The 207,233-nt window shown below is 36.4% G+C and overlaps 12 protein-coding genes and 2 long non-coding RNA genes across 38 annotated transcripts in view; 6 read left to right on the top strand and 8 right to left on the bottom strand.

Annotated features, from left to right (window-relative positions):
- The window catches only part of dcbld2 (discoidin, CUB and LCCL domain containing 2), a 24,206-nt gene extending 12,774 nt beyond the window's left edge, over positions 1-11,432 (bottom strand). The window contains exons 1-5 of one of the 2 annotated variants that reach the window (XM_049485276.1): positions 11,202-11,432; positions 5,648-5,872; positions 4,854-4,991; positions 1,210-1,261; positions 22-94 (exon numbers count right to left, since the gene is read on the bottom strand). In XM_049485276.1, coding sequence (XP_049341233.1) covers positions 22-94; positions 1,210-1,261; positions 4,854-4,991; positions 5,648-5,872; positions 11,202-11,286 — 573 coding nt within the window. In that variant the 5' untranslated portion in view covers positions 11,287-11,432. The remainder of the gene's footprint in view (positions 1-21; positions 95-1,209; positions 1,262-4,853; positions 4,992-5,647; positions 5,873-11,201) is intronic. The other variant, XM_007227729.4, reaches the window with a different exon arrangement.
- Positions 11,433-25,755: 14,323 nt separating this feature from the next.
- Positions 25,756-38,115, top strand: col8a1a (collagen, type VIII, alpha 1a). Its single transcript, XM_007227968.4, has 3 exons — positions 25,756-25,890; positions 34,947-35,196; positions 35,344-38,115. The coding sequence occupies exons 2-3, from the start codon at positions 34,950-34,952 to the stop codon at positions 37,296-37,298; spliced, it is 2,202 nt and encodes a 733-aa protein (XP_007228030.3). The 5' UTR covers positions 25,756-25,890; positions 34,947-34,949; the 3' UTR covers positions 37,299-38,115.
- Positions 38,116-39,389: 1,274 nt separating this feature from the next.
- jagn1a (jagunal homolog 1a) lies at positions 39,390-44,261 on the top strand. The gene is made up of 3 exons (XM_007227728.4): positions 39,390-39,507; positions 41,115-41,208; positions 42,168-44,261. Exons 2-3 carry the CDS (start codon positions 41,120-41,122, stop codon positions 42,628-42,630), a joined length of 552 nt encoding a protein of 183 aa, XP_007227790.1. The 5' UTR covers positions 39,390-39,507; positions 41,115-41,119; the 3' UTR covers positions 42,631-44,261.
- A 1,779-nt stretch (positions 44,262-46,040) lies between these two features.
- tfg (trafficking from ER to golgi regulator) lies at positions 46,041-64,451 on the top strand. Of its 2 annotated transcripts, XM_022665624.2 has the most exons (9): positions 46,041-46,156; positions 50,057-50,241; positions 51,177-51,260; positions 55,374-55,520; positions 57,218-57,364; positions 58,806-58,946; positions 61,619-61,690; positions 62,306-62,395; positions 63,470-64,451. In XM_022665624.2, the coding sequence occupies exons 2-9, from the start codon at positions 50,058-50,060 to the stop codon at positions 63,859-63,861; spliced, it is 1,257 nt and encodes a 418-aa protein (XP_022521345.2). In that variant the 5' UTR covers positions 46,041-46,156; position 50,057; the 3' UTR covers positions 63,862-64,451. The 2 variants fall into 2 exon arrangements, with proteins under 2 accessions (XP_022521345.2, XP_022521346.2); XM_022665625.2 differs by lacking the exon at positions 61,619-61,690.
- A 2,936-nt stretch (positions 64,452-67,387) lies between these two features.
- LOC125805016 (uncharacterized) lies at positions 67,388-68,088 on the top strand. Of its 16 annotated transcripts, none has more exons than XR_007441273.1 (5): positions 67,388-67,726; positions 67,779-67,844; positions 67,879-67,898; positions 67,947-67,980; positions 68,019-68,088. It is a non-coding gene; the product is annotated as an uncharacterized LOC125805016 (long non-coding RNA). The 16 variants fall into 16 exon arrangements; XR_007441276.1 differs by having other exon boundaries at positions 67,879-67,914; XR_007441282.1 differs by having other exon boundaries at positions 67,779-67,810; positions 67,897-67,980.
- LOC103031501 (target of Nesh-SH3) lies at positions 67,893-95,159 on the bottom strand. Of its 3 annotated transcripts, none has more exons than XM_007227725.4 (22): positions 94,834-95,156; positions 89,970-90,149; positions 89,823-89,891; positions 88,458-88,590; positions 86,955-87,124; positions 86,814-86,863; positions 85,781-85,826; positions 85,596-85,676; positions 83,088-84,851; positions 81,687-81,767; positions 80,025-80,180; positions 79,312-79,380; positions 74,894-74,968; positions 74,583-74,717; positions 73,685-73,774; positions 73,235-73,444; positions 71,888-71,993; positions 71,719-71,798; positions 70,256-70,285; positions 69,387-69,548; positions 68,429-68,551; positions 67,893-68,338 (listed from the first exon to the last, which is right to left on the bottom strand). In XM_007227725.4, exons 1-22 carry the CDS (start codon positions 94,919-94,921, stop codon positions 68,223-68,225), a joined length of 4,014 nt encoding a protein of 1,337 aa, XP_007227787.3. In that variant the 5' UTR covers positions 94,922-95,156; the 3' UTR covers positions 67,893-68,222. The 3 variants fall into 3 exon arrangements, with proteins under 3 accessions (XP_007227787.3, XP_007227788.3, XP_007227789.3); XM_007227726.4 differs by having other exon boundaries at positions 81,699-81,767; XM_007227727.4 differs by lacking the exon at positions 81,687-81,767 and having other exon boundaries at positions 84,525-84,851; positions 94,834-95,159.
- A 16,742-nt stretch (positions 95,160-111,901) lies between these two features.
- On the bottom strand, positions 111,902-133,790 carry impg2a (interphotoreceptor matrix proteoglycan 2a). Of its 4 annotated transcripts, none has more exons than XM_049485261.1 (20): positions 133,473-133,790; positions 132,042-132,257; positions 130,056-130,222; positions 128,515-128,537; positions 128,335-128,361; positions 127,667-127,713; positions 127,370-127,548; positions 126,245-126,409; positions 125,617-125,675; positions 125,395-125,415; positions 123,951-124,138; positions 123,803-123,864; positions 121,622-122,821; positions 120,454-120,673; positions 119,642-119,852; positions 117,064-117,252; positions 116,256-116,457; positions 115,800-115,879; positions 115,617-115,691; positions 111,902-114,801 (listed from the first exon to the last, which is right to left on the bottom strand). In XM_049485261.1, exons 1-19 carry the CDS (start codon positions 133,549-133,551, stop codon positions 115,655-115,657), a joined length of 3,372 nt encoding a protein of 1,123 aa, XP_049341218.1. In that variant the 5' UTR covers positions 133,552-133,790; the 3' UTR covers positions 111,902-114,801; positions 115,617-115,654. The 4 variants fall into 4 exon arrangements, with proteins under 4 accessions (XP_049341218.1, XP_049341220.1, XP_049341219.1 ...); XM_049485263.1 differs by having other exon boundaries at positions 127,370-127,521; XM_049485262.1 differs by lacking the exon at positions 128,335-128,361.
- Positions 133,791-136,755: 2,965 nt separating this feature from the next.
- On the bottom strand, positions 136,756-157,849 carry senp7 (SUMO specific peptidase 7). 2 transcript variants are annotated; one of them, XM_022665633.2, is made up of 21 exons: positions 157,586-157,849; positions 155,395-155,516; positions 155,147-155,242; positions 153,665-153,777; positions 151,815-152,439; positions 150,437-150,722; positions 149,184-149,359; positions 145,605-145,712; positions 145,389-145,422; positions 144,089-144,295; positions 143,277-143,560; positions 142,191-142,327; positions 141,989-142,105; positions 141,069-141,188; positions 140,873-140,965; positions 139,933-140,105; positions 139,786-139,826; positions 139,641-139,684; positions 138,282-138,350; positions 138,024-138,174; positions 136,756-137,103 (listed from the first exon to the last, which is right to left on the bottom strand). In XM_022665633.2, the coding sequence occupies exons 2-21, from the start codon at positions 155,488-155,490 to the stop codon at positions 136,924-136,926; spliced, it is 3,150 nt and encodes a 1,049-aa protein (XP_022521354.2). In that variant the 5' UTR covers positions 155,491-155,516; positions 157,586-157,849; the 3' UTR covers positions 136,756-136,923. The 2 variants fall into 2 exon arrangements, with proteins under 2 accessions (XP_022521354.2, XP_022521355.2); XM_022665634.2 differs by lacking the exons at positions 153,665-153,777; positions 155,147-155,242; positions 155,395-155,516; positions 157,586-157,849 and adding an exon at positions 152,594-152,659.
- Positions 157,850-159,171: 1,322 nt separating this feature from the next.
- LOC103030976 (uncharacterized) lies at positions 159,172-162,199 on the bottom strand. Its single transcript, XR_452560.4, has 3 exons — positions 162,012-162,199; positions 160,849-160,941; positions 159,172-159,718 (listed from the first exon to the last, which is right to left on the bottom strand). It is a non-coding gene; the product is annotated as an uncharacterized LOC103030976 (long non-coding RNA).
- A 1,958-nt stretch (positions 162,200-164,157) lies between these two features.
- si:dkey-100n23.5 (cyclic AMP receptor-like protein A) lies at positions 164,158-181,372 on the bottom strand. Of its 2 annotated transcripts, none has more exons than XM_022665640.2 (13): positions 181,200-181,372; positions 179,351-179,403; positions 179,216-179,270; positions 178,494-178,550; positions 177,450-177,510; positions 177,243-177,330; positions 174,090-174,179; positions 172,102-172,140; positions 168,348-168,426; positions 166,530-166,577; positions 166,347-166,429; positions 165,695-165,836; positions 164,158-164,706 (listed from the first exon to the last, which is right to left on the bottom strand). In XM_022665640.2, exons 1-13 carry the CDS (start codon positions 181,284-181,286, stop codon positions 164,548-164,550), a joined length of 1,041 nt encoding a protein of 346 aa, XP_022521361.2. In that variant the 5' UTR covers positions 181,287-181,372; the 3' UTR covers positions 164,158-164,547. The 2 variants fall into 2 exon arrangements, with proteins under 2 accessions (XP_022521361.2, XP_022521362.2); XM_022665641.2 differs by having other exon boundaries at positions 178,494-178,547.
- Positions 181,373-182,291: 919 nt separating this feature from the next.
- Positions 182,292-183,641, bottom strand: mid1ip1a (MID1 interacting protein 1a). Its single transcript, XM_015602436.3, has one exon. The coding sequence runs from the start codon at positions 183,538-183,540 to the stop codon at positions 183,109-183,111; it is 432 nt and encodes a 143-aa protein (XP_015457922.1). The 5' UTR covers positions 183,541-183,641; the 3' UTR covers positions 182,292-183,108.
- A 6,617-nt stretch (positions 183,642-190,258) lies between these two features.
- Positions 190,259-195,261, bottom strand: otc (ornithine transcarbamylase). The gene is made up of 10 exons (XM_022665668.2): positions 195,112-195,261; positions 194,839-194,977; positions 194,022-194,103; positions 193,105-193,192; positions 192,833-192,986; positions 192,580-192,702; positions 192,369-192,422; positions 192,089-192,238; positions 191,070-191,207; positions 190,259-190,613 (listed from the first exon to the last, which is right to left on the bottom strand). The coding sequence occupies exons 1-10, from the start codon at positions 195,180-195,182 to the stop codon at positions 190,554-190,556; spliced, it is 1,059 nt and encodes a 352-aa protein (XP_022521389.2). The 5' UTR covers positions 195,183-195,261; the 3' UTR covers positions 190,259-190,553.
- Positions 195,262-196,346: 1,085 nt separating this feature from the next.
- On the top strand, positions 196,347-199,520 carry LOC103045246 (retinitis pigmentosa GTPase regulator a). Its single transcript, XM_049484762.1, has 6 exons — positions 196,347-196,377; positions 197,047-197,172; positions 197,283-197,375; positions 198,263-198,421; positions 198,514-198,663; positions 199,254-199,520. The coding sequence occupies exons 1-6, from the start codon at positions 196,347-196,349 to the stop codon at positions 199,466-199,468; spliced, it is 774 nt and encodes a 257-aa protein (XP_049340719.1). The 3' UTR covers positions 199,469-199,520.
- Positions 199,521-200,234: 714 nt separating this feature from the next.
- Positions 200,235-206,219, top strand: rpgra (retinitis pigmentosa GTPase regulator a). The gene is made up of 5 exons (XM_049485260.1): positions 200,235-200,355; positions 200,828-201,082; positions 202,031-202,206; positions 202,324-202,379; positions 202,827-206,219. Exons 2-5 carry the CDS (start codon positions 200,904-200,906, stop codon positions 206,136-206,138), a joined length of 3,723 nt encoding a protein of 1,240 aa, XP_049341217.1. The 5' UTR covers positions 200,235-200,355; positions 200,828-200,903; the 3' UTR covers positions 206,139-206,219.
- The last annotated feature ends 1,014 nt before the right edge of the window (positions 206,220-207,233 follow it).

The following is a 207,233-nucleotide window of genomic DNA, read 5'->3' as shown; positions in this document are numbered from 1 at the left end:
GATACAGAACAGTGTACATACGTCTCTGTAGCCATGGGGGATGGTTCCAGACACCTCACCGAAGTCAGTCAGACACCCTGCAGGACAGAATTTACTACAACAAAAAAAAAAAGGAGAAAGAAGACACACATGAGACACAAAACCACACCCACACACATATATATACATTTACAGAAGTTGCTTGTCTGTACAAGCAATGGGCAATTCAAGCCAGACACCACCGGTCACAATCATTACCACCCACTGTAATGTGTGTTCACTGTAGATACACACATAGCACTATGGATCTAGAAAAATAAATTAATTAATAAATGCATGCATCCATCAGGCACCCACTATCAGGATCAGGTAGGGACGTGATGAGACACTCATCTCACGAATCTCACATGAAGAGACAAGACAATGAGTTCACGAGACGAGAACAAGACGAGATTTTAACCTTCTTTCAAAGTTGAAATATACGATTAAAAATATATTTAATTTGACTGAAATTCGTTAAAATCTAAAACTGCAGGTGATTTTTTAAACATTTTATACATAATCATCTTGTAATGAATGTCAATCAATTTCTACTCTTATTATATATATTTTTTTGACTTATCATATCGTCGCTGTCCAATGAACAAATAAAAAAAAATTGAAAAACAAATCTTCATTTTTGTTGATTTTTAGTTTACTGAATAATATTTGAACAGACAAACTGTCTCTTACACTGTGCCAAAAAAATGTTTGATAAACGGACCAATAGAAATCCTTAAAAAATGACCTGCAAAAAAATACATTTACTATGTATGTACTTTTCTTGTAGTTTTTTTTTCTCTTTGATGAAAAGTTGCTGTTTTGTTCTGCATGTGCTCTGCAGTTTAAACTTAAACTTAAACAATTATACACTTTTTACAGACAGCAAAAATTTTAGTAAATCATTAAGCATAATTAGTTTGGGAATTATATACTTATTTCTAAAATACTGTTCACTGTTATACATGTGAACAAACATACAAATAAACACAAAAGACGATATCACAATTATCAAAAAATATTGCGGTCATGTTCATTTATCGTACGATAAATCGATATTGCAATAATTGTGACAGACCTACATCCAAAGCCATCCACTGATGGAAGACATCTCTATCAGTTTACATTCTGCTTCTATCCCACCACTTTTGGCACATCCATGTAAGAACACCCAAATTCCACAGAGCCTACCTGAACTCAGCTTCAGTGAAGTCATTTCCTTTGTCCAAACAGGTGATCAGATCTGAATGGAGAGAGAGAGAGAAAGAGAAAGAGAGAGAGAGAGAGAGAGAGAGAGAGAGAGAGAGAGAAGAGAGAGAGAGAGAGAGAGAGAATAACGGTGACTCTTTTCCTTTAACAGCACTTTTCCCTGCCTGAGGAGCTCAGATATACTGTAACAGTGTTCCAGCTGTTGCCAGGGTGATAGCACTGATTGTTATCTTAATACATAACTGAAGCAGGCTGTGTGTGTGTGTGTGTGTGTGTGTGTGTGTCTCTTTTACACTGCTTTACAGAGCTTTTCCAGATCCTTTCCTTTCCTACTGTAACACTATACATCTACACTATACTGTGTGTTCAAATATTGGTAAATAACATTTCTAATGAATGCATTCAGTTACTTTAAGTGGCACCCACTGCTGACACACACATACACACACACACAATGACACACACAGCTTGTCTAGTACCAGTGGAGAAATAGTAATAATAGAATATGACAAACAAACACAAGGCCAGGCCTGAATCCTCCAGTAATGATCTGTGCAGCAGCGACTACAACTACAGCTCTGGAAACAATTAAATATATCACTTCAGTGTCTGAATCAGTTTCTCTGATTTTGCTATTTATAGGTTTATGTTTGAGTAAAATGAACATTGTTGTTTTATTCTATAAACTACAGACAACATTTCTCCCAAATTACAAATCAAAATATTCTCATTTAGAGCATTTATTTACAGAAAATGAGAAATGTCTGAAATAACAAAAAAGATACAGAGCTTTTCAGATTTTAATCACAGTTTTTTTCATGAATCTTGGCATCATGTTCTCCTCCACCAGTCTTACACACTGCTTTTGGATAACTTTATGCTGCTTTACTCCTGGTGCAAAAATTCAAGCAGTTCAGTTTGTTGGTTTGATGGCTTGTGATCATCCATCTTCCTCTTGATTATATTCCAGAGGTTTTTAATTTGGTAAAATCAAAGTAACTTATCATTTTAAAATGGTCTCTTCTTTTTATTTTTTTACAGAGCTGTATGTTCTCTGGAATGATGGTGCGCCATCCAGTACTTTGTGGATGAGTTGGGGAGTTGGGGATGAGGTTCTTGTTAATGAACACAATCTTTTTTTTTAAGTAATGTTCCAAAATCTATCTAGTAAGACAGTTAAAGCTGGACAAACCATAGGGGAAAAATAATAATGAATGAGCAGCTGTCCCAATACTGTTGTCCATTTAGTGTATTGAGCTTCATATAGAGTATATTATGGAGAAATGCCTCAAATAAGATGAGAAGATCAATATCAATTACCAGAGAGAGAGAGAGAGAGAGAGAGAGAGAGAGAGCATGTGAGTTAGATGTATCTTGTGGTTGTAAGTATCATATTATCCATTACACAAAGTCACTCCTACTGACTCACACACTCACACACTCACAAAGCATGTCAGCACCCCCTGCACAGTTTGCTGAAATTCCAGGCATGTGGAAGTTCAGACAGGATGTACCATGCAGTACAGAGCACCTTATCAGACCTCTCTGTGAGAGTGTGTGTGTGTGTGTGTGTGTGTTTGTGTGTGTGTGTGTCACTTTCAATGAAGAATTGAAGCTCAATTATGTTTTCAATTCAATGTATAACATATATTGGCTTCTTATTATTTGAATACTAAGCGTAGGGCTGAACAATAATTTGATATAAATATAAATATTATAAATATTACTATAATATTTAACTGACTGAGCTGATAACTGCTGATACTCTGTACTGTATCGGGATGAGTGGGGTACTCTTGAGAGGGAAATCTGGTTAGTGATGTTTAAAATCTTTGCTCTGATAGTTTGATAGTGAGAAACAGAAACAAATACAGGAAAAAACACCAGAAAACACTACACAATGCCTATAAACAACTTGAGTAAAATGTTTTGAAGTCTGAAAACTCAACCTAAACAATGCCTCAGCTATAAAATATTGGGATAAAGTAATAAAGTTATCCCACAGTGGCTCAGTATCGTGGGTTCAATTCTTGGGTTCAACAAGCTGCTACTGTTGGACCCTTGGGCAATGACCTTAATCCTCTGCACCGGGCATGTGTGCTCACTGCCCACTGTGCCATTGTGTGTGTGTGTGTGTGTTCACTGCACGGATGAGTTTCAGGAGAAGGCCACATTTCATTTATGTCCAATCAAACTGGGAATACAGTCGTCAGTGATTTCCTTTCACTTCTATAACATTGAAGTCTTGACTCAGCCTCCATCTATTCTCCTCCCTTTCGGCTCCAGCTAAAGGCCAAACGTGAACCGTTACCAGACACACCCTCCCTCAGGAGACCCTCAGATATAAGCAAAATCATCTCTTTCAGTTTCTTTACCTCCTCTTCCCTCTCTCTCCCTCGCTCCCTCTTTCATACACAACACTCTGGAAGGAAATATAAAATAATACAATATAATATTACGTCTGTGTGTTTGCAGTGATGCAGCAATGACTCTTTAGTCCCTTCCTTCAGTGGATAAGCAGCTAAATCACGATAAACCAAAATAGTGACTAGAGTTGAATTTCTCTCTCTTTCTTTTTCACGCTCCCCATAATCAGTTTCACATGAGCCCGTCCCTCTAATCTGTGTAAACACACACACACAGCGGTTGTTGTAGCAACTCCTATGTGTGCCTCTTACACACTCACACACTCACTAAAAGTGAATATCAAGACAATCAACCTACCGTATTTTCCATAATATAAGGTGCACTTAAAATCCTTCATTTTTCCCAAAAGTCGACAGAGCTCCTTATAATCCGGTGCTCCTTATATATATAAATTCTATCAGTCAGGTATTAAGAAGTACAGCTTTATACAGGAGTTTTAGGGAAGTTTCTCCAGCACCGAGACTGGAGCAGCATTAGTATTAGCATTAGCCGCTAAATTCAATAAGCACTAGCTCTTTCACTGTTCAGAGGGGAGTATTTTGAATTGTAGTCTGCGTATTTACCGTGTTAAAACAAGCTACGTGGGACAAACCGCTAATAGCTAATATCGCCCTGACTTACCAGAACACTCCGTACTAGGGTTCCTCAGTGTAGCGCTGTCAGGCGTCAGTGCTAGCGGTTAGCAGCTAATGCTAATGCTCCAGTTAGTGCTGGAGAAATTTAGGAATCTAAGCTTACTGTAGATGAACAAAACCGCTTTACTCACCCACATAAACCTGGTAAGACCTGCTGAATTAGTAGGAAAACATGGCGACACTCCTGTTCCTTACTAGTGTCTCATAATAATGGAAAAAAAATAAGAGAGCACTTGAAAATGATGAGTTTCTTTGATTTTACAAAACTGAAAACCTCTGGAATATAATCATAAGGAAGACGGATGATCACAAACCATCAAACCACCAAACTGAACTGCTTGATTTTTTGCACCAGGAGTAAAGCAGCATAAAGTTATCCAAAAGCAGTGTGTAAGACTGGTGGAGGAGAAGAACATGATGCCAAGATGCATGAAAATTGTGATTTAAAAACAACCAGGGTTATTCCACCAAATATTGATTTCTGAACTCAGGGTTATTCAGTGTGTGTTCAGCTGTGATGGAAACCCGTGGGCAGTGGTTTAAAGCGGTGTAGAGGGTTTTTACCTTGTTGTTGGCTGCTGGCGTAGGAGAGGAAGAATCCGCGGCCGTGGTTTTGCGGTCCGCTCATGAACTGCACAGTGACCTGATGACCATCTGACTTCACCATCCTCGGCCCACTTACATCTCCATGACACAGCTTAACTGCAGGGAGGGATATTATAGGATATGAAGGAAAAGGACAATGAGGGACTAGTGCATCTCAAAAAGTAAGTATATCATTGAAAAGTTAACTTTATTTTAGTAATTGAGTTCAAAAACTGAAACTAATATATTATATAGAAGTATTACATACAGAGTGATCTATTTTAAATGTTTATTTATTTTACTGTTGATGATTATAATTATAAAAAATAAAAAAATAAAAATCAGTGTCTCAGAAAATTAGAATATTATATATAAGAGCAACTGGTACTTTTTTGGCAGTGTGGGCATTGTGCCAAATCCTGCTGGAAAATGAAATCCGCATCTCCAAAATCTGTAATTATCCTATAATTGCAGCTAGAATTATTGTATAATATTACTGTTGCACTGATACTGATACTGATCCTCTATCTGCACAAAAACTGGTATCAGTAACAGAGATACATGGCATACACAATGCCTATACCAAAAAAAATAAAACCTATGTAATATGAAATACTACAAATACTAATATTTATAGGCATATTTTAAATAGTTTTTAAATTGTAAAACATGTTGCTCATCATTAATTTCATCATTATTACAATTTATAAGTAATTTTGACTAAAGAATGTGGTAAAAATAATAAATGAACAGCCTGTTCAGAGCAGACTCACTGATTTCTGTCCTGCTCCCTCCGATGCCGTTAAACAGACGCAGGTAAGACACCTGGCAGTTTTGAGAGTGGATGTCGAGTTCGGCCACACGCAGGAGGAGCGTGTCCCCAACGCTCACGCTGATCTCCCACTCACACACTGAGTCTGTGGGGTAAGAGAACGGATAACCCAGAGACGCCAGACTGCCACTGCCCGTCCCCAGCACAGTGTGCCCACAGCCATCACCTACAACACACACACACACAGAAAATACAAACATAAATATATATTCACATATGTAATTATAAATAAACAACTCAAAAAAATTTAAAAAGACAACCTCCAGCATCATGCATTATACATCAAACATGAAATATTCACATAAATATTCACATTCATGTACACTTTTATAAATGCATAACATTACGTTGTTTCTAAGAGGCTTACTAATTATTTATTACATAAAAAAAAACTACATTAAGATGAATCATTATTTCATTTATAAACAACAGTGCAGTTCATGCTTTGAGGATATGCTTTATGCATGCATTTTTGCATTTTACTGAAGCATCACTGAAAGTAAAGAAATGAATGTTTGCTGCCCAGAAATATTACAGGACTTTACACAAATGTGAAACACAACTGTTCACTTGTCAGGAACAGCAATGGTGTTCCGGGGTTAATTTGAACCGGTGTAAAAAAATGTCTGAAACCAAAAAAAAAAAAAAAAATTGTAACAGGCAGAGTAAATATTTACTAACTAATTCCATTACTAATTATTCTATCAATATTTAGTGCAATAATGTTCCTTACCTCTAACAGGTAACGCTTCAATTAGGATAATTCACTCGTTTTCAAAGTTTTTTTAATGTTTCACTTAGGGGTGGGCGATACGGCTCTAAAGTAATATCACGATATTTCAGGGTATTTTTGTGATAACGATATACTTGGCGATATAGGAAAACTAAAATAATTCATTCATTTCAGGAATATAGTATAAGAGTATAACAGAATAATCATAATGTGGCAAAATAAATAATATAGCATAAAATAATATAATGCAGCAAATAATATTGCAGAATATTTAGTGCATGCATATAAACTGCAAACTAAAACAATTCTACAATAAATACACCTAAAGCTTCACAGTAAATAATAGACTACTTTTAAGACAGAACAGCCCTATTATCACGATATGGATTTTTAATATCATGATATGTCTGTGTCACGATATATTGTATACAATATAATATTGCCCACCCCTAGTTTCACTACTTTATTACTTTTAAAGGACCAACATATAAAAAACCAATAGTTTTACACAACATTGAAACATAACATTTCAATTTTGTTTTAGTTTTTTTTAGTTTTTGCAGGGGGTGGTTTGTTGCAAACATGTGAGATGAACCATTTTCATATTATATGTTGATTACAGTAATTACGACAAGCAGAAAACAAAAGTTTCATACTGAAAAAAAAAAAACTTTTACTATTTTTCCAAATAATCTTCAAATTTTAAAACAGGTCAAATTGACCCAGAACATAACAGGAGGGTTAAACTGTGCAGTTCTGGAACAGAAAAGCTTTAACTGCCGGTTCAGACGTTTTCTCGCTGAGTAAGATGCACATTGTGCTAATTTATGCCCACTGAGGCCATTTGTGCTCTCTGGGCATCAAAGAAGGATGTGACAAACCCAGAAATCGATCCTCCAATCTCTAGATAATAGAGGCAGTGCTGTAGAGAGCTGTGATGCGCTCATGAGCCTGAGAATCTTTCCTTATTAGAATTACCGTACACCGACAGTTTGTTGCTGTACCTTTAAGCATTTCCACTAAGGTGTGCTATTTCGTATCGTATGCAATAATATGTTCAACATTTTTGAATAAAGGTAAATTATATTATACCCTGAAATATTGTGCCATATCACCCACCCCTAATTATCACATCAGGGTTCTACTTTTTTACTGTTTTTACCAAAAGAAAAATTCACACTGTTCTCATTTCCCTTTATATATCTACTATAAGACAGATTATATCTGTCCAGTATCATTTATTTTACTGTAATCCTGGATATATGGAGATATTTGAAGTGCATTATTAGTATTATTAGTATCCTGATATTCTGGATCATTGACTTCTTCTGTTACAAATCTGATTAAATTCTTGTATTTTTTAATATCTCACTTTAAGGGTGTGCCATATCATATCATATCATATCATAGCTGTCCTATAAAAACTCATATCTCCATTTTTATCGATTTTTAGTTTACTACATAATTTGAATAGATAAATTGTATCTTACACTGTGCCAAAATTTCTTGATGAATGGACCAATAGAAACTCTTCAAAATGACCTGAAATTAACTCTTTTTACATTGACTTCCATTGAAACTTTACAAGGTTTTTTCTCTCTCCTGTAAAGTTGCTGTTTTGGAGATAAGTGTTTTTCATTGGACAGCGACGATATGCAATATGATGCATTTATATATTGATTTTGATGCAGAAGTGTATTCTTGAAATATATATATATATATATATATATATATATATATATATATATATATATATATATATATATATTTAATCAGTGTTTGTTTTTTTTACACTGCCAATAGTATCGTTATCGTGAATATACCATTAAATATCGTGATACTATTTTAGGGCCATATCGCCCACCTCTAATCTCCACAACTTCCTAAATAATAAACTAATTTATGGTATCTTCTAACTCTCAGGTGTACTCTGCAGTTTTGAGGTTAATGGTGACCATATCCAGGTGTGTTTTATATTTAATCTGGTTTTAATTTTGTAAGAATCACCAAGTTTTTGATCAGAATGACCTGCATGGCCAAAGCATGATCAAAATCAAATACAACACACATTATACTGGTCAGGAACTAGATATCCAGCTAAAACACAGGACATAGGGTATGTTTTCACCTAAATACACCACCTAAAATCACCAGCAAGCTGGTCTTCAGCTGGACTTAAGCTTTTTTAGTAGCAATACAAACACTACATGCATTAATGATTTACTAAGAACTACAAACTACAGAACTACAACATAGTACAGGTCTTTTCCAGGTTTAGAGACACACACAAGGGCACAAGCAAGCTCCCAGCTGATCGCAGAGCCTGTCACGCGTTTACACACCGAATGAAACTCATCTCAAGTTGAGCCACGGTTACATAACCATCACTGGACAATATCCAGACCTCCAGAGCAAAAACATCCTAATGTCCTCCTCTACATTGTGTGCAGACGCTTACCGTACACACACAGACTCCTCACCACGTCTGTTTTTATTTAAGAAGCCATAGCTAAATTTTAGACATCAGCCCGTACAGAAGAACTTCTAACTTTATTTATTCAGACTGAATTCTGACTAGAACTTCAAACTCTGAAACAGGACAATTTTACCTGTAACTTAACAGAAAGGTTAATTAGACTGATATCTTTGTGTATCTGGTAGCAGGTTAAGACTGAGTTAAGACTGGTACATCTGGTTTCAGGTTAAGATTGGGTTATGCCTGGTTTCAGGGTTAAGACCCAGACTGGGTTAAGACAGGTATCTGTGTTGTGATTTCAGGTAAGGACTGGGTTAAGACTGGAATCTGTGCAGGTTAATACTGGGTTAAGACAGCTATCAGGTTAGGACTGGTATCTGGTTTTAGGTTAAGACTGGGTTAAGACTGGTAGCTCTGTGCATCTGGTATAAGGTTAAGACTCGTATCTGTGCTGTGATTTCAGGTTAAGACTGTTATCAGGTTAGGGCAGGGTTATAACTGGTATATCTGGTATAAGGTTAGGACTGGAATACGACTAGTTTCAGGTTAAGACTGGGTTAAGACTGGTATATCTGGGTTCAGTTTAGGACTGGGTTAAGACTGGTATCTGGTATCAGGTTAAGACTGATTTCAGGTTATGACTGGTATATCTGGTATCGGTTAGAACTGGGTTAAGACTAGTACCTGTGCTGTAATTTCAGGTTAAGACTGATATTTGGCATCAGGTTAGGACTGGGTTAAGACTGGTATATCTGTGTTTCTGGTTTCAGGTTAAGACTGGGTTAAGACTGGTATCTGGCATCAGGTTAGGACTGGGTTAAGACTGGTATATCTGTATCTGGTTTTAGGTTAATACTGGGTTAAGACTACCTAAGTATACCTGCTGTGATTGCAAGTTAAGACTGGGTTAAGACTGATTTTAGGTTAAGACTGGTTTATCTGTGTATCTGGTATAAGGTTAGGACTGGGTTGAGACTGGTATCTCTGTGTATCTTTGTTGGGATTTCAGGTTAAGACTGGTATCAGTGTGTATCTGGTATTAGGTTAAGTGGGTTAAGACTGATATTACCTGTATCGGCTTTCAGGTTAAGACTGGTATCTGTGCTGTGATTTCAGGTTATAACTGGTATATAAGTGTATCTGTTTTCAGGTTAGACTGATTTTAGGTTAAGACTGATTTTAGGTTAGGACTGAGTTATAACTGGTCTATCAGTGTATCTGTTTATAGGTTAAGATTGGGTTAAGACTGATTTTAGGTTAAGACTGATTTTAGGTTAGGACTGAGTTATAACTGGTCTATCAGTGTATCTGTTTTTAGGTTGAGACTGGGTTAAGACTGATTTTAGGTTAGAACTGGTCTCAGGTTAGGACTGAGTTATAACAGGTATATGAGTGTATCTGTTTTTAGATTAAGACTGGTGTTAGGTTAGGACTGAGTTATAACTGGTATATGAGTGTATCTGTTTTTAGGTTAAGATTGGGTTAAGACTGATTTTAGGTTAGGACTGAGTTATAACTGGTCTATCAGTGTATCTGTTTTTAGGTTAAGACTGGGTTAAGACTGATTTTAGGTTAGGACTGAGTTATAACTGGTCTATCAGTGTATCTGTTTTTAGGTTAAGACTGGGTTAAGACTGATTTTAGGTTAGGACTGATTTTAGGTTAGGACTGGTCTCAGGTTAGGACTGAGTTATAACAGGTATATGAGTGTATCTGTTTTTAGGTTAAGACTGGGTTAAGACTGGTACCTGAGTGTATATGGTATCAGGTTAGGACTTAGTTATAACAGGTATATGAGTGAATCTGTTTTTAGGTTAAGACTGGTTTTAGGTTAGGACTGAGTTATAACTGGTATATGAGTGAATCTGTTTTGAGGCTGGGTTTAGAGGCTGTAGCTCCACGCTGCTGCTGCTGCCTCTGTGTTTACGGTTCTTCTCCACACCGCGGCCCTTCCCCCCCCCCCCCCTCTCTCTCCACTCGGCCAAATGGCTCGACCCCCCCTCACCCCACCTGAAAGCCTGGCTCCTTCACAACACTGCGGGCAGCAGATCTGTGGATCAGCGCTGTCTCCGGATTCTCCGGCTCTACAGATAAATTACCTGCCTGTCTGTCTATCTGAGACACACCGAGCAGAGAGAGAGAGCGCGGCCGGCCCGAGTGAGGCATTCCCCGGCCGGTCTCCCTCCTGCTGCCGCGGTGAGCCCGGGCTCCAGGCCCTTTCAGAGCGGGTAAAGTTTGATCCCCCTCCGCGGAAAGTCCGCGCCCAGCGCCGCCCGCCTGCCTCACCTTTCTGCGCCCGGGATCCTCTGGCGGAGAAGAGGATGATGAAGAAGAGTCCGGTTCCTCTTCCCAGCATTAGCGCTGCGTCCATCCCGGACAGTCCGCCTGCATAATGCGTGGCCCGGGCAGCAGCTCCGCGCTCCGCGGCTCCAGGCGCTCTGATCCGCCTCCGTGTGTAGCGGCCTGCTGCTGCTGCTGCTCCTGCGGCGGCTCTCCGGCCACAAACCGGGGAGACACGGCCAAACTTCCGCCGCAAACAGCGCGCTCCAGCGGGGGAGCACGGCACTGCGGCCTGGAGGAAATGTGCAGAAATGAGAGAGAAATTTAACTTAATAAGGGTGAATTACATGTATTACACATATAACTTAACCTCCAGTCCTATTGTATTGGTAAATTTTACACAAATATTACATACACTGTGAATTAACACATATATTCTTATGATAACACTTTTTTTTATTTATTTTAATAGAATATAAATGAAAAGTTACTTTATTTCTGTAATTCAGTTCAAAATGTGAAACTCATATATTATCTAGATGTATTACACACATTTCTCACAGTATTTCTGTTATTGTTGATGATCATAGCTTACAACCAGTTTATTCTTATGATAATACTTTTTCATTTATTTTAATGGTCCGTTATACTAGTGCCTTTTTAAGAAAAAAAATGATTATGATTTTGGCTTACAGCCAATAAAAAACAGTGCTTATTATTATTATTATTATTATTATTATTATTATTATTATTATTATTATTATTATTATTATTATTATTATTATATAAGACCAGTTAGTACTTTTGGCAGTGTGGGCAGTGTGCCGAGTCCTGCTGGAAAATGAAATCCGCTACTCCACTTCATGCTTCCCTCTGCTGACAACTTGTTTGGAGATGCGGATTTTATTTTCCAGCAGGACTTGCCACACTTTCCACTCTGTCAAAATATTTTTGGGTTTTCATTGGCTGTAAGCCAAAATCATCAACAATAAAATAAATAAACACTTAAATAGATCTCTCTGTGTGTAATAAATCTACATAAAATATAAGTTTCACATTTTGAACTGAATTACTCAAATAAAGTAACTTTTCAATGATATTCAAATTATTTGAGATTCACTAGTAGATGTGTGGCACTGTCACACTGAAATCTGTGGCGCCCTCTAGTGCCTCGATTCTTTATTGCAAAGACTCAGTGGGCGCTAATGATCACCACAGAGGGAAACAGGTGATACCCTGCAATCAGGAAATGTAGTTTAAAACAGCCAAATATATTTCAACAAAAACAAACAAACAAAAAGAAAAACATGAAGTATTTTCCTTTATGTATTATGTTTTAAATTTAATTACAATTACATTAATTTCCTAATACAAATATTCACTATAAACACAGTCAAAACTAAATCTGCTATGAGCATCACAGGCAGGTAAAGTAGCTGAAATAATCATCCACTAAAGAATTATGTTAATAACAGTCTGGACTCAGTGAAACAATGACCCTGAAATAAACACTTTTCACCAAAAGCAAAGCTTCTGTAGAACTGCAGTGGAACAGCCAGCATCTATTGGGATCTTTATGATCTTTATGGCGGTCACAGCAATATGTTGTCTCATATGGAGCTACAGCATTTCTATTCATTATTTAGATTGAAGAGAAAAATCTAATCAGCAGCTGGTGAACACTAATTTTATAAGCTGCAGCACTTAAGGTGGAACAGAGGGAAAAGAAGCCAACATAACTGTTTATTCTGCAGCTTGCAGCTTTGTTTCACCTTAAATGGCGCAGCAGTTATTTAAAGGAATCTGTAACTGATATAAACACTTGAAGGTCTGGTTTATGTTTTTAATCAGTCTTTAAAAATGATTGGACATAGGCTTTTGGCATATTGTGGGCAGTGTGCCAATTCCTGCTGGAAAATGAAATCCGCTTCTCCACTTCATGGTTCCCCCTCATATTTATATTGCAATAAGTCTTTAAACATTATTGCACTTTATCCGATTTATGTTTTAATCATGTTAGAATTTTAATAGTAATAGTATAGTAATAGTATTGTAATATCACACCTTGTACACAGACCATCATCTGTGTCAGATTTAATTCCAAAAAAAAAAAAATAGCATCTGTAACTTGTGTGGAAATGGTTTGGTATCTGGAGGGACAGTGCTCAACAGAGTATAATCGTGTGTAAATTTGTAAATGTCACAATTAAAGAAGCAGCATCTTAAAAAACATTATCCAGTACAGTTTGTTTAGTTAGTGAAATACTACAAAGAGTGCAATTCTGTTATTTTTTTTATAATAGATAATGAATATACTATATATACTGTATATATTAGATGCACAGTTATACATTTACACCCAGCCCTCTCTCTTTCTCATGTACTGTAAATCTCAACACAAGCATTTTCTCACTGTGTGGATAAGAGCTGACTGTACGCCGTGCTGATGGGGAACATTCTGAATTTAGCATCCACATGCACAAACACAGATCTCGTGTGCACGTGTGTGTGTGTGTGTGTGTGTGTGTGTGTGTGTGTGTGTGTGTGTGTGTGCCAGGTAAACATGGTGAAAATTCCTCACATTTCCTCACTTCTGCGTTACCTACAGCCCCTTCTCCATGTGGGGGTGTTGATAAAATGTTTCTTGGGCTTTTTGGCACCTCTTATTCACTTTTTTTAATTAAGTAGGTATATACATATACATACAGACTATTGGTTTAGAAATAGTATTATTATATCCAGGCTAGATGTGCCCAACAGGGTACCAAAGCATTTTTTCAATTGTACAATTTTCCCCAGTAAACTCATCTCTTCTCACCTAAATACACAGCTCTGGGAAAAATAAGAGACCGCTTATAAAAATGATGAGTTTCTTTGATTTTACCAAATTAAAAATATATAATCAAGAGGAAGATGGATGATCACAAGCCATCAAACCACCAAACTGAACTGCTTGCATTTTTGCACCAGAAGTAAAGCAGCATAAAGTTATCCAAAAGCAGTGTGTAAGACTGGTGGAGGAGGAGAACATGATGCCAAGATGCATGATAAAAAACTGTGATTAAAAACCAGGATTATTCCACCAAATATTGATTTCTAAACTCTTTTGCATCTTTTTATTTGTTATGTCAGACATTTCTCATTTTCTGTAAATAAATGCTCTGAATGAGAATATTTTTATTAGGAATTTTGGGAGAAATGTTGTCTGTAGTTTATAGAATAAAACAAAAATGTTAATTTTACTCAAATATAAACCTATAAATAGCAAAATCAGAGAAACTTATTCAGAAACTGGAGTGGTCTCTTATTTTCTTTTTATCAGAGCTGTGTTATCATGTTCACACATATCAAGTTTAATTATATTCTAAAAACTCCTTATTTTTGTCACAGTATGTACAGCATGTTGTAATGTGTCTGGGGATGTTTTATAGTAAGAAAGCATGGAAGGAATATATGTATAAATGGGGTTATGTCAGATAAATCCCATCCCACATCACATTAAAATGCTATATCTGTCACATGCTTACCAGAGCACTGAACCAGACAACTGAGTAAATATCATACTACACACCTGATATCAGTCATGAATTCAGAGAAGGGTCATAACACACACACACACACACACACACAGGTAGGCGAGGGGTCTGTACATTACAGGTGTGTGTGTGTGTGTGTGTGTGTGTGGGAGGGCGGTAATGTTATCACACACTGCTGGTGTAAATCTGCTGTCTGCATGTTGGAGACATGTTTCTTACAGTCTGACAGTCTGAGGTGAGAAGGTCAAAACACTATACAGTCAAAAGTACATACTGTAGCAGATGTTTCACTATTCCACACTACCCACTGTATTTTACACTGTATTTTTATTTCAGCAAAATGATTTGCTTTTCAAAATCTAGCTAAATTTAACATGAACAATTTACCAAGTTTTATTGAGAATTACAGTTTTGTTTACTATATGCTTCCCACAGCTTTACCATTAGAAGGGAACATGGCGACACCCTTGCTAACTTTGATGTTAATAGTCTTCGATAACTTAATAGTGTTGTTTAATGCGCCTAATAATACGGTGCATTTTATGCATGAAAATAGACCAGAAAACAATTTATATATATATATACCTTATAATCTGGTGCGCCTTATAGTCTGAAAAATACTGAATGTTCATATTAGTATGTAGTTATATATCTTTTAAATAACAGTAAGTAGAAGGTAACATGCTGTAATTAAGTAGTTTTAAAGTAGTTTTTAAAAAGTTTTAAAAATCCATTTTTATACATTACTGATAGTGCGCCTTATAATCTAGTGTGCCTTATAGTCTGAAAAATATGGTAAAACGAATACGGTAAGACTTGCATTAAAAAAAATTTGAATATCTTACTTTTCACTCTAATATACGCCCATGCCAGCTAAATATTGGTGCTAATTGGCTCAAAAAAGTGACTGACATTAAAAATCATTTTGTTTTGCTTACGCCCACTGGTAACACTAATGCAATCCATAGGCTAATGATAATGCATCATTTTCCATAGACATGACTACAGACTTCATGATAGATATAGTTTAAATAACTCTAAACTTAAAATATTGACATAAAATATGTCCCAGCATGGAAAGGTATAGTTAGCATTACTGATCTTTGGAGAAAACTAGATTCCACATGTGCAAAATCAATTACTTAGAGATTCAACAGGTTTCAGACAGATTTTAAACAGCTGTATAAATCCCAGAAAGTCCTTCTCAAGTTTCAGTGTTTGTGTTTATTCCAGAACAGCCCAAAAAATGTTCACAAGCATTTGTGTTAGCTTAATGCTAACATGTAACACTAGAATTCTATTTTCGTATTATTGAGGTGGGTTGAACTAAAAGCGGATTATCCCAGTTCACAAGTGGATTATAGTGATATAATTGTAATGGTATATGGTTATATATCTTTTAAATAACAGTAAGTAGCAGGTAGCATGCTAGAATTGTTTAAGTAGTTTTAAATCGCCGAATTAAGTTTAAAAATCCGTCAGCTCACAGCGTAACGTGTTTGTATTGTCTGCATGTTTGTGAGGAGAATCGGAAGAGAAGGGAAAAGAGGCTCATCTGTTTTGCACAAATGGTGCATGACAGCCATTTCCACGCTCCTCCGACTAACATGTCCTGCACACCACAGGAGGCCACATGCACAAGATTAAAACGTGTTTTCTGCTTCTAGCTCGAGTATTCTACCACTATTCCTCACCATTCCACAGTTCTGGGTTAAATTTCAGTCTGTCTTATTGAATTATAGGTTTGTAATTTGTCATAAGTAGGAGATTTAACAGACAAATACAGATACAAATACACACATTTACTGTATATTGCTGCTATAACACTGTATTCTACCAAAATACTGTATATTCTGTATAGTCTTTACTTGATGTTCTCATCTTTGTTTATAGAAATTAGTTTTTAATTATTTAAAAACATATTTTTATTATTTATTATAGTTGTAAAACTTGGTTAAAAAAGGTTGTGATGTCACTGATGTCAAAGGTTACTATCTTAAAGGGACGGTGTTATCTCCTCTGATACATGTGAAGTCAGACTCTGCCTCTTTTTGAACTGCTGCTGATTGTTGTAGCATTGCCCAATAGCATCACAGCGCCAACGCTCGGAGGAAAGCCCAGCGACTCGGTTCTGATACATCAGCTCACAGACGTAGCCTTGTGCTGATCCACGATGAGGGGAAAGAGAGAGCGCCACCCACTGTACCCACCCAGAGACAGCAAACCCAACTGTGCACTCTCAGGGCTCTGGCAGCTGATGGCAAGGTGAATGAGTGGGATTCAAACCAGTGATATCTTGATCATAGAGGAAACACCATTATTATACAGATTATTGTTACTCTAAATCCTTTCTATCAATACATTGATATCAGGACACCTGCTCATTCATTCATTCATTCATTCATTCATTCATTCATTCATTCATTCATTTATTCATTTATTCATTTATTTGCCCCAAATCAAGTATAACGAATCTACACTTATAGCTCTGTTATTAAGTATAAAGCAAAACTACCATAAATTATTAAGTCACTACACATTTTACTTCATCATATTTTTTGGGTATCCCACAGGGTTCTATTTTAGGATCCATGCTTCTTATTTTATTTACTGTAAATCATTGCTGTGAGGATTTGAATGCATTTACTGATTATAATTAAGCAATAATACACAAGAGGGAGTGCTATACCATGTAATATTGACACAGCAGTGCCGATATTACATGTTATAGCACAAACCTCGAGTGTACTTTTGTGAATATACCACAGTTCCATTATCACTGTTTATTGAAAGATTTTAAAGAGGTAAAGAGGAGGAGAAAATAGGATCTGTTTGGTTATAAAAACTCAGCCAGTTAAAATAGTTCCATTGCTGCTCTGTTTGTAGCTATATGCTGTTTGGCTTGTAAGCGCTGCTGCATCGTTGCTAGGTTACCTGTATGTGGCGAAGTAATACATGAAGAGCTTCGGTTACAGCACATTACCAGCTGATAACGGCACTCATAGAACATACCTTCTCAGCCAATCACATTGCAGGGTTGAAACTAACTGTGAAACAATCATTATTAGCGAAGTTAGGATGTTGGATAATCTTCACATCAACCTCATCTGCATCCATCATTCCAGAGAACACAGTTCCACTGTTCCACAGCTCAGTACTGGGGGGGTTTATACCCGTCTATCCCACACCTGGCATTGGGAATGGCGCCAATATGTTCATGTTTATCTGCTCCTGGTCTATTGACTATAATTCTCTGCAGGGACTAGACGAGCTGTCTGTGTGTGTTCATTTGCACATCTGTGTCAGCAGTGGTTCCACAAATATTTGGACATGTATGTATTTGAGTTTACAGAAGACAAACAACAAATGACATATCATTTTTTTCAATGTTCTACAATGTTTGTTCAGTCTAGTTGATATAACGGAGTGCATTTGTGAGCAGAGCACTGATACTAGATCAGTTACAGAGTTTTTTATTATCTCACAGAAACTGAGCAATCAAATCCTTTACACATTATTTATGTATTATAAATATTAACTGGTAAAACAATGTCAAAACTGTGTAATGTGCTTCTGTTTTCTGAACATGTCAGGTGATGGACAGGTGATGATGTCACTGTGTGGACTGCAGCTCCAGACACTGGAGGATTATTGGCTGAGGCTGAGGATTGTGGGTAGTGTGGGTAGTGTGGGTGGTGTGTACGGAGGTGTATGGCGTTAAGGTGTGAAAGCTGAGCCAACTGCCTCGTTCACTCACAGTAAACTCTTACAGCTAAACACACACATCTCACATCTCACTCACACACTCGCGCATGCAGAGACCTGATCATGCTGACAGTCAGTGTTACTGTAAATGAGACTTTAAGGCTCATTATTAGAATACAGATTAGAATACATTAAAGAAATGACTTTTAAACAATTTATAACTTTTAAACAATTTGCATCATTATTATAGTTATAAAATTTGGCTATAAATAGGTTGTGATGTCACTGGATGTCAAAGGTTACTTTCTTAAAGGGGAGGGGTTATCTAAAGGATGCATTTCTGGTTTTTAGAAGGCTGTAATCTATCTAACTATTTATGTACCTACTTTCCTGCCTACCTACCTATCTGTCGACTATCTATCTAGTGACTGACCGACTGCTCTAGCTATCTAAATACCTACCTATTTATGTACCTACCTATCTATCTACCTACATAACTACCTACCTATCTACCTACATAACTACCTACCTACCTATCTACCTATCTACCTACAGACTAAATACCTACTTATTTATGTACCTACATACCTATCTACCTACATAACTACCTATCCACCTACCTACCTACCCACTGACCTATCTACCTTCCCACCTATTTATGTACCTACCAACCTATCTACCTACCGATCTACCTACCTACCTACCTATCTATCTACCTATCTACATTCCTACCTACCTAACTACACATCTACCTACCTATCTATCTACCTACATAACTACCTATCCACCTACCTACCTACCCACTGACCTATCTACCTTCCCACCTATTTATGTACCTACCAACCTATCTACCAACCTATCTACCAACCTATCTACCTACCGATCTACCTACCTACCTATCTACCTATCTACCTACCTATCTACGTTCCTACCTACCTAACTACACATCTACCTACCTATCTATCTACCTACATACCTATCTACCAACTTACCTACCTATCTACCTACATATCTACCTATTTACCTACCTATCTTCATATCTACCTACCTACCTAACTATCGATTACCCAATATGAATGGAACTAAATGGCTAAACATACATATTAAAACATTTTTAAGCTATATTTGATAATAGATCAAATACGCTCATATGCTCGTGTTACTGCTACTGTGAGCCGACTGGTTGGTGAGCTGATGCTGGAGAAATTTGTTGTAATAATTTGTTAAATAAGAGTAAATCTTAAAATGTATTTACACATGTGTTACACAAAGTCTGTATGAAATTTATGGAAATAAGCTGCAGACAATATTAGAAAATAATATATATTAGGCCTTAAATACAGATTTGTTCTGTATAAATAAAGAATGAAGGCTATCCTCTGATTTTCTGACAGAAGTGTAGAGTTAAGGATGGACGGACGAATGAACAGAATGACAGTGATGTGGTGAGTCTGAGGGAGGAGCAGAGTAACGCTTCTCTGTGAACTACCTCAGAGCACTTCTCTCTGTACACACACACACACACACTTATACAATCTATCTCTTTGTGATAAAAAAAACCCTAGATTTACACAATTTTACATATAAATAACACTGACGAAGTTTCCGTTTTAGTCAGTAGTCTGAACATCACACCTGTATCATGTGGCTGTAATGAATGTATGATCTGTTCCAGTACTGTATACGGTATTACTGGTCCTGTAAATGCTAAACTTGTTGAACAGTGATATTATATGTTTGCATTTATCAGGTTATTTTGCCTTTATTGAGTCTTTCAATGCTGATTCTCATTCAATATCGATCTTATTCATGTCTCTTACTGCTGAGTATGAGTGGATAATGATTCATTATCATTCTTTTTGTTTATATAAATGATACAGCCCCGCAGTTTAGATCATTATAATTATAATAATAATAATAATAATTATTAATAATAATTATTTATTTGGTTGTGACCTTCTTTAAAACTTAAAAATTGTTTTATAGTGTGCTCTTATCTTATAATGACCATCCAATATGACCATCCACTTTGTATATGTGTAATGTGTGTGTTTGAGCTTCTATAGCATGTGTGTATTAGCATTAGCGTATTAGCATACCGAAGTAGATGGGTTTATTTGCATTTATAGGTTTATTTGCGATCTCTTGGTGTTAGGTTAGAGGGTGAATAAGGTCTTCACAGGTCTTCGGGCACAGGCCTCGTTCACACAGCAGGTGAAATTGGCTCAAATCTGATTGGCTCAAGTATTTATTAAAAGCTTTTAGTAAAAGAGGTCTGTTTGTAGCTGCGTAGTTTGGCTTGTAAGCGCTGCATCATTGCTATGTTTCCTGTATGTGGCGGAGTAATAGGTGGAGAGCTTGGGTTACAGTGCATTACCGGCTGATAATGGCACTCGTAGAACGCCTCTCAGCCAATCACATTGCATGGACGGAACTAGCTGTGGTATAACATTGCATATCGTGTGCATGTGCATATTAAACTATTAATAAATATTAAAAATTATTTTAAAAATAGCAGATTTTAGCTGGATTTACTGGTGTTATGTGAGTCAGCCAGTCAGCCAGTCAGCAATCCCCAACAAGAGCCTGACAGAGTCTGTCAGAACAGCAGAAGCATGTGGTGCTCCAGCCAGACCACACACACTCACACACACACACACACACACACACACACACTCACACACACACACACACACTCTCCTGCTGTAACTGCTGCAGATATTTGAGTGATTTGAGAGAAGAGAAATGACTTTAGTAGAAAGCTTGAGTTTGGTACACAGAGCTGCGTCTGTCTGTCTGTCTGTCTGTCTGTCTGTTTGCTGTGTTTGTACATGTGTGCGCAGGCGAGCGTACGCCTGTATATTTAGAGAAGTAATGATTTGAGGTGCAGAAGGATGTGAGGTCTGCTCTCTGAAGGGGTCACTCACTGTCCCGGTTTCCCGTGGTGATGGACGGCGGGCAGATTGTATTCTTCTTCAGGAGTTCTCAGGAGAAAGCAGCTGTGGGAATGAACCTTTAGCGAGACTTTACAGCCACTATTGACCACACAATCCCTGAACCCTCGCTCCCCTGCAATCAAACTAACCCTGCAAATTTGACGTAACCAACTGAAGACTGTACAAATGTTTACATGTGAACTCCAGGTCAGCCAACTGCCCTGAAACACACTGAAGCCCGGTAGCAATTTATTAAATGGATTAATATGAAGCAGAGTGGAATAAATAGTGTGAGAATAAGAGTGTGCTAAATGTTTAAAATATATACTAATATATTTATTGGTAGATAAGAGGTAGTTTTGCTACCTTCAAGTTGTGTCGGAAATATTTACGTATTTACAAGATGAGAGCACATGAACACCGCCACAAACTCCAACAGGCATTTACCAGTAGGAAACTATAGCCCTAAGTTTCCCAGTTGGGGGGAATATCAGAAATACAAGTCAAGAGGTCAATAAATTGATGCAGACAGTTCGTACTCTAAACTGCTTACACTTCTCTTATTGCTGCAACAATGTTATTATTAGCTAACAAATATAATCACTAGAAATAAGTGAAAAAACGTAGTAAAATAAAGTCTACTATGATTCATGTTTCTAATGGGATAAAAACACTAACACTAACCTAATGAATGTCTTCTGTTTGCTTCAATCTCTTGGATTAGGGCAAAATAAACCTCCTGTTTAAAAAAAAACACTCAAACTCATGTCCAACTTCATTTCTTAGAAGGAATTTCTTAGAAGGACTTTGAAGGCAGCACTATTATATCTTTATTGTTATTTTTGTTTCACTAACTGCGTGAATGTATGGCGGAAACATCACACTAATCACACTGGGTATGTGGTTAGATAATACCTTGTCTTTCTCAACACACATTAACAAGCTACAATCTGAGGTTATGTCTAAAATTGTCTATTTAAAAGTTGCTCTAATAAAATTGACTATATTGACTATATTGCCTCTGTTTGATTATGGCAAAATCATGTACAGATCTGCTTGCAAAAGCCTTCTTCAGAAACTTGATCACTTTATCATTTGGTTTGCTATAAATGCTCCATATAAAAGACATCAATGCTTCTTTTTTACTTTATAAAATGTTTTAAATACTTAAATTTCAATATCTGTTTTAGTAAAGCTGTTTTAATGGCATAGAACATAAGAAATATCAACATTTTACACATATTTGAGTCATAATAATGCTAAGATCAGTATGATATTCAGTTTAATAATCTTTCTCTAAATGTAACTTTACTTTAGGCCCTGACCTAACAACACAATTATATCATACTAATATAACATTATAATAATGTCAGAACCACTGATAATTCATTAAACAAACATAAAGTAACTGGTGGATTACCAGTTTGCTAACAAGTTTATTTAAATGTAAGTATAATCATTTTTCTGGAGGTTTAAATTGCTGGGATCATATTGATGCATGAGAATAAGGGCTGTTACTAAACAGCAAAGTAAAAAACATACTTGAATTAGATTTTAAGTGAGTTGTGTCACAGGTCTGATGTTTCTACCATTGTCTGTTAAACTTGTGCTTTTATCTTTTCTTTTAGAGTCTTTTTTGCCTCTCGCCATGGCTCCCATTGTAAATAAGAAAGTATTCTCGATGACTTGCCTGTTTAGATAAAGAATAAATAAAATAAAAACAATAAAATAAGTGTCATTAATGCTGTAAATCATTTACTTTTTTCAGGACATTTGAAAAATGGGGTCTCTCCCTCTCCCTCTCTCCAGACCTTCTGTTTCCCTCCCTTATGGCCAAACAAAGAAACAGATGTCGGGAGCAGTGTGTTTGGTGGACAAACACACTCACGGCTAATTGAGTTTGGTGTGTGTGTGAGAATGTGCATGTGCGCACGGGAGTGTTAGTGTGAGTGTGAGCATTACTGGGGGAAGGTGGTCCCTCTCCTGTAGGACTCATTGGAGTCATATTTCTGTTGAACTGTTAAAGCAGGACTTTACTTTACCAGCTGGTAAATTCTGATTATTGCAAAAATAAAAAAAAAGTGAAAAAAGGTGAAATTGTAACAAGGCATCGTAATTCACTTATTTATGCAAATTGTAATAATGTGCAATGAATATACAGCTCTGGAAAAAAGCGGATTTCACCTGAAAATGATGATTTTCTTTGATTTTACTAAATTAAAAAACTCTGGAATATAATCAAGAGGAAGATGGATGATCACAAGCCATCAAACCACCAAACTGAACTGCTTGAATTTTTGCACCAGGAGTAAAGCAGCATAAAGTTATCCAAAAGCAGTGTGTAAGACTGGTGGAGGAGAACATGATGTCAAGATGCATGAAAACTGTGGAAAATAATGGGGAAAATAGGGAATGGTGTTCTTAAAGGTTTAATCAGTTTTCTAGTTTTATATTGTCCTTGTCTTAATTTGTAACAGTGTTATTAATCTGTAATTATCTATAATTATTTGCTTTATGACCTTATTTGGTCATTCTCATAGTCAGTTTTCTGTCTCACTTTGTCTCAGTCTGTCTCAACCTGTCTCACACTGTCTCAGTCTTTTTCATTCTGTCTCACCCTGTCTCACTCTGTCTCAGCCCGTCTCTCCCTGTCTTACCCTGTCTCACCCTGTCTCACTCTCGTCTCAGTCTGTCTTAGTCTGTCTCACCCAGTCTTACCCAGTCTCACCCTACCTCACCCTGTCTCAGTCTGTCTCACCCAGTCTCACCCTGGCTCACCCTGTCTCACTCTGTCTCACCCAGTCTCACCCAGTCTCACCCTGTCTCACCCTGTCTCACCTTGTCTCACTCTGTCTCAGCCAGTCTCACTCTGTCTCACTCTGTCTCAGCCAGTCTCACTCTGTCTCATCCTGTCTTACTCTGTCTCACCCAGTTTGTCTCAGTCTGTCTCACTGACTGCTATGCGTTTATACAGTACTACCATTTATTAAAGCAGCCTCTCTCTCACTTACTCATTAAACCACGTCCTTAATAAAACTCAGTGAGCTTCTTCAATCTGTCCCTCAAACAAATAAAGACGAGCGTCAGAGAAGCTAAACCTCGATCTGATTCTACATTCCTTAAAAACTCTTTACTCACCCGGTTTTACTGCTCAAACTTTCCAGTATAGACTCACAAACCTTCATTTACAGAGTTCATTCAGATCAATCTGAGAATATGAGCCACACTCACACTCACAGAGCGTGTAACTAATATTTTTTTAGATGAAAATAATACACTGTTTACTGAAAATGCAGTGAGAAGTGAGAAAATACAGTATAAATTGATGCATTAAATGAAAATGTGAATTATATGAACCTCTTAACAGGCCTTGAGCCTTATACTTTAATATATAACTATAATTTTAGATCAGTATCAGGAATCAACACCAAATTCAAATTCTGCATGTTCTGGTTAAAACTAGACTACTGCAATGAAACAAAAGGGTTGGAAGACATGAAATCTTTGATTTGTATTCACTATAATATTGATTATTTTGTTGACTTATTTTAAGTTCAGTAAAGCACAAATTCCATGATTTTTAATTAATTATACTTTATAGTTATTTGTCCTTTATACTTCAAAATGTTATGCACATTTCTAATCCATTTTATGTAATGCTTAAATAGAAATTCTCAAGATTTAGACATGTAATTTTAGGCAGAAAATAGCTAAAAATGCTGGTCTGTTATACTGTTAAGACATAAAAGCATTTTATTGTGTAAAATGAAAGTAAAAAGGCAACATTTTCTATACTTTTTCTACTCAAAACTGTTGTTAAACTGAAATATTACTGTTAAACACAGTGCAAGAAAAATATACTACAATAAAATATTCAGTAAAACCATTGAATAAAGGTGCCAAAAAAACAGGTATTTTCCCTCTATAAGTCCCTAGTTATTCTATAGTTTTTAGGGTTTTTTTGCATAATTTGCTCACCACATTATGTGCATTGCAATGAAGCAGCAGGGTCTAAATGGGTTAAACTGGATCATATTATATAACAAATCTGTAATATAATGAATGTAATGCATATTTAATAAGTGATACCTGTAGAATAACTCTCTTTAGACCAAATCAAATGTTTCATTAGTTGAAAGAGTATAAATAAGTTGTAATATTCTGGTGTAAAGTAACTTTTATTATAAGTAAGGAGGGGTTTTATCACCCACCATCTGATTTTAGAAAGTCAAACTAATTTCAGTGTTTAAACGAAGCCGAAACAATGCTGAGAAAACCCTGCGCCAAAAATATACCTTACATTCTCTCTGTTTTCTCCTCCCCTGCTGACTGACTCCTCCCTGATGGAGATATAAGGTGAGTCTCTGCAGGGAGCAGCATGTGTGGGTCTGGTCAGTGGGTCAGTTGGTCAGTTGTTTGGTCAGTTGGTGAGGGGTGTGTTGGAGTTTCAGTGCAGGATTGGGTGAATGGTGAGGACCAGAGATTACAGACAATACGGCCACGTTTAGAAAAGAGAAGGTAAGTCACATTTTATACAGTTTTATAACTATATTACCTTTTCTCTCGTTGTTATTGAGTGAATGCATGTGTGTGCACTGTAAAACTAGTAAAACTGTAATAAAAAATGTATTTATCATTTTTATAGTTTGTTTCCAAGTGATTTTAGCTCATAATAAATGAGCTGATGTTTAAATTATCTGTGGAGAGATAAATGAAAGAATGAATGTGCTGGTGCTACAGAATTGGAAACTAGTAACTGGTAACTAGTAATTGGTAATGGGTAATTGTGCTCAGTGTTCAGTAAATCTCTAGGGAGGCACTACAAAATACCATGAAATGGGAATTATCAATGCATTTTGTTTATTTGTTTAACTCTTACCCCGATTTTATGAGTGCTATAAAGGATAGACCACTACAAAACAAAGGGCTTGGAGGACATTAAGTATTTGATTAGTATTTACTCATATATTGATTCATTTATTGATTGATTTTAAGTTCAGGAAAGCACACATTTTAGGACTTTTTTATTTGTTATATTTTAAAAGTTGCAAAAATAATTCAATATTTTAAAATATTTTCTATTATAATGACAAATTGAAATTTTAGTAAAATTATAGAGCTTAAATAGGAGGCACATAATTTTAGGCCTGCTATAGTGTTAAGACATACAAACATCTTTATTATGTAAAATTGAGTGTTACAAAATTGTTACAAAATTACAAAATGTTGGTGTTACAAAATTGTTACAAAATTGTTACAAAATTACAAAATTTTTAATCATGCACAGTGTGCAGTGTGCCTCTAGGGAGGCACTACAAAATTACAAAATTGTTACAAAATTGCTACAAAATTGTTACAAAATTGGTAATTCGTAATCATGCACAGTGTGCAGTAAATCTCTAGGGAGGCACTACAAAATACCGTGAAATGGGAATTATCAATGTGTTTAGTTTGTTTATTTGTTTAACTGGATTTTATGAGTGCTATAAAGGATAGACCAGAGTGGGTCATATATCACTGAGAAACAGCATGTGTGGTCTGAACAGCCCAATAATAACCCTAACCATCTCTATTTACAACCAGGGCATTGTGGGTAGAAAATAAGCAGTGTACATGTGAGAGAGATTATAATAATAAGTCCATCGAGTCAGTTTACTTATGCCTGTCACATTAATATCTCATTCACTTTAATTATTGTGGTTTTGTTAATATTATTATTTGTGGTTATTTTCATATATTTATAGGATAAGTCTATGACAAAATCATTGGGACAGGCCTATGTTATGTTTTGATTAAAGCTCATTGGCCGGTCTGGTATAATACAGTCACACTCTGTCTGACAGAACTAGCAGGTGGATTAACAAACTAGTTACCACTATAGGAGGAAATTTGAGACTATAAATTAAAGGGACTACAGAGTGTTTTGTGTAGAGTAAAGTGGGCCGCAAGTTGCAGAATCATGGGAATCCCTGAGCGAGACATCTGGACTCCACACACACATTCTCACAGAGCTAGCATCCTCCTGCCGAGATTCTCACTCTTATTATCAGTCTGCTGTAAAAATGCTCCTAACTGAGGAAGCAGAAGATCAACAGACAGCAGACATCCCATCCCATATTTTGTCTAATCTTTAAACAGGTTGACATATATTATATTATATTATATTATATTATATTATATTATATTATATTATACAGCTCTGGGGAAAAAAAGTAAGAGACCACTTCAGTTTCTGAATCAGTTTCTCTGATTTTGCTATTTATAGGTTTATGTTTGAGTAAAATGAACATTGCTGTTTTATTTAATAAACTACAGACAACATTTCTCCCAAATTGCAAATAAAAATATTATCATTTAGAGCATTTATTTGAGAAATAAGAAATAAGAAGACCTCAAATAATGCAAACAAAACAAGTTCATATTCATAAAGTTCATAAATCAATATTTGGTGGAATAACCCTGGTTGTTTTTTAATCACAGTTTTATTTTCATGCATCTTGGCATCATGTTCTCCTCCACCAGTCTTACACACTGCTTTTGGATAACTTTATGCTGCTTTACTCCTGGTGCAAAAATTCAAGCAGTTCAGTTTGGTGGTTTGATGGTTTGTGATCATCCATCTTCCTCTTGATTATATTCCAGAGGTTTTCAATTTGGTAAAATCAAAGAAACTCATCATTTTTCCAGAGATGTATTATATTATATTATATTATATTATATTGTTTTACATTTATCATGTTTTTTGTTTTAACTTTAAGCAAATTGATAGTGGGTCAGAGGAATTACCTCTGTATCCTTACCTTATCAACTTACAGTCTTACAGTCATTTATTTTAGCCTTTATTATATTCCCTGAACTGATGCACTGTGAAAGAAAGGGGCTGAGTGCAAAGACAGACCCATCAGGATCCTGATGGGATATTGTGGGATATTGGATATAAGATTTGCAGGAATTAAAATCAGAAAGAAAATCAGTATATGTAAAAAAAAAGTGGGATGTCTGAAATAGAGAAAGAGAGGAAGGCTTTGCCGCTTCTAATTCTGGTGAAAAAAAGACAGAATGAGTAAAAATGACAGTGTGAGGAACAGCAGGAACAGAATAAAGTAATAAAGATAGTGTAAATTATAGTGTAAATGTTGATTTTTGGGGGGGCCAGCTGTTTCCTAGCTCTGTTTTACAGGCCCTTTGTGCACTTGCATGTTTGTGTGTGTGTGTGTGTGTGTGTGTGTTTGACCTGTGAGGTGTTGATTTTACTAGCTTAGTGTTGAGTTTGAGATTCCAGCAGAGTCTGAACAAAAGCTGGAGGAGAGGAACGTCTTTACTGGGGTCAGAGTTCAGGGTTTAGAACGAGAGCAGTGAGAATATAACTCACACTCAGTCTATTGTACAAACAGGTGCTTTAAAGTGGGAGAATATTTAACTAGTAATAAAACAATAGCGTGACGATACATTATAACATAATTGGAGAAATCTGTGGAGTATAATTGATAGATAATAACAGTTTATAACTATCTAGCTCCATATAATAGATACTATATGTGTACGAAAGTTTGTGGACATCCTTAACCCTTGTGTGGTGTTTTCATTTTTCATCAAATGATACTAAAAAAAAATTTTTTCTAACTCAAACTCATTGGCATTGACTCATTTTTTGTGAAAAACATATATCAAAACACATTTTCGATTAACACACACTGTACACCCCCCCCAATACCCCCCCCCCACACACACACACATTTATATTACATACAGTATGTTTGGCCAAGGGTTAATAAACATTTCTTCATTTGTAAATTTTAAACTAAACTAATTTTCTACTCATATCTTGAGTTTAATTCATTTTCTTTTACATTTTATTAAAAAACTAATAAAAAAAGAGTAGCACTTTTTGAAAGAAATGTAACATAAGAAAGGTAAAGGGCAAATATTAACCATGTAAGCTGTTTATATTGCTTGCAATTTAGGTGAGGCATGTGTAAAGCATTTTAATGTAGAATTGCTTAATTTTGCTGAATTAAATACAAGTAACAAAGTAAACGAGTAACAAAAATATGAACACCACACAAGGGTTAATACTCCTACACAATTACTAACAATGATGTGCAAATGCACACACATACACACACACACAGCTTGTCTATATAGTGCCTGTACAGAAGTATTACTGTACCAGCGCCATTCCACCGAATAGGTGCCATTTTCTTGTTGTAACTCTTCCAAATTAAACTTTTGAATCTTTCTGAATCTAATAACACATATATTTAACTATTCAAAACATGTACTGGTGAATCACTTTCAACTTTACTTAATTTTTTTACAAGGTTTCTAATCTGCAGATGGTTAAAAAACTTATGTGACCTTTAAAAAGCATGTTTAAAAGCAAGTCCACTTCACTGATTCGTTGATTTTCTCTCAAGAAACAGCTTATAGAAGGCCCTTGTCTGGCATAATTAATAATAATTTTAATTCAGTTCAATTCAATTTTATGTCTATAGCGCTTTTTACAACTAAAATTGTCACAAAGCAACTTTACAGAGAAAAACAGATCCACGCCTCTTATCAACAGCACCACAGAGATGCTAATAATTGTGGAAAAACTCCCTTTTATTAAGAGTAAGAAACCTTTAGGAGGAAGCAAGACTCATTCAGAGGAAGCCATCCTACTCGGGTCGACCTGCTAGGTACAAACAAACAACAAACAAATAACAGAACAAAACAACAGTACAAGATATAATATGGAGCTATAGGTAATGTTGATAGGTGATTGGCATATTATGGGTTCAAAACTACATGTTTTAAATCACTCACACCTCATATAAACTATGGTATATGTCATTGAAAACCCTATGTTAAAGGATATTGAACAGTATGCACTCTTTCACTTTTCCAGCCCTAAGCTATTATTATGCCACTATATTTGCACTACTGTTTATACAGGTGCTGTTTATACTTCTACTGTTATTCCCTCTTAATCACCCCCCCCCCTCCCCATCACTATTGCACTTTTGTCTTGTGTCTTTTGTCTCATGTATGTCTATCTGTGTCCTTGTTGTATTGTACACATAGTGTCTACCATATATTATATATCTATTTTCTGTACTTGCTGTAATTTTTGCAAAGGAGAGTAATTTAATTTGATATTTCAGTAAATTCATGAGATTAGGGTTGTGTTAGGGTTGGATTTAAGGGTTGTTATTACACTGTAATGCAGTATCTGTACCTGAAGTGGACATGTTTTCAGTTTATAACCAGTACAAGCACTGTGATGCCATTTTTTAAAATTAGTATCTATGGGGTTTTTAATGTTATGTTAGCCAAACATACAGTAGCTTGATTTACTTAAGGTATTGATGGGCAAACTTTAAACACTGTCAATTAAACCTTATATTTTGTGCAGTGAATACTTTAATAAAAATAATATTCTTAAATATTCTTAATATTACTGTGTGAGAGGGTAGTGAGAACTGATCTTACTGAATATGTTTATTATGTGGTGTATTTTGCTCCCACTGGGATATTATTATTGGCCTCAGCCTAAGCAGCAGCAGCAGCAGACACATTCCACCTCATATATATTTCTCCACATGTGGGTGAAGTTTAATATCTTTAACAGCTCATAATGTTGTTATTGGGACCAATGCCAGAGTGTGATTTAGGAGCTATGAAAATGAGTCAGCATTTGTAAATCTGAAAACATTGCAGACATTTTTTGGGTTTATTTCTAAACACAAAGCAGTGGAACTATAGTTTCCATGCTCTCTACAGTCATTGCTTCTCTGATTTTGCTATTTATAGGTTTATGTTTGAGTAAAATGAATGTTGTTGTTTTATTCTATAAACTACAGACAACATTTCTCCTGAATTTCAAATAAAAATATCTCATTTAGAGCATTTATTTACAGAAAATGAGAAATGTCTGAAATAACAAAAAAGATGCAGAGCTTTCAGACCTCAAATAATACAAAGAAAACAAGTTCATATTCATAAAGTTTTAAGAGTTCAGAAATCAATATTTGGTGGAATAACCCTGGTTTTTAATAGGTTTTTTATCATGCATCTTGGCATCATGTTCTACTCCACCAGTCTTACACACTGCTTTTGGATAACTTTATGCTGCTTTACTCCTGGTGCAAAAATGTAAGCAGGATTTTATGCCTTTTGCTACTTCTGCAATCAATCATGGTAAAAATACCATTTAGACTCCCCCCTTGTCACCGCCATCCACCACCACCCCTCCCTTATGTAAAGGCTTAGCTCAACCAATCATAAATCTCTAGTGATAGTCCTGAATAGCAGTATACTAAAATATATATTTACTCAATTCATTTGGCAAAAAAAAAAACCTTCCTATAACTGTACTGGAAATTTACAATTTAAATTACCATTTAAAACTTGCCTCCAGTGATGCACTCTACTGTACTGTTCATTATTTAATAAAACCCATTCATTAGAAGCATTTTCTCAAGCTGATCTCCCAGCTAGTGTATTACCGCTTCATCCTAATGATCTGAAGACCAGGAGTGCCCACAGCATGCCTGTGTGAAAATCATCATCTGCCTGAGAAAAGTCAGGGGTCAGTTCCGTTCCTCAGAAACTCACTTTTCTCACTTTTCAGACTCTGACAAACCGACATCAAAGCAAACAGCAAACATAGATCAACCAGATCCTGTCAGACCGAACACAAACCTGAGGAACATCTAACATCTACAGAGACGCTCTGCTGAATCTGACAGAGGAACACTTTAGAAAGAGAAATTAGTACAGAATCACCTTATTTCATTTCAGAATTCCACCTATTTTTCTTTATTTTGGTATAAAGTCTATAATATTGCTCCTTTGCATATCTTTTCAGCATTAAAGGCATTTAAACTACTGTATATCAAATAATTGTGTTTAAATTGACCTTGTTTGTAGGCAAAGTAAAATAAGTAAAACACAGTGAATAATTCAGATTTAATCATTTTACCATTTAACCCTTTCAGACTCTTATTCATTACAACGGACATTATGTATTTTCTTTATATTTAAATGTTTTGTTGGATATAACACTATTTGACAGCTGTTTGTTGTCTATCAGATTAGACCAGCCAATGAATCAGCCAATGAACAAGTTTATAAACCAATGAAACAGTAACTGAGTTAGCTTGGCCCCGCCTACTGCAAAACACTAGAAAAATTCTAATTAGTTCTAATTAGTAACAGTTAATTTTTAATAATTAGAACACATTTTAATCATGTTGTTTTACTGTTCAAGAATGGTTTATGAATTAAAAAAAATATATTGAAAATATAAAAAACGATTAAATATTTTAATTATTTGGTTTATTTGCTATATAGATTTTATAGAACATATGAAAGTCTTCTTTTCTGTGCATTACAGCATTTTTACATTTTTTCCATCACTAGAGATATTTCAGCTCAGAAAGCAGCATTATGTAAAAATTGGTACTTTTTTCTCACTATTTCCTCCATAGGTCAAGAGTATATTTTTGAATGATTGATTATTTAGCCTTTATTTACCTGCTCAATGCCATTAAGACACAAACATTCCTTTTCCAAGAAAAGCCTGCCCAAAGCAGTAGCCTAAACATCAGTTTCAACATTTAAAAAAGACAATTCACAATAAAAAAACATAAAACACCAGTCAAACAACAATGTAGAAAATACAATTTGTTAGGATCAATAGGGTTAAATAGCGAGACTTTCATACACAGCAAGAGCAAGACCTATAAGAGACCAAAACCAAGCAGTTCTTGAGATGATTTTATTGTTACTTCACCAAAGTTACACAGTGCAGGTAGCAGTGTGCTAGATTTCTCTCTATTACAGGTCAGTGGAGCATCATACTTATATATAAAGCTTAATATAAAGCTATTATATTAGAGTAAAATAAACGTTAAAAAAACACAGGCTCTCTAAAAAGTACCTTTATATTCTTATATTTATAAAAACCAATCATGTCATATTGGCTTAGGGAAATTCAGTTGGTTAAATCTATTTATTGGAAAATCCCAGCAGTGCCATCATTTCAATTACTGATGAATAAAATTTACTGTCTACTTCCTGTAGTGTAGTGATGAGCCAGTACTCAGTACTTCCTACACATAACTTGAATGTTTTCACTTCCTATGTTTTGGAATTTCACCTAATATATCTAAATTCCCTCTCAGTCCTCTTTACACAGAATTAATGGGGTGACAGGAATGCACCTAGAGAGCAGTAAGAATAGAGAATAGTTTGTTCCAGGTGCCAAATGACTCGAATGACCCACTTTTTGCCAGGAATGGTGCAACATTTTTTAAATAGCAATTCATTCCACTGCACACTGCAGCATCTGCAGCACACATGCAAATACATTCAACTATGCAACATTCAGTTTTGCAGTATTACACATATTAAACATGTTTTTTAGTTTTGCTTGTTGAGTTTTTTAAAGTACTTGGCATTTACAACATGAGAAAACCCACAACTTGCACAGTACAAATGCATCATATAAGAATTTGTGATAAAGTAATAGGCCAAAGTACAAAAGTGTGTAAGACTGGTGGAGGATTATTATTGGGTTATTCCACCAAATATTGATTTCTGAACTCTTAAAACTTTATGAATATGTTCTCTTTACCTTATTTGAGGTCTAAAAGCTCTGCATCTTTTTTTTATTGTCTAAAAATAAATGCTATAAATGACAGTGTTTTATTTGGAATTTGGGAGAAATGTTGTCTGTAGTTTAAAGAATAAAACAACAATGTTCATTTTACTCAAATATAAACCTATAAATAGCGAAATTTAGAAACTTTTCCAGAGCTGCATATAACACAGTGATATTTTCTTTGAGTTAGCTAGCTATATTTTTGGTTGATTAATTGATTGATTGATTGATTGATTGATTTTTTCAGGCCATGGCTGTGGCTCCTCCATTAAGGGTTGATGATGAAACATACCTTTGTAGACATTAAATAAGATTAGTTTATTTATTCACGTTTGCATAAATATGCATAAGCATGAAACATCTTGACCGTGAGGTTGTTTGAACTATAATGTACTATAATTAAAAAATAAAAATGCTTAAAAGCTTCTCTGGTGAGCTTTTGTTTACATCCCTCCCCTGTCTCTCTCTCTGTCATTCGGTGTGACTGTAGTTTCCGTCCGTTCACATTTTTCCACCCATTCTCGGGCTCCCTATCTCTCTGTAAGAGCGTTTTTTATCGGCCGTGTCCCAATTCACTAGCTGGGGCAGTGGTAGTGTATTGGACCGCGACCCTGATGACACGGGTTGGATCCTGCATGAGGAGCGGTGTGTTTATTCATTTATTTTTCCTTTCTTCTTGGGTTTTCCTGCTTTGAGATCAACTGTTCTGGCATTTGGTTCAACAACCCTCTGGGCTGGAGAGCTACTAGTCTGTAGCTCCATCCCATTACACTTCATTTTACAAAACAGACAATCGACAATGTACAAATTATCACTTAACTGATTTACAGTTTGACTGTGTGATTGATTGATTGATTGATTGATTGATTGATTGATTGATTGATTGATTGATTGATTGATTGATTGATTGATTGATTTTTTTCAGGCCATGGCTGTGGCTCCTCTCTTGGTGATTTTGGTTCAAGCAGCAATACTGCCAGCTGTTGTTGGAGGGGCATACTATGGGCACAAACCGCAGTATCAGCAGCACCAGCAGCACCAGCAGCACCAGCCGATGCCACAAATACCTCACATGGGCATGGGAAAAGAAATGCCTCACATGCAGTACCCACATTATAGGAAGGAGATGCCACAACTACCTATGCATATGAACAAAGGCATTCAGGACAAAAAAGGTGTGTATAATTCAATACAACAATTATAATTATGTATTGTATTAATTCTTATTTGTGTCGTTTTTTTAGTAGTAGTAATAGTAGTAGTAGTGATCATTGTAGTGGTAAAACAGACCTTATGATTTTTTTTTGCTTTTTTGCATAAAGGTGAGACCATTCCAAGAGGTGATAGCAGTCAAAGAGGTGAGCAGGGTATGCCTGGTGAGGCTGGACCACAAGGGCCTCCTGGACCTGCTGGACCGGCTGGACCTGCAGGACCTCCTGGACCTGATGGACCACAAGGCACAGGTTTGCCCGGTCCTGCAGGTAATCCTGGTCCAATTGGCCCTCCAGGACCACCTGGAATTGGTAAACCTGGATTGGCAGGTGTTCCCGGAAATCCTGGTGATATTGGACCAAAGGGACAACAGGGTGAACAGGGACCCAGTGGAGCAGATGGCGAACCAGGTATTCCAGGACCACCTGGCCCCCCTGGTCCCCAAGGCTTGCCAGGAATTGGGAGACCAGGTGGACAAGGACTCCAAGGACAGCAAGGACCTAAAGGAGAACCAGGACACAAAGGGCTACCTGGCTTGCCAGGCTTACCTGGACCAAAAGGGGATAAAGGAATAGGACTACCTGGACCTCAAGGACCAAGAGGGCCACCTGGGCACCAAGGACTACCAGGACATAAAGGACTACCAGGACATGGCAGGCCTGGCTTACCTGGTTTGCCTGGTCCTGTAGGTAAACCAGGAGAACAAGGGCAGGCTGGACCACAAGGTCCCATCGGCCAACCTGGTGAAGAGGGGCAGCAAGGACCACAAGGTCTTCCTGGTATTGGGAAACCAGGAGAAATTGGATTACCAGGTCAGCCAGGTGCTCCAGGTGATAAGGGATTAACAGGTCCACCAGGTTTGCCAGGGAAACCTGGACTGCCTGGATTTGGCAAGCCAGGATTCCCTGGTCCAAAGGGTGACAAAGGAATGGGAGGATTACCTGGTGCTCTTGGACCAAAAGGAGACAAAGGATATGCAGGTCCACCAGGCATGACAGGACCCCAAGGACCCAGTGGTCCAGCTGGTCCTCCAGGACCTATGGGACCTCCAGGTAGTATGGGAATGCCAGGACCCAAAGGAGAAGGAGGTGAAGGTGGAGTAAAGGGGGATCAAGGTCCAACTGGAGTACAAGGGCCTACTGGTCTTCCAGGCCAACCAGGTGAACCAGGTGAGGATGGCGAGCCTGGGCCTAGAGGACCTCCAGGACCAATAGGTCCCAAAGGAGACGGAGGAGAAAAAGGTCAACCTGGATCTCCTGGATCTCCTGGCATGCCCGGTCTAAAAGGAGAGGGAGGTGCACCAGGTCCAGAAGGGCCGCAAGGTCCAAATGGCATTCCAGGTCTTACCGGACCAGCAGGACCAATCGGACAACCTGGCCCACATGGACCTAAAGGTGAGAATGGCGCCCCCGGCCAAGCTGGACCTCCTGGTGAGGGAAGTCCTGGACCTGCTGGTCCTCGTGGAACAGAAGGTCCAAGTGGCCCAGCAGGACCTGCAGGTGTTCCAGGACCCCCTGGTCCTCCGGGGCCACCTGGACCACCTGCCCTGTCCCCGGAAATGATGGGAGTTCTGTCAGAAATGGGACCAGCCCTTGATGGAGTGAAGCCTGATGGGTACAAAAAGGGAAAGTATGGAGGCGGAGGTGATGTGATGGGTGCTAACGGTCTGGAGATGCCCGCTTTTACTGCTAAGCTGACCACTCCCTTCCCTCCAGTTGGGTCACCAGTAGTGTTCGACAAGCTGCTGTACAACGGGCGACAGAATTACAACCCACAGACGGGCGTCTTCACCTGTGACCTTCCCGGCATCTACTACTTTTCTTACCACGTGAACTGCAAAGGTGCTAACGTGTGGGTGGGTCTCTACCGAAACGGAGAGCCCTTGATGTACACCTATGATGAGTACAAGAAGGGCATTCTGGACCAGGCCTCTGGTAGTGCCGTGGTTCCATTACAACCAGGAGACACTGTCCACATCCAGCTACCATCCGATCAGGCTGCAGGACTTTATGCAGGACAATATGTCCACTCCTCTTTCTCTGGCTTCCTGCTGTACCCAATGTAGACCACAAGGGACACAGATAGAGAGAGGAAGGAAGGGAGAAAAGGGAGAACCTAGGTGAAAAGTAGAAGCGGAAATTAAGAAATAAAAAAAAAAAACGATAAAAAAGACTTTTCTACATTTTTATAAATATCCTCAGATGAAGGAGAATACCTCAGAAAACCCGGTGTCCCTGTGATTTCATACCTGTCTAGCTCAAATGTATGTCTATGTGAAAGTTTTGTATTTATAGGATCAGAAGATATACCCACAAATGCAAAAAAAAAAAAATCATGTCCATACCCTCCACTCAACAAGTCTTTGTGGGAAGAGTTGCGATAATTTAAGTATTATTATATTTATGTATTTTTAATACATTTAAATGGAACTCCAGATGAGTCCACATGAGTTTAGGCCACATGAAAGAATTTAACTTACTTTTTTTTTTAGAATATCTAATCTATCTAATAATAATTTACCATGTATAGCATGATGTGATAATCATGTTCCTTCAGGTATGTACTGAAAATATATTGAGGTAAATGAAGTTAAAGAGAATGAAGAACTACCGTTTCCAAATGAAGTGTTTTCCTGTATTTAATCTAAATGTAATGTTTTTGCACATCTGTACTGTTTTCATACAAACCCTAAGTGAAAATGTTTGATGAATGTTTGTGTGTATGTGGTTGTGTGTGTATGAGTGTGTGCGTGTGTGTATGGTCTTTTTTGTGTGCATACTTTTTAGGTTATATTGATATTGTTGAAACCCGCTAACGCTAAACTGCAAACATTGCTAAACATTATCTTGCCTGAAAACCACTGAATAAATACTGTTAATTTACGCTTTTGAGTTTCAGCCCTTCCTCACACCTCATCTATTCACATTCACACATTTCATATTATTGTATTCATATTATAACATATCCATACACCACTCACTCATTTCTCAATATTTACTGACACTAATAGAATTGTCTGTTGATTGTCTGACAGAAATCAAAAAGGGCTTAGGAGTAAAAATGTCCACTTTATTCCTTTTACATTTAAGTGATGCAAAGTTGTGCAATTTTTACTGCTAACTTTGTTGTCTTTTTTAAATAAAGGATTTATATCCATAATAGTGATTGTCCTTTGAGTACTTTGAGCACCAACTTACCCTATATCTATTTCCTTTTTGTATAAAACACTTCACATCCAAAAGCAAATTCATGCTATTTACTATGAAAAGGGAAATTAAAAGGAAGGAAGAAAGAAAAAAATATCATGAGCTCACGTCCAACAAAGGCTGTGAGGATTTGATTGCATTCAGTAACATGAGTCTTATTGAGGTGTGAATGTTGGATGATCACGACTCCAACAAATCCACAACTTTTCAGTTTATCCCAAAAGTGTTGGATGGGGCTCCAGCAACCTATCGTAGACCTATACTGTCTTAGTAAAAGCATTTAAAAAGTAATAAATTGTTTACTTGTTTAAAAAAAAACAGTAATGTCTAAATAAGTTTTAACAATAGAGAAAATACAATAATATTTAATCAACTAAAATCTATGGGAAATGATCAAATAAAAAAAAATAGCAAGACAACAATAAAAACAAAATAGAATAATGTAAAGCAAGTAGAAATTAATAAATCAAAATGACACCAAAAAACATAATAAACACAAAATAAAAATTGTATTGTCTATTTGTATCTCTTTGTCTATTTTATTATTTAGAATTAATTAATTAATTAATTTAGAAACTAACAACCAACAATTTAGAGAAAAAGAAAGATACAATAAAAAAATAAAAAATAAAGCTTAATTAGTTAAAATTAAAATAAAAACGACTTAAATACAAAATAAAATATGTTTACAAACTTGATATGATATGATACATATTAGAATTTATAATATAAAATAATAATATGTTTAATCCTGTACAATATAGTGATATATTTGTATACATATATTTTTATTCTCTTATTTATTTTGTTTACTTTATTTGCTGAAAATTTAGCTAGTGCTTTCCAAAAAATATTCTAAATAAGAACATTTACATAAAAAATATAGTCCAGTGATGCTGATGCTGCGCGCTCTCGGGCGGAGAGATGACGTGTGCTGATGTAGTGCGCATGCGCAGGTCTGAGAGACGCGCTTGTGAGCAGCTGTAGCAGCTCGAGCTCGGGTTTCTGCTGATTGACCTGCTGCTGCTACATCCGCTCCGCCGATCCTCGAGCTTAAAACACAGAACAGTGAGTATCCCGGTGATCCGGAGCTTTGTTATTTATATTATAGTGTGTGAGAGGAGCAGGGGCTGTGTTTTTGTGAGTGTGTGAGTGTGTGTGAGTTTAATGTGTACCAGAATTAGAACTACAGATCCTTAAACAGCCCCAGCAGCAGCAGAGCCGGTGTTCTGTCTGGTTGTGCCACCCTGTCAAACCGTGCTACCCTAGAGTAAATTTAACTGTAAAAATACTAATGAAGCCCCTGTATTACAGCATGTTCCCAGTAGAAGTACCATTAGATTAGAAGTTATGTCAATGAAAGGTCATTACATACTGCTTTTTTTTATTTATTTATTTTATAATAATTGTATTTTTTACTATTAATTTCAATTTACACTTTTGTGCAATGACAGTGAGTCCAGGTTGTTTAGTGTACAAAATATACGGATTAATTATATAAAAATTATAAAAAAAAAACTGACAAATTGTCAGAAGATGTGAGTTAGCGCATGCGCAGTGCCTTTAGGAAGCACGTATCGACGGGTAGCACTACTCGACAGAACACCCGGGTTATCCAGCTACGCTTGGTCTGATTCAGCTCGTCCTCATCCTGTAACCTCGCGCTGGATTTATTAATCACATCTTTGCTGTTATACAGTATAAAACAGGGTATTATATAGAATATTATATATATATATATATATATATATACACGCTATACAGATTAGATCTCGTTTTCTTTAATTTCTTTAGGTTAATTAACCCGCCGCCGGATTGGTTCTTATATTTGGATAAATAACCTAAGCTAGGTTAGTTAGCATCCCATCCCATACGAAGCAAAAGGACGTTGAATCAACGTTGATTTTTTTCCTTCTTTATTACATTATTAAAACAACCCCAGCTGGCACACAACCGACCTTCAACGTAGAAATGAGAAACACCATTGAAACAACGTTGAAAGAAAATTCATGTTAAATGGTTGTGCAAACGTTACAATTTTAACGTTGAATCAACATAATGTCCTCAACCTCCTGCCTTTTAAATGAGCATTTTACATTTCATCACCATAAAATTTCAAAAAACAGTTGGATAAAGGGATAAAAAAGTGGTTTTACCTCCATTTGCCATATGTTCCTGTTCTATTAGTTTTAAGGTTTTAGTGTTTTTGAGATCAGATGTTTAGTAATCAGATTAGTAGTGGTGGGTAACATTCTTTATACTTTATTGTTTATGCTTTAACACTCTGTTAAACGAGAGGATGTTCTACTTTTAGCTAGCTTTTAGTATTAAAGCTTTTAGTTTGTAGTTGTTTAGTTACTACTTCTCAGAGATGTAGATTCAGAGAAATATATATTTTTTTCATCACTTTTTTTTTTTTTTTTTTAGGACAGTGTATCATTCAAACAAAAAATGGTAACCATGACAGGCCTCGTCTGCAATCTTCTTGTAGTGATTGTATTGATTTTGTCACTTTGATTGATTTTGTGTGTGTGTGTGTGTGTGTGTGTGTTGTAAATTGCCCAAGGGTAACAGTACACTGTGCTGTGCTGTGATTGGATTGTTTTGCTTCTTTATATATTGTTCATTACATACCTGTATTTAATTGGGGTCTGTTGGTAAATGTCATTTTACAGTTAACATGACGTCACGTGCGGGTCCAAGAGCTGCAGGGACGGATGGGAGTGACTTTAAACACAGAGAGAAAGTGGCGTCTCACTACCAGATGAGGTAATTATACTCGTAGACTCAACCTACTGACCCAATTTCCTGTTTAAAAACACTTTGTGGCATTTTCTTGTCATTATACTGCATTTTACCCATTATCAAGATGGGCAGCTGTTAACGGAATCAAGAATACAGCCCTTTAGTTTCCACAGACACTTGCTTTTATTCCTGTCAGTATTATATGATTGCTGTCTAATGTATGTAAATGTAAAGGAAATAAGCATCATATGCTCTGCCTATGTGTTACATATAAAAAAAATAAAAAGATACATATTTTTTTATAAACACTTCCGAACCTTTAACATATACTATAGGCAAGGATGATGTTTCTGTGTACTTTGGTATGCAGATCAGTTAATCAATAATGCCGCCCCCCTGCTGATGTTTAACCATCTGTCTTACTGCTATCAGAGGCACACTGCTGCTGCTGCTCCTGCCCCGCCCCTAAACCCATACCAAATCACTCAGTGCTCCTCCCAAACTACCCTACCCTTTGTTTAGCCTTTTTCAAATATGAGCTGAGAGTCGAGTCAGCTAAAATCAATGAATTTTATTGCTGTGACGTTTTGCTGACTTATGCCGCAAAAGTCCACACTATTCTTTTACTTTTAGTGACATCTCTGCATCTTTTATCAGGTCAGAAAGGATGCTTGTATTCTTTAGTTGTGGCTCAATGTGCAAATTTCACTTGCTGACTGTAGGGGGAGTCCAGGGATTGCCAAGAATTGCTGATTTTGTGATCCATTAATCTGTGTCTGTTAAAAATTATATGACTTGCTGAAAAAACTCTACATTTAAGATACTTCGAGGGGATAAATATCTGTATTGGACATATCGAACTGATTTTTTTTTTAGTTATAGTACATTTTATATACACATTCAACCTTAGAAAATAAATGAAGAAAGAAAAACTAATAATGATTTTTAATTTCACTAATATGAAATATATGTGTGTGTTGCAGTGCTTCGCTAAAGTCCGAGATCAAGAAACTCACCGTTGTGCATGTCCTTATATGGGCGCTGGTCGCCGCCCAGGTAGTTGTGGCCCACCTCAAGCTCCTGTCTCACGACGTGGTGGCAATGCCGTACCAGTGGGAGTACCCCTACCTCCTGAGTCTGCTGCCCTCGCTGATCGGTGCCTTAGCCATGCCCAAAAACAACATCAGCTACCTGGTGATCTCCATGATCAGCGCTGGCCTGTTTTCTGTGGCTCCGCTGATCTTCGGAGCTATGGAAATGTTCCCGGTGGCTCAGCAGCTGTACCGCCACGGCAAAGCTTACCGCTTCATCTTCGGCTTCTCGGCCGTATCTGTGATGTACCTCCTCATGATAGTCGCGGTTCAGGTTCACGCGTGGCAGATCTACTACAGCAAAAAGCTTCTAGATGCCTGGTTCAACTCCACACAGGAAAAGAAGAAGAAATAGAAACACCAGGAACAGAGAACTATGCCTAGATCATATTATATGTTCACAATATTCTTACGGTTGCCATGCATGAAAATATTAAAAGGGATAAAATGTACACATTGTAAGATTGTGTTTATTTACTGTTTTTTTTTTTACAGTACATCGTGAATTTTGTTTCTTGTTTCTACTGAGTTTCTACTGAAATATGTGTGTTTTCCTTTAGGGGGGGATGTTTCTAAAACAAAATCTTCATTGCATGATATTAAACTGTACCGTTATGTTTCAACCTTTTTACCTCATTGCATATTTCCAATGCTCTAAAAAATAAAGGTTATTGATAAAATCATTGTTGTAAAACTGCTGATATGATCATGGTTGCAAAATGCTTTTTTAATCACATTGTATGAGGCTGATCAATAATGATATTTAAATATTTAACTTAAAGTCCAGTTAGGGAACTACAGTAAATAATGTGTAAATTGTGTAGTGATTTAGTGCCATATCCTGTATACTGAAGTAGCCTAGTAGTTATGGCTAATTAATTAGTAGTAGAATCATAATACACTATATTTCCACAATATTGAAATATATGTTTTTTACTCAACTGGACAAAATGATTGATTTCATCTACATATAAATGTTTTTTTTTTCTCATTTCTAGTAACATAACAAATGTGTATTTTTAAACATAAAGTGATCTATAGACTATTCCAGTCGTGTGTGATTCTGTAGTCCTCATTAAGGCAGAAAATTATAGGGTTTTAAACATTAACTCTTACCATGTTCTGTGGTAAATAAGTGTTCAGATCTCTATATGTTTTGTTCTGTGTTACCAGGTCATTTAAGAGTCAAATGTGAATGTTGCTACACAGTGAGAGTCAGAACAGATATGTTTTGTATTTGATCACTTGATGAAGCATGAACATTGAAAAAGCAGACTTGTAAAGAATCCACAGATTTTCCACTGACTGAACAAGGGCTTTATTGTTTCCCTCTCTTCTTGGAATGGTCAGATCTGAGTGGACATGCTCTTCCGTTCCTGTACAGAAAAGACTTTTGTCTGTTATAAAGCAGAACGTAGTGAAGGCTTTGTATGTCAGTAGACCTTGTGTGTGATACCCTTGTGTTTTTTTCTTTCTTTTTCACATATGAACTTGTAGTGTTACTGCTTCTGGCCACCAAGTGGCAGAATACACACTAAAATTAACCAGCGATAAGTCTGGAAAGAAATTTGGAAAAAAATCTCAAAACTATTGCAAATCAGTCATTCCTCTGTGCAGAAAATAAATTACAAGTGAAACAACCGCTAACATGGCCAGGTCAGGCTGTCCTAGAAGGTTCAGCCCAAAAGCAAACCGCAAAACGTGTAAGAAAGTCTCCAACAAACCTAAAATATAAAATTAAAGACTTCTGCCAGAGTTGAGGTCTAACAGGAATCAGCCAAAAAGAAGAGACTGTAGAGTTTTTTTTTAATTATTATTAATATTTTCAGGTGTGAAAAAACAGGGCAAGAACGATACTAAATGAGGACAAGACCTAAATAAAGTTTGCTAAAGAACAACTAGGCCAGTATTGTTTAATTATCAACATATAGGGCCAGTGTGGCTACAGGTTTTCATGTGATAACTAATTAAAGACTAACCAACTGATTTAAGAAGTGGAATCTACTGACTACTGACACTACTGACCTATACTTTTATGTTCACAATACCAGGCTGAAGTGACTCAAATCTGTTTTTTTGCTCAATGTGGCTCAGATCTGTCTTTTTTTCATAGCTGTGTGAACATGCCAAATCAGATTTGACTCACTTTCATATGTGGTCCTAAACCAGATATGTATCTGATACATGGGCATGCGACATAAATGTCAACACGAAATTCTTGCGATTCACTTTTTGCTTTTACACATTAGCATTAGCGCTACATGCTTCTCTCTCCTACCCACACTGCATCTCTTGGTGCAGCTGTGCAGCTATAGCTGCAAAAAACAGCAAAAGCAAACCGCCGAACCTGAGCATGAACTTCAGAGCAGCTGTTTACTCTCCACTCCAGCAAAAGATGCTCCACATATGAGCTGCTAACTCATCCATTTCCCTTTATAAAGCTACGAGTCTCTCCTCTCTCTAATATGAGGGTTTTTGTTGTTGGTGAAGAAGGAGATGTTTATACAGGTATCAATGTGCAGCATGTGAGACGATGTTTCAGGAACAGATTTGTTCACATTACACACAGATACAGATCACTTACATTCACAGTGAATGTGAACAGGCAAGATAGCCAATTAACCAGTTGATTAACCACCTCTTAATGCACAGGACAGTATATAGGGCCTATAGGACCAGCTGGGTTGGGGAAACACTGGCCTAAAAAGGACCAAGATTTCTGTAGTAATAAAAATTGAGTCTTAGTCTGATGTTTTTGGGGTTTTCCTGACAACAAGGAATTTCTCCATGCACACATTTCATCACTTGATGTGACCCGTGGAAAGAGCCACATTTAAGGATTATTGAGACTTATTTATGCCTCTAGTGGTCTCAGCCTGGATCTGCACATGTTGACAGTTGTTTTAAATGTTCTTCTCCATATTTAAATCGTTTTCCAGGCTGAGGAATGATTTTTTATTACTTTGAGATCTTTCTAAATCCCTTCCCAGAGTCTCTTATAATACAGCTCTTCGGATCATGCTATTATGATATCACTCACTTCACCAATCAAGAGCAATCCAAACTTATGTCTGTGGTTTAAATAGGACAAAGTCCTCCAATGTCCTCTCTAACCATGGTCCAATCATCTGCAGCTGATGTGCTGCACCTGATTCTAATTTTACACATGTTGGGGCAGTTTCCCAGAAATGGATTAAGCCTAGTCTTGGACTTCACCACATGTTGAATACAGATTTCCATTAAAAGGAAAATATAGTGTACAGCCAGGCTTAATTCCTGTCTGCAAAATAGATGTGGGGTGCTCTAACTTTTTCCTATTTGGAAATATAAATGTTATTTATTTATTTTTTTTATAAACACAAATATTAAAAATCCAGCATTTACCTTTTTTCTCGTTCAAGTAAATTGTTATCTCATTATTTTGAGATGCTAAGTCATTAGCAGACCTGTTGATTCCATTGTGGTCTGTGCTGTAACATGAGATGCTATGTCATCAGCTGGTATTGGTCCACTGTGTTATATCAAGTCTAACAGCACTTCATGGAATTTTCATGTAGATTTTATGGAAATGCGGATTTCATTTTCCAGCAGGATTTGGCACACTGTCCACACTTCCAAAAGTACCAATTGGTCCTATTACTGAAATAAAGTAACTTTTCAATAATATTTTATATATGCATTTTTGCACTAGTATAGTGAATGTGACAATGAAGCGCACGCGCACTGTGTGTGTTTTCTGCGCGTCTGCACTGCGCCTGCGCAGTTAGTGTGCCACGTACAGGCCGGGACCCTTCCGGAGGTGTAGCGGAGGAGCTGGAGAGAGTCGGGTCGGGTCTGAGCGGAGTCTTAACCACTGCGGGATCAACGCGTCCAAACGCCAGGTAAATATACTCTGTTATCAGCACGGAAAAGAGAGAAACGGCGGCTGTTTACTGACTTAAATATAATCTAAAGTTACAGATGACAAAGCCGAAGACCTGTCAGGCAACTGGTGAGCGTTAGCATCACCTCAGTTAGCATTAGCAGTAGCATCGGGAAACTGGGGCACTCAGAATCACAAGACTGGCCGAAAAAACGGCGATAAATTACTGTAGAATCAAGTTTATATATATTTCACACTATTTTACAGACTCGCTGTGTAATTTCACTCTGCCTGACTGAAGTTATAAGTCAGAATTCGTTGGTTTGGATCAGTTAGCTTAGCTTAGCTGGCTACTTTTCGCCGGTTGAGCAGAGGCTCACTTTCTGGCAGGAAGCTGCTCTAACATCTGCCCTGTGCGGTTTCAGTGGGGAACCTATGAGGATTACTTTTTGACAAGAGGGGAAAATGGCCTCACGGTACAAAACACACGTAGGTTTATTAATTTATGTTTGTGTAACTGGATCTTTCCTGCTTCACTGTTTTTAAATGCTCCAGTCTGTAGCGTAACCGCGGGCTCCTCATTTTTCTTCATGTTTAGGCCATTGTTAACGTTAGAGTTAGCGTTATCTAGTTCGGTTAGATATCTTAATAATCTCAGTTTTAGATAAATGGGCGAGGTTTGTTCTGCGACTCCTGAGAGCAAACAAGAGTAACTCACCTCGCCCATGTCACTGTCAGCAGCTGAATCATAGTAGTTAGCTTAATAGTTATCTTAGCTAAGCTAGTAGTTTTCTCTTGGTTTACCTTTAAATTATTTATTTGTGTAAGGCTACACACTTCTGAACGCAGTTTCTTGCAGTTAATTTAGGTGACCTAGCTAGCGATCAGCTGCGATTAATAATAATAGAATGATAAAACAGTTAAGCTAGCTTAAGTAACTAGTTAGTTAGCCAGCTAACTAACTAGCTGCCTTACCAACCTAAATATGGCTAATCTTGAATGTTAAAATATGCCATTGTTTAAAGACAACTAAGCTAGTTAATTGAAGTTAGTATTGGCGATAGTTTTAAACGTTTCTCTGCAGTGCTTTCCCTATTAACTTAGATAGAAAAGGTGTTAAACAAACCAGAATATGTTTTATATTTTAGGTTCTTCAATACAGGTACCTCTTGCTTAAATTATTAGCTTTACACGCCTTGGCATCTTGAGGCCTGGAATTCAGGCTTTTAGTTAACAGCTGTGCTGAACTCAAGAGTTCGTTACTTGAAGTTTAGTTTAGAGCATCAGTTGTAAAGTTGTGAAGAGGTAGAGTTAATCAGTGAATAGCCCTATCTGAGTAATGTTCTAATCCATTTTATGAGAAGTAAGAACTACTCAACTAAGTAAAGAAAAAAAATAATAAGAAATGAAGATCGGTCAATCCTTAAAAAATCAAGATCTTTGAAATTTGAAAGTGCAGTTGCATAAAAGACCATAAGAATATTTTTATGGAACTGGCTCTAATCAGGACCCCCCAGGAAAGGAAGAGAGAGGAGAGGAAGCCCACCAAAATACTTTAGTGTGTTTTGGTTTGTTCAACAATTTTGGGTTTATTATCTACATGATTTCTTATTTGTTCCTTGTTCCTGTGTTAGCGTATTTCTGAAGTAGGCCTAATGGTATTTATTATGCTGCAATATTCTTATTTTGTGAACTTCTGTAAAATTTAAACACTTGAGAGAATCTGGTCAGCACTTTATCTTCTTAGTATTTATTTTTTGGCCTAGTACATGTTGAGGTGTCCCCAGTTCTCTACTAGTGGTTGAGATGTGAGATGTGGCCCAGGTATTTAAAGCTCTTGCAGTGATTATGGCTATAATACATAATAAGTAGTTATCCGTGATGTTTTGGCCAAATACGCAGGCGCTTCCATGTAGTTCTGAAACACTACACTGCCTCTGTTTCCATGTTGGAATGAATAGGATTAGCTAATGTTACTCTCCCTTGTGTTCACTCAGATATGCAGCTGCTTACACTGTGGCTGGTGGCATTCAGTCGCAGAAACAATTGTCTTAGATAAGGGTTTCCACAGTTCCACAGTCAGTGTAAGAGGCCAAAGTCTGTGTTGGGAAAGTGCCGCTGACCTGCCAAATCATTGGTTTTGCTCTGACCCTTAGACTGTGCCGTAGAGTTACATTAAGGTTGTTGTCATGTTCAGAAGCTGGGTCTGTCTTCATGGTTGGGTCAGATTACTGTGGACCTAGGGCCTAATTACAGAGCCGTCTTATATTCCCTACTGCTGTTTCAGGTGACTGTTCTGCATATTGTATTCCTTTTAATTAGCCTTCATTGGAGACTTGCCATGGTCATCAGAGGTGAACATAACAGTTTGTTTTGGGTCTGTGAGAGCTTTGGTGCTCCATAAATTAGTTTATTTTGAGCTCCACACTTTTTTCTCTTCACCAATAGTGGTGCTTTCAGTTGAGCTAAAAGTGAGTGCGTGCGTGAGTGTTTGTTTTCTGGTTAGGATGTACTTTTTTAGGGTGTGCTCACAGAAGGCCATCTGTACCGTGCCCAAGCTTGTTTCCCCCCAAAAGTCGAGCTTGTTTGACTAGTTTGAGCACAGAGCTCAAATATCAAGTCAGTGCTGTGACTGTTCTGTTAAAGAATCATGTAAATATGTAAACACACGTAAAATCTCCTTATACATGATGCACAATTAACAGAAAATTGCTGTGTTGCATATTTAATAAAGCTGTTATGAAGGCATGAGGGATGACCTTGTTGTAGCAGATATGCCACAAAGTGTGTACAACCGTAAACTCCTCCATTAAACTGTGCAAGAGTGTTTTGCTTCAACACACAAGGAAAAAAAAAATAAAAAAAAATCTATATATATATATATATATATATATATATATATTGTACTGATGTAACCAGCCTTATCTGTCCTGCGCTGAAGGACGATATGTACTGCATTTTTCGGGCCTTATGTAAGTCAGTTTGTAAGGAGCAGCGTTATACAGGAGTTTCAGTTTAATTCTCCAGCACCAAGATTGAGGCATTATTTTCATTAGCCACATTCCTGTTAGCAGCTAATGCTAATGCTGCTGCACCCAGCCTTAGTGTGAATGTGGAAATCTAAGCTTACTGTTAATAAACGGAAGTGCTTTACTCACCCAAATAAACAGTTTTCAGAAGAGAAATCTGTGTAGATTAACATCTAGCACTTGTTTTTTTTTTGTTTACTTAGCTCAGCTTTACACCCCTGCTTCACACCCCTGTTCCTTACTAGTGTAGCATAATGCGTCTAATAATCCAGTGTGCATTATGTATAAAAATATACCAGAAAATGGACGTTTATAAATTGTGCGCATTATAGAGTGTAAAATATGGTACATTTGGCTATAATCAATTATACTCCACTTACATATAAAATATATTTGGTTGTTCATCTCTAGCCACATACTTCTATGCATCCTTTGTGTTGGAATGGGTGCAGTACATTCACTAGAGGGCAGATCAGAGTCAAATTTTTTGACAACAACAAACTAAATAGTGGAGGATGTTGTGATAATATACTTACTACAAAAAAATAAACAAAATGATAGAGAACCAGTGTAAATATCTTTTTTTCTGCCAGAGTTTCCTTTTTATTTTGTCCATATGGTATTGGTTATTTTCGCTTGAAATTCTGGCTGTAGTTCCCAAAGGTTTTTTAGTAGTACTGCTACAAATACAGATGTACCGGTAATTAACATAGAGTTCAGACGGAAGGCTGTGTCTGCTTTTTTTGCATTTACTTTGATCATAAATGTGCTGATAATGTGACGACTGCACAACATCTCTTGTTTTTCTGTATCTTGGCTAATGTAAAGTCAGCAGTCTGTCTGTGTATATTATTCACTGTATCAGCAGCACTGTGTCTGTGTGTCTGCAGTATGAATGGCCAGCTGGACCTGAGTGGGAAGCTGATCATCAAGGCTCAGCTGGGTGATGACATCCGCCGCATCCCCATCCACAATGAGGACATTACCTACGATGAGCTCCTGCTCATGATGCAGCGGGTCTTCCGTGGCCAGCTCCAGAGCAGTGATGAAGTTACCATCAAATACAAGGATGAAGGTAAAGCGTTCTTGGGGCTGTATTGTACAGTATTACGTACTGTAGCAAATCATATTTCATGTGTATCATCTTCTGTTTTGGCTTATGTTTCAAATACATTATATATATCATTGTAGTGTTTGGTGTTAATTTAGGGTCTGACTAAACACAGTTACAGACTGAATTTTCACTGTCATTTTTCAGGCTTTTGATCTTGCTTTTGATCTTGATACCTATTTTATTCTTTTTTATCTTTATAGTTATCTTTTGTAACAATTGTTCTTTTGGGTGAAACTGGACCGTGAGAATACATTCCACCTCATTTCATTTCCACCTCATATACTACATTTGATGTGAATGGCTATAAAGTATTCTTGAATCCTTGAATCATATTAAGGCAGGTACTAAATGTATCACGAAGACAAATGAGACAGAATCACTATTACAATACTCTACAACGGGCTTTTAACTTGAAAAACAAGGATGCAGGAGACAATTCACAACTCCTTTTGACAGTACATAATTAAAATAAAGCCATATCGAGACCATAGAAAGCCAATATATGCTTTAAAATTATTCAGAGAAATGCATTTAGATTTTAGTTAATCAAAGAATTGACAACTGCTAAAGTTATCTCTTCTATTTCATTTAATTAATGCAAGTAGATCATAAACATTTATTCATATCTGTTGTTTAGCCGCTCTGGCTACCATCATTTTCTATAGGTCATCGCTACTGAGAAAAAAGGTCAAGGAAAGGAAATTCAAAAAAGAAAGTTATTTAAAGTTTATCAGTAATTTTTCTCAGGTTTTATGTTAAATGCGTTCTTATTTCACTCGCAAAACTACCCATTAACACAGGCTTATCAGTTTGACTGTCTGCAGAACCAGATTGTGTGCATTCCTCACCGCTGATGAAACAAATAATCTATTGGTTTCCCTCTCGTTATGTTGCAGATGATGACCTGATCACTATCTTCGACAGCTCTGATTTGTCCTTTGCCATCCAGTGCAGCAGAATATTGAAACTCACTCTGTTTGGTAAGTCTTTACTGGATACCTCTCCCTCTCTTTTTTTTTGTCCTCTATTGTATCTAACAAATAATACAAACTAAAATTATTTCTTAAATAAATAATAAAAAGTGAGCACACATTTTCAAAATATCAAATTTTAGTAAACATAAACGTACCATATTTTTTAAAAATAAAAAAATAATCTGGTTCAGATGTGTCAGTGTAACTGCTCCATCCATCAGTCAGATTTCTGATTCTGACTTCCTCCATACAGAGACCGTATTTCCCTTTTAAGCTTTGAACGCACGCACTATGATGGACAGATTGTACTGTTAGCAGATAATCCCTCTTCAGCAGTGATGACGTAATGACCCTGAGTTAATGCCTCAGTCAGAGAATAAAGATCAGCAGAGTGAGAGCCCTGATGCTGGAAAAAAACAAAAACACACAAAAAACAGAAGGAAAGGACTGGCTTGAAGCTTTTTAACTTCTTGCATGTTCTCCTCCACCAGTCTTACACACTGCTTTTGGATAACTTTATGCTGCTTTACTCCTGCTGCAAAAATTCAAGCAGTTCAGTTTGGTTTTATGGCTTGTTATCATCCATCTTCCTCTTGATTATATTCCAGAGATGATGTTTTTTTTTTGTGTGCACTCTTCTCCTGAACATGACTGGGACTGGATCTTTTGAGTCATGGGGAAATTTAAGAGTCATAATAGTAATGTTGCTGTATGTTAGTGCTGGGAAAATCATGTATCATGATATGGAATTTTTTATATCACGATAATAATACACGATATATGTTATGATTTGAGTATGTTTTAAGTTTTTCTTCGAAAAACATGACAAAATAATATAATTCCTTCCTTGCTTATTATATTTATTTATAAATAAATTAACAAATACGAAAATGAGGGTATTCAATCTGTAATTTCAGTTCATTTTAGTTTTTTCTTTTAATTACCGTTTTTATTAGTTTCAGTTAAGGAGAACTTTCACTTTCAGTTTTGTTTTTTGTTCGTTTTCATTAACAATAATACTTGGTTACTTAGCTATATGGTGATTATAATGCCATAGCTTTATATATAATAAAAATTGTATTAAATACAGATGAACTACATCACAGCTTATTTCCTGGGTGCGGGCAGAGAAATAAAGCTCAAAGTCTCCTGCTATTTAAAAGAATGTAAAATTAATAATAATAACAATAATAATATAGTTCTGCATACTAGAGTTTAGATTGTCTGCCTGAACTCGAACCTGAGTGCGAGCCTGACTGACCCGATGCCTGAAGCACTACTGTATGTAAAATAAAACTGCTACTGTGCACTAAATCAAGATCATTTGACTGCAGCACCAACCGCACTATACTCTTATCAGTACGAGCTCTTTGATCAAACTGGTTAAAATCTGTGGTCACTCTATCAGACCAGATAAACCATCAAACTCAAATGAAACCATAGGCTGTGTGTGTGTCAAAAGTTAAGCTGCTTAGTCAGCTAGCTTACCAGCAATAGGGGGTGTTTCTCATGAATTAACAGCTTTTCCTGAACTTTTAGGAGCGGCTTAGATAAAACCAGGAAGCAGCAGAATCTGGTGTTTATCTGTGTTTTATTTTTATTTTTTTTGTACCCCCAGCTTTCTACCGTTTCCCCTCACTTTAACAAGCCCAACAGCCTGTTCACACTGGTCATCATCATCAGACTGAGAGTGGTTTTCTCCTCTTTTAATACTTTCTAATACTAATGCTAATGAAGAGATAAAAAAAAAGCCAGATTAATATGACAACTATAGCACGCTCGCTTACTACAGCTCACTGACGTCTTACTGATGGTCAGTACATGTAATTCACTTACATGTGGTAATACTAGTATAAAAAAAACAGCCTACACAACAAAAAATGTAGGGTTCTAAACATATATTTATTATTATTTTTGGTACCACTTTAAAATAAGACTACCTTTATAAAGGGTTTGTAAATGGTTTACAATCAGTTTATTAATAGTTACTAATTACGTTGTAAATGCCTTAAAAATAATAATGCCTTAATAATAGTTATAACACATACGTAGAAAGGGCAACAATATAGACGGCTGTGGGTTCACTATTTGGCAAACAACAGGTCATTGTTGCCCTTTCTACGTATGTGTTATAACTGATTATTAATGATTTTTAAGGCATTTACAACCTAATTAGTAACCATTAATAAACTCATTGTAAACCATTTATGAACCCTTTATAAAGGTAGTCTTATTTTAAAGTGGTACCTTATTTTTTCTTAAAGTATGGGTATAAATAACATGTGGGCCATACCAAAATGACCGCACTCGACTGATCTGTAGTTCCAGACACTACTCTTGAGTTGATGCACAAAAGTGCATTCAGTAGTCTGAAGCAGATAGACTCTTTTCATATTGTTAAAAAATGTATGAGTGTAAGATTACATATTAGGTTGTGGCTTGTGCATTAGCTCATGGCTGTTCACTTCTCTTTAAGCTGTTAGTGCAGCCTTTAACCTACCATTAAAGGCGGCGCATGCTGCCATACTTCTGCTAAATTTACAGGCTAATGGTGCTAAACTTTCTAAAAAAAAAAAAAAATAATTATGTGGTGTTAATGTTTTTTGCCAAAATAAAATTCTCAATTTGCTCTCAAATCCCAAAGTCCTGGATTGATCTTATCAGTGATATACCAGTATTTAGCATTGATTAATTGGTTTGTGTTAGAGATGAAGTCCACAGTCTCATAATTATTAAGTATATGGTCAAGTTTTGTAAAAGTCCTAAAACATTTTTTGTAAAACTGATTATCTTCAATTTAAAACCAGTATCCCTGTTTTATTGTCAGCCAGCTGACAAATACATGACAAAACGACTGTCTCAATCCTGTTTTTTTTTCTCATTTTGTCATAAATTTAAAAAACTGTATTATGTATAGTGTTGGCATATATGATAACCATTTTGAAAATTGTACATTTTTTTGAATATTTCAGTAAGTATATGAAAACGTCTCTCTAAAAAAGTCCACATAAGAAACCTACAAAAAAGATGAAAAGGTGAAGCTCCTTTTAACTATTTTATTTTGTATTAATAATAATTATTTTCCATGCATTGTTATCTACTAAATTGTGAGTTTACTGATTGATTGAAACTCTTGGTAAAGATTAACAGGTGGTTTGGATTCTTTGTTTGGATTTTATGTTTACCCCAGCATTAGGCAAAAATGAAAAATGTACACAGTGTGAGAACCATACATATATATAATCCAAAAAACATATATAGTCCAAAAAACGTTATCCCTATAAAAAGGGCTTGTTACTGTAGTAACTGGGCTGAATTGGTAAATGTGTGCTTTATTTCTTTACTATATTTTGACCCTTGCAGTGCATCTTTTTGCCAGATGGTGTCGTAGTAGCCCTGTACAGCTCAGAGTATCTCTTAAGAGGTTTATGATGTTCGTCAGAGCGTACAGAAAGAAAAATGTGGAAGAAAATGATTTGCAGCCATGGTTGCATGCACATTAATTCCTGTGTGTCTGTGTGATGGGGTATATCTTCTTGTCACTGTCCAACGTGTGCTTTCCTGGCCAAAGTTGTTCTTTCTTGTGTTTCCTGTTCCCTGTTTTCAATTACAGCTCTTTCCTTCGCTGCTTTGCTTTGCTGTCGATTTAAAATGAGCTCAAAAAGAGTGTGAGAGAAGGAGGACAATGGGAGGAGAGAGGGATGATAAAGAGAGGGGGGGTGTTTCCTACACTAGGACTTGATTGCTGGTTTCGTGGCTCCACAACCTCACATGCGCAAGTGTGTCCCAAACATGTGACTAGAGGAAGGGTTTGGGTCTGAATCGGCTGCCAGTGCTCGTGTGTGTGTGTGTGTTTGTGTGTATATGTGTGTGTGTGTGTGTGTGTGTGTGTGTGTGTGTGTGTGTGTGTGTGTGTGTGTGTGTGTGTGAAATGGTTCAAGCAGCGGTCCTCCTGATACACTGACCGTAAAAAATCCAGGTTCTTCTTCAGACATTCAGCTGCTGACCCTTTTTAGCCTCATCTGGTTTGTTGTCTGCTGTGTGAAGATCTCATTGAGAACTTCTTATTACTGCACTCTAGTAAGAATTTTAACACATGCATTCGCAATTTGTTTGCAGTAAATGGGCAGCCTCGGCCACTGGAGTCATCCCAAGTCAAGCACCTGCGCAAGGAGCTGATCCAGCTGAGAAACAAAATCAACAGCCTGCTGGACAGCCTGGAGCCACCTTCAGAACCTGCACTGGAGAGCAGCAACCCACAAACCGGTACATACCAGCATACAAGCATAGATTCAACTATACACCCAGATTAAATACAGATTTAGCACAAATACAGCCAGTGGTCATACAGAAGCTATGTGTTTAGAGACCCAAAGATTCAAAATCCTTCAAAGGCTTCATAATAAATTATATTTCCATCATTTTTGTTGAAAGTAGTTGTGGCAATGGGCACATTTTTGGAGCTGCAGAACATGAAACCAATCCTGCTTTAACAAGAGATAATAAAATAACCATTAATTTGTCAAAATATCCTGTATCTTTAACAAATAACCTGTAAAAGCACTTAGAAATTTTAAGTTTTTGATAGGATTAAATATTGCATTCAACACCCACTTAACACTCCAACCTGAGCCACTAGTCTATCCCTAAGACATAGCTTGTTTTTAGCTTTAGCAGGTTTCCTTTTTTAGAGTTTGTTTTTCGTCTTACCTCAGTTATTTTATGTTTATAGGTTATATTATTATGTAGCAATGTTACGAGAAAACTTTTCACTAGGGTATAATGTTGAAGTTTTAATTGTCATTTCTTGTTCGTAAACTAGATTGCAATACTGATGGCACTCACTGCTGCAGAACCCCATTAAAGCCAGTGTTAGAGTCCCACATTTTTCTCAAACTCACATCTCACAATGTCTTCAGAATGTGTAAAACTAACATGCCTCATGGAGGAAGCAGAATATCAATGACATTGAGCACCGGTAACTGGATACCACACTGAAAATACATCATTTAGCATACAGTAAAGCTGTTTTGTCTTGTAAGATCTATACAAGACAATATAAATCTAGAAAAACTAAGATTAGAGAAAACATGATTCCCCGAGGTATATGACTATTGATAATTCACAATGATTTATAGCAAATAATTATCATATAAATAGTAAATAAGGTTTTGCAACGAAGCAGCCACAAGTCATGATACTGCCTCTTTTTTGCCAAATGTAACGCTTTTTATTTAATCCACATTCTAATTTGGATTTGTGTGTCCACAGAAAATGAGTCCAAATGGCCATCTGGATTATACATGTGGTCTTGAGCTCACTTCAGTTCACTCTGATAGTCGGAGTGTTATTTTTGGAGAGTTGTGGCATTCTTCTCTGTATCCTGCTGCTGCACATTGTCCTTGTTCAGTGTTTGCCTCATTGTGAACTCATGAACATTGACATTAACCAATGCAGGAGAGGACTGTAGGCTGTTAGATGTTACCCTGGGGCTCTTGGTGACTTCACTGAATACTATTTGCTGTTTCTTTGGACTGACTTTAACTGAGCGACCACGTCTTGGCATAAATACAGTGGTGCTGAGTTTCCTTCATTCAAATGGGTTTTTTAATCTTTTCCAGCCTGGTGAGCTTTGCTGGGTCCTCCGGGATCTCCGCTGTTGAAGGCATGGCACACTTCCATAGCCTTGTACAGATTTCAGAAACATTCTAACGTCACTGTAAATGCTCCTACAGTCGCTGGTGATTTTGTAATTTAGTATTTTTGTTGTTTGCCTAAAGGAGCGCATCAATTACTCGCTGTAAATCCAGCCAGACGCTAACTGTTCTAATCATTATTGCCTGTGATGTCGTCATCATACCCAAAAGCTCTATTAAATAGCATTGTTTTTATGTGCAGAGTGCATTACTAGATAATAGAATTAAGCTAATACCCCCTGTGTATATATATATGTATTTTTATAGAGTGTGTGGAGGCTGTAGATGCAGCAGTGAAGCAAGCCCCTCCTGTCAGTGCTGCCAGCATGTCTGCCTTTGACCCCCTGAAGAACCAAGAAGAGGTCAGCAAGAATGTCATCTCAGCTTTTGGCCTGTCAGATGAGCCTGCTCCAGGTACGACTGTCATGCAGGAATGCATGCATGCAAACTACCATGCATTACCTACTGTATTTTTTTTTTGCTGTTTATATATGGTGCACCATATAAGGCAAATTATCAATGAACATCAATTGTCTGGTCTATTTTCATAAATAAGGCACATTATGCGACACTAGTAAGGAACAGAGGTGTCGCCATGTTTTTCTTCTAATTCTAAGCTAAACAAAGTAAACAACACTGTAATTTAAAAAACAAACAAACAGGGGAGTCGCCAAGTTTTCCTTATAATTCCTCCTAATTTTAAGCTAAATTAAGTAAACAAAAATGTAATTTGAAATAAACATTGCTGTTCATAGTCAAGCGAGTGCTGGATGTTAATCTACACCGATATATTTGTGAAAACTGTTTATTTGGGTAAATAAAGTACTTCCGTTTACTTACAGTAAGCTTAGATTTCCACTAAGCTAGCGCTTAGCCCGGTTAGCGGCTAATGCTAATACTGCTCCAGCCTCGGTGCCTCAGGCTAAACTGAAACTTCTGTATAACGCTGTACTTCAGCGGAATGGCTTTACTGCTCCTTAATACCTGACTGGTAGAATTCATACATAAGGAGGACCGGATTATAAGGTGCATTATGCGGCACTAGTAAGGAACAGGGGAGTTGCCAAGTTTTCCTTATAATTCCTCCTAATTTTGAGCTAAGCTAAGTAAACAAAACTGTATTTCTAAAAAAAAAAATTGTTCAAAGTCAAACGAGCACTTGATGTTAAATCTACACCGATTTCTCTGCTAAAAACTGTTTATTTGGGTTAATAAAGTACTTTTATTTACTTACAGTAAGCTTAGATTTCCAGATTTCCACTAAGCTAGTGCATAGTACAGTTAGCGTGTAATGCTAATACTGCTCCAGCAGTGCTAGCTGGGGTTAGAAGCAGGCTACAAGCCGATAATATTAATCTCTGAATGGCGAAAAAACTAGTGCTTAGCGCGATTAGCTGCTAATGCTAACACTGCTCCAGCCCCGGTGCTGGGGAGATTAGCTGCTAATGCTAACACTGCTCCAGCCCCGGTGCTGGGGAAACTTTATTGAAACTCCTGTGTAATGATGTACTTCAGCGGAGTGGCTTCACTGCTCCTTAAAACCTGACTGGTAGAATTCATACATAAATTTTTGGGGAAAAATGAAAGTATTTTATGTGCACCTTATAGTGAGATAAATAGAGTACACAGAATATCACAGGGCTGCATGTATATATATAATCCCCAGTTGGTTAATCACAGATTTTACAGTTGTTTTAGAACAGTAACGGAAGTGATCTAAATCCAGCTTATGTTACAGAACCCTCCAGGGATGTTCTCTGCTAGGACTGGCCTCAGTATGTGGGCTTGATTAGCTGAAAGGGGCCTCCTGCTTCTCTGTCCTTCTCACTTTTCTCCTGCTCTACCTCTCTTTCAGCCCCAGCAGCTGTAGGGGAGGAGCGCTCTGGCACTCCTGACAGTATTAACTCCTCCTCAGCCACTCACCCTTCTGCTGCAGCCCCTCAGGGCCCACCCCCTTACTCAGGGGTCCAGCAGCCTCCTGCCACTACGATGGATGGTAAATATTGAAATATATATGTACACATTTATGCACACTACAACCAAATACAAAACACTCTTTAACATTATAATGCCCACGTAGGCCTGTCACAATCATTACATAATTGATTTATCGTACAATAAATGGGCATGACTTTAATAATATTTGATAATTGTGATATTGTCTATTGTGTTTATTTGTATGTTTGTTCACATATATAATACTGAACAGTATTTTAGCCAGTCATGCAATGACCAATGCTTCAATAACTGTAATTCCATATATACAGTTTGCAGTAGGTGAAGAAAAAATCATATTTCCCGAATTATGATTAATTAAATCTGTTATCTTTAAAAGGGTAAAATTGCTTTGTTATGCTCTTCTATTGTTATAATATTAGTGGCATTTAATAATCTTAAAATGACAATAATATTGTTTATCGCAATCATTTCTGGATCGATATATCATCCACAAAATATTGTTATTGTGATAGTCCTATGCCCATGACTAGGGTACAAGTAGGGTACGACCTAGGCTTGACGAAAAAATAAACATTGCCCTTAGGGCTGCAAATTTATTCATCTTCTGACACTCAAAATCTTAGTTTCGCCACAGATTTGAACATTTCCAGATCTGTGCCAAGCACAGTAAAACTACAATGTGTCCTCGAGCTTCAAAAAAGCTGCAAAAATCCTTTTTTACAGTGTTTGATGGAATATTTAACCATAAATACCTATATGCTCACAATACAAGAATCTACTGATGTGAAAGGGCATTTTCACACCTCCTAGATGGTTTCTGTGGTCTGGATCAGTTAATGAGTTCTTTATTTGGAGCATTTCTTCCTCTGTTTGGTTTGGTTTGGCTAAAATACGCAAAAATAAACCTAGTATATTTTCTCCTTTGATTGGTGATTGGTCAGAGTTGTCTGGTGCAGAATAATGAAAGTAAAATATAGTGAGAAGATTCTGTGTTCCAACACAAATACCTGTGCAGTGTGAAGAAGCTGCTTTATCACAGAACACTAAAAAAGTGTGCCACAGTGCTTTTAAACAGTGTTTTCAATAGGGTGCTTTTAAAAACAGGGTTTTTTGTGTCGTAAATGAAGTCGCACTGCTGTTAGCAGTGAACGCAGCACATACCGTGCTCTTAGTGTGTAAACAGCATGGAGCAGCAGAGACAGCGTTTGTTCATATCTGTGGTAATTAGCGTTCTGTGGCTAATATGTATATACTTCAGCATTTTTATCAGCATTTTAAATCAAATAAAAGAAGTATATTTGACCATTTCTGACCGAGCACATCTGGACCCACACCAGAGTGCAATTACTGTTTTCACACCTGCTCAATCGAACTGCACTAACGGTACAAACCAACCAAATAGTGCTCGGGTGCAAATGCCCTAAAACTCTCTCCTCCCCAGGTAAAACAAACTTTCGTCCAGTAGTCACCCCCAGATAATCAAAGACAATTAGAAAGTTACACAGCTAAAGCACTCTGGGAAGTCCTTAAGGTATATAACATTACATTTGGTCCTACATTGTTGTGGAGTGACTTCATTCCCCAGGAAATGGACGTCTCGGTCTATCCATCCAGCAAAGAGAGAGAAAAAATGTGATCAAATAAGTAAAAGCTTGTGAGGAGCGTCATGTTTTCCTCTGTCATATTAGATTAAAGGTTCTGTCCCAGTTCCACAGGACTCTCGTATCTGCTGAGCCCACATGAGAAACTGCAGTGTTACTCTGGCCTGTTACTCTGGTCACTATGGTTACACCGAACACAGTGTCAGAACTTTGGGAACCTTTGATGATCAATCCAGTACTCTTCATTTACGCTAAAGCACAGAAACACACACACTTTTCGCTTATTGCTTTGTGCACATGAGCAAATAACAAAACACATAAACCCACTGTGCAAGTTATTATTTATATATTTATTTATTTTATTGTATTTTTTTTAGAACTGCTGTTAATTCCATTCGGTCAGTTTTGTGTTTCTTGCATGTGTTTTGTGTTTTGAGATGTTTTTAGCTGTGCTAAAAGAATGTAGATGTTGGGAGGTGATGAGCTTTCAGCTTTTTTCATGCTGTGCAGCTGGTCAGCAGACGCAGTCATGGCAGATATGCATGTGTACACATTAGGAATGCACATGTCAGATTAGGGTTAGACTGTATAACGGTAATACTGTATATCGCAGTATTAAAGCATTTTATCCGAATCTTCAAATGAGGACAGTATTTTATGAATGTGCCAAATTTTTGCTCTGTGGTTTGCTAATACAGGCCAAAAAAGCTCATTTATTCATGCATTTATGCATTTAAAATGACTAGAGGATGCGCTGCCACTATGATCGGGAAATCGTTGGTTCGAATCCTGGTCATGCAGCTTGCCATCAGCTGCCGGAGCCCTGAGAGAGCACAGTTTTCCTTGCTGTTTCTCTTTGGGTGGGTACAGTACAGTAGATGGTGCTCTCTCTCCTCATCACTCCTAGGGTGATGTTGATCAGCACAAGGCTGCATCTGTGAGCTGATGTATCAGAACCGAGTCTCAGCAAGGATGCTACTCGGAAATGCTGCATCAGCAATTTAAAAACGAAAAGAAAAGTTTATGGGGCGATCACTGAATTTGATTCACTGATAATTGATAAACTAATAATTAATTTTCTTTGCAATTTTCTCTGTTCATGTCAAAGGCAAAGTCACTGAACCTGCATATAGGAGTCTGCCAGGTGTGCCTCAAAAGTCTCAGTCGACTGTATGTGCAGGTTTGAAGCTTTATCTTCTAGACGTGTGTGATTTGAGCCTCATTTAGCTGGAACACAGTCACACAGATGGTGGCTAACCTGTTAGCAGTTAGCTTATTAGTTAAGCAAGTGAGTTTTATTACCCAACACCATAAAAAAGGCCAATTTCTGCTATTTCTGGCTGTCCGGTCGCTCCATCATTGTGTCCTGCGTTACAGTTTATTTAATACATGTAAGCATCCACATTGCAGGCTAGAAAAAGTAAGTTAGTCCCTGATTAATTGCTAAATAAATATAGACAAGCACAATCCAAGTAAACTAATAATACTAACAACAGTGTGTGGGTTTCACATGTGTGTTGTTCATTAAATAAAGGCATGCATATTCTGATTTTTCTTTTTGTTTTAAGTAAGTGAAGCCCTTAAGTTAGCCAGGAAACCTCTTAAAATTTAAACTCATCTTTTATATTGGGGAAGAAATGAGACAGAGACAGTTTTTTACTAATGTAATTTCTGGGTCCCAGGCTGAGACCAGTTGAGAAAAAGAAAAGCGGCTTTAAAAGCACAAACTGTCCTGTTTTAGTGCGTCTTACTTCGACTCACATCGCACCTTTCTTCCTCTCTTCTTCTTTCTCAGGTCAGATGTATCAGCAGTACCAGGCTCCAGGTGGATATCCCCCCCAGCAGCCAGCAACTACTCAGCAGCAGTATGGCATGCAGTACCCTGGTAATATTTCTATACAGTTTTTTATACTCATTTAGTCATTACATCAAGTGAAAGGGCCTATCAGATCCCTATCAGCTCTTTCATAGGTTTACTTTTGACAATTTTAATTACAAACTAGAATTCATGGAAAAGGTTGATTAAAGCGAACAACTATATGGATAATAGTATTGTTGACACGATACCAAAATTATGACTTTTAATGAACACGAAACTAAAAATGTTTTTCTTTATTAATAAGAAAATATTTTGATGTCAATTCTTCATTTCAAGAAAAAGCTAGATTAAAGTAAAGGTTTAACCGTTTATGCATATACATACAATTAATATGTCCACAGATACGTACAATTAGTTCTGTATATACAGGGGTTGGACAATAAAACTGAAACACCTGTCATCATTTTAGTGTGGGATTTTAGGATTCATGGTTAAATTGGAGCAGCCTGGTGTTCAATCTTCATTAATTGCACATTGCACCAGTAAGAGCAGAGTGTGAAGGTTCAATTAGCAGGGTAAGAGCACAGTTCTGCTCAAAATATTACAATGCACACTATAACATTATGGGTGACATACCAGAGTTCAAAAGAGGACAAATTGTTGGTGCACGTCTTGCTGGAGCATCTGTGACCAAGACAGCAAGTCTTTGTGATGCATCAAGAGCCACGGTATCCAGGGTAATGTCAGCACACCACCAAGAAGGACCAACCACATCCAACAGGATTAACTGTGGATGCTGTAAGAGGAAGCTGTCTGAAAGGGATGTTCGGGTGCTAACCCGGATTGTATCCAAAAAACATAAAACCACGGCTGATCAAATCACGCAGAATTCAATGTGCACCTGAACTCTCCTGTTTCCACCAGAACTGTCCGTCACCACAATCAATTATTGTGCTCTAAAACCAGGTGTTTCAGTTTCACTGTCCAACCCCTGTATTTGCTAGACAGTACATTTAAAATGAAGCAATTAGTGTGTATTTGCCTTTTGTAGACATTTAATTGATTAGGAATTGCAGCCATTTTTTTTTACATAGTCTTATGTTTTTGTCTTCCTCTTCTTTTTTTCATTTTTTTTTTCAGCTGGTTATACTCCACAGCATGGTGGCCCTCAAGCTACTCCTCCCCAGCAGCAGCAGCAGCAGTTCCAGAATTACCCCGCCCCCACATCTCAGGCTGCTGCGCCAGGCTCCGCCCCTGGATTCAGTGCCCAATCACAGGCCCCTCCTCCTCAGGCAGGAGGCCAGTACCCACCAGGTGCATTTCCACCTCAGAATTACACCTCCCAGGCCTCCCAGCAGCCGGCCAATTACAGCCTGCCTCCCACCTCCCAGCCTGCCCCTGGATATCAGCCCCGCCCTGGATACACTCCACCGCCCGGTGCGACCCCTCCACCCGGGGGCTCAAACCCCTACGCCCGAAACCGCCCCCCCTACGGGCAGGGCTACACCCAGCCGGGCCCGGGGTACCGGTAAGGTCCAGCTAATGTTCAGATCCGGCTGGAGCTGCGGCTGATCCAGCTCTCTGATTACAACACATCAAGCCCGAACACCCTGTTTGACCTTGTGTTGTGTGTATGCATGTGTGTGTGTGTGTGTGTGTGTGTGTGTGTGTTTAAAAGAGAATGTGTTTGAGGAAGTGCCGAGAAATTGGGTTGTGTGTGTGTGAGTGCACAGACGAGACCAAACGTGTTAACAGCTGTGTGTGTTATTGAGGATATAAAGGTGTGTGAGTGTTTTGAGTGTGTGTGTGTGTGTGTGTTTGAGAAAGTGAGAGTGTGTGTGTGTATGAGAAAGTGTGTTTTATTTTATCACTCGTCTCCTCTGTAGTGTTAACGTGTGTTAAATCATAAGTCTACTTTCTGTTGAAACACTAGATATAATCGCACCTGAAGGAAATTGTTGTTTCGTTTTCATTTTTCCCCCAAATTCTCTCCATTTTCTCATCACCCGTCTCTCGGTTTTTACTAATCCTTGACTGGCCCTCTATAGTGACACAAGTCATTTATGTATAAATTGTAACATTATGTTTTCTGGAGGTGAATAAAGACTTTGAGACTGAGAAAGTGTTTGTCTTGTGTGATTTGCGGGGCTTATAATCGGCAAATACGCTTTATAACCAATTCTCTAAAAAAGAGGACTCACAGTGCCATCGATTCAAAACTAAAAATCTTTTTAAGTGTTAATGTAGCAGACTGAAAGGCTTAATTATCGTGTGAATTTTGTGTCAAATATTTTGCAAAAAAAAAAGAAATAAATCTGCAATTAAAATATGAAAAATTAAAAGGAAAAAGTGGATGTTGCAAATTCAAAAGAAAGAAAATAAATGAAGCAAATATATATTTTTAAATATACTTGGTTACTGATTATTCTTTGCAGTTATTTTGAGATTTGTTTTTGTTTGGATTTTGCTAGTCTTTGCTTTTATTTTGTGGATTTTCGGTGGATTTTGCTGATAAAAACTTTTGCTTCTGAAATCTCTTGTTTGCTTCTGCTTCATTAGCACAGTTTCACAAAGTCTTTCATCAGCAAAATCCACATAAACACAAAAATAAAAGCAAAAACTTTCAGAATCCCAACTGAAATACTTTTAAAAATAACTGCAAAGAATAATAAAGAAACTAAACATATTAAATATATACTTGCTATATTCTTTCGCTTTTGAATTTGCACAGACACATTTTTCTTTTGATTCTTAAAATTGTAACTGCAAGTTTTGGCACAAAATTTACTACATACTTAATGAAGTCAGTGAAAGGTTAATGGACCCAGGTGTCCAGGTGAATTTTGTGGTGATAGTAGTCTTACAAACCCCACTTCAACCTTCACTGTGAAACAGGGTGGTGGTAGCATCAGTTTAACACCTTCATAAAAGTCGTATTGGTCTTGTTGGCCTCCCTCACTACTGTTCTTGGACAGAAACTTGTTTCTATTGGCAGAATTAATCTGCCATATTCCTATCATTTAATTGTTTTAAATTTGTGATTATTCTTTATAAAAGCAATAAAATGAAAAACATCCAAAGAGGTAAATACCTTTTATATTGCATTATATATTACATCTTCAAACATTTGAATGGCATAATTGTACCTTTTTCCCCTGTAAAGCAGTTAATCCTTTAGACAGAAAAATCTCCTGTAAGTGGTTTTGCACAGCAGCCAGAAGCATTGCACTACTGTAACGAGTCAAATACTTTATTTGTCTTAAGAGCATTTATTCAACACACACAGTTAGTTAGAAATAGTTTCAGGACCTCTTTTTTATAACATCTTGCCTCTCGCATCAAATTACTGTGCAACATCTTTTTAATAGATCCACAAAAAACACATTTTTACATTTATTTCCTCCTGCATGCTCACAAAATAAACCACAAAAACATTGCAGCATGAAACTGTTAAAAATATACAGGATTTAATGCAGAAGAAAAGGCATTTTCCACAAAAGAAACACTTCCATAAAATCATACTGTAAAAGCTCTGTCTGCAGTTGAGCTAATTATTTTTTCTTGAGAAAACTTCAGAAGAACAGATACGTGAATGACTTGCCAGTTGTTGTTTTGGCTACAGTTTCCCATATGGACTTACTTATTATATTGTCCTGTTTATTATTTTTTTTTTACGGATCACAACCATTTTTACACTTTAACCTCGTAGGACCTGGCGTCCACATGTGTGGACATCACATTTTGGGTTTTCTAGACCACAACTCTATATTTTGCTCTACAAGATCCTGGTGTCCACTTATGAGGCCATTATACTGTCACCTAGTGGTGGCAGAAGAGTTTAACATGTTACAGTTTCGATTTTTTTCAGTAATGTAATTGAAATGTAATTGAACTTTAAATACAGTAAATTTGTACGTTTTTTACTTCATGTCTTTATGTTGAAGCAGCACTTTAAATGAGCCCTTTTTCTCAAAGGGACACAATTGTTATTTCTACTTTTGTTCTGCACTCAAGCAAAACATGTTCTATCGAAATGTAAAATATAAAACTGAAGTCCTCATATGTGGACCATATAACTTTATTTTTTTCTCAGAAACTACATCACGTAAAAAGATCATTTCTTTTTCGTTTTAAACTAATCAGGTGCCAATTAGCCCAAATAGCAAAGAGAAATAAAAAATGCATGCCATGCAGGAGTTCAGGTCTTAGGTCTTGGGAGGTTAAACAACTGAACTCCTGTTTTAGGATTTAAGAATGCATGATGTACTACTGTGATCTGAATCTTGTGAATACACACTGATATGCCACATATCATGGGACTGGAAAGCTAAAGAACAGAGAACCTGCAGGATATGCATGTGGAGCTTGTGTTTTGTGCTAGAATCTCTTGTGGTTGGTGTGGTGCAGTGGATAACACCACTACCTATCAGTGAGCTTTAACTACCACATTGTGTGGGAGACTGGGGACCCATCTCTGTATTAGAAATACTCTTGTAAAGCCCTACATGAACAGGATTAGTTTCTCAGGGGTGATTTTATTCCCGTCTGGAACAACCATGTACGTGTTTTATTTCTCAAGACGTCCTCTGAGAAAATTACAGGCTGAATTATCTACTGTTTTTCTCTGAACTCCGTGCTCCTCCGGTAATTTTAGTCCTGTCTGGACGCACATCTCTGAGTTTCGTCTCCTCGCCTTTAATAAAAATAGATATTTGTCCACTGCTGCGCACCGTAATTACACTTTGGGTGCGCCACAGTTTCCACGGAGATCCACGTAAATAACAGCAAGTGGAAATGGAGGAGCTACTGAACACCGCGATGTCATGTGATTGAGAAAAACTAAAAACTCACTGGTTCTCCTGTTTTTTTTTAGTGAGAAGTGAATTTTTAGTTTTTTTTCAGACGCCCCCCTGAGAAACTAATCCTGTCTGAATAGGGATTAAATCATATAAAATGCTTTAAATGTAATGTTAAATGTCTCTTGTCTTTTCAGCTTAACGATTTTGACACACTCCTGTCCCATGACTTTTGGCATTTCAGCGCATACATAATCCGCAGCTGCATAGTGAACATCTTTATACCGTCCTGTATTTTTCAGCACTGGTGCTTTGTCCCATCTTTTGATAAATAATTTATATATATTTTTAAACCTTCCAGGGAGCCTGCTACCCCGTTCTTTCATAAACTCATCTATTTCTTTGATCTTTCGTAAATGTTTTGATAAATTTGTTCTGCATATAAATAGAAAGTATCATATGTGCCTGTAGATAATGTCGATACATTCATTACAATATATAATTAATATAAGCCTGTGCACTTTCTGTACAAATTTACATTTACATATCATATGCATCATCTCTAGCCAAGTATACATTCCTCAGGTGTGTGATCGGACAGGTGTGTGTGATCGGAGTGGTGTGTGATTGGACAGGTGTGTGTGATCGGACAGGTGTGTGATCGGACAGGTGTGTGATCGGACAGGTGTGTGTGATCGGAGTGGTGTGTGATTGGACAGGTGTGTGTGATCGGAGTGGTGTGTGATCGGACAGGTGTGTGTGATTGGACAGGTGTGTGATTGGACAGGTGTGTGATTGGACAGGTGTGTGAGATCGGACAGGTGTGTGATCGGACAGGTGTGTGTGATCGAACAGGTGTGTGTGTGATTGGACAGGTGTGTGTGATCGGACAGGTGTGTGATTGGACAGGTGTGTGTGATTGGACAGGTGTGTGTGATTGGACAGGTGTGTGTGATCGGACAGGTGTGTGATTGGACAGGTGTGTGTGATCGGACAGGTGTGTGATTGGACAGGTGTGTGTGATCGGACAGGTGTGTGTGATCGAACAGGTGTGTGTGTGATCGGACAGGTGTGTGTGATCGGACAGGTGCAGGGTTCTACCACGACCCCGGAATGGGAACGCCGCACTCGTACCAGGCCACGTAGTTGATGTGAGTGTTCCCCCCGATCTGTCCGAACTGCACGGGCTCCTGACGGACGGCCCGGAAAAAACCTGAAAAACCCATTTTTCTTACAGGTTCATGTGCTGTATATTTTTATAGGTGTGTTATATTTTATATACAGGTACTTAAAATCTCTGTACCATCTTTAGGTGGTAATCGGTTTGGTGACAGTGGTCCTCCAGTCCGTCCATCCAGGAAAGAATCGACAAACTGACAGTGATCCTCTCCGTTTCCTGTCTGGTCTCCTATGTTGTAAAACTTCCCTGTAGAGACACATAGATTAGAAACTGTTTAACCATTTTAGTCTCTGCATTGGTTAAAATGGACATCATGTATTTTTTGTATTGTTGCACATTACACTATTTCATTCACTGATTCATGATCAGCTAATGAGCTGGTTTATAAACCAATAAAACAGTAGCTTGGCCACGCCCACTGCACTGGAAAAACGTAATTTTTACTAATTTAATGTTATTTAGAACACTTTTTGATCATGTTTTTTACTGTTCATGAAATAAAAAGGTTAATATGAAATATACATTATTATACACAGGCTATTAAATATTGTAGTTAATTAAATGTATTTTCTATATAGATTTTATAGTAGAATATTAGTATTTTTTCCTGTGCATTACATACTGAAAACAGCATTCTTATATAATTTTCCATCCCTGGAGATAATTCAGGCTAAAAGGGTTAAAATATGGGGTTCAGCTTTATGTGCCACCTTGAAGCCTCTCTGAACATCCCATCTGAACTACTTCTAATTTCACCTGCCTCGCAAAGATGGATTTATGATCCGGGGTGAGGCATTTAAACAGGCTTAAAATCCAGACTGTGCATGGAACATACAAGGCACTACTATATTGCTGTTGCTGCTTATTCAGAGTGAATATCATCAGGTTAGCAGTTGGTGCACAGCAGTGTTTCTGATGAATTGTGCAGCAACAGATTTGCATGTCCGCAGTGAAGAGCTGTATACTTATAATTTGCACCTTTATTGTAGGTGACTAACAAATCGGTGGCTATTTAATAAGATAAAGCACTAAAAAGTCAGGGTAGATCATCTTTACTGCAGGAGAAAAGCAGTGTACTGACCTTTAAGGGAATCGCTGAGGTAGATCTTGTATCTCAGCGAGTTGCAGAGCTGAATTCCCACATATTTGCGGTACCAGGTGCGTTTCACAAACATTCTCCCATTACATTCAGAATAAGAGTCTGCGGCTTTGAATGGGAACGAGGACCAGATCGCATTTTTACCTGCAGGAGACACAAATATATAAAACAGCCCTGAGATTAAATTCTACTTCTTTTCACCAGTGGACATGGCTGGCAATGGCTGGTTTTAACATAGTTAATGAAGACGAATAAGACATAATTTTAAAAAAAGTAAGTCAGTAGGGAACCCTCTGGGCTTTCTAGGCCTTTAGAGAATGTATGGAAATTCTGAAAAAGTGTGTCGTCTTAGAATAGAATTATGCTTGCTTTTTTTTAACTGCAACTATTAAAGAACTGGTTAAGACTTTTAGACCTTTTAAAGTCAAATGAGTGCTGGATGTTAATACACAGATGTAGAGTAAACCGCTTCAGTTTATTTACAGTAAGCTTAGATTTCCAAAACAGTGAGTTTTTTCAGTGATGTTTCTCCAGCACTAAGGCTGGGTGCAGCAGCATTAGCATTAGCCGCTAACTGCAGTGCTATCCTTAATTGGTGGTTGGTGTGGTGCAGTGGATAACACCAGTGAGCTACCACATCATGTGGGAGACTGGGTTCAATTCCTGGTCTGGGTGACTATACTGCTCTACACTAATAAGAGTCCTTGGGCAAGACTCCTAACACTGGCCCACCTCTGTAACAGAAATAACCTCGGATAAGAGCGTCAGCTAAATGCTATGTTTAACTGGATGTTTTTGACATTTAGGTCCTGAATTGATTTGTGAAAACTACTTTAGACTCATAGGATTACCTGTGGGAATATCAGTCACACGAGGGTCCACTGTAAAAACAGAAAAACATAATCTCAGTCAGTAATATTACATAATAAATAATATTATTAATATTCTGTGGGTGATACTGTACTTCACTGGCTGAATGAAATATGTTGATATTATTCCAGGATTACATTTGAAAGTAAAGCTTTCAAATGAGACCTGTCTACAAGCATGCACCCTCCTGCTGATCCGGAAAAATAAAACTCACCAGCCTGATATGATTATTTACAGCAGCTTCTCTCTTAGGCTTACTCACTCAGATTTCTGTAAAACTGACTTTTTTACAACACCTGTTGTTAAAATCACTGTAAAAATACTTTTGACTTGATTATCATTAGTTTTATTATTAGTTTTATTATTAGATTATAAAGGAGTGATAGTGGAACACTGTTTCTGTGGATTTCCCACAATGCTAAAGCTAAAAGCACAAGGTAAAATCTCTATTTAAACCCTGAAGATTTTACACACACCGACCAAAATCATGGATTTCAGAGTCACAGACGTATAATTCATCAGTTTATGTCGTCACTCATATGTTTCCTATTAGCTGCTGGCACTTTAACAAATCTCCAGGATCTTAACAGAGAAAAAAAAATTAGCCATATTGGATCAATTAGCTTCACACTGGGCCGCTGGCCGGACTGATTACTTTAAAATGCTGATAGAAGAGTTTTGTACAAATCTAACAGACTAGTTCAGCAAGTCTGCAAGAAAATTAAATGCTGTTGAGTATAATTTTAAATACTAATGGATAAAATGTTGAAATAAATCACTCAATATTTCAGTATACAGAGGAAGTGACATCACGTGGTGCAGGTAAATGTTTTTAATTAGCACTCTTTATTTACATTTTACGCAGTCAACAGAGTTGACAAGAACCTTAGGATATACATAAAAAAAAATTTTAATAACCGAAACAACATATTTTACAGAAAATCGCTATATAAAACGCAATTTTATACACTTGTCTGGTTCTATCAAAATATGTGTGGTTTGAGAGTCGTTTATTTATTATTAGACTGGCCCACAGATTCCAGTAACAAAACTCAGCCTAGTTTGACTTAGCTTCTTAAATGCGGATTTCATTTACCAGCAGGACTTGACTGCCCACACTGTGTACCAACAGTGCCAATTGGTCTTATATAATATTATAATTGTCTGAGACACAGATTTTTGGGTGTTCATTGGCTATAAGACATAATCATAATCAAAAATAAAAAAAGAAAAATAGATCCCTCTGTGTGAAATACATCTATATAATATATAAGTTTTACATTTTAAACTGAATTACTGAAATAAAGTAACTTTTTAATGGTATCCTAATTTTTTGAGATGCACTAGTATACTGTAAAAAATATTAGCTTTATCAGCTGAATACCCAGAAGAATATTTTAGTGATTTTATAATGTGTGTGTGTGTGTGTGTGCTCTCTCAGTACCAGATTCAGTGCTGAACTTGACTGGTTCACTGGAGGGACCCGATCCCAGCTCGTTCTTAGGCGTCACTGTGAATTCATAACTGAAAAATAAAGGATATTTAGATGTTCAGTTACTGCAGTGGAGATACATGGGTCAGGAATAAATGTTGTTTTTTCAGGATGTCAGTACTTGCTCTCTGGCTTCAGATTCTCCACAGCGGTGTGCGTCTGATTAGTTGTTATTGAAGACACTTCCTTTCCTTTTGGGCCCTTAGTAGAAGAAGTCACTTCATATTCTGTTGAAAGAAAATCGCAAGTCAGCAAAAATGAAAATAAATCAATTAATTATTTTTTTAACCAGACTCTAACCAATTACAGGAAGTTGAGGCACGCCATCATCACCCATTGGCCATTGGATTAGTGAAGTAAAAAAAGTAACATATCACTCTGCAGTGTGGGGAACAGTTTGTTCATGTTCACACGCTCTGAGCTTCTAATTACTCACACCTGGTCTTGTTAGTATAAATACTCCTCTGTTTCTGTTCCTCCTGGTCGAGTATTGAATCTAGCTTGCTAGCTCTACTACTAAGCATTTCTTTTGTTTGTTTCCCTTTTTTACTGACTCTTTTTTGTGTTTTTTGACTGCTCTCTTGCCTTGTCCTTAGTACTGGTTGTTGACCCATATTTTTGTATTTAGACTACTCTTTTTGCATAGCCCTTTTCCTGTTGGATTTACTGCTGCCATTTTGATACTGGCCCTGCCTGTCTCTGACTACCCCTACAGTGCTTACCCCTTTGTTAATAAATTGTTTGATTGTCTCTCCTTGGTCTGGTCTGCTCTTAAATTCACTTTGCGTGCATATGTATGTATAAATGCGTTTTTGAAGACTATTTTTCAAAAATAAATGTGTTTGGTTTGTATTCTATAAAAGTGGGTCACAAAAAATGACCATGAGAAAATATGTGCTCCGGGCTGAGACCAGTTAAGAAAGCCTGCTGTAGAATACTATAGAAATCTCTTTGCACACCATAGCAACCATCTAGTATCAATTATTGTATCTCAGCAACATGGGATGCAATAGCCACCACTTATAAACCACCTAGAAATGAGTTTGCACCCACAGTCGTATCAAGAACTTGGAGGCAACACCATAGCAACCAACTAGCAACCACTTACGAACACAATATCAACCATCTAGTATCAATTATTGTATCTCAGCAACATGGGATGCAATAGCCTCCACTTATAAACCACCTAGAAATGAGTTTGCTCCCACTGTCATATCAAGAACTTGGAGGCAACACCATAGCAACCAACTAGCAACCACTTAGGAACACTATAGCAACCAACTAGAGAGCTACCAGAAAAAACAATAATAATAAAACCACTGCTTCCCTGCCCAATCAATCATCATATTGTATTTTCTCCATAAAATGCACTGTTCTGATTGGATCTGAATGATTGTTCTTCGATTGGGTTTGTACATCAGCAATCATTCAGTATATTAATAAAGTTAAATATAAATATTTCTCTTACCTGTCGTTTCGTTGTCTGTTTTCTCCCAGTCGAGGATGACGAAGGAGGGGCATCCCTCCACTGTGACCACGGTGAGGTTGGAGGGAGCATTTTTGGGAGGGCCAGTGACGTTAATGTTCATGGCCTCCTCTTCCGGGAAGTAGCTGAGAGAGTCGGTGACGGAACAGGGCTGCTCTGGAGGCTTATCTGTCTTATAGATCACATGGGGGGCTGGAGGAAACACCAGTCATGGATTTTAGTTAGTTTATTTATATTATTTATGTAATATAATATAATAAACACAGACGTCTGTTAGCTGATTTATTAGAGCTGGGTTGCTGCGCTTTCCTCCAAATGCACTTCCTGCCCAGCTGTGTTAGAGGAAGCATTGGGTAATTCCATTAAATTAAGTGAACAAATTAAATTAAATTATATTAAAAATATGTAATAATTAACAGCAATATCCCTTACCCACATAACGTTTCTTCCCTGTTGCGTCCACATCTGATACAGGAACTGAACTGAATACAGAGGAATTATCACCTGATCCAAAACAGCTGCCTGAGTAAATATAAATACTATAATATATCAGCAAGATTACATTTCTGATTCATATATTCACATATATGTTTTAAAACATTTACTTTTTTCTTTAGTACAGTTGTTCTGGTCACTAATCTTTATTAGACTCTATAAACACATTCATAACATATTATAATGCATTTATAATGACTCATAATAAGCTGTTCTTATAATATGCATTTTAAAATAGTTTATATCTATTATTAATAATCTTGTCCTACAATGAAAGTCGTGTCATGTCACTTTTTGCTTGAAGCGCACAAAGACCTGTTATAATACATTATAAGTGACTTCAACTAATATTACATTTAACGCAAGTATGAACATTCATGAGTGGTTAAATATATTATTGAGAATTATTGAGGGTGTGTTAATAAGTGTGTTAATAAGCTTTTTTAGTCATAATGAATGATTATCCAAGCTGGGACTGAGTTTATTGGTGTTGATGTAATGTACATGTTATGCAGGTGATTCCTTTATCTGCTGTAACTGTAGATTAACCCATAGTTACCGTAGTACTGTATATTATGCTATAAACACAGCTATTAATGCTTTATGACAATTTACAATTCGTGATGAATAATGAACATGGCTATGATGGGTTATACATTTTTATAAATACAGTACGTACAGCCATGTACAGTATATAAAGCCTTATGAATGCAATATAATGTGTTTTGAGTATGTTTATAGAGTTTCATAAAGATGACATTCATAGAAAGTGTCATAGAAACACTACCAGTCTCTCTCACATGTCATATTCATCACAGTACTTTATATTTCGTACCATTAAAGGAAAAACAGGGTGTTATTGTTGGTGTTGGCTTTATGTAGACTGGTTTTTCTGTGGTTGGAGCAAGATGAGGTTTCAGAATTGGCCGCGACTCCAGTGACTCCTTCTTCAGATCAGGTACAGTTTTATCTGATAATAATAAAAATAAAAATAAATGTTATACAGTAAGTCACTGTTAATAAAAAGAATAAGAGCAGCTTTAAAAGTTCAGGCTTATTAAAAAAAAGTGGAAAAATTCTTATTAGTCCTGCATGACTCTTTTGCTCTCTTTTTCCCTTTTACTGTTTTACTCCTTTTACTCTTACCCTTTTCTATCAGCTTTTCCACTTGGTTTAGCCTGTTCTTTTTTGGACGTCCGGAAATAGGATTTGCAGGTGGTCCTGTAAAGAGAATTACCATGTTACAATCATTTGGGCTTTTTTTCTAACCTGTAGACTGTACAGTTTGTTCAGACTGCAGGTAAATTGGATTTGCTACACAAAATAGATCTGTTGAGATGATTTTTTGCAATGTTATTCACAAGTAATCGGATTGGATTTGGATGTGTTGCATGGGTTTCTATAAAAATTAGGTTTTTGGCGCTCTTGTTTGACCTCCACACCTCTGTCACTCTGGGTTTGATGAGTTTTTTTTGCTCGCTGTGTTTCAAAAAATCGAATTAAAGCATCCAGAGCATCAAGACTGAGACATATCTGTGCAAACATGATTTTAACTGGATTTCAAACCACTTCTAAATGTGGGTTGAGTCTGATTAGCAATGTGGTTTCTAGTTGTCCAGACTTTCAATGTAAATACTCAAAAAATCTGATGAAATGTCACAATATTATCATGATATTCGGTGATTACTGAAATGTTGACAGAAGGTAATTGGCATTGAAACATAAATAAATATATGGAATGACTCAGTATAGTATAGTATAGTATAGTATAGTATAGTATAGTATAGTATAGTATAGTATAGTATAGTATTGCCCTTGGTATATCATTTAATGATTAGTGCATTCCAAATAATCAACAGGAATTAATCAAAAAGAGCAAAAAATCAAAGTATGACGTAGTGCAGCTAAATTCAGCAGTGTTAAGCAGTGTCTCAGTGTATTTCTGGCAAAACAAAGATCAAAGTAATCATTGCAAGAAGCCAATCCTGCCTATATAAAGATATAAAATTGCATTACTTTCTGTAAAATGAAGTTTGAAGGCATTGCGTGAAGCTGAAAGTGCCATGACAACTGGCGAACAGCAGCAAAAGAGAGAAAACATACCATAAACAATTTAAAGTTTAAGGGTCATACACAGGTAAGGGTATTTCAGGGAGAATCAGGCAAGAATCAGGGTTGAGAAACAAAACAAGATCATACATAAAAAGGAAAACCGACAATACTGTGGGTGAAGTAGAGTGAGGGGTATATATAGGCCAGTGAACAGGTGTTCAGTATTCTGGTGATTGGCTTCCTGGAGGTTCTGAGTGCAGTGTCGTGTCATGTGATCGTTAGAGTCAGTGTGTGGTGCATCCTGGGTATTGTAGTCTGTAGACTGGGGATAGGAGACTGACAGTAGGAGCTTGCATTCTTTCTGCGGTTTTATTTTACATGTTGTGTACCCTCCACAACTGCAGGTGGCACTGTGGCATTTCATGATATTAAGTTCCTGCTTAGTTCTAGCTATGGAAGAACACTGTTCTATAATTGGAAGTTTATGAACAAATGTTAGAAGAATAAGTAGAAGCTGTTCCTAATTGGGCTAAAAGTTATCTGAATTAATTTTTTACCAACCAATCACAGGCTTTGTTGCATAGTACACAGAGTTTTCCCAGCAGCCCTGCTCACTACACAGCAAGCTTAGCCTTTGCACAACATCCACGACTTTTGTTCACGATTGTTTTCATCACAATTACGTCACCGTCTTTGCCGAAGCGAGGTGAACCTCGTACCCTCGAGAAGAATGCCAAGGCCTTAACTCTTCTAAACTGATGAGTTTATCCACTACCAAGAAACACAAACAGCCAAATGTCTCCTGAACACTGAAGCATGAGAAGAATATTTTTTTTTTCTGAAGATATTGTGCCACAGACTCAGATGGACTGAATTAAAGTGGAGGGTGGTGTTTTGGTGCTGGTGAGGAAAGTGCAGGGCTATTCCACAGATCTGTGTGTGTAAAAAGTTTAGTTTTCTCAAAGCCAGCAGACACGATATCCTCACAATCCCAGTATTGTTCCTGTTCCAGACAGGAAGTGATAATACTGAGCAATCTGTGAGCTCTGGACCTGCTGTCAGAATCAGAAAGAAAGTGTCTCCAGAGCCGCGATAAAACTAAACAGAACTAAACAGAACTAAACAGAAATAAACGGTTATTATGTGGGAAATTTGCTTGGAAATGAATAATCTTAGTCATGAACTGAGAAAATGCAGAAGTGTCCCTTTGTGTTTTCACAATTTGTTTAAATGAACTGACTGAAATAAAACTGTAATAAATCTGTATCTCTTATAATTATAAAAATCTAATAATTTTCTTCTTCATAACGATTTGATGTAGGACAGGGATTAAGCCTAGCTTTGTGAAAGGGAAGTATGCTTACTATAAAATTATGTTTAAATTAAGTATTTAATATACTTTGTGAGAATACACTTTAAATATACTTGCTCTGTATTTCCATAAAATGTAATTTTAAGCAATATACTTTAAATAAGACATTGTATTAAAATACAATACAGCATTTTGTGTACTATTGCTTTTTTATGGTGTACTGTACCTGTGTACATGATTTTTGTATATTTTTTAAGTATACTTAATATGGAAAAATACATAGTTTTAGCATTACAATTAATATGTACTTAAATACATATTAGATGTAGAAACAACTTATGGCAACTTAAGTAGGCTATATTTCAATTGTAATTAAGCAATATTTAAATGTAACATAAAAGCATTAGGATGTGCTTTTAAGTGTTTTTTTTGTATAACTTAAGTAGATTTAAGTATGTATTTTTTAAACATAGATTTTAATACACTTAAAGTATATCATAAATGTTGTGTAATACACATGTTGTGTAAACCCTAATACTACTGGAAAAATAAAACTACACTAAAGTGCACTTTAAGCAGTATATTTTCTATCAATACAACATTTTACCAAAATACAGATAAAGTATATTTAAAATGCATGTTCATAAAGTATATTAAATTGAAAATGTACTTTTAGTATTCTTTACCTAATTAAAATACTTTTAATACTTTTAATGCTCTTAAGTACACTTCCTTTTCACAAGGATAACCACATATAAGTGGTTAATAAGAATAAGAAACTAAATGAAAAGGAAAGTTAAAGTCTATTTTTTTTAAAACACATGTGCTGTCAGTGACCGATTTGTCACGGTCCTCCACTCAGCCACAACTCGCAACGCTGGAAATCCTTTTTGACACGAACAGTGGATTAATGTTGCCTTTGGCCTGGAATTAACCTGGAACACAGCTGTGTGGGAATTAATCTAACTGGTGGAGAGATCCTGCGTGTTTTAGTAGCGCTGTATGCTAACAGCATTTTAGCATTAGAATTGTGAAAAATGTAGAGACTAATGAAAAATAAGATCTTATATTAAGCTTTTGACAGATTCTGACATTAGAATGATGTAATATCTGGACCTTTTTAAACCTTTCAAACAAATCACCTTAACTTATTATGTATCCAGTAATGAATAATTATTATTAAACATAACTTGTTCTACTTTGACATTTAGTCATATTCTGGTCATATTCTGACATAAATCATCTATTAACTATTATAAGGCATTTCATTGAACGAACTACTTAATGCTGTGTATAAAAAATATTAATATTTACTTTAAATTTTATAAATGTAGAAATTTTTATTTTACTTTCTGAAAAGTTACATGATACTTTTTATTTTAAGTAAACTACTGTAAGAGATGTTTTTAACACACTTAAAAATATACAAAATAAGTATATTAGAAGTATACTGAATTACATTAAACAAAATGTGCACTTTATAGTAGTAGTAGTAACGTGTTTCAAACTTTCAAATTTGATGTAAGCATAATATTAATGTCATTTTAATATATTTTAAGTAAGTACATAAATTTGTTAGTATAATTACAGCATACTTAGACATTTCTCAATATGTTTTAAGTACAATTAAGTTTATATTTTTGCGCCCAGGATCTTTACCTACTGAAATTCCCTTTCTGATTTCTTGAATCATTTAGTAACATGATGAACAATGAACTACCCTGCAAAACACTTCCAATCTTTCTTCGAGGATTTTATTTTGTTGCATGTATAATAGGCAGGAATGTTTGAACAAATATATTAACAAAATAATTATGCTGACTAGACAAAACTATATTGAAATGAGTGGTCTGATTGGTCCAGCAGATTAAAGCGCTGCCACTATGATCAGGAGATCACTTGCCATCAGCTGCCAGAGCCCTGAGAGAGAAAGCACAATTGACCTCTTGCTCTCTCTGGGTGGGTAATTATGTAGATGGCTCTCTTTCCCCTCATCACTCCTAGGGTGATGTGGATCAGCACAAAGCTGCGTCTGTGAGCTGATGTATCAGAACCAAGTCGCTGCGCTGCTTTCCTCCGAGCGTTAGCACTGTGATGCTAATCGGCAATCCTACAGCATCAGCAGCAGTTCAAAAAGAGGCGGAGTCTGACTTCAGTGGAAAATAAGCTACACTTATTAATAAACTTGTGTTCAATTTACCATTGTTTCTTCTAGGCTCCTTGGCTGGTTTATTCAGCAGCATCCCCTTGTGTTTCTCACCGCTGTGACCTAAAAAGAAAAGAAAGGCTGTTACCGGTATTCACTACATCAGCGAAACGTGAGCCAGAAAAAGATGACGCATACAAACAAACAGAGTAAACGGAGTAAATGGAGTAAACAGAGTAAAACTCCACGCTATAATGTTTTAAAATGAATTAAAATGTTGATACTCGGTATGCGCAGTCGAGTTTGAAACAGAGAGGAATGATTGCTGTGAACAATCAGAGCTGGGAGATCAGAAATAAAGAGTAATTCATACTGAATTTCCATTTCACGGTTTCAGCTGTTGCCTCGTTTCTGTCACGCTTCTCATGAGGTTTAATCAGCTGGTGTAAAGAATTACCAAAAAAGCTGGAGAATTGCGAATGGGAAACAGACATCTGGCAGCGTGTGCTTGTGACTGTGTTGTGCTTCCCTGCAGAAAACATGCTATAAATCATTTCGCTTTCGATCTTATTCTGACGTCCCCAGCAGGGACTTCCCTGAAATCTCAAATCTGCATCATTGAGCACATGTGGAGAAGCGTGACTCACATATACACACACACACACATATATACATGCAGACGTAAAAAAAAATAAAAATACAGCAGAGAGTAAATGGTTGCACATGGAAAATGATGGAAAATGATGTAAAGTGTCAGGTTTTCTTACCGTTGACTCTGTCCAGGGACGTGTTTTTAAAGGGAGGGTTGAGCCTCACTGCTTTAGGAGGCACACGCCTTCGCGGATTCCCATTCGGTTTCACTCTTCGTGTCGACGAGCGAATCACAGGAGCAGGAGTTGTAGAGTTGCGAAAGACACTTTGGCCTAAATGGAGAAAAATATGTTAACAATTTTACTATAACTTTAATATAATTGGAAATGGCGGCAGTACGAGTGACAGGTGAGAGGTGAAAGGTGAGAGGTGTCAGGTGACAGGTGAGAGGACTGAGAAGAGGAGCAAGAGGTTCTGCTGATGAGGAGACAAATGGGTTGGTGAGGATGCCAGAGATTCCTGTGGAGACACAGATATAGAAAAAAAAACACTGAGACTGATGGATGATGGGCAGGTGATGTGCAGCGCTGGATGGGAACAGAGGTGATTACAGATTAGGGATGAGGGAAGATTGAGGAAAGATGGCACTCTCAGGAATACTTAACTCAAAAATAGCCATATTTCTGTTAATTACAAAAAAGATTTTGGGTTTTTTGAGTGTCCAAATGCAAAAATTGCAAAAAAACAAAAAAAAAAAGCATTAAGAGTGTTTCTTACATTACCTTTTACTTTTATATCATTGCAGACAGTTTAAACCCAAAATATTTCATGTTTTGTCTGATTCTCCAAACATTCCATATTGAGGCAAACTAGTCCATCACCAGGAACCTCCTCTTCCACATCCATCCATGCCTTTGCCTTTGTAATACAGTATGTGCAGCATGTGGTTTGGCATTGTCTTGTTAAAAAAATGCATGGACATCAGGGATGTTTCAAGGCACTTTTACCCCTCCATATACTGTACCATCATCCTGAACTTGTTGTATGTTAGCATTTGTTTCTCATCACCAGGTCACATTTTGAGGAAGTAAAATGTATTAATTCATTGCAAGTTTTGTCCAATGCTCTAAAATGAGCGCAGTGGAGCGCATGGCTTTGTGGCTCAGTCTTGATCAGAAATTTAATAGTGTTATAAGGTGAAATGTAAAGTTAATCAAACAGTGTCAAATATAAAGGATAGTTTGAGGTTGGTTGAGGTGTTGTTTCCATGATTTTAAAGTGAAGTAGTAGCTTTATTATCCTTTTTAGTGTTAAAGACAGTGAACAGCAAGGCCAATTGTGCTCTCTCAGGGCTCCGGCAGCTGATGGCAAGCTGCATGACTAGGATTCGATCCAGCAATCTCCCGATTATAGTGGCAGCACCTTAGTCTGCTGGACCACTCAGAGCCCAAAATGGCATAATTTCTAATTATTGCCCTGTCCCATATTTTAAAAGTTGACCAGACAAAAAATGAAATATATTGGGTTCATACTGTCTGCAATCATTTATTTTGCATTTTACAAAGAATTTTTGAATGAAGTATTCCCTCACATAATGAATGAGCATGGTGTGGCAGCACGGTGGAGAAGTTTGAGGATTGTGGAATGTGAGATGGCATTGTGGTCAACATTTTTATGGAAGATGGGTTCACATAATATGCTGGAGGTGGAGGTGAGGTTTGGCAGCAGTTCGTTTTCAGCTTGACTGTGGGGTTATTGTATGATGTGAAATCATTCAGTCACACGGACGCGTGAGAGACGACAGTTAGAACCAATAACGTTGGAGCCTCAAGACACACCGACATCATTACCCTGGTTCCTATTCGTCACCTCTGCGAGAAGGTTTGGCAGAGGTTGTCCATCCTGTGATTGGCTTGGAGCTGTGTAACATAGAGAAGCTGTCTCATATGAAAATCTTTTCAGAAATCGAAATCTAGTTAATCATGGTGAAGCTGAAGAACATGCTAGATGAGAACGTAGACCCATATTTTTTCACAATAGAACATAGAAGATACAGGGGTTGCACAATGAAACTGAAACACCTGTCATTTTAGTGTGGGAGGTTTCCTGGCTAAATTGGAGCAGCCTGGTGATCAATCTTCATTAATTGCACATTGCACCAGTAAGAGCAGAGTGTGAAGGTTCAATTAGCAGGGTAAGAGCACAGTTCTGCTCTAAATACTGCAATGCACACAACATTATGGGTGACATACCAGAGTTCAAAAGAGGACAAATTGTTGGTGCACGTCTTGCTGAAGCATCTGTGACCAAGACAGCAAGTCTTTGTGATGCATCAAGAGCCACGGTATCCAGGGTAATGTCAGCATACCACCAAGAAGAACCAACCACATCCAACAGGATTAACTGTGGATGCTATAAGAGGAAGCTGTCTGAAAGGGATGTTCGGGTGCTAACCCGGATTGTATCCAAAAAACATAAAACCACGGCTGATCAAATCACGCAGAATTCAATGTGCACCTCAACTCTCCTGTTTCCACCAGAACTGTCCGTCACCACAATCAATTATTGTGCTCTAAAACCAGGTGTTTCAGTTTCATTGTCCAACGCCTGTATCAGATGTTGAAAGGGAGACATTTTCCCATTTCATAAAAAACAAAAGTGCAGTAGAATATTTTGATACGATTATGTACTGTAAATGGTGGGATATCCAAAGTATTCTTTATGTATAATTTTATAACTTTATGTTAAGAAAAAAAAAGAAATAGCTTTTACATTGAACCTCTGCCTCTCTTTGCTTCGGAGGAACTCTGCATCTCTTTTTTTATGTGTTTTTATTAGTAACACCTATTTTTATTTTTTACCTTGTCTTAACTTTTATGAGATTTTGTGAAATGATAAAATGTCTCATTTCTGATATATGTTCTATTTTCTATTCTGAATAAAATATGGGTTTATAAGGATTGCAATACTTGCATTTGGTTTTTATTTACATTTATTTACATTTTACACAGTTACAACTGTTGCGGTTGTAAATAATGCTTTCTTACCCTAAAATGTTTCCAATTCCAATTATTTCTGAAAAATCCAGCTTAAGACCTTACTTTGCCAGTAGCTGGTTTTGGATGGTTTATCATTGATGGTATCATTTCTTGTTAGTGAGTAATATGCTTTAGCTGTAATAATTTTAAATATTATTTGATAAATGATGAGAGAAATAGGTAAGCAATGGGAGAATTTACCCGCTTGGCTGCTTGGAAGCTTCTTGTTGAATGTGTCTGCCTGCGTTTCTGCCCACGGTGAGTTTTCCTCGACATTAGATTTAGCTGTCGGTGTCAGCGTTTTGATGGAGTTAAAAGCATGCACATGATTGTCAGTAGGGTTTGGAGCTTTACTACTGACTTGTGGTTTAGTGTTAATGGTGGTTATATAGTTATACTGCTGTTGTGTGGTGCTGTAATAATATATAGTAGAGGTTGTCGGTTGGTATTGAGGTTTAGTAGATGTCTGAGGCGGTTCTTCAGGCTCTTTTACTGTTTGAGTGGTGTCTGGATTATACTGGTCACTGATTGGTGTAGAGCTAGCTGTACTGCTGTTATCATACAGTGGTAAATATTGAGACACTGTAGATTCTTGTTGGATTAATTTAATAGATGTTTTTTTGGTTATAAAGGGATTTTCCTGAGATGTTGCCGGATGTTCAGGACGTATTGAAATGACTTGTTCTTTGATGAGGTTGGGATGGGTTGTGATTTGTTGTTGGGTTGTTCTGGTTAGGGGTTGAGATGTGCTGTGGTTTTGTTGGGTTTTTTTGGTTTGGCTTGTTGATGGTGTTTGGGTTGTTCTAGGTTTTTGATGAGTTGTGCTTCTCTGGGATTGGATTGTTGTAGTTTGGGTTGACTTGGTTTGTGTTGGTGAAGTTTGAGTTGATTTGGTTTGTGTTGGTGAAAGTTGATATTGAGATTTTGGTTGAGTTAGAATGCGTAGGGATTGAGTTGTTGTGGGTTGTGTTGGTGAAGGTTGGGGTTGAGTTGTTTTTGGTTGTGTTGGTGAAGTTTGAGTTGTTTTCAGTTGTGTTGGTGAAGGTTGGGGTTGATTTTTTCTAGATTTTGGTTGAGTTAGGATGGGTTGGGATTGAGTTGTTCTGGGTTGTGTTGGTAAAGGTTGGGGTTGAGTTGTTTTTGGTTGTGTTGGTGAAGTTTGAGTTGTTTTTGGTTGTGTTGGTGAAGGTTGGGATTGAGTTGTTCTGGGTTTTGGTTGAGTTACGATGCTTTGTAATTGAGTTGTTCTGGGTTGTGTAGGTAAAGGTTGGGATTGAGTTGTTCTGGGTTTTGCTTGAGTTACAATGTTTTGGGACTGAGTTGTTCTGGGTTGTGTTGGTGAGGATTGGGATTGAGTTGTTCTGGGTTTTGCTTGAGTTAGGATGAGTTGGGGTTGAGTTGTTGTGGGTTGTGTTGGTGAAGGTTGGGATTGAGTAGTTTTGGGTTGTGTTGGTGAAGGTTGGGGCTGGGATGTTCTGGGTTTTGGTTGAGTTAGGATGAGTTGGGTCTGGGTTGTCGTACTCTGGGGTTCGGTAGTGATGGGTTGAGATTGGACTGTGTTGAGTTTTTGTTGAGCGGTGATTGGTTGCGGTTGGGTTGTGCTTGTTTGGGGAAGATCTGTGGTGGATTTGAGTTGACCTGTGGTTTCAGTCGTGCTGGGCCGACTTTCAGTTGTGCTGGACGGAGGTTCCGTTGTGGTCACTTGGGTGGTGGTGGTGCTGGTACTTGGCTGGGTTTCGGTTGTGCTTGTGGTGTATTGGGTGGTGGGTTGCTGTTGTTGGGTGGTGCGTTGCTGTTGTTGGGTGGTGGTGGAAGGAGGTGATATTGTAGATTGTTGGGGCTGAAAAGTGTCGGTGGTCTTTGAAGGGGATTGGCTGGTGGGTGTATGAATGGAGGATGCAGTCTGGGTCAAGAACAGTGGATCCTCAGTGGAAGTGGAAGAAGTTATCTCATCACTTCCTGTGCCTGTTCAGAGAGGAAATATGACAGTAGCTTTGAGAATGTGTGTGTTTTTGTGTGTCTGTGTTCATAGATGGTTCTTCCTAATAAACAATATTAGCAATATTAAATATGCAACAAATGAGCCCTTCTAACAAATAACAATATCTCAACCATTTCTCCTATTTCCTTTTTTTATTTTTAAATAATTTAGAATAATATGTTTTAATTCATGAAGGGACCGAAAAGAAAATAACTACAAAAATAAAATAAAAGGGAGAAATGGATGATATTGCTTATGTTGGAAGAGCTCAAATCAAAAAGCTTACCCTCCATGATAATAGAAAGTTATTCAGAAACAAGAAAGTTATTTTTTTTATGTATATAATTATGTTGATGCAACAGTACTGCATGTTTTATATTAGTAAAACTAATATATTAGTAGCACTTATTGTATATTGCATAAATACCATGCTAAAATTACATATATATATATATATATAGTATGCAGTTTATAGCCCTAGTAGTTTTGTACACTGGATTTTGTAAGATTTCCAGGTATTGACTGGACCTGAAGAGCTTAAATGGCATAAATAAAGGTAAAAAATTGGGTATTCTTAAACTTTTGGCCAGTAGTGTATATCTGACTTGCACTTTTTAATGTAAAAGTCAGGAATAGAGAAGTGGATAAGGTGGAAGAAACCATAATTAAGCATTTTTAATCATCATTAATCTAAATATGACAGAAGAAATGATGATTTATTTCATTACCTAGAGTTGTGCTGGATACAGTCGGGGGTTCTGTGAGTTTTAGGAGGGGGGTTGTGCTGCTGTGAGCAGTGCTGTACTGAACTGAACAGTGAAAGTTAAACAGAGAATCAGATATATATCGATATAAAACCTTTAAATAAAAACAGTTCTGGTTAGATTTTCAAATAATGAGAAAAATATCTCACCAGGCTCAGTAGGTGGGAAGGTTGTGAGGGCTTTAACAATGGGCTCCTGTGTGGAGAGAAACTCTACACTTACTCAAATACAGAGAAATAGGAGAGACAGAATCGAGAGAATGTGGAGATAATTACATAGTTCAAAATTATTCAAGTTCAAAATTATTTTAGCAAGTTTATACCAAATGTCCTTTTTGGATATTTCCCATTTTTTCAATTCAATTCTCAAGAACAGAAGTTTCAATCAGGTGTTTTTAATCAGGCACCTGTAGATAAGAATAGAACCATAATAATCAGCAATTAAGATTTAGATTTAAAAGGACTTAAAAGCTCAGCTCCTTCTAGAGAGTTAATGGTGTCTTTGCAACATGGTGAAGTCCAAGGAATGGTCAAAGACATCTAGAAAGGAGGTCATTTCTCTTCATAAGCAAGAATATGGATATAAAAAGACAGCAAAGACATTAAACATTTCAAGAGACAAAATTAAAAGCATAATTCACAAGTTTGAAGCTAAAGAAACAGAAGAAATGCTACCTGGGTGTGGAAGAAAGATGCTTTCAATTTTGTCTCTTTAAATCTTTAATGTCTTTGCTATCTTTTTATATCCATATTCTTGCTAATGAAGAGGAATTACCTCCTTTCTAGACTTCTTTGACCATTTTCTGAACGTCTGAAATGGAAGGATCTGAGTATCTAAGTCCTTTTAAATCTAAAGCTGAATTGCTGGTGTTTGTGGTTCTATTCATGCCTGATTAAAAACACCTGATTGAAACTTCTGCTCTTGAGAGTGTTAATCTTTAAGGGATTGAACAATTTTGTCAATGAAGGACATTTGTTGTTATATTAGAAAAAAATATCATTGTAATTTAACTTTCATTTGTCTATCATACAAATCCTTATTTGATCTGATTGTGGAAAAGATAAAAAATAAATATAATTAAACTTGCTAAAACACTTTGTTGCAGTGGGGGTTGAATCATTTTGTTCACAACCGTATAATTGCTTCCTGTTTTTTATTTTTTACGTAGGTTTTTAGACGTACCTGAGTTTTCAGAAGATTCTTAGGCTGCAACAGTTCATGAATTCCCACATCTGTAAAAACAACAACAAAAAAAGACAAACTGCTTCTACAGAACAAGCGTTTCAGAGACGTCCTCTCTCTTTACCGTGTTACGCTACATACCAGCTGTGCTGTGTATCACTGAATGGGTCCAGCCGTTGTTATCTTCTCGAACACCAAACTCATATGGCGTGTCTGGTTTGAGGTTGTCAATGACGGTGCTGGTGCCCGGACACGTCTGATAGTTCCAGTGCTTGTTGGGTTCTTCCTCTCTGTAGCGCACTGTGAAGAGACTGCGGAGTCAGAGAGAGAAAAAAACGATTTATTTTTTAGTGCTGAACCATGAACACGCTGAACACCATCTTTAAGAACATTTACAGAAACAGATAATGAAAAGTTGATCACTATAGCACTATACAGCACTATAAACAATATTTCAGTATACCCTGACAATGCCATAGGAACTCGTACCGCATCCCAAGATTTTGCATTGACCTACAGGATACAGCATGCACTTACACAAGATCACGTTATGCTACAGCGTTCTACCTCACCGAGCTTCTGATTACACACACCTGATCATGTTAGTATAAATATCCCCTAGTTTCTTTACTTCATTGCTTGTTATTGAATCTAATTATTAGCTTTTCTACCTCATGGTTCTTTTGTTTATTGCTCTTTTGTTACCAACCCGTTTTGTATTTTCCGAGTCTTTTTTGACTTTTTACTCTCTTGCCTGGCCCTTGTGATTATTGCTTATCGTTGCTGACCCTTATTTCTGTTTTTGACTACTCTTTTTTGCCTAGCCTTTCTCTTGTTTGGATCTCTTGGTACTGACCCTGCCTATCTCTGACTTTCTCTATAAGTTTGTTCCCTTTATTAATAATAAACTGTATGTTTTCTATCCAATTGTGACAGTCAATATATATTTTTTTACTTCTTTACTAGCTAAATTACCACTGCTCCATCATTTCTTTTGGAAAGTACTACAGGAATAAAGTTCAGCAGACAAACAAATGAAAAATATTTGCTTTATACTGTTCGCAATTAAATAAAAGTTAACGTATATGTAAAAAACACTGTTTTTTGTCATTTTCCATACTTTTTTAACTTATTTTGGAGCAGGGGTTGTATAAAACAGTGCTTTAATACTGAATAACAACATCTCCGAATGTCACAAAACTCTATTTACTAAGCTGGGCAATTGAGCAAGACCATTTGACACTGTGACGGCTCTCTTTTAATGTTTCTCTTTCTGGATTTTATTGCACAGCGTAAGCTGAGGTCAAGCTTTCCACTGGCTTAACCAAAGAACACAGAGAATGGGATGTGTGTGTAGAGTACATACACTCTTCTCAGCTCTACAGCTGCAGTATCTGCAGAATAAATCAAATTCTGTTTTTTTTAATGTCGTGTGTGTTTGGATGTGTGTTTCTCCTCCTGGCTTTGCATCTATAACAGGCTGATCCTGATGAGTTTGGCTCTTCTTCTCACCTGTATTACTCTGAGTTTCTCCTGTCAGAGGACTGAACAGACATCTGGACGCACAGCAGGACGGGAACGTTATGATCTAACGCAGAGAAAACGCTCAAATACAGGGTTAAACTCTGCACACTGCACACATACCTCTCCTCCAGACAGTCATCCAGCTGGGTGTCAGTGTAGGGAGTTTTCAGGAGTGTCCCCCAGGAGAGCAGAACTGAGGTGGGGGTCACAGAGCCAATCACCAGATGAAGAGGCTTTTCCAGATTCACCTTCTCTATAGATAGAAGAATAGAAGAATATTGCTGTTTATTAATATCTGATTTATTAGCGATGTAGACAAACGCCAGAGCTAGATTTTTTTTACCAGTTATGAGTGGATATAAGAGGTAAAACTCATAATATTGGGAAAAAAATGTCAAGAACAATGCATGGAGTTAATTTAAAATTTTAAGAAAATAAAAAAGAAAAAGTGAGAAAAAGTGTACATTGCAAATTCAAAAGAGAAAAAATATAGAAAATATATATATATTAAATTTTTTTGTAGTTATTTAAAAATTATTTACTTTTATTGATTGTGTTTTATCAATTTTCTGTAGATATTTGCTTCTGCTTAATTTTTTTTTTTTTTTTTTTTGCTTCTAATTTTTGGTACAGTTTTCATGGGTGGGCGGGGCTTAGAACAAAGCCTTACACAAAAATAAAACCAAGGACCGGCAAATGAGTTTATATTGTTGGCAGCATCAGTCCTGATGGAACTTAACAACAAAGACTCCAATTCCCAGCATGCACTCAGCATACACCAGACTTCCCTGACTCTGCTGATCATGTGACTTCCCCAGCTTCTGCTTGTTTGCACCTGGTCTGTCCTGTATATATACCCCTCTGTTTTTTTCTTTTGCCGGGGTATTGAGTCTAGTTTTCTAGATCTCCTACAACATGTTTTCTTTGTTTATTCCCTTTGTTATTGACCCATTTTTGTGTTTTTTACCTCTCTCTTGCCTTGCCCTTTGCATTGTTTGTTTACCGTTGCCAACTTTTATTTTGTGTATTGACCTCTCTTTTTGCCTAGCCCTTTTACTTTTCTCATGACGTTATTTCCTATATCATTCACTCTTATTTTTTTTTACTTTAAACAGTGAACAAAGCTAAGATAATTCAAGGGAGCTACTGCAGTTTATATGTAGTTATGTCTGTTTTATTTATTTTTTAGGTACAGTAGTATATCTCTAGTCTCTGAAACCACGTAATTAACATATATTTAGCATACTGAAGTGATGGGAATTATGCTTTTAGGTTTTTTTAACAACAATATCCTAGAAAAACTCCACTGCAAAACTAAGAGAACAAATTTTAGATATCAATCATGTCTTGTTTGATCGACTGCATTTGTAGAGAGGGACATATTGGATAAACTGGATTCTTTCTCTAACTGGAACCAAAATCTGTGTATTTCTAGTAAATCCTGTCTTTTCATGATTGATTTAGATGAGCAGGGTTATTGTTTACCTGGACACGGTTTCTTGACTTCGTTTGCTTTGACAGATTTCACCGCAATCAGATATTTTGGCTCAGCCTCTGAAAATGAGAAAGACACGGTCAGATGGAGAAGAGAGAGATTGACAGGTCAGGAAAAAAGAGAAATATATGACTCACCAATTTCAGTTTCATATGCTTCTCCATTCTCAGGTAACTGGATGTACTGTTTAGAGAACATGCTTTTGCCGTAGCCCAGGATATACCCCTCAAGCTTCGTATCCTCGTGGGGCCGGATGAACTTCAGCACTATAGTGTCTCCTGTAGCGTTAATTCGCACCATTAGGGTCTCTCTCCGCACTAGAGATTAAAAACACACAGAAAAACATATTAAACAGAGAGCACTTAAAAATGATGAGTTTCTTTGATTTTACCAAATTGAAAACCTCTGGAATATAATCAAGAGGAAGATGGATGATCACAAGCCATCAAACCACCAAACTGAACTGCTTGAATTTTTGCACCAGGAGTAAAGCAGCATAAAGTTATCCAAAAGCAGTGTGTAAGACTGCATGAAAAAAAACTGTGTTTAAAAACCAACCAGGGTTATTCCGCCAAATATTGATTATTTCTGATCTCTTAAAACTTTATGAATATGAACTTGATTGTTTTCTTTGCATTATTTGAGGTCTGAAAGCTCTGCATCTTTTTTTTTGTTATTTCAGCCATTTCTCATTTTCTGTAAATAAATGCTCTCAATGAGAATATTTTTATTTGGAATTTGGGAGAAATGTTGTCTGTAGTTTATAGAATAAAACAAAAAAATTATTTGACTCAAACACAAACCTATAAATAGCAAAATCAGATAAACTGATTCAGAAACTGAAGTGGTCTCTTAATTTTAGCGAAGAAAAGCAAAGAACGCTTTGTTTTGAAAGTGATGTCAATACTTAAAGGAGCCAAGATACCTCAGAGTTAATTAATTTATGTTTTTGGCATTTTATTTACGGTATCAGATAACAATTTGCCTTTTTTCTGTCGTAAAAACAAAACTCTGTAACATACAAGTGAGATAACTGTCCCTAGGAGAGGTTTTCCTGGTCACTTCAATGGGATCTATGAGCAAATAAGTTCCAGTGCATTACAGTTTTTTGGAATTTGAAACACCGCTGTGGAACAACATCCAGTCCAATGCCAGATTTGACTTCATCCAAAAGCTACATGGTCAACAGCACCAAAACAAGCCTTAATAGGGCAGGTCCAGGGCCACACATTTCTTACAAGAAGTTTCTCTCAAACTGAAACAAAAAGCAATCCAGTAAAGATAACAATAGACAGAAGACATAATAAACAAAAACTCCCAAAGCTTGAGGTTGAGCTTCATCATGTTTGATTGATGAAATCAGAGAGTGCAGGATCAGGGGTTACTGTTTGTGCTCGAGACGATGAAACTCCTATCTGAGATCTCAGATATTTGAGTTCCTAAACAAACAAACAGGCTTTTCATTACAACACGACTCCTTCAGCCAGATTCAGGCAGATCCCTCAGGGAATTCTGATTGTGATTTAGCCAATCAGCTGGTGCGCTGGAGAGGTGCACCAGCATTAACACTTGAATGTACTGAAATCACAATCAACAACAGATTTTTGACAAAACTCAAAAACTCCCATGTGTATGGTTAAAGTTCTCCTTCCGCTAAAATCTTTTTTCTCTTTTTCTTGTTTCTTGCACATGAAACTCTTCCTCAACCAGTAACTAGTAAAAGAAAATATTAAAAACAAAAAATTCGATCAAGAAAAAGCACCGTGTCTACATCAACCCGTCAATTAGTATTCATGGCCCCGCCCACCTCGGCTCAGGACCGCCCACAGGCAGAGCTGAAGCCGGGCAGCGACTCCGTCTCATCAGATAGGAGATAACTAAGAGCACTAGGAACAGCATGCAGTTCATTCCTGTGTTATTTGTGCGAATAACACTTCAGTGTTAGAATTAGTCTATGGAGGAACACCACCAGCCAAGTACAATTGAGATAGGTAGGTAGGTGTTTAGATGTTTAGAACAGTTCTGTTCACATTGGTTAAAAGTAAAAATTCACCCCGGGGTTTTGTTTGTTCCAATTGCCTGGGTAGCTCTGCTGAGGCTCTGCCAACAAAACCCTGTGGTGGATTTTTACTTTCTGGACCTGGACTACCCACCTCTGTGTGTAAGTAACTATAGGTTTAAATAGGATCTCCGGTGGATTTGATGTTTTACTCTGAGATACTCTAAGACAAGGTCAGTGGATGAACTGCACTTAGCAGGACATTGCAAAGACTGTTATTAGTGTAAAAATATCTTTAAAATATTTTGAAATGTTTCTAACTGTTCTTAGAAACAACCATCTCGCGCCGTCATAGTGCTGTTAACCAATCAGAGGCGATATGTTTGCATGTATGACTATTCATGAGCAAGAGCTGAAATCCTATCGTTAATAGAGGATCATAGAGGATTCAGTTCTTATTATCGAACTTATTATCGAAGTGTGCTTTTCTCCATGAATGGCCAGTGGAGCTTCGCCAACCAGAACAATGTTTTTATAATGTTTACACGCATTCATTTAATACAGCTACAAATCTAATCTTGCCTCATTCTAAATGCAATTTAAAACTTTATTAGATGTCCATTACGGGTGGCTGTGGTTTCCTAAAAGTTGCAACTCTAAATTAATCCAAACCACTAAGCCTGTGTTGTTGATAAATACAGGATTTAATAGTGTGATTAGATCATCAGATTCTGCAGGACTAAAGCCAAGGAGTCTGCAGAGTCCACTTCACTCTGAACAGCTGTTTTAATGCGTGAGCAGAGCGAGTTTTAGCTGTTTTTAACATGAACAGAAAATCCAGGTGACCAGAGTGAACTCAACTTTACAGCTCAGATTTACACCATCTCCTCTGGCTAAGAGAGAACCTGCAGGTCCTCGCCCTTTAACACCAGAAACGGCTAAATTCCATTGAGCTGAGCGAACAATCCCACTGGTTTCTGTACGGACAGGTGGGCGATATTGACAATATATGACAATAATTATTTCATTGTGCCCTTAAAGAGAAATATGTGTCTGAAAGCTAATATTAGAGGTGTGCCATATTGTATCATATACATTATATTGTTATAATACTGTTATAATTTTTAAAACAATTAAAAAAATGTAGATTATTATAACTGTGTTATTCTGTATTGAAATCATTCTAATTTGTATATGTTTTGTCATTTCCTTTCACCCCTTAAGACTTAAACTCTTGCATCGCATGCATTTTTTTATTTCTCTTTGCGATTTTGGCTAATTGGCACATGATGTAGTTTCAGGATAAAATTATGTCCACATATGAGGACTTTATTTTTATATTTGATATAACATAATGTAGTCGTTACTGAAATTAGTAATGACGTGCAATTAATTTTTTTTTTTTAGTTTTTTATTTCAAAAAATTAAATCCACTATGAAAATTAAGGAAAAAGTGTATATTGCAAATTAAAAAAATAAAAATATAATATCTAGCAAACATATATATATTAAAATATGCTTGGTTACTTTATTATTCTTTACATTTATTTTGGAAATTATTTTAGTTTGGATTTTGCCGGTGTTTGCTTTTATTTTTGTGTTTTTTGTGGATTTTCTGTGGATTTTGCTGATAAAGACTTTTTGCTTTTGGAACTTCTCTTCTTCTGCTTCATTTTTTTGTTTATAACTTTTGGCACAGTTTTCATAAGTGGGCGGGGCTTAGAAGAAGGCGTTCCCCTTGAAACTCCATTGGTCACCTGAGACCTACCAATGGAGGTTCAAGGGGGTTTTAACACCTGGTGGAGACTAATTGCCCTCTATTGCAATTAATATATGCAGTACTGAACATTATACCACATTTTTCCAACCCTGCAATGTGATTCTATGAGTGCCGCTATCAGCTGGTAATGCACTGTAACCGAAGCTCTCCATGTATTACTCCGTCACATACAGGTAACCTAGCAACAATGCAGCGCTTACAAGCCAAACAGAGCAGCTACAAACAAAAAAAATACATTTATATTGCCTTTTTAGTCATATTGCCAAAAATACAGTTATCAAAAAATATACTATCATATAAAAAATAAATGTTATTACCTGAGCAGATATCTGACTTTTTTTTATTTACTGGGCCAAAAAAATGATCTGTATGTTACATTTCATAAAAAATTGATTACAACAAAAGATTTCTGTGCCAACTATAATAAAAAGAAAAGAATCAACAGAGTGAATTAATTCACTGCCAAAATCTGAGAGCCTGAAATCTGATCAAAACAAGGTGATGAATTACAGGCCACAATTAAATGCTATGACCCTCATTATTAAGTCCAGTAACGTTTGAGTGCTGCCAGCATTTAATCATTTATCAAACATTTATCCTTTTTGGGAGATATGAAATGAAATAAACATTTTTTGTCATTGCACATTGTGCAATAAAGTGCAATTAAGAAAAAAGGCAGTAAACAAATTTAAAAGAGCATATCATACATTATTAATTATTAATTATAAGTTATCCTGTGTACACAGAATCATTCTAAATAAAAATATTGTCATTTAGAGCATTTATTTGCAGAAAATGAGAAATGGCTTAAAAATAACCAAAAAAGATGCAGAGCTTTCAGACCTCAAATAATGCAAAGAAAACAAGTTCATATTCATAAAGTTTTAAGAATTCAGAAATCAATATTTGGTGGAATAATCCTGTTCGGTTTTTAATCACAGTTTTAATTTCATGCATCTTGGCATCATGTTCTCCTCCACCAGTCTTACACACTGCTTTTGGATAACTTTATGCTGCTTTGCTCCTGGTGCAAAAAGTCAAGCAGTTCAGTTTGGTGGTTTGATGGTTTGTGATCATCCATCTTCCTCTTGATTATATTCCAGAGATTTTTAATTGGGTAAAATCAAAGAGAATCATCATTTTTAAGTGGCCTCTTATTTTTTTTCAGAGCTGTATTGGTTATTTGTTGGTTAATTCAGTAGTAAATAACGTTGCACTGTACCTCGGGCTGCAGATGTGCAGAGCAGGTTGAGGAGTAGGACCTGAGTGATGAAGATGAAGATGATGAAGTTCTGGAGTAAGTCTCTCATGATGTCCAATTTACTCAATTGGAGTAAAAACTGAAGTTTACTAAAATCCCAGTCCTCTTCTTCTTCTTCTCTCCTTCAGTAAGCGTCTCCTCAGATCTCAGACTTGAACGTTTTTCCTGTAAATGTTTTTTTTTGCTCTGTAAATTGTGTGTATTTGTGTGTGTGTGCATTAGGGAGTAGGCATGTGTGTGTGTGTGTGTGCTGAAAGAGTTGTGATTGAGTTTTGAGAGGTTGTGGTTGAGACCAGCCTCTCTATAGTGGACTATTTAGGGGGAGGGATCTGTTGAGGTCATACAGTGTTGTCAGATTTTAACGTGACTTTCTTTCCCTCATTTTTACAGAACTTAACTCTCTCTCTCTCTCTCTCTCTCTCTCTCTCTCTCTTATACTATTTTGAGGAATATAAAATCTAATATCGACACGTAGTAGTTCATTAAACTTTCCAGAACTCCAGAAAGTTTGAAATTCCTAAACTACTTACATTGAAAACAGGTCTTTGGTTCTTACTATTTAATACAAAAACCCTAACAATGACACAAATTATTAACTCCAAATTATAAGAATCATATGTACACAATCCACAACTGCAGCATCAATTATTACACAATGTTCACTTTTATCAGCATCATTTATTGCTCTAAACCCATTTAAACATAACCATATCTGCCTATAAATTTACTATTTGAAAATATAAGTCTAAATAGAGCATATTTCATTTTTTACTGTAAAAAGTACATTTATTTAAAAAATAAGTTAGTTCAAATAAATGAACTCTGTACTGCTCTTTTTTAAAAGAATAAAAAAAACTGTCAAAATGGACAAGATAACATTGAGAAGCGATTCTGAACCTGAGTTTTGATTCATTTTTGGTTCGATTTCTCTACTGTGCAAAACACAGGCTGTTTAAAAACATTTATATTTGCAATAAATATACATTAGGCTTGTAAAAGCTCCATTTAAGATAATACTAAATGCAAACAAATTAATTCATCTCTCCAAACCAGAAACATAATGTAAAGTGATATATACTATATACTAGATGAAAACTATGAATTGCAGATCCCAGTGGTCCAGCAGACTAATCCACTGCTACTACACTGCCTGTTAAAAAAATGTCTCCACCTGGATTTAAGTAAGTAAATTATGTGACTTGGTGAAAAATTAATGCAATACTGGTGAAGCTAAAGGTGGTCCAACAAAAAGTTAGAGTGTGACCTTTTTTCAGCCAGGCAGTGTATGATGCAAGGCTCACCGGTTTAAATCCTGTGTTATGCTGCTTGCAATCAGCAGCCAGAGTCAGAGCGAGCACAATTTACTTATTCTATCCCTGGGTGGGTAGATGGAGCTCTCTTCCCTCATCAATCCCAAGGTGTCACATGTTGATCAACACAAGCGTCTGTTACCTGATTGCTGATTAAACTGAGCTTTTTTCTGAGTATTCTGGATAGAGGCGCTGGCTGGTTTCATGTGTATCAGAGGATTTTGGGGCATTATTAGTGATAGGGGTGGTCTTAAAGACTGTGATAAAAGAGGGATAAAATTGATATATACAGCTCTGGAAAAAAAAAAAAAATCACTTAAAAATTATGAGTTTCTTTAATTTTACCAAATTGAAAACCTCTGGAATTTAATCAAGAGGAAGATGGATGATCACAAGCCATCAAACCACCAAACTGAACTGCTTGAATTTTTGCACCAGGAGTAAAGCAGCATAAAGTTATCCAAAAGCAGTGTGTAAGACTGGTGGAGGAGAACAGGATGCCAAGATGCATGAAAAAAAAAACTGTGATTAAAAAACAGGATTATTCCACCAAATATTGATTATTTCTGAACTCTTAAAACTTGATGAATATGAACTTGTTTTCTTGCATTATTTGAGGTCTGAAAGCTCTGCATCTTTTTGTTATTTAAAAAAAAATGATCTAAATGACAATATTTTTATTTGGAATTTAGAATAAAATTTGTTTGTCTTTATTTGAGTCAAAAACCCAAATAATGTTTTGTTCTCAAGGATTCTTCAGTCAGAGGTGTTGTTGGGGTGGTTTTTGGGTTTGACCCTTGTTCTGGTCACTATATGTGGATATTTTCAATGGATGATTCCTCCAGATTCTCCAAACCCCCTCTTTTCCAAAGACGAACATGGTAAGAAAACTAAATATGCTACATTTTGCCTCTATTCATGTGAGTCTTTCACTAAATGAGGTGTCCCTGCCCAGAAAAAAAGCAGACTCTACCTCCCTCTAAAGCTGTCTGCCCCAGGAGCCTCCAGTTTATCTGCCTTTTCCTAGGACTTCACCAGTATTAGTATATACTACATCATTTGGCCTTGGACTGGAAACCCACAGCTCCCTGTGGGAAACATCCTGCTGCTTGACTTGTTGCTCTCAGATCTTCTCTGAGCTGTCGATCAAACTTCCTTTACCGCTGTATTTTCTCAGATCATAATTGCATATAGTCATCGTTGGCCTTCTCTTGGGGGCTCAAATCTCCTGTCTCAATTGACTCACTACCATAATGCTACCATACGTAACACATTTCTGAGTCAATAGTAATTGTCCAATATCCTGTGTTGATCTGGGGAATACAGATTCTTCTGTAACGCTTTATAATACAGTCCGCGTTTTAGAGGGTAAGTACTGTGTAGTTACAGAGTAAGTAAGGTAAAACACTGTATACTACATAATACAGCCCAACGCTTACGCTAACGCTTACTTACTGAGTAAATACTGTGTACTTATAGAGTAAAAATCAGGTAGGGTGTGGGTTAATTTACCATTAATATAAATCCTTGTGGTTTCTGTGTATTCATTAATACATTTTGTGTTATTGAAGATAGATAAATGTTTTTCTATTTTAATCTTGATATTACAAATTATACGTTTTCTTCCTGCTCCACCCTGACTGTTTTTAGCTGCTCCACCCTTGAGAGTTTTAAAAGCATAAATCTAATTCTCATCTTCTTTTTCAAACTCATAAAATGATTAGAATAGTAGTAATTCACTGGATTGTGACTGAAATGAAGCACAGAGCCTTCATAACTGCCATTAACAAAGGGCAAAATTATTATATATACTTTTATAAGACAACTGCATCACAGGTTTAGGGAAATCTTCTGTGCTTTATTTGTTCCTACGTTTAAGTACGAGTAGGACCCCATAGATATTTTGTATTTACTGATTCATAGAGAACAGTTACATCATAAGTGTTTTGGTGTTAAAGAACCTGTTGGAGCTGGTAAGTATTTTGAAAAGTAAAGTAAGTAAAGACAACTTACTCTCTAAAACGCTACTGAGCCTCAATTCTTCTCAAGGTTTATTTTATTTATACTTAATTGAAATTTTCTTTTTACATGAGTCACATACAAACAAAAAAAAACACATCACAATATTATCCAATACAAGATACAAAGTTTAAGAAAAAATTCAGAAGGTTAAAAAATTTAATTTCCGTCCATTTTTTGGGTAAAAACCCTTCCTTCTTTTTTTTTACTTCATTTATTATTTGTTTATAAACAGATGAACTGAAAATATTGCAGTTGTCCATGGCAGTAGCGCATCAGGTCTTCCACAAACTGCATTTAACAATACATATTACCAACCAAACAATTTCCTTTTGAGAAATTGAGAGGTTTCCTTTAAACATTCCATATTTAATGGTCTTCAAATTAAGAGTAATTTTTACATTCATTTGTTTTTATTGTTATTTTTTTCCCACACTTCTTTAGATCTGTGACACTCAATTAAAAATGTTTCTATTTGATAACAGTTTGGAATAACACAAACAGGGCTGTCCACATTAAAATCCCACTTAATGAGGTTTACAGGAAGGAGTCTGTCTATAAAAAAAGCCATGAAGTGTCTCTCATTTTTTTCAGATAGATTTTTTTGTTTGTAATATTTTTAATAGCCTGTTTTGATTCAGTTTCTGAAAGGTCTTTAAAAAGACATAGAGCACCATGCAGAGAATTACTTATTTTTATATTGTTCTGGTCCTTATATGTGTATATTTTCAATGAATGATTCCTCCAGACTCTTCAAATCCCCTCTTTTACAAAAACACACATGGTATGGAAACTAAATATTCTAAATTCTGCCTCTATACATGTGAGTCTTCAACTAAATGAGGTCTCCCTGACCAGAAAAAAGCAGACACATTGATAAATGAATTGATAGATGAATATACGGCTGGATCTGGAGTTAATAATACACACGAGCTCTTCAATAAAAAAAAGCAAAAATGAAACATGGTCAGATCTTTTTCATGCTCACATATGGATAAAAGAAGGGGCCATTCGTGAGACCGGTCCAGAACTGTTTATGCATTAAATTCAGACCCCCAGAGTAAATTCTTTTTCATGCCGCAGAACTGAATTAAAGCAACAACAAAAAAACGCTTCCAGCTGATTGCATCTGTCAAACAGCTTGCGATATATTTGTGTATATTTACGGTCAGTTGTTGAACATGCCTTTGAACACTCCATCTTTTCCCAATTGTGTCTCTCTATTGATCCGGTGCAGCGTGATTATTAAAATAAACTTTTATTCATTAAATGTCATCATTTTTCTTTAATCATTTCGATGTTATTTGCTGTTGTTCATACTGCAAAAAAATTTAAAGAGAACAAAGAAGAAGGATAAACAATGTCTGTCAATCAGATAACAGAAAAAGAAAACTTTAACACTTTAAAACAGAAGAAGACTTTGTTTTAAGGGACCAGTATGCAATACATGTTCTGTACTGACTCAATTAATAATTTCAATTATAATGTTGTGTCATTAGATATTAAAGGTCTCATTTAAATGTCTAGTTCTGTGTCTAGTATGAATGAATGACATGTGAGCTGTTTTTGTGAGAAAAAAAGCGCTCCATTGATCCAGTATAACTCTGCTTTAGTCTGGTGGAGGAGTGGACAGGAAAAACGATAGGATTTCTGCTCTTGCTCATGAATATTCATACATGCAAACATATCAGCTCTGATTGGCTAACAGCACTAAGACACCAGTAGGCAGCAAGACGAACAACAGTTAGAAACATATTAAAATAAAAACATTTTTACACTAATTTTTTTAAACAGTCTTTGCAATGCCATCGTATGTTACTTTACAACATGTGTAATAATGTCCTGCTAAGTGCAGTTCAGACACTGACCTAGTCTTATAGTCTTTGTAAAATGCAAAATTCACCGGAGATCCTATTTAAACCTATAGTTACTTACACACAGAGGTGGGTAGTCCAGGTCCAGAAAGTGAAAATCCACCCCAGGGTTTTGTTGGATAGGCCCAGTCAGTTGAAACAAAACCCCGGGGTGGATTTTTACTTTTAACTAGTGTAAATAGAACTGTTTAAACATACACCTACAGTCCCTATCTCAATTGTACTTTGCTGGTAGTGTTCTATAGACAAATCCTAACCATATATGAAAATAAAAAGCACTCAAAAGCACAAACTAATGCCTTTATGTTGTATTTAAATACAGTTGCAAGAAAAATATGTGAACCCTTTGGGGTTATACTTGGATTTCTGCATAAATTGGTGATTGAATGTGTTCTGATATTCATCTTCATCTAAGTCACAACAATAGACAAACACAGTCTGCTTAAATTAATACCACACAAAAAACTATATGTTTGCATGGATTTAATGAACACAACATGTTAACATTCACAGTGCAAACGCAAATTTATACAGAAATTCAAGTAATTCCAAAGGTGTTAATTTAGTTTTCTTGCAACTGTATAGCTTAATTACAATATAAATAAAATTAAGTTGCCATAAGTTGTTCCAAAATAGTACATTTAGTATGTATTTAAGTATGTATTAATTTTCATTTTAAAAGTATGTACTTTTTCATGTTAAAATATATTTAAATGCACTTTTCTAGTTGTTCTAATTGTTTATTTTCGGCTTATATATATATTTAAACTAGCATTTTCCATTTCTCTTTCCATTCTCTCTGTTAACAGACAACTGTTACTCTTCTTTGTCCATCTTCTGCAGCGTTTCATCTTTTTTGGGTCCCAATTATTTAATAAGTTCCTCCATCTATGCGTGCATGGCAGATTTCAAACGTATTGGCGAAGACATGGAAGCTCATCAGAACTGTCAGACGTAATTGATCACATACTGTCTTTGTACAGAGATCACACTGTCCTCCTGATTTTTAAACATTTCATCAGGAGCACCTGAAATCCAGCTGTGGATCTGCTTCTGCTGCATACGCTCTGCCTATATGTGTTTCAGTCACTTCATATTAAAGTGATGGGAATCCCATCACAATCAGAGCGGTGTTTCCACTTTTCTAAAAGCACGGTGGAATTTAAAACATATGAAGAGTCCTGCACTCAAACACACGAGAGAAAAAGCAGGACAGCAGAATATTTCTGTGAGTTAATGCATTTCCTGCCATTATAGAGCCTATGGATTATGTCAGACTTGGTTTTTAACACAGTAAGTCTCTGCATTTCTCATCAGCAAGACAATAAACTTCACCATACTAGTGTTGAACACAAATGTGCAGAGAACACACACTTAAAAATTATGAGTTTCTTTAATTTTACCATATTGAAAACCCTCTTAAATATAATCAAGAGGAAGATGGATGATCACAAGCCATCAAACCATCAAGCTGAACTGCTTGACTTTTTGCACCAGGAGTAAAGCAGCATAAAGTTATCCAAAAGCAGTGTGTAAGACTGGTGGAGGAGAAGAACATGATGCCAAGATGCATGAAAACAACTGTGATTAAAAAACAGATTTTGATTTCTGAACTCTTAAAACTTCTAAAACATGATTATGAACTTGTTTTCTTTGCATTATTTGAGATCTGAAAGCTTTTTTTGTTGTTATTTGAGCCATTTCTCATTTTCTGCAAATAAATGCTCTAAATGACAATATTTTATATGTAATTTGGGAGAAATGTATATGGTTTATATAGTTTATAGAATAAAACAATCAAACATAGAGGCAGAAGCAGCAAGGAACTGCTTAAAACTTTTAGGAAACACTTTTTTGTTTATTGTTAACTATAAATGGTTAAGATTAAGATTATAATCATTATTAGTAGACAGTAAACCCCTGGATGGTGTGAATTGCATTCTTAAGAATGCTAAGCTAAAAGCAGCACATGGTACCAATTGAGATTTCCTCAGAAATAACAGCGCTATGATGACACGGACAGCATTGTCTCCCACACTCAGAACTGTTTACAGCATAAACACTATAAAACTATGAACTCTTCGTACAGTGATAAAAGAAACATTTCCCAGAGGGAAGAGCACAACAGCGCTAACCGCTAAACTCTGAACATCCTCTTCTGAACGGATCATTGTGAAAAACTTCATACGTCTCTGCGGGAGTAATTCAGATTTACCATAATAAAAATTATGCTTTATTTGTACTTGGGATCACTGGTGAAGAAGAAAAACAAATTGAGAAATGTCTAAGTATGCTTAAATACACTAACAGATTTATGTACTTACTTAAAATATGTTAAAAGTACATAAATATTGAAAGCAATCTTTGACCATACCTTTTTTAAAAGTACAATATAGTGTATTTTAAATAAATAGACTGTAAAAGTACACTTTTAGTTTAATGTAATTCAGTATACTTCAAAAATACTTATTTCCAAATATACTTGTGTTAAAAACAACTGTTACAGTAGTTCAGTAGTTTTAGAAAGTACATTAAATTACTACTACATTGGTACATTTTAAATATATATATATATATTTAGGTATTACATTAATATATCAGTTAAAATTTAAACGTTTTAATGCTCTGTAACTATACTTAGGAAAATTAAAGATATTAGTAAATTATAGGACACAGTATTAAATAACACAAATAACACAAGTAAATTTAAGAATTGCGATACAATATATTAAAATATATTTTTACACCAAATGAAGTATAATAGAAGTGTGCTCCCTACAAAAGACAGTTACAAGAAGCATATTTATACTCTATACTAATGTAAATATATTTAACATTTAAAAATTCTTAGTCAATTTCTAATATACCCTGTGTATAATAGTGATGCAGTTGTAATATTTTGTAATGTGAATGTATTAAAATTTTACTGTAAGCATATTTAATAATAAATAAATATATTTAAAATAGTTTTAATTTTAGTACAGTTAGGTACACTTAGCCCAATTTTAAAAAGTAAGACTTTTGTACTATTTTTAATTTTAAATTAAAGTACAATAAGTACCAAAAAAAAGTTGTTCCATTTTTGCACTCTTTAAATATACTGATTAACAAAGTGGCTACAAGTACAGTTTAGTGCACTATTTTAATTTTCTTTTTTTTTTTTCACTTTTTTCACTTTTTCCAAGCCTAAATCATGGACTTATTGGACTAAAACGCCTTTAAAAAGACATGTGAATCTAATACAGGAGAAGGGACTTCCCTGCTGAGTGAGTCTGGGGTTTCGTCACCAGGCCCGTGTGGTACGGATGATGAATCTGAGCTTTGTTTGACATTATTACACCAGTATTTCCGTGGCTTGGTGTGGATCCAGTCTCGGTTTTACCGGTCATGTTTCAGACTGTTTGGGAAACATGAATGTTTTCTCTCTCCTCGTCTCTCAGTTGGCCATCCATCTTTCCTCGCTGTTTGTTTGTCGTTCTGGTCTCTAAGACAGATGTTGAGAGCTTGGAGCTGCAGCAGCAGGACTACAAGAACAGCATCAAACGGAGAAGTGCGGAGCGACTGCCTGACCTTACTTGGCAGAAGAACAACCAGGCGCAGAATTACTGAGTGATATGAACCATTTGAGTCGTTATCAATCATTAGAAGAGATGAGCCTGAATTTATTACTTATTACTGAGGTTGGCGCACACAGTTTTGCTGTTTAACCGCAAATAGAAACATTTATGAAGCTGAGAGATTTACGAAGAAGAGAGAATGTGAGATTTAAAGGCTGCATATGTTGCCCAAAGAATTTTGCATCAAAGAATCGTACCAACATAACCCCATGCATGACAGACTCTGGCTTTTGGACTTGTTGCTGATAACAGTCTGGATTGTCCCTTCCGTCTTTGGTCTAGAGCACACAGGGCCCTATTTTAACAATCTATAGGCGAGGGTGTTAGTGTGTCTTTGCTATCGTAACGACAGGAAAAGTATGAAGCATTTTAGTCGTTATCAATCCTTAGCAGAGATGAGTTTGAATGTATTACTTTGATGACGCTGAGGTTGGCACATGCAGTTTTGCTGTTTAACCACAAATATAAACATTTATAAATCTAAGAGATTTAAGAAGGATGCATCACATCACACGTTGCATCACAGAAGTATACCGTATTTTTCACACTATAAGGTGCACCGGATTATAAGGCACACTATCAATAAAAGTCTATTTTCTGGTCTATTTTCATACATAAGGTGCACTGCATTATAAGAAGCATTATGCGACACTAGTAAGGAACATGGGTGTTGCTATGACAGACTCCGTTTTTTTAACTTCTTACTGATAACAGTCTGGATTGTCCTTTGTCCTGTCTTTGGTCTAGAACAAACGGGGTCCTATTTTAGCAGTCTATAGGTAAGTGTGTCAGTGTGTCTTTGCTATCGTAACGATGGGAAAAGTATACCTTGTGTGACTGAAAACACACAGAAGTTATAAACTTATTCTCTTAATTAATCACAGCTGTGGTTACTTTTGGACATAACATGCAATCAACCAGTCAGTGTGTCACTTGCTCATCATTCCTTTTAAGAGCAAGGTATTCTGTTCTGACTTTGGCAGATTGCTATTTTAACAGCGCAGCTACCTGGACGTGTCCAACAAACGCTTCTCAGCAGAGGAAACCGACCTGCTCGTTTAAGTTATTAATGGTTTTAATGAAGAATAATGTGTTTTCTATTGCCAAGATAGCAACATGCCTGAAATTTACCTGAACACACTTAATTTCAACACCACCATGGCCATTGGCATAGATGTATTCACAAGCCCTGTTGCTATGTAGTCCATAAAATACTGTTTGTTCATAAAGCGTACAACAAACTCGTGCACTGTGTTAATCAGACTTTCGCCAAATTTAATACCAGCCCATTTAACCCTTTACAAACACCCTAAAACTGATAGCTCCTCTGCAATAAGCTGGAACTAAACACATCAACCTGATTCAAAACCACAGTCACACTTGTGGTGTGAATATGAGTCTGTGTGTCCCTCCAAGAAAGAATGAAAGTGGGAACTAGCTGCAGCTGTCAGCAGTGTGCAGGGGTGGGATGGGAATTAATATTGCCAAAGGGGGCAATAAATCAGTAAGTATGCCAGAAATGTAAGAGAGAAAACTCTTGGCTGGGAGTGGAGGACTGTTAGAGGAACATCACACAAACTCAGCCATCAAACCAGATGGAAAGTGATATGAAGGGGATATGTCACAGGAAAAACCCGGGAACTCCTTTCTATACGCCACAGCATTACATGCATATAAACAGACATCAGACGCTGTAACATAAACTCACTCATACATTCCTTTATTCTTATATCAAGAGTTGTATGCAAATGTTTGCGGACTCTTGGCCAAATGTTGCGTTTGATCACAAAAGTAACAAATAAAAGAAATACAGCTCTGGACAAAAATAAGAGAGACCATTAAAAATGATGAGGTTCTTTGATTTTACCAGATTGAAAACCTCTGGAATATAATCAAGAGGAAGATGGATGATCACAAACCATCAAACCACCAAACTGAACTGCTTGAATTTCTGCACCAGGAGTAAAGCAGCATAAAGCTATCCAAAAGCAGTGTGTAAGACTGGTGGAGGAGAACATGATGCCAAGATGCATTAAAAAAAAACTGAGATTAAAACATTCTCTTTTCATCATGACTTCCACAGTTCCCCTGAACTGCTATTTCAACTGCTATTTCTTTTTCTAATATTTATATATTTTTTGAACTGCTATCTCAATAAACAGTATTTTAATGACTGATATCGGTTATTTACCAGTTGATCATTTTATTAGCATGTATGTTAAGTATCCTAAGCTTTGCGTAGGTTATTAGAGCTACTATAAATATACTGTGGGCACAACAGAGCCTCTACCCCTATGGTTTTAAACAGTTTTAAACATTTATCAAATAAACAGTAGTGGGTCCATGTCCTTCCAATAGGAGTAGTCCGCTACAGATGGAAGTCAGTCGTCTCTGTGTTGATTTTACAGCTCAGGAAACAGATGTCCTATTAAATTGTCTTTGGCTTAGTGAAAGATTCTCTCAAGAGGTAAATAAACATACAAAGCAAAATGATATCTGACCACATGATGCTTAATCATAATACTACTTTCTAAACATCTATATATTATTTTTATTTTATTATTTTTTTTTAATTTATGTTTTTTATTTATGTTCTTTTTGTCTTTTTTACATGTTTAAAATTGGTAAGTGCATTAATCACTATATATAGAGAAAGAAGCCCTGGCTCTGGGGAGCAGTGAAAGTGATGACAGATTTAAAGATTTAAAGACACATTTAAAGACAGCTTTATGTCAGTATTTTGAGTTTACGACCAGATACACAAAATTTTACATTTAAATCTTTCTAGTAATATTTATACAGTGCTGTGAAAAAGGCCTGTCCTACAGGTGCCAACAAACCCCAGGACTTTTGGAAGGTGTGTCCTGTTACATCTGGAGTAAAAGTAACACATTATTTCAGAAAAAAAGAACATCATACTAAATGTAAAACATGGTGGTGGTAGTATAATGATGGTCTGGGGCTGCTAGATAACTTGCTGTAATAGATGGAAGCAGGAATTCTGCTGTTTACCAGAAAATCCTGAAGGAGAGTTTTCACCCATCAGCTCGTGACCTCAAGCTCAGGTGTACTTGGGTTCTGCAGCAGGACAATGACCCAAATCACACAAACAAGTTCACCTCTGAATAGCGTTTTTTTTTTTTGTTTTTTTTTGTAGTGGCCGAGTAAAAAACTAATTGAGATGCTGTGGCATTTCCTTAAACAAGACATTTACTGTATGCTCCAAAACCCTTTATACTTTATAACTATAGATACTATATATTTTAACATTCCTAATCTGAGTGTTCTAGTATTGTAGTGTAATTAATTAGACTTACATAACTCTTCTGAAAAAAAAAAATAGTGTACAAGCATCTATTCAGCTTTATTTAGACAGGATTAGATTTTTTTATGTGAAGGTGAGGTAATGTAATTATCACTAGTGCAATTCAGTCAAGTTAGTCACATCTAAAACCTCTTATCAGACCTTTGAACTGTGATTAGATCAGATTTGGGGTCAGTAAATAACCTTTGGTGTTTTTCTTGGACACATTTTCATCACACATTTTTATTTATTGAGGTTGTTGTTGGTTGTATTTTGTGAATGATACAAACAACACGTTGAAATTCGTCTAGTCTTTCAAAAAAAACAAGCTTGATGAAATGTGATTATATCAAAAAAAATTCAAGTCTATTAAAGTGTATTTAACATCTCCACAAAGCCCTGAAAAATCTGATCTGTGTCACATTAAGGAACAAAAGTGAATTTGACTCACTTACGCCTGGTAATGTGGTAAAAGGTAGCCTCCAACAAAATAAAATTGAGGGTATGGAAGTTATAGAAAGCATATAAATCATATCTGCTCAACAGCCATCCAAAACTTTACTCATCAAAAAGAAAAAATCATAAGACACAATTCAGATGAAAGGGACATATGATGTGTTGGACTTCAGTCATATCCTCTCCTCCATTTGTAAATGGGTTTATGTTTATCACTTATTTAAACCAAAAATAACACACAATATGTCACAATACTGACAATCCATAAATGTGTTCTTTATAAACACATAATTTTAGAGTGTATGTAATCATATAAAACATCTGTGTGTGATTTACACTGAAAGTCTGCCCTACAACCTGCTTCTTATTTCTCCAATTTCACACTGCCCCCTAGAGGAGTGTAGTGTAAATGACACTGAACATAATTATACTGTTATAGTGCTGATATTCCTCCTACTTTCTCTTCACTTCAGTAGTTTAAGAAGCCTGTGTTGGGATCTCTGTTTGCAGTATTGTAAATATATACAAATATATACAAATATTGTTAAATGGCTGTAAATAGTGCAGTGTTTGCCCAGTTAAAATTCTTTAATAATTGTAATAAAACATGCAGAAACTGATTATTTCAGGACCGAGACTAGAAAACACTGCAATGGTGAGATTAGCTAGAGATAGAGGTATGCAGATCAATCCAAATATGGATATTATTAAGATCAACATTGATATCAGTATCAGTTAATACTGGTATAATGGGATCAACACTTTTTTTTTAGTTAATGGCTGTAAATAAAAACTTTGCAAACTGGCAAAGGCATTTCTCTCCAGCATTTTATCATTGGTGTCACTCCTGGTGATCTGCAGCCTCCAGATGTACAGGATGCACCACACACCAACATTACACAGAGTCTCGATCACATGATACAGCACATGACGGTTCCAGAAAGCAGATCACCTGAGTACTAGCCACATGGTGTAGCCCTATAAAAGGGGCTCATTTGCTCTCAGACATTGCCGAGTTTTGATGGTTCTATCCTTGTACAATGTGTTATCCTTTAGCCTGTGTTTATCTCTCGTTTTTGCCTATGCTGGTATGATATCTCCATGCTACCCTTTGCTTAAAACTTTTGTTAATAAAGTATATATTTATCCGCATCCGTCCATGTCTGAATTCTGCCCAGCCATGACAATTGGTGTTTTTAGTGGCAGATTGCTGTCAAAGAGCTGCTCAACTGAAAGAGATCCTTCATCCCCAGAGCCGTCAGATAAAGTTAAAAGAAATAAGGATCAATATCAGCAGTTCTGTCCCTTTACTTAATAATATAGGATCAATACCAGATTTCGAGTATTGTACACCACTAGCAAAAAAACAGCTATTCAGAAAGTGTGTATGAGAAAAGGAGAAAGAAAGAAAGAAAGAAAGAAAGAAAGAAAGAAAGAAATGGGAGCTAGATAGCGAGATAAGACAGTGAGGCAGGAGGTCCTTTTAGCCAATCAGGGTCTTATACTCAGGCAGGTGCACGCTGTGATGCTCCACAGGGGGTGAATGTGATCTCTGCTTCAGCCGCACGCAAACGGCTATTAATACTGTCTATCTTTTACTCTTCCCTGAATAAAAGGCTCAGTACATTGTTCCTAAGAGGACAGTGGCTCTGCAGAATGTGATGAAACAATAGTTATGGGCTTTTTTTTATTATTTGAGCTCTGCATGCCACCACACTGGATCTTAAATGGGAAAAATGTAATGCAACTTTAGTGTAGATTTGAAATTAAACCTTCAAAGACTGATCATTTCAGGGGCTTAAAAGTAATTGGACAAATTATCTTTAAAGCTATTTTATTCCCTGATTAATCCTTCACCAATTAAGCAGATACAATATCTGGAACTGATTCCAGGTGTGGAATTTGCATTTGGAAGCTTTTGTTTTCTGTGAACCCACAACATGCGTTGTCAAAGGTGCTCTCAATGGAAGTGAAACAGACCATCATTAGCTTGACAAAAAGATGAAATCTATTAGAGAGATAGCGGAAAAATGTTAGAAGTCGCAAAATCAACAGTTTGGTACATTCTGGGGGAAAAAAGCACAAGAAAGCAGAGACAAACTTGAGAACTCAAAAAGGTCTGGATGTCCATGCAGAATGCTTTGCATTGTGGAGAAGAAAAAAAAACCTTAAAGAAAAGACGTCATGAAAGCAAATACAATGGGTTCACCACAAGGTGCAAATTATTAGTATAACGTCCAGATTAGACTTTACCAGCCTAGTTCTGGAACAGCATTCTTTGGACAGATAAACAAAACTAAAGAAGAGGAAAGTATAGAAAACTCTTGAAACAGCTCGACACAAAGCTCATCATATTCTCTGTAAAACATGGTGGTGGTAGTATGGGCGTGCATGGCTTCCAATGGCACCAGGTCACTAGTGTTTATTAAAGATGTGAATTCTGAAGTGTACAGGGACTCTCTCAGGGACTATTTTCTGCTCAGATTCAATTAAATGCAGTAAGGTTGATTGGACGGGGCTTAATGAGTCAAACACCAGATCTAAACCTGATTGAGAAGCATTTTAATTGCATAAAGCAAAATTAAAGGAGGAAAGTCCCGCAAACCAGCAACAACTAAAGAAAGATTCAGTAAAAACCCTGGCAAAGCATCAGAAAGGTGGAAATCCAATGTTTGGTGATATCCATAGGTTCGCTGCCTTAAATATATATTATGTATGTATATTTTTTATGATTTCTATCAACTTTGACATTTTATGTCAAGTTCATTCGTCCAATGACATCACAGGGATCTTCCTGCAGGAATGGACAGTGTTGGGAGGTGAGCTGTCAGTGTTTATCAGTCAGCTCAGTGTGTGTTTGGTTCTCTGCCAGTGAATGCACCCGGCTGGAGACACGCCCATTTACCACATACTCCAGGTAATGCTGTGTAATCTACTCTAATCTCTGCTTTGGATAATTACACTCAGGCTTCTTTAATCCTAATTTAGTTCTGCTACATGCAAAGCTGACAAGCTTCGCCATTAAAACACACACACACTCATACACACAGTAGATTTTTGTTGTAACTCTAGGCTCTCTTTTGCTTTAGAGTGTGAAGTACCAAAGCATTCTGCCAATTTGTGCTCTATATCTACTGCTTTGAGAGGTTATAATTATTAAATAATCATTATCTGATTGATATCCTTACATGTTTCTCTTTTTTTTCTGACAGATTTGCAATATTCTCATCCCACACTTTTTAAGATACAGCATGGACACACTCCTACTACAGCTCCAAGATGTTTAGTCTGATTTTGTTGACTTTTATTTAGCATTTTTATTTGATTTTCCATAAGAAATAAAAAGGCTTCAAATGTTTTGGAACCCTACAAATGTAGCAATGATACAAATACATTTGTAACACCCAACTATCTACATCTGACACCAATGCAACCACCTAGTTACACTGTAGCAACATTTTAGGAACTACCTGTGAAACCTTGGCAACACCTTAGCAACCTATTGGCTACACCACAGCAATTTATGTCTGTGGGCCCTATTTAAGCATTCTTTGGGTGAGCCATAAATGCAGCTTGATTAAGGGGGTGTCAGTCTGCCTTTGCTATCATAACGACAGGAAAAGTACACCTCACAAGTATAAATTCTCTTAATTCATCATGGGTGTGTTTTGAATTTAACATACAATAAACCAATAAAATCAGCTCGTCACTCGCCATTCCTTTTATGAGCCAGGTGTGCTCTAATTAAAAAAAAAATAGCATATTGCTATTTTAATGGCGCATTGTCCATCTGTGCGTAACAAGCGGGGATGTACATGTTTTAAGCATGTGCATGTGTTGACAATTTACTACCAAGATAGCAATGAACGTCTGACCATTGACAATTGTCTACGTTGCTTTCAGTCCGTGGACCTTTTGTGTTTTCTGTTGCCAAGATAGCAATACACCCGAAATTCACCCGAACACATTTCCTCATTTCCAGAACACCACGCCCATCAGTGTAGATATATTCACAAGCACTGTTGCTATTTAAACAACGGAGGTGGAAGAAGGGGTGTAAGATAGCAATAAGCACCGTGACACGCCTTGTACAGAGTGTAATTGTAAGGCCATGTGTGTTAATTTGCCATATTTTCTGTTATAAAGTTAGTAAAATATTGTTTGTCAATCCTGATGCCATAGGTTTGTTTCACATGATAAGGAATATAGTTTATTAATTCAAGAATTCAAGAAAATCAGATTGCTTTTTGGGGGTCAAACAATAAGCAAAGTGTATGTGTATGAAAAAATACAGAGAAAGATAGAAAAAGACAGAAAAAGGAAAACAAGACTTTTGGCTATTCAGTAGAATAAATTAGACTCAAACTGAACATACAGTAAATACTGTAAAAATAGTTTAACCACAAATCACATATAAAAAAAATGAGAAAAGTTCTTCTTTTTATTGCACAATATCTAAACCTTCTAAATGCCTAAAAAATTAATTGTAAAGTCTACATACACATTTAAACAGGCTATATCAATTTATTATTAAAATTCTCTGCTGCATTTTGTCTTCAAAGCTGCCTCAGTTCTTCTCATAATGCTGTTAAATGTGATCTAATAAATAGTAGGACACTGGATCACTGTATTAAATGAGAAAAGTTGGGATGGTTGTGGGTTAAAGGCTTGTGTTGGTTCCTTAAAAGAAAAACATTCATGCAAAAACGAAAGATGAGTCATCCCACCATATTCCTTTTCTTCCACGACTCTGTGGTCCAACTTTTACTCTCATTAGACCAAGTTACAAGGCTCTGGCTGCAGGAGGGTTCCAGATGACAGCAGCCCCACCATGAAGGCTGGCGTGGAGACGCAGTGTTTTGGTTGAGTCCGGGTCAGCAGAGGTTTTGTGGTGAAATTCTATGCTGTTTTATTCTTGTTCTGTTCTTAAACAATTACCCAGCTTGAGGATGAAGCTGTGACTGTATTTAAGTTCCTACTTTCAGTTACTTTTCCTTACTTCATTTCTCCTTAACATTAGATTTGACATATGCTGTTAGAATCCCATGAAAAAAATGAAAATGTCAACAAGAATATACATTTATTCAGGAATTATTTTGCTTAAAAACGTAATAAACAATAAAAGTTGTACATATGTGCATAAAAGTATTTCCCAAAAATAATAGTGCATTTAGTACCATTTCTGATTCACATTCCAATACACAATTGGTGCTGTTTTGTCAAAAATGTAACCTGTCTGCCATGTATTTGAAGAAGAATTGAGAAAAAAAGTGATACTACAGCTACATTAATGCTGCATTTCTTCATTATGGGGCATCCACAAAAGGATTTAATGGGAAGAAACTGTCAGAATGGTTTAATTTTACTATAGTTACGCTTAGGTTGAGTTTACATTTAGTTTAAGGTGTAGTAGGTTAAGATTAGTTTTAGGCTGATGTGTAGGTTAAGTTTAGGTTTAGATTGAGGAGCAGGTTAAGTTTAGGCTTGGGTTAAGATGCTGGTTAAGATTAGTTTTAGGTTGAGGTGTAGTTAAGTTTAGGTTCGGGTGTAGTTAAGTTTAGGTTGAGGTGCAGGTTAAGATTAATTTTAGATTCATGTGCAGGTTAAGATTAGGTTTAGATTGAGAAGTAGGTTAAGTTTAGGTTTCTGTGTAGGTTAAGTATTGGTTTAGACTGAGGTGCAGGTTAAGATTAGTTTCAGGTTGAGGTGCAGGTTAGGGTTAGTTTTAGTTTGAGGGGTAGGTAAAGATTAAGTTTAGATTGAGGTGTAGGTTACATTAAGTTTAGGTTTAGTTTGAGGTGTAGGTTAAGATTAGTTTCAGGCTGAGGTGTAGGTTATTTTAGATTGATGTCTAGGTTAAGATTAGTTTTAGGTTGAGGTGTAGGTTACATTAAGTTTAGGTTTAGTTTGAGGTGTAGGTTAAGATTAGTTTCAGGTTGAGGTGCAGGTTAGGGTTAGTTTTAGTTTGAGGGGTAGGTAAAGATTAAGTTTAGATTGAGGTGTAGGTTACGTTTAGGTTGAGGTGTGGATTAAGATTAATTTTAGATTGAGGTGTAGGTTACATTAAGTTTAGGTTTAGTTTGAGGTGTAGGTTAAGATTAGTTTCAGGCTGAGGTGTAGGTTATTTTAGATTGATGTCTAGGTTAAGATTAGTTTCAGGCTGAGGTGTAAATTAAGATTAGTTTTAGGTTGATGCGCAGGTTAAAATTTAATTTAGGATGAGATGTATGTTAGATTAAGTTTAGGTTCAAATACTTTGTTCTCTGAATTATATTTAGTACACATTTTACAAATCCTGAAACTGACTTTTAGTTGCATATGTAGAAATTCCTCTTGAAGCTGGTCTGTTATAAATATTCCCACGTCCTTGAATAATAATGAAAAAAAATCATAAAAACAAAATGCAAACCTGGCTTCCTGAAGAGTAAATTTTCTTAGTACCAGGATTAATAATAATAATTCATTTTAAAATACAAATAAAAGATAATAATATACAGATAAAATATTTTTCTGAATTTGGGTTTTGATGTATTTGTCCTACATACTCTTCCCAGTTGCTGTATTTATGTGTTTCTTTTTTTTTTGTGGTTCATGAATATAAATCTCGCTGGAGATAATGGAGATGAATCTGGAGATAAATACGGCATAACAGATAAATCTCGAATATTTTATCTCTTCTTTTGTTGCTCTCACTTATCTCAGTTATTGTTGGATGAACAGTTTGGTTGTAATAATAATTTTAGAAAGCTGCCAGATAAGATGAAATAATGAGGGTCTGAGATGATGAGAAATTTGTGCAGATTTATCTCTTTTGGGCTTGTTTGACAGCAAAAAATTGAAACCATGAACCTCAGATCCAGCAAAACCATAAAAATAGAATCTCCTCCATTAAAATATCCAGCAAGGCCAAGACAATGCGCTTTCTACAGCTCAAACAGAGTATAATAATAAATACAGTGCAATTCAGTGCACACATAAAAACACAATATATTAACTGCTGTTTATGTGGCGTATGAAAATAACGTATTAAACCTCAGCTATAAACACTTAAATAATCAAAAACAGTCTTTGTTTTTTAGCACCCTTTAGGATTTCTCTGTCTCTCTGTCTCTCCAGCTCATGCTAGACTGAGAAACCACACCCAATAAAAACAAAACACAGTCAGAAAGGCACAGATGAAGAAGCATCTCATTCAGTAAGCATTCAGGAAAAGAGTAATGCGTGTTTTGGCTTTGATAATAATGTCTTTACCATTCTTTCTCACTTAAAATTCATGAAAAACCTTAAAACTTGTAAAAGTTGATGTTAATCCATCATCAGTTTGCATTCTTCAAATATGAGACACATTCCTGTAATAGCAATAAAAAAAAAATAATTAAGAACAGTTTAACAATAGGTGTATTTGTACTAAATTGTGACGGTGGGGAATATAAGGAATGGTGAATATGGTAGTTTTACAAGAAAAAGAACAGGTTTTATACAAAAAAAGGTGAAAAAAGATGTATGTTGCATTTTCATAGCATTGTGGGAACTATAGTGCTGTAATAGTATTGCTATTGCTCTGACAACTGTAGTCTTGTTTGTCCCCTCCTTCCTTTTCCTTCATTTCTCTTACTCTCTCTCTTTGTCACATGTAGAAAATATGACTCTCAACCATGTTTTTATCTTTCTTTTTTCTTTATCTCTGACATTTCTCATTTTTAAATATGAAACGACTGAAAACTAACAGGTATTTCTCAGATATTCTGCCATTAACAGCTGATTTCAACCCATCTTGGTGGATTGAACAAGAATGATGTGATAGAAGTTATGGATGTGGTTGTATTGATTCATTCATTCATTAACACACTAAAGTTTGCTTTATACAGTTATACAGTGTGTAACTCTACACAAGATGTACTAAACTGTAATTTGCACAACTGTCTGTTGCAATTAAACTAAAATAAATCTGAGTTAGTATTATGTTTTTTTGTCCATTATACCATAACAGTACCAAACTGTAAGGTTTAAACTACAGTGCAGGCGGAACTGTGAATTTTGAGTACTTTAACACCCCTAATGTTGACTTATTTCACTGTATTCTAGTATATGTATATGTATATGTATATGTATATATACATATATGTATATGAGGGTATGTGTGTTTATTGTGTAGCACCATTACCTTAAGGTACACACAAGGCTACCGAGTGGCAGTCAACTTCATGAAGATGAATTCTCTCTCTGAATGTCTAGTGCTCTAGAGACACACACACAGAAATAGCAGTGTTTATATATTTGCTTCAGTAAATTCAATAAAAAATATATATTGGTTTCTCTGTTAGATAATAATAAACACTATACTCACGCCTGATGTTGTCTTACAAAGTCAGCAAACTGTCGATCTTTAGCGTAGAGCTCAATGATGCGAATTCTGTCCTGAATCTCCTGTATACAGAAAAAATACCAGAGCTGAAATACAAACATTGGGTTCGAATCCCAATCATGCAGCTTGCCATCAGCTGCCAGAGCCAAGAGAGAGCACAACTGTCCTTGCTCTCTCTGAATGGGTACAGTAGGTGGCGCTCTCTCTTTCCTCTCATCACTCCTAAGGTGATGTCTGCAGCACAGGGCGTCTGTGAGCTGATGTATCGGAACCACAGAGTCGATGCGCTTTCCTCCGAGCGTTAATGCTTATGAATGTTCTAAGGCTAAAGTTAAGCAGAAATCAGAGGTCTAATCTGTATTGTAATGTAATTAATATGTAGCTTGAGAAAATAAAAGTCCAAATATTGTCTGAACATGATCTCCTGAAGTACAGTACCTCCTTCGTGAGTTCACTGTTCTCGTAGATGTGTCGTATCTCCTCACTGCTGAAGTCTGTAGAAGCCTCGGCACTCGCGCTGCTGTGGATCGGGGGCTCAGGGTAGCGCTGGTAGTAATGGTTATAGCCTGTCGTCACGTCACTCTCATACATGGGATTATATTTGGTGGCTCTCTCCAGAGAGGGAAGACTATCTCCTCTCCTGTATTAATACACACAAAGAGGTCATAAAACAAATAGTAGAAGTGAGTAAAAGCATCTTATCCATGACTTCCGGTAAGCAAATCACCAGAATATTGATTTCACCTGTGCACCTCACCTGGCTATTGTCTGGTTTACCCACATTAAAAAGGGTCATTTCCTTTGCCTGTGTTTATCTTTTATGTGAGTATGACATTGGATTGTTTATTCACCATTTACCATTTTTTCACTGCTTACCGTTGCTGTTTATTATATTATATTTTTGTTTATTATATTATAATATTAATTAATCGTTAAACGTTAAAGCTGCATAAAACTGACTGAACTGCACAGCACTTTCTGTCTCTTATGAGTTATTTGGAGTTTAAATAAATAAATATCTTTACTATCATTTTCTTGGGATCCCTGGGCAAGAAAAGCCATTAATTTACATTCATTTACACATTATATACACTTTGCTAGTATCAGGTAAACTGTGACAGGGACAGGCTTCTAGGATAAGGATACACAAAAATTAAATATATAGCTGACCAGATTTCACTTCTATCATAAGCATTGTTTAGACATATTATTAGTCCGACTGAATGTTGGCTGGGAGCTTCACTACCTGATTGGGTCCTCTGTCTCCTCTTTATCGTACTGGTCCCTCAGGGCCCGGGCTAAGAAGAAGATGACGCCTGAAGCGACCATAAGGAATCCAGCCACTGATGCTATAGCAATGCCCACCACCAGCGGCTCTGACACATACTCCTCACAGTGTTCCCCTCTGTACCACCAGTTCTCCCCAACACGACACCTGAAACACACAGGTATCCATCCCAAATAATGAAATTACAAGAATAACAGAATTATTCTACTACTACCTATTATTCGGACTATAAAGTGCACCAGATTATAAGGCATATTTTAAGCAACAATTATAAGAAACAAGGGTGTCGCACAGTACTATTTGTGTAGTATCTACACAAATTTCTCTTCTAAAAAACTACTTATTTGGGTGAGTAAAGCACTTCTGTCTATTTACAGTAAGCTTAGATTTCCAATACTTTAGTGTGGTTACCAGCAGAACTAGCCGTGGTTAACAGCACTTAGTGCTAGTAAATGCTTCCCGACAGCGCTACACTGATGAACCCTAAGTGTTCCGGTAAACCACTGTGAAATTAGCTAGCGGTTCATCACACGTAGCTTGTTTTAAAATGCTAAAAACGCAGGCCACAGTCCAATATACTCACCTCTGAGCAGCGAAAGACCTAGCGCTGCGGTTAGCAACTAATGCTAATACTGCTCCAGCCTTAGTGCTGGGGAAAGTCACCCTTTTAATGCTGTACTTTAGGATTAAAAGGATTTTAAGTGAACCGTATAGTGCAAAAAATATGGTAATACAAATACTAATGCAAAATGCTGAAGTTACTTATTAAAAACCAGTCATCTTAGCTGCAAATATGTGTTAAACTTAAAAATATTAATTATATTACTATCAACTAGGGTGCACAGAGATAAAAATGGCACACACACTTCTTCTGTGCCAAACAGAATTAATAGATTTATAAATTTATAAACAATCAATATAGATAGCATCTTGTCAATATCCAGCCCTCAATGATTTTTAACTGTTCCTTTTCTGGAGGAGAATGTGTCTTCTTGTTCTTATATTTTTAGCATAATTTGACATAAAACATAACATAAATATTATGCACTGTCATGCAATTCCCTTTTTCCCAGTCATTTAAAACTGGGAAAGAGGTTGGTGGTTGTTGTGGCGCAGTGGATAACACCACTACCTCCTAATATCATGTGGGAGACTGAGGTTAAATTCCCAGTCTGGGTGACTGAATGCTGCGCTACACCAATAAGAGTCCTTGGGCAAGACTCCTAACACTACATTGGTCCACCTCTTAAACAGGAATAACTTTGTAAGTCACTCTGGATAAGAATGTAAATTAAATTCCATACATGTAAATGTAAATGTAAATGTAGTCTATGTATAAATAGCCCCTTTGCTCTTCAGTCATTTCTCTTAAAAATGTCTTTTAAATTGGCAAAAGCTCTTAAATTCCTGTATCATGATTGACTTCAGCTGGTTGCCTCTCTGTGCCCACATACAAAGAGTTTTAGAGTTTGTTTGACAGAGCTCATTGCATTGATGAAGAGGGTGATTATAGATTTACACAAGTCAGGAAAGTTTTGCCAATTTGCCGCAGTTTAAAAGAACACAGCTGAGAGAAAGTTGGTTCAGACCTCTTGCTTAATCTGCAGCCTAAAAAGAATGAGACATACTAGTTTTTTTTCTGATTAAAAACCAAAAACAGGCAAATAAAAATCCTGAATGTACATTTATAAAAGGAAGGAGGCCATTTTTATTTAAACGATAGTGATAAAAAATTTTAAGTGACTTTGAAGTGCTCAAAATTATTTTACAACAAATGTAAGAGTTTATATTTTTGTTATTTTACTATTGCTTTAGTGTGAATAATTAAAATTTGGGTATTTTGGCGCCACAACTCCTGACATGCACAGCCATTAAGCTATTTTAAGAGCAATTCCTCAATTTCTTGCTAGTGCATTATAATTATTCTGACAAATTCTGTCTGTTATACACAGAAATAAGACTCTATATATATTTTACTATAAAATCTTTATTATTCATTAAATTAATGAATTATTTTCATAGTTTGTTTTATTTACATTGTATTAGAAGCCTGTGTATAATATTTTTAATATTTCATACTGACATTTTTATTTAATTAACCATACTCAAACCATTAAAAATCATCATTAAAAGTGTTCTAAATCACATTAAATTAGTAAAAAATAGCTATTAGTTGGCCTCAGTGGCTCTTGTTCTTCTGTTTCTCAAGTACAGTGGGCAGCTGGGGGCCAAGCTATTGTATCATTGGTGGATAACACTCTCAAATAGTGTTATGTGCAACAAAAGATTTTATAATAAAGAAGATACTGTACATGATGTCCATTGTAATGCATGCAGGGTCTGAAAGGGTTAAAGAAAGTGTGTGAGACCTTCTAATAGTAGAACTACTCCTTAAAGATAAATTACCAAATAATATTTCAGCACCACATTCTTGTCTTGTTCTGTTAAGGATTTATGTTTCACATTTTGCTGCAGAAAAACTGCAGAACTGAATGCTGAAAGAATAATAATCACATTATACCCACACTTCACCCACCTGCAGATCGCTCCCTGTCCTGGAATGATATCACATTTACCATCATTCATACAGAAATCTGGCTGGACCTCGCAGATGCTCTGGCAGGGCAGCCCGTCCACACTGAAGTATCCAGCATTACACACACACTCCGCCTCCCCGGACCAGCGGTTCACCGTACATTCAGCGTACTCGTTACACGCCTGGAATTTACACGGGTCAGCCTGATCACCTGCAAAAAGAACATATAAACATATAACACAAAGACACAAATATCACATAAACATCATCAGTGTGATTTTCGACAATGGATTATTTTAAATGGATAATTTAAAAGGACAATTCAGAAGTGAAAACAAAACTGCAAAAGGTAAAGATGTAAAGAAATGACAAGTTAAAGATGTTAAAAACTACTTTGTAAGAGTTGTACTGTGTTTTACTGTTTGATATATTAACCCAAACTAACAAAATATAGGCCATAAGTATGGGAAATTGATTTAAGGGACATAAGCAGCACCAGAGTTACTGAGGCTTAGGCTCCAGACGTCTACTGACCCGAACACTGCCTCTAGGTCTACATACAAGTGCATACATAGCCTGTATACCCCTGTATACGCGCTACACTGTGCAAGAGATTATTCTTGATATTTTATCGTTTTTATAATACAGAAAATCTAGTCTCAGACTATATATAGCTTTATCCCTGTATGGAAAACTCGATTATAAGGCGTACTGGCGTTTTTTGGGAAAATTAAAGGATTTTAAGTATGTCTAATAGTGTGAAAAAAACATGGTAGGTCAGTTTCTGTGCTATATTTGCGTGTTGATATTACCTGACTCCACATCCAGTGAGTATTTGTCTATGGCGAGGTTCATGGTCTGGTAAGCCGTGTTGCAGAAGTCCTCTAAGATCAGGTAGACCACCGTGGTAACTCCACGAGGCACCGGCTTCCCGAACCTCATCCGGCTGTTCACCACAATACTGCCGTTCCTGAAGTTCAGGATCTCCATTTTCTCAAAGTTACTGAGGTTCGACTGCAGGTACGGAACAAGCTGAGGAAAACAGGGAAAAAGTGATCATTAGAGCATTCGATTTTAGTGTTTTACAATATTTCAAACAAAAATTAAGAAAAGAAAAAATATGAATGTATTTATTTTTGTATAATTTGATAATGAGATGATTAATTCTGGTTGTCCGTTCACTGCAACAGTGTGCTGCAGCCATGGAAATGGACTAGCTGCCTAAACAGGTAATCACTGAGCTTCAGTAAAGTTGCTAAACTTTTTTGGACATTGCAAACGTATATATATATATAAATTTACTTATCAGCTACAGAGAAAGACTCGTTTTAGCTTGCCACTGTGTGTCACTCTGGCAACCCGCATGAGCATTGCATTTGGGTCAGAAAACTCTATCCATTTTTTTTTTTTGTTAAATAAATGCTGAAAATGGAATCTCATCACCTACATCTATATATATATATATATTATTTGAAAGATGGTCAATTATTGATTCTGGCAAAGAACTAAATATTAGGTGTCTTAATTTTTTACGCTGATCACGTAATTCTACGTTGTTCACGCTCTCCGAGCTTCTGATTGCTTTCACCTGTCTGTGTTAGTATAAATACCACCCTGTTTTTGTTGTTCCCTCGCTGGGTATTGAATCTAGTTCACTAGCTCTTCTACTAAACGTTTCTTTTGTTCGTTTTTTTTTTTTACTATTGTTAGTCTAGTTTATTGTTGTTAGTCTACTACACTGTTAATAAGTTGTGATTGGTATTTGTGTGTGTCTGTCCTGGGTTTGGCCCGCATAGCAATGTTGTACCAATACCACCTCTAAAATGAAAAATCGGTCCATTCTATTTCTTGGATTAAGATCTCTACTTCTCACTTTTAATCTGTCATTAAAATGAATAAAAGATTTTGAAGATAAATGTTTTGATTACACTGATTCTAGCATAATTAACAACAAAAACGCTGTCCAAAACATTTCATTACCAGCTCCAGAAACCTCTGCTCCAGGGCCTTGTACTCAGGAGAACTCTTATTGAACAGATCATCGGAGAAGATCATGTTGGTCACCCTCAGACTGAAGAACACCATCAGGGCACGGCCAGGGTTGGTCGGCATCGCAAAATTGGCTTGGTCACTGCCCTGGTGAACAGTAGTGACCCCACTGCCCTCTTCAGTTCTGATGATTATATCAGGAAGGACTTGCTCAGGTATGATGATGTTAAAGGGTTCGGTGGGCTCGGACTCTTCTGTGGTGATTTCTGTGGTAATGATGGTGAAGGGTGACTCTTCCTCTGGTGATCGAGGTGTGGAAGGAACTGAGGGTCTGAGGGTTTCTGTGGTGGCGAGAAGTATCTCGTCTTTAGAGAGATCCTCCTTTGTGATCTCTACAGCTGAAGTATCTATATCTGCAGGAAGCTCATCGCTATCTTCTCCCATCACTGTGGAGAGGTCAAGATCTTCCTTTTCTCCAATGTTTTCTGTATTTTTCTCTTCGGTTTCCGTCACTGGTGGTGTTGTAACGTTGTCTTCCTCTGTTATAAAAGGGTCTTCTGTTGCTTCCTCGACCTCAATCTCTGCCACCACAGGAACTTCAGTGGGAATATCTTGCAACTCTTGTATTTCTACTGTGGTCAAGATCTCATCTTTTTGGTCTGGTGATGGAGTTTCTTCCACTGTCTCAGACGGCTCTGTAGGCACATGGGTATCTTCTATCTCTGTGCTCGACGCAGATGATGTTATATCCTCGTCTATATACTCTGTGATGGTGCTGATGGTGGAGATCTCATAATCTCCATCTGAAACCTCAGTCAAAACCTTTAGATTCTCAGTATCATGGCCTGATTTCCCATCATCCTCTCCTGCTCCGGAGCCAGAAGTAAGTTCAGAGTCAGGTATATCTGGCTCTGGGATGGAACCTGTGGTAGAAATCACACTGGGCTGAGTTTCCACAGCACCATTCAACAGCAGCTCCTCCTGAACCATCATATCACCTTCTGAGGCACCAGTACTCGGCTGCTCAGCAAAAGCTGGTGGTGTAGTTTTCTCCTCCAAGATAACGTCCTGATTTAGTCCCACAACCTCTCCCTGTGATGTGCTGGTGTCCAATAGAAAGCTGTCTTTTGTAAGATCATCTCCAGCTTCTTCAGCAGGCAATTCAGGTCTTTCTGTTATGAGGATTTCATCCTAAGGGAAAAAAATAATAAATAAACTTACTATATTAGCTTAGCTATCATTGGCCATGACATGTTTACATGTTTTATTTGTAAAACATTAAATAGATCATTTTTTTTTAGATTTTTACAACCTTGGACAAAGACAAAATTAATTTGGTCACGGTGGCCAAACACACGACAGACACATGCAAATACCAAACACACAGTTTATTAAGTAAAGGATTAAACCTATAGGAATGGTCAGGGACAGGCAAGGTCAGTAACAAGAGAGCAGCAGAGACAAGCAACATATCAGAGTGGGAAAGCAAGGAGGTCATACACAGGATATCCAACAAAGAGTAGTAGTGCAAGGTAAAAAATAAAAAAAATAGTTAGGCAACTAGAAAGCTAACAAAATAACAACAGGCTAGGCAAAAAGAGTGGCCAATTACACAAAAAAGGGTTGATAACAAAAAGACAAAAGCAAAGGAAATGCAAGTAGAAGAGCTAATAAAAATAGATTCAATACAGGCTAGGTACAAACCTACAAAAATAGAAGCAAATAGGCAGAGGAGCGCCAGTGTGCTAACAAATAAACCCAGTCGACTTTTCTAGGGTCTGAAGCATCTACGATGGATTGTAACGCAGTAGAAATGCGTTTTTATGGGCTGAGGAATCAGTATTGCAGATCTTGTGTGGAAGAAATGGTAAGTGTGTGCTGCAGACTATCAAAACTAAAGAAAGATCCAGACTGTTATCAGTATGGGGTTTGGTTAGTACACTTACGTAAAAAATACATTACAATCTTAGATCAACGTATGCTTTGATTCTATGACATCAGAAACACTACAAAAAGAAGGTATCTGTACTGGACTGGCCAGCCTGCAGTCCTGACATGTGCCCAATAAGAAATATATGAAGAATTTTGAAGCAAAAATAAATTAGAAAAAGTTAAATAGTAACTGTAAAACAAATTACTGTGTTTGCACAGTTTTGTCTGCCATATACTTACAATTATCCCAGGCTGTTGGGGTTGTCCCTCTGCCTGCTGGTCTTTCTCAGCAGAAGTTTCCCCTAAAAAAACAGTAAAAATCACATTAGACTCATGTATTTTATTATATAGTGAGTAATAATTATTATAATCCAGTACAGATAAGTACCAAACAGTGTGTTATTGATGTAGGCGCGCAGGTCAGTGACGGAGTACACAACAGTGGGTTTCTCTGAGTCACTGAAGCTTCCCTCAACCATGTTGGACTGCAGATTGATGAAATCCAGGGTCTTGGTGCTGACCTCCTGCCCACCTGTCTGTAGAGTCACCGCATACCGGACCAGTACCGCCTCATTACTGCACAGAGAATAAAAAGGTGTTTATTTATTCCATTTACATCCACCTACAGTATTTAGAGCTTTACTAAACTAGCATTCATTAAAACTGCCTTCAATAAGATCATTATTAATTCAAATAAATCCAATCAAATAGAATTACACTCCTTTTTTCTCTTTATCTGCTCAGAAAGAACCGAAAAGATTCCATTAAAGAGATAACAGACTGACTCATTCACACATTCACCTACAGATCCACGTGATTTTATCAGAGCCAAAATGTGAACAAGGCCGTGAGAGGTGAGCGTCAGGATTGGTATAGCAATAAGGCTCAGTGGATAATCCTGTACAAGCGGGAATCCATGCAATCTGGCAACCCAACTTAAGGTGTAATCACACTAATTGCAACACATACACACACACACACAGTGGCATAAGCTTGTGCATTAATTTTCAAAAGTTAGTATTATTTATCATGTTATTTACGATTATCCAAGTTTTATTCATCCAGATTCTTCTGCTTATAATTATATATATATATATATATATATATATATATATATATATATATATATATATATATATATATATATATATATATATATATATATATTTATTTATTTTTTATCTTGTATTTTACAAAACATCAACACAGTTCCAACAGTTCCGAATTTTTTATATGGTTGCTTATGGCGTGTGCAATGCTTTTTTTTTATATGTTTTTTGAGAACTATTTCTCTCATGTATTATTGCTTAACTACCTGATGCAGTGAGTAGCTTCTCATTTATTAGACACATCCTGTGTCCTGGAACAGGTGGTAATCTCTTTCAGAAGGGTCATATTATTGGCGTGCATCAAGTAGAGAAAACTAATGTAATCTAAACATTTCTAAGATGATTGCCACAATAACTAAAATCAGGTTAATATCTGTCCAATACATTATCAAAAAGTTAAAGGACAGTGGGCAAACATCATCTTTGAGGAAGTAATGTGGTTGTAAAAAATGGTTGGTGAACTCTAATAGTTGACAAACAGCACTGGAACTCAATGGATATGTTTAATAGTGAAAGTAAGAGCTTTTCCACACACACACAATGCAAAGAAAACATATGTGATTGGGACTTGAAGAAAAATAAGGAAGAATGCCAATAAAAAAGTTATATAGTATAGGTATGTTAATAATAATGTAATTTTATGTAGCACAGTTTTTTAAAAAGTCTAGATACTGTAGATACACTGACTTATGCGAGTGAACCAGTAATGAGTCTCAGACTTACCCTGAATCATGAACCTGAGGCCTGCAGAAACAAAGCGACAATAAAACAGTATGATGAACATATGAATATATAAAAAACATACTGTATATGAGACATGAATACAGACAGGATACTGACCGGATGAGTGACTTTTAATAATATGTGTAGTAAGTGTTAATTTAATACTAAATAATAGACTAAAAATAACAGATTAGCCATATAAAAAAAACAATAAAAACACACCTGAACTCCAGCACAGTTACACTCTTCAGTTCAGTCAGCTTCTGCAGTGCAGCTGAAATCTGTACAAAACAAAGATTATAACATATTTTGTTTAAATTTATATTTTTGCACAATCAAAAAAAATGTAATAAATAAATGCAAATACAGCTCGATACACTGTGCAGGCAAACAAACGGATATGGGATATTTATATAAAGTCTCTACCATAATATATATATAAAAAACTATTATAATAACATTATAATAACAAAAATTCAAGCTATATAACACACAAAAGAGCGAATGTGTATACGTACAGGACAAATGATTACGAAGCTTTATCAAATTATCTTTTAGACATCTTTTATAATAAGGTTTTATAGATGAACAGACTTGTCCCCCTATATCTTACTGAAAATTGACTCTACAAGAGAGAAATTGAGGATGATGGAGACCAGAGAATGGTTTATTAAATTTTCTGGTTTATTTCCATCATTTGAATGCATTTTATAAATAAAAATACATATATGAATTATTTTAATATTATAAATAGAGAGGATATATAAGTATATCATATCAGTACATACATACAACTAAACAAAACAGTACTGTGACTGTGTGTGTGTGTGTGTGTGTGTGTGTGTGTTACCTTTTGGGTAAACTGTTCAGTGAGTGTGTGATACTGGTTGCTGGTTGGATCTAAAAGCTCTTCGCTCCACTGTTCTCCAGTCAGCAGAGCGCTGAGCTCCACTCGCTGCTCTAACAGAGGACTCCCCGGTACAGCAGCCGCCTCCAGCTCAATCTCATTATTGATCTGTCATCAAACACACTTTTTCAGTCCATATATTGTGAAGCAGATTTTTTTTTTTTAAGAAATCAACAGAATAAATGTTCCAATCCCAACAATTCTCTCTTTATCTCTCCTAACAAAAATCACACACAGCTCATACACAAAGATCAATATAATATAATAGGAACTGGACCAGATCATTATGAACTATTGGGGTATAGAGGGGTATGAGTTCCTCAGTATTGAGCTGTAAAGCAGTGAAACTGTGTTATCTGGAATGGTGAGGCTCCACCCAATACCATTTCAATAGCTACTTCAGAGTTGGGGATAAGGTGTGATAGTGATTATACAACATCCTGACCTCACTAACTCTACAAACTTCACAGCAATCTTCGAAGCAATGCTCTAAAATCTAGTAGAAATCCTCCCCTGAATACTAGAATCTTGTTGACACTACACTAGTACATCTTGAGATTACTGATCCAATTAAAAAAATAAATACATACATTCATATATAAGTCTTTTCAATTAGCATGTCTAAAGGATTGTTATTGGTCTGTTGCATTTTTGCTTTTTATTAATTAATTAATTTCAATATATTTAACATTATTATATTGTTGTTTTATATGATTATTCTGTGGAGTGTATGTTTGGTTTAATTAAAACAAAGAAAACCTACAATTTTCACTCAATCCTTTCCAAACTATTTTCATTTAATCAATATTCTCTCATAAAATGAAAATTAAAATAAACATATGACTAAAAGTGTAAGTCAAAAAATGTATCTAATTAGCAAAAAGATGTTTCACGCAAATTTTGTGATTCCCAAACGATCTCCCGTCCACTGGAGGTGCTGTTTTCCTGAAAACACAACCAGTCTCCTGAGCTTAAGCACACAGCAGGTTCTAACTATGCATTTAACCCATTTTCATGACCGAAATACCAGAATAATATGCACTAAATACAGTTCTGCCAATCACCAACCTCATTATCTTCTTCTGTCAATGTGACGTCAGATGGAGCTTCTGTAGCTTCAGTAGGTTCTGGAGCTTCAGCAGTAATTTCCACTATTGATTCTGAGACGACTTCAGCCAGGGTCGTAGGCGCCACAGTCCCGGTAATGTCTGAAATAACCTCTGTAGGAATATCCGTGATTGGAGCACCTGAATTAGCCAAAATCAACATTTTACAGTCTAAATTCACATGCTTACACCATTTAGCAGTATGCATTCATTTATTCTATATACAAAAAAAATACAGAAGCATGTTTTCTGCACAGACCTGAAGTGGTTCTCTCCAGCTCTTTAGTTGTAGTTCCAGACTGAGACCTGGATAAAATATACACCATCAGATCAGATTAAAGCTATAATTATACAATAATTACAGAGCATGTACCAGATCACCATCATCACCATCATCATCATCATCATCATCATCATTACAGTATATACTGCCTGTAAAGCATTTTTAGAGACATATTTTTAGAGACCTATATTTTATTACCATCAAATATACTGCCTTTCAAGAATTTAGAAACACCCGGCTATTAATATAATCTATAATCTATTAGTTAAAGTTTAAATTAAATTAAATTAAAATACTAGACCACTGAAGATTGATCATGAAATTCAAAAATTATTCTGTAGCCCTTGCTATGACCATATTTGGCACTCAAAGTCTAACCTAGATTTTTAATGGCAAAAATAAATATATATATTTTTTTGCCTTAATTTCATTCTGGCTAAAACAGTATTATTTTAGAGATCTAAACATTTTGATTTGTACAAAATGACAAGATCTGGATTAAGAGTCAAGCTATTGAAGTGGAGCTCATTCTAATCGTGATAAATCTAGATTAAGCTTTAAGTATTCTGATCTAGTTCTAGATGGCGCTGCAGGGTTGAGCAGGTACGGCTGTGGGTTGGAGCTACAGGGTTAGGAGCTCATACCTGCACACAGGGGGCTTAGACGTTTCACTGAAGAGAGAGAGAGAGACAAACAAACAAACAGAGCACATAAAAACACGTGAAACACGTGAAAGAGAAGAAGGAGGAGTGGTGAAAAGGAGGGAGGAAAAGGTACTGCATTAAGGATGGGTTTAAGAATGATAACATGATGGCTTATCTTACATTTTCTGTCCAGTCTGAAGCTTCTACACAAAGACAATCAAAGGGGTGAAAAAATAAAATAAAATATAAGTAATTAATCATAAAAAAATCACTTTGTGATTTGCAAATCTGAATAGTTGAGCCAAAACTAGAGTGACAGTAAAATTAAACTTAGAAAATAGTAGAGACCGTTATATGATGCTTAGCATAATTTGATTAGTATTAGCTTTACTGTTGGAAATACTGATTATTCTTTGTGATTTTCTAAATATTTCAGTTTTTTTCACAGTATTATATATACAGGGGTTGGACAATGAAATTGAGTTGAGGTGCACATTGAATTCTGCCGTGATTTGATCAGCCATGGTTTTATGTTTTTTGGATACAATCCGGGTTAGCACCCGAACATCCCTTTCAGACAGCTTCCTCTTACAGCGTCCACAGTTAATCCTGTTGGATGTGGTTGGTGCTTCTTGGTGGAATGCTGACATTACCCTGGATACCGTGGCTCTTGATGCATCACAAAGACTTGCTGTCTTGGTCACAGATGCTCCAGCAAGACGTGCACCAACAATTTGTCCTCTTTTGAACTCTGGTATGTCTCCCATAATGTTGTGTGCATTGCAGTATTTAGAGCTGAACTGTGCTCTTACCCTGCTAACTGAACCTTCACACTCTTACTGCTCTTACTGGTGCAATGTGCAATCAATGAAGATTGAACACCAGGCTGCTCCAATTTAGCCATGAAACCTAAAATCCCACACTAAAATGATGACAGGAGTTTCAGTTTTATTGTCCAACCCCTGTAAGTGTCTTAAGGCAGCATAGAAAGTAATCAGCAAAATTCACAACATATGCTCCATATAATCTCATTAATCTGGGGTGTTTAGTCTTATTCACAAAGGTCCAGTGTGGCTGCAGGTTTTCAGTTTAAGGAATCAGGACATATTACACATTATATATACATATTTGTTATCATTATTATTATTATTATTTTAATTATGGGTCATTTAGAGAGTTTCTGGGCTGTATAAAGATGTTTTTGGACATTGGAAAACTTGCATTTACCAAACGTTTGTTTAATCTTTAATAAAACTCAAACCATTATAAGTAGCTCAACAAAAGTTTAGCTGCTTATAGACAAGCAGTTATCTGAGCGTCTGTGTAAGCAGAACTAGTTTAATATTATTGTGTACGTTAAATATATGATCATTTGTGCGGGACACAAATAGTCGATTTTCAGTATTTTTGAAAAACTATCAAAATATATAATCAATAAGAGGTGAAAACCAATGGGAAACCCAATGGATGCATTTTTGGGGACCAAGTATTTACTTTCATGTGAGCCATTAACCAGCAGGGTTCAGTTTTCTATAAAAAAATATTCTAAGCTGAACAGAGGGACCCTTAAAATAGGTGAAAATTGCATTTTAAAAACAAAAAAATGGCTGGAATAAAACCTGCAGCCACATCAGCTCTTAGCAAATAAGATTAAATACCCCTGCAATGTTTTTAAATGTAAAAAGTCATGCATCCAGTAAAACAAGCCCCTTTCTACTCACTTTATGAATAAGGGCAAGATGCTCCTCTGATTGGCTGAATGCTGTGCCAACTTCTCGTGCACTGATTGTGCCAGCCTGGCATTGGCTCATCCAGTGCCGATATTCCTCCTGCTTGGGAAGCCGGTCCCAGAAAATCTTGAACGCTTCCCATACTGTCTCCTGACAGACTAAAACAAAAACTCATAGACTTGTAGAATAAAACACAAAATTTTACAATTTTACAAAGTTTACAATGTACTACGATTAAAAGATGGAATTTAATAAACTCATATACCAAAAACACATGTATTTACACATGCACACTAAATAACATAAAACAAAATAAAAAAACAAGAGACTAAAACAAAAGTTAAAAAGGTAAGAATAAGAATGTAGATAAAATGTGACAAAGCTCTTCGATTATTACTATTATCATAAAATAAACAAGTTACCCAGCACTGATGCTAGCGAATAAAAGATAAAAACACCATAAATGAGACCACTTAAAAATGATGAGTTTCTTTGATTTTACCAAATAAAAAAAAACTCTGGAATATAATCAAGAGGAAGATGGATGATCACAAGCCATCAAACCACCAAACTGAACTGCTTGAATTTTTGCACCAGTAGTAAAGCAGCATAAAGTTATCCAAAAGCAGTGTGTAAGACTGGTGGAGGAGAACATGATGCCAAAATGCAAGAAAAAACTGTGATTAAAAACCAACCAGTGTTATTCCATCAAATATTGATTATTTCTGAACTCTTAAAACTTTATGAATATGAACTTGTTTTCTTTGCATTATTTATATTATATATCTACACTATAAAATTAAATAGTATCTGATTTTACAATTAGCTGAAATTAGCTTTTTTGCTCTTTTTGAGAAAAAAGTCTAGTTTACTAAACTAGACTTTCCCTGCACGCTCACAGCCTCACTGACCCAAAACCTGGCAACACACTCCATGACTTTTAACCCCAGCCTTCAGCTTTCTACAGGCAGCATGAGGAGAGACACGTGAGCTGTCAGTGCCAATATTAAAGACCTCTATAACCGCTGACCAATCACGCCTCTGACATTTAGCTTTTACTGCTTCTAGAAACCTCTCTGACTTGTGTCTGACTGACTGAATTAAAAAGGAAATAGAAATATGATGTAAAAAATATTGCTAGATTAATAACAACAGTTCTGAGATTACATAAATATTCACTTTAATATCTACTAGTGCATCTCAAAAAATTAGAATATCTTTACAAAAATGCTTTATTTCAGTAATTCAGTTTAAAATGTAAAACTCATATATTTTTTTACTGATTGGTGGAAACTTCACTCTAGACCTCGAGCAGTTTGGACTGTGTGTCTCTCCACTCTTCCTCCAGACTCTGATCCCTCGATTTACAAATTTATTGTAAAATTTACTGATGATCAGTGATGGTTTGGAGAGTCATGTCTGTCATCTGCTGCTGTTGATCCACTGTGTTTTATTATCAAGTCTAAAGTCAGTGCAGTTTTGTTTTCCCACAAAATCTTACAACATTTTATGCTTCCCTCTGCTACTGACAACTTTTATGGAGGTGAGGATTTCATTTTCCAGCAGGACTTGGTACACTGCCCACATTGCCAAAAGTACCAATTGGTCTTATGTATTATTAAAATTTTCTGAGACATTGATTTTTCGGGTTTCCATTGGCTGTAAGCTTCATAATCATCAACAGTAAAAAAAATAAACACTTAAAATAGATCATTCTGTGTTTAATACATCTATATAATATATGAGTTTTACATTTTAAACTGAATTACTGAAACAGTTTTAACTTTTTAGCTGTTTGCTGGCTTTGGTACAGACATACACCATTATAGCCTATCTTATGTAGCTTTTTAACACAAAATGCCGAATAAAGGGTGGCAGAAAGCACAATATAAGTATATAAGGGGTTTAGGCCTCAATAAATCACTAATACTATGCTTAAATAAACAGACAGTCCATAACAGATAAAAGGAGACTCACCTCTGAGCTGGTAATATTTGAGATGGTTAGTTATGGCTTGCTGAATAGTCTCCCGAGTGCAGAGTCTCACTCCACTAGACAGAAGAACATTACGTTTCCTTCGTGGTAGATGTCCCTGGTCCTCAGATGCTTCAGATAAAAACTGTCCCCATGTAATATTAGAGCTGGGTGAGAGTTTATAAGACTCTCCTACTGTAGGAACCCAGTTAGCTGCATCTAGAAATGCCAAGAAACACAAAAAATATATTTATCAATATATTATTTAGTCAGTCCAGGTTTGCCACTATTTGTGTACAATTTAAATTCCCAACATTTATTTTATTATTCTGTTTTGTAAAATGAAGTGTAATGGGATGGAGCTACAGACTAGTAGCTCTCCAGCCCAGAGGGTTGTTGAACCCGATTGCAGAACAGTTGATCTCAAATCAGGTAAACCCAAGAAGAAATGAAAAAATAAATTGAACCCGTGTTATGTCAGGGTCGCAGTCCAGTACACTACCACTGCCCCGGCTAGTGAATTGGGACACAGCTGGGAATAAAAAATACCCTTATAAAGAGATAGGGAGCACGAGAACAGGTAGAAAAACGAGAACGGATGGAAACTAATGTCACGCCGAGCACAACAGAGAGAGAAACAGGGGAGAAGTATTTTATTTATTTTATTTATTTTATCATTATCGTTCATTATAGTTGAACGATAGTTTAACAGCCTCACAGGCCACATGTTTCATGCTTGCTTCCCCTATAGCCAACCCCTGGTTTAGAGTGTTGATTGTCAACCCGATGTAAAGGTCCCCTGCCCTGCACATTTTAGTGATCCCCCTACTTTAACACACCCCTGTAACTCTGAATAGACTTGATGATTAGTATGACTCAGGCACCAGGACTAAAAAACAGAATAATAATAAAAATAATCCCAACACATTAAATCCCAGGAATTACAGAAGCCCATTTACACCACATAAAATATAAATTATTAAGTAAATTGCTATCACATTATTTTGAGATAATACGTCATTATTTTGAGATACTATCTCATTATTTTAAGATCTTAAGTCATTATTTTGAGTCATTATTACATTTCTATTTTGGGATAGTGTCTGATTATTTTGAGATAGTAAATCATTATTTTGAGATAGTATCTAATTGTTTTAAGACACTATCTCATTATTGTGAATTTTCTTTTTTTTTTCAAAAGCAAACAGACTTGCTAGCTTAAATTAATGAGATAGTATCTCACATTAATGACCTACTTTCCCAAAAAAATGACTTAATTTCTCAGAATAATGAGTCAGCAGTTTACTAAATCATAAGAAAATAATGTGCTAGATTTACATTGTGAATCACATGAATAAACATTTACAACACCAAAACCTCTTTTTCAACTGTACTTACAGTTTCACTCCTGCTATAATGCAAAATGATACATACCAGTGTTAATATCCACAAGGCTTATGGCAAAAACTGTGGCTAAAAAGCACAGATAGGAAGTCCAGGCAAGCTGCTGCATGATGGCTCCTGTCCCGTCACTTGTGGCAGCTTGTTAAAGAGGCAGCAGGAAGGCAAGTCTGGCTTTTGTGAAAACGACCCAACAAAAAACAACAATCCCACAGTTCCATCCAGCTCCTCATATCCTGATATATATGTATATATATGTATATATGTGTCTCACAGCAGCACTAACAGTCCTGAGTCTGATATATGTATCTGTTCAGTTCTCTGCGGTCGACTGCAGGCATGTTACGGAGTTACCTGAACTCCTTCTGGAGCAGGTAAACAGATGGAACTGCACAATGAGATTTTTTTTCGCTCTCTAATCCCATTTGTTAATCCTTTAGAGGAGCTCGTCAAGAAGTAACTGGACGGAATGGAGTTAGAGAGTGCTTAACTGAGAAAACGTGAGCCGAGAGGGATAAGGAGAGACGAGAGAAACAAACATACACAATATACAGCTCTGAACAAAATAAGAGAGCACTTAAAAATGAGAAATTTCTTTGATTCTACCAAATTGAAAACTGAACTGCTTGAATTTTTGCACCAGGAGTAAAGCAGCATTAAGTTATCCAAAAGCAGTGTGTAAGACTGGTGGAGGAGAACATGATGCCAAATTGCATGAAAACTGATTAAAAACCAGGGTTATTCCACCAAATATTGATTATTTCTGAACTCTTAAAACTTATAATAAATATGAACTTGTTTTCTTTGTATTATTTGAGGTCTGAAAGCTCTGCATCTTTTTTGTCATTTCAGCCATTTCTTATTTTCTGCAAATAAATTCTTTAAATGAGAATATTTTTATTTGGAATTTGGGAGAAATGTTGTCTGTAGTTTATAGAATAAAAACAACAATGTTCATTTTACTCAAACATAAACCTATAAATAGCAAAATCAGAAAAACTGATTCAGAAACTGAAGTGCTCTCTTAACAATTTGAATGGTATGAAATGATTTTTGTGCCAAAAGATTTATGCAACAATATAAAATCCGCAATCTTAAGAATCAAAAAAAAGAAAGGATTTTTTTTTTAAATATACTTGGTTTCTTTATTATTCTTAGCAGTTATTTTGAAAAATATTCCAGTTTGGATTTTGCAAGTCTTTGCTTTTATTTTTGTGGATTTTCTGTGGATTTTGCTGTTACAGACTTTTGCTTCTGGAATCTTATCTGGATTCTTCTGCTTATTTTTTTGCCACAGTTTTTAAGTTAAAAAAGAAGGCGTTTCCCTTTTTAATGGGGAATTGTGATTTATATTACTTTTTAATCATGTTTATTTTTACTGTTTAAGGATGGTTTATGAAATAAAAAGGTCAATAATATGAAATATTATTATAAAAAATTACACATGCTTCCAATGCAATGGAAATAAAAATAAATAAATAAATATTTAAATGAATTGGATTAATTAGTTAATTGGATTTATTTGTTGTACAAAATGTATAGTCTTCTTTTCTGTGCATTACAGACAGAAATCAGCATTCTTACATTTTGCTCCCCATCACTGGAGATAATTCAGGTTTGAAAGGGTTAATCTGGGGGTCTTCAGATCAGAAATATTGATTTTTTACATGGCATTAAACCAGTAATGACCCACAAAGTATCCCACTTAAAGTGTGTAAGAAGCAGCACTACTAACACTACTGACCCAGCAGTGGAAAACGGCCTGTGGGTCTGCAGGCTAACACCTGTCCCGACAGGTGAGGGGTCAGAAGCTAACCTGAGAAAATGAGACTGCAGGGGAGGACTGTTAATGCTCTTACAGCCGAGCTTCACACTCCACAACACACTGATCAATACTGACTGATATTAATTTTATTATTACTACTTAAAGAGCGATACAACCTGATACACAAACAAACAACCTGAAACACACCCACACCTGATCTCTACTGGGTTCAGAGAGAACTGGGTTTATAAATGAAATGTTAAACCAGTAAGTAGACTGGGATTACAGGGCGAGTGTGTGGGTGAGTGTGTGTGTGTGCAAATCTATCTAATCTCAGACCTGTGTGTGTCTGTTTAGTGTTAAACACACACACATTTACGCACACGCCCCCCTTTACCCGTTTACCTGACCACCTATCAGAAGCACAGATTTATAATACCACATCCATCACTTATGTATCATCTAAACACCACCCTGACAACACACAAAAAAGCCTGTTGATTATTGTTGTCAATCATTTATTATATTTATTATTATTTATTTTATTTTATTTATTTTATTAATTACCCAACCCACTCATCAGGACTCCCCCTATCACTAATAATGGTGAAGACTAGCACACGCCTCCTCCGACACATGTGAATCAGACTCCACCTCTTTTTGAACTGCTACTGATGCTGTAGCCTTGCCGAGTAGCATCACAGCGCTAACGCTCGGAGGAAAGCGCAGCAACTCGGTTCTGATACATCAGCTCACAGACGCAGCCTTGTGCTGATCCACATCACCCTAGGAGTGATGAGGGGAAAGAGAGAGCGCCATCTACTGTACCCACCCAGAGAGAGCAAGACCAACTGTGCTCTCTCAGGGCTCCGGCAGCTAATTACAAGCTGCATGACCAGGATTCAAACCAGCAATCTCCTATCATAGTGGCAGCGCAATCACGAGTTTTTAATATTCCATTTTGTGTTTTACCTTTATAAGAAAACGGTTTTCTCTTATTCTTTTGTTTGTTTTTTCTTTTTTTTAAGTTGGGCATCTCTTTCTCTTGCTTTTAATTTGAGAACTTTCTCACTTTTAATTTTAAGCTTGTTTTTACGGGTGGGTGGGGACAAGTCAGTCATCGGCTGCTGGAAATAATACCCACCCATAAAAACAGGCTTAAAACTATAATAAACAAAGTTCTCAAATTAACTTTACAGTTACGCTTCTCTTGGTCTCTCTTTTAATTTGAGACTTTTCTTAATGGAAGGGGTTTTATTTCCAGCAGCCAATGACCAACTAGTCCCCACCCACCTATAAAAACAGGCTTAAAACTAAAACTAAGAGTTCTCAAATTAAAAGCAATAGAGAGAGATGCGTAACTGTGAAAAGAAATCTGAAAGCAAAAACATTTCTTATGAAGGTAAAACACAAAATGGAATAATAAATCCATCAAATTATGAATTATACTTTTGGTTCTCAAAACATTTGGCACTATTTTAATGCCATAGAGTTATCAGAGAGCTTCAGCAGATGCCAAACATTCAATTAAAGACTGAATAAAACAACACATTTCTTCACTTAAGCCATCAAAAATTTATTACATTCTAAACATATGTTTTTGTAATGTGTATAAAAGCATAAAAAAACATATAAAAGGCCTAAGACAAGAGACCAAGCTGAATAAAAGTGATAAATAAAAGAATGCTAAAATAATAATAGGCTCCTGAACACGTGATGCTACTGAACTACATTTCCTATTTCAATGTTGTCCTCAGGATCCTCCTTTCCCAGTGAGCCTTGCTGGGATCGGTAGAGGCGCAGAACAAGATCCCGGATCTCCTCCCGTTTCTCCCGGACCTGCTGCCTGGGAAACCAGCACTCTAACCTCAGAGGAAGCTCAAAGTTTACCACAGGATCCTACGACGGAAAAGAGAAAATTAATATTTTAAATAAAAGAAAACGGACCATTCTCAACTAATCCAAAATTACTGCATGAAACAGATCCACTGCTCCACAAACCAGTCCTGCAACCAGTAGGCCTACCTTTTCTGAATGCACACCAGTTTACAACCAGTTTAATGTTAAATGCTAAATCCTACGCTCACACAGCAGGTAAAAGCAGCCTAAATCCAATTTTCTCATCAAATCCAATGTTTAATTCAAGCTGTTAATATAATCTCTTTACCTTGACTTTATCTTGGTGTGCATTTTTATTTCACTTAGTGGTTTGGGATTAGAAGGACCGATAAAGTATTAAATCCAAACCTACTGTAAAAAAACAAATGTCCTTAACATGGGGACAGTAGTTTATTTTAATATTTAAAAGTGATCCTTGTCATTTGGGATCATAACAACCCAATTAGTCGAAAAAACAAACTAGTTTCAAACCTTAAATTGGTTGAGAATGTTTACCTGGCCCTTGTTTCTGTCTGAACTGGCTGTAGAAACTGTTGACTGGGATTCCCACCATTTTTTTAAATCAATTAAGTAAAATACGGGCATTGACTCCATACGAGGCCAAAGGGTCATCGTTTTAAAAAATGAAAAGTACATTTTGCTAAATTAAAAACCTCTGGAATATAATCAAGAGGAAGATGGATGATCACAAACCATCAAACCACCAAACTGAACGGCTTGAATTTTTGCACCAGGAGTAAAGCAGCATAAAGTTATCCAAAAGCAGTGTGTAAGACTGGTGGAGGAGAACATGATGCCAAGATGCATTAAAAAAAACTGTGATTAAAAACCACCAGGGTTATTCCACCAAATATTGATTTCTGAACTCTTAAAACTCTTTGAATATGAACTTGTTTTATTTTATTTTTTTATGTATTTACCTGTAAAAAACTCTCTGCATACTGCAATAAATACAGGCCACAGTCACTACTGTTGTCCTGAAGGGGGACCCGGCAGTGTGAGCCCACCATCTTCTCTGCACTAAAGTCTCGATGTCCACCTCGTTTTGTTTCCCACTCTACCTGCAAATACCTGGTTAAAAAAATAAAAACAAAAACAAATGTTTAAATTTTTTTAATGATTTTATATAAATATATAAATGTGATCTAGCATCAGAAAGCTATGAATTAAACACTCACTCGCGCAGGAGCTTAAAGATGCGCTCATGAACAGACAGCTTCAGAGAGTCCATGATCAGAATGCAGGGTCTGAAAAATATACACACAGAATTCCCCCATCATGCACATTTTAGTGTTTTACCATGATTCACACACCAGCATCTTCTGAGAGCTTGTAAAAGCAATATCATATAGTCTTTTTAGTGTAAAATAACTTCTAAAATCACTGTGATGATGTTATATTGAAAATAAACCATTATTGCTACTCTGAACTCAAAATGCTGCTAACTGCACTATATAACTTGCATAATGCAAAATGCAAAATCCTGTAATATTCTCAATTTTCTGTTTTTTGGTACACCAGGGGAAAACACTCCTATTGTTAAGATGTTCCACTTTAACGGTGTAAAGGTACTGAAAAGAAATACAGCTCATAGAAAATGAATTTTATTTGATTTCTTAATTTTGTGGTTATGCTTTTTTTTCTTTATTTAACTTAATCATACTTAAAAGTACACACATTCAATCTGCCTGTGTGTACTAAATCTATACAATCTGAATCTTCTTATTTCAGTATATCCTACATGTGTAGTTAGTCTGATATTTTTGTGATAATGATATTGTCAATACGACAAAACACTTTGTAAAATGATAAATAATAAAGTTTTACTTTACTTTAAGTATTAATATAAAAGTTTCATACATTTAGTAGAAACAAAACAAAAAGAAAAATCTAAAAGGTTTGTCTATTTTTATTTTTATAACCCTGATTCATAACAAAACTCTGATTTTGTATAAAATAATCATAATGCATTAACAGAAATCTATTAAAATAATAAAGTGTGCATCATTTTTTTTTACATTTAGTGCAAGTAAACTGCAAACAAACAATTAAAAGTGATTAAAAAGGTAAATAGCAAAATAGACTGCTGTCAAGAATAGCACAATATCACCATATAGAGTATTTTTTGGCAGGTTTTGCACAGAATACGATATAGCAATATAGTAATATTACTCTAACCTCTTACTCCACATGCTTATTTCGTTCTATTAGTTCATTTAGGATTGCATGTGTAAAGCGTGTCCTTTAGGAGTGGCTAACATAATATATCCCTTTTTGGACTGCTGCTCTTCGTATTTAACACCATACCAACAGCAACTGCTGTTATATCCATGTTAAAATCCAGATTATTATTAGAGACAGTTATAAGACCACAGTTTTAAAAGTCTACACAATCAACAAAGACCACATGTACTGGATACGAATTTCAGTAACTTCGCATTAAAAGAAGAAAGAAAAACACTGCAAACATGCAAAAATATTTTTTACAATTATTTAATTGTATTTCTTTCTTCTTTCCAAGCCAAGAAATCACATACCTCTTACAGACAGTCTTGCGTGTACATGTCCTCTCAGTGCAGTTCTATAGAAACAAAGACAGATATTATGTATACCACATATATATATATATATAAGATATTTTATAAGTATTATATATTTACTGATAAAATTAAAATATCTTACTGGTGGACCAGAAATGGAAACGGGCTTTGAACTGTTTTCATCTAAATAATGAAGAAAAAAAAAAACAAGAAAGTTACGTCAAAATTAAATAAATAAAAATAATAATAATAATAATTTTAACCCACAGAGAATTTACTCTGAACTTACCTGAACTTTTCTCTCCCTCACTGTTGTTTTTGCTTCCCTCCTGAGTCTCGGTTCCAGCAGTGGAGTCACTCGAGTTCTCAGTAGTGTCCTCCGCAGAGTCCTGTCCTTCTCTCTTTAACCACTGTGGCTCATCCATCCCAGGGAAACACACAACGACCAGATACCAGTGAGCTCTAAAAAACACACAGAACAGGCCATCTAAATCACAGCTAAATCCTTTAATATAAAATACAATTCCAGTGTTAACAAGTTGTGGTTTTATGTTTTTTGGATACAATGCTGGTTAGCACCCGAACATCCCTTTCAGACAGCTTCCTCTTACAGCGTCCACAGTTAATCCTGTTGGATGTGGTTGGTGCTTCTTGGTGGTATGCTGACATTACCCTGGATACCGTGGCTCTTGATGCATCACAAAGACTTGCTGTCTTGGTCACAGATGCTCCAGAAAGACGTGCACCAACAATTTGTCCTCTTTTGGACTCTGGTATGTCTCCCATAATGTTGTGTGCATTGCAATATTTAGATCAGAACTGTGTTCTTACCCTGCTAATTGAACCTTCACACTCTGCTCTTACTGGTGCAATGTGCAATTAATGAAGATTGAACACCAGGCTGCTCCAATTTAGACATTTAGACCTAAAATCCCACAATAAAATCATGACAGGTGTTTCGGTTTCATTGTCCAAACCCTGTATTTGTAGCTCAAATGGATTTTCTCCATCGATACACTGAAACATCATGAAAAATCATTTGCAAACCAAATATCCACGACTTTTTCAAAACTTTTTGGGTATTTTAATTTTTCCTAAACTTATCCAGGCCGGGAAATTGCTGTTTTCAAATTCCATGACTTTTACAGGTTTTTCATGACCGAACGAAATCTGAGGGTAGATTTGCACAAATAAAAGCACAAGAACAAACACACACAGTTATTACTCACTCTTGATTGACAGGCACAAACAGGAAGTCTTTCTCAAAGATGTCCACATGACGTGTCCATGTCCTCACACGCTGGTGTCTTCTGAGTTGAGCTCTGAAAAACATAAATATGAAAAGCTTTTGTTTTTTGGCAGAAATTCACAACAGAACGCCACCCCCACACACACACCCACACACACCCCTCTGCTGGAACTTACGGTGTGCTGGAACTGTCTTCATTAGCATTGTCGCGCCGGGTTAGCTGCTTGTAAAAGAAACTGCTGAACACATGAGATCTCTTCACTGAGGCCTGAGGGGCTTTCTGGACCAACAGATACCTTCAGCAACCAGGTAAAAAACACACAAACACACACACACACACCTGTATTAACACACGCTGCTCTTACATTCAAAATATCTCGTCAATAATAGCATTTAATCAGAGATCAAATTGAACTTAAATGCAATTTTTAATCCTAAAATGCATTTCAATTAAATCCAGAATTTTAGCTTTTTATTTAAATAAAACAATGTATGCAGGGGGAGCCTGCTGTATTTTAAGTAAGGATGCATGAATACTGAACACATGTTTTGCAAGTTTTATTTAAATTTGCCACTTTTAAAATCTTTTTTAAATGTTTTATAGAATACCCGTATTCTGTCTTGCTTTAAAAAAACATACAATTGCAAAGCTACAAAAATACTACAGTTTAAAAAAAAAACGCTTTACATTGTGAATAAAAATTAAAGACAGCAAAACAATTAACGGACACATATAGAGATACACAGTAAATCCTCGGTCTACTCCAATCATGAATTTACTTCAGCAGTGCTTTTCTTGTCACATTGAGCTAGATACCTACATTAATTGTCTTATATCAAACAGACTATTAAAAAAACACTATGAAATAATTACACCAGTACTGCTTTTTTTAAGTGGATAGAACTGAAAAAAAATATTCTGTATTCTTGGTCGCCAAATATTCAGCACATACCTTATTTTAAAAATAGCTTTATGGTCAGTGTCAGTTTTCATCTACTAGTTTTTCTTGACAAACCACACAGTGCCTTTATCACTAAGACAAACTAAACCGCTGATGGTTCTAACTGGATTATTTACACCAAGTAAAAGTCTTACTTGAGGTAAAAGTCAATAATGACGTCATTGAGAAACTCCCCACTGTCCAGGCACTCCAGGTCCTCAGTAGTTACTGTAATGGCTCTTTTACACGGCGGAGGAGGAAACTGGATCAACCTGAAGAAATGAAGAGTAGAAAACACCGAGTCTTATACAAAACTATACGTTTTCTCAGTTTCAGGCTCATTTAAAGCTCCAGTACCTGCGTGTTGGACCGCGGTGCTTGTAAGGAGCCCACTCTGGTCCAGGTTTGGCCACCATAGAAACACTGTAGGAGCCCTGAGCTCTGTTGTGACACAATGTGTAGACCGATGTGGTCTGAACTTCTGTTTCCTGGGTCTAAACACACACAAGAACACAATTAATGATTAGGATCCCATATAAAAGTTCAACAATACAGATGTGCTGAGAAACAATACAGTAATCTGTTATTAGATTCCACAGTTATTTTTCTTTTACTGAGATTTTATAAAACAATTGTTTTATAAATTGAAGCATTTTCCTTGCAGTATCAAAATACACTGCAATATATTGACTCTCTATATTGACAGGAATCATATCGCCAAGTTCTTGCCAATACACATCCCTAGTTATAACTATAATCTTAAGATTTAAAAATTTAGAAGTGATGCTCTAGTACAAGAGATCTCAACTGGTCTCAGCCCAGGACCCACATTTTCTCATTGACATTAAGTCATTTTATACATATATATATAAATATATATATATATATATATATATATATATATATATATATATATATATATATATATATATATATATATATATATAATTTTTTTATTATTTATTTATTTTTTTTGGGAAAACCAGCCTTCAAAAAACAATTTAAACATACATATGCAAGCACAGTGTATTTGAGTGCAATTAAAAAAAAAAGACACTGAGGAGGAACATGAGAACTACATGTATAAACTTGTAGTTACTACAATAAAATAAAATTGACAAAACTGCCCAAAATAAATAAGGCCAAAAATTGATATATTTTACTTCTCTGCATTCAGAGCACATTAGTAAGAAACTCTCTCTCTCTCTGCACTCTCTATAAAAGACAAGTACAAAACTATTTTAATTTTTTACAAGCTCACCACCAGTTAAGAATCTCTGCTATAGTATACATTACATTAGAGTTGTGGATCAATTTAAATAAGCTAACACTTCCTGTTTCCTTGATCTCACTGGATGCTTTAGCGTTTGAGAGCTGCTTCATCTTATTGATGACCTCATTGATATTGATGATATTGATCACAGTTTAAGGTGCATCACTCACAGTAACAGGAGCTGTAGTCGTGCCAGCCTCTACTGGTGCAGGTACGGACTCATTTGAGGAGCTGCTGGTTTCTATTCTGGGGCTTAACAGCCGTAGCATGTGTGTGTCTCGTCCACACTGTAGGAGCTTCATGCTCTCGGCTTGAGAAAGTGAGGAAAGTAGAGCAGTGCTTCCGTGTCTGAGGCCCACTATGTCCATTATAGAGGCGAGCAGGGCGCCCTCTATTCCATTCAAGGCCTCAGACATACACAGCAACACACACACGCTTCCATCGGCCGTTACACCTTACAAAAAAAGAGAAGAAAAATTAATAAATATCAATATACAAACAAATACAGCTCTGGGGAAAATAAGAGAGCATTTAAAAATTGACAAATAGAATATATTCAAGAGGAAGATGGATGATCACAAGCAATCAAATCGAAATGAACTGCTTGATTTTTGCACCAGGAGTAACGCAGCATAAAGTTATCCAAAAGCAGTGTGTAAGACTGGTGGAGGAGAACATGATGTCAAGATGCATGAAAAAAAAAACTGTGATTATTGCTTTATTTGAGGTCTGAAAGCTCTGCATCTTTTTTGTTATTTCAGTTATTTCTCATTTTCTGTAAATAAATGCTCTAAATGACAATATTTTTATTTGGAATTTGGGTGAAATGTTGTCCGAAGTTTATAGAATAAAACAACAATGTTCATTTTACTCAAACATAAACCTATAAATAGCAAAATCAGAGAAACTGATTCAGAAACTGAAGTGCGACCTTCATTTTATGAAATGGTATTAGAAGAAAACACCATCATGCTTTACTTACCAAGACTTGTCCCAGGCTGAAATGCAGAAAATTCACTGGACAGGCGCTGTGCCTGAGTTTCAGACACCCACAGGAGAAGAAGAGAGGGGGGCGGAGTTTCATCCTCCTTAACCAATTCGGTGCCCTCGACCATAGCCCCGTGCCAAACACTGTATTTGCGTAAATGTACTGTAGCCAAGGTAGCTTTCACCTCTTTACCTGAAGGATCTATGAGGGAAATAGAAGAAGCAAAATAATATTACTGATTAAAACAAAACAAAAACTACTTAAATTGGGCCGAAAAAATCAAGCCCCACCCCTTTTTTATGAATTTTGCAGTAGTCTCTTGTATTAACGAATAGCTTCTGAGAGTGTTTTAGTGTAAAAGTGCTCCGGTGCTTCTGTTTCAGGCTGTTTTAGTTCAGTGGAGGAGAGGGTGGGAAGAAGAATGACATGATTTTGGCTCTTACTCTTATATGAATATTCATGACATGCAAATGTGTTCCCTCTGATTGGCTAACAGCACCCTCCACGGCAACTCTTCTCTAATTTTTCCAAATAAGGGAGAATTTAGCTAGGCCAACTGTACATCCTGTTCAGCTGTTATCACTAGTGATGCCCCACAACACCAGGAGGGTGAAGACTAGCACACGCCTCCTCCGACACATGTGAAGTCAGACTCCGCCTCTTTTTGAACTGCTGCTGATGCTGTAGCATTGCCGAGTAGCATCATGGCGCTAATGCTCGGAGGAAAGCGCAGCGACTCGGTTCTGATACATCAGCTCACAGACGCAGCCTTGTGCTGATCCACATCACCCTAGGAGTGATGAGGGGAAGGAGGAGCGCCATCTACTGTACCTACCCAGAGAGAGCAAGACCAATTTGTGCTCTCTCAGGGCTCCGGCAGCTGATGGCAAGCTGCATGAACAAAATTACACCTTCAAGGTTGGATATAATGATGCCAAAAAAGTAATAGCAATATTAGATCTCTGTTTCTCACAAGGTCTCACTGAGATAAGAGAGATAAGGTGTCTGTGAGGGAGCAACCTTGATGTGTTCCACTATCGTACACCCTGTTCTCTGTTAATCTAGGGTGATGAGTTGTGCACGCACACACACACACACACACAAACTTTGATCTAATAACTGTGATCTAGTTTCCTGCCTAAATCACCTTGACACACACATATATATATATATATATATATATATATATATATATATATATATATATATATATATATATATATATATATATATACACACCCTGGTAGGCACATACATGAAGTTGTTCAAAAAAGAGCAAAAAAAATAAGGGTACCTTTCAATGAAATGGTGATAAAGTCAGATGTGATCTGCAAAAAATAATATATATACATTTTACACTCATTTTACATTTTACATAATTTTGCACAATCCTGCTTTCACAAAGTGTGACTCAATATTAGATCTGTATGTTGTTTTTTGTGTTAAATGTTATCTGGTTATCTTGTGATCTTTAAAACTCCAAAAAATAATATTAGTAATGTAAGTGTACCTTCACAAGCCCATTGGACAGGGCACTGAGTCCACCCATGTAGAGAGCAGAGATCTGGAGCTCCGTTGCTGTAGAACCAGTCAAACCGCAGTCAGCAAAGCTGGAAACCTGCAAAAGACAAGCATGAAAACACTCAAAAACCCTTTATTCTTTGGTCAAATCACTATTTAAATTATTAAATTCCTTTAACAGCTTTTTTGCAGTAAATATAACCACAAAATGACTTTAAATTGTAAAATAGGATCAAATTAGAGGTGTATGCAATAATATGGCCAACATTTTTTAATATGGTGAACAATATTATACCCTGAAATATGGTGCCATATCTCCCACCCCTAATTATCACATCAGGGTACTACTTTTGTTTTTTTTTTTGCTGTTTTTAGCAAAAGAAAAATTCACACTGTTCTCATTTCCCATTATATATCTACCAGAGACAGATTATATCTGTCCAATATCATTTATTTTACTTTAATCCTGGATATATGGAGATATTTGGAATGGATTAACTTTTTTGACTTTATTGTCTGTCATATATCCAAGAGTATCACTATCGCAAAAATACCATTAAAATATTGTGATATTATTTTAGGGCCACATCGCCCACCCCTAGTTCAAACCCTTAAGATAAAGCACGGTGCGAATTATAAAAGAACAATATGCAATACAAAAAGTAATCCATTCTGAATTATAATCAGAAAATCTTATATATCTCAATTCCAGACAGAATATTATGTCCACCTCATTGTTTCTACATTTACAGCACATATTATTATCTTCACTGAACATACATGAATTTTGTAGTTCTTTATTAACATTAGAAGGACTATGGTTCTTCTTTTACTCTGTTTCTCAATGATCAGGACCCCACATGATAGACCATCACATAGCACAGGGGTGTCCAAACTACGGCCCGCGGGCCGCTCCAAAAAACGGAAACAGGCCGCAAATGGCCCGCGGGCCGTAGTTTGGACACCCCTGTGCTATTTCAGAAATAGAATGAAAGTTGGCCCGCTGTTAAGCAGGTTTTTATAATGTGAGATTCAAAGTTTGAACGCTAGGTGTCAGAAACGGACCAAAGAGTCTAAAAGCAGAGAGAGTGCGCAGTTTTAGCGCAGAAAAACAGGCCATAGAGTCTAAAAGCGGAGAGGGTGCGCATTTCTAGCGCAGAAAAACGGGCCAAAGAGTCTAAAAGCGAAGAGAGTGCTCAGTTTTAGCGCAGAAAAACAGGCCAAAGAGTCTAAAAGCGGAGAGGGTGCGCAGTTTTAGCGCAGAAAAACAGGCCATAGAGTCTAAAAGCGGAGAGGGTGCGCATTTCTAGCGCAGAAAAAGGGCAAAGAGTCTAAAAGCAGAGAGGGTGCGTATTTCTAGCGCAGAAAAAGGGCAAAGAGTCTAAAAGCGGAGAGGGTGCGCATTTCTAGCGCAGAAAAAGGGCAAAGAGTCTAAAAGTTGCCGTAATTAAGGAGTTTAATATTAAGAGACATCATGAAATTAAACATCAATTTGAAAAATCTTAGTTTACACAACACTGTCAAAGATAAAATAGTAAGTCAAGTAAAATGGTGTATAAATGAAATAATCAGGAAAAAAGTATTATTTAAAGTGGTATATTTCATTATTTGTTTTATTACAGAGTCTGTGGCCCGTGACTTCAAATATATTTCTTCTTCTGGCCCCCAACAAAAAAAGTTTGGACGCCCCTGACATAGCAGCTTTTATTATTTATTTAGGTGGTGCACTGAACTGCACTGACTCTCAGACTGACACCCTGTTGGTGCGTTAGTGTGTGTTGCGCTGGCACGAGTGGATCCGACTCAGCACTCTGATCCATGGTGTCAAAAACTACTAGTGTCACAGATTGTGCACAGCTTGCTAAAAGATCACCCAATCAACCTGTAGCCTATCACAGGAGACGTCTCCTCATGGGACCAAATAATCAGAGCTTTAGCACCTTACACCAGGAGCTGACTCAACACACGCACTGAGGTGTCCCATGTAAAAGAAAAGTGCATTTAAGCATATTTTTTTTAAAGTATACTTAACATGGAAAATAACATACTTTTAACAAAAAATACATACGAAATGTACTATTTTTAACAACTATTTATATACAATATAAAATCATTGAATTGTGCTTTTGCAAACTTAAGTAGATTAAATTGTGTGTTTTTTAAACATCTTTTCTCAAACATTTGAAGTATATTGTTAATGTACTATTTTCTGCATTGATGCACATTTTGTGTACACCTTAATGCTACAGAAAAAACAACTATACTAAAGTGCACTTTAAGCAGCATTTAGTGTCAATACATACATATATATATATATATTTTTTTTTTTTCCCTATCAACACAATATATAAGATAAAATGAGATAATCCTTTACTTGTCCCACAGTGGGGAAATTCACAGAATTGGAAAATATTTTACATTCTGTTACACTGAAAAAAATCTGTTTTCTGTAAGTGTATAGCATTTAAGTGTGTGTTTATGAAGTTAAATTAAAGCATATTGCCTAAAAAATACATTTTATAATGTGTTTATTTTCTATATATGTGTGTATATTCAATTAAAATGTATTTTTAGTATTCTTTACATAAGTTGAACATACTTTTAATGCTCTTAAGTATACTTCCATTTCAAAAGGGGTGCCCTCAACAAAAGTCCTCAGCTGGCTAGTATATATCAGAACAGCTAGAACAGGTATTTGATTGTTCAGTGTTGAAGGAAATATTAGAACAGCAGATTGTGCATTCTTCCTTATTTTGCCAAATAAACATGCATTATATATTTTTTCACGTATTATATAGAAAAGGTCTTTGTCTTGTTTCATATAAAACAGATTGAGAGTTATTTCCTTGAACTCTGTTCAGTCTTTATTGTTTAAGTTAATTTTTTTTCAAGCAAGCCATGGTTTATCTGAGAAGTATAAAAAAAGATTATGTCTGGCTCAGCATTTGTAAAACATTACTTTAAGAATGAGCCAACATTACAGACAGTCCTGGAGCCCCATGCTGCTCACATATGGTATTAAACAGGCTTTGGCACATTACCACCAGTAGAGCAGGCATGGCAGGGAGTCAGTGAGCTCTACTGGGCACAAACTACACAAAACAAACATGAGTCATGTTCATCAGTGCAGTTCTTTAATAATGAGACTGAATCTGTGGACACAAAGAGCTCTATTTTAGCCCTATAGGCTTTAAATAAAATAAGAGAGCACTTAAAAATGATGAGTTTCTTTGATTTTACCAAGTTGAAAACCTCTGGAATATAATCAAGAGGAAGATGGATGATCACAAACCATCAAACCACCAAACTGAACTGCTTGAATTTTTGCACCAGGAGTAAAGCAGCATAAAGTTATCCAAAAGCAGTGTGTAAGACTGGTGGAGGAGAAGAACATGATGCCAAGATGCATAAAAACTGCATGAACTTGTTTTCTTTGCATTATTTGAGGTCTGAAGCTGTTTCTTTTTTCTTATTTCAGCCATTTCTCATTTTCTAACAGATTTTTATATATAAAGCACTTAAATACTAAATTCTGCTATATTATAGTGTAAAATCCTGAAATGCCCACCTGGTTGTGCCTCTCTGGGGTACGGATGAATCGGTCTGGAGTCTTTTTTCTCTCCACAGTCAGTGGAAGTAACTTCGGTGTCTGTGGAGTCTTAGCTCCCTCTAGTGTTCGAAGGCGTGATGTGCTTTTACCCTTCATCCCTTCCTCTTCATCCTCCTCCTCACTGGAAAGAACAACTATATGAGAGTAAGAGAGCAAGAGAGAGAGCAAGAGAGAGAGAGAGAGAGAGAGAAAATGATGAGACATATCAGTAATACAGCCAATCTGCTACTGATTTCAGTGGGAAACAGGAATTAATCCACTCAGCAACACATAATGAATTTATATGGTATGGATTATTAGAACTATTCTACAGTATGTTCTACAACAAACTGCTGCAAAAAAGGAAAAAATAATTTGCATAGAAATAAATAGCTATAGACAAAAAAAGTAGTAGTAAAGTACTAAAGGTTTTTAGTTCTTATAATACTAAAAAGAATGCTTATTATTTTTGTTGATTAGTGATTTAGTATTAGTTACTTATTTACAATGAATACGTACATACAGGGGTTGGAGAATGAAGCTGAAACACCTGGTTTTAGAGCACAATAATTGATTGTGGTGACGGACAGTTCTGGTGGAAACAGGAGAGTTGAGGTGCACATTGAATTCTGCGTGATTTGATCAGCCGTGGTTTTATGTTTTTTGAAAACAATCCGGGTTAGCACCCGAACATCCCTTTCAGACAGCTTCCTCTTACAGCGTCCACAGTTAATCCTGTTGGATGTGGTTGGTCCTTCTTGGTGGTATGCTGACATTACCCTGGATACCGTGGCTCTTGATGCATCACAAAGACTTGCTGTCTTGGTCACAGATGCGCCAGCAAGACGTGCACCAACAATTTGTCCTCTTTTGAACTCTGGTATGTCACCCATAATGTTGTGTGCATTGCAATATTTAGAGCAGAACTGTGCTCTTACCCTGCTAATTGAACCTTCACACTCTGCTCTTACTGGTGCAATGTGCAATTAATGAAGATTGAACACCAGGCTGCTCCAATTTAGCCATGAAACCTAAAATCCCACTCTAAAATGATGACAGGTGTTTTAGTTTCATTGTCCAGCCCCTGTATATTTAGTATTATATCGCTGTACTCTATGAATGGCCTGACATAAATTACATAAATGAAAAATACACTATAGGCTTTGACTAGTCGTAATCGTGACTATCACTATTAAGCAGTGTTTACAGTAAAGTTGCAGTATCTCACTTACTTGGTTCAGGTGTTTGTAGCTGAAGCCCCTTCCTGAGTTTAAGATCTGCATTCTGGCTCCCGCAGCGACTGGGCGTTACCTCTCCAGCAGCCAAACCCATTTCCGTCTGCTCTCCAACTACCCCGAGAGATAGGCGTAGGACACTCTCTCTGGACCCGCCCCCTTCCTCCATCACTTCTCCATTCTGCTGCACATCTGCTGAATTTTCTTCCTCCTGATTATTCTCTTTTACTTCTTCTCTGATTTCTTCTGCACTCTCGGTCTTCTCTGTCTCGCTGGTGTTTTGCTGCAGAATAAAAAGAGGAAGTTTAAATGCATTGCCAAGAACTTGACGATTTGTTATCATAATGTATCATAATACAGTAGTTACAGTTAAATATATCACAATATATTGCAATTGTTTAAATAAAAAATTCAGGATAAAATCAAAATAAGTTTGTGTTTGCTTTATAGCATTAGGGTAAAACAGAGAGAGAATGAGAGAGAGAGAGAATGAGAGAGAGAGAGAGAGAGAGAGAGAGAGAGAGAGAGAGAGAGAAACACACTTACAAATGACAATATTCTGATACTATGATTCCATGGATTTTTAAAAGTTCCTTTAAAGTTATTTTCTTACTATTGTCTTTATATATTTGTAATGATCATAGCCTAGTGTCTATGCTACATTTAAGTCTGGTTAGGTTTCTTAAGCTACGTTCACATTTCCAGGCTGACTTTTTGCTCAATGTGGCTCAGATCTGATTTTTATGGCTGTGTGAACGTGCCAAATCAGATTTATTTATTTTTTTATTGGATTTGAGTCACTTTCATATGTGGTCCTAAATCAAATACTTATCCGATCCATGGACATGCAACATGAATGTGAACGGTCAAATCAAAATTCATGTGTCTTTTTGCTTTTACGCATTAGCATTAGCATTAGAATTAGCATTAGCGCTAATCTCTTGGTGCAGCTATAGCTGCTAAAAAAACAGCAAAAGCAAACCACCTGTCCTTTTTTTTTCACCTCCTGGACCTGAGCATGAACTTCAGAGCAGCTGTTTACTCTCCACTCCAGCAAAAGATGCTCCACATATGAGCTGCTAACTCATCCATCTCCCTTTATAAAGCTACGAGTCTCTCCTCTCTCTAATATAAGAGTTTTTGTTGTTGGTAAAGAAGGAGGTGTTTATACAGGTATCAATGTGCAGCATGTGAGACGACGTTTCAGGAACAGATTCTGTGTTCACATTACACACAGATACAGATCACTTACATTTACAGTGAATATAGACTCGTCAAGATAGACAAATCTGATCTGAGCAGAAAAACGGATTTGAGCAATGTGGTTTAAATTGCAATTATTTTTTAACAGAAATATATACAAACCCAGCAGTACCTGATTGGAATTGAAGTCATTTCTCAGCTGCTCTGATCTGTTCTGCAGTCTTGCTCGTGAAGGAGTGCGTCTTGGAGTGACCTCCACCTCAGAAACTCGCTCCACGTTAATCTGCTCTTCTTTAGAAAGGCTGGTTCTTTCAAAATGAAGCGGACTGGCACTTGGAGACTTTGCAGAGTCACTTTTCTTATCTGGGCGTAACTCATCATTGTCAGTGTCTGGCGATTTTGATTTGATCTGTTTTGGCACTGCAGTTTGAACATGATCAACCTGTGAAGAGACAGTTTTCTCAGGAGGACATGGTTCTTTTTTATTTGAGCTGGTGGGCTCTGTTGGTTTCAGTGAACTGCTGGATTTTCTGGGTCTCTTGGAAAGTGGAGACCTGGTTTCTCTCTGTTCTGTAGACGGTGATTCAGTCCATTTGGAGGAGGACGTGTTTTTTCGTGGACTACCTCTCGTCCTCTCTCTCAGCTCAGCTGGGGCTTTTCTGTCTCTCCGCCCCTCCTTAGCGTCTCCTTTAGGCTCTGATTGGCACTTCTTTCTAAAATCACGACCACAGCTACTCAAGTACCTCCGGCCCTCTTCTGTCTGGAGGACATCTGTTAAAACCACCTTCACCTGCCGCCTTAAAAAATAGAGAGATGGATAAACAACAAGAGGAAGAAGAAAAATATAAATAAAACACAATTTAGTAGATAAAAATAAGCAGCATCACTTTTATGGCACATAATCATCATCATCAATTAATAGCTTAACCTAAATGCTACCTAAACACATACAATACAAGCCATCCACGATCCATAATCACTCCACTGCATATTCACACCAGCTTTACCACTTTACACCCTTCAGCTGCAAAGTGCAAAATTTATTTGACTTAATGAGCCAATGAGACATCAGTGCGCTTATCTTGGCCAACCCATGAGCTCGCAGCCACAGAGGACAGAGGCAGATAGAGAGTGAAAGATAAGCAGAGCGAGACTCAACACACGTGAGCACTTCCTGTGTCTCAACCGTCCTGTAAATGTGTTTCAGCCATCTGACTCTCAAAAAATGGAAAAAACAATTTTTTTTTATTATTATCACATAATTTCTTCACAATTTTGTATGTTTTGTTTGTTTAAAACTATATTGTTGTCTCTAAACAGTAAAATTAGGAGGGAAAGTTAGTTTTAGTGAGACAATTTATCTGGGGTAGAGGAACCCATTCAGGAAACTAAGCCACATCAGACACAGTGGCAGTAGTTAGTAAGATATAATAATAAATAAATTTAGTAAAACAAATGTGTTCACTTTCTGATCTAAATAAAAAACTATCAGCTCAATATACAGCTCTGAACACAAAATTATGTTTTCTTTTTTATTATTTTACCGAAGTGAAAACCTTTGAAATATAATCAAAACGAAGACTTTTCAGGATGTTTTTAAGAGTTTATGTGTCAATGAGACAATGAGTAATTTTTGCACTTTGCATATACAGGCTTTAGAATCAGTGAGACACCCATATATATATATCAATTTCATACCAGAATTCTCCTTTAATGAGCTGAAATTATTGTGTATTCTTAATTTGGAGGAACACCAAATGTCCTATTTTACCATTTTGAGCCAAAATTTTGGTTACTGAATATTCAGAACATCCTCACTATTTAACCATGCTTTTATGGATCATTATGCATGATCAGGATATAATACAATTGTTATGGCTTGGTCTGAGCAGTATTTTGGCACTGTAGATTAGATAATCCCAATGTCACTCCTCAAGGCAATGACATTAAATTACTGGAAAATAATTCCTAAAGATGGTTTGAAATGTTTTGTAGATAGATTTCAACTGAACCTGTTCATACCTTTTCATATCTGACTGATCCAGGTCCTTCTTATTATGATCAGATGTTTGGCTCCCATTACGATAAACTGGCTTTGAGGACACCCCATTGGAAGCCAGCTGTGACCAGTGGACCTAAACCATGAGAAAAATCATAAATATAACCAATAATTATCAGAAACTAACCAAACAGGAGTCTGTGTGTTGGTATATGCACCTCTTACAGTAATCAGGGTTCATACACTTCTTAACCAATAGATTTTTATGTTTTTTTTCATTACTTTTCCATGCCTTCAAGGCAAATTTTCATCAGTGCGGGAATGGACAATAAAACCAAACATCAACAACAACTATAATCAAAATTATTATAGTAGTTTTAAAATAAATTTGACACACACTTTTTAATAATATATACAAATATCTATGACTTTTCCAAAACTTTTTTTTTTTTTTCTGAAACGTATCCAGGCCTGGAAATTGCAACTTTCAAATTCCATGACTTTTCCAGGTTTTTCATGACCGTACAAACCCTGAGTAATGTAAATCACACTGAGAATAAGCAATACATGCCTTTTATAATAACATGTAAAAAAAACAATTGATGTAACTCCAAACCAAAGCTTACAGGCATCCCCTACAGTAGTCATTTTAATATAATGATAAATGTGATAAAAAAAAGCTAAATCTAAATCTATTTTATCTTACATTTTATTTATTTTGCATTTGCACACCAGGAGGTGTTGTTATTTGTGCTGTACTTCCTTTTGCATCAGCCTTAGGCTGAAATATTTGATTAATATTAGTATTTTCAATACTTAAAGGGATGTTTTTTAGTTTTGAGCCGACTGTGGCCTTTCATAAACACACAGTAACATGGAGTGTACTTCAGCATATGGCATATTTGAGTTTATTATAGTTATAATAATGTTACTAAAGTTATGCAGGCTATACAGAATGCCAGATATCCCTCCCTAAAACCTTATACAAAAGTTATGTAAGTTAAAGCTCCACTAGGTAGGATTGAGATTTTGTGCTCGTGGGCTCCCCCTACAGTTGTAGAGTGTAATGAATATTTCAGGCAGATTAGTTTCTCTTTCTCGTTTTCTGGCTTTCACAGACATATTCGGTCTCTTTCCAGCTTCTGCCAGAGTGTCTGTATGTTAGTTTGTAAAGAATGAACCAGTAGTCCTTGTAGAACTGTTAGAACTAAAGGTCGGAAAGCAGGTCGCAGTTCTCGCGAGCGTTGGTCGCGGCTGCCTCGGAGAACTTACAGAGTCTGGTTTGAGCTCAGAGGAGCTCCGGCACAGACACGAGAGCACCGCTATTCCTCCTATTACACCTCAATGCAGCGCTGCAGTGAGTTTCAAGCTGTAATTTTACTTCTTTAAAAAGATTAAAAATCAAGGAAATCCTACCTAGTGCTGCTTTAAGTGAGTCTTGTTTAAATATAGCCTATATTAAACAAATTACAACACTTGTAGGACTTTATATGTTTTTTGCTTACCTTTGCACATTTTTTGGCGTATTTGGACACATCTGCTTCTGTAAACTCATCTTCACCAGAGACTCTCCGTTTAGGGATTTTAAAGGGATCCCCACTCTGAGCCACACAGAGACGAACACAAGTTCAGTCCAGTTACTGTTAACTTATTGTCAGAGTTGTATTTTAGAGCATTTTATATTACATTATAGTACATTATATTATATTATATTATATTATATTATACTACATCATACAATATACACACATACCCGACAGCTGTCCAGTTTTCCCACGGCTGTGATGGTCAGTGCTCTCCTGCGGTCCAGTACTACTCCACCCGAGGAACGCGTTTTATCATGAGACATGGCACAACACAGGATCACTGCTTAAACTGGAAAAATATTTTAAATTAATGTCAGTCAAATAATAAAAATAAATTAAATTAAATTAAATAAGGTGACATTCAAACTCCTTGTAATCCTTGTATTTATATAAATGCTAGATAACATTATTCTGCTGTTTATATACAGGTCAGCAACACGGTGCAACTTCGCTTTTCTTCTTAAAGCCCAGCAATAACAAAGCTGTCACGACATTGTTACAACACTGTCCAAAAATTACAAGTTTTTGTCCTTGATGGCATTTTTTCTATTTACATTACGTTAACACTTTAAATGGTAACTAAATCCCCTTATTTAAGCTTAACACAGCCTAAAAAATGGAGGGGGGGGGGGGGTTGGGAGGGGCAGAGGATGATGTATGGGTTTAGAGGCAGGGCAGGAGGGAGAGCTGATTGGCTGAGCAGCAGCGTGTCTCTGATAGCGGTGAGACACAGATGGTTGGATGTCAGCAGGAGCAGGGGGACAATATTATTGATTGATTGGTTTAAATATATTGTGAGAATCTGTGTAATAAAGTAGGTCAGATGAACACATTTCAGCTACTAATAAAAAAAATATGTTTTAGGGTTTAGTGCCTATTTAAGTAGTTTTAAAACCAGTACTTTCACACTTGTATTTGGATAAAAAGCTTGAGTTGACAATTATTTTAAACTTATCTGTCTAAAAGTATCTATACTAGATTATGGGAGTACTGTCTACAGTACGGGTACATGCATATGTATATATACAGCTCTGGAAAAAAAATAAGAGACCACTTCACTTTTTTGAATCAGTTTCTCTGATATTGCTATTTATAGGTTTATGTTTGAGTAAAATGAACGTTGTTGTTTTATTCTATAAACTACAGACAACATTTCTCCCAAATTACAAATAAAAATATTCTCATTTAGAGCATTTATTTGCAGTAAATGAGTAATGGCTAAAATAACAAAAAAGATGCAGAGCTTCTTTCAAACCTTAAAAATATGCAAAGAAAACAAGTTCATATTCAAAAAGGTTTAAGAGTTCAGAAATCAATATTTGTTGGAATAACCCTGGTTTTTAATCACAGTTTTTTTATGCATCTTGGCATCATGTTCTCCTCCACCAGTCTACAGAATACATGGACTAGATTATGTATTGGCTGATTGCAACAGCTACTGCACAGTTCTACCATAATACTTGATATCTATTATTGTGTGTGTTCCTGAGGGTACATATCTTACCTAACTTAAATGCATTTCTTTATTTTACTACTGGATGCCTTAATTTTCTAGGATATATTTATCAGTAAAAGCAGAATTAGGACTTGGTGTGTGGTTGGTGTGATTTTAGGGTAAAAGGTTTTCCCATATGAGAAAAAAAAACACTAAAACTGCATTACTCTGCGGTTTATTGTGTATTTATTCCCCGCCGTTTGCACTGCTTTAGCTGGCAAACAGCAGGCTAGTTAGCGTTAGCCAAGCTAGCGAGCTAACCCCGGTGTTCCGTCGGATTATGACACCTTGTCAAATCGTGTCTCCTTAGTGTATATTTAAGTTAACTGTACAAATAACTTACAAAAGAAGCACTAAGTTGATTATTAGAGCATGTTCCCAGTATTAGAAGTCCCAGTTAGTATATTTAAGTTAGATAACATAAATTACTTTATCATATTAAATTTATGGAAATGCAATGTCATAACAAACTGCATTTTTAATACATAAATAATTGCTGTATTCATTATTATTAATTTTAATTTACACTTCTGTGTGCAATGACAGTGAGTCCAAGTTGTTTAAAGCAAAAAATAAAAATAGTTTTATTATTAAAAAAACACACACACAGGAAATAATTAAAAGTGTAGGTCAGCGCATGCGCAGTACTTTTAGGAAGCACATATTGATGGGTAACACAACTCGACAGAACACCGGTATATTTATAATGGATCCAGCCGCTTTGTGGCCTAAACTCCACTAAAAAAACAGCTTATCTGACAGAACCGTTAGCTCCGCATCTGAGTTTCGTTTCCTGCATCACTGTTCTCAGCTTTCTCTTCAAAACAAGCGCTAAAATCAGAAATTTAACTAATTTAACGCACCTCAGCGCGGAGTGATCTCTCTCCCGCAGCCGCTTCACATCTCAGCTGAAACTGAAAGCGTTCAGCTCAGCTGCTCACACACAGCCCCGCTCCGCTCCCTCAGCGCCCCCGAGCATTAAAAACCATGAAAAAACAAGCCCGAAACCCGCAGTACTATCTGTAAAATATGGGTAATAATATAATTCAGGAGCACAAGATAATTTACAAATTATTTCTAAATGAAAACTTCCTCTGAGAACCGGAAGTGGCGTCGTTTCGTCTCTCAAACAGGAACAGCGGCGTGTGAACAGCATCGCGCACAGTCGCCACCTAGTGGAGGAGAACGTTTCGTTTCTTTTCTTTTCTTTCATTCCTTCCATCTTTTATTCTTTCAATCTTTCTTATTGCCTTTCTTTTATTCTTTCTTTATTGTCTTTTTTCTGTCTTTCTGTCTTTCCTTCTGTCTTTAATTTATTCTTTCCTTCTTTCTTTCTTTTGTTCTTTTCTTCCTTCTTTATTTCCTATTGTCTTTCTTTTATTATTTCTTTGTCTTTAATTTATTTATTAGTTATTTGTTTCTTTCTATTGATCTATGTATTTATTTATTTAAAACGTAAATGTACATAAAAATATATAATAAATACATAAATAAATAAAAAACTGAGACATGTATAATGGTGCTTGAAAGTTTGTGAACCCTTTATGAATGGCTTTCAGTTAACAGCTGTGCTGAAGTCATCAAGAGTTAATAACTTGATTTTTTTATTTATTTATAATGTGTTTATTATTTCTTTCTTTCTTTCCTTCTTTCTTTCGTTATTTTGTCTTTCATTTATTTATTCATTCATTAATTCTTTTGTTCTATTTATCTATGTATTTATTATTTGAAATGTAAATGTACATAATAATAATAATATTAATAATAATAATAGTAATAATAATAACAATAATAATAATAACAATAATAATAAATACATTACACAAACATTACAAAGTGAGACATATACAATGGTGCTTAAAAGTTTGTGAACCCTTCATGAATGGCTTTCAGTTAACAGCTGTGCTGAAGTCATCAAGAGTTAATAACTTGATTTTTTTTATTTATTTATAAAGTGTTTGAGAGCATCAGTTGTAAAGTTGTGAAAAGGTAAGGTTGGTATACAGTGAATAGTGAATATTTGAGTAATGTTATAATTTATATTATGGCATGTTATGTAATGTTATGCATATAAGAAGGAAGAGCAAGAGTTTTCTCTGTTGTCCAGGATAAGTTCATCAGAGTTACCAGCCTCAGAAACCTAAATGCATCACAGAGTATTTTGGTTTGTTTAACACTTTTTCCCCTTATGTGTTCATTCATAGTCTGGATGGCTTTAGCATTAATTTACAAGGTAGGGAAAAAATAAAAAAATATGAAAAAATGTTCACCTTTCATTTGCTGGTAGTTCAGTTGTTATAAATTGTATGCTTAATATACAGCAGTGAGTGAACAGATTCTGTCACAATTATATTCCCAGAAAGTTGATCTACCTGGTCATCCATCAGTGGCGTGTAACCAATACTTGTCACTCTCAATCATAATGAATGAATATATATGAAACAATTAGTGAGGTATTGTCATTTTATTTCATGTCATGACATTTCCATTAACATGAATACAATTCATATTCAGTGTATAATGAGGGAACTTATCGCAGCTGTAGGACAAAATCAGATCTGAACAGTCCCAGAGTTAGAGGTTGATGATCAGACCTTCATAATCTACAGCACAGTGCGTATGAGAGAGAGAAAAGAGAGAGAGAGAGAAAAGAGAAAAGAGAGAGATATGATTTATCTACTGTATCAGTCATGCAGGGCAAACTGGGTTCAAAATCAGCCCTTTATTAATCAAGTCTGGTTTATTTATTTTAGGAATGTTGGAATCTCAACAACATCCATCCAATCATCACTGACTGATTTTACAGTTTCTGACTGGTTTAACTGTTTAGCATATTGTACCCAGTTATGCACCTGCATGACCTTAACGTCAGGAGCCGCATTTCTGCAGCGAGGTGTCAGTAGTAGCTGGCATGGACGATGCAGCATCTTCATAAGATGGAGTCGATACTGCCTCAGCCATTAAAGGTTTTTCACTTTGGTGCTTCTTCTTATTGCCTAAAAAACACACACACACACACACACACACACACACACACACACACAATCATTATCATTATCATTATCAAGATTAATCATTAATGGAGAACTCCGGTGTAAGGCAGGCTATGAGGAGTCTATGTATATATGTTATTATCAGTACAGTGATGGCGGCGCTCCGAGCTGAAGCTAGCGTTATAGGATGTAAACAGTGTTTTTAATAAGCTTCTTCTGCACTTTTAAAGTTATTAATGCCTCATTTTAAATATCAGGGCTCTCCAGATTCTCCCAAAGAGTTGTGGAGCTACTTTGAGCCTCAATAATGGTGTAGAAAGCGATTTATCAGGGGCAAAATATGCTTCGAAGCGCCTGTTGTACACTCTAAAAAACAGAGGTAAGATATGAGTACTTTTTTGTACTCAAAGGTACACTCTTCATAATTGTACCCTCAATGGTACCATATTGGTCTTTACAGGGTCAGATTTGTTCCCTCTGAAGTACAAAGTAATTTCTAACAGCAATAAGTACAAATTTGTACCATTTAACTAGACAAAGGGTACATTCAGTATTCTGTATCACTGTACTAATTAACAATAAATATTTTAATTGCACATTTTTCATTTGAAAGCCAGAAAAATTTGGATCATCAAATTTTTGAGCCATATTTAGTTGATGATAATGTTTATAATCTTTATAATCTTTACTGGCACAAAAAACATGGGTACAAAAAAGGACTTTTTCACTGAAAGGTACTTTTTTATACCTCAATATAAGGTACAGCCCCAGAGACAAGCTTTATACTCTTTTAAGTACAAATCTGTACTTATATTTCTTAGAGTGTAAAGAGTTCTGAGCAAAAAGTTTAAAAAATACTTAATGGATCTCAGAAAGCTGCGGGAGGTGGGATATTCAACAAAGATAAGTACTCTTTATCACGATTTACTACATCTAAAGCTAATTTTACACGGGAGTTCTCCTTTAATATTAATCTAAACAGTTATATAATCCAAATTAATACATTGAAATAAATAAAAATATATACATACATAACTGTAGACCTCTTAACTCATTACATTACACTAGCTCTGTGTCTCTCCATTCATTTAACAGCATTAATGTATATAAATGAGCTTTTGTTCAGATCTCACCTGATGCCAGGGTGCATGCTGGGAGCTGAGGCTGTTCCTTCTGCTCTCCATCTCTGACAGCAGCAGAGATCTTCCGCACCACATAGGCACCGGCTGTGAGGATTAGATAACATTCACATATATAACATACTGTATTAACTAACCTCAGGGTAAAGGTGAGGCGTGTTACACAACACTGATTACACACTGTCCTGTTACTACTGGATTATTATACTATAATCACACAGTTGTTAATAAAGGTTTATGAACATTGTTTAAAAATTACTTTATTTGATTGCATTGTTTATTTTTATACTGCATTACAGTCTTTAAACAACCTTTATTTAGCCTTGCTCCATATGTATCAATCAGTGTTAAAATTCTGACATTGAATCAACATTTTGTGCTTGAATAAATCAATTTAATTAATTCATTTACAGACTTAAAGACTTTTACGCTAGAATCTGGAATTTTACTAGAAAAGTATTTATAGATACAGTATGGAGCTTAAAATCTGACAAAAACATTCTGAATCTGCATTTTGTAAATTCAGATTAAATGTGTCACATTTAATTAACTTTTAATAAGCATTTATTAGAATAATTCATACATTTTTTTCAATGACAAAGAAAGGATTTTATTATGAAAATGTATGGATCTGAATTTCTATCGTAAAAATGTATAGATCTGATTTTTTGTATCCTATAATGTATGCATCTTATTTATTTTTTCTGAAAATGTATAGATCTGATTTTTTTATTGTAAGAATGAATATATCTGAAATATATTATATATATCTGAATATGTCTGAAATATATTAATCTGAATTTTTAATCTGAAATCTTATGGATATCTTTAACAATATTTCTCTAAAATATCTGATGTTTTTCATATTTTCCCTATTTTTGTAAAAAAGTAAGTATATGTAATTCGATTGTAATTAAGGCATACATATAACTAATTACATACAGGCTGTAGTGATGTATCTGTAAACCTGTTATTATTACTAGCAGCTAAATTATTTATAGCTAAATTGTTTTTTTTACTAAATTTAACTGGGAAATCGGACAGTTGGTGTTTTTTAGTCTGAGTCGGTTTGTTATAAAGTAACGTTATATTATCTGTTGTTCAGTAGAAAATACAGGAAGTGAGAAAATTAAAGAAACAGTAGGATAATTTCTCACCTTTTATCAGAAGTCAGACCATTATAAACTCCTGCAGGACCGGCCGGCGGGTTTATCAGCCCGGAACTCGAGGTTTTACTCCAGAAATCAGAAATAAAGACGCTTGTTTTCGCTGTTCTGTGCGGATCCAGATATATAATAATACCACAGAGTCTGTAGAGAAGAGAGTTACCACTTTACCGCGTGTTTTCGGGGTTTACCGGCGTTCTGTCCAACTGTGCTACTCGCCGATGTGTGCTACCTAACAGCACTACGCATGCGCTGACCCACACTTTTAATGTATTTTTCGTGAGAAATCTGTTTTTTTTTTCTTCTCGAGTGTATTATACAGTCTTAGTTTACTGTTATCATTTGCCTCAGTGTTATAAATGTGTAAATGGCGATTTATATAATAATAATAAAAGTAACACTAATTAGCTTCTGCTTACCTAACCTATAGCTAATTGGGTTATAACATATACAGCTCTGAAAAAATACCTTTACGTTTGTTTCTTAAAACAAAGCAATAACAAACTTTTCAGCATCGAATACATATTTTAAAGCTTTTAAACTCCAGATAAAAGTATTTTTAAACTGTAAAGTGCTCTGGCTGTAACTCTTACAGTAGCTGTAATGCTAGCGCCTTTACTGCCTAAAATCAGCTTACTGTAGAAAACTGAAAATAAAAAATTACGTTTTAATTTAATTTTTAGCAAAATACTTTCTTATACCTATAAAAATAAAGAAATATCCTAGACAAGCAGTTTTTTTTTTTTTTTTACTATTTTTAATTTGTGTTTTAGCCGTCTATTTACCCCCATTCATTAAGAGCTCACTCGCGGGCTCCCTCTAGCGGTTCTCATTAATTTTCTAATAAAACAGCGAGACCAGAAGTGGGAAGTCTCGCGATAAATTGTCTCTGATGTTACTACATCGCTGCATAACTGATGACGCGTTGTTTTCAGCCGCGGCGTCGCGTGAGAGCGCCCCGCAGAGATGCTTTATAGCGAGACCGACCACTTTCTACCACCCTGTTATACAAGATAATTACTGTGAACCGCTAGAGGGAGCCCGCGAGAGAGTCTTTAATTAATGGAGTTAATAAAGCTAAACAGCTAAAAACTCTCATTACAAATAAAATCTAGGTATTTATGCATAATATTGCTCTAAGAAAGTAAATTATGGAGTAAATTTTGTGCAGCAATTAAAATTTTAAGAATCAAAAGTTGACTTGAGTTGACAAATGTATTTCACTTTTAATAAACTTGAAATATTGAAGAGTGTAATTCATAAATCTGATTTTGTTTACTGAAAATGTATGGATCAGATAAAAAAATGAAAAGGTACTCACAGGTTTTTAATGACAATAATTTTTTTTTTTCATAAAAATGCATGGATTTGAATTTTCTTTATCATAAAAAAATATGGATATGATTATTTTTATCTTTATCTTTATTTTAATATTTATCTAAAATATCTGATATTGTATGTTGCAAATTCTAAATAAAAAATATAGCAAATACATATATTTCAAAATATACTTTATTATTCTTTGCCGTGAAAACTGTGCCAAAACGAGAGAATCCAGAAGCTAAAGTCTTTAGCAGTAAAATCCACAGAAATCCACAAAAACACAAACATGAAGTAACCACGTATGTTTTAGTGTACATTTGCTATATTTTATTTCTTTTAAATTTGCAACATGAACTTTTTCATTTTGATTACGAATACTTTTTGCATACTTAAAAAGTTAAAATGGTTAGAACTTGTTTAAAATATATTAAAAGCTTTAACATTGTATCTACATTACTGAAATATTTGTTTTTGTTATGTGATAAGAAAATAAGTAAATTTCCCAGTATAAAATTGACAAATATTTATAATTATGATTTTTTTTCCATTTGAACCTATTCATTTTTAACTCCCTCAGGAGCGCCCTCTGGTGGTCCAACAACCCGGAAGACATTCTAAAGTGGGTGTTCTCCTCTATAAATATTCTCTGGCAGGAGTTTGAGTTGTTAAAGTTCATTCTGTGCTGTTCTGTGTTGTTTATATTAGGAGATGTTGTGTTGGATGGTGTTTATATGGAAAATGATTAGTCACTGTAACAGAGTCTCCCCTGACTCTCCGGCTTCTCTGGAGCAACAAACCCACAAACACACACACGTAGATAGAGAACAGAATTTATACACATTGTAAATTCAGATTATTTGCAAACAGTACAAAAATATATCAGAATCTTTCATAAATAACCAGGAAACATGCTTAAAACGTAGCAAAAACAAAAAAAACTCGTAATACTGAAGACATTCAGCTCAAAAAAGCGATTTTAAATGTAAGAAATGTAAACTCAGTTCTCTTTACGGAAATTCTTTCTTTTTTCCTCCTTAAAGTCAAATAAAATGCTGAAATACTGTTAAGCACAAGAGAAGAGCTGCAGTTTTACTAAAAGGCGAGGAGTGAGAAAGTAAGCACACACGTACACACACACACACACACACACACACTCACTCTCACACTTACACACTCACACACACACACACACACTCTCTCTCTCTCAGGGTCCTCTCTCTTTCAGGCTCATGTCAGGACTGTAGAACAGGACGTTGTTGTCGTCGTCGTCGGAGTCGGACTCCAGCTCGGCGGAGTATTTAACGCTGGCCGGGTGATACTCGCCGATCCGGGTACTGTCACACAGCCGAGACATAACAGCCATCTGAAACAAACAAATACACATCATCAGGAAGAGCGAGAGGAGATTATACAATATACAGTGATGTAATTATTAGATAAATATAGTTATTACATGTTACAGAGTTAAAGAGAAAAGTTTATGTAGCCTTTTTACACATTTTTACTTCAACAGATTCCAATACAAGTAGGACGAGAGGGGGTGGAACGGCTTCTAACGTGCTGCTGCATCATGAAGATAAAAGGACATAGTTAAATTTATACAATTAACCTGTTATTAAAATGTTCTATTTGCTCCTTAAGTTTTATAGTGAAATTGTAATATAAACCAACCTTTCACTACTTTTCACCTACATCAGTCTTATAGTTCAAGAACAAAACTAAAGAAATAAGCTTTAGACAATAAACATCATAGTCAACTGCCTAAATTCGAAATTATTTTGTTTTGGTGAACCAGTTCCTAGGAAATTGCAAAAATTGTGGAGATAACAAATGCACAAATACCTCCTAACTTCCTATATAATGAACGATATAAAGAATTTACATCTACAGTACATGCAGATAAATAAATAATAGTGTTATTTGTAATAATTACATAATAGATAGATACTTTATTTATCCCGAAGGAAATTTAGGAATTTTTACTTGCACTGATAATAATAATACTAATATACTACTAATAATATAATACTTATACTTAATACTTGCACATGTCTTTTATTTGTTATGTGTAAGTGCTTGTTCTTATGCACTTTACCTTCTGTCTATGGCTGTGCTGTTAAGAGCTTTGTGTTTTCAGGAAACGGGGTAAATAAATAAATAAATAAATAATAATAGTAATAATAATAATAATAATAATAATAATAATAACATTTTAAAAAAAGATGCAGATACATGCAAACACAGCCTTTTTCCCCAGTTTATATCAGTGTGTGTGTGTGTGTGTGTGTGTGTGTGTGTGTGTGTGTGTGTGTGTGTGTGTTTGTCTGTGTGAGACAGATAGTTTATAATACTTTGAATCCTGTGGTGCTGAGCTGACTCCAGGTGTCCTTGCCGAAGACGAGAGCGTTGGCCAGACCGTGTAGAGGAGCACTGAGGACATGCAGCAGCGTGAGGGAGAACACCGGCTGCTCCGGATACACAGCATTATGAAGCCTACAGACACACAGCAGATCATATTAATGCAGAAAACTATACAAAAATATCATTAAAAATGTGCTTTATTTCAGTAATTCAGTTCAAAATGTGAAACTCATATATTATATAGATGTATTAAACACAGAGTGATCTATTTTAAGTGTTTAATTCTTTTTTTGTTAAGGATTATGGCCTACAGACAAAAAAAAAATCAGTATCTCAGAAAATGATATTATTTTATAAGACCAACTGGTTCTTTCGGCAGTGTGCCAAGTTCTGCTGGAAAATGAAATCCAAGCAGGTCCAGGCAAGACTTGGCACACTGCCCACACTGGCATAAGTGGTCTTATATATAATCACCTAAAATAGATCACTCTGTTTGTAAAACATATATATAATATATGAGTTTCATATTCTGATCTAAATTACTGAAATAAAGTAACTTTTTAATGATATTAGATTTTTTTGTGATGCACTAGTATATATTGGAATTACAGATTGTGTGTGTGTGTGTGTGTGTATAAATACCGATTTAGGAGGGGAAAAAGGGAGACCAGCAGATAAACAGAGGGATACCACTTCAGAGGTCGAATCTCTTCAGCGAGAGAGAGCTACAGAAAAGAATGAGACGAGAACATCACTGATCAGCTGATTATTATATTAAATATTCATCACTATCGTTAATCTAGACACACACACACACACACACACCTTCCTCCTTTCCCTCTCTGGGTTAAAGGTGCCCAACCAGGACTGCATCTATGGGTAAAATAATAGATCATTTACATAACATTATATATATAGACAACACACACACACACACACACACACACACACACACACAGTGTCAAATCTATAGTGACCATCCACTGCTTTAAAAATGAACATAAAGCAATTGTCATTTTTGATTTTAAATATATAATATATGTATAAATGTTTGTATGCAACCCTTCTAATCAATGTATTCAGTTACTTTAAGTTGCATTGATTGCTGCACAAAATAATAGATTATCTAGAGCAGATAAGAACATAAACTACTTGGCATCGTGTCTAATGTCAGGCGTCGGCTAGAGGGGAATAAAAAAGCGTAGGGCAGGGGTGTCCAAACTTTTTTTGTTGGGGGCCAGAAGGAGAAATATATTTGAAGTCACGGGCCACAGACTCTATAATAAAACAAATAATGAAATATACCACTTTAAATAATACATTTTCCTGATTACTTTCATTTACACACCATTTTACTTGACTTACTATCTTTATCTTTGACAGTGTTGTGTAAACTAAGATTTTTCAAATTGATGTTTCATTTCATGATGTCTCTTAATATTAAACTCCTTAATTACGGCAACTTTTAGACTCTTTTACCCCGTTTTTCTGCGCTAGAAATGCGCACTCTCTCCGCTTTTAGACTCTTTGCCCCGTTTTTCAGTGCTAGAAATGCACACTCTCTCCGCTTTTAGACTCTTTGGCACGTTTTTCTGTGCTAGAAATGCGCACTCTCTCTGCTTTTAGACTCTTTGGCCTGTTTTTCTGCTCTAGAAATGCGCACCCTCTCCGCTTTTAGACTCTTTGGCCTGTTTTTCTGCTCTAGAAATGCGCACCCTCTCCGCTTTTAGACTCTTTGGCCTGTTTTTCTGCTCTAGAAATGCGCACTCTCTCCGCTTTTAGACTCTTTGCCCCGTTTTTCTGCGCTAGAAATGCGCACTCTCTCCGCTTTTAGACTCTTTGCCCCGTTTTTCTGCGCTAGAAATGCGCACTCTCTCCGCTTTTAGACTCTTTGGCCCGTTTTTCTGCGCTAGAAATGCTCACTCTCTCTGCTTTTAGACTCTTTGGCCCGTTTTTCTGCGCTAGAAATGCGTACTCTCTCCGCTTTTAGACTCTTTGGCCTGTTTCTGACACCTAGCGTTCAAACTTTAAATCTAAAAAAATTATAAAAACCTGCTTAACAGCGGGCCAACTTTCATTCTATTTCTAAAATACCTAAAATGCCGCTCCAAAAAAGGAAACAGGCCACTAATGACCCGCAGGCCGTAGTTTGGACCCCTGGCGTAGGGTGTTGAGCTAAATCTAATCGTCAGAGCAATGAATGAGCTAGTGTCCCAATACTTTTGCCCATTTGTCCATATAGTGTACCTATCACACAAGATATATTTATTCAATTTTCCCATTTATTTTTTTGTCTATATCTCAAATATCAGCATACATGCATATTTGTGTGTATATATATATATATATATATAGTCATTAGAAAAACCATGCTCTGTGCAGCAGAATGTTCTAGATTGCAGAACGGTGTTCTATAGTTCATCAGCCCTCAGGAGTCAGCATTACCACCACAAACAAAGAGCAGGAGGAATGCTGCTCACTTTCTAGCCAGATAGTCAAGTCTAGTAAAGCTATGCGAAAGCAACACTCAACACTCTGGAATTCACTGAAGAGACGAATGAAATCAGCATATTATCTGTACATTCACTTCCTGTTCAATTCATTCATTTTCATTTTACACGCATTTTACTGAATGTTACTCACCCTATCACTGGCCACGTAGATAATACGAGCGTAACAGCAGATCATGAGGAGGATAAGAGTGAAGAGTGGGACGTACCATCTGCAAATGAAAAGAGAAAGAACATGTTAAATGAACATAAAAAGAATGACAAATAACAACACTACAATGCCTACTCACTTATAGGGGTAAACGCTAGATAAATAGATTACAGATTCTTACACGCACAAGCACACATTACACACATTTTTCACAATAAGACACACTCTTAATTCTTAGCTTATGGCCTTTGGTCAGACATAATTGAACACTAGTGGGTTTTTGCATCCACAAAGTTTTTCACATTTTGAAAATTCACATAATTAATTACAAAATAAATGTAAAAGCAAAAAAAAAACCCTACCCAAATATAGTAAAAATATGTTTCAACTATTATGATGTGAGAGAATTAGAGTATCACTAAAGCAGAATGTTAAAGAGAGGGATGTAAAAAGTTTTTTTTAAATTAACAATAACATATGCTATATATGCTATATATCATCTACAATCAAACCACCTTTATTCCACGTATTGACAATAGACTGCTGCATATGTGCATTAAGAATGGCCAAACAGTAAGTTAGAATAGAATAGGCAATAACAAGTCTAATTTATTTTTTTGCCAATTTAACACTGATTCTTTTATTAACATGTAATTTTAATGTTTTTATTTGTTTAATGTAAGTAAAAAAAACACTTTAAATACTGTATATTGTTTCAATTAACATACTTATGAAACAATTATTATCCTAGTACAATATAAGACTTTGATGACATTTTTGAATAATGCAAAATATTGTTTATTATCATTATTGACACATTTACAACAATTATAGAGATATTGTTGGTTGTATTCCAATTCCCCTAAACTACCCATACTCCTTAATATATATTTCTTTACTACCCTATTGTTTTCTTCTAATACACAATACTCCTTATATTATCCTATACTTTTTCTCTATAGTCCCCTATACTATTATATACTGCATATTGTCGCTGTCCTATGAAAAACACTTATCTCCATTTTTTGTTGATTTTTAGTTTACTACATAATTTGAATAGACAAACCTTCCCTTACACTGTGTCAAAATTTATTGATTAACGGACCAATAGAAACTCTTTAAAATGACCTGAATTAAACTCTTTTTACATTGACTTTCATTGAAAGTTTACACAGTTTTTTCTATCTCCTGTAAAGTTGCTGTTTTGGAAACAAGTGTTTTTCATTGGACAGCGATGATATACTGTACGGATAATCAAAAGATGCTTACAACATTTAAAAACATTTAAAATTAAAAACAGATATATCTGTACTGCTCTCAAAGATGTGTTTGCACTCTTAGATGTACTTTAGACATTGTCAAAGTAAATGAAAGATTTTAGCCCTGATTAGGTGGGTTTCTTCTTGCACTGTTTGGCTACAGCAATTAAAAGATTGCAAATGGCTGTAAATATAATTCTGCTAAAAGCAGACTGCATTAAATTCTGCTTGTTTCGATATGTCATGTTCTGCCCCACGTCATCTAAAATTCTGTATTGAATAAAGACACTTATTTCACTCTTCTTCTGCTGGTATTTCCTGAATGCACTTAACTTTTACGAAACATCTGAACAGAAACCCGACCAAAACATGACAGTCAGCGTGTGTCCTAAAGATGATCACTGATATGTGATGACAATGGTTCTAGCAATGTCTCTGGATGATAACCTTTCACTCAAAAAGAAAAAAAGAGAAGGAGGGATCAGGAGGAGGAGGAGGAGGAGGAGGCGAGCACATTCCTGTGATTCCGGTTCAGGTAGAATGACGTGTCTATCTGTCTCCTCTAAACTAGAGCGGCTGATGCAACCTGCCGAGTTTCAGCTGAATCTTTATAAAATACATCATCATCATCACGTCTACTCAACACACTCAATACAAACACACACACACACACACACACACAGTGGATATCTACAGCCATCTCACAGCAAACATGCACGTACTAATTATGCAGAAACCAACTTTAGGACTAAACACACTGCTCATAATATTTTAAATGTAACCCCTTATAGTATAAACCCTTATTATATATACTAGTGGTATAAGAATATGTCAATATTTTATATCAAAAGTATTGCGATATTTTGGTTTGCAATACTGTATCAATGTATCAATGTTCAAATAAACAGTATAGATTTTTTATTATTAGTTTACATGTAAAAATTGGTGTCAGACAGTGGTTTATTTAGTGTTGGGTTTCATTAGCACTAAACACACTGCTTATAATATTTTAAATGTTACCCCTTATAACCCCTTATTATATACATTAGTGGTATAAGAACATTGATACATTGATACAGTATTGCAAACAAAAATATCGCAATACTTTAAAATATTGATATGTTCTTATACCACTAGTATATATAATAAGGAGTTATAAGGGGTGACATTTAAAATATTAGTTTACATGTAAAGATTGGTGTCAGATGGCGGTTTATTTAGTGTCAGTTTTGAACCCTACCCACTACAGAGCAATTGTCATGCTAGGGGTGGGCGATATGGCTCTAAAATAATATCACGATATTTCAGGGTATTTTTGTGATAACGATATAATTGGCGATATAGGAAAACGAAAATAATTCATTAATTTCAGGAATATAGTATGATAGTATAACAGAACAATCATAATGTGGGAAAATAAATAATATAGCATAAAATAATATAATGCAGCAAATAATATTGCAGAATATTTAGTGCATGCATATAAACTGCAAACTAAAACTTAAAAAAAAATAATACAATAAATAAACCTAAAGCTTCACAGTAAATAATAGACTACTTTTAAAACAGAACAGCCCTATTATCACGATATGGATTTTTAATATCATGATATTTCTGTGTCACGATATATTGTATACGATATAATATTGCCCACCCCTATGTCATACTTTGCTGGAATGTTGAAATATGTTAATATTTTGGACTTTTACATTACGGATCATTTTAAAGAATTGTTCAACAATTTTTTTTGGCACATTATTAATAGCACTTACTTTTTCTAGCCCTTTGTTGCAAAGTTCAACTTTTCTGAGATCTGTTGCTGCCATTCTTTATTAAGTTCTTAATAAGTCATGTTTTGTCATAAAATGATAAAATGCAGCACTTTCAATGCCATATGTGTTCTATGAGATGTGCAAATTGTTGCCTTCAGTTTTTATTCACATCTATTTACATTTTAACTTTTATAGAATTGGGGTTTTATACTGATCCTTTAAAAAAAGTGCAGTTTTAAAGTGCGCACCTAAAAACTGCACAATGTATGCCTAGCTTATCACACACTCTATAAACCCTACCCCTACATAGCAGTTTTGTACTTTGTCGTTAGAGTCCCAGAGTCACAGAAGACTATGACACTTATAGATTATGACACTTTTCCGAAAATGTATATAAACCATCACAATATGTTTTACATTAGCACAAAGAAAACCATTATCGCAAAAATACACTGAAATAACTATCATTTTAGGGCCATATCTCCCACTCCCATTCCCACAATACCATGCAAATCCAATGGTTTACAGCTTAAAACAATTTAAGTTTTACAATAATGTGCGCATGTTAAATTACCGTATTTACCCTAATAGTGCAGAATGTGTGAACCCAAACCTGACAGCTGTACTGTGACTGTCTGATAAAGATGATACTGATACTGATGAACTGTATTAATGTGTGTAATTAATATAAGCACTGCTACTCACATCCCAAACCTCCAGGCCACATGATCATCTGTGATCCAGCTACATGAGGACAGAGAGGGACAGAGAGAAACAGAGAGGGACAGAGAGAAACAGAGAGGGACAGAGAGGAACAGAGAGGGACAGAGAGGGACAGAGAGGAACAGAGAGGGACAGAGAGAAACAGAGAGGGACAGAGAGAAACAGAGAGGGACAGAGAGGGACAGAGAGGAACAGAGAGGGACAGAGAGAGAAAGAGAGGGAAAGAGAGGGAAAGAGAGTGACAGAGAGGGACAGAGAGGAACAGAGAGGGACAGAGAGGGACAGAGAGAGAAAGAGAGGGAAAGAGAGGGAAAGAGAGTGACAGAGAGGAACAGAGAGGAACAGAGACAGAAATAGAGGGACAGAGAGGGACAGAGAGGGAAAGAGAGGAACAGAGAGGAACAGAGAGAGAAAGAGAGGGACAGAGAGGGACAGAGAGGAACAGAGAGGGACAGAGAGGGACAGAGAGAAACAGAGAGGAACAGAGAGGAACAGAGAGGAACAGAGAGGGACAGAGAGAGAAAGAGAGGGAAAGAGAGGGAAAGAGAGGGAAAGAGAGTGACAGAGAGAAACAGAGAGGGACAGAGAGGGACAGAGAGAGAAAGAGAGGGAAAGAGAGGGAAAGAGAGTGACAGAGAGAAACAGAGAGGAACAGAGAGGAACAGAGAGGAACAGAGAGGGACAGAGAGGGACAGAGAGAAACAGAGAGGAACAGAGAGGAACAGAGAGGAACAGAGAGGGACAGAGAGGGACAGAGAGAGAAAGAGAGGGAAAGAGAGGGAAAGAGAGTGACAGAGAGGAACAGAGAGGAACAGAGACAGAAATAGAGGGACAGAGAGGGAAAGAGAGGAACAGAGAGGAACAGAGAGAGAAAGAGAGGGACAGAGAGGGACAGAGAGGGACAGAGAGGAACAGAGACAGAAATAGAGGGACAGAGAGGGAAAGAGAGGAACAGAGAGGGAAAGAGAGGGAAAGAGAGGAACAGAGAGGGAAAGAGAGGGACAGAGAGGAACAGAGACAGAAATAGAGGGACAGAGAGGGAAAGAGAGGAACAGAGAGGGAAAGAGAGGGAAAGAGAGGAACAGAGAGGGAAAGAGAGGGACAGAGAGGGACAGAGAGGAACAGAGACAGAAATAGAGGGACAGAGAGGGACAGAGAGGGAAAGAGAGGAACAGAGAGGAACAGAGAGAGAAAGAGAGGGAAAGAGAGGGACAGAGAGGGAAAGAGAGGGAAAGAGAGGAACAGAGAGGGAAAGAGAGGGACAGAGAGGGACAGAGAGGGACAGAGAGGGAAAGAGAGGGACAGAGAGGGAAAGAGAGGAACAGAGAGGGAAAGAGAGGAACAGAGAGAGAAAGAGAGGGAAAGAGAGAGACAGAGAGGGAAAGAGAGGGACAAAGAGGGACAGAGAGGAACAGAGAGGGACAGAGAGGGACAGAGAGGGAAAGAGAGGGAAAGAGAGGAAAAGAGAGTGACAGAGAGGGACAGAGAGGGAAAGAGAGGGACAGAGAGGGACAGAGAGGGACAGAGAGGGAAAGAGAGGAAAAGAGAGTGACAGAGAGGAACAGAGAGGGACAGAGAGGGACAGAGAGGGAAATAGAGGGACAGAGAGGGACAGAGAGGGACAAAGAGGGACAGAGAGGAACAGAGAGGGAAAGAGAGGGACAGAGAGGGAAAGAGAGGAACAGAGAGGGAAAGAGAGGGACAGAGAGGGACAAAGAGGAACAGAGAGGGAAAGAGAGGGACAGAGAGGGAAAGAGAGGGACAGAGAGGGAAAGAGAGGAACAGAGAGGGAAAGAGAGGGACAGAGAGGAACAGAGAGGAACAGAGAGGAACAGAGAGGGACAGAGAGGGACAGAGAGATGAAGGAGAGATAAAGGAGAGAATGGTGAATTGATTGGGGCTGTTATGCTAATGTTGATGTTAATATTTATGATTTATTAAGTTATAATTAGTTAAGATTAGTAACTCACCACCAGGCTCCAGCTGGACCGTAGTATCCTTGAATTAGAGGAAGTGCGGACATTAGGAGGGGAATCCCCCACGCAACTATATGGTACAGTCTGAAAGATAAAGGTACAGTATTTGACAATGTTAGTCAAGAAGAACAAAAGTTTGTCTTAATTTTTAGCAAATTAATGCATGTTTTGTCAAATTTGTCATATATCAGATTTCAATTTGACCAAGTGGAGACGTGTTTAACTACCAATCGTAAACATGCAATGTTTAAATGTGGCTAAAATCTTATCAGGAAACAATTGAGATACTAATCATATAAACTGATCAGGTGTATTTTTTTTAATATCTTTGTTTTAATCAGGTTTGAATCATATTTTATCCATGCTTTATTCTTATTTTATTATTTTATTTCCATTTTTATTGTTACATGTTTTTGTCATTTGACTTCTCTTTATATTTTTTTATTTGTAAAGCACTTTGAATGACCATTGTGTATGAAATGCGCTATATAAATAAACTTGCCTTGTCTTGCCTAAACTGAACTAAATATAAGCACCACAATGATCTGTCTGGTTTTGTTACAGCACCATTCTATCATCTTTATATAACATTTATTATAAACTAAGTGGGTGCACTGCTCAAAGTGCAGTTAAAATGGAGCCACAACCACTAAGTTTAAAGGAATATGCCCTGTATGATAAGAATGCTGCAGAATAGCATAGCTGTGCTCACTTCTGCCATGTTGTGCAAAGAAATTCCACACAAAGAAATAGGTCACGTACAGGGACGCACCATGTGGCCTCGGTTGCTCGGTCCTGCCGCTTTGCGCTCTATAACATCCGAAAAATTAGACCGTTCTTGACGCAACAGGCCACCCAACTCCTGGTGCAAGCGGTCGTCATCTCACGCCTCGACTACTGCAATGCCCTGCTAACTGGCCTCCCGGCCTGTGTAGTAAAACCACTCCAGATGATCCAGAACGCAGCAGCACATCTGGTCTTCAACCAGCCAAAACGGGCACATGTCACCCCGCTGCTCATTGAGCTCCATTGGCTACCAGTTGATGCTCGCATCAAATTCAAAGCTCTTACAATCGCCTACAAGGTGATACAGAACAGCTCCTTCCTACCTGCACTCGCTCCTGAAGGCTTACGCTACCTCCCGGCCGCTGCGCTCCTCCAATGAACGTCGCCTCGCTTTACCAAACAAACATTCACACAAAGCAATCCAGACTGTTCTCATACAGAGTTCCCCAATGGTGGAACAAACTACCTTCCACTACCAGATCAGGAGAATCTCTCACTATCTTTAATAAACTCCTGAAGACAGAGCTCTTCAAAGAGCTCTTACTCTCCTAACACCTCTAACTAACTACCTTCTACTACCAGATCAGGAGAATCTCTCACTATCTTTAATAAACTCCTGAAGACAGAGCTCTTCAAAGAGCACTTACTCTCCTAACACCTCTAACTAACTACCTTCTACTACCAGATCAGGAGAATCTCTCGCTATCTTTAATAAACTCCTGAAGACTGAGCTCTTCAAAGAGCACTTACTCTCCTAACACCTCTAACTAACTACCTTCTACTACCAGATCAGGAGAATCTCTCACTATCTTTAATAAACTCCTGAAGACAGAGCTCTTCAAAGAGCACCTACTCTCCTAACACCTGTAACTAACTACCTTCCACTACCAGATCAGGAGAATCTCTCACTATCTTTAATAAACTCCTGAAGACAGAGCTCTTCAAAGAGCTCTTACTCTCCTAACACCTCTAACTAACTACCTTCTACTACCAGATCAGGAGAATCTCTCGCTATCTTTAATAAACTCCTGAAGACAGAGCTCTTCAAAGAGCACCTACTCTCCTAACACCTCTAACACACTAACTACTTCTAACCTCATTTCCTTCTTCCCCTCCTTCACTCCTCTATCCTATTACTCCCCTTTGTCCTCCTTTTATCCCTATCCAAAGTTGTTTTTACCTTTAAACTTATTTTACATTGTACTTGACTATTGTAAGTCGCTTTGGACAAAAGCGTCTGCCAAATGTAATGTAATGTAATGTAATGTAATGTAATGTAATGTGGCTCAGAAGACACAGATAATACAGTTTCTTCATTTTGCAGAGAGAATATGAGGTAAGCTACTGCAGCACTTGACTGTGTGCACAGATAAAAGCGTCCAATATGTCTTTGTATTCTGTGACTCACCGATGGATTTTATCATCAAGCAAAATCAATCTTTAGTATTTTGTCTGACATCATTTTGTCGAATAATTTTTTGTCTATAAGAATGATCAGAAACCCTGCTCACAGAGAACTATCGTGCTGCAGGTTACCAAATCCAAACCTGACACAGCCCATTCAAGTGATCAGGTTGGATTGACTTAAATTGTTTAAATTCCCAAAAAGATGTGACCCTGTGCAAATGCAATTAAAAATCACATAGACCCATATTTTTTAACAGTAGAACATAGAAAATCTGTCAGACGTTAAAAGTAAGACATTTTATCATTTCTTAAATACAGTTCTTCTTCTTCTTTGATCCAAAGCTCATTTTAAACAGACTGAAGCCAAATCTGTGGTAAGAATATTCAAAATTTGACATCTGAAATAAGCTCTAGCCCAGAAAAGACGGTGGCATTTCTGGCATGATACAACTGTGTTCACAGACAGTGATTTCTATCCAAAATTGACCATAAGCCTTGTGCCTTACACACAGGAATATCTCTAGGCTCTCTAAACGTTGGTGGAATATCTTATTACTCAGCACTTTTACATTACAGATCATTTTACAGAATTGTTCCACAGTTATTAGGCACATTATTAGTAGCACTTAACTTTTCCAGCCCTTTGTTGCTGATTTAATTTTTTCTGAGATCTGTTGCTGCCATCAAAATTAGTTCGTAGCACTTTCAATGCTATGTGTGTTCTATGTTCTACTGTACATAAAATATGGGTCTTTAAGATGTGAATTTAATTCTTGCATTCAGTTTTTATTCACATTTATTTTCATTTAAAAATAGTGCGGTTTTAAAGTGAGCACCTAAAACTGCACAGTGTATGCCTAGCTTACTCTCGTGAGCCTATGGGTCTCCAAATGTTTAACTGTCGATTGTGATTGTGATCGCGTGTGTGTGTGTGTGTGTGTGTGTGTATTTTACATCTCATAATGATCGGTTCTGATCTCTCTGACGAGGTTCAGGTAGAGATTCCAGGTGATGAGACACACCCAGGCCAGCGCACTCCAGTCTACAACACAAACACATTCCAACAAGATCAGAGCCCAGCGTTCACAGAGCACAGACACCAAACACCTGAACAACCACACACCTAACCCTACACACACTCACACAGCACTGCACACTTACCAAAATACGTTAACCACCAGGCCTGGAAATTACACAGAGTGCCCTCTGGATGAGACTCTCCCTGAAAACACAAAGTCAAGTGTCAAGAGTTGAATTAACTCCCACTTTACTCTTTCTCAGGGTTTATATACTGTAGCTCTACACTCCTTGTAGTTAAGTCAACACTTTATAATAATTAACCATCTAACACCTTGCCAGAGTTCCTTTTTAACTCACGTTTGTATTTGTTTAACTCCCTAAATTGTTAAACCAACACTGAAAAGAGTTAAAAAAAAACTAATATGACTATTTATTCCTGAATTGTTATTCAGGGGAGGTTATCTTGTGTTTTTTGTTCCTAATACAGGATAAAACATCCCTGTCTACACCCTCCCTGTTTTTTTTTTTTCATTGCGTGGGAACTTTAATTCTAAATTGCGGTTTTCAGTGCATTACCAGCACTTTGTTGCAATTTACAGTACAGATTATGGTAATTTGCTCTAATAGCCTACAACATGTTGGCTAGGCAAGCAACCATTAAATGAAATATATATAAAGGGGGGTGCACATCCATTATTCAAACAAATCTCTATGGATTTGTGGATTTGAGCAGTATTTATTGGGTCTACACTGAAATATTAAACTCTGTCAAAAAAACTCTTAACACTTAACATCATTTAAATCTGAAGTAGTAAAAAAAAGTAGTAATAAAAGTGTAGTAGTTTAGGCCTGGCAGAATAGATCTTTTTTACTGTACTATAAAATGTGATTGTAATACTGATGATTTTTATATTTACAATATTGTAATGTTTTAAGTTACTAAGTTTAACTAAAAGCTCCTTTAATTGGTGTAGCTGCACATTCATGCACCTCGTAAAAAAGAAACGTGCCATCGGGTGTGTTTGTTTGTGTGCACATGTGTGTGTGCATGAGTGTTAGCAAAAAAAGAGAGATTACTAATTACTAAGGCATTTTTCACATATCATGTACATGTAAACAGAAATCAATGTCCTTTTATAAGAATAGGAAAGAAAACAAAGGTTACATTCATTATTCATTACTCACCATGACATATGCAACACTGTCAAAGAACGCTGCCACTGTTAGACTCACTATCATCTTCTGAAAACAGGACAGACACAGATCAGGATGAGGGAAGTAGAGACAGATATTATCTGAACATCAAAAATATGTTATGCTTCTCAGAAGAACAATGTTTGCTTTGTTTATACACACAAAGAGGAGCACAAAAGTATTATTGCAACATCAAAAAATCATAAATCATAAAAAGTTGAGACAGGATGGGACAGTATGGTAATGCACAAATATTTCATGTTTTTCTGAGAAACTATTTATTTTATTTTATTATTCTTCTATTTGTTGGTTTAAGGTATGCAACTAAACTACATACACTAAAAAAAAGATTATGTCTGTCCAGTATCATTTATTTTGCTTTAATCCTGGATATACGGAGATATTTAAAGTGCATTATTATTATTAGTGTCATGTGGCATTCTGTATCATTGACTTCTGTTACAAATCTGATAAAATTCTTGTATTTTTTTTAATATCTCAGTTAGGGGTGTGATATATTAGATCATATGCAATAATAAAATGTAATTTTTATTTTTTTGCAGTAGTGTATTCTTATAAAAAAAACTATTAAATGTTTTGTCAACAGTTAAATTATTCCAAAATCAATATAAGATATCTACAATAATAAATTAATAATCAGTAATAGTTTTAAGCACTTCAGACTGCTGTGATTTTAAAATAATACACCCTACCTGAGCCAGAGAGTTATATCTCCTCAGCAGCCAAATCACAAACAGCATAAAGAGACTGCAGAGAGAAAAGAGCATCAATATTTATTTACAGCGTCTGGGAAATTATTCTGAGAGATATGTATAAAATATGCCTACCATGCTACTAGAGAAAACGTCCCAGTGGCCTTTTTTACAGCAAGAATCACTTCCTAAAATAAAATAAAAAATTAACATACTTATTAACATAAAATTCTGAATAATTAGATATTAAATAAAAAAGGGTTACACCATTGCACATTTGGGTACAATAATTACTTAATTTACATGTTTCCCCAATTAACTGAAGTATGTATGTATGTATTTCTGTATGGGTGTTGTGGGACCCTAAATTAGGATATTAGGGATCAATATATGCTATATTACTCATATATTAGTACAATTTGGCCATATATGAACGAGTTTATTGAGTTCAGTTAAAACTCTGTCTGCTCTTCCTCAGTAAGGCCCAGTCTGCACTGGGTACGGCTGTGAGGGGGAGACAGATAAGAAATATGCTGAGTCATACCAGGTGTCTAAAGGTGGTGCTTAAAGCCCCCACCTTTGTTCACCCAAATACTGTATAAAAGTGTGTGTATTGCTTTGTATGATCAGAAGACTGAATTCTCCTGACTGAAGAACAATAAAGAATCATCTTAGAACATCGGAAAGAAGTCTTCTCCTTTCTTTAACTGATGCACTCGTCTGTTGATTTTATCTTCTTTTGAATTTAAAGCTTTGTAGTGATGCATGACTAGATAACCTTTTAAGAGTCTATTTTAAGCTAGCCCAAGGCTTCCCTTTAAGGGAGGCCTAAGAGTCGTCAAATTACGAACGACAGTGTGTATATGTATGTGTGTGTATACATCAATAGAGCCCCACATATAGATTAAAGCCACAGGAACAAGTCTTTTAAAATATATTATTTTAACACTGTTTATATCCCTGATATGAGGATGAAAAAATGTATAACAATGCAGTTAGTGAATTGCCATTATTAAGAATATTTTGACACTGAAAATGTTTGAATATATGTTAAGTAAATAAAATAGAAATACAATAAAACTACCAAAAACAAAGTTACATACAGGCTTGTTTATGTTAATAGTTAATAATAAAAGTTAGTTTTATTATTAAGGTTATACAGTTATGTCCATATATTGTATAATAAGTCAATAATGTAATTATCATGCCAGTCCCCCCCTCTCCTATAAGTAGAGCCTGGAAGGAGGAATAACTGAGATAAAGGGAAGAGATGGACGGTGGAGGGTTGGGAAAACTTGATATGACGCGTGAGAAAAGTAAGGGTCCTACACTAATTCATAATCATAAGATACTAAAATATATTTTGAGACACAAAGTCATATTTAGTATCTTATAACTATGACTTACTATATCATATTTACGACCTATTGGAGGTCCTTTTTTCCAAATGGTTGAAATGGGGTTCAATAAAAAGGTCTAGGGGATTTATAGGATGTTCGATTATTTCATAACAACACTTGGGGGAGAGTTCTACTGATTATCTTCTTTTAGATAAACAGGAGCAACACAGAGAACAGAAGGGAGCTCTTTCAGGTCACTCAAACTGTAGAAATGTTGAACAGCAGGTTTACTGAGAGCACTCACTTACAGCAGCTTCCGCCAGCTGTGATGGTTAGAAAAGAGCTGGTTAGTTACAGTAGGTAACTTATGTGTTTGACGATGTCTCTACACTGATCCAGGTTCAGTTCTGATCTCTCTACACTGACCAGGTTCAGTTCTGATATTTCTACACTGATCCATGTTCAATTCTAATATGTCTACACTAATGCAAGTTCAGTTCTGATATCTCTACACTGACCCAGGGTCAGTTCTGATCTCCCTACACTGATCCAGGTTCAGCTGGATCAGTGTTAGCTGGAGGCTAGGCTAGCTTGGTTAGCTAGTCTATCAGAGCTGTTGATTTTAGGGTAAATTAGCTACTTACACATCGATAATCGTCCGGCTGTGTAGTGAAGAAGGTACAGCGGGAGCTGCTGATATTTTCTGAGTTTATTGTTCGATCTTTCTCCATTTTTATTAAAATCTATAACTGATGTTATGATCTGCATTTGATCAGGTCATGGAAACCCAGCCCACAGCCAACCAGACAACTACAGCGCGCGGGGAAGGACAAACCGTGCGAAACGCGTACCTGTAAACTTACATGTGCACAGGAAATTACTGTAACATCGGCTCTGAACGTTTAAATCATTGTCTAGATTCACATTAAGCAAATATAATTAAGTTAAACAGAATTAAATGCATCGTTAAATGCAATCAGTGACCATACACATAACCAACATTCACAAGAAGCTTTTCAAAATAATACCTTAAAAAAGATCTTAAAATAATAATGTTACAAACTGCATTTCCCCTTCACAAATTTCAGAATGCCTTCAGATATTCCCTTTAGACACTTTTCTTTTTCTAAATAATTTTGTAATGTAGTATTTTATGCTACTTTATCCTTAACAGTGCAAAATAACATTACAATTAGTTTATCCAGTATTCAGAAAGTTGAAAACAAAATAAAGCGAAACAGTGTTAATTAAACACTAAAACTATTTTTTTTATTATTATAAAGCCAGAACAAAAAATTTAAGAACATTTCTAAGAACTTTACTTTAAGACAGTCTAATGTCTTAGATTAAAAGCATGTAGTATAATCTTTTCTAAGAACAAAATTTCTGACTACACCCCTGGCTTTTAGCTTATCCACAATGACAATCTGATTAGCATCAAATTCACTAAAACTTTTACTACCCGTTTTAGACCACAAATGAAACAGAATAAAACGATAGGTTTCTAGGCTTATTCTTTATGTTTTTACAAAGTAAACAAAACAGGTAAAACTAAGGTCAGAAAGCATTTTGAGATCATATTCATGTTGTATGATATTTTGATAACTTTTGCCACTATTGTGGCATGCACATCCCCTATATTGACTGCTGGATGAAGGTGGGAAAAGACTAAAATAATTTTTACTATAGGTGTATTGACCTAAGGTTTGAGAAAAATGAGTCGGAAACAGAACAGATTTTGCTTATAAACTTTTTATTTGAGTACAAAATTATCTCATATATAAAAATAGTGTGCAAATGTTTTGGACAGACATAATAACAACAACAGTAGACAACATATTGCAACAAAGGAATCTCGAGAATTTCTTCATACATTTCACAGGGTGTGAACTCAGAAAATTCCACTTCAATAATTCACTTGTAGTTTCAGGTCAGTTTAACAGCAGGGAATACATTCCAGCCTAAACAACGAAGACTGTAAACAAGCAATAAAATATTAAACAAAAGACAGACATTTTTCTTTTTTTTCTTCTTGTTTCAGTACACATTTGAAATGGTAGATCAGATCAGAGAGTGCTTCAGTAGCTTCAATAGACCAGAGCTTCATTAATCTTTAGTCTTCAGCCCACTCTACTCTACCAGTCCACCAGAGAGAACCCCTTAAAGAACAGTAGCTCCAGTACCTCTCATACACATTAGTACATGTAGATATCTGCATATATATCTGCATATATATCTCTGTACATCATATGTGATATGGGATGTGGGAGTGATCTAAACCAACAGAGGTAAGAACGGAATCTTAATGTGCGATAAATATGACAAAAAGTGACAGCATATCAACTTCAGGTTTAGTCCAGAATCAATGCCAGCAGAAACACTTTCAGCAGCCAGAACAGCCTCTGGATTTAGGAGTTTAGTTTTTAGTTTCAGTCTCTTGTAGACAGAAATCAGTGAAGATCTTCTTCTTCTTTTTCTCCACGCGTGGGTAAACTCTCGAGCTCGTTGAATGGTATACGTTTACACGGGTTAATGGAGCATCAGTGGTTAATTTCACTGTCCCCAGCCCGCGATGCCGATCTCCTGCTTGTACCGGTTGGTGAGGTTGTTGGCTCGGCTGGTGAGTTCGGACAGAACCCCGTGCAGACCCTTCAGGTGGAACTGCAGCAGCTGCTCCAGGTCCATGCCCCCCTCCTCCTCCTCGGACTCGGTCTCCGAGTTCTCCGGCTTCGCCGCGGGTTTCTCCGCTCGCTCTTTGCGCAGGACGCCCCACTCGATGTCGTTGCGGATGGACTTGAGGTGGGAGTAGTAGCTGTACATGTCCGCCTCCGCCTCCCGCAGGTAGCTGCCGTGCTCCGCGTCGCGCTGCTGGAGCGGAACGTCTCGCAGGAGGCTGGGCACCATCACCGTCTGGTCCATGTTGTTGACCGCGCCGATGAAGCGGTTCATGGCGGAGAACAGCGAGTTCTTCTCGGGGAGCTGCATGATGATTGGAGCGGGTTTAGCGGGGATCTTCTAGAAGTTGTTTAGTGTGTTTCTTGCTGGGCTGTGATTTCTCTGAAATGTGCCTCCTTCACCTGTGTATTTATAGCGGAATGTGGAATTTCTCCCCGCCCATTTCCCACTAGACACGCCCCCTTTTGTACGGAAGTTGCCAGGTATCTCTATAGTTCATCTAAGTTCAGATTTCTGGTTGGTGAGCTTTCACAAACCTTCGGAGAACTCTGGTGTAAAATGGGCTTTTGTTGTATTAAAACTTAAAAAAAATCATCTTTGTTTTCATGAATAGCACACTTTTGCTCCCAAAGTGTTCCAAGATCCAGAAATTTTAACAGCTTGACCAAACACCCTTCAGACTGGGTGATACGGGGCATAATTTACCCTGATAAATCACTTTTTCCACCGATATCCAGCTCAAAGTAGCTCCACACCTCCTTACTAGAATCCGGAGAGCCCTGGCATTTAAAACAAAGCATTAATAACTTAAAAAGTGCACAAGAAGCTTTAAAAAACACTGTTTACATCCTATAAAGCTAGCTTCAGACAAGCAACGTTTTGTTTTGAATTGCAACACCAGTATTGAAATCAGTTAGATTTAATGCAAACTTAAATTTAATCAATAGTGTAGTGAGCAACTAGTTTGAGTGATGTGGAATAAACTGGATGATGGGCAGCTGATCTGTGGTGGGTGATGGAGAAGAGCTGACTTCTAGAAACTTCTACAAAGAGTTGTTTTTAGGAATGCTGGGGACAATCAGAGATGGACTATTTGATAAAAGTTTGTACTTGTTTCATGTTTCAATACACCCAAGTCTATTTTGCACTAGATCTATCCTTTAAAAGATGTGTAAAGTTCCTTACAGCACTTTGTCTTTTACTATAACTTATGAAGTTCCTAAGTGACATTTACTGAACACCCTGAGAGCATTATTATCATCACAGGACAGTGTGTGAATCTGTGTTCGTTCATCTCTCCTTATTTACAGAATGTGTGTTGGGTTGGTGCTTGAGATAAAACTAGTTCTAAAAGTGTATTATTTGCCTTTAACCATTTAAAAAGTTTAAATGAATGATTTCATTTCTAAAACAAAATGTTAAGATTAGTTAGAAATGTTTTGTGTCATTTATGTGACATCATGATTTTAACCTTTTATTTTAAATATTTACAGTATTGTGCCCACAATAAGAAAAAAACAACAATTTATCTGATTCAATTTTGAAATCAATATTTAGAAATGGGTCTGGGCTCTTATAGGATAAATGTGAAGTGAAATGATGTTTATTGATCAGATTTTTAAAATCATTTTTCATCTCTTTGGTGATTTAACCAATGGCTATTGGATCACTACGGTAGCCAGGCAACAGGAGGCGGGGCTAGTGAGCTGCTTAGTTTCGTGGGCGTGACTTACGAAACCTGTTCACCCAGTTTGTCTGGGCTGAATGTAACCAGATACCACATACCTGCTTGAAGAACATACCGAGATTAACCTACTGAAAGAATGAAGACAATTGCATAAGTTACGTAATTATATCCGGTGCCTTTTAGCAGTAAAATATTTGTAAAAAAATATTTTTATAGGAATTATAAGAATTTATTTCTATATATGATAGGATAGGTGTACATACACTCATTATAGACTCATTATATTTTTCATGTTTTATTTAACCAGATTAATACCTCTGAGATCACAGATTCCTTTTACAAGGTAAATCTGACCAAGAATTGCAGCCACATATAGAACATATAAAATCATAAATAAATAAAACATCTACCCAAAGACAATCTGAACAGTCTTTTCATAGCCTTAAAACTGTTTAATGCAAAGCAAAATGTGCAGAAAACCTAAAAGCTGTCTTTTAAAATTTAGCCCAAACATTGTGAGCAATAAATAAAAAAAGATGGAAGATACCAGCAATTTACATGATTTACATTTAAAAGAAAAGTTTACCAAGAAATTATTTATATTTAAAAACATACCAGTGAAACGTAGCAGGCTTCCTGAGATAGAACAAGACTTCAACACATACATTTTCACTTTTGGGAGGGTTTCTAAAAAACACAAAACAACTAAAACTGTATACAGATTAAGGGTCTGTATACAAGTCTTTAGGAGCATCAACTGGAACACCCAGTTTCAATGGTTTAGTTGATGGTTTGAGGCGATACTGAAGAATTCTGCAGTAGTTCTGCTTTTTCACTCTTCCATTCATTTTGTGCAATGTAACAGTTTCAATGGCAAAATAGTCCTAGAGCATGTTGCTACCACCACCATGTTTAACAGGTGAAACAGTTGGTGTTCTTGGGGCCTCACCAACGTCTCCAAACATTATTGATTTAGTTGAAAAAGGCAGTTAAAAGATAAATTGTAACCTGTAGTGGGTGTATGTATATATTTGGCCCTTTATGTATACATGTAATGCACAGTTTCTTTTAACGAAGCCCCTTCACAAAGAGTGCAAAATCTCAGTGTAAATGATGAATGTACACATCATCATTGTTGTATTCTGGCTTTACAGGGTGTTTTGGGTTTCTGTAAACTTCTGATGTTGAAAGAACTTTATGCACCCATTCACTTTACCAGCCTTAAGCTTTTATTATACCATTTGCACTACTGTTTTATACAGGTTCTGTTTATCTATTGCACTATTGTCTTCTGTCTTACATATGTCTATTTGTGTATTGTACATATAGTGTCTACCATTCTTTATATTATATATCTTATTTTTACCCCCATCACTATTGCACTACTGTCTTTTGTCTCATGTCTGTCTATTTGTGTCCTTGTTGTATTGTACATATACATAGTGTCTCCCATTTTTTTAGATTATATATCTATTATCTGTACTTGCTGTAATGTTTGGGAAGGAGGGTAACATAATTTCAATTCTCTGTATGTCCTGTACATATGCAGTATTGACAATAAAACCTCTTGACTTGACTTGACTTAAATATCGGGTCCGAATGCAAGAAAGCTCTTTTTTGAGTCTCAGGTTTCACTGCACAGTAGAACAGTGAACCATCACTTGCTTTAAAAAAAAAAAAGTGCACAACCACATTAGTCTGTTAATTTCTTTTGTCTTTTGAAGTTAAATAGGATTTGTTATGATTATCTAACCCACAAGCCTACAATGGGTTATCTTGCTTTCTGGGACTTTCAGACTTCAACTTGACTTCCACTTTCACTGTCCTCTTTTGCTTTGTGATGACAAGTTTCAAGTTCTAATTCTAATAGTATGTTATAATTTACAGAGTTGCTTGGTTGCTAAGTAGTTAATGGCTGCTGATTGTTGAGACAAGGTTTAAAGCATTTACAAAAGCGGTACTACCTTTATAAAGGGTTTATAAATGGTTTACAGTTAGTTTATTAGCGGTTACTATTTAGGTTGTAAATGCCTTAAAAATCAATAATAATCAGTTATAACACATAATTAGAAAGGGCAACAATATAGATGGCTGTGGGTTCACTATTTGGCAAACAACAGGTCATTGTTGCCCTTTCTATGTATGTGTTATAACTGATTATTAATGATTTTTAAGGCATTTACAACCTAATTAGTAACCATTAATAAACTAATTGTAAAGCATTTATAAACCCTTTATAAAGGTAGTCTTATTTTAAAAATGGTACCACAAAAGTTGTGAATAAAAGGCCTTGGTAAAAATCTCTTTAGATCTCTTGCGGTGCCTCAAAGTTTGCATGTTGCATCTTTCCATTCCTTCATTTCTGAACTAATACACTAATAAAAAACAAAACTCTACACAGAACATACTTTAATGAAACATTAATAATGCTATGTTTGATATTTTCTTGTTAGTTAACCTGAGAACATATGAAACGTGTTCTTTAACGTGTGTTTATTCAGTGTACAACAACGAAGACCTTCCTCTTTATCTAAATTTAACTCTCTTACAGGTGGACCCGCCCATTTCAGGGCTGTGTGTTTAATGAAGGCAGTTCTTGTTGATGACATACTGTACTGATGAGGTGTGAAAGGGTGATGCCATGAGGAATGCTTAAGGCTAATGAACATTCACACAGGTGGCACCACATTCCATCTGTCCGCTGTGACCAATCAAAGCCTCCCGACTTGTGTCAAGGCGGGCCAACAATTTTTCTTCCAATCAAATTGAGCAGTGGCGCATGAACTGTAGAAACCTCTAGAATATAATTTCATTTTAAAAAAGTTTTTTAAGATATGGGTTCCAGCCAGAATCTGATTTTGTTGTTTGAAAATGTTAAACAGAAGAGAAAATCATGACTGGACACTCCACATACATATTACCAGGCTGAAGGGGCTCAAAACTGTGGACATGTGAAATATGACATTTTTAAAATCTAAATTTGTGGCCCTAAATGCAAACAGATCAGACTTCATATGCTTTTCTCAAATATAGGATTTTATTTCTTCAGTTTCTTCATTCAAATCTGTTGAGATGACTGTGTGCACTGTTTTAAGTGGTTAGATTTGCCTGTCTTGACATCACAAATGTAAAATATAGAGGCTGCTCTTGTAACTAGTTTAGCGACAGTAACAACATTTTTAGTGCTTTTGTTGAACCTCCACACTTCTGTATCTCCGCAATTGATGCCGATGTTGATGACATCACGCTAAAAAATAAAATGACTTATTAAGGCATGGAAACAAGATCCTAATGCATGGCCATGACTTATTAGGGCATGGGAACAAGATAATTAAGGCTACGTTCACATCACCAGGCTGAATTGACTCAAATCTGATTTTTTGCTCAATGAGTCACTTTCATATGTGGTCCTAAATCAGATATGTATCCAATCCATGGACATACGCCATGAATGTAAACGGTCAAATCGGAATTCATGCATCTTTGCTTTTTCGCATTAGCATCAGCGTTACGTGCTTCTCGCTCATACCCACACATCTCTTGGTGCAGCAAAAAACAGCAAAAGCAAACCGCCTGTCCTTTTTTCACCTCCTGGACCTGAGCATGAACTTCAGAGCAGCTGTTTACTCTCCACTCCAGCAAAAGATGCTCCACATATGAGCTGCTAACTCATCCATTTCCCTTTATAAAGCTACGAGTCTCTCTTCTCTCTAATATGAGGGTTTTTGTTGTTGGTGAAGAAGGAGACGTTTATACAGGTATCAATGTGCAGCATGTGAGACGATTCAGGAACAGATTCGTTTACATTACACACAGATACAGATCACTTACATTTACAGTGAATGTGAACCGACAAGATCTGAGCAAAAAATCGGATTTGAGCAACGTGGCTTGTAAAGTCATAGAATAACATGAAGATTACATCAAAGCTCCTTTAATTCAAGGAAATCTTTAGTAAGAAAATGGAGAGTGGATGTTTTATTATTATTTTTATCTCACACACTTGCAGAAAGCTGTAGTTATGTCTCTAAACAGTGATTATAGAGAGAGGTCAGGTTTACATGGTTTCAGCATAAACAGAATTAAAACATGTACTGAAGGCTTCAGGAATTAAGAGAATGATAGAAAGGACAAAAATCTTGCTCTACTACTCTGTCCTCTCTGCCACTCCCGTCCCATCAGTCTCCGTCTTTCTCTCTCTCCCTGAAGGTAGTTTTAATGTGCTGCTTCAAATGCACACCAGTCCTGTCCATTATACAAATATTTATTATTCAAAAAATCCCTAAAGATATGCAAATTTAACCCTTTTAGACCCTGCATCCATTACAATGGATGTAATATATTTTCTTCATTTTTATTTTAGGTTTTGTTTGTATATAACACTATTTGAGAGCTGTTTGTTGTCCATCAGAATAGAGACCATGAACCAGCCAATAAACATTTTTTTAAATCAATGAAACAGTAGCTTGGCCCCCAGCTGTACACTGCACTGGACAAACAAGTAACAGCTACAATTTTTAAGTTTTGTACTGTTTAGGGATTATTTATTAGATAAAAAGGTCAATATGAAATATAAATTATTACACACAGACTTCCAATGCAATGGAAAAAAGAGCAAATATATATTTTAGTTGGACAATTGGATTTATTTGCTATATAGATTTTATAGCAGAATATTAGTCTTCTTTTCTGTGTTTTACAGACAGAAAACCTCACTTTTTCCATCACAAAAGATAATTCTGCAATACGCCCGAAAGGGTTGAAACTTCATAAGTGTTATTGTCAATCATGAAATATCCTAAATTTTGTGGACTCCAAGTGATCCAGTAAAATAAGCACTGGCACTGTGATCCGAGGACCACTGGTTCTAATCCCGGGTCATGCTGCTTCGGCATCAGCAGCCAGAGTCCGAGAGGGAACAACTGATCTTGCTCTCTCTGGGTGTGTAGATGCCGCTCTCTCCTCACATCACTCCTAATATAATGTTGTTAATCATTTGCATCTAATAACAAAATCACTTGTAATACATAGTTTTGTTTCTGAGTGTTTGTTACAGGCATTAACAAGTTGTATAAGCTTAGGTCAGCGAGACCTAAGGTGAAACTGACTTGTATTTTTTTTGTTCCCACAAACTTAAGCTGATTAAATATCTAACACAACATTAGATGACATGTATTACTATGGACACACAACCTCCTCATCCATACACCATGTGTTTTTCAGATTATATATACTATATAAGCATGGCTCCCTATCCAGTATTCCTGTAGCGCCCCCTGCAGGCGAATGAGGAAATTTAAGAAGAGCTTTTGATTTAGTCCACAATGCATAGAAGCAGTGTTCTATAATAAATACATTTATTAAAAAGATGTCATTATTTTTTACCAGCATTTTATTTTGGTATTTGCAGACTTAAAATGTTAAAGTGGTCACACAGACATAGCACATTTATTATTATTAGTGTTATTAAACCATAAACACGATGTAACTCTGTATACATAACAAACTGTAAACATTACACTGATTTTAAAACAGATCATTTTAAGCAGAGTGATTTAGTCCAACAGGATTCTGTATTCTGCAGACGGTGAAAATGATTCTTGCATATTTTAAAGTCCAGTTATGTTTGGAAGCATTACAGTTTCAGTTCAGGGATTTGAGGACTGTAATCAGTCAACATGCAAACCATCAGCCCCTATAAAAGAAAGAAAAAGAGAATTAGATGGTCCACACATGCATGCACTCTTTAACCCTATCAGATTCTGCATCCATTACAATGGACATCATGTATTTTCTTTATTTTTAAATGATTTGTTGGACATAACACTATTTGAGAGCTGTTGTCCATCAAAATCCAGCCAATGAACAAGTTTATAAACCAATTAAACAGTAGCTTGTAGCAAAGTAACAGCTATTTTTTACTAATTTAATGTATTGATGTAGATTTAGAACACTTTAATCATGTTTTTTTACTGTTTAGGAATGGTTTATGTATTATAAAAAGATCAATATGTAATAAAAACTATTAAACATTTTAGTTCATTGGATTTATTTGCTATATACAGATTTTATAGTAGATTTTTTTTTCATCACTGGAAATAATTCAGGTCTAAAAGGGTTAAACCAGGCAAACAACACATATCCCCTTTACCATTATGGTCCATTTGCGGTTCTCCGCCTCTGTGAACACCAGAGAACGCGGGGAATAGAAAACCTCATCATTCACTTCCTCTGATTTCCTCGGGAGACAGTGCAGGAAAGTCCAGTCTGGAGCAGCAACACTTCCTGTCTATAAATCAATCATACATAAATAATCATAAATTATCAATTCAAAGGTACATTATGGGTTGATTTCTTGGACAATGATTAGGCCTAGTGGTAGATTACAGCTCTGGAAAAAAAATAAGAGAGCACTTAAAAACGATGAGTTTCTTTGATTTTACCAAATTAAAAACGTCTGAAATATAATCAAGAGGAAGATGGATGATCACAAACCATCAAACCACCAAACTGAACTGCTTGAATTTTTGAAACCAGGAGTAAAGCAGCATAAAGTTATCCAAAAGCAGTGTGTAAGACTGGTGGAGGAGAACATGATGCCAAGATGCATAAAAAACTGTGATTAAAAACCACCAGGGTTATTCCACCAAATATTGATTATTTCTGAACTCTTGTTTTCTTTGCATTATTTGAGGTCTGAAAGCTCTGCATCATTTTTGTTATTTCAGCCATTTCTCATTTTTAAATAAATGCTCTAAAGGACAATATTTTAAATTTGTAATTTGGGAGAAATGTTGTTTGTAGTTTATAGAATAAAACAACAATGTTCATTTTACTCAAAAATATACCTATAAATAGCAAAATCAGAGAAACTGATTCAGAAACTGAAGTGATCTGTTCATTTTTTTCCAAGAACAGGCTAAATCCCTGTCGGGAAATCTGCCCCATTAATGATTAAGTATCATGTTAATATATCTGGTTCGTACACCACAGCTCTCTACAGTATTTCCTCTCATGAACACTGATTATAATTGTGTTCTCAGGGAGAAAAGTAAGATACACTAACCTGTCTAAACCTGTCTAATATTAGCCACCCTGAAAATGCAGTACACATCACATGTTCTGGCCAGCCAATCAGAACTGGATAGGTGTGATAGCAGGTGTGTCTACCTGCATAGTGATCTGGTAGCCTTGAAAATCCTTAATTCTTTTCTTCTTCTCCTCCTCCTGGCCCATGCTGATCCATGTGTCCGTCACCAGCACATTACTGCCCTGAGCCGCCTCCATTGGCTCAGAGGACAACTGCAGCTCTGTACCAAACTACAGTACATACATATACATATACACCATTAATAAAATGTACATTTATTTTAATCTGTAGTAATAATTCAGTAATAAAACAAAAATGGTTTTAGAAGTAATTTGACCATTTGTTAAGAATCTGTCAGACCTGCTTGGAGAGACGCTGAGCCTCTTGAGTCACTGCAGCATCTGGTTCATAACCCTGAGAAATAAAGAAAAGAATTTTATCAGCCTTATCTTATACACCACCTCCTTGATTCTGCACTTATTGTTTGTTTAATGAATCCCACTGACAATAAAGGAGCACCCTGCAGTACTACAGCAGATTTTTTTTAATAAACAATGAATAATATAGAGACCTTTGGCGTGGCGATTCGGAGATTGACGCCCAGTTTGGCCAGGGACATCATGAGGGAGTGGAGCACATTGTTGCCATCGCCTATCCAAGCTACTGTGAGACCCTTCAGAGAGCCATAGTGCTCCTAAGAGAAGATGAGAGAACAGAACCATTAGTAGACCATACACTACATTCATTAATGTATATATATATATATATATTTATATATGTGTGTGTGTTTGTGTGAGAGTGTGAGTGTGTGTTTATGACTGGACCTGTAGTGTGAGCAGATCAGCCAGTATCTGTATGGGATGGTAAAGGTCAGACAGGCCGTTGATGATCGGTATAGAAGCTTCCTTACTGAGCTGCTCCAGCGTGGAGTGACTGTACACCCGTGCTAACACGATATCAGCCAGACCAGAGAGCACCCTGCAACACACACACACACACACACACACACACACACACACACACACACACACAACCAGTTAGCACAGACTTTAGTACAGTATGAATATATTTACTGTATATGAGCTGATGTTCAGACCTGGCCGTGTCGGTTGTGCTCTCATTGACTCCCAGGTGAATATCCTGAGGGGTGAGAAAACAGGGATGACCTCCCAACAGAGAGAAACCTAAAGCAGAGAGAGAGAGAGAGAGAGAGAGAGAGAGGGATTTGTTTATATGATCTGGCAACATTATTAATGAAACAGTAATGCTAATAAAGCTAACTTGAATTGAACTGAACTAAATTGAGAGAGAGAGAGACAGAGAAGAAAACGGGGAAAAAAGAAAGAGAGAGACAGAAAGTTGTAATTAAACCTTATTCACTCATTCGAGAGGCAGAGTAAGAGAAAGAGAGAGAGAGTGTGCTTGGGAGACAGTGGGACAGAGAGACTGAGAGAGTGAGCGAGAGAGAAGGAGAGACTGAGCAAGCGAGTGAGAGAGAGGGGGAGAAGGAGAGAGACAGAGAGAGACAGAGATTGCATGGGCAAGCAAGAGAGTGAGAGAGTGAGAAAGAGGGGGAGAGACTGAATGACGGAGTGAGAGAGAAAGGGGAAGGGAGAAATTGGGAAAGGGAGAGAGAGATTGAGTGAGTGAGACAGAGACAGGGAGACTGAGTGAGCGACTGGGAGAGAGGGGAGAACAGGGAGAGAGACCTAGAGAGAAGAGAGGGAGAAAGACAAAGAGACAGAGAGAGAGACAGAAAGAGACCGGGAGACTGAGCGAGCAACTGGGACAGAGAGGGGGGAGTGAGAGACAGAGAGAGAGAGAGAGAGAGAGAGAGAGAGAGAGAGAGAGAGAAAGAGAGAGTGTGAGATACTGATATTGTCTATGTGGCATTTGTGTTTGCTTTGCATCAGTTTTTTCTCATTCATTCTGTTCAGTGACCGTACTGACTGACCTCTATTCTCTTAACACACACACACACACACACACACACACACAAACACACACACACACCTGTTTCAGTGGACATGCGGGTCCTAGTGCTCCTCTTCTCAAATATCATGGCGATAGATTTGCCTTGAAGGAGAGGAAGATACTGAAATATATAGAATAATCACAATTAAAGTAAATAATATAGTTATACTGTATTTAATACAGTTATCTTCTTAATCACAGACAGTGGTGGACAACACCAAGGTAATAAACATCTGTTTAACAGCATAAACCTTTAGAAGACTTTATATGCATGCATTAATAATGATGGAATATATGCAATATACAATTTCTATATTGTAAAGGAAAGCTCATTTGTAAACATGTGTTTAAAGCAAGTTTTTATTAAACTTGTAGAAGTAGTTTCAAGTTGTTTTTGCAGTTGTTTTGAAAATTATTTTAGTTTGGATTTTTCCAGTTTTTACAGATTTTCTGTGGATTTTTGTAAATTTTGCTGCTAAAGACTTTTGCTTCTGAAATCTATAGATTCAAGGGAAACACCTTCTTCTATGCCCCACCCACCAATGAAAACTGTGCAGCAAAATCCACAAAAACACAAAAAAGGAAAGCAAAGACGGGCAAAATTCAAACTGAAATAATTTTCAAAATAACGGCAAAGAATAAAAAAGTATATTACCAAGTATATTTAAGTTTATATTTTTGCTATATTGTTTTCTCATTTGAATATGCAACATTTTGCAACTTCTTCCTTTTCATTCTTAAAATTTTGATTTTATAATTATTATATTTATATATATTTTTGCATACATTTTTTGGCACAAAATTCAGTCCAATAATGACAAGCTAACAGTATTTAATAGTGATAATAAGCTGTTACTTGTCCCTGGAGCTTGATTCTGTGTTTCAGGTCTGCAGAAACTCTCAGGATGTGCTTGATCTCGTCTGGATTACAGTCTTTCAGCGTTAGAAAACTGCGATTCTTCAAATTCACAGACTCTAGACATGCTTTCCCCAACCTGCAGTAACAGAAACACCAGTTACACCAGTACCTTACACCATTCACCACTGATCCACAACACAGGAGACTTTAACATTAACTTTAACATCATAACATCAGCTTTTACACAGTAAACCAGACCTGAAAACTTACCGGAAGTTCTTCACCTGGTTATACTGAGCCGCTTTAACACTGTGCAGAATCGCAGTTCTTATATTAAACATGTTTCTGGTGATTCTGGGCTGAAATCTCAGATCTGTATAAACTCACTGCTCGCCACGTGGTGTGTCATCAGCCCGGGGCGGGGCTGTTTATGTATACAAACCACGCCCACCGACTCACGAGATTCACCCCATGCATGTACCGACTCACTGAATCTGAATCTGAATCATTTCATAGAAGCAACAAATAAATTATAAATTTACAAATCCATGATTTTTATCTACTTTATTTAATTTAGTATTGAATTATTATTTTTTAATTATTATTTTTTTATTTTTTAGATTATACTCAATGTCATCATTTTAGTATCCATATCCATTAAATAAATATTATCAATACATTATTTTGATGTGACCTCCAGTAGGTCATCCTTAGAAACTTAAAAAAAAAAATTGTTTTGTTTTTGGATGTTTCCTGATGGTTGTCATGGTGTTGCTATGTGGTTGCTATGGTGTTGCTAATTGTTATTGGCTGGCTGCCAGATGGTTTTCATGGTGTTGCTATGTGGTGTTAGTAAGTGGTTGCTATTGTATCCCAGGTGGTTGCTATGGTGTGTTAGGTGGATACACACGTGTTGCCAAGTTGTTGGTGCTTGTGGTACCCCATGTATCCTATGTGTCCCATGTGTTTGCACCTATTAAATAAAATGTATCTCATTAATGTCTGCAATTTTGTTGATAAGAATAATAAACCATATTTTGCATTAATTAATATAATAATAAATAAATATATTCATGGAAACAATATTTAAGGCAGTTTTATTATTTACTTGAAACCGGCAAAAACATTGAACTCACCAATTTAGACAACCTTGTTTTTGTTATAAAACAAACAGCACCACCTTTTGACTATATTGCACTAGTACAGCTGTGTGTTTGCTAAACTTCTGTTGGTTTTGCTTATTTTTTTTGTCTAGTGTTCTTCAGTGTTCTTGACTGAAGTAATTAGTATGTAAATGTATCTGCTGATAATCTTTAGTATGTATAGTTTGTAATGTTTATGTTAGACTGTGTTAGACTACGTTAGACTGGGACCTTTAGTCAGTAATCTGCAGAATCCTCTTTGTGGATTGAGCTTTAATCCACTTGCTAGAGAGCAGAGCAGTTCCAGAACCAGCAGCTCTGAGCTTTGATCTCTGAGTTTTTCACTGATGATACTGAGACAGAATGACAAGAGAAATAGACAAGAAGCCACCAGGTAAGATACAGTGTGTCTATAGTATAGTATAGTGTGTGTGTATCAAGTAGAGTATGCGTGGTTGGTTGGTGGTTGGTGTGGTGCAGTGGATAACACCACTGCTTGTCAGTGATCTACCATGAGGGAGGCTGGGGTTCAATTCCATGTCTGGGTGACTGAATGCTGTGCTACAACAATACGAATCCTTGGGCAAGACTCCTAACTCTACATTGATCCTGGATAAGAGCATCAGATAAAATGCTGTAAATGTAAATGCATTTAAGACTTCTTTCTCCATTTATCACGTGTGAGAGAGAGAGAGTAATGAGCTGTAGTATTTTTAGGTCTGTAGTAATAAGTAGGTGTCTGTTAAGCCATAGTATTTCCTCACTGTCATGTTTGTTTGTGTGAATGAGGAAAACAAGAAACTTCCTTGCGATTTGCGATTAGTAGGACTTAACAAGCATAAAAAATGAATTTTGTCTTTGTACAGAAAGTCCTCATATGGGGACAGTAGTTTATTTTTGTTTAATTTGTCTTATGTTTCTGTCTGGACTGGCTGTAGAAACCTCAGACTGGGATTCCCCCATCTTGTTTTTTTAAACAATTGAGTGTAATGTTGTTATGTGATCAGTAGACTGTACAGGCAGTGTCTCCATATAACTCTGAACTTTTTACTGCAAACTACAGAGTCTGGAGCAGTTTTTACCTTTGGAAAAAGTCAGATTGCTGACAGCGTTCCCAGTAAATTCTGGTTGAAGAACGACAAACCTGTACTTATCTCATGTGGGCATTCACACTCAGCCTTTGTTACAGGTAAGAACAACTGTTTAATCAGTTAAAGACATGAACCCAATGCATAATCATAAAAATTACGTCAGTAATAATGATAATTATAAAATCTTCTTTCCTCCCTCTGACTGTAGAGCATGGGCGTCTCTTTGTGTTCGGCAGTAACAGCGGTGGTCAGCTTGGTCTGGAGTCCAAAGGTCCCATAACCAAACCAGTCTGTGTCAAAGGTTAGACACACTCAAACAAATCAGCAATGTTTTAAGTGAAACTCGACTTTAAGTGAAAGTGTTATTCTATTTCATTTCAGCCCTAAAACATGAGAGAGTTCGGTTCACTGCGTGTGGAACCAACCATACACTTGTAAGCACCTGTAAGTACCCTTAACTTCACAACTTCAACTCTGAATCAGAAAAGGTTGGGACAGCATGGAAATACAGAATATAACAACACGTTCCAAAAAAATGTGTTTCAGGTGTTATTTCGTCCCATTCTTTTGTCTTAAGGCAGCAATGTCAGCAATACAGGGTTGATTTCAAAAGTCTCCACACATTGTCTATTGCATAGAGGCCAGTTACGTACAATGCCATGACTTTATAATGCCTGCAGCTTGTAGTTTCGCATTATTTAATTATAATTAAAAAATACAAAACGAGTTGGTAACAAAGGCAAAAACAAAATAAAATGCTTAGTAGAAGAGCTAACCTAATAGATTCAATACTCGATGAGGAGCAAATGAAACGGGGGTATTTATACTAACATAGAGCAGGTGTAGGCAATCAGAAGCTCGGAGAGAGTGAACAGCGTAGCATCACATGATCAACAGAGGCTGGAAGGTCCGGTGTTAGTGCATACTGGGAGTTTGAGTCTTTAATGTGTGAAACAGAGTCAATTACAGTTAGACTGATAATGTCAGGACCTACAGAGTAAACAAAGACATTAAGTCGAGCAGAGAAAATCTAAAATATCTTGGGTCCATACTGTCTGCAAACAAATAAAAGTCAAAGTAAATGATTTGGGATTGTATTAGACCACTATTAAAGAGAATAAATGTTAAATAAGTAATTTAAATGTTAAATGTGACGCATGTAACATGTGATGGTGTGCGTATTTACAGCACGGGGGGAGATATTCGCAGCTGGAAGAAACAGTGAGGGGCAGCTTGGTTTAGGTCACTGTGAAGAGAGAACTTCATTCCAGCAGCTCCACCCGTTCTGTGATGGTGCTCCACTTAAACAGCTCTCTGCTGGCTGTAACACCTCAGCTGCGCTTACAGGTAACACAGCATGTATATGTATGTGTGTATATGATAGATGCAGAGGTATTTAATCCCTGATTTAATCTGATAATTTTGTATGTGTGTTTCAGAGGATGGAAGGCTTTTTATGTGGGGTGATAACTCTGTTGGTCAGCTTGGTTTGGGGTCAGAAAACCTTGTTTTGTTTCCAAAACTGCTGAAAGTAGATCGTTCTGTTACAGGAATCTCATGTGGGCTTAATCATTCTGCTCTAATCACTGGTAAGATCAATCAAAATAACATAATTTCATTTACATATTTTACTTTTGCACTGGAGCCAAACTGTACCATTTATCATTTCATGTATGTTGAAAGTAAAAGGTAAAAATACGTCTTATTAAAAGACTTATTTACAACATCTAATTTTGGTTAAAAAGATTACTATAGACACACATTACGTTTTGGTTAAATTACGTTTTGGTTAAAAAAAAACTATTCCAGGTAGAAAAGACAACAGTTTTTTTCATATTTAATGATCTTTAAAATTTTATTTAATGTCATGTCTGTATAAAACTATTTTACAGAGACCAGATTTTCAGTTATAACAATCCCCTCCAAACACAAACCCAAATACCACGCCACCCAACAACGTTTTATTTGTTAACTAATAAGTACTTTTTAACCTTACTTAAGTTACTTACTGAAGTAACACATTACTGACATCACTTAGCATCACTTAGCATCACTTAGCATCACTTAGCATCACTTAACACGTGAAAAAGTGAATTTTACTGTTACAATGATGACAGATATGATTGTTTATGTGTTGTCTATTAAATAATGCTCATGTTTGTGTTCGGTTGTATTGAAGACATCGGAGATGTTTATACATTTGGTGAGGCTGCGGATGGTAGGCTCGGCCTTTCTGAGGATCAGCTGGCCAATCACAGACAGCCTCAGCGGGTGGGATCGTTGGAGGGGGTTCTGCAGGTATCGTGTGGAGGCACACATACTCTAGCCTTAACAGGTATGGGCTTATTATACTGTATATACACAAGCGTATGTGCATATAACACAACAATGTGAATTACTTTCTATTTATCTCTCTTTCTCTCTTTCTCTCTCGTTCTTCTAGAGAATGAGTTGTATGCATTTGGTCATGGGGAATTTGGACAGTTGGGTTTGGGGACGTTTGTCTTTCAGGCAGATTCTCCAGCTCCTGTGGGTCACTTCCGAAAAGGGAGGGTCACTCATGTTACCTGTGGGGAAAACCACACTGCCCTTATTACAGGCAAGATATGCATACACACTGTATACACACAGAAAAGATAAAGAAGCATTAAAAAAAGACTAAGATGCATAATCATATAATCATCAGCATATTTTAAACAAATTTTATTCAAATTTACAAAACATTATTCTAAAAATATATATATATATATATATATACTACCCCATAACTGGAGGGTTTGGTTTAAAATGTACCTCATATTCAGTTTAATCATCATTTGGGAAAAAAACAAACATTCTAATCCACCTAAACCATTTTCAGTACATTTTTTTATAGTTATTTTTTGCAGTGTAGATTAATGCTAATAAATCTTCGAAACTATGAAGGAAGAAAAATATATGGAATTATTTAGTTAACAAAAAAGTGTTAAACAAACCAGTTTAGCAATATGTTTTATATTTTACATACTTTAAAGTAGCACCTCATGCTTAGATGACAGCTTTGAACATATTGGTCAGCTTCATGAGGTAGAGTCACCTGAAATGGATTTCAGTTAACAGCTGTGTCTCGTCAAGAGTTAATTACCTTAATTATTCAATTATTCTAATTCAATTTAGATGGTGGTCTCCTCTATACATTTGGAGATGGTCGTTATGGGAAGTTAGGCCTCGGAGATGAGAACTTCACCAACCAGTTCACTCCAACTGTGTGCCAGCGATTCCTCGACTACACTGTAATAGCGGTGAGTTTCTGACCCAATTAACATGTCTGTATTTTTATAGGAGTATATAAAAAGAAAGAGATCACTTCTGGAAACTTTCTGAATCAGTTTCTCTGATTTTGCTATTTATAGGTTTATGTTTGAGTAAAATGAACATTGTTGTTTTATTCTATAAACTACAGACAACATTTCTCCCAAATTCCAAATAAAAATATTCTCATTTAGAGCATTTATTTACAGAAAATGAGAAATGGCTGAAATAACAAAAAAAGATGAAGAGCTTTCAGACCTCAAATAATACAAAGAAAACAAGTTCATATTCATAAAGTTTTAAGAGTTCAGAAATAATCAATATTTGGTGGAATAACCCTGGTGGTTTTTAATCACAGTTTTTTTTCATGCATCTTGGCATCATGTTCTCCTCCACCAGTCTTACACACTGCTTTTGGATAACGTTATGCTGTATATATATATATATATTTATGTTTTATAGGTTGCGTGTGGGGCGAGTCACATGCTGGTTTTTGCACGTTTGCGGCACCAGGAAAGAGAAGAGGTGTGTTTAGAAGATGAAGATGTTACTTACTCAAACCTGGACAGGTGTTACACCTCAATGTTGCTGGGGCAGCCACTCGAGAACCTCCCGGACCCAACATCCACACCTGTCTCACTGTTTCCTGTCCTTCCTGTCTCACTTCCTGCCTCTCACCGCTGGAGCCTATCAGCACGGTGCAGGAAAAGACAGCGGGTGAGGAATTCACCAGTCCCTTGCACTTCTTTTATGTTTCATGATGAGTCTTAAGGTGTCATCTTCTTCCTAATATATTACTTAAGTAGATATATTGGCTGTCTATATTTTACTAGAAGAATTATTTTTACCTTTTTACACAAGTATCTGAACTTTCTACTCCTTACATTTTTAAAATACCTATTTAATTTTAGCTCGTTTTTATTCCGGCTTCTCATCGTTCAATAAAACCCCTATCCAGATAAATCTCTCCATCCAGATAGAGTGAATCTGATTGTGATTGGATATAGAGAAGTATAAACATACACTATTCTGACCCCCTATTGGTTTATACTGTGATCCATCACACCTGCACGCCCAACTGCCCATTCCAGCAAGAACATAGCAGATGTATGTAGCCTAGTATGAAAATGATCTGTGCAGAGACTCAAGAGACAAACTCCAGACAAACTCCAGTCCAACTAAGCTTCTTTATATATTATATTTACATATATGTATATATTTACATTCTACTAAAATACATTTATTTTCATATAAGGGCATAAATGCAGCTGAAACACTAGGGAACAGCCTAGTGCATCCCAAATGATATTATCAACCATAACACTTTAATATTTTATTTTTATAGTCATTATAGCTTTTAGAAAAATGTGTTTTGGAGAGGGGGACTCTGTGGGCGTGGCCTAAGCTTTTGTTCTTTATTTTTTTCCCCCCTTACATTACTTTTACTTTTATACTTTAAGTAGGTTTAGTATTAATAAATAGTATCTATACTTCTACCTACAGAGTAATAAATGGAGATACTTTTTACACCTTTGACTGTTTGTCAATCCATGTTTGTGTCTTTATCTATATGTATGTGTCTGTGTGTGTGTGTCTGTGTGTGTGTCTGTGTGTGTGTCTGTGTGTGTGTCTGTGTGTGTGTATGTGTATGTGTGTGTGAGAAAGGCAGGATTCCTCAGAGCAGTTTGGAACAAGCTTTCAGAATCTGACTCCTTTCACAGCGAGATTTCTCTCCATGCCAAACATCCTTTCTCCAACACCTCCGCCAAGAACCTTCATACAGGATTCAGCTCCTCAAAATAGCAATCATTATATCCATAGTCCTACAAGAACAACTACAGGTATACGGTCTGATTTATATGATTCACAAATTATATATATTATATTTACCTATACAATTAAGCTAAAATAACTCTACTGAGAGAGTGTGTGGCTGTGTTTTTCATTTCTGTTTTTAGACAAGCCCATAATCAGGATCACAGAGCACAGTCAGGAAAGCAGCCCTTCAAACAAGGTAAGTCAGAACTGCCTGTGTGTAATTACAGGAATACTGCAGTCCTTTTTCATCTTTTTCCCTGAATAATCATGTCTTTTTATGTTGGGTAAAGTTGAAGGCAAGGAAAGTCTAATGTAGGTTTCCAGGGGTTTTAATGAACATGTTGATCAATTAGACAAATTAATAGAACAATGAATTAATTACAAAATGGTTCAGATTCGGGTAGAGCATTACATAAAAGTAAAACCTTCATATTTAACTTCTTCCATTTCCTTTAATTTTGATAAGAAAATTCAATTTTAAAGATTTCATGTAGTCACAGCAACAATAACCAGTTTTACTTAAATGTCTTTAATGATTATTCTTATATCTATTCTTATCAGACATAAAGATAGATCATTTTAAGACACTAGAACGTTTATTAAGAACATTCACAGTTGTTTGGTTTTATATTTTGCCATTTAGAGATATAATAAGAGGGCAAGACTCCCATCTGAAGGAACAGACAAACAAGACAAGAAATCCACAAGCAAAGAACAACATCCGGGTTCTGCATCTGTAAAGTCTAGTGGAGAGAAAATACATGTAAAAACAAGACCTCCAACCGAAGTTCAACAGATTAAACCTCCTCATTTTGTTGGACGAGAACTCAAGACCAGCTCTACATCAAGCTCTCCCAAATGGATCAAATCTCCTGTTAAATTTCAAGAAGCACAGTCTGATATTGTCCCATTTAAAAATAAACCATCTAGCCGTCTTGTAAATTCTCAAAAAGGCACTTACTCAATGGATAAAGCTTCAGCTGTTGAACATAAACAGGAAAAATTCATATCAGAGAAAATTCCAGAAAAGCGTCTGCTTTCAACTAAAGCGCAAAATAGTCCTGAAGAAAATGGCGAGATAAAAGGCAAAAATACAAAACAAATTAAGAGCAAAGAGGAAGAGCAGATAAAACAAATTACAGTTAATCAAAACCCAACTGAGACTATCAAAACACACGTTCTTTCATCTACACAAGGAGAAAATCTTGGAAAAAGAGAAGTTAAAGGAAGAACAAAAGGAAAACTGCTGGAATCTCAAACAAGAGACCTTGAAAAAGCGAGTAAAACAGAGGACCAGATTAAGATTAAGAAAGAGTCATCCTCAGAAATCAACACATCACCATCCAGTAAAAAATCAGCGTCATCCAAAAGACAGTCGACATTCCGTGTATCATCTGCCCAGAGATCTGACAGAGATCAGTCAGGAAACAACCCACTTCCTTCCATTAAATCATCAACCACAGCTGAAGACCAGTCAACTTCAGTTTACCAGTCCACACCAACAACAATCACCCAATCAGACGGGATTAAAGATAAAAAGAAAGCAGCTGGAAAAGCAGCAGTTAGACGTTTAGTAAAGGAATCGAAACAAAAACCTGAAACAGAGAATCAAGAAATGGACGAGAACCAACAAACTGAAGAGAAAAAGAGCCAAAATCTGGATTCTGCAGGAGCTGTTCTATCAGCTCTGGCTTTGGCTAGTTCTGCACCATTGATAAATGAAGCAATAGGGTGGTGTGATATCTCTAAAGAGGATAAGGCATCTTCCTCATCCTCATCACTTCAGGAAATGAACACAGATATGGAGGAAAAGAAAGTGAAGGATGAGTCTGGCGAATCTTTGCTTGACGAAGAGAAAGAGGATGAAAAATACGATGTAGAGCAAAACCAGGATGTGTCTGAAGTCAGCAGGAAAGAGGAAGAGGAAGAGGAAAATGAGAGTAGTGAGGAAGATACTGGTGATGATGATGAGATGGATGATAGTGAAGAAAAACCTGCTATAGATTTGAAAAGAGGAAGTGAAGGTAAGAGTGGAAGTGAAGAAGAGCTGAGTGGAGATGGAGAGTCTGGAGAAAAAGAAGAAGAAGAAGAAGAAGAAGAAGAAGAAGAAGAAGAAGAAGAAGAAGAAGAAGTAGAGGATGAAGAAGACAAAGAGGAGCGGAGCGAGGGAGGGAATGAGGAAGCAAGTGGTAAGAGTGAAGAGGATAATGTTGAAATTAGTGACAGTGAGAAAGAGGAGAAAGAAGAAAGTGATGAAGCTGAGGGTGGAGAGAAAGAGAATGAAGTAGAAGAGCAAGAAGAGGAAGGAGTGAACGAGTTTGAGGAAAGTGAGGAAGAGCATGAGGAAAAAGGAGATGAAGAAAACAATGATGAATCTCAAAGTGAAGCATCAAGAGAGGAGGAAGAGAAAGAGGAGCAGAATGAAAATGAAGAAGAGGAAGGCAGTGAAAATGATGGAGTGATAGAGGAGGGAGAGAGTGGTGGAGAAGATGAGGTTGAGGAAGAGGAGAACAGGAATGAAGAAGAGAGTGAGGTTGCGAACGATCAAGAAAACCGAAGTGACACTGAAGGTGGTGAAGAGGAGGAGAACAGTCAGAAGGAGGAGGAGGAGAAGGAAGAAGAAGTAGAGGAGAAAGAGGAGGAAGAGGAAAAAAGTGAGGAAGAAGCAGAAAATGAAGAAAGCGAAAATAAAAGTGAAGATGATGAAATTGAGGGAGAGGAACATGAGAATGAAGAAGCAGAAAGAGAAGAAGCAAATGAAGAACTGAAAGAAGAAGAAAAAGAAGAAGAAGAAGAAGAAGAAGAAGAAGAAGAAGAAGAAGAAGAAGAAGGCAATGAAGATGAAGGTAAGGAAGAAGTTGAGGAAGCTGAGGGCGAAGAGCAGGAGAAGGAAGAGCAAGCAGGAGAAGAGAATGATGAACTAAAAGAAGATGAAGAGGAAGGAGAAGGTAATGAAGCTGAGGGTGAAGAGCAGGAGAAGGAAGACAAAGAAAAGGAAGCAGAAGAAGAGAATGGCGAACAAAAAGAAGATGAAGGGGAAGGAGAAGATGAGGAAGAAGCTGAAAGAGAAGAAGGCGAGGGCGAAGGTGATGAAGCTGAGGGTGAAAATCAGGAAAAAGAAGAGGAACAGGAAGTAGAAGAAGAGAGTGATAAAGTAAAAGAAGACCATGAGGAGATGGAAGATGAAGAAGTTAATGAAACTGAGGGTGAAGAGGAAGAGGAAGGCGAAGAAGAGGAAGTAAAAGGTAATAAGGGTAAAGAAGTAAAGGAAATAAGGAAGGAAGGAAAGGTAGTTGTGAAATCATCTGATGTAGTGAAATCAAAGAAGAGCAGAGAATCTGATAAAAGGATAAAAGAAGAAGATGAAGAGGAATCAGAACTCCAGAAAGAAGAGGAAGCAACAAAAGAAAAAGTACAGAAAGAGGAAAAACTGAACGAACAAGAGAAAGAAGAAGAACCTGAGGAGGAAGATGAAGATGAACAGGAATCAGAGTATGAGGAGACAACAGATAAAACAAAAAATGTGAGAGAAGAAAGAGAGGAAGAAAACAAATACAATGAAGAATTAGAGGAAGAAGAGGAAGAGGAAGAACACTTGGAAGGGGAAGCAGGTAACAATGAAAAAGAACAGAAAGACACTGAAGAGGAAGATGAGGAGGAAGAAGAGGAGGAAGAGGAAGAAGAAAATGAGGAGGAAGAAGAAGGAGAAGATGATGAGGAGGACGAGGAGGAAGAAGACGAAGAAGAGGAGGAGGAAGAAGAAGAGGAAGAGGAAGTGAATCAAAAGAAAGGACTAAAAGCAAAGACTAAAGCAGCACCTCCAGCCAAAGCATCAGTTAGACAAAGAAGCAGGAGAGAAAAGCAGAATCCTCTGGTGAAGAAGAGATCAGCTCATCACTCTCAGGACACTCAGTTCTGGAACAACGTCTTACCCCAATATCTGGACCTCAAATGACATTTTTACTGATAAAATAAACGTTTCAGGAATAATTTGCCAATGAAAACCAGTGTAATGTGGATTAAAATCTAAAACACAGGTCTTTAGCTCTTACTTTAACCCTGTCAGGCACTCACAGAGAAGAACATCTTCCAAAATATGAGATAAAGTTCAATAATAGCGATACATTGCATCAAACCATTACAGTAAATGACATTTTTTTTCATTTTTGCAACAGGATCAATGTCATTTATGAAGTGGTTTCTGAAGTGGTGTTAACTATGAAATTATTTAGCAGGATGGAAAGTTTTTCTTGACCACCACAATGTCTCAAAGGGTTAAAATACGTTTAGGGGCTGCTAAGATTTTCCACAGATATATTTCTTTTGCCTGTGAATCATTACAGTTCTGGGAACTGTGCATCATATTGAGAAAACACAGTAAGGAACAGTATAGACTACAGGAACCTTCAAATGAAATGAGCTTCCTCTGAGAAATGCTGAAGAGTCAAGGTCTTCAAGATGACATAAAGCTCTGGAAAAAATGAAGAGAGCACTTGAGTTTCTGATGAACAATGAACATTGTTGTATTATTCTATAAATTACGGACATAAAAATTTTGTCATTTAGAGCATTTATCTTTGCAGAAAATAATGCAAAGAAGACAAGTTCATATTCGGTTTAAACGCAATTTTAATGCATCTTGGCATCATGTTCTTCTCCTCCACCAGTCTTACACACTGCTTTTGGCTAACTTTATGCTGCTTCACTCCTGGTGCAAAAATTAAAACAAGTGCAGCTTGTTTGATGATTTGTGATCACCCATCTCCTTCTTCATTACATTCCAGAGGGTTTTAATTTGGTAAAATCAAAGTTGTCTAGTGTATGGTTAACATAATCAGCTAGGTTAAAATTATCATAATTTTGTTTTAATTTTATGCACAATACATCAAAAACATAATAAAGACAAAAAGAAAGGATTGTACTAGGCATTTTCCTATTGTGTTTAAATTAATTACATTTTAAGTTAATACACAAAAATATGAAGGAAAGGAAATGAGAGGGGGGAAAAGGTAGGGAATAAAAATAATGAGAGTAAAAAAAAAGGCAACAA

The sequence above is a fragment of the Astyanax mexicanus genome, chromosome 11 (assembly GCF_023375975.1).
Source record: "Astyanax mexicanus isolate ESR-SI-001 chromosome 11, AstMex3_surface, whole genome shotgun sequence".
NCBI lineage: Eukaryota > Metazoa > Chordata > Actinopteri > Characiformes > Acestrorhamphidae > Astyanax > Astyanax mexicanus.
The sequence above is the reverse complement of the archived record's forward strand: the minus strand, read 5'-3'. Positions and strand labels throughout refer to the sequence as shown.

Coding starts and splice junctions, on each gene's coding strand:
- col8a1a (XM_007227968.4), top strand. CDS start 34,950: ATGGCTGTGGCTCCTCTCTTGGTGATTTTGGTTCAAGCAGCAATACTG. Junction 35,197..35,343: donor AGGCATTCAGGACAAAAAAG/GTGTGTATAATT, acceptor TTTTGCATAAAG/GTGAGACCATTCCAAGAGGT.
- LOC103045246 (XM_049484762.1), top strand. CDS start 196,347: ATGACAAGAGAAATAGACAAGAAGCCACCAG. Junction 197,376..198,262: donor CAAACCAGTCTGTGTCAAAG/GTTAGACACACT, acceptor GCGTATTTACAG/CACGGGGGGAGATATTCGCA. Junction 198,422..198,513: donor CACCTCAGCTGCGCTTACAG/GTAACACAGCAT, acceptor TGTGTGTTTCAG/AGGATGGAAGGCTTTTTATG.
- rpgra (XM_049485260.1), top strand. CDS start 200,904: ATGAAGATGTTACTTACTCAAACCTGGACAGGTGTTACACCTCAATGT. Junction 201,083..202,030: donor GGTGCAGGAAAAGACAGCGG/GTGAGGAATTCA, acceptor TGTGTGAGAAAG/GCAGGATTCCTCAGAGCAGT. Junction 202,380..202,826: donor AAAGCAGCCCTTCAAACAAG/GTAAGTCAGAAC, acceptor TTTGCCATTTAG/AGATATAATAAGAGGGCAAG.
- LOC103031501 (XM_007227725.4), bottom strand. CDS start 94,921: ATGAGAGACTTACTCCAGAACTTCATCATCTTCATCTTCATCACTCAG. Junction 89,892..89,969: donor AGCATATGAAACTGAAATTG/GTGAGTCATATA, acceptor TCTCATTTTCAG/AGGCTGAGCCAAAATATCTG. Junction 86,864..86,954: donor AGTGATACACAGCACAGCTG/GTATGTAGCGTA, acceptor TTGTTTTTACAG/ATGTGGGAATTCATGAACTG.
- senp7 (XM_022665633.2), bottom strand. CDS start 155,490: ATGTCTCATGATAAAACGCGTTCCTCGGGTGGAGTAGTACTGGACCGC. Junction 139,827..139,932: donor TGAGGGAGAGAAAAGTTCAG/GTAAGTTCAGAG, acceptor TTCATTATTTAG/ATGAAAACAGTTCAAAGCCC. Junction 139,685..139,785: donor TTTCCATTTCTGGTCCACCA/GTAAGATATTTT, acceptor TTGTTTCTATAG/AACTGCACTGAGAGGACATG.
- jagn1a (XM_007227728.4), top strand. CDS start 41,120: ATGACGTCACGTGCGGGTCCAAGAGCTGCAGGGACGGATGGGAGTGAC. Junction 41,209..42,167: donor GCGTCTCACTACCAGATGAG/GTAATTATACTC, acceptor TGTGTGTTGCAG/TGCTTCGCTAAAGTCCGAGA.
- otc (XM_022665668.2), bottom strand. CDS start 195,182: ATGTTTAATATAAGAACTGCGATTCTGCACAGTGTTAAAGCGGCTCAG. Junction 192,987..193,104: donor AGCACAACCGACACGGCCAG/GTCTGAACATCA, acceptor TGTGTGTTGCAG/GGTGCTCTCTGGTCTGGCTG. Junction 192,239..192,368: donor CTCAGCGTCTCTCCAAGCAG/GTCTGACAGATT, acceptor TATGTACTGTAG/TTTGGTACAGAGCTGCAGTT.
- impg2a (XM_049485261.1), bottom strand. CDS start 133,551: ATGCAGCAGCTTGCCTGGACTTCCTATCTGTGCTTTTTAGCCACAGTT. Junction 126,410..127,369: donor TGACAGAAGAAGATAATGAG/GTTGGTGATTGG, acceptor GTTTGATGACAG/ATCAATAATGAGATTGAGCT. Junction 123,865..123,950: donor CATCAATAACACACTGTTTG/GTACTTATCTGT, acceptor CTGTTTTTTTAG/GGGAAACTTCTGCTGAGAAA.
- tfg (XM_022665624.2), top strand. CDS start 50,058: ATGAATGGCCAGCTGGACCTGAGTGGGAAGCTGATCATCAAGGCTCAG. Junction 57,365..58,805: donor GTCAGATGAGCCTGCTCCAG/GTACGACTGTCA, acceptor CCTCTCTTTCAG/CCCCAGCAGCTGTAGGGGAG. Junction 62,396..63,469: donor GTATGGCATGCAGTACCCTG/GTAATATTTCTA, acceptor TTTTTTTTTCAG/CTGGTTATACTCCACAGCAT.
- si:dkey-100n23.5 (XM_022665640.2), bottom strand. CDS start 181,286: ATGGAGAAAGATCGAACAATAAACTCAGAAAATATCAGCAGCTCCCGC. Junction 177,511..178,493: donor ACAGTGTTGCATATGTCATG/GTGAGTAATGAA, acceptor TTGTGTTTTCAG/GGAGAGTCTCATCCAGAGGG. Junction 177,331..177,449: donor CTGGTGGTTAACGTATTTTG/GTAAGTGTGCAG, acceptor TTTGTGTTGTAG/ACTGGAGTGCGCTGGCCTGG.
- mid1ip1a (XM_015602436.3), bottom strand. CDS start 183,540: ATGCAGCTCCCCGAGAAGAACTCGCTGTTCTCCGCCATGAACCGCTTC.